This window comes from Scyliorhinus canicula, chromosome 21, assembly GCF_902713615.1.
Source record: "Scyliorhinus canicula chromosome 21, sScyCan1.1, whole genome shotgun sequence".
Classification (NCBI taxonomy): Eukaryota; Metazoa; Chordata; class Chondrichthyes; order Carcharhiniformes; family Scyliorhinidae; genus Scyliorhinus; species Scyliorhinus canicula.
In genome coordinates this window covers 54528232-54816589 of record NC_052166.1, presented here as the reverse complement: position 1 = coordinate 54816589, position 288358 = coordinate 54528232, and the positions used below count along the sequence as shown (strand labels likewise).

Here is a 288358-nt window from a genome sequence, read left to right as displayed (position 1 = left end):
TTTTGTGCTGGAATCCTGGAGTTGGACTTCAACCTACGACCATTTGACCGAGAATCAGATGCTGTCAAGTGAGCCATGGCTGACATCTTGTGTCAGGCCCAGGAACATCAATTTGCTTTTTTTAGTCTCACAAAATATGTGTTTTATTCATGCTTTCACATTCTGTCCAATTCTCTGCGAATGGCCATTCTCCTTCTTTGATCCTTAACTCTGGACAGTTCATGTTTCCTGCAAAACATTGAGAAGATTCTAGATGTCGGAAGACTCGGACATTCTGAATTCTCCCGCTGTGTACCCGAACAAGCGCTGGAATGTGGTGACTAGGGGCATTTCACAGTAACTTCATTGCGTAATGAATTACGTAATGAAGTAACATTAATGTAAGCTTACTTGTGACAATAAAGATTATTATATTATAGTTATCTCCAATAACGGAATACTTCAGAGTAAATACTTATAATTACAATGTTCTTAAGATGTAGGATGTGTGATGGCCGGGATCCTCGCCCCAGTAGAAGCAGGATTCACGATGTGGCAGTGTCATAATAGAGATTCGCGCTGGGTGTCAGATCCGTCGCGAGTCCCCAGGCCCGCCCTGCCACCCATAACGGGATTCCCACTCCATGCCAGCGAGAACATGCAAAGCACTACTAAGCATTCTTTAAATGTGATTAATGGGCCGGAAGCCCAATTCACCTCTCCCCCACCTCCCTCCCTGTGATGCGCTGCCCCCAACCAAGTCGGGAGTCACGTGGATGCAATTTGGTTCAAGTATTGAAGAACGTGGACCTCGCGGCCTGTAGTCTGAGGGGTGGCAAGGGGGTATGTACCCTCCCAATGATTGTCTCCAGGGTGCCGAGGGGGGTTCATTCATGGGAGATGGGGGTCAGGGAGGCTTGTCCTGGGCCGGAAAGGCTCGGGCCGGGGGTCCTACATGGGATGGGCCTCGTTTTGCTTCTCTCCCCATCTGCAGCCTTTAAACATTCAGTTAGTATGTAAAAATTAGGATTAGGGTTAGGAGTATGTAAAAATTAAAGACTTCCCATAATAAAGTGAAAGTGTTCTCATCTGTACCCCATACCCTTTAAAAAGTCTGCCAGTATGCCAAGTTTAAAGTGCAGCTGTGTTGGCTGTCCCTCTACTATCTAGGAAGTGCTTGAGAACAAAGAGGCGGACTCATTAAAGAACTGTGGTGAGGAAAACACCTGCTACCCCGAGTTAATGGATCCCTGAAGAGCTATATAAATAAACAATCTGAATCTCCCCTTTGAAACTGCCACAACCTCTCAATCAGAAAGCTAATAGCAGGCAATGGGCATGAAATTGAATGCACACCTTGCAGGTCAAAGCTTTCAGCCTTCTAGGCATACACATAGACTCAAATACTTTAAAGGACAATGAAATTGAATCCGTGGAAATCATTTCAAAGGTTTGGACCACTTTGCATTGATTACTTTTACCTTCATCTCACAGATCTTTTAACGTGGCACAGTCACAGTCTTTTGAAAGGTATTGGGGGTACAGATCATAGAACAGTAGAATTTACAGTGCAGAAGGGGACCATTCGGCCCATCGATCTACACCAGCCCTTGAAAGAGCACGCTACTTTAGCCCACACCTCCACCCTATCCCCGTAACCTAGTAACCCAACTAACCTTTTTGGACACTTAGGACAATTTAACATGGCCAATCCACCTAACCTGCACATTTTTGGAGTGTGGGAGGAAAGCGGAGCAGCCGGAGGAAACCCACGCAAACACGGAGAGAAAGTGCAAACTCCACACAGACAGTCCCCCGAGGCCGGAATGGAACCCGGGTCCCTGGAGCTGTGAGGCAGCAGTGCTAACCACTGTGCCACCGTGCCGCTTTCACTTTATTATGAGCAAACTTTAATTTTAAAAGGTTGTAGACGGGGACAGCAGCCAAACGAGCCCCATCCCTCCAAACTGAGCCCCTCCAACCCAGCACAGACCCCCACATGTCGGGGCCGATCCTTGTGCCTGTGGGAATCATTTTGTTTTTCTCGCTGGCAGGAGCACCTCCTACATGTAATATCTTTCCAAGTAAAACACGGGAGAATACAGGTAATTGGAGTTCAGGCTTTGCAAAAGAAAATCACATTCTAGGCCCGAGCCTTGGAAATATGTAACAACATTGCAGTTCCCTTCAGGAGGATTCCCCCCATTCCCTAACTGTACTAAAACCATAGATGTTTGAGTGAAGTTTATATTTATTATTTTGTGATAAATAACAGGCAAGAAGATTGTTATTTATCACAAAATAAATATAAACCCCTGCTAAAAAGTCTGCCAGTATGCCAAGTTTAAAGTGCAGCTGTGTTGGCTGTCCCTCTACTATCTAGGAAGTGCTTGAGAACAAAGCTGTGCACAACGCTAAATTGCTGGCTTTGAAAGCAGACCAAGCAGGCCAGCAGCACGGTTCGATTCCCGTAACAGCCTCCCCGAACAGGCGCCGGAATGTGGCGACTAGGGGCTTTTCACAGTAACTTCATTTGAAGCCTACTCGTGACAATAAGCGATTTTCATTTTCATTTTCATAATAGACCAACTCCTGGCTATTTTTATATATATTACAAATAATTATACATTTTGGTACAGTCAATGGTCAAATACCAGAAGATAAAGTCATGTATAGGCTAATTTTAAAGTATTTACTTTATTCAATACCCTCAGTGTTTGGTCCCTGAAGCAGGAGGACATTCAAACCTTACATCCTATCATAGCGCCATCTAGGGGCTATACATATTCATCCATTAAAGGGACAGTGACAGGAGTTCTGCTTGAATCTCAGTAATAACTTGCATTTCTGGGAGGAAATGTTAATGCAACAAAAAAGGCGCAAGGTGTTTCACAGCAACATTATCAAACACCAGTGGTCGAGGGATTACCAACAGGGGTGCCAATTTAAGACTGAGATGAGGAGGAATTTCTTCTCTCAGAGGGGAACTCCTTGATGCAGAGAGCTGTGGGAGCAGAGTACTTGGGCCGGATTCTCCATCCTGGGAATGTGTTCCCTCATGGGACAGAGAATCCGGCGTTGTGGAAAATCGGGATTGGTGCCGGTCGTCGACCCGAGCACGGTGCTCTGGCTGCACAAATGAGGTCCATGATGCTCGGCACCGGGGGAGGGAGGGAGGGGAATGTAAATAAATGCAACTAGGTCTTAAACTTGCATCTCATTAGCAGGCCCAGCGCTCTGTGCTCTGGCCTCCCATGATTCTCCGGTCCGGAATCACATTGGTGCGGATCACTTGTGTCTCAGCAATGGTGAGCCTGGCGTGGTGTACCCGTGGTGGGCTAGGGGGGCAATGGTTGCCCTACTGTGAAGGCCACTACTTCAGGGTCACATTGGACGAGACTATCCATGCCCATCTGAGGGCCAAACCCCTCCCCAACAATGCACTGCTTGCCCACGCCTCCTCTACGAGAAGCACCCCCCCCCCTTCACAGGGACCCCTAAGGGGGACAATCCCCAGGGGCCGCCTGTAATGGGGGACTCCCCCAGGGACCCCTGTAAGAGGGTGACCCTCCACAGGGACCCCCTGCCTAAAGGAACCCCCTCCATCGACACCTCCCCCAACCCACTTTGAAAATGCCACATTGGTGTCTTTTTAGAAATTTATTACAAGATGAAATAGTAAAATAAATGGCTGGGGAAAGAGAGAGAAATCAGGAGAGGCAGAGACAGGGAAATGGCTGTGCCCTGAGTCTCAACCTGGCCCTGGTGGAGAGAGAGAATGTTTAAGGTAGTGGTTGGGATGCCAATCAAGCAAAGTGCTTTGTCCTGGATGGTGACGAGCATCTTGAGCATTATTGAAGCTGCATCACATTCCTGACTTGCGCCTTGTGAATGGTGGACAGACTTTGGGAATTCCCAGCCTCTGACCCCTTGTAGCCACAGTATTTATATGGCTGATCCAGTTCCTGGTCAATGGCCCTGCCCCTTTCAGGGACCCCCTTTGGGCCCTGCCTCCTGCCAGTGCCACCCTGGCACCCACCCTGCCAGTGCCACCCTGGCACCCACCTTGCCAGTGCCACCCTGGCACCCACCCTGCCAGTGCCACCCTGGCACCCACCTTGCCAGTGCCACCCTGGCACCCACCCTGCCAGTGCCACCCTGGCACCCACCCTGCCAGTGCCACCCTGGCACCCACCTTGCCAGTGCCACCCTGGCACCCACCCTGGTCGTGCCAAACTGACTGCTTTCCATTTTTGGAAATCAGAAGTGATTCTCGCTGAGGTCCTGAGGGTTGGAAAATCCCGGAAGCTGGGAGAATCCAGCTTAAAACCAGCAGAGCACATTTAAATGAATATTTGATGCATATTTAAATGTGCATCTTGTATATGGTACATACTGCTTGCACTGTGTATCTTGTGTATGGTACACACTGCTTGTACTGTGCATCTTGTATATGGTACACACTGCTTGTATTGTGCATCTTGTATATGGTACATACTGCTTGTACAGTGCATTTTGTATATGGTACACACTGCTTGTACAGTGCATTTTGTATATGGTGCACACTGCTTGTACTGTGCATCATGTATATGGTGCCCACTGCTTGCACAGTACACCTTGTATATGGTACACACTACTTGCACTGTGCATCTTGTATATGGTACACACTACTTGCACTGTGCATCGTGAAGATGGTACAGACTACTTGCACTGTGCATTGTGTATATGGTGCACACTGCTTGCACTGTGCATCTTGTATATGGTGCACACTGCTTGCACTGTGCATCTTGTATATGGTGCACACTGCTTGCACTGTGCATCGGTGGTGGAGGGAGTGAATGTTTGAGGTGAGCTGCTAACCATGTGGGCTGCATTGTCTTGAATGGTGACGAGCTTCTTAAGTGGAAGTAATTATCTGATTGTATTTCATGTACATTTCCGGTGTTAGAGATCAGTAACGATAGACATTGGCATTGTTACAAGCCAGCTGATTGTAGTTACCCATTTTTAAAAATGCATAACATTACCCAAGAATTATTGATTTATATTCCCCGTTCCCCAATTTGTGCATTCCTCTCTTGCTGGCATTGACTCATGTTGGGCGTAATTCCAATGGCATCCCTCAATTCTCTCATACATGTGGCCATTGTTCCTATGTGAGTCTGGGAGGAGAGTTTACACAAGATATTCGCTCCACAGTTTCAGCAGTGGTGTATCTCTGAAGATTTATGTCTCATGATCCATTGCATGGACTATTTTTACGAGCACTGCTGACTCAGTCTGGCTCTCTGGGAAGTGCACAGTATATCCCCTGGCACTGACAGTGAAAGCACTAATGCATAGAGTCATAATTCTTTGACAGGGAAATCAGGAAAAAGAAATACTGTAAACAGAATTGCTGACTCAGATACTGAAATATTCTCGGGGATAGATCACATCCACACTTCCCAACACAGCTTTTATAACACAAATTTATTCTCTAATTTGTTAATCGTCGATCTGTCTGGAGAATATTAGACGTTGGTTTTCAGGATGAATCCAATGTTACAAAAGTGGTTATTTGTGGCCGAAGGATGAATTGCAGAAACCCACGTTTTAAATAACATTCTTTCCTGGGGTGTGGGCATTGCTGGCAGGGCTAACGTTCGTTACCGTCCCCAATCGTCCTTGAACTGAGTGGCTTGCTAGGCCATTCCAGAGGGCAGCTAAGAGTCAACCAGATTGCTGTGCATCCGGAGTGGCCAGGCCACAGTGAGGATGGCAGCATTTCTTTCCCTAAAGGGCCAGTACTGAACAAGATGGGTTTTACAACAATCAATGATGGTTTCGTAGTCATCATTACTGAGAGTAGCTTTCAAATTCAGGTTTGAATCTGTGCCCCCCAGAACATTACATCAGGTTAACTAGCTGACTAGTCCCGTGACATTACCAATATGCCACCGTCTCCCCCATGTTTGGGAAAAATATATATATTAAAGTGCATTATCAATTCAACTGAAATTCAATTTCTTCAGAAGAAGCATCTAACCGAGGTCCTATCAATTTGTAACACTTGTACCAATGTTGATTGTCTGTGAAATTCATGAACTCTTTTCTGGACAAACAGCTAAGTTGTTCTGATTTGTCTGTTTCAGATCCCAATCTGTATCAGCTTTATTTAGTCCAGGATTAATCAAACTCTTTGAAGGAGGAAGGACATTTCCAATACTAATACTGCGAGTGGTCTCGCAGATCAAATGGCTGCTTTTGGCTAGTGTGTCAAATAATATTGCCAAATTGGGTGCTTCGAGTTTCATGCTTTAGCACATGTGAGTAAGTTGCTGGATGCATTTGCCCCTTGATTCCATTCTTGCAGATATTTGGAGGTCCATTGCAACTCTGGTTTCAGTTTGGTGTCATTATCATGGAGTAACGAATGACATAGATTGTACAGCACAGAAACCAGGCCATTCGGCCCAACTGGTTTATGCTACTCCACAGGAACTGTCTCCCACTCATCGAGCCTGCCAGTATAGCCTTCTATTCCTTTCTCCCTTATGTATTTATCTCATTTCCCCTTGAGTGCATCTATAAAGCATCAATGAAGAAAACATTATTACTTTGTTGTGTAATGCAATCAAGCTAATGGGAAGTATTATTTTCAAAGAATTTTGAAAGTAAAGCATGGTTATAGTTCAGGGACTCTTGTCCATTCATGTTGAGGTCAATAGAGCTTCATGACCAGAAAGCTTTCTTGTGTTTCTTATATTCTCGAGATGTGGGTGTTTCTAACAAGGCGACCATTCATTACCCAACCCCAGTTGCTCTTGAGGGGGGTAATTCCGATCCTTCTCAAACTGCTCGGTCGGGATTTCTGCCACCATGGAACCCACTGGGGAGGATTGTCTGAGGTGGGACCGAAAGATCTCGCAGGTAAGAAGGTCCGTAAAATCCTCCCAAATAATTTGGGATAAAATTTGTTCACAATTGGAAAAAAAGAGTCACTATGTGAAAGCCAGCACAAAGGTAAATGGTGTTTGATTAACGTGATTAAGTTATTTGATGAAGTAATCTCGAGGTTGATGATGGCTGAGTTGATGTGTATATGCTCTATCACCCCAGTGCAATATTTTTCAACCCCACATCATCAAGGTTGGCGATCTCTTTGGGGAAGGAGGTGGCGTATTGGTATTGTCTTTGGACTAGTAATCCAGAGACAAGGGGTAATGCTCCGGAACCCGGGTTCGAATCCCACCACGGCAGATGGTGAAATTTGAATCCCATAAAATCTTTGGAAGCACTGCTGCCTCACAACGCCAGGGACCCGGGTTCGATTCCGGCCTTACGTGACTGTGTGGAGTTTGCATCTTCTCCCCATGTCTGCGTGGGTTTTCTCCGGGTGCTCCGGTTTCCTCCCACACTCCAAAGATGTGAAGGTTGGGTGGATTGGCCACGCTAATTTGCCCTTAGTATCCAAAGATGCCTAGATTGGGTTGCGGGGATAGGCCAGAGGAGTGATCCTAGGTAGAGTTTTGGAGGGTCGGAGCTGACTCGATGGGCCGAATGGCCTCCAATGTACTGTAGGGATTCTATGATTTCCTGAGTGAGACCAATTTACTATTAAGTTACAGGCAGTTTTATAATAAAAGTCATTGCCCGTTCGAAGCTGGGTTCACCAGGCTGAAAAACAAATGACAGTATTTTTGAAAGTAACAGAAAGAAGGAACATTCACCTCCTAATATTCCTGTTTGGATTCCGACCAAACTCCTTGAGGTGAAATCCCCACTGCACAACCTGGTTTCCCCTGTCTTAATCCCCACCCTGACCCACACACACAACACAGGCACCATTGAGAGTTCTGGCTGTTTACATGGGACCATCCTGCTTTTATTGACTGTAAACCATTCAAAAAGACACTCCTAAAAATGCCTGAGCCTTACATAGACACTGTTTCCACAATACGTGTTTTAAAGAAAGAAGATGATAAGAACATTTAATATCTTTCCATGATTTATAAACTGATTTAACAAAAGATTAGAGTATCAAGAATATGTGTTCATTATTTAATCTCTTTTGGAAGGGGGACATGATGATGAATAGTGGTTCCCATAGTCCACTTGCTTTCATTATTCAATAACCTTACTCAAAAAGAGGTCTAATACACGTCTCTCTTAATGTAATTCTTACCGTTGAAGAAAATAGAGCAAATAGGTCTAAGTTCAACCTTTTTAATAGTCACAATAAACAGGAAATGTGAAACTGCTTTAATTATTTGCTCAGGAAGACTAGCAATCCCTTACTTAGGACAGTCTAACTAACACCAATCTCATGTACGTAATGGCTCAGTGAATGGTTACAGCTGACTCAGAAGATCCCACTTGTATTCAACTCTGGATTGGCCCAGACGTCCGGAGAGAGGACGAGATTATGGTACTGGGCGTCAACATGTCTGAATCCATGAGGAAAAGCAGCACCACCCTCATCTACAAGTAATGGGAGAGAGGGAGGGGATCAGAAATTGGTGTCAGATTTAACTGCTTAAGGTGAACTAAAAAATTCTGTCCATTGTTAATCAAGTTAAATTTGCTCTGGAGTTGGTGATTCACCCTGACAAGACCTGCACTGTAGTCAGCAGGATGATCTCTGGGAGCCTTGCGCTATTCAGGGATATGATTACCTATGTGTAAGATGGGGGGGGGGGGGGGGGGTAGATACCTGCCTCATCAGCCTGGACCATGCAAAGGCCTTGGACAGAAGGATTCACCCCTAGTTGTTGGATGTGCTGTCCATCAAATGGAGTTTTGGAAGGGAATCGACAATCAAATCCAATTATTCTGCACAAACCTTAGTAGTGCAGTTTCAGTCAAAGGGTGGGAATCAGAAAGCTTTCTGATCAAATATAGAGTTAGGCAGGTTTGTCCTCTCTCCCCTGTCCTGCTCATGTGTTGCATCAAACCTTTTGATAAGTCCATCAGAAAGGATGCAGGCATAAGATGGGTGACAATGCCAAGTAGAAGAGACACTCAGGTCAAAGCGTCCTTGCAATGGACAATGTCACCATCTTCTGGCTGAGATCCTCTGTCAGTGCAAAGACTGATGAATGTCTACGACCTGTCTACGCCTCGGGAGACAAAGTAAATTGGGGCAAAAGCAAGATGGGACTGTAACCTCCGTGAGGTGACAATTGTAGTCACACTGCCATTCTGCTCTGTGTTGCTGACACTGAACTGCAGCCTCACCTTTCTTTCTGATCTTCCGACTTGGGCTGGCTGAGAGAGATGAAATGCAGAGGGTTCCTAAGACCTTATGTCAAGGGTGGCTATTTTAAAAGTAAGGGAGCTAGGCACCCCTTTTTTTACAGCAGTAAAGCAAGTAAGTTTAAAGGTAAGGCACTTTGAGAAGCCAGGGAGAAAGGTCCATGTGTAAGGTAAGGTAAGTAGTGATCGCCTGAGTTATCTTCTGCTTTGTCTGGAGGTTGCAAATGGACAGGGTCTGCAGGGACAGGATGTACAAGACCCTCGACAACCAAGGGAAAAACGTACTCAACATCACCCTGATCATGATGACCATCTTTATGTGCAGCTGCATCAAGCTGTGTGTAAACATCGTGCTTTGTGAGAGTACCTTTAAGAAATGGGTGTTTAAGAAATGTACCTTTAAGAAATGGGTGTTTAAGAAATGTACCTTTAAGAAATAGGTGTTTATCAGTGATGTCAGAGTGTGGGTGGAGCTGGGCTTTCTGTCAGCTTTTTACTTTTGTTTTAGGCTGTTTGCTGCAGGGTGTGTTTTAGTTTTGTTTTCAGTGTTGGAGCTGAAGCCAGACAGAGTAGGTGTACTGTTGATCTCTCTGCCATGAAAAGACTATCTCTTGATCATTTGGTGAATTCAGAATTATAAATGTTCTCAGTAGTGAATGTAAACCTAATGTGCTTCTGTTAAAAGGTGTTTCTTTTGTCTTCTGAATGTTGTTTGGGATGTTATTAAGGATAATTAGTGTTGTATTCTTTGGGGGTTGTATTTGAATTGATGGTTGCTAAGATGTTCACTGTATGTTTTAAAAAGGTTAACGTGAGTTTATAGAATAAACATTGTTTTGCTTTAAAAAATACTTTTCCATTTCTGCTGTACCACACCTGTAGAGTGGGCCGTGTGCTCCCCATACCACAATCTATTAAAAGTTGTGGGTCAGGTGAACTCCATGATACACTTTGGGGTTCTCTTAACCCTGGCCCATAACAATCGGGTGTCATGACGTACTGAGCTTCTACCTGTCCCAAGTGTGAAGAATGGGTCTGACCAGGTTTCTGCAGAACTCTCCGAGCAGATGGATCGTGTGGTACCACCTGCGTTTCATGGAGAAGTTCATGCAGAAAAATACCACAGATCCATCAGGCACGTAACATCCTCAAAGCCCCTGTGGGAAGAGGAGATAATGGATCTAGTCAGATGGTTCCCTGAGCAGACTGTCAATTGGTAAAATGCCTCATCACCAGGACTTTCAAACAAGCACCAAGGTGCAGCTAGGTTGGTGGTGAGAAAGACCCTCATAGTCAGTTCCTTTCTGCACCCCCAGAGTTTTAGCCCCTCTGCATATTCCACTCGAGGGGGCTGTGGTGGGGAAGAGACCATGTCCACCTCCTTCTGGAATGTGCATCTGCTAAAAAGATCTGGAAATGGATGCAGTGGTTTTTGTCGAGGTCCATCCCAAGCAGCTCCATGACACTGGACTGTTTGCTCTATGGGCTATTCCCGGGGATGCACACCGAGATAAAAATCAACTAGCTGGAGAACCATCAACCTGGTGACTGAAACGCATGGGTATTCCTGTGTGAAGAATTGTTCATGACAATTATTCAATGATAGTACAGCATAGGGCTGAAAATTGGGAAAAATCCCCTCAGGCTTTGTTGTTTGACAATGAATCTTGTAACTATTGATTATAGTTATTATTTTAGTGAGTACTACAGTATTGGAAGAAATTGGTTTGGTTTGTACCTTATGTAATGGTCTTAGAATCATAGAATAAAATCCCTACAGGGTAGAAGGAAACCATTCAGCCCATCGAGTCTTCACCAACCTTCCAAAAGAGCATTCTACCCAGGTCCATTCTCCCATCCACCCTGCCCCATCCCCATAACCACACCTAATCTGCATATCCCTGGACACTAAGGCGCAATTGATCATGGTCAATCCACCTGCACATCTTTGGACTGCGGGAGTAAACTGGAACACCCGGAGGAAACCCACGCAGACACGGGGGGAATGTGCAAACTCCGCACAGTCACCCAAGGCCGGAACCGAACCCAGGTCCCTGGTGCTGTGAGGCAGCAGTGCTAACCACCGTGCCACCGTGCCTACATAGTCATGTAGGGTACTTTTTGAAATGTGATGAATTATCTCGAATATTGGCAAAGGCCAACAGCAGGTGGAAAAAGTAGCAATGGAGCTGTCAGGACCAATGGTGACTCTCTCTGCTGTATCCCCCCCGAATTTAGGAAGAAAAAATGGCAAGTGGCAACTCTCACGATGGCACGCTGGTGGGAGCCCTTTCACCCCTCCAGCAACTTAATTTATTAAAGGTCGGGATACTATTTTTAAAGGTTGCCCCGGGGCACGAAAGTTAACCAGGAACCTGCCGGGGGGGGGGGGGGGGGGGGGGGGGGGGGGCTGAAGGGGGGTGGAAGAAGGGGGCTGAAAAAGGTGAAAATTTGTACAAACTGTGTGGTTGTGTATTGGGAAGTTTGTTCCCTGAATTGTTTATGTTTTGTAACCTTTTATACACGTTTGGAATTAAATACATTAAAAAAAAGAAATAGATTGCAGAAGCACGTGGGTTTAATGCAAGATCAACAGAGGTTTATTCAATAGGTCTGAGTGGAATTCATTTTGATTCTTCCTTTGAATGACTTCTGTATCTTCCTTTGACCATTCTTCTCTGGAGAAGTTATTTTATTCTTGCTGTGTGGCCAGTTCTGCCACAATTTTTACATTGTTGGAGCAAGAACAGACAATCAGCCTGTGAATGACATGTCTGTTGCTGGGTAGACTTCTGGGCGGCAGTCCGTTTATGGATCCGAGCTGAGAAGCCTCCTTAGCATTGCGCTCCATTGAAACAACAATATCTAATGCAGTCTTCTGACTTTGATTCAGTTCTGTTAATAATCTTCTTTGAATGGCCTCATTTTTCAAACCACACATTAAAAAATCTCCAATTGTGTCTTCTAATGAGTCACCAAAGTCACAAAACTCTGCAAGTCATTTCAGGTTGCAATCAACTGTGCAATATTTTGCCCTTCTAAAAGATCCCTCCGATGAAATTGAAATCTCTCCGCAATAATCAATGGCTTTGGTGAGCAATGATCTTCTAATATTTAACCAATCCTTGATATTTCTCAACTCATTCGTACCACACAAGTGCCAGGCAATGACCATCTCCTACAAGATAGGATCTAACCATTGCCCCTTGATATTCAATGGCATTACCATCGCTGAATCCCTCACTATCATTGATCAGAATATGGACTAGCCATATCAATTATAGGTACATGGATTAAAAATAATAAAGTAAAAGAAATGTAACGAATGGAAAATCAAAACGAAAGTGATATACAAACAAGTACTGGCTGTTCCAGGGTGCTAGCATGACATGCCATGGTACCAGGCTGCCAGTGCCAAGATGCCCATTTGCCAGCAGAAGGCCACAGCACTATGATGAATATTTCTCAGTCTGTATAGTATTATATCAATATATTGGGTACATAGACCCCCATATCTATTGCCTGTACTCATTCGAGTGCTTTTTACTATCTTTTAATGTTCTTGGCTTCCCAAATCAATTCTTTCTCATCAAGATTCTTTCTCATCATTCTTTTCCATCAAGAATGTGATAAATACTGCTGTGCTCGAATATCCATCTGGAAATTGTCATGCGAATCATTGCAAAAATGACCAACCTTATATCATCTGGTCCATCCAAGACTGCAAACTTAAGTGTGCATTTCTCTAAATTTAATTTCTTTAATGTTTTGCTTACTCACAAAACTTTCTCGATTGTAGCATCATAGTACTCAGTTCCAACAAATCATAAAGACTATCAGGTCTAGTCTGGGTGCACAACCAGTTCAATTGCCCAATCAAACTTCTCAATTGGTCTGTTTCTTCCTTCGACACTGGAGCCTCCTTTTGTGAGGATCTGACCCAATTTATTGGGACGCTACTGACATTTTCTAGATAATATTGTCGATTCAATGTCACTCCTGACTTGTTCTGCTTAGAGTCTAAACGTATGTGTTAAAGGCCCCTGCAGCCTGGAATCCAACCTTATATCCCTTCTTGATTTTATCACTCACCCATTGCTCAAATTCTACAGAATCACCCCACAGAAAATCATCACCATGTATGATAAAGGTTCTTGCTAGTTTCTCCTTGTGATATCAATAGAACTTCACAGGGTCTGCCTTTTACTGGAAACAATCTGTTTTCAACAGGGCCGACCTCAGGCAAAAGTACCATGCTCTTTAAGCATCATTCAATCCATAAATGCACTTCATATAACATTTTTAAATTAAAAATTGTTTTTGCAATTAAGGGACAATTCTTTGAAGAGTGGCCAATGTACCTACCCTGCTCATCTTTGCATTGCAGGGGTGAGACCCATGCACACATGGGGGGAATGTGCAAACAGAATGTGCAAACTCCCATCAAGAATGTGATAAGTACTGCTGTGCTCGAATAACCATCTGAAAATTGTCATGCGAATCATTGCAAAAATAACCAACCTTATATCATCTGGTCCATCCAAGACTGCAAACTTAAGTGTGCATTTCTCTAAATTTAATTTCTTTAACGTTTTGCTTACTCACATAATTTTCTTGACTGTACCATGCTTCATCATAGTACTCAGCTCCAACAAATCATAAACAGTATCAGGTCTAGTCTGGGTGCACAACCAGTTCAATTGCCCAATCAAACTTCTCAATTGATCTGTTTCTTCCTTCGACACTGGAACTTCCTTTTGTGAGGATCTGACCCAATTTATTGGGACGCTACTGACATTTTCTAAGTATTATTGTCGATTCAATGTCACTCCTGGACAGTGACTCGGGGTCAGGATCAAACCCAGGACCTCCGCGCCATGAGGCAGTAGTGCCACCGTACCGCCCTCACTTCGTATAAACTTGCTGCAAACTTTCACAATTTCCCTTCTATGTCGCAGGCCTTTTTAGATGGTTTCAAATACCCTTCCCTTTGAAATTTCTCAATCTGCAAAAACGTAGCTTGTGTATCTACCGATTTGTACTCCCAGGAGTTTGTTGACAAATGTCAAAAAAAATTCTTCAAGTTCACTTTCTCTTCGATAGGAGAGTCTACTCTGGCATATTGGTCCCCAAGTCTTTCTCAAAGCCCTGAGCCACTAACCCAGCCTTAGCCTGGTATGTGCCATCAGGAAGCACCTTTTATGTGCATGTCCACCTGTGCACAAAGGCTGGCAGTCCCTCATCTGGTAATTCAATATATACCCCAAATCCTTTCCAACTATTTTGGTTTTGCTTCCTTTATCAGTTTATCTTCCAATTTATTAGCAGCTACTAACATTTCTCTATATTGAGGGCTTTTACTTGTAGTGACATTCCTAACTTGTTCTATATTCTCCTTCTTGTCAAGCTATGACATCTACTCGCTCCCTTCTCTCTTCCTGCGACATGATCTTTCCCGGATGTGAACAGAGCCTGCTTGCAAATCGGTGATCTTTTCCTGCAATCATGACCTCTTTCCAGTCAGAACTCTCACTGTGCTTTTTGGCCTTCCATACCTTTACCTAATTTTGACAATCTACAGGCCTTATCTCCTGATCTACATCCTGCACATTTAACCAATGTTTATATTTACTTGTGGCCTTTCCTGCTCTTACAATGATGATGGCACCCCTCCACACACTGGCCCCTTCTGGCATGCATGCTACCTTTGTTCCTACTAAATAAAATAGCTTATCCTGCACTTCAGTGTTCCTTCATTCATTGTCAATCTATTCTCTATTTGCCATAGTTGGCTCCTCATAGTTGCCCAATATGTGCGGATGTGGAGTGCATGGCATCGCTTCACTCTCTTTGTATTTTTTAAAATAAATTGATAGTACACAATTCTTTTTTTTTCCAATTAAGGGACAATTTAGCGTGGCCAATTCACCTACCCTGCACATCTTTGGGTTGTGGGGGTGAAACCCATGCAGACTTGGGGAGAATGTGCAACCTCCATAAGGACAATGACCCAGAGCCGGAATTGAACCTGGAACCTCAGCGCCGTGAGGCAGCAGTGCCAACCACTGCACCACCGTGCCGCCCTTTCACTCTTGTTCCAAATCTGTAAAGGTACATTCAGCGCCAATTAACCTCCAAGAATGAACCCTAACAGTTTGATTTCCATGTTGTACGATAACTACCTCCCTTCACTGCCTTTCACTTTGCCAGAACCTTTCCACTCTTTCCGCCCTTCAATCTGGTATATCAGGTCTCCTTGTCCAGAATATATTCCTGTTGGCCTGATGAGGTACCATTGGGCTGGCTGAATTGTCTCTAAAACCTCAGCTTTAGTGAAAGCCTTTCTGCTTTCATGCACAGCATTCAGATGAGCAGAAAGAATCAATGTTAGTCTCTTCCAGGGTCGGAGGAGTATCAGATAGGACTGAGGGTAACGTTGGATTCCTTACCTACACCACATGATACAGACTGTACCTCCCAACCATTTGCAAAGAGTTATTTGCATATCCTACCCATGCCAGAGCTGTTTGCAGTTTACAATCTGGTTGATCAGCCAATATTTTATGTGACTTGTCATCCATCACTGCATGGTTTCTCTCTCACAGACCCTGACTGGACGGGCTCTCAGCCGTAATGTGCATGTAATAGCCCACACGGGGCCCACGGGGTGGGAATGATTATCTTCCCCGTGGCCCTTACGGACTATGAATTCCCCCGCTGGGTGCGCTGGGGGGGGGATCTCTATTGATCTTTGCATAAAAGGTCGGCCAGTAAGCAGACAGGAACCCAGGAGGGATCTACCGGGCTGTGTATATATTAACCTGCAAATGAAAACTGTGTTTCTTTTATTCTACTCAGTGTGGACTCCTCGTGTCCTTATTGAAGTGCATAAATATGATATTCAAATTTTTGCAACTCTCAGAATTCCTAATTGGCAAATTCTCCACTATTAACTGTCAAGAATTCCATTGGTGTTCCTAATCCTGTTCCCACCCATTTCTCTGTGACTTTATCGACAATGGTCTTTTTGTCCTTACTATGTATTGCAGTGGATCGGCTCAATCAGGTCGCCATATCTATAAAGCAGTGATGGGTGACCTGCAGCCTGTGCGCCCCATGAACCCATCAGGGTTGTGCGTGTGGCCTGCGAGATTTTCTTTGGCCTTTGCCGATGCTCTGCGTTGCCAGATCCCTCTGGCTTCTGTCCGCAAAGTTTTTTGCCTCCCAGTATGACAAAAGTGATATACACAACACAAACAAGGGCACAAAAGATGAGGGGCGAGATTCTCCGCACTCCCGACGGTGCGGAGAATAGCGTGGCTCGTAAAATTTTACGGCCACGCTGTTCCGACGCCCTCCCGCTATTCTCCCCCCCCCCCCACGCCCAACTCCCGACACGAATCGCTGCCGCCGTTTTTTTACGGCCGGCAGCGATTCACAGCTGATAGATGGGCCGAGTTCCCAGCCCTTTACGGCTGTTTTTACAAACGGCAAACACACCTGGTCTGGCCGTTCGTAAAAACGGCCGTAAACACTCGCATTTTATAACCATGGCACCGATTGGCACGGCAGTACCACGGCCGTGCCAAGGGTGCCATGGGCCCGCGATCGGTGCCCACCGATCGCGGGCAGCGGGCCCGATGCCCGTGCACTATTTGTCCTTCCGCCGCCCCGCAGTATCCATTCGCGGGGCGGCTGAGGGGCATCCCGGCCCGCGCATGTGCGGGTTTCGCGCAAATACGCGATGACGTCATCCGCGCATGCGCGGGTTGGAGTCTTCCAATCCGCGCATGCGCGGCTGATGTCATATGACGCGTCAGCCGGCGCTAACTCGGGCAAGCGGGCTTAACGAAATTCGTTAAGCCCGTGATTCCGGAGCCTACGGCGTCGGGCTGCTAGCCCCGACCGGGGACCAGAATCGGTTCCCGGTCGGGAAGGGGGGGGCTGGCGTCAAACCCGCCCGGATTTGACGCCAGCCTTACGATTTCTCCCCATATGGGAGAATCTCGCCCGAGGTGTGCGCTGACTGCACACAACATTGACTGTGAGAGCCGTCCGCTCCCTCTGCATTCAATCAAGGCTTGACTATTTCTTCAATTTTTACCATTTCAAGTTGATGACACTTCTATTAATCTATGGAAGATTAAGCATTTTCTATAACACATTATGAAATATTCGGCGTGTGTTAAATGCCTTTAATCTTGTTCCTGAGTGAACATGCCCGATTTCAGTCTTGTGGCCCACTGATATGAAGGAGGGCCGCTCATAGAGCCCACTCACTAGCTTAGGTTCCCTATCACTGCTATGAAGTGGAGCAGGAAAACACTCCTACCTTTATCCCTTAAGTCCATTACCACTGCATCGTTAAATTCTCTGGCTCGTGACAAGCTCACAACAGGACGTGGTGGTGTCTTCCAATATTTTATACAAATTTCACACTGTGCTGTGACTTGCTCAATAAGGTGGTTGTATTCTGTATCAAGCATTCCAGCATCTTGCAGTAAAACTTAAAATTTTTGAGGCGCTGGATGTGCAAACTGTTCAACTTCCAACTAAACTTTTTGTCCATGAAATTCTTATTCCTAGAAGTTAACAAGACTTCTTGAACTCTTTAGAGAGAAATTTCTGGCGTTTTTTGCGCCCGTCTTTAAGGAAGGATGTGCTGGCCTTGGAAAGAGTCCAGAGGCGGTTCACAAGAATGATCCCTGGAATGAAGAGCTTGTCATATGAGGAGCGGTTGAGGACTCTGGGTCTGTACTCGTTGGAGTTTCAAAAAATGAGGGGGGATTTTATTGAAACTTACAGGTTACTGAGATTTTTTTTTTTTTTTTTCTTCTTTTTAAATTTAGATTACCCAATTATTTTTTCCAATTAAGGGGCAATCCACCTACTCTACACATTTTTGGGTTGTGGGGGCGAAACCCACGCAGACACGGGGAGAATGTGCAAACTCCACACGGACAGTGACCCAGAGCCGGGATCGAACCTGGGACCTCAGCGCCGTGAGGCGGTTGTGCTAACCACTAGGCCACCGTGCTGCCCTCACAGGTTATTGAGATGCCTATGATGCACTATCAATTACTACGAAGACGAGAGTAGTGAATAATCGAGGCTTTATTGAGCAAAGATGTGTGGCCTCCTGTAGCTGCAGCCAGAATGAGAGCAGCTCCGGGGAGCATACACATTTATACTCCTCCTACTGGGTGGAGCCAGAAGGCAGGGATTTACCCCTGTACCTCTAGTACAGGAGCCTTACCGTACTACATCTAATATACAGTTAGTGGTTACTACCACATTCACCCCCTGTTAAAAAAAGAATCCGGCGGGGGTGGTGGAAAAATTTACAGTTCAGGCAAAATTTACAAGTTTAGTTGGTCGGGTGCCTTGATCTTCCGCTGTGATCGAACAGGGCGAAGATGCTGTTGAGCGCTTTGATGACCGTGGCAGACGTCATATCAGGGCATGGGATGGCGAAGGGAAATCGGGAGTATTCTTCGACCATGTTCAGGAAGTACGTGTTTCGGTCGGCGGAGGGGAGGGGCCCTTTGAAGTCCACGCTGAGGCGTTCAAAGAGGTGGGAGGCCTTCACCAGGTGGGCTCGATCTGGCCGGTAGAAGTGCGGTTTGCACTCCGCGCAGACCTGGCAGTCTCTGGTGACAGCCCTGACCTCCGCAATGGAGTAGGGCAGGTTGCGGGCGTTTATGAAGTGGAAGAACCGGGTGACCCCCGGGTGACAGAGACCATCGTGTAGGGCCTGGAGTCGGTCCACTTGTGCGCTGGCACATGTACCTCGGGATAGGGCATCGGGGGGGAGGGCTCGTTGAGCTTCCCGGGGCGATACAAAATCTCGTAATTGTAGGTGGAGAGCTCGATCCTCCACCTCAAGATTTTATCGTTTTCGATCTTGCCCCGCTGTGTATTATTGAACATGAAGGCAACCGACCGTTTGTCAGTGAGGAGAGTGAATCTCCTGCTGGCCAGGTAATGCCTCCAATGCCGCACAGCTTCCACGATGGCTTGGGCCTCCTTTTCGACAGAGGGGTGTCGAATTTCAGAGGCGTGGAGGGTGCGGGAAAAGAATGCCACGGGCCTGCCTGCCTGGCTGAGGGTGGCGGCCAGAGCTACATCCGATGCATCGCTCTCGACCTGGAAAGGGAGGGACTCGTCGACCGCGTGCATCGTGGCCTTGGCAATGTCTGCCTTGATGCGGTTAAAGGCCTGTTGCGCCTCAGCCGTCAGGGGAAAAACTGTGGAGTGAATGAGTGGGCGGGCCTTGTCTGCATAGTTAGGGACCCACTGGGCATAATAGGAGAAAAACCCCAGGCATCGTTTCAGGGCCTTGGGGAAGTGGGGGAGGGGGAGTTTCATGAGGGGGCGCATGCGGTCGGGGTCGGGCCCTAGAACCCCGTTTTCCATAACATAGCCAAGGATGGCTAAGCAGTTGGTGCGGAACACGCACTTCTCCTTATTGTACGTGAGATTAAGGAGTTTGGTGGTGTGGAGAAATTTGCGAAGGTTAGCGTCGTGGTCCTGCTGGTTGTGGCAGCAGATGGTGACGTTGTTCAGGTACGGGAAGGTGGCCCGCAGTTTGTACCGGTCAACCATTCGGTCCATCTCACGTTGGAAGACCGAGACCCCGTTAAGAGAAAGTAAAGGGAACCCTAAGGAAGTGATAGAGGCGGCCATCTGCTTTGAACGCAGTGTATTGACCGTCCGCCTTGGTGATGGGGAGCTGGTGGTAGGCAGATTTCAGGTCCACTGTGGAAAAGACTGTGAAATCTGATTGACCATATCAGATATGCGTGGGAGGGGGTACGCGTCGAGCTGCATGTACCGATTGATGGTCTGGCTGTAGTCAATGTGTTTCTCCCCAGTCTTTACTACTACCAATTGGGCTCTCCAAGGGCTGTTGCTGGCCTCAATGATGCCTTCCCACAGAAGCCGCTGGACCTCCGACCTGATGAAGGTCCTGTCCTGGGCACTGTACCGTCTGCTCCTGGTGGCGATGGGTTTGCAATCCGGGGTGAGGATTGCAAACAAGGAAATTGGATCAACCTTAAGGGCCGTGAGGCCGCATACGTGACACCGTCAATTCACATGTATCATAAATACTGAATATGTAAATAATGTCGGCACAGAATGCGCTGCGGATTGATGTCATAAAACGTGAAACATTTGCATATTAAGCAACAGAGCAGAATCTCTGAGGGTCAGACAATAGTTCGGCCTTTTTCAGATAAAGTGAGTTTGGCCTTCAAATGTGCTGAACACTTGTGCCAGCAGCAAATACGGTGAGGTGGGGGGGGTCCGCCGAATTTTAAAGTTAAGCTTTGGAGATTGCATTGGAAGTCCAGACCGAGTAACAGGGCAGCCCAGAGGTTCGGGAGGATGTAGAGCCGGAAGTTGCTAAACTCTACGCCCTGGACGGTGAGGGTCGCGATGCAGTACCCCCGGATTTCCACAGAATCGGATCCGGAGGTGTTGGAGATTCTCTGGGTAATAGGGTGTACCGCGAGGGAGCAGCGCCTTACCGTGGTGGGGTGGATGAAGCTTTCTGTGCTCCCGGAGTCAAGAAGGCAAGGAGTCTTGTGCCCATCGATTTTCACCGTTGTCATTGCGATTGCGAGGTTGTGAGGCCGGGACTGGTCGAGGGTGATCGAGGCGAGCTGCGGCTGATGCTGGGAGGCCCCGGGCTGGTCAGCGGTGGTGGCAGGCGATGAGCGGCCAGACGCAGTGCCTGACGAGCGGGGGTCCTGAGGCACCATCCAAAATGGTGGCGAAGATGGCGGCGCACACGGGGCGCACATGGCAGGCGGCGTTAAAGGTGGCAGCGCCCACTGGCCACATGTGGCCTGCGGGGAAGAAGATGGTGGCGCCCACGGGCTGCACGTGATCTGTAGAGAAGAAGATGGCGGCACCCACGGGCCACACGTGGTCTGCGGGGACGAAAATGGCGGTGCCCACGGATCGCACGTGGGGGGGTGTAGGAACGCAGGACCTAGAAACAGCAGCAATCGACCGGGCCTGGCACATAGCAGCAAAATGTCCCTTCTTTCCGCAGACCCTGCAGGTTCTGCTCCGCGCCGGGCAGCGCTGCCTGGGGTGTTTCGTCTGCCCACAGAAGTAGCATTTGGGACCCCCCGGGGCTGGCTGGCTGCCGCGTGGCGCAGGCTTGCGGTAGGCTGGGGTCGGTAGCTGGTGGGGTCCACGAAGGTGTCGTGCGTTCGGGGGCGTACGACTGGTTGTTACGGGAGGCCACTGTTAGCGAGTTCACGAGCTGCCTGGTTCCCGCAAGGTCAAGCGTACTCCCTTCCAATAGGCGCTGGCGGATGTACGCCGACCCCATGCCCGTAACAAAAGCGTCTCTGATTAAAAGTTCTGTATGCTGGACTGCCGAAACTGCCTGGCAGTCACAGTTCCTCACCAGGATGTGCAGGGCACGCCAGAAATCGTCTAGGGACTCACCGGGGAGTTGCTGTCTCGTGGACAGGAGGTGCCTGGCGTAGAGTTTGTTAACCGGCTGAACGTAATGTCCTTTCAGGAGCTCCATTGCTTCAGAGTAAGTGGGCGCATCCGGATGAGAGGAAAAGTGTCAGGGGGCACCCGTGAATAAAGGACCTGGAGCTTCTGCCCGTCCGAGGGTTCCTCAGCGAATGTTCGGAGGTATCATTCGAAGCAGGCTAGCCAGTGGTCAAAAGCAGACGTAGCGTTGGCTGCTTGAGGGCTCAGCTGTGGGCGATAAGGCTTGATGCGAAGTTTCATCGTTTTAAAATCTTTGTCAATAAATTGATGCACTATCAATTACTACATCAATGAGAGTAGTGAATAATCAAGGCTTTATTGAGCAAAAATGTGTGGCCTCCTGTAGATGCTCCTAGAATGGGAGCAGCTCCAGGGTGCACACACATTTATACACCGCTTACTGGGCACAGCCAGCAGGCAGGGATTTACCCATGTACCTCTAGTACAGGAGCCTTACCGTACTACATCTAATATACAGTTAGTGGTGACAACCACAGCCTAGACATGGAGAGGATGTTTCCACTAGTAGGAAAAACTAGAACCCGAGGGCACAGCCTCAGACTGAAGGGATGATCCTTTAAATCTGAGATGAGGAAAGATTTATTCAGCCAGAGGCTGGTGAATCTGTGGAACTCTTTGCCACAGAAGGAGGTGGAGGCCAAATCACTGTGTGTCTTTAAGACAGAGAAAGATAGCTTCTTGATTAATAAGGGGATCAGGAGTTATGGGGAGAAGGCAGAAGAATGGGGATGAGAAAATATCAGCCATGATTGAATGGCAGAGCAGACTCGATGGGCTGTGTGGCCTGATTCTGCTCCTATGTCTTATGGTCTTCTGGAATACTGTTGCTCTGTCGTTCCTTCATGTCTAGCGTCATCTGTGCTTTTTTTCTAAAAATCAAAGATCTGCTTCCCAATAGAGGTATGTTGCTAGAAACTTTATCTGAGCTGATGAAAAGTTTAATCCCACCTCTCCTGCAAGGGAGGACCACCTTTTGGAAGATATTAGCATGTTGTCATCTGCAAACCAGAAGCACATAGAGCTTTCATACTCCTTGACCTTCTTCCGATCTGCCTTACCAAAGACTCGAGGCAGCAGTTAAGCCAGCTCACCCAACACACTGTGGAAACACAGCCTCCAGCTAGAACTGCACAGTTGAATAAATCTGCCATCAAAATACTCATTTAGAAAGATATTTAAGATTTCCCTCTTCAAACTCAGTGAACCAAAACTTGTCCTTCATGCCATTTCCCTCATCATTTGCAGCCTAAGAATAATGTTTATTTTTTAAATTTAGAGAACCCAATTATTTTTTTCCAATTAAGGGGCAATTTAGCGCGGCCAATCCACCTAGCCTGCACATCTTTTTGGGTTGTGGGGGTGAAACCCACGCAGACACGGTGAGAATGTGCAAACTCCACATGGACAGTGACCCGGGGCCGGGATTCGAACCTGGGTCCTCAGCGCCGTAGGCAGCAATGCTAACCACTGCGCCACCATGCCGCCCAAGGAATTATCTGTTTCTTATGATTTTTCAAAAACGTGATTTCTTTCACTGTGGCAACGCATTGGGTAATGAACCATGGACTCACACTGATAACATTGATTAACCATTCCCATGCATTTCTTTGGTGTAAGCATCTGCGGTCACATTTCCGACTGAGCGCGACTTCACACAGAGCATGGAAAATTGGCAAGAGGAAGGAAATCTTCAACATCTTTCTAAATATCTCACATTGTTTGTATTTGTTTTAACGTTTAGCTGCAAGCACTGTTTAGCTCCGAAATCTCACCCCGCGGCCTACGTAAGGCTTCAGAAGCTATCCAGTGGCAGCAGCTGAAAGACTTAATTAAGGGAACTGGCTTGATCTGGTCCTCCTGTACCTGAGCTCAGCTAGTTCCTTTGCTGTGAATTCAGACGCTCTCTGTACGATCGTGACCAGCAGAGTGTGACTTCGAACAGAGTGTGGAGATTTGGTGAGGAGGGGAGGGAGGTACTAACTTTTTCACCCTGTAGGAATTGGTTTCTGCTCCATCACAGGGGAGGAGGTGAGTTGTTGGTGAGAATCTGGTGAATACCTGGTAAGTGGTCATGGTCTATTTCCAAAGGTTTAAAATAGAACCGGACTTGTGATAAGATTAATAGCTAAAAGAAGATAAATAATTGAATAAAATAATTAAGTGATTAATTACAGCCGGGACATGGCGGGACAGGTGATGTGTCACGGCTGCAGCATATGGGAGCTCTTGGATACAAGTGTTATCCAGGGCAAGCAGAAGGGTAGCACGGTGGCGCAGTGGTTAGCACGGCTGCCTCCCTGCGCTGAGGTCCCAGGCTCGATCCCAGCCCCGGGTCACTGTCCGTGTGGAGTTTGCACATTCTCCCCGTGTCTGTGTGGGTTTTGGCCCCCAACCCAAAGATGTGTAGGGTAGGTGGATTGGCCATGCTAAATTGCCCCTTAATTGGGAAAAATGAATTGGATACTCTAAAATTTATATATATTAAAAAATCCAAGGCAAGCATGTTTGCAGTAAATATCTGCGGGATGAGGAGTAATTGAGCTGGAGGCTGAACTGCGGACACTGCGACTCATTGGGGAAGGAGAAACTTACCTGGACGCACTGTTTCAGGAATCACACCCCTTAGGGTAGGATCTTCGGATTTGGAAAGTGGTCAGGGACAGGAACTGTGACTGCAGCTGAGGCAGGTAAGGGGACCCAGAAGGAAGGAGTGCAGCCTCTGCAATTGTCCAACATGATTGAGGTTCTTTCAGCTTGTTTGGATGAGTGCGGGCTGCAGGATGGATGAGCTGACAGGGCACGGTGTGGTGGTGCAGGATGGCATTCAAGTTGGTGGGGGGGGGGGGGGGGGAGCACATAACAATATAATGGTAGCAGGGGACAATATAGCGAGGAGGATTGACATTGTTCTCTGTAGCGAGAAGCGAAAGTCCAGATGGCTGTGTTGTCTGCCCACCCCAGGGTGTGAGACATTAACTCAGGGCTGGAGAGGAACCTGCAGTGGGAGGGGGAGGATCCTGTTGCCATGGTCCATGTTAGTACCAACTTGCCTTTCTTAGCCCAGGCATAGCGTTTAAGAGCAGAGAGGTCATGCTGGAACTGTACAACATATTAGTTAGGCCACAACTAGAGTATTATGTGCAGTTCTGGAATCCACATTAGAGGAGGGATGGGTTAACATTTGAATGGGTGCAGAGGAGATTTACCAGGATGTTGCCTGGACTGGAGAGTTTTAGTTATGAAGAAAGACTGGATAGACTGGGGTTGTTTTCCTTAGAGCAGAGGAGACCGGGGGGGGGGGGGGACGGGACACATGATTGAGATGTACAAAATTATGAGTTGTATAGATAGAGTAGACAGGAAGAAACATTTCCCCTTGATGGAGAGATCAATGGCCAGGGGTCACAGATTTAAGGGAAGGGGCAGGAGGTTTAGAGGGGATGTGAGAAAAATCTTTTTCACTCAGAGGGTGGTGGGAGTCTGGAATTCACTGTCCGAAAGGGTGGAGGAGGCAGAGACCCTCATAATATTTAATAAGTGTTTAGATGTGCACTTACAATGCCGATGCACACAAGTGCTGGAAAATGGGATTAGAACAGTTAGGTAGTTTTTTTCACCGCCGCAAACGTGATGGGCCGAAGGGCCTTTTCTGTGCTGTCGGCCTCTATGACATAGGCAGGATGAAGAAAAAAGTTCTGCATAGTCAGTATTTGAAACCAGGTACCAGATTAAGAAGTAGAACCTCAAAGGTAATAATTTCTGGAATATTACCTGAGCCACATGAAAACTGGCACAGGACAAATAAGATTAGAGGAATGAATGTGTGGAAGAAGTGGGTTCTAGTTTGTGGGGCATTGGCATCAGTACTGGGGAATGTGGGATCTGTAAGGTTGGGATGGCCTATACCAGGGTTATGCTGGAGCTGACCTTCCAGTGAGCCTCATCACTAGGGTAGTAGGGAGTGCTCGAAGATAAATAGTGGGGGCAAGGAATCAAATTTGGGAAGATGTGGGATACAAGCCAAGAGAGATAGATACTGATATGGGAGATAATAAACAGACCGTGGCAGGAAGGAACGGAGAGTTCAAATCCAAGAGTAAATCAGTAGTTAAGGCTGGATGCTACAAAAATAATAAAAGGCCCAAACCTTTGTATCTGAATGTATGTAGCATTTGAAACAAAACAGATGAACTGATAGCGCAAATTAATAAGTACGATCTGATAGCTATTACAGAGGCAGGATTGGGATCTCAATATTTTTTTTAAAATAAATAATTTTATTGAGGTAGTTTTTGGCTTTGTAAACAGTTACAGACATCAACAGAAAGAAAGCAAAAAAATGTGCAAACATCCATGTACTTTCAATACTTCAATCGTAACATACTGCACAAGCCCGCTCCTCTCCCACCGGTACTACCCGCCATTTTATCCCTCCTACTCTACCCACTACCCACCCCCCATCCCCTCCCCCCCACCTCCTGCTGACGCTCACTCTCCCCCAAAGAAGTCAATAAATGGTTGCCACCTCCGGGCGAACCCCTGTACAGATCCCCTCAAGGCGAACTTAATTTTTTCCATACCCAGGAAACTCGACATGTCCGCAAGCCACAACTCAGTCTTCGGGGGCTTTGAGTCCCTCCACGCCAATAGTATTCGTCGCCGGGCTATCAGGGAAGCAAAGGCCAAAACATCGGCCTCTTTCTCCCCCTGGACTCCCGGGTCTTCCGAAACTCCAAAAATTGCCACCCCTGGACCCATCGCCACCCTTGTTTTTAGCACCCGGGACATGACGCCCGCAAATCCCTCCCAGTACCCCCTCAGCTTAGGGCATGCCCAAAACATGTGAACGTGGTTCGCTGGTCCTCCCGCGCACCTAGCGCATTTGTCCTCTATCCCAAAGAATTTAGTCATCCGAGCCACCGTCATATGGGCCCGGTGAATGACCTTAAATTGAATCAGCCCGAGCCTGGCACATGTCGCGGTTGAATTTACCCTACTCAGGGCCTCTACCCACAGCCCGTCCTCCATTTCCCCGCCTAGCTCCTCCTCCCATTTAAGTTTCAGTTCCTCCGTCTGGGACCCTTCCTCCCTCATGAGCACCTTATAAATACCAGAGACTCTACCCTCCCCTTCTTCCCCCCCTAGAGACTATTCTGTCTAGGATCCCCATTGGCGGGAGGCGTGGGAAAGATGGGACCTGTCTACGAACAAAGTCCCGCAACTGTAAGTACCTAAAACCATTTCCCCTTACCAGCCCAAATTTCTCCTCCAAGCTCCTCAAACACGCAAAGCTCCCTTCCAGGAACATATCGCCCACCCTTCCCACCCCCGCCCGCCGCCATACTCGAAACCCCCCATCCATACTGCCGGGGGCAAACCGATGGTTGTCGCAGATTGGCGCCCAAACCGACGCCCCCATCTCCCCCACATGCCTCCTCCACTGGCCCCATATCCGCAGGGTCGCCACCACTACCGGGCTGGTGGAGTACTTGGCCGGCGGCAGCGGTGGAGGAGCCGTGACCAGGGCTGCCAAGCTGGAGCCCCTGCACGAAGCCGCCTCCACCCGCTCCCAGATAGACCCCGTACCCACCATCCACTTCCTTATCATAGCGATGTTGGCCGCCCAGTAATAATTAATCAGACTCGACAAAGCCAGCCCTCCCTCGCTGCGGTTCCTCTCCAACATCGCCTTCTTCACCCGCGGGGATTTTCCCGCCCAGACAAAGCTCATGATCATCCTGTTAACTCTTTTGAAGAAGGACTGTGGGACAAAGATCGGGATGCACTGAAAAACAAACAGAAATCTAGGGAGGATTGTCATCTTTACAGTCTGCACCCTCCCTGCCAGCGACAGCGGGAGTGCGTCCCATCTCCGAAACTCTCCCTTCATTTGTGGGATCTCAATATTGACATTTAGGAAGGACAGGAAGTTAAAAACAGGTGGAGGGCTGGCTCTGTTAATTAATGATGGTATTAGCGCATGAGAGAGCAATGACCGAATATCAGAAAACAATGATGCAGTAGCAGTGTGGATTGAGATTAGAATTTAAAAATAAAAAGTATATTTATTAAAGGTTTACCACCTGGTCCAGGGAGCAAGCACTTTGGGGCTTCCGTCCCTGGGAGACCCCCACAAGTACCATTCCGTCTGGTCCCCAAACTACTACAACATCCTTGTTTTCTGATATTAGGTCATTGCTCTCTCATGTGCTAATACAGGGTTTTTTCAAATTCAGGGTTGCAAACCACGGGTGGGTCGCTGGCGGATGCTGGGAGGGTCGCGGAGCGATCGGTTGTGACGTTCCCGATCGTGGGAAGAAGTCCTCAACTGCCACGACCTGCTTTTTAAAAAATGTAACTTTAGAGTACCCAATTATTTTTTTTTGCAATTAAGAGGAAATTTAGCCAATCCACCTACCCCGCACATCTTTGGGTTGTGGGGCTGAAACCCACACAAACACCGGGAGAATGTGCAAACTCCACACGGACAGTGACCCAGAGCCGGGATCCGAACCTGGTTCCTCAGTGCCGCAGTCTCGGTGCTAACCACCGTGCTGCCCGATCTGCTTTCACTAATGCCGGTCTAGGGCAGACCCTGATTGGTTGCGATATTTGAGAGGACATGCAGCGCGAGGCTGGGCTGTGCGCTGGTCACCGCGCGTGGGAGAGGGGGGGATGGGGGCGGGAAACACGGGCTGATGGGCGTCCACATGGACGCTCAATGCTGTGGTAGCCCCAGCTTGGAACTCCGCTCTAGTGCTCATACTTTGCGCACTGCTCAGCTTGCCCCTCGCCGCCGATCGGCAGTGTGCAACCTGCGGCTCCGTGGTCAATCTGTTCAACGGCCGGCACAACATCCTCTTACACTCCCACAACATGGAGTCCTGGTCGGGAAGTGGTCTGTGGCTGGGGTAGATGCAGTGAGAGGAAGCCAGGCCAGGTCTTTCAGCGAGGAATACGGATCAAACAAGGCCAGTCAATACGGCTGACACATGCCACACTGGGACAATCCTACACAGTCATCACTTTGTGTGACCACTCTCTGGAAACCAGGAAGTAAGTGTTTTCAGTGAGAATGGAGAAGAAGATGACTTGGATGTTTGTAGAGGGCAAAGCAGAGGAACCAGTGAGAAATATTGTGACATTGTGTGTGTTTGACAAGTTACTTCATTTCCTCTAAAGCCGCAGTTTGTAAAGTAAAAACAAGGTTGTACTTTTTAACTATAATTGTTTAAATTTCTAAAGAAATGGGAAAATATTTAAAACAAAGTTTGTGCGTAAATGTAAAGATGCACATGTTCAACTGAAATGGTTCTAATTTTCGGAAGTAAAAAGTCAAGAACTTGGAAAGATCTTGGCACATAAAGTTTCAAAGTAAGAGAAAGAATGCCGGCCGCTGAAGGCTGGCCTTTAAATAAGAACGATGGAGTCTTTCCGCCAGAGGCAGCAGCACAGAGAAGGTCACGCACCCGACACGTACACTGACGTGCCCTGTATGTCAATACATTGGATGCAATATCATTAAGGTTAGATTGCTCCATTTTGTAACTGCCAGCAAGTAAGCAACAAGACTGTGTGAAGAACTGACGATGGGTCATTTTGTAATAAAGGAAGAGAGGGTGGGCAGCACGGTGGCGCAGTGGTTGGGCTCTGGGTCACTGTCCATGTGGAGTTTGTACATTCTCCCGGTGTTTCCGTGGGTTTTGCCCCCACGACCCAAAGATGTGCAGGCTAGGTGGATTGGCCACCATAAATTGCCCCTTAATTGGAAAGGAATAATTGGGTACTCTAAACTTATTTACTTTTTTAAAGAAAGGAAGAGGGGGCCAGAGACACAACAGGCCAAGGTCTCACAACTGAATCTGCTGGAGAGAGCTTCTCAGGCGAGTCCATGGCAGGGCAAAGCAGTGCTGGTGTGAGCTGTATCCAGAACTCCAGGGTCTCTGGTGAACAAAGAATTAAGAAGAAACTAAAATTGGGAATAAAGCAGTATGAAGATGATTTCTTGAGGCATGGTTTTAATTGTGCCAATGCAAATCAGCATACAAAGCCCATGTGTGTTATATGCAGGAAAGTGCTGGCAAATTAAGTTTAAAACCCTAAAATCTTCAAAGGCATTTGAAGACTAAGCATGGCGAGTTCAAGGACAAATGCGCGGCAGCGATCGGACCAGGGGTGCCCTGCGCGAGTGTTGGGTGGGTGCAGGGGGGCCCGGGGACCCCTTCATAGTGAGTTGGGCTTGGGGGTGGATCGAGGGCTGCGACAGAGGCTCCAGAGATCCGGATGCCAGCGTTCCCCTCTGAGGCCCCCTATCTAACCTGAGTGAGGTTTAACAACGTTGTGTTTTTCGGCTGCGAACATGGGGAAACATACGGCTAAAAGCGCTCGCTATGGGACTTTATTCCCATTTAGTTAAATCACGCCCTGCAACTATATCCTCTTGCAGCTGATGGTGTCTAGATCCTGAAAAAGGGAAATAAAAGGTTGCCATCTCAGTTGCAATCAAAGACGAAGTGGGCGGGGGGGGGGGGCATGGTAGCACAGTGGTTAGCACAGTTGCTTCATTGAGCCAGGGTCCCAGGTTCAGTTCCTGGCTTGGGTCACTGTCTGTGAGCAGTTTGCACTTTCTCCCCGTGTCTGCCTGGGTTTCCTCCAGCTACTCTGGTTTCCTCCCACAGTCCAAAGATGTGCAGGTTAGGTGGATTGGCCATGCTAAATTGCCCTTAGTTTCCAAAAAAGGATAGGTGGGGTTACTGGGTTATGGTGGACTTAGGTAGGGTGCTCTTTCCAAGGGCCGGTGCAGACTCAATGGGCCCAATATCCTCCCTCTGCACTGTAAATTCTATGATCTATGAAAGTGGGGCGGGGGGGAATTGATAGAATTTTTTCATTTAAAAAGAGTGCTATACCATTAATTCACAGCGAGACCATATGAACAAGTGAACAAAGGTTTTATTACACAAAGAATTCGCCTGCCAACAACTTCTGTACAAATTAGTACACCCACTGGGCAGAGGCCTATATACCGCCCCTGGGGGGTGGAGCCCATCGGGGCTCCAGCTCAGTCCTTAAAGGTTAAAGGTTACACAGGCACCACATCTTCTGGTGAATACATTCACCACATTCACCCCCTGTTGAAAAAAAAACACAAAGTCCGGTGGGGGTGACATGGGTCAAATGTCCAGTCTATCCGGAGGCCGGATCGTCTTTTTAGACCTCCTCAGCTCTGGTGGTGCGCGGGCGTGGACGTTGTAGATGATGGTGACTTCGAGAGCATGTTGTTCGGAGCTTCCGCCCGCCGTGTCGGAGACGCTGGGTAGTGGTCAGCAGGTGGGTGGCGGCAGTGAAGGCGCAGGGGGCGGCGTAGGAGGACACAGGAGCCCCGGGGGGTGGGGGGGGGGGGAGCGAAAGAGACAGTTGATGGCGGTAGGCGATGCTGGGAGGGGGGGGGCGTGTTGACAGGGGAACCAGCGTGCACCAGGTCCTGTAGGGAGACTGTATCTTGCCTCCCGCCTGGGTGCACGACGTAGGCATAATGGGGGTTTGCGGGCAGCAGCTGGACCCTCTCGACTAGGGGGTTGGGTAGGCCACCTCTAACCAGGTGGCTAGTTTTACCGTGTTTTGCAGGTTGGTAGCCCCGTTTTCCAGCATTTGCTGCCTGATGTAATTAGAGCGGATCCCAGCCACAAAGGTGTCCTGGATCTGCAGCTCCATGTGCTCCTCAGCCGTCACGTCTTGATAATTACAGTTTCTGGCGAGTAGGGTCAGGTTTTCCAGATAATCGTACAGCGATTCTCCTGCGCGTTGCCGGCGGGTAATGAGCAGATGCCGCGGGAACACCTCGTTTACAGGCTTGATGAAGCGCTTCTTCAGAATCGCGCCGCTGCCTCATACGTGGCCGCCTTTTCGATCAAAATTGAAATTCGATAGCTCACCTGGGCGTGGAGGATGTTCAGCTTGTGAGCTTCGGGGATAGGCGCTTCGGACGAGCCAAGGTAGGCCTCGAAGTGAGAGAAGATCCCCTTGGCTTCTGGGGCAAGGGCATCTAAGTCAAGTTTTTCTGGCTTGAGAGCAGCGTCCATAGTGACGTTGTTTGTGTAATAAATTGATATACTATCAATTCACAGCGAGACCATGTGAACAAAGGCTTATTACACAAAGAATTAGCCTGCCAGCACCGTCTGAACATATAAGCACCACCCACTGGGTGCTGGACTATATACTGTCCCGGGGGGGGGGGGGGGGGAGCCCACCAGGTCTCCAGCTCAATCCTTAAAGGTTAAAGGTTACACAGGCACCACATCTCCTGGTGAATACATTCACCACAAAGAGGAAAATCACATGTTTTATAGTTCAAATGCAAAAAGTCCTAAATAAAGTGGGGGGGGGGGGGTGGGGGTGGTCATGAGATGTGAAGATTGCAATGTGCTGTATTGATGAAAGAAACTCCCCTCTCCCACCCCACCTGCCCTGCATAAGAACCTCCTCCTCCCCCGGCCGGAAGTGCATTAATGACGGAGCCCAGAGGCGCTGACCCCTGACCTGCCCCTGTGAGGAGCCGCAGGAAACCCCGTCGGAAGGAGGCGCCATCTTGGAAGTTGCGGGGAGGGCGACTTTTCAAGAAGTGATTTTTTTTTGTTTGTTTTTTTTTGCCGCGCGTTGGGGGGGAGGGAGATCGGTTTTTAAAAACAACACAAAAGCCAAGAGGGAAGATCAGATCAGATCGAAGAATTGCTGGCGGAGGCCGTGCGTGGTGTTGTTTTGCAGAAGACGGTAAGGTGATGGAGTGGAGGGGGACCGGAGGGTGAAGTGAAGGGAGGCTGCGGCTGCTCCTCGGCCGCCTTCTGTGTCGGGGGGAGAGGTTGGCGGTGGCCGGATCCCCTCACCCGCCCCTCCTTCTTCCGCAAGGCCCGGGTCTCGGCCCTGGGCCCTTCTCAGCAGTCACACCGCAGTGAGAAGAGGGAGAAGGAGCCGCTCCCCTTTCCTGCCCCCACCCCCGGCCTATAATTCTGACTACAAACCCCATTCGCAGCCCGTTGCCGTGCTCGGAGCTTTGCTGATCGTTTTTTAAAATGTAAATCGGGCCGCAAATGAGAGGAGAGGCCTGGTTATCATCACCCTCCACTATCTCCATTAAATAACAAGAGCCATTCGGTTATTTAGCGAGTGTCTGGCCGCATCATCCAGCTGACATTTGTGGCGGACTGATGCTAGTTGGGTGGGGAAGGGAATTCTTGCCAAGGAGGAGGGGAGGGGGGTGCATTGCATGAATAATGAGCTCTGGTGGCCCGCCCGGAGCAGCAATCTCCAAAACTTGAGTTGTATTTTTATTGGGCTGTCAGTATTTGCATACACACACACACACACACACAAAAGTGCCCGCAGAAATAATGCGTCTGTAGCCCATTGACACTAAAACGAGTTTGGTTGTTTAGCATCTTTGAGTGCGAGGGTATGTATGGTTGACTCGCCCCAACAGTTTCTCGTGGCATTCTGTTGTGAGGATAATTCTAAGATTCATCTGGCTAACAATTAATTCACTGAGGAACATAAATTACTCTTCACACAGATGTGCATAGCAATCACATTTCTCCTTTTCTGCCGTACTGAATCAGATGTTTCCTTTTGTGCATATTCAGTTAAATTGTAGGTTGAATGTGCTATTTAATGTTCTGTACGCCAGTCAGAATGCAAGTGTTAAATTAATGCATTAAGTAAATTGACTTTGTTAGAAAGTCAATGACATAACTTTCTGATGTAGTTCTGGCATGTAACAAGAAGTGGTAAGTTTAAAATAGGTTACCTCTATGGGCAATACTAGTTGAAAGAGTGAACTGGTTTTTGGGGAGGGACGAACAAATTGGTCAAAAGATTGTTTTTGTTAAAGTGCTGATCTAGGGAGTCAATGGAGAATCATCAAAATGATTATGACAGTACTATGTTAGTGCTGGCCTGCAGCAAGAGTCACTTGCCTGGTCTCTTTCCACCCACCTGTTTTCCCCATAGCCTTGCAAATATTTTCTTAGTCGAATTCACTTTTGAAAGCCACAGGTGAATCTGCCTTCACTGCGCATTCAGGCAGTGCATTCCAAATCCTCCCCACTCACTGCATTTAGGAGGAAATGTTTGTGCCTTTGGTTCTTTTGCCATTCTCAAACCCATTTTCTGTGGTTCTTGACCCTTTTTTTCATGGAACCAATTTCTCCATATCCACTCTGCCCAGAATGCCACTCTGCCCAGAACACCCCCTATGATTTTGCACATCTTTGTTAAATTTCCCCTCCAGTTTTTCCAATCTTAAGTGTAGAAGAGCCAGATCTGAAGCTCCCACACCTCTGCCCAACACATACTTTAGCCCGGATGTCAGAAACTTGCGACCACTGTTTTTGTTTCTTCTATTCTCCAGCCCAACAATCTTGTGACATCTGAGATTTCTAATTGGTATCAAATTGAGGGTAGTCTTGTGTTGCAGGCTTACGCCCATTATGAACCAGGTTGTAATTGTTTAAGCTGATTTCTCATTGAATCCTTGCAGCCAATGGAGAGAAAGAGCGCCCCATGATTTAGGACTTGAACTGGGGTCTGGTGTGACAGGATCTAAGCCACTACACAACCCTGAAAGAGATTCTACCACGTTTATCTTACAATGTGCATTTATCAACCTTTTGATTTGTGAGCTTTGTAATGGATGCAGAACTGTGTCTCATGTTTAGCCTTAATCTCGGGAGTATGTTTCCTTGTGAGAAAATGCTGCCACTGTTGTACAGCTTGAATTTAATTGCTTTATTTTCCAAGTAAAAAGTGTTAATATCTTGGGAAACCATTGGTCTGTCTTTAGTTACTATGTATTGTTTGCAATTTACAAAGAGTTCTGGTATCCTGATTGCATACAGGTACAGATTGATGTGTTGGTCAATGCTAATTTAGTATTGGCACTTGGCCTTTAATCTAATTTTACAGGAATTTGGAACAGGCATGATAATGGGTGTGGGACATGTCTAATCCCACTTTATTGCTTACAGTTGGGCTTGAAATTGGGTGGAGTTTGGAATCTGAAGTCAAAAGTAGTAATTCTGGAAGCTGAAGTCAAGAGTAGTAATTCCTGTTTTTATTTCTCCTGACACTTTTGGGATACATACATTCCTGCATTGGAGTACCAGAGTTCCAGCTGGGAACTTCTTCTGGAGTCCAGTTTAACTATCGGCCCATAAGTTAGTCGTCGTTTTACAATTACGCCTCTGTTCTTGTGTGTTGCAGTAATTGTGATCACCAAGAACAGAGTTTCTATCCTATACATGAACTGCTCTGCCAAACAAGTAAAATTAATATTTTGAAGTGATTCAGGCACATTGGTTAGAGATCATTATTTCAGACTTCATTCCTGTTTCCTCTTGTCTGTATTCTCTAGGTGGCAAGCAATAATGTCTGCACCACAAACATTTCCATGACTGCATTGGTACTGTGAGATAACTAGCAGGTAGTTAATGCTTAGTGTTTATTTTTTGTGTGCTGTTCATTGCTTGTGTCTGTGGAAGTATCTGTGAATCCCACAAAATTAATGTCTGACTGAGCTCTGTTTAGGATAATGTGCTCTCACAGTAGTTGATATAGGTTAAAGGTGTTGGGTGCCCTGGGATATTCCAAAGTGTTTCACATAGAGGCAGCCATTACTCCCAAGAGAACTTTATACCTTGCCGAGCTCTTTTGTAGTGCTGTGATTTTTTAAAAAACCGCAAACCAATTGGATCTAGTTTTAACATCTCATTAGGATTGTCTGTGCAAATAGGTTACATGTGCAAAATGGAAAAGCATTAGCATGAAGCATGCCAGAACGGAGTATGCTTACATGCATAAGTTTTTTTTTGGGACCTAACTCTTAACATTTAGAGGCTCATCGATTCTTCTGCATTTCTGGAAAAACAAATTGGAGGAATCCTGCTAGTATCTGGGTTTGTAACCCATCCCTTTTCATATACTACAATGTGATTGTTTTTGCTGGGCTGAATATGTCTGAATTGTTGACACCCAAGAATTGCAAAGCATTGCGTGTGATGAGCTGGTTGAAGAATTGTAACACATGCTGAACCTGTGCAGCTTTAATGCAATTTTTTTTATTTGTTCATAGATGCAAAAAATTTAAAGAAAATGAGTGGCCTGTAGCAGACTCATAAATTTGTATTCCGTACCACTACTACTATGTATGGGCACCTATCGAAGTGCAGGCTATCAGCAGCAAGGAAGTAGTTGCTGGAGGATTTGCGTCAGTAGCAACAACAGTAATTTAAGCATTATTTAAAAAATGTTGTTAGTTCTAACCACCAAGTATATTGTGTTTCATCATTCCAATGGGATTTACGACAACTGATCTTGTAAAATTGGGTGGTGGTTTTAGGATGAACCATTGTTGCTTATGTAAGGTGAGTGAGAGATAAACATGAATTGAACCCATTGATTAGAATTTAAGGTTGTAGCCTCTCTGAATTATTTGATATTTAAATAGACGGTAACAAAGGAATCTAATTTTGCCCTGATAAGTTCAAGTAAAATGGAGAGCATCAGCAGGAATCAATTTTTGGATACAAATTTCTATTGTAACAGTTTGAAATTGACTTGGGAGAGCAGTATTTTAAGTGATATTACAATTTGCATTGTTAGCTTGCTGATTACAAAATCCTCATTACCGTGCAAGTTTAAGTATTCAGTCAATGAAATATATTTTTCATGAGGTGTTATTTTTGCCATGATCTCTTGAGTTTTCCCTTGTCTTGTATAAAGGGATGTATCCTTTTATTTTAATTCAATTAAATATACATGCAAAATACTAGTGGAGATTGGAGCAGATTCAATGAAGTATTTAAGGATTAATCTGTCTACTATTACAAATGTCTTCAGTGATACTGTAGCTCTTATTTGGCAATTTCACTTCTGTACACTGCTAGGCTACTGACTTCCTTTTTTTTTTGCGGTTGCTTTAAATTTCTTTTGAGTAAGAGTAGTTTATATGTTTATAATAGAATGCACCTTCACTAATCAACTAGAGAGATGAGTTGTTGTGCATAAGGCAAATCGATATTATGCACTTTAAGTTGTTGGTTAGCTAACTGTTTCAGGAGCACCAGGAAGCCATAAGTCCTTCACCCCTCCAAATAAACAACTTCTGTTCCCCAGCTGCAGTCTCCTTTGATATTACCTTTAGGCCTTTTCACATCCAAAGACATTCTCTATATTGGCTACTGCAATGGTTCTGTGTTGTTAGACCGATATTTAACTTCCAGACCTTAAATATTCTGGCAGCCAATGCCCATTGCTTTTGATATCAAATTCTGTACCCTAACCACTGATGCCATCCTCTTCCCCAGCCATGCTATTTGATACCATCCTCTTCCCCAACCATGCTTTGGATCGAACGTGACTTTGTCTGTTTGCAGTCCAAGCATCCCATTAGCTTCTGTCTCCCTCGTATTATCTAACTTGGCGTGCCCATCTTCAGTGTTTATCCATGTTTTGGCAACCTGGATGCTCTCCTGACCAGTACTCTAGACCCCATCATCTGTAAACTTCAATCCACCAAAAAAACTCTGGTTATGCTTCTACCTGGTAAGCAATACTCATAAACTGACTAAGGAGTAGATCTTCTGTAACCAGTAACACTGCTTTTTAAAAAAAAATAGGCATGTTAAAGTTGACCGCTGTTGCTCCTAGGTTATCTGGTGCTTACATTAACACTTCAATGATTTTACTGTGAAAATCCCCTAGTGCAAGTTATTGGTTGTAAACTTTTATCTGTATCCAGGGCGAATGTCTCATTCTTAAGTGTACACTTTGGGGGACCAGAGGCAAAGGAATACAACAGTCTTGGATTTATATAGCACCTTGCAGGACTTCAGGATATCCCAAGTGCTTTATAATCAGTGCAGTACATTGTAGTCATTGTTGTAATGTAGGAATATTGGCAGCTAATTTCGTTTTAGAAAATATTTTGTTGAGGCATTTATAATTTTAACAATTTTAAACATCGACTTTCAACAAGAACAAAAACACAAGAATATAACAAACCACAGCCAACATGGCTTACACAGACTGTGCCACCTTCCCCAAACCCCCCCGTTGGTTCTCTTGCCCTTGCGTGCCCCCCCACCCCGCTGTCAGCTTAATTTTTCTCAAAGACGTTGATGAATGGCTACAAACTCCTGCAACAAACCCCTCGAGGCGCATTTAATTTTCTCGAATCTGGGAACCCTGCCATGTCTAACCCATACCCCCGGCTCTTCTTCCTACCTCCTCTTCACCTCCCTTATCAGGCCTCCCTCCCACCATCCGTTTCTTGTAGATCTCGGAGACCTTCTCCCCCACTCCTGTTCTCGACACCACCTTACCCTGTAGCCCCCGGTGCGGCAGGGGCGGGAAGGTTGAAACCTGCCTCCGCACAAAATCCCTCGCTTTCAAATACCGAAACCCATTCCCACCTGGCAACTCAAACTCCTCCTCTAAGTTTGGGAAACCCTCATCAATAAACAGATTTCCAAATCTCTCAATCCCTGCCCACTACCACCTCCGGAAACCCTCCATCCAGAATTGGCAGCTCATTTATACACAGTAAGCCTTCACAAGTGGCAGTATGATGTGACCAGATTTTTTTTATCCATAGAGTCCCTACGATGCCGACGGAGGCCATTTGACCCATCCGGTTCACACTGACCCTCCGTATCCCTGTGACCCTGCACATTGATCATTACCAACCCACCTACTCGCACCTTGGGACTGTGGGAGGAAACCTGAGCACATGGAGGAATCCTACACGGACACTAGGAGATTGTACAGTCCACACAGACAGCCACCTGAGGCCAGAATTGAACCTGGGTGCTGTGAGGCAGCAGTGCTAACTAACCGCTGCCACTCAACAAAGGTTTCATGGTCATTAGACTTTTGGATTCAAGTTTCACCATCTGCTGTGTTGGAATTTGAACCAATTATTCTTGGTTTCTGGATTCAGTCCAGTAACAAGACCACATACCACCAATTCCCTTTGTTGTTTCTTGTCTTTTTGAGATGTTGATGTGCAGCATATATGTTAGCCAGACCAGCAGGAATAGCTTCCCTGCTTTGTAGAATCATGCGGTGAGTCATTTCTGCCCATGTGACTATGGACTGGGCTTCCGTTTACCATCTCATCTGTGAGATGGCACCTTGAACAGTGCAGCACTCTACGGCATTGCAGTGTCAGCCTTTATTTTTGTGCTCCAGTCCTGGAGTGGGCCGTGTACCTACAATCTTTTGACTCTAGACAAGTGGCTGATGGAAGAAGAGTAATGAGTATGTTGCATTTGGAGATAGGCATGTATTCGGACTCTTGAATAATTGGGTCACCTAGATGTTGAGATTTGAGTAGCTAGCAGACTTCCTGGTTTTAGGTGTACTATGAAAGGCTTTTTTTCTGACTGTTGTGCTTAGAATTAAAGAAAGGACCAACGTATGCTAGTTTATTTTTGGAAATGTAAATTTAATTAAATTCTGCATTGTTACTTTGGGACATTTAGATTTAAAGCTACATTTTTTTTAAAGGAGATTTCTTACAAGTAATTTAATGAAATTAGTCCAGTTTCAATGCCAACTTGCTGATCTGTACTAGTGACGACTGCATGCATTTGTTGGAACTCTGGAGAACAGGAACAATAGCACCCCACAAGATGTTTCATGCCAACACCATCTATATTTTTCAGTTGCATAATTAAGATTTTCCTGGAGAAAATAATTGGGGATTTCTGTTTCTGACTTTTTCCTGTCACCATTGTTGGGGCACAGATGCCCCTGAACCGAACAAAATTGCGCTTAGCATATGGGCAAATAATTTTCTGTCATTGTGAAGTGCAGCCCCTTGGATGCAATACTTGAGGGCTACTGATGCTGGTAAGGTGACTTTAGAAAATTACATGAAGTGAAGAAAATTTGTCTAATTTTATCTGTACGTTCTGCTTTTCTTAAACTTGTAACTCCATAACTCTCAGAATTGAATTTTGCACCAGGAGGAGCGTCCTACATTTGAGGGAGAGTTCATTTACATTTGGCATGCCTGTTTAAAGAGTATTATGTTTTTAATATGGTGTTGATAGTAAACATTTAGTTCTGTTCATGCCTGCAGTTAGTTACAGACCTCCTGATTTACCTTATTCTGACAACAGCAGAGTTCTGCTTTGTAGATCCAGGACTCGCACAAAATTTGCCACCACCAGGTTCAATTGTAACCAATGAAGCATGGCACGGTCAAATGCAATTTCTCCCAGTTTTGTTGGTTAACTAATGTATTTAAATTTCCCCAGTTCATACTTGGGGATTCTCCTCCGATTCACTTCTTGAGGTTCCTTGCTCCTGTATTCCAGATGTATTTGTTCTGGTGACTTGAACCTGGAGGTTAGTAATTATGGTGGCTATGATTTTGAAACCATAATCAGGTGGCGAAGTTGAGTTAATTAAGGAGAGCCAGCTCTGATTTTAGAAAACACATCATACTTGACGACTAATCTCATTGAATTTTTTTGAAGTAGCAGGAGGTTGTTGAAAGGAATGTATTGGCATGCTGTGTATATGGACTTTTGAGAAATATTTTGCCAAATGCTAACAAAAGACTGGTTAACAAATAAGTAGCTCATGAAGTAGGAATGTCAGTGTCAGCTTGGATAAAAAATTAACTTATGGACAGAAAACAGCATGTCATGGTAAATGGTTTTTTTTCATAGTGGCCGATAGTAGACAGTGGTGTTCCCCAAGGGTCAGCGCTAGGATCACTTTTTTAATGTAATTGCCTTTTCTATGGAAATGTTACTGTCGGCCACAATTTGCCAGTGATGCCAAACTTGGAACAGTGGCAATCTGAGGATACCAATCAATTACAACAAGGTGTAATCTGGCAGAATGGAAAGAGAAATGGCAGATAGAATTTAAAGTGTGAAGTGATACATTTTGGCAGAAGGGATTGAGAGCCAATATAGACTTGATGGTGCAGTTCTAAAGAACATGCAGGAAAAGACGTTCTTGGAGTCAATATGGATAGACCTTAGGTGGTGGGACATATTGAGAGAGTGAATATTGTGATCTTGGGCTTCATAAATAGAACGGTTCAGTACAAAAGGGGAAGTGACGCTGAACTGTTTTTATAAAGCTCTGATTAGGCCCCAAACTAGTGTATGGTGTCCAGTTCTGGTAATCACTCTTTAGGAAAGCTGTGAAGGTCTCGAGGGTGCAGAGACAATTTACTGGAATGATTTCTGGGATGAGGGGCTTCAGCTACAAGGTTTGGTTGGAGCAGGTGGGATTTTTCTCTTTGGAGCAAATGAGGTTGCTGGGAGATTTGATGGGTGTTCAAGATTATTGCAGGTTAGATGAGGATAAACTGTTTACATTAGTAGATCATACAAGACATAGAGAACAATTGGATTTCAAACAAGATGCAGGGAGATGTGAGGAAGAACATAGTAATGACTTGCACGTGTGTGGTGGAAGGAGACAACAAATGATATTGAAAGTAAATTGGGCACTTGAAAGAATTAGTCTTTCAGCATGATGGGGATGGAGCAGTGGAAATGACAACCAAGGAGTGTCATTAGAACAAAGCACAGAGAGCTGAACTCTGCATCAGATTGTTGTATACTTGACCTGTTAACATTGGGCATCTGAAAGGGGTAGAATTCTGTTCCCAACAGAAAAATATCCTGCCCCTTCAACACAAAAATACATAGAAAATAAGTCCTAGTGGTTTAATAGGTCAATATAAAATTCAATTGCAGAATTGGATATAGCATTTATTTAATGGGTAAATGCTCCTCTCTTAACTGGGAACTGGCCCAGCAATTTTTAAAGTGATTATTCAGGGTTATTAAGGGCTACTCCCTAGTTTACAACCTGTAATAAAGATACCATGCATAGACCCATACGAAATGGAAATTTATAGTTCCGTTCTACTAACCAAGAAATGAATAGGGGCAAGTAGATTTGATGTGACTTGAATTCCAGTAAAATGTTGTCGGAAAGAAGGCCACACTTTTGGATTTTTAAAAATGTGTTTTAGTACAAACATGTGTAAAAACAATTACATATCCAACAACACGCTCTTCAACCTTGCAATCCAGGTTTGTACATTTTATTCCCTTTTTTACCCCCTACCCTCCCGATACTCTGCAATGAACAGTTCCTCAAACATTGTCATGAACAGAACCACAGTGTCTCTTCCAGCCCTCTCGACTCAAATTGATCTCTTCCAACCAGAGAAAGTCATGCAAGTACCCCAACCAGGCTGCCATCCCTGATGGTATTTCCAACCTCCAATTCAGCAAGATCCTTTGGAGAAGCAAAGGCCACGTGTCCGCCCTCTTTTCCCCCTCCCATCAGCTCTGGTATTTCCAATGCTCCAAAGGGCCGGCACCATCGAGTCTGGCCTGACCTCCACTCTCTCAATTTTGGGCAACGTCGCAAGCATCGCTTCCTAGAATCTCAGCAGCTTTTCACAGCCCCAGAATATGTGTGCATGATTCGCTGACCCTCGCCCATAGTTCTTGCGCTCCAAAATAATCTACTCTTCTCACCCGCGTTGTATGTACCCTGTGCACTACCATGAACTAAATCAAGCTCATCCCCGTGCAAGAAGAGGTCGATTTCACTTGCACACCACAGACCCCAGTCTATTTTTCTTCCCCCCCCCCCCCCCCCCCCCCAATCCCAATCCTCCCCATATGCAGACACCCCCACCCCCCAAAAAAAATCTTGACTGTCGACTACCTCCGGGCTCCTCAAATTCTCACTAAACATCCCCAACAAATAGTGCCAACTCTGTTGCAGATATCTTATAGAACTCAGCCAGAAAGCCATCCAGCCTCGGTGCCTTCCCTGACTTAATTCCCTTAATGCTATTAGTCACCTCCCTAAGCCCCAGCTCTTCCTCCAACCTTGGAAACTTCATCCAGGATCTGTCCTATATCCCCTTGTTCTCCGCCTTGTATAACTTCTCATTTGCCCCCCCCCCTCCCCCCAAACCTCATTTATCTTCCCCAGTGCTGACACTACCTCCCTCTTCTCCGTTCGCACATTAAAAAATTTCCCTGCATGCAGTCTGCCTCCTCAGCTGGTGGCTGATTCATATTGCACCCCGCCTCACGCTCCTCAGTTGCCCCACTGTTGTCAACCTATTCAAGCTGCCCTTGCAACCTCGCCCTTTCCGCCAGCAACTTTTTTTTTTAGTATCTTCTACCATCTCGACTATCTCATTCAACAACCAACCATGCTCCTCTCTTCTGTCCCTGTGCCTTGAATGAAATAATCTTCCTTCAGACCGCCTTCAATGCCTCCCAGAATGTGGCTGCCGACACCTCCCCATTCTGATTGATTCCCACATATTCGCTGACCACCGACCTCACCTTTTACACAGAACCCCATATCCGCCAACAAAGCCAAATCTAGCTTCTGTGCCTACCCTCACTGAGCCGCCCCTCCAGCCAATGTGGTGCATGATCGGATATTACAATTTCTGCCTATTCTACGCCCACCACCCCCTTCAGACTTATAACTTGCCAAATGTACAATAAGGTAAAGGAGGGGAAAAAAAGCCCCACCTCTGGCAATGTGCAACAGTCATAACCTCCAACCTTTACAGATGCAGTTCCTCCATCTCTCACCAACTCTTAGTTCTCCCCCAGTTTATGGTCCCTTATAAAGTCAATAGGCTCTTTTGGCATTTCAAACTAGTACTCCCAGCCTTTGGTACAGCACCGTGTTGGCCCAGATGAATCCTGCACGCCTCTTCGCCAGCTCCACACCAATATCCTGATATGTTTGGACACTGTTCCCCTCCCATTCATATTCACAGTCTCCCTTAACCTGACTCATCGTAGGATCTAATAATAAACTCTCATCGTGTCAGAAGTAGGCTCACATAATTTTTTCTTCTCCAGATCATTGGCAGCTCTCCTGCTCTCGCCTGTGGGCCCAGTCCACCTCTGGAGTCTTGTCCAGCACTCACTGCTCCAATATCCTTGACACATTTCATGGCCCCACTTCCTTTCACGCCTTCTAACAGCCCCACAATCTGTTGGTTCTGCTGCCTGGACTTGTTTTCTTGCTTCTCCACCTTCACCCTCAGCAACTTGCTTAAGTCCCCCTGGACCTTCATCTTCAAGGACACACTCTGGTCAGACACCAATGTCTCCACCTCCCATATCTTCCCCCTTGTGCCTCAAGGCATTTCGCTATTCAGTCCATCGACCTTCGCAGCGGTGCTACTGCTCCTTAGATGGCCTTCGACCAGTCCCCATCCATCTCCTTCCTTTGCTGTCGAAATTCATCTTTGATAAAGGCCTCAACTGTTCCATCTGGGTCTTTCCCATTGGCATCAATTTTCCCACTATGCCATTTTTGCATTTGTTGCTGTGCCACAGGCCCCCTCCAGTTCCTTAGCCAGATCTTTGACTGTTTGCCGGGTCTGGTAGCCAGTACATTTGCCAATCCTGGGAGAAGCTCTCCCTCTACAACTTCTGTGCCACCCTCCTGCCGGAGCTACCTCACCAACGGGTATAAAGTGCCCAAACCAACGCCTTCGAGCCACAGCTGCCTTGTGCGTGACCACTGGAAGTCTTAATGTAAAGTTCGTGATGTGTTCTAATTTAGCCAGCTATTTCCAAATCAAATTGCTTTAATCTGTAGTTCGAACCATCTTCGTTGCCACCATTCATATATTAAAAAAACTATGCAGGGGGGCTGAGTTGCTGGCTGAAATGAGAATTGGAGTTGTGGACAACATTCTTTCTTCCATTTATGAGCTGCACCTAAAACAAACTCAATTTCTACAAGAAATATTACTAATTGTTTGAACTGGGATACATGTATTTTTGAAGGGATATTTAAATTCTGAAGGTAAAGAAATTAACATGCTTGAATATTTGATATTTTCTTGGGAAAGTGCAAACCATCTGCAAAACCGTTGCATTTTTTAGCCTATCCTAGTTAAATTAGAATTAGTCATCAAAATTAAACTAATCCTAATTCAAAGTGATGGGTGAATTTTGTGTAATTTGATTTGTTCACTGTTTAAACATTGATTCTAAAGCAAATATTTTCCTGTTTAGATTATTCCTTTCAGCTTAAATATAAAATCAGTGTTGGACCATGCATCTAGCCTATTATAAGCTGTACATTGTGTCACTCTTTTTTTTTCATAAATGAACTGGAGGTGATCTCTCACTCAACCCTGTCCCCACCATCGGTTACTCTTGCTCCTCTCAGCCACTCCTTTTAATCCTCATCTTCTCTTTTTCTATTATCAAAATGCACAACTAGCCATCTAAATTCCCATATGTGCTGATGGTAGGAGGCCATTGGTGGTTAACATTTATGATTGATTTGTTGCAAATCAGAGACCAGGTTTTAGTAGTCCTGTTTTAGAGGATTACTAAACCAGATTGGGAGTTTGTACTGTGACATAACTATGTTATTGTGGCTGTTTGAAATGGGGTTATCGACACAATACTGAGAAAGTTAATCCAGGATGGATGGGTGAAAATGAAGGCACATTCATTGGATTTGAGCCTCTATTGAAATGTTCCTGACCAAACAGATGGCGAGAGTGCATATCAAGTGCTGGGAAAGTTTCTTACTCGTATAGGCTAGTTGATAAATGGGGACTCTGGTGTAAATTATGGGCATTAATACTTTTAGTTGAGTATTTATATTGTGGTTTAATTGTGTACATGTAAGCATAAAGAGCATTGCTTATTGATATATATTCCTGCCTGCCCTGCTGATAACATTTGTGTATTGCCTGCAGTGCAGTTTAATATTGCGGCCGTTGATGCTTATTTCTAGATTCCATTCTGGCTGTGCCAAGTGATTCATTGTATAGTGAGGTGAGTTACATATAGTGAATCACTTGGCACAGTAGATTGGCACAGTAGATTGCAATGAACTGTCAGTTTTGTGGTTGCATATAAAAACAGCTTGTTTTTATTGTTTTTATTTTTTTTGAAGATAAATTAGTGATTCTAATGTCTGTTTTTATGTTTGATATTTGATGTTTGTAAAACTGTTAAAATATAGTAGAAAAGAAATGACGTTCAACAATGTTTAATTTGGAATATCCATTTTTCCTACATAAAGGTCTTTCTAACTGAAGACATCAGTCCAGAGCCGTGTGTGAAATATGTCCCAAGAACGGTATCTGTTTGATAAATAGATAATGTTGTAATGTTTACGTCACTGGATTTCAATACAGTACTGTTTTTACTCTTCCTATTAATGTTGTCATTATGCTTACTTGTCAAGTTTTATTAAAATTGTAATTTTATACCAAAAAATACACTATCCAAAGAACAAAAATAATAAACCAGTAAACCAACCAACACACATCTAACACTGACCAATTCCTTAAAATAAATATAAACGGTTACCATCTCTGGTAGAAATGTTTAATTGGCCCCCTCGTGGTGCAAAAGCTCCATTAATTCACCTAGCCATGCCAAAGCACTGGGTGGTGTTGCCAGCCTCCAACTCGGCCTTCTTTGAACTTTTTCCGTGGACTCAATTTTTACCAACCAGCCAACCTTCGGGACCCAACCTGGCCGACCTTCACGACCTGCGCCGGCCGACCTGCGTGACTCAACGTTTTCTCTTACCTTGTTTGCTGCTGCCAAAAATGGAGGAAATGGTTTTGGACTTCCTTTGGCCCAATGGTTTTGGACTCCAAGGGAACCTGTTGGGATGAAGGTGAAGCCTTCCAGTGTCGGAAAGTATGGAGTCTCCATCTGTCCAAAGTTCTGCATTTTTTCCCTGTAAATTTTTATCAAATAAACCCCCCCCCCCCCCCCCCCGTACAAAAAAAAAAGAATAAAATAAATGAATAAAACCCCCCGAACTTGTAAAAAAAATTAAATGAATAAAAACCACGACAGAACTTGTAAACCAAAAAGTTGCAACCGTTTAAAAATATAGCGACCGCACTGCTCATGCATTCCCGATTATCGGCGCACATGCGCAATGCGGCCGAATTTATAAAAACATGTTCGCAGAATGCATGCGCGCTGATCATCGTGCGCGCAATGCGGCCGACTTTTTATAACATGTTTTCGGCCCCTTGCAGCTGGCTTAATTAAAAGCCGGCTGCTGCATGGGGATTTGCGCGATCGGGAGCTCCGCAACCCTCCCGACACCCGCCCGCGACCCACCTGTGGGTCACGCCCCTGACTTTGAAGAACACTGCTCCAACTCATCTAGATTCGTCTCCAAGTAACCTGCAAGGTGAAGGTGAGGGTCTTTGTCCTGTCTGCGGCAGGTCCGACACTCTAAATATAGCCACTAATGGGCAGGGCTCCAACAGAATTGCCAATATGGCGCTGAAAAAGGAATCCACAGCGTGGAACAGCAGCAGAGCATGTCCGTTTGATTCACGGGCCCTATCATACAGCAACCGCATCTATTCACAACCCCCGCAAAGAGAGAACTCTTTCTGGCCTTGGTAAGGTGCATTGCCTTGAGCTGAATCAGGCTTGGCCTCTCCGTAACATTCACTCACTCTGCGGAGGGCCTCATGTCACACCAACCCCACCTCTTCCGATAAAGGCCCCAGCTCCTCCCATTTGGCACCAAGACTAGCTCCTCCCCCAGAATTTGTTGATACACGCCAGACATACTACCCTCTTCTGATCCCGCACAGGATAAAATCCTCTCCGTAAGGTTGATGGCACCACCGTGAATGTTGGGATCCTCAGAACAAAATTTTGTATCTGGAGGTACCTAAAAACATCCAAGCTCGAGGGCAGGGTTTTTTCCTTCAACTCCTCCAGGCCGGCAAACTGCCCGTCCAAGAATAAATCTCGCTCGCTCTCTCGCTTGCTCTCTCGCTCTCTCTTTCTCTCGCAATTTGAACTGACGGAGGGAATGAGTTTAGGTACCTGCAGGCGTGGGACTTGCTACGCAGGTAGGTGTCAACCGTCCCGCTCCTACCACCAATACAGGACAGGGTAGTTTCGAGAAGGGAGGGTTTCTAACATTTACAAGGAACTCGTGGGGTCAGAGGAAATGCAGACTGAGGAGTTGAAACGCAAATGGGAAGAGGAGTTGGGAGGCGAGATAGAGGATGGTCTCTGGGTGGATGCATTGAATAGAGTCAACATGTCCACAACATGTGCCAGGTTCAGCCGTATACAGTTAAGGTCGTTCACCAGGCTCACATGACAGTGGCCTGGATGAGCAGGTTCTTTGGGAGTAGAACATAGGTGTGCGGGAGGACCAGAGAACCATGTCCATATGTTTTGGGCATGCTCAAAGCTTAGGGGATTCTGGCAGGTGTTTGCGGATGTCATGTCCAAGGTGTTGAAAATAAGGGTGGCACCGAGTCCAGAGGTGGTGGTTTTCGGAGTGTCGGAAGACCTGGGAATCCAGGAGGAGAAAGAGGCAGATGTTCTGGCCTTTGCCCCCCTGGTAGCCTGGAGGGACTCCAAGCCCCCGAAGTTGGGGACCTGGCTGACTGACATTGCTAGCTTTCTTTGTCTGGAGAAAATCAAGTTCGCTCTTTGGGGGAAAATTAACCGTCAGCAGAGAGGGGGGCGGTTTGTGGGGTTAGTTTAGTGTAGAGTTAGAAAAGGTGGGACCTGTGAAGGAGGAAGACTGCTTTTGCACTGTTTATATTTGTATGTACACTGTTTCTTCTGTTATTAAACCATAAATACCTCAATAGAATGTTTATATTTATAATTAAAAAAAAATACCGCAAGGCACTAAGAACAAAAATCTTGGTAAGATATTAATTTTGGACACTGCCCGCCAAGGACAATGGGAGGCTGTCCCACCTTTGCAGGTCAGCCTTTAACCACCCCGTCAGGCTGGTAACATTCAAGTTGCGTAGCTGTGCCCAAACCTGCAGCAGTCTCCTCGCATTGGATGACAGATTTCAGCTCTTCCCCCAAATCCTGACTGGTCGCCTCGGGGTGACAGTCCTAGCCTCGATGCCAGGATTGTGGGCAAAAGCTTTGGGTCTACATTAAGCAATGAAATTGGGCAATATAACCCGCATTCTAAGGGATCCTTATACTTTTCCAGGAGCAGGGAGATGGATGCCTGCCCAAGTGTGTCTGGGAGAGAGCTCCATGCCAGAGAATCGTTAAAAATTCCCATCCATAACAGAACCAGCTGATCCGCCAAAACAGATTTCCACCGGGAGCTCAACAAGTCTTGGTGCTTTTCCTGTCTGCGTATTTCCTTTTTTAAAATTTTTCCGTTGAGTGGCCAATCCACGTACTCTGCACATCTTTGGGTTGTGGAGGTGAGACCCACTCAATCGCAGGGAGAATATGCAAACTCTACACGGACAGTAACCCGGGATTGAACCCAGGTACTCTGCCTTGAGACACAGCAGTGCTAAGGCTGCATCTTTCTTAATGCAGTTTGAACCTTCTCTGATCCCAACGGTGCCTCCAGCTCATCCTTCAATTCTTTTGTTTTCTTTTCCCCTGTCGATGGGAAATTCCATACCTTCTTAAATCTGCACACTTCAATTGTTCTTAATAATTGCTGTACTCTCAGTTGAACTGTCAGAGATCAGTACTCTGCTGTGCAAAGGTTTTGCTGAATCAGGAGTTCCTATCATTTATAGATAATGGATGGTGGTGGGGACTAATGGTGGCCTGGAGTAGGAACTTGATAACTTGATTAAGAGATGATGGCACTTGGGATGGATGGGAAAAGTACTGTTGGGCAGTAGGGGTTGTGGGAAAATGTGACTATGAATCTGCTGATGGAATGTGGAAATGGATAGATGCTTGACCATTTAGTTTTATGGCTGATGTGTATCTCAACATAATTTATCAGATCTTGCTCCCCATTTTGATACCTTCATCTACTAAAAATATTAATCTTGGACTTGAGAGTTCCAGAATTCCACTACCCTTTGTGGGAAATGCTTCCTGATTTCATTCCCAAAATGGTCTGGGACTAATTTGGAGATTGTCACTTTTTTTAGTTTTAAAAAGAAAAAAGTTGAAGCTGGCTTTCTTGTTTCGAATTTGAATAAATAATTTCAATGTTTTGTCTAATGCAAACAGTATTTTATATTTGAGTAACTGGGTTATCTTTTTAAACATGAATGTAAATTTCATGTCTAAAAGTGTGACTTTTATCTAAAGTCTAGTCTTTCTTTTATTTAGTTAATTAACTTAAAGTTGCTGTTTGGTTTAGGAAGGTGAATTTTCAATCAGCTTTAAACAAGGTTCTACTTGTAGGTACTTGCAGCTGGAGCTTGTTAATTGGATTAGGCCAGTTTTCTGAGGCTAGATTCACAGTATAAAAATGATCCAGCTACAGTGCAGACTTTGTTTGCACTGAGTGCTGAATTTGGTGCATTTGAGTGCTGTAGTGAGAGTTTGGTGATTGAGGGAGTGCTGAACTTGGTGCATTTGAGTGCTATAGTGAGAGTTTGGTGACTGAGGGAGTTGGGTGAGGTGGGAGCAAGGTGCTCCTTTCATTTCATTTCCGCAAAGAGCGAGAAGGGAGCCAGGAGTTTACAGAGCGTGCAGCTGACTGGGAGCAGAGTCGGAGGGCGGAGGTCCAGTTGGTCCACAGGGCAGCTATATTCTGTAAGGTAAGAGGGGATGGAGGCTAGGGCAGTTGCATGCTCCTCCTGTAGGATGTGGGTGGTGAGGGATACCACCGGTGTCCCCGCTGACTATACCTGCAGAAAGTGCACCCAACTCGAGCTCCTCCGAGACCGTGTTAGGGAACTGGAGCTGGATGAACTTCGGATCATCCGGGAGGTAGAGGGGGTTATAGAGAAGAGTTACAGGGAGGTAGCCAAACCCAAGGTACAGGACAGGAGTAGCTGGGTTACAGTCAGGGGAAAGAAAACAAATGGGAAGATAGTGCAGGGATTCCTCGTGGCTGTTCCCCTTCAAAACAAGTATACCGTTTTGGATGCTGTTGGGGGGATGACCTATGGGGGAAGGCCCTAGCGGCCAGGTCTCTGGCACTGAGTCTGGCTCTGGGGCTCAGAAGGGAAGAGGGGGCAAAAGTAATAGGAGATTCAATGGTTAGGGGAATAGATAGGAGATTCTGTGGTCGTGAGCGAGACTCCCGGAAGGTATGTTGCCTCCTGGGTTCCAGGGCCAGGGATGTCTCTGATCGTGTCATCAGGATCCTGAAGGGGGAGGGTGAGCAGCCAGAAGTCGTGGTGCACATTGGTACCAACGACGTAGGTAGGAAAAGGGGTGTGGAGGTAATAAACAAGTTTAGGGAGTTAGGCTTGAAGTTAAAAGCCAGGACAGAGTTGTCATCTCTGGTTTGTTGCCGGTGCCACGTGATAGCGAGGGAGATAGGGAGAGTGCAGTTGAACATGTGGCTGCCGGAATGGTGTAGGAGGGAGGGCTTCAGGTATTTAGATAATTGGAGCGCATTCTGGGGAAGGTGGGACCTGTACAAGCAGGACGGGTTGCATCTAAACCAGAGGGGCACCAATATCCTGGGAGGGGGGTTTTACACTTCAGGAGGGTTTAAACTAATTTGGCAGGGGAATGGGAACCGGATTTGTAGTCCAGCAATTAAGGAAGCCGATATTCAGGACGCCAAAGCGTTTAGTGATGCAGTGGGGAAGCTAACACTGACGAAGGAGAGTACTTGCAGGCACGGAGATGGGTTGAAGTGTGGATACTTCAACGCAAGAAGCATCAGGAATAAGGTGGGTGAACTTGAGGCATGGATCGGTACTTGGGACTACGTTGTGGTGGCCATCACGTAAACTTGGATAGAAGAGTGGCAGAAATGGTTGTTGGAGGTCCCTGGTTATAGATGTTTCGACAAGATTAGGGAGGATGGTAAAAGGGTGGTTGGGGGGGGAGGGGGGGTGGCATTGTTAATTAGAGATAGTATAACAGCTGCAGAAAGGCAGTTCGAGGAGGATCTGCCTACTGAGGTAGTATGGGTTGAACTCATAAATAGGAAAGAAACAGTCACCTTGTTGGGAGTTTACTATAGGCCCCCCCAATAGTAGCAGAGATGTGGAGGAACAGATTTTGGAATGGTGCAGAAGTCACAGGGTAGTAGTCATGCGTGACTTCAACTTCCCAAACATTGAGTGGAAACTCTTTAGATCAAATAGTTTGGATGGGGTGGTGTTTGTGCAGTGTGTTCAGGAAGCTTTTCTAACACAGTATGTAGATTGTCTGACCAGAGGGGAGGCCATATTGGATTTGGTACTTAGTAATGAACCAGGGCAAGTGATAGATTTGTTAGTGGGGGAGCATTTTGGAGGTAGTGACCACAATTCTGTGACTTTCACTTTAGTTATGGAGAGGGATAGGTGCGTGCAACAGGGCAAGGTTTACAATTGGGGGAAGGGTAAATACAATGCTGTCAGACAAGAATTGAAGTGCATAAGTTGGGAACATAGGCTGTCGGGGAAGGACACAAGTGAAATGTGGAACTTGTTGAAGGAACAAGTACTACGCGTCTTTGATATGCATGTCCCTGTCGGGCAGGGAAGAGATGGTCGTGAAGGAACCATGGTTGACGAGAGGTTGAAAGTCTTGTTAAGAGGAAGAAGGAGACTTGTGTAAGGCTGAGGAAACAAGATTCAGACAGGGCGCTGGAGGGATACAAGATGGCCAGGAGGGATCTGAAGAAAGGGATTAGGAGAGCTAAGAGAGGGCATGAAAAACCTTTGGCGGGTAGGATCAAGGAAAACCCCAAGGCCTTTTACACGTGAGAAATATGAGAATGACTAGAGCGAGGGTGGGTCCGATCAAGGACAGTAGCGGGAGATTGTGTATCGAGTCTGAAGAGATAGGAGAGGTCTTGAACGAGTACTTTTCTTCAGTATTTACAAACGAGAGGGGCTATATTGTTGGAGAGGTCAGTGAAACAGACTGGTAAGCTTGAGGAGATACTTGTTAGGAAGGAAGATGTGTTGGGCATTTTGAAAAACTTGAGGATAGACGAGTCCCCCGGGCCTGACGGGATATATCCAAGGAAGCAAGAAATGAAATTGCAGAGCTGTTGGCAATGATCTTTTCATCCTCGCTGTCAACAGGGGTGGTACCGGGGATTGGAGAGTGGCGAATGTCGTGCCCCTGTTCAAAAAAGGGAATAGGGATAACCCTAGGAATTACGGGCCAGTTAATCTTTCTTCGGTGGTAGGCAAAGTAATGGAAGGGGTACTGAGGGATAGGATTTCTGAGCATCTGGAAAAACACTGTTTGATTAGGGATAGTCAGCACGGATTTGTGAGGGGTAGGTCTTGCCTTACAAGTCCTGTTGACTTCTTTGAGGAGGTGACCAAGCATGTGGATGAAGGTAAAGCAGTGGATGTAGTGTACATGGATTTTAATAAGGCATTTGATAAGGTTCCCCATGGTAGGCTTATGCAGAAAGTAAGGAGGCATGGGATAGTGGGAAATTTGGCCAGTTGGATAACGAACTGGCTAACCAATAGAAGTCAGAGAGTGTGGTGGATGGCAAATATTCAGCCTGAGCCCAGTTACCAGTGGCATACCGCAGGGATCAGTTCTGGGTCCTCTGCTGTTTGTGATTTTTATCAATGACTTGGATGAGGGAGTTGAAGGGTGGATCAGTAAATTTGCAGATTGGTGCAGTTGTGGATAGTGAAGAGGGCTGTTGTCGGCTGCAAAGAGACATAGATAGGGTGCAGAGCTGGGCTGAGAAGTGGCAGATGGAGTTTAACCCTGACAAGTGTGAGGTTGTCCATTTTGGAAGGACAAATATGAATGCGGAATCTAGGGTTAATGGGAGGGTTCTTGGCACTGTAGAGGAGCAGAGAGATCTTGGGGTCTATGTTCATAGATCTTTGAAAGTTGCCACTCGAGTGGATAGAGCTGTGAAGAAGGCCTATGGTGTGCTAGCGTTCATTAGCAGAGAGATTGAATTTAAGAGCCGTGAGGTGATGATGCAGATGTATAAAACCTTTGTAAGGCCACATTTGGAGTACTGTGTGCAGTTCTGGTCGCCTCATTTTAGGAAGGATGTGGAAGCTTTGGAAAAGGTGCAAAGGAGATTTACCAGGATGTTGCCTAGAATGGAGAGTAGGTCTTACGAGGAAAGGTTTGAGGGTGCTAGGCCTTTTGTCATTAGAACAGAGAAGCATGAGGAGCGATAATGGTCAGGGGAATAGATATAGAAAGTCAGAGACTTTTTCCCTGGGTGGAACAAGCCATTACAAGGGGACATAAATTTAAGGTGAATGGTGGAAGATATAGGGGGGGATATCAGAGGTAGGTTCTTTACCCAGAGAGTAGTGGGGGCATGGAATGCACTGCCTGTGGAAGTAGTTGAGTCGGAACCATTAGGGACCTTCAAGCGGCTATTGGATAGGTACATGGATTATGGTAGAATAATGGAGTGTAGATTAATTTGTTCTTAAGGGCAGCACGGTAGCATTGTGATAGCACTATTGCTTCACAGCTCCAGGGTCCCAGGTTCGATTCCGGCTTGGGTCACTGTCTGTCTGTGTGGAGTCTGCACATCCTCCCCATGTGTGCGTGGGTTTCCTCCCAAAAATGTGCAGGTTAGGTGGATTGGCCATGATAAATTGCCCTTAGTGTCCTAAATTGCCCTTAGTGTTGGGCGGGGTTACTGGGTTATGGGGATGGGGTGGAGATGTTGACCTCTGGTAGGGTGCTCTTTCCAAGAGCCGGTGAAGACTCGATGGGCCGAGTGGCCTCCTTCTTCTGCACTAAATTCTATGATAATCTATGATTAATCTAGGACTAAGGTTTGGCACAACATCGTGGGCCGAAGGGCCTGTTCTGTGCTGTATTTTTCTATGTTCATGTGGCCATCCTTGCACGAGTGACAACACTGGGGTAGTGGGACATTTTAAATCAAACTAAACATGACCTTTTAAAGATGGTATTAATATGCAGAATGTGTTTTTGTTTTGGCTTGTCTTAAAATATTTTTATGGTTTATGCCGGGAATTGAGGGCAATCAAAGACGTTGAATGTTACAAGCATTTCTTGTTTTACCTAATCAATTTATCTAATTTTAAGTTGAAAATAGAAGTGTTGTTTTTTTAAAGCATCTTCAGGTTGTGACTTGGATTGCAGTAAATTAATTTGAAGTTTGATGTGGATAGCAGTTTCTCAGTCTTGGTTGAAGATAGCTCTCAGTAAATGATCATCTGGGTAAAATAATCGCTTATTGTCACAAGTAGGCTTCAATGAAGTTACTGTGAAATTCGCCACATTCCGGCGCCTGTTTGGGGAGGCTAGTATGGGAATTGAACCCGCGCGCTGCCTTGTTCTGCATTATAAGCCATCTATTTAACCCACTGTGCTAAACGAGCCCCTACAGCAAAGTGCAATTGAAGTTATCCAGCAAAACTCGAAGTGTAATTTTTTTTTGTTGGAAATGTTGCTCACTCTTATGAAAATAGACTCTAGATCAAATCTTTATTTTCCGGATGAAGGCATTGCTGACAAGTGGCTGCCTCTTTGAACCACTGCAGTTAATCTGGTGAAGCTGCTTCAAAGTACTGTTCGGTAGGAAGTTCCAACTTATTGACTCTGACACTGAAGGAGCAATAATTTGTAAGTCCAGAATGGTGTGTGACTTGGAGAGGAACTTGCCGCATGCACCTGCTGTTCTTGTTTTCCTTAGTAAAGATTGCAGGTTTTTGAGTTGCAGTTGAAGTCTTGGCATGTTGCTATAATGTTTCTTGTAGATGTACATACCATGGTGTGCCAGTGGTGGAAGAAGTGAGTATTGAAGGTGGTGAATGGGAATACAAATCAAAATGGCTGCTCAGCTCTAAATTATGTTTGAGTCCTGCAGGCAAGAGAAGCGACCATCATGCTTCTGATTATTGTCGATAATGGAAAAGCATTGAGCAGTCAGGAAGAATGTTACCACAGTATTTGTGACCAGTTCAGTTCCTGTTCAGTAGTGACCCCCAGGATGTTGGTGGGGTTTTTAATAATGCTATTGAGGATTATGGTGATGTGGTTAGACTTTATTTATTTGGAAATGGTTATTGTCTGGCTCTTGTATGGGCATGAGCGTGACAGAGCACTTGAACTAGTCCAAATTTCCTAAACTCTCTTGCTAACAATACTGGGTATGCCAAAATCACATGGATTGCAGTGGTTCAAGAAAGTGATTCATCCCCCATCTCCCTTGAGGACTATTATGGGTTAACAGTCTTTGTTGGTCTTACCAGTGGCGCTCATCCTGCAAATGAACAAAAACTAAGCCCAAGCCTATATGTTGTCCAGATTCTGCTAATCCGTCATCCTTACTTGATCTGGCCTACATGTGACTTCAGACCCCCAGTAATTTGGTCCACTCTTAAAATGCGTTATGAAAAGGCCTAGCAATATCAAACCGCTACAAAGTCAAATAAATGGAATTAAGCCAGAAGGACCACCTACATCTACCTAGGCATCAGAAATGACAAAGGCACGTGAGCCCTGTTGACCTTGCATGTCTTCCTTTGTAACATCTGGGGAAGAGCTGTCTCTCAGACTAGTCAACGGCCTAGCATTGGCTGGAAGTTATGATTCTGTGACTGTCCCAGACATCACGATTCCTGAGTATGCCCTGTTTCACCGACATGGCAGACCCACCAGAGGTGATGGCACAGTGGTAGCCTTGGGGGACCAGGAACCCCTCCAAGTTGATGAATCTGTACTCCTCCAAGTGGAACACCACTTGGGGGAAAAAGCACTGAGTAGCAATAGCATATAATGCAATCTAGACGCAGGACTTCAATGTCCATCACCCAGGGTTGACTTGGCAAGCTCAGTTGGGCACCCATGAGATTTTGTGGGCCATACAGTACAACCACAATCTACAGCTTCAAGGCCCAGCAAATGCTTCGCTACCATCGCCACCAAGCTGGGGTCAAATCTGGTTTAATGGAGAGTGCAAGAGAGTATGGCAGGAGCACCTAAAAATGAGGTGTCAACCTGATGATGCTACAACACCGGGCTATTTGTAAGCAATAGACAACTAAGAGATCCCACAACCAACTGATCCAATTTCGGCTCTGGAGTCCTGCTACATCCAATCATGAATGTGGTGGGCAACCAACTGGAGGAGGAGTAGATGGTTGGCCCACACACATCCTCCATCCTTAATGAGGGAGAGCCTAGCACAACAGTGCAAAGGATCAGGCTGAAGCATTCGCAATAATCCAGAAGTGCCATGGCTGATTTATCAGACGACTCCTTGAGGTCCCCAGCATTGCAGATGCCAGTCTTCAGACAATTCTATTCACTCATGTGATGAAGTCTTGTACTCCAGAACTTGTCATGCCCTTGGCCAAGTTGTTCTAGTACAGCTGCAACACTGGCATCTATCTGGCAATATGGACAATTACCCATGTTATGTCCTGAGTGCACAATAGGACAAACCCAACCTGGCTGATTACTGCCCCATCAGCGGAGTGTTGGCTCCACCATGGCTCGACGCTCATGACCTCATCACAGCCATGGTCCAAACATGGACAAAAGAGCTGAACCCCAGAGGTGAGGTGAGAATGACTGCCCATCATAGCAAGTCAGCATTTGATCACGTGTGGCATCAAGAAGCTCTAACATACGAGTCGATAGGAATTGGGGGCAACTGTCCTCTGGTTGGAGTCATACCTAGCACAAAGGAAGATTGTTGTGGCTGTTGGTCAGTCATCTCTGTCAAAGGTCATCACTCAGTAATGTTCTAGGCATCTTTTCAACTGTCTCATCAGTGACTATCCTTTCATCAGAAGGTCCGTAATGGGGTAGTTCGCTGAGTTTTGTCATGCTGAAGTAGTTCATGTCCAGGTCTTGCTGCATTTGGACATTATCCAGGCTTGGGCTGACAAGTTGCATTTATGCCAGTAGTAGCAATGGTCATAAACTAGAGAGGATGTAACCATTGGCCAATGGTGTTCTCATTACCATGGTCTAATCACCTAATGTCAATGTCTTAGCAGTTATCTTTGACCAGAAACTGATGTGGACCAGACATATAAATACTGTGGCTACCGAATAATAGGAATCCTGCTATGAGTAACTCCCCATCTGACTCTTCAAAGCCTGTCCACCACCTATAAAGCACATGTCCAGAGTGTGATGGAATATCGCTCACTTGCCTGGATGAGTGCAGCTCCAACAACATTCTAAGCTGAACAACCTCCAGGACAAGTAGCCCACTTGACTAGCATGCTATTCACTGTCTTCAACCTTCCGCCACATGCACAGTGACAGCAGCCACCTACAAGAATGTAATAACTCACCACTCACCTTCCAAACCCATGGCCTCTTCCACTTGGAAGGACAAGAACAGCCGATTCATGGGAATGCCATTACCCTCCAAGTGACACGCCATGAATTAGAACATTATTGTTGGGTCAAAAGCCTGGAACTGTGAACCTACACCACATCGACTTTTGGCTCACCACCCATCACCTGGGAAATTGGGATGGATAATAAGTGCTGGCTTAACCAGTGATGCGCACATCCTGTTAAGCTGAACAAAAAAAGTAGTTATAAGCTGTTTTATTGAGGGACTGTGACAAGCAAACATCTCCAGTTTTGACCTTGGGCTGAAGCAAAGGTTATTGGAGCAGTTGGAGATGCTGAGGACCCAGCACTGCAGCACTTCTCATGGTAGCCTGCGATTTGTGGCGATTGGCCTTTAACAACTACAACCATTTACCTTTATTGCTGGATATGACTACCAACTAGTGGAAAAAATTTTCACCCTGATTTTTCCTTGTGTGCATAAATCTTAGATTGCTTAACTGTGGGGTTGGCTATGGGATGGGTGGCCCTCACAGTTTTGACATTGAGCCGCCAGAAGTGAGGAAGACTTCACCTAGCTGATGTGCCTTTGTCTAAATTAATGCCAGATAGTTGATTTAAAAAAAATTTTTTTTTTTTTTTTTGTAGAGGTTTTAACGCAACTGAGTATCTTGCTAGACCACTACATTGCTATGGGTTTGGGGAGACATTATAAACCAGGATAAGAATGGTAGATTTCTTTCAAGACATCGTGAAGCGCATGTGTTACTATGGCCATCAGTATGAAGCGGATGTGTTACTATAACGATCAATAGTTTCATGGTTACTGTTACACTTTTTATTAGAGCGGCACAGTGGTTCAAATTGCTGCCTCACAGCACCAGGGATCTGGGTCCATTCAATTCCCTGAGTTTGTACGTTCTCCCAGTGTCGGCGTAGGTTTCCTCCAGTACCCACAGTCCAAAGATGTGCAGATCAGGTAGATTGACCATGTTAAATTGTCCTTTGTCCAAAGATGTACAGGTTGATTGGGGTTACGGGCATGGGGCGGGGGAGTGGGACCTGGGTGGAGTGCTCTTTCGGAGGGTTGATGCAGACTCAATGGGCTGAATGGTCTATTTATTTAAATTCCTATCTGCCCTCTATGGTATTGAGTACCGAGGCATAGAACAAGTGTGTACAGTTAATGCACATTTAAGGATCAGAATTTCATCCATTGTCTGCTGAGAAAAGGAGTAGAGATGGTACAAGATTTTTTTTTTGGGTTGGGAAGAGAAGGTGAACGTTGAGAGAAACTATTCTTGATCTTGATTCCATCCTGAATTTGTGAAATTCCTTGTGTACAATGCACATTGGCAGCAACAACTGTACAAGATTTTTAAAAAATCTCTGCATGTTGTATATAATGCAGCTGTGGCACGCTGCATTTTGGATGCATTTATTGATTTTAGTTTCTCTCCCCCTTTTTTTCTATAGAGCCAAGATGGCCACTGCACCGTACAACTATTCCTACATCTTCAAATATATTATTATTGGTGAGTACATTTATGTTTTGAGCTTTATAGTGTTCGCATAGTGCAAAATGAGTTTAAAGACATATTCAAGTATTTTTAAAAAAAGTCACATTGAAGGTTTTGTCTTGTTCTTGTCTTCCCATATAAGTGCCATTTTTTTTCATTTGTTTCTATTCATGTGCCACTTTTTTTAATGTGGTTAAAATTGAATTGGCCGTGAAAGCAAAAGTTTGTGGATTCCAGCATTGTTTTAGGCTGGGCCTGTGCAATGCTGAGGGATTACTGTATTGCTGAAGAGTACCATAAAAATCAGAACCTGTCGTAAAATATTCCCAGGTGCTATTTGAAGCGGAGCAGAGAATTCTTAACGTGTCTTGTTCAATCTTTCATTCAACCAATATCATCAAAAACAGATTCACTTGTCGTTTATTTCCCTTTTTGTGGGTCCATGCCATGTATAAATTGCCTACATCAGTGAATAGATTTCAGAAAGTAATTACACCTGTTGAACTTCAGTGTTTCACATGCAATGGCTGGACATTTTTCTACCAACTCCAGAACCCATAATAACAAGTTTCACTTTCAACAACATAAACCATGCCCAAATTAATAATGGAAATCTGGCTTGTTCATTCACTCGTTATCAGCCACTTCTGGCCTGGTTATTTTTAAACCAAAACTTGAAATGCAATCACCACCAGCTTTCTTATCTGATTGGTATGGTTTGGTATTCTCCTGTCAACTATTTTTAGACTTGAATATTTAAAATACTTCCAGAAGATACAGCTGGCATTCCCTTGAAGCAACCATGATGTTGGAGGCTCTCTTTTTATTTTGCAAGCTTCCTTTTTAAACCGGTAAAGGTTTTTTGAAATTTGAGTTCAAATCCAGGTTATTGCAAGTGTTGATGTTTTTGTAGCTCAATATAAACTGGCCTATAATTTAATTTATGCAGCTGTTTATTTCAAATTGGATGGCTTTCAACCCAATTGTCTAAAATGTGGTACATTAAAGCATATAATTAATACTTCATGCATAATTTTGTATGTTCACATAGTACTATAGAAGATTGCAATAATGTCTAGATCACAGTACAGAAATGGCATATTCCCAAGTCACATTTAGGTTGTCGCATATGGTTTAAATTTTTATAAAAGCTTTGGTGTTGTCTTCTGGCATTTTGTATTGTGTAGCCTTTAAAAAAAATATGTTTTAGAGTACCCAATTCAGTTATTTCAAATGAAGGTGCAGTTTAGCATGGCAAATCCATATCTTTGGGGGCGAAACCTATGCAAACACTGGGAGAATGTGAAAACTTCACACACACGACAGTGACCCAGAGCTGGGATCGAACCTGGGACCTTGGCACTGTGAGGCAGCAATGCTAACCACTCCCTCACTGTGGTGCCCTGTGTAGCCTTTATTAACCAAAATTAATAACGCTAAGATATGTTGTAGCAATAGCTGGAATGCAAATTTCACATTTAACATCTTGACGACAAAGCATTTTTAACTAGTGTAGAATAAAGGTCGGCTTTATTTTCTGAGAATAAAGCCCACTTTATAAAATAAAGTTGCAGTACTGAATCTTGGTCTCTGATTCGCACAAGATTGAAAAATAATTTGGGGCTTTTGAAAAGCAGTTGAACCAGAAGAGAATTTGCAGAGCTACAGAGTAAGGGAATGGGACTGGTAGAACACTCTGGTGTGCCAGCACAAACACAATGGGCTGAATGGTTGCCTTCTGTGCTGTAACCATTCTATGACTCCTTGAAGCTGTATTTGGTTGTTACAAGGATCCCATTGTCTAATATCTTTTATTGCTGTGATTAGTGCTGATTGAAACACTTGCAGGAACTTCACATCATAAAACTAGATAAGACTGCACTAATAAATAAACAAAAAATAGTTCCCCACAATTACACTGTGGTCAAGGAGGCCTCACGGTAGCATGGTGGTTAGCATCAATGCTTCACAGCTCCAGGGTCCCAGGTTCGATTCCCGGCTGGGTCACTGTCTGTGTGGAGTCTGCACGTCCTCCCCGTGTGTGCGTGGGTTTCCTCCGGGTGCTCCGGTTTCCTCCCACAGTCCAAAGATGTGCGGGTTAGGTGGATTGGCCATGCTAAATTGCCCGTAGTGTAAGGTAATGGGGGGATTGTTGGGTTACGGGTATACGGGTTACGTGGGTTTGAGTAGGGTGATCATTCCTCGGCACAACATCGAGGGCCGAAGGGCCTGTTCTGTGCTGTACTGTTCTATGTTCTATGTGTGTGTGGATTTAAACATACAAACATGAGTTGGGAACAGTAGGCTCCTTGTCACCGTGAGCCTGTTCTGCCATTCCATAAGATTATAGCTGACTTGACTAACCTCCACTCTGCTTTCCCACCTACCCCCTATGACCTTTCACCCCCATGCTTATCAGGAATCTATCCACCTCTGATTTAAAAATATTCAGACTCTGCTTCCACCACCTTTTTTGAGGAGAATTCCAGAAGCTCATGACAGAAAAGTTCTCATTTGTAATTTTCACAGTTTAACACGAACATTTCTTAAACGACCATGTGGGCTGACACATGCAAAACATCTAAAAAAAAAGAGCAGTAAACCAAGTCCCCATATTACCCGTATACCAAGTTCCCTGTCCTTATCTAACATTGCCATGCCTCCTGTTTTCCTCTTTTTTTTTTTTCACTCCCCCCTCCCTCCCCGACTGCTGACGTTCAAATTTCCTTGAAGAAATCGATGAAAGGCTGCTATCCGGTGAAACCCCTGAATTGATCCCCTCAGGGCGAACTTTATTTTTTCCAGACTGCAAAACCCTGTCATATCGCTGACCCACACTCCTGACTCGGGGGTTCCGAGTCCCTCCATCACAGCAAAATCCATCTCCGGGCCACCATGGAGGAGAAGGTCAGGACATCGCCCCTGCCCTCCCCTGCCAATACCCCAAATATTGCCAGTTCTGGACTCTTCTCCCTTCCAGGACTTCTGACATAATGTCCGCAAATCCCTGCCAGAATCCCATCAATTTGGACATGCCCAAAACAGACGTACGTGATTTGCCAGGCTACACCGCCCACATGGAGGCTTGTGAGGATCGGAGGCCTGTTTGGGGTAATTGAACATATCCAATAACTAAGGTCCACGCTGCTCCAAGACCTGTGTAGCCTTTATTAACCAAAATTAATAACGCTAAGATATGTTGTAGCAATAGCTGGAATGCATGGGCGTTGCCAGATTGCATCAAACCAGTATATTTAAAAATCTCATCAGAGCATAATGGAGTCTAGCTCACTGCTTCTGTCCATCTCGATTACTGGCAGATTGTGGGGGGCTCTGATCCATAATGATTGCGATAGAAGGATTTAAAAGCCACATTGACCTGGGAGGGGGCAGAAATGAGGCTACTACCAAATTGAGCATTTGAGTGATCTCGCGAGAGGCTGAGCCAGATGGCGACTGGCCGCCTCCACGTACTCCACTGCCCTGTTGGTAGACAATAGCTTGAACTGGGTCTGTAATTATTTCCTACTTGCCAATAGGTCCAGAATAGCATCAAGTGAGTACTGGTGATCATCTTGAACGGAATCCACCAGCAAGAACACTGGCCAAAGGGAAATCAGCACAAGTCAGCAAACTGCCTTACCCCTCCCAAAATCATTGCCATTGAATGTGACCACACCCAAAAGCAAACAAAGACTTGTACTTAAAAACCTATATAGAGCATGCCTATATTGAATGTAAATCAGTGGTTAACCCTGTTGCTTCACAGTTCCGGGGACGCAGGTTCGATTCCCAGCTTGGGTTACAGCCTGTGCAGAGTCTGCACGTTCTCCCCGTGTCTGATTTGGTATCCTCCGGGTACTCCGGTTTCCTCCAAGTCCCAAAAGATGTGCTGTTGGGTAATTTGGACATTCTGAATTCTCCCTCCGTGTACCCAAACAGGCGCTGGAGTGTGGCGACTAGGGGATTTGCACAGTAACTTCAGGAGTGTTAATGCAAACCTACTTGTGACAATAAAGATTATAAAAACAAAATCTGAGCTAATTTTCTTTAACAAACTACTGTGATGAGATGCGGAGGACCCTCCAAAACCACTCCTGTTAATAACTTCCTAGTTGGCATGGAGACTCCTAGCTTGAGAAAGAGGAATGTAGATAAAATAAAATAATAACCAATTCCCCATTTAACTTGGTACACCCCACTTGTGACTAAATGTTGTGCCGAACAACAACACTGAAAGAAACTATATATTATGAACCCCCAATCTAATCCGAGGCAATAAGAACTTAACCTGAATAAGAAATACAACATGCAAATTATGTAGTGAGGCGGCAGATCAAAAATTTAGAACTTTTTTTTCCCTAAAGACTACTCTTAAAGCGAGGCTGATAGACATCCCGAACCTCACTCCTCTTGTACAGGGTAATCTTCACTCCATTAAACGTGGCTCTTCGTTCGTCGACTTTGCGTCACGTCCTGGTGGAGTGGGATTCCCATTTGAAATTGTGGTGTTCCCATGCCCATCGCAAAACCCCCTCTTTTTCTCTTTTCTTTTTCCTAAAACTGTGGAATCGTCAACACACCTGGTGGATCTTCAGAACAAGGGTTCTGTCAAAGTGAGACATGGGCTTGGTATAATTCTGACAGGGATGCAATTCCACCCTTGCCCACCATTTTGAGGAACATGGCTAAGAAATAATCCGTGAGGCATGACCCTCCTTCCACGCTGGCAACCTCCAATCCAGATGTTCTGCCTCCTGGACCGGTTTTCCAGGTCATTCAGCATGGCTCTATTTGTTCCAGCCACTGGTCATATCGACATCCAGCGCGGCAGTCCAGTTCTGGTCCAATAAAGCCACTGCCATACTCTTTTTTTTAAATTTTTTAAAATATGAATTCATTTTTTCCAATTATGGGGCAATTTAGCATGGCCAATCCACTTTCCCTGCACATCTTTGGGTTATGCGGACAAAACCCACACAAACATGGGGAGAATTTGCAATTTCCACATGGACAATGACCCAGCATCGGGATCAAACCGTGAGGCAGCAGTGCAAACCACTGTTAGCGTGCTACCCCACCTCCATACTCTTGGTCATGGCTCCATGGACTTTGATAGTCTCCCTAGTTTTTCCCAGAGCCACTCGAATGGGGACTACGGCCTTGTTGGCTGATATTTTTAAGATCCCCTAACCACGATTTGTCAGTGCTTCTCAAACACTCTTCACCAAGATACCAGTGAGAACCGGCCATAAGTAGACAGAGAAAAAAACCGCCTCCACCATCTTTTCTCCCTTTGAGCCCTGATTGGCTTCAGACTCTGTCAGCAAATTTCTGCTCATCCCTCATTGTTTTTTCTGCGCAACTCAGCAAAGCGCGAACTCTATCCTGGTAACGAGCATGGGTTTCCAAGGAATAAACAGCCGCTGGTGCCAAGAAAAAGAGCAAAAAGATCAGTTCTCCTGTGGGAGTCACCTCGTGCGTCTCTTCCTCTACATTACGCCACTGGAAGTCTCTAGATTTTCTAATTAATTGTGCTCACTCTCATTCCTACGTTCAGTTTCCTGTTAGTTAGCCAACCTTCTTCAATCCATGCAAAATGTTGTCTTTTACACCATCAGCTTTTATTTTCTGCAATAACCTTTTGAAGTGGCACCTTATCAAATACCTCCTGGAAGTACAGTACATCCACAAGATCCCCTTTATCCATAGCAACTGTTACTACTTCAAAGAACACCAAGAAAGGTACCCCCGCCTCAAAACCTTGACTGTACCAGATTCTATTGAATTTATTTAAGTGCACTGCAGTGACACCTGGCCTATAGTTTCTTGTGTATCCCTGACAAATGTTCAGTTCATCTAACATCTCCTATCTTCCATTATTAATTTCCAAGACTCCCTTTCTACAGGACCAATTCTCTTTTAAAAAAAAATAATTTTTATTAAGATTTTCACAAAATATAAAAAAACAACCGCGGTAAAAACCCAAGAACAACACCCACCCAACTACAAAAGCAACTGCAAACAAAAAAACCAACAAAAAAAAACCACACCAACAACAAAAGGGAAAGAGATAACACCCGCCACATCCCACAAACCCATGTACACAGTTCTCCCTCCCACCGAACCAAACCCCCCCCCCCCCCCCCCCCCCTAAATGAGTAAAGATCATTTCAACATTAAATGCAACAGTAATTAGCATATTTGATATTTAAAACTTGAAATCAAGTTGAAACCTTGCAATGTCTGATGAAATCCCTGTCCAACTTTCTTTCCAAGGGACACTGGCAGATCACTTAGAAATAGCAAGATGGAATTCCCGGAAAGATAATAGGATGAGAGCAAAAAAAATGAGGCAGCTATGATTGTAATTTTATTTAATGTTGACTTTAATCCTTTTTACCAACAGGAGACATGGGTGTAGGAAAGTCCTGCTTGCTTCATCAATTCACAGAAAAGAAATGTAAGTAAATATGCTGGAAACACCTAGTCTGAATGTTCTTACTAAGGAACAAAGAACAATTACAGCACAGGAGCATGCCCTTCGGCCCTCCCAGCCTGCGCCGATCCAGATCCTTTATCTAAACCTGTCGCCTATTTTCCAAGAATCTACTTCCCTCTGTTCCCGCCCATTCATATATCTGTCCAGATGCATCTTAACTGATGCTATTGTGCCTGCCTCTACCACCTCCACTGGCAAAGCGTTCCAGGCACCCACTACCTTCTGCATTAAAAACAAGTTCCACGCACATCTCCCTTAAACTTCCCTCCCCCCCCCCCACCTTGAAATCGTGACCCCTTGTAATTGACACCCCCACTCTTGGAAAAAGCTTGTTGCTATCCACCCTGTCCATACCTCTCATAATTTTGTAGACCTCAATCAGGTCCACCCCTCGACCTCCGTCTTTCCAACGAAAACAATCCTAATCTACTCAACCTTTCTTCATAGCTAGCACCCTCCATATCAGGCAACATCCTGGTGAGCCTCCTCTGCACCCTCTCTAAAGCATCCACACCCTTCTGGTAATGTGGCGACCAGAACTGCACGCAGTATTCCAAATGTGGTTTAACCAAAGTCCTATACAACTGTAACATGACCTGCCAACTCTTGTACTCAATACCCCGCCTGATGAAGGCAAGAATGCTGTATGCCTTCTTGACCACTCTATCAACCTGTGTTGCCACCTTCAGGGTACAGTGGACCTGAACTCCCAGATCTCTCTGTACATTAATTTCCCCCAGGACTCTTCCATTGACCGTATAGTCCGCTCTTGAATTAGATCTTCCAAAATGCATCACCTCGCATTTGCCTGGATTGAACTCCATCTGCCATTTCTCTGCCCAACTCTCCAATCTATCTATTTTTGCTGTATTCTCTGACAGTCCTCCTCGCTATCTGCAACTCCACCAATCTTAGTATCATCTGCAAACTTGCTAATCAGACCACCTATACCTTCGTCCAGATCATTTATGTATATCGCAAACAACAGTGGTCCGAGCATGGATCCCTGTGGAGCACCACTAGTCACCTTTCTCTATTTTGAGACACTCCCTTCCACCACTGCTCTCTGTCTACTGTTGCCCAGCCAGTTCTTTATCCATCTAGCTGGTACACCCTGAACCCCATACGACTTCACTTTTTCCATCAACCTGCCATGGGAAACTTTATCAAACGCCTTACTGAAGTCCATGTATACGACATCTACAGCCCTTCCCTCATCAATTAACTTTGTCACTTCCTCAAAGAATTCTATTAGGTTTGTAAGACATGGGGTGAAATTCTCCGACCCCCCCGCAGAGTCGGAGAATCGCCCAGGGCCGGCGCAAATCCTGCCCCCACCGTGGCAGAAATTCTCCGCCACCCGGGAATTGGCGGGGCGGGAATCACGCCCCGCCGATTGGCGAGCCCCCCGCAGCGATTCTCCGGCCCGTGATGGGCTGAAGTCCTGCCACTGAGAGGCCAATCCCCCTCCCCCCGCCGCCGCCGACACTGCCTCCGTCATGGCGGAGGCGGAAGAGAATCCCCCAGCGCGCATGCGCTGGTGGTGACGTGAACCTGACGGACCGGCGCATGCGCGAACCGGCGAAGGCCTTTCGGCCAGTTTTGGCGCCGGTTGGCGCTACGCCGGGACCCCCCCCGCACCGCCGGGTAGGGGTGAATCCCGGCCATGACCTTCCCTGCATAAAACCAACCTGCCTATCACTGATAAACTGATACTGTTGCTGTTGAGTTGCTAACTTCAGTTTAATCCAGTGCCTTAACCTCAACTTTTATGTACTGAAATTCGGATCATATTTTTGTATCTTATTTAAAACTTATCACAGCATGCTTAAAAATAATCCGAAGCTGGTATTTCCCAAATATGTGCTAGTATTTGTGTCTGCATGCAGTTAGGCAGAAATTGAATAATTTTCTCAATTGAAGATTGCATGCACCAGTATAGTGCAAAACTGGCTTCAGATTATTTTGGTAGTAATGTTGCTTTTCATTGTAAATGCTGCTTTTTAATTGCACATATGTGCTAAGTGCTAAATTTTAGTTGCGGAGCTCTTGTTGCAACAGTCCGTCAAGGTAGCAGTTCTCATTTAGCAACAAGATCTTTTTCAATCCTTCACTGAACAAGATTTCAATCGAAGACTTAAGAGCTGATCTGCTGGCTTGCAGATCTTATTTTGTAATTCCAGACATCCATCGCCCAGTTTAATAAAAGTCTCATAGTTTTGAGGATGAAAATGCCGTAAATTCCAAGAAATGTCTCTTTCTGAAACCTGACTTTGCCAGGTTTCACTTTGCTCAGTGTTAGCACTCTTTCCTCTAAAGTCGCATGGTTCAGAGTTAAAGCCCTTCTCTGGGGCATGAGCACACCGATGTTCTTGTACATTATGGTGCTGAATTTTGGATGCGATGTTAAAGCCAAACTTATCTGTAGCAGACATAGAATGTTTTATTAAACCCCCCCCCCCCACAAATAGTATTGTTTTATCTTGATGATGTGTCTCAATCCTCATCAACAGACTAAGATTTTTTTTCCTTGGATGCTCTTCTGCAGAGGACCCTGCAATAGAATATAATCCATTTGTTTATCCACTTGATTATTACGGAATCTTCATTGTGTTTTGATTCTTAGCCTTTGAAATCCTGTGTTTTTCAGGATGTACTAATGAGGAAAATGAAGTGAATGTTGTTGTGTATGTCTTCTGCATGAAGCTCTTGCATGTTGTTTTTTCCAGCCCACTCCTGAAATTAGTTTTTCATTTAACAGATATCTGAGCATCGCTAGGTTGTGAAATTATAGTGGGTGACTTATTATTGATGGCATATTGTCTCGTGCTGAAAGAATGCTGTCACTTACTGGATGAGGTGCAGGCCTGATTTAAAGTGGAGTTAATGTACTCTGGCAGAGGAGCAGCATTAACAGCTGATATTTAGCAATGATGGGTGCTGCCCAATGTGATGGCATGCAGACCAAGAAAGCCTTCTAAATGGGGAGGAAAAGTATTGGAAAGCATGTACCATGCCAGTAAAATAAGGAAAGTTGAAATACTAAATCAGTGTTATTGTATTGGATTTGATTTACTGTCGTATGTATCGAGGTACAGCAAAAGTATTGTTCTGTGTACAGTCAAGACAGATTGTTGTATACATGAAGGCTCTTCCCCTCTACCCCCTCCTTCACACACACCTGAGGCAGCATGCATCATTTGACTGAATCATGATTTAGTGCATCAACTTGTTTGTTCATATATGTTGTAATGTGCAACTGGGCTTTCAAATATCTGACTTGTGTATTTAAAACTTAATTAGGCATTGATTTCATAAATCACAAATTTTCTCAAGTTGCAGCTGAGTAGTAGGACTGCATGCTGCAAAAGTGCAGGGAGGTGTCAAAGGGTGTGTTGTCATTTAATATCAGCAGATAAAAGTTGTGGGGAGAAGACATTGCATAATATGCCAAAGTGCATTTCAACAATAATTCTGTTATAGTAGAATCTGTTAGACTGGAATCTGGATGCTTCAAATGCACTTTTTTTTTTTGGTTTTACTTTTGGCCTTTTTGATTTGGACCAGTCATATCTTTTGTGATGTTCCTCGGCCATTGGCTGCTCTCTCTTGCTCTCCTCTCTAGAAAAAAAGATGCAGCCCTGGCATCTGCTATGAGAATGCAAATTGAAAAGGGGAAAAATGAAACATTAAAGATTTAAGCCTAAATCTTACTATTTTCAGATGCCATTGTATTTTCAAATTTGGGAGGAAGGATTGCCGTATCTTTGAGGCACCTAACATAATTTTCTTGGGTGTAGTTTGATGCAGGCACCTGAGAAAAGTTTAGGAAATGTACTTCACCAAAATATAAAATGTGCTCTTGTGCATCTGCATATACACACCAAAACTAGGATGTACCAGATTCACACTCACTAGCTGTGCAAAGATAGCTGAAGTAACTTTTTAGGTTTCAGAGTGGTAGTTAGTATAAAAATCTCCAGTAATATATAGAGATGTTTTTCCTATAATTCCCTTAATTTTAATTTGTTTTCTCTACCAACCTAGTTATGGCTGATTGTCCCCACACAATTGGGGTAGAGTTTGGAACCAGAATAATTGAAGTTAGTGGTCAGAAGATCAAGCTTCAGATCTGGGACACAGCTGGCCAAGAGCGGTTTAGGGCTGTTACACGAAGTTACTACAGAGGCGCTGCAGGAGCTCTCATGGTCTATGATATCACCAGGTAATTCTACAAAACCATGCTTGATTTTGTTGTTGAAATATTGGGCTCCAAATTCTAGTTGCCACATGAAATCTGTGTTTGATGCTGTGTGTAATAGTTTTCTGTAAAATTTCTAATTAGCTTCACCTTGAACAGATTGATTTTATTTTTAATTGTTGTACTAATGCAGTTTTCCTGTTGATAGCTGACATTTTTCCTAAGGTGCATTTCAAAATTTACAGTGGCTTTTCAGCTTTGAGTACTGATCTCCAATGCAAGCAAATAATCTAGTATTGTTAGAATTTGGACTTTGCTACTCACTCTGTCCCTCCCATTTGCTCTCCCCAATCCTCATCAGCCTAGAGGATAAATACCTCTTGGGCAAAGGCTTTTGTTATGGGTGCGGTCTGTGCTGTTTATTGCAAGGCATCAATCCTTTCAACATAGCACTTATCTGAGTTAAGAGCAAAATAAAAGGATTTGATGTATTCAATTATTGGTAGCTCTGTTTCTTAACAGTGCTGGTCTGCCCAGATTATACTTTGAAGGAGGTTTTGATCCAAAGAATGCATATAGATACTATGGAAATAATTTCCATTGATACCAACAGATCAGATGCTTTTATTCTTTTCTAGGAACAAAATTCTTCATACTTCAAATCATGTGCATTGTTCAATTTGAATATCTGCGATTCTTTGCAATTTTCCTCTTATTTCTACTCCCCTCCACTTAATAATTTGGAATGCAGTTGAAAAAGGGTAGCACAAGTAGATAGCACTGTGGCTTCAGGGTCAGGGTCCTGGTTCGATTTCCCCGCTGGGCCACTGTCTGTGCGGAGTCTGCACGTTCTCCCCTTGTCTGCATGGGTTTCCTCTGGGTGCTCAGGTTTCCTCAGACAGTCCAAAGATGTGCAGGTTAGGTGGATTGGCCATGCTAAATTGCCCTTAGTAACCAAAAAGGTTCGGAGGGGTTATTGGGTTATGGGAATAGGGCGAGGTAGTGGGCCGAGGTAGGGTGCTTTTCTAAGGGTCAGTATAGACTCGATGGGCCGAATGGCCTCCTTCTGCACTGTATGTTCTGTGATACCTTGCCCACCGTTACGGTCTAGACTCAAAGAAGAATGTAAGTGTCAAGTCAACAATTTGGGGCCAAGCCCAATCCTTTCGACACATGACCCTTCAGAGGTCGCTGTTGAGCACCAATCCTGAAGAGTTTTATTTTCGAAAGTGTGCTGAGGTCCATGTTGCCTCTCCTTAATTAAGTCAGAAAGCTCAACACTGAACCTAGGATAGTTTTTATGTTTTTAGTGCAGCTGTGCTTGCAAGTTAAAAGTACAGAAAAGCTAAAGATGTAATATAAACATTTTTCGCTTTATGCTGCATTTTAGTGGGCATTACTGCAGCAAGTTTTAATTTGTATATTGTCTTTAATAAAATGGAACATCCCAAGGCACAAGGGAGCTTAAATGTAGTGAGCCGCGCAAGGTGACATTGTCAGATGAAGCTTGAGCAAAGAGGCAAGTTTTAAGGATTGTCTTGATGGGCAGCAAGATGGAGAGGAGTAAGCTTTGTCCCACGTAACTGAAAGTGCAATGACCAATGATTGGGTGATTAAGAGGCCAGAATTAGAGAAGAGCATATATCTCAAAAGGTTTTGGGTTGGAGAAAGTTGGGGGTGACCTTTTTTGGATGGATTTTAGCACAAGCTGCAAATTAAAGTTTGAGGCATTGCTTGACTTGGGAGCCTGAAGGTGAATCTGTGTGGGTTGAGACTTGGGGAGCAAAATTTTGGATGATCAAGTACTTGAGGATTGAATGTAGAAGAGCAGCCAAGAGTGCTTTAAATAATCAAGTCTGAGGAAATGACTGCATGAATGAGGGTTTTATCAGATGAGCCAAGATGGACGTGTTATGGAGGTGGAATGATCTAGCAAGGAAATGAAGGTAGAAGTTCAACTTGGTCAAATGTAATACCAAGGTTGCAATCAGACTGGCTTAATCTCGTTTGTTGCCGGGGAGAAAGAGATGGAGTCAATAACTAAGGAACTGTGTTTGTAGCAGGACTAAAAAGCAATGACTTTAATCTTCTGAATATTTAATTGGAGGAAATTTCTCATCCAGCTCTGGACGTTCTGATAATTTAGCAAGTGGAGGAGTTGGGCGAGATGGTGGTGAGGTAGAGCTGGGAGTCATCGGCATACTGCAGAATGCCTCCAGTTTGGTATGGCTTGCATAATGTGAGCAATGAACTTCATCATGTCTCTGCTGTGCATGCAAGAGGTAATCTTTGTGTGCACAAGATATCTTAATAAAGATATTGGGATTCTAACATTTAATTCTCCTTTTTAAATTTAATATGACACGAGAGCCTCCATATATTAATTTGAAGTATGCTGTTGAACTATTAAATTGAATAATGCTTGTGTATTAATTGTAATCTCCCTATCTTTTTCTTAGGAGAAGTACTTATAACCACCTTAGTAGCTGGCTTACAGATGCAAGAAACTTAACTAATCCAAATACTGTAAGTTAAATGGCAGGTAACAGGCGATGTGCATCTTATAGTTTTGAAGTATTCACTCTGTTTCTCTCTTTACTTAGCAGATTTCATTCTGTATAAGCTGAAGCCCGTGCCATTCACTGTGTCTCCCACTGAATTGGCATTGCCCAAGTTGCATTGTGTTCAACTTTGCAATGCCCCTTGGGCCATTATCTGGTCTGTTGTCACAAGTTGAAATGACTGTTGTCTTGTATTTAAATAGCTCAACTGAATTTGAGTCATGCAAAAGAACTGATTGTTGCAAAGCTCCTTTTGTATTGCAGGAGTTGATTTCCAAATTTGTTTTTTTTTTTCAATCCAAATCTGAGTCTACCACCAAACTATAAATAATGGATTTAGAAACTTGAGCTGAAAGTTGAGTCTTGGAATCTGAATTAAAAGAAAATATAAGGAAGCTCCAGATTCTTGTGCTTTATTAGTCTTTTTTTTAGCAACTAACTTTTGGTGAGCTTAAAACCATTGACAATTGAAGCTGATGGGCCCAACCCACAAATAATGGGGTATGTTTTGAGCAGCCAGCCATTGGCACAGAAAGGTGAGGATGCGTTTGGATCAAATGTTCATATTGAATAAATGTTGAGTTTTAAACCAGCCGAAGAGATTGATGCACATGCAACATTTTTTAGGATGAAAATGTGCAGAAACATTTCGAGCTAAATTTTAGGGTTGACCACCATTCTGGTGACACAACATCTGTGAGCTTGCCATCTCCCTATCCCAGATGTATTAGTTGTGCAAAGCTTATGTTATCTGATATTAATTGTAAAATATTCATGAAATTAGGTGTGTACATGTAAATTTTTAGTGTGGTAGTGCTGCAGTATTGTTTTGTTATCCGTACATCTGTTTAAATCAACTTCTGTATCAAGGCACAGTTTTAACCAAGCAGGCATACAGTTTATAGTAAACAATTTTTGGTTGTGAAGCACTTGAACCTACATTATGGGCAGAAATTGGCATCCTGGAATATTTACTTTTTTTTTTGTTCACACAGGTGATTATTCTTATAGGAAATAAAGCCGACCTCGAAGCTCAACGAGATGTAACGTACGAAGAAGCCAAGCAGTTTGCTGAAGAAAATGGTAGGTTTCCTGGCTGCAGAATATCTTGTTTGCACACTGATTTGGTCTGAAAAATAGCAGCAGGGGGCTTCTGTAGAGAGGTACTAAAATTCGGGAGCATGATCTGAATAAGTTTCTGGCCAAGGCGAATTAAATATGAATTATAATGAATTTCGTTTTTTTGTTCCAAAATTTAGAGTACCCAATTTTTTTTTCCAATTGGCAATTTAGTGTGGCAAATCCACCTAACCTGCACATCTTTGGGTTGTGGGGGTGAAACCCACGTAGACATGGGGAGAATGAATTTCTTAATTCCTTAATCTCTTGCAAGGGAGAGACTTGGGCACATTACCTGCTAATTTGAGTGGAGCTATATTTTGGGGACTCTGACTGACTGTCTTCAGCCGGTCACAAGATTTAATAGAATATTAAGTGACTTTATATTGATTATCATTACAGCTAGTTAATTCATAGCAATTTTCTTATAGCTACTGGCCACCTTCAGTGGGCTGGGGTATTTTGTGTTTGTGCCATTTAGTTGCTGCCTTTGAGCTGGTGTCTTCTGTGTCATGAGAGTGCCGTTAAGAATTGGATGTTTAAGAAATATACCTTTTAAGAAATGAGGCTGATCATGTTACTGAAGTGATGTCACGGGGGGAGCTGAGTTCACCTCTGCTATTGGGAGTTTTAGTTTCAGTTTGAAGAAAGCTTGGGTATGGCTGTGAGCTGCATTGCTGGTGATCTCTGCCATGAAGGACTATCTCTTAATCCTTTGGTGAAATCGGAAGTGTGAAAAGGTGTCCGTATTGAATATATAAATCTAATGTGCTTCTGTTTGAAGGATTTGTTCAGTCTTTTGGATGTGTGAAGGAACAACTTGCAGGATTGGGTAGTGTTATTTTCGGGGTTATCTTTGAAGTAAAGGGTGTTAAGAGATCCAATGTTTATTTAAAAGGTTAATTTGAGTTCATGGAATAAAAATTGTTTTAAAACCCACGTGTCCACAATTGTAATACAATTGTGTACAACTGGGGAACAAGCTTTGTGCTTCAAAAGCAACAATCCATTAAAGGTGGCGGGGGTTGGTTGAACTCAATGATACATTTTGGGGTTGTGAAAACACCTCTCCCATAACATTTGTCCAGGATTATGCTTTAATTCAGTGACATTATATTGAATTCATGTTTTTAAAAAACCTTTACTGTGGTGTGGTTAGTCTTCACTGGATTGCAAGTTGGCCCACTTATAAAAGAAGAGCTGTCAACAAGAGAGCAAGGCCACCACTTTGCAACCACACTACAAACCTAAATGGGTAGTAATATGGCTGCTGTTTTACTGCTGCATTCCCTTCCACAAGACATTGCAGCATAAATTGGAGACTTAATTTATAACCTTTAAGTCTTTTCCTTTTGTAGGCAGAATTTCCCTGCTAACATTTTAATTTGTTTTGCTACAGGTTTACTATTCCTTGAAGCAAGTGCAAAAACGTAAGTGTGCTTCTTCCATCACCTGAAAGACAACTTGGTTTATGGACCTTTGAATAATTCCACTTAATTCAAGGCTTTGGTTAAAATGGATTGTGATTTTTATTTTCCTGCTGCTCTTCCTGTCTTAGCCTATCACATGTCCACGGTGTTTTTTTAAAAACATAAAGCAAGTTAATTTTATTGAGGCTACTTCTAAAAAGAAAAGAGAAACTGTTATTTTCCCTATCATTAATTATGTTCCATTCAAGAGAACCCCTGCTCATTTTATGGTTTTCCATGTTGGGCAGAATTTGTCACTGAAATATTTGGGCTGGTTTTGTAAAATCAAAAGTAACTGACTACCCTATGGAAGAATGGTCACGTAAATGGGTCTGGCAAGGCAATTTTTTCAATCTTGGCTGCTATTCAGCTTGATATCATGAAACATTTTTTATACTGTAGCTTGCATAAGAATATAAATAATGCCTCCTTTTGTTCTTAGGGGTGAGAATGTGGAGGATGCATTCCTGGAGGCAGCCAAGAAAATTTACCAGAACATACAGGATGGCAGCCTGGATCTGAATGCTGCTGAATCTGGAGTACAGCACAAACCCTCTGCTCCTCAGGGTGGGCGACTAATCAGTGAACCCCAACCCCAGAGAGAAGGCTGCGGCTGCTAGTGATCTTAGCCAGCCAACATCTTGACCTTTCACATCTTTCTCTTGTGTCTTTGTCAAAGCAGTATTTCTAGCTGCCTCCTCGTCTGCTGATAATCTGACAGGATAAATTTTGCTGCTGTGACAACAGTTTAACATGATGATATATGGCTCTCAGCTAAACCACCGTAGATGTTTATCAGGTTACAAAGAAAATGAGTAGAGTAATAAAACCTCTCCTGCATGGAATTTAGAATTGAAATATTTTCTTACTTGTTCTTGTGGTAGTTTCTCATCATCATCCCTCGATCTGCGATCTGACTTCATTGCCCCTGTCAGCTAAACGTCACGCTGACATTGCCTAATTCCATTTTCTCCCTCGCAGGCGCTATAGAAATAACCTTGCCATTCATTAAAAAAAAATGTACAGTAAAAACTCTCCTGTTCTGCCATACAACTGTTGTCTATGCTGTTCAAAGTTACTGATGGGTTCTTTGACTGTGAACCGACATCCAACTCAAACTGGATAGGGTGTCTGTAATGTGTAGAGTGTGCTTGTTGCTGTTCATGAGATCCCCACCCAGTTACATGTTTTCACGGGGTTCTAATTCCAGCTCTTTGTCTTAACCTTGCACAGGGAAATGGCTATTACTCCTCTTTCCCTCTTAAGACGCAAACAAAGGCTTTAGCGTGCTTTTTGTCATTTTATTCTTTACGTTTATTAACATACGTAAATATGTATAAAATTTGAAGGAACTGAACTAACATTTAAATACATCTGTGTGTATATGATTTTAATGAAGAAACAAATTGATCACTGGCACTATAAGTACCAGTTTGTACAGAACAATCTGAGACCATGTTGCCCCTTTAAGCACAGAATGGATATAATCACATTTTAAAAAGAAGCAAAACGAGCAGTACTTTAACACTATTTTGAGTTTCGTATTCTTTTGTTGTCTTGTTCCATCATTGCACTGTGGAAAATCTCTACCATTTAATAATCCTGTTGTTGTGCAATCGACCGTGTAATGTTCTCTGTAGCTGTCTTGCATTTTATGGCTGTATTTACTGCCTTACATCATTCAAAAAGAAACAACTGGGTGAATGAATGCAAACCTGTGCTTTTAACTCAACACATTTAGGTGCAAATTGTCCTCTGAATTGGATAGCCAAATTCCATTCAAAACGCAGACTTTAAGGGAGATTTGTTTATTTTTTAAGAATTTTGTTCACTGTATTAAACACTTTTGGGTAGGGTGATTCTGACCTAACTTTCAAGGGGTGAAAGTAGTTTTTCAAATGGTGATTCAGCACATTTGCCTTGGGCGGCATAATTGTGGATTAAATGCTGATTAATGATCTGCATCTTCAGTTGTGTATAAAATGGGTCTGTACTGTTTAAGCATTATTTCTATCAAGAAATCAAGAATAATGTTCAAAATCCCCGTAATATAGAAACGCGCAGTTGAAAATTCTCTCATCCTTGTAGAAACATGGGATCCTTTATGGAAATGTGTGGGAAGGCCAAAACTGGAATCTGCAATACAGGTGTATTGAAAATTTGTCAATCTGTACACTGTCCCTTGCTCATAGTGTATTGCTATTAATTTTTAGAATGAGGCTTTCTGTTGAGTATATGGAAGTATAGTCAAAGGCAATATGGTTGGGAGTCTCTTGTCTTGGTTACAATGTTAAGCCTTTGCTTTAGTGAGGTGTTGCCCAGGGACCACAGCCTGCAGATACAACACGCAGGAATTTGACAAGGTGTTTCATTCTAAATTTGCTAAAGTTTGCTTTAGTAGTTTGGTGGTATGAGATCTGAACTACTCCTGAACAGCTTACAGTAGGTTTTGTTTATATCTGTGACAGAAAATTACTTTGAACTGCTGTACTTTTCATTTCATTTGATGGAACAAATGCTATTAATCTGAATATTTGTAAATAAAGTACCTGTATCTAGTTAATTTGTCCTTGTACTCTTTTTAAGAATGTAATTACATATCCTCCTGCCTCTTTGTTAATTGGCATTCCTTAATGTGGCAGATAAGGAGCTAGATGTGTGCAGTGCTCTGGCAATGCAATGTATACTTGAAAGTACTTTGAAAAGAAACAGTTCATGCCAGGTGGAGTTGTAGCCAAATGGCACTGAACTTGGGATTTGTGGAATAAATGATGGAAGTTGGCAAACCCTCCTGAGTTGCCTTTTACTTTTTCTTCGAAAAATTCGAAAAAATCCAAAAAGTATAGCTTGGGGACTAGTTTTAAACATTATACATTAAAAATTCAAGTTAAACCATGAGTCTGGAGCAAAGTGGGACTCATCAATTTTATTTCTGTGTTAAATATAGCAACTCGTGACCCTGAAGCTTGTGAAACACTGCAATTGTGGCATTTTAATGTCTCATGTTGGCATCTTCAAATATGGAATGGCGCCTCCTTTAATATGAATAAATCCAAGTATTCCTTCACCTGCATAGCAGGGGCGCACATCTTATTTGATTTAATTTATTTTTTTTAGCCAGCAATGTTGAGAGCTCATGGTTCAATTCTTCGATAAGTTTCTACCCTCAAACCAAATATTTTCTGTGGAACTAACTTTCCTTGCCCCAATACTTGCTGCCAGCTGCTCCTTTTTGGGGGACAGAATCTGTTGCCCTCTTGTAAATTGTCATTGTCCACCTTTTGACTTGATTGTTCTCCAGCCGATGCTACTTCTCAAACTTCCATTGTTCCAAACAACAGTGGCTGGCTTAGCACAGTGGGCTAAATAGCTTGCAATGCAGAACAATGTCTGCAGCGTGGGTTCAATTCCCGTACCAGCCTCCCCGATCAGGTGCCGGAATGTGGGGACTAGGGGCTTTTCACAGTTACTTCATTTGAAGCCTACTTGTGACGAGCTATTATTATTATTATCTGTACTTGGTGTATTTTAATTCCAGCTCTGATTACATCTCCTCCACTGTTCAAATCCTTGGTCAAAGTCACCAATTCCTTGACCTATTTGTGGCACTCCATAATCATCAACGCAGTTCAATCTTTTTCCTGTGTGACTATCCTTGCCTGGCTCCACTTCTTTACATTCCAATCCATAACTAGTGCATGGGTTTTTCCCTATTCTATGTTTACACCATGTGTACGACCTAGACTCATCCTTGGCCCTGTCTTAGTTTAGATGTTACTCTTGGATGTTTTATCCATGGGTGCGGATATATTTACATTTGGCAAATATCGGCCCTACCTTTTCCACAATGATCAGATTTCATGCCTGCTATGAAGTCCCAAATGTACTAGAACTTCAATCTTGATGTTAGCAACTCAAAAGGCAATTTCATGCTCCATATTCTGAAATGATTTGAGGGTTGGTATAGGTGTATACAAGATTTTGAAGGTTCAGACAAGGTAGACAAAGAAAAGCTGTTCTGATTAGCTGATGACACTAGGACTGGGGTACTGATTTAAGATCTTGGGCAAGAGATCCAGGGGGAATGTAAAGAACATCTTTACGCTGAATATTAATGATCTGAAACTTGCTGCTTGCGAGACTGATAGAAGTGGAGACAATTTCTGATGGCAAAAGGAAATTGTACACTTGAGGGGCAATAAATTTGCAGGTCTATGTGGAGAGGTGAGAATGAGACTTGTGGGTTCATCAATGTTGGCATGATTTGGATGGGCTGAAATGTTTCTTTCTGCTGCAATGACTTCAGCTCCTGTGGGAAAAGCTGATTTTAGCCTTTCCTTGAACCTTTTGGCTACAACGCTGGTTACTGAGCTGAACTTCAAATATCATATCTTTCCCCGCCCCCAAGAACACTTGATTTCCCCCCCCCTTCAATTTTGCTGAGCGCTGTTACTTAAGCATTCTCTGGGTTTGAATTGTCGACCATCCGTGTGTCTGTGTCCCCCCCCCCCCCCCCCCCCGTGTTGCTACACCTTGCATTAATTCCAAAGCGCCTGTAATGCGGCTGCAGCAAGATCTGCTCTCAATTTTGCCACTCGCCCTTGTTTGCAAACCCATCCATAGCCCTGACCCATCACTACCAATTCAGCCAGTTTGTGCCCTTGAGTCTTCCAATGGACCTCTTTGTAAATTTCCCACCGTTCTAGTCTGCCATTGTTGGAACAGCTTCCAACTATACTGGCCCTCTTCCAGAGCTCCGACATTTAACTCTTTTAACTTCAAAAAGATCCTGAAAAAAAGTTACTGCTTCACTGCTGCATCTTGCTTAATTTATCACTGTTCACTTCTCTACTGTTTGCTGCGTTGAAGCTGATATGCCGAAACAGGTGTGGGTGCATTCCCAGTGCTCTGAACTGATTGGCCAGCTGCAGACAAGGAATCATATGGCAAGATTTTGCAGTTTTTGTTATGGTGCAATCTGGTTTACTCGTGAGGAAATATCTTATAATTATTTAAATGCCAAATACTTCATTATCTGATGGATCTTAAACTGCACTTTTAATTTGAAAGTTCTCTGCATTTGATAAGAAAAGGAAACAAATGAGCAAACATCTGGATCTTTTTCCCCAGGATTCTATTCTTTGTTTAAATCTGAAGTCAAAACCATTGGAGGTCTGTGCACCTGTACTGAATTTTCGGTACCGGCTAGATCAAGAGATATGCTCTGCTTTTAATTTTTTTTAAATTCCTCATTCATCGAAAATGCTCTTTAATTTTGAGTGCCAGTCCAAATCTCTGGTTACTTCAGCCCTCCAACTCTTGCCATCACTAACTGTATATGGTTCTGCCTGTGCTCTATGCATTAGTTTCTCTGCCTATGCTTGTCCATTTATGAATAATTTCCTCTATTGCAAATTTGGCAGATAGTACAGACAACAGGAACCTTGTTCTCTGGCAATAGGGAACATGTTCGACAGTGACTCACCTGCCCCCTACCCTTCCCTTCCACTTTTTTGGATTTTTGGAAATGATAATTGTAGGGTGGGGACAGAACTGGGCTCGTCTGAGGTGTGTCCTCTGGTTAAACAGCTCATCAATCTTCTCTACCCTTCCACATGATTGCAAATTACAGGAATAATAGACTTGTCAAAATCAGTGCTTTCTGTGGTGTTGAGTAAGAGTAAAGTTCTGATGTAAAATATTTAATGAATGAATACTAAAAACTACTTCTGATCCGATTTCAGACATTGGAATGTTGGCAGGCTGCACATGAATGTTTCACGCCTATATTTTTCCCTCAGCTAGTCATGTCTATAGTGGTAATGAATATTGATCAGTTATATCTGGGTATAATCTCTTAATCCGCTTTCAGATGGGCTTTGTACAAGTATATTTCAAGTTCAAATTTGAAAATCCAAAATGCAATTTCAGATCTGTTTCTTTTCAATAAATTACAAGACATGCCTCACTAGAATTTCCATAACTGGTTATATTTACTATTACATTTCATGTCAAACATACTACTTTGCACTGGCACTGTGATAAGGCAAATGTTACACCCGTATTACCTTATTTTGGGGCTAAATTAATAGTCATTGAGAGCCAGCATAGAAGGGCAAATTTGGAGTTTTTTTTTGTGGTAGAGGGGTTGATGAGGGCAATGCTTCTGATGTGAATGTGGACGTCCAAGAGGCATTTGTTAAGAGCCACGTAGCAGACATAAGCAAAGTTCTAGATCATGGAATAAAGCGGCAGTAGCAGCATAGATTTGAAATTGCCTGAGTGATGGGGGATAGAGAGCTAGTGGTTAATGGATATCTTTCATTTTGGGGGGTGGGGTGGGGGGGGGGGGGGGGGAGGTTTGTGGTGGAACTCTCCAGGTGTCAGTGTTGGGTCCCCTACTCTTCCTACCCTAGACCAGGACACAATTTCAAATTTTGCGAAAGCTATGGAACTTGGGTGTACTGAGAAGGATAGTATAGAACTTCAAAAGGACAGCGGTTGGTGGAAGGGGCAGCCAAGTGGCAGATGAACTTCAAAGCAGAGTATGAAGTGATTAATTTTGGATGATGAACCCAGAGAGGTGCAGTTTTAAAATGGGTACGCGAGTAGAGGGACTTGGGTGCACATGTGCATAAGTCATTGAAGGTGGTAGGACAGGGTGAGAGTGATTAATACAGTGTCCTAGGCTTTATTAATAGGGACATTGAATTCAAGGAAGTTTTGCTAAACATGTATAGAACACTGGTCAGCCTCAACTGTAGTAGTGAGTCCAGTTCTTGGTGCTAACTACACATTAGGGATGTAAAATAAAGGCATTCGAGTACATAAAAGATTCAGGAAAAATGGTTCCATGGATGAGGAACTTGCGTTATGTAGATAAGTAGGAGAAGTTGGGACTATTTGACTTGGCATAGAATTCCTGCACTGCAGCAGGAGGCCATTTGGCCCATCATGTCTGCACCAACTCTGCCAAAAGAGCACCCCACAACCCCACCTAAATTCTGGACACCAAGGGACAATTTAGCATTGCCGATCTACCTACCCACATCTTTGGTATGCAGGAGAAAACCGGAGCGCCTGGGGGACACAGACATGGAGAGAACGTGCAAACTCCACACACAGACAGGTGGGAATTGAACCCAGGTCCCTGGTGCTGTGAGGTAGTAATGCTGAGAAATGAGGATATGATAGAGGTATTCAAAATGCCATCGATGGGAGAGTAAGTGTTCCCATTGGGAGGATCGAGAACAGCAGAGTACAGATGTCAGGCAATTGGCAAAAGAAGCAATGGTGACATGCGACAAAACATTTTCTCACAGCATGAGTGAGTGATGGAGACATGTTCAACCCAGGCATTCAAGAGGGAATTGGCATATCAGAAAATTATGCAGAACAATGGATGAAGGCTGTGGAATGTCACTTGGTGCGTTGCTCCTTTCGAGAGTGAGCATAGACATGATGGGCTGAATGGTGGTCTGTGCTGAAACCATTCTGTGATAGGAATAATGGGGCTAGCACCTCCTTGGAAACAGTCTAGATTGGATGGAGGCACAAAGGGATCCAGGATACAGATTCACAAATCCTTAAAAGATGCACAAATCCTTAAAAGTAGCAATGAAGGTTCATGACGCCAAAACACTGGCATTAATTTCTAGGGAAATAGAAATGCATTGAAGGGGAGGCTAGGTAAATTATGTGAGGGAGAAAGAAATAGGATAATTTAATATTTATTCATGGGACGTGGATATCGCCAACTAGGCCAGTATTTATTGCCCATAACTGATTGCCCTTGAGAAGAGGGTTATGAGCTGCCTTGAACTGGTGCAGTCCATTTGGTGTAGGTACACCTACAGTGCTGTTAGGGAGGATGTTCCAGGATTTTGATCAGCGACAGTGAAGGAACGGCGATATATTTCCAAGTCCGTATGCGGAACGTCCAGGTAGTGCTATTCCTACATACTTGTTTCCCTTGTCCTACTAGATGGTAGTGGCCGTGGATTTGGAATGTGCTGTCAAAGAGCTTTTGGGAGTTCCTGCAGCGCATCTTGTAGATGGTATACAGTCCTCCTACTTTGCATCGATGGTGGAGGGAGTGAATATTTGTGGACAGAATTCCAACCAAGCGAACTGCTTTGTCCTGGATGGTTGGACTTGATTTATTTATTGTCACATGTACTGAAGTACAGTGAAAAGTATTGTTCTGTGTACTGTTCAGACTGATCATTCTATACACGAAATAAAACCATAGGACATAACGAGAAATACACAATGTAAATACATAGACACAGACATCGGGTGAAGCATACAGAATGTAGACTACTCAGTAGAGAATATATGTGAAGAGGGTCCGGTCCATAAGAAAGTCATTTAGGAGTCTGGTAACAGCGCGGAAGAAGCTGTTTTTGAACCTGTTAGTGCATGTTTTCAGAATTTTGTATCTCCTGTCCAATGAAATAGGTTGGAAGAGAGAATAACCCAGGTGGGAGGGGTCTTTAATTATGCTGCCCACTTTCCCAAGGGAGGAGTAGACAGATGGGAGGTGGATTTGTGTGATGGACTGTGCTGTGTTTAAGATTCTCAGTAGTTTCTTACAGTCTTGGCTGAGCAGTTGCTATACCAGGCTATGATGCAGCCAGATACGTTGCTTTCTATGGTGCATCTGTAGAAATTGTAAAGAGTCAATGTGGACAGGCTGAATTTCCTTAGTTTCCTTGGTTACAGCGTCGTCATGGGTGGACCAGGGCAGATTGTTGGTGATGTGCATACCTAGGAATTTGAAGCTGTCAATCATCTCCACCTCGGCACTGCTGATGATGTGTACGATGCTTTGCTTCCTGAAGTCAATAAGTCAATCAGCTCCTTAATTTTGCAGAATTTGAGAGATTGTTGTCGTTACACCACCCCACTAGGTTCTCTATCTCACTCCTGTACTCTGACTCATCGTTGTTCGAGATCCGACCCACTAAGGTCATGTCATCAGCAAACTTGTAGATGGAGTTGGAGGCAAATTGAAAGTCTCTTAAGTATTGTTGGATCTGCACTCAAGTAGAGTATTCCATCACACCTGGCTTGTGACTTGTAGATTGTGGTCAGACTTTGGGAAGTCAGGAAGTGAGTTATCCACTGCAGGATTAGAATCCTCTGACCTGCTCTTGTGACCATAGTATTTGTATGGCTAGTCCAGTTGAGTTTCTGGTCAATGGTAGCCCCAGATTCTTGATAGTGGGGCATTTATTGATGCTAATACCATTGAATGTCATCGGGCGATGGTTCGATTCTCCCTTGTTGGGATGGTCATTGCCCAGCTCTTATGTGGCACGAATGTTACTTGTCAGCCCAAGCCTGGATATTGTCCAGGTCTCGTTGCATTTGGACATAGACTGCTTCAGTTTCTGAGGATTCGTGATAGGTGCTGAACATTGCGCAATCATCTGTGAATAACATGTATATAATATATATTAAGTTGATAGTGTGATGAGGGCTGATGCAGCACAAACTCCAGCATAGATCGACCTGTTGGGCTACTGGCCAGTTTCTGCACTTGTAAATTTGATATAAAAGGCCTAGTAAAGAATTGGGGCGGAATTCTCCGCTCCCTACGTGGCGTGGGAGAATCGTGGGAGTGCCTCCCGACATTTTTTACGCCCCACTGGCGCCCCCAGCGATTCTCCCCCTGGCTCGGAAAAATGGCTGCTCGCCGTTTTTCATGGCGAACGGCGATTCTCCGAGCCCGATGGGCCGAGCGGCAAGCCCTTCACGCCCGTTTCACCACGGCAGCAACCACACCTGGTCGCTGCATTCGTGAAACGGGCGCCAGATGCCCGTTTGGGGCATCTCGGGGCCCGATTTGGACGGGAGCATCGCGACTGTGCTCGGGAGGGGACAGGCCCGCGATCGGTGCCCACCGATTGTCGGGCCAGCGTCCAAAATGGACGCACTCTTTCCCCTCCGCCGCCTGGCAAGATCAAGCCGCCACGTCTTGCTGGGCGGCTGAGGAGAAAGACGGCCACTGCGCATACGCGGGTTTGTGCCGTCTGCGTGATGAAGTCATCCGCGCATGCGCGGGTTGGAACCGGCAACCTGCGCATGCGCGGATGAATTCACATTCTCGGCGTGACGAGGTCGCTGCCGAGAAGCACGGAGGCCCGCTCCTACCCCCAGGGTGGGGGTGAATTAGGTGCGGGGAGCGGGCTCCGAGGCCGTCGTGAACCTCGGCCGAGTTCACGACGGCCTTCACGAATTCGGCCCCCTGCGGAGAATTCCGCCCTGGTCTTTTGATTCCTCTTCAACTTTCAGATTCAGTGCAATCTACGGTGAAAACAAAATCATGCAGCTGTATCAAGGTAAAAGACCTGAATGGGATGGGCCATTTCGTAATGAATTTATTTTCTCAATTGATCCATTTCCTTCCTGTTAGTACTTTGTAGTTGTTGCACACCTGGCACTCCCCATGATAAGCAGTTGTTGAATACAAGTCCAACACAAGCTACATTTGCTGATTCATTTCAGTTTCAGGAGCCCGACTCTGATCTGATAGATAATCTTCCAAACCCCCGCCCTAACTGCAGATTAGAATGGCACTGCTTGCAAATGGAGTTTAGAAATATTTTATTGCAAAAGAGCCTCTGGCAAATTTAAAAAGTACGTAATTTCCACGTACGTAATTCACAACTGCTGTAATTTTGATGTTGTTTCAGGTTTGGAGGGGGCTGCTAATTTCAAATACTTTGGCCTAGATTTTACTCGAGCCTGTCATTCGCCTGACTCCCAACTTGGACATTTGAGATCTCATTGTTTCTGAACAGCAAGTTGGTGAAAGTGCGATTTTATAGTGTCGCGAAGAGGTCACCTGGGACCTAAACGACAAGTCAAGCAACTGTACCTGCTCAACCAACCAGATGATGATGAAAAGTGGGTTGGCGGAGAAGGGAATGTAGATTAGAGTCATTGTAAATTCAATGTCATTGCGTAAGAAGTACAGCACCAATGGAGAAAGAAAGAAAGGTTTAATTGAGGGCAGAGTAACAGAAAAAAGCTTTGTTAAAAAATGTTTGGGGGGAAAAATCTTAAAAAATCTAATTTAAAAATTAAAAAAAATTCAGTGTCAGAGAATTTGGTTGCCAATGTCTAAAATTAGCCCGTCATTAAAAGTTTACTTGTGCTTGTAATGACGGTAACTTACTGTCAGATTTATTTTGCACCTCCAGCATCTTCACAACATTCGATTCATTTCAACAGTGATGTAAATAGTGAAATGTTGTAAATTCGCTAAAACAGTGCAGCAGCCTGGATGGCAACTGTTGGCATCTAACTTCACATCTTCCTCCTGGCGGAAGTTACTGTATCATTTATGCTTAACCAATGCCGATCACCTTTAGCCTCCTGATGTTTTGACATTAGTAGATTTCATGGTACACACCATCTGTAATATCATCTAGTCCAAAGACATGCTGGATTGGCCATGATAAATTGCCCTTAGTGACCAAAAAGGTTAGGAGGGGTTATTGGGTTACGGGGATAGGGTGGAAATGAGGGCTTAAATGGGTCGGTGCAGACTTGATGGGCTGAATGGCCTCCTTCTGTACTGTATGTTCTATGTTTGTATGGAAATTATAAGAGGTAGTAACTGTTTAAATTTAGAATACAAGGGAAGTAATTATCACTCATCTGAATTCAAAACAAATCTTTGTTAACTCGTTTTTATTTAAATTGTTACAGTGGTGATGCATGGATTCCTACTTCTACCTAATCCTGGTCATATCTGCTCTGGTCCAGCAAGGCTGGAGTATCATTTTTATTTTTTCACTTCCTGTTTCAACCTTATGGTGCTTAATCCATCTGAAACTAGCTGCATCTGTCTGTCTACCTGTGGAACAGAGAGCCCCACCTCATCATTCCATTTCATTGCTGAAGCACAAATTACGTGCCTGACAGGAGGAAGTGCTTAACCACCCTCGATAATTTACCACACCAATTTGCTTCCTGATGATTCCCTTATTTCCCCTTTCTTTATTTTTTGCCATTATCATTTTGAACCACGGGCGGGTATCTTTAAGTCAAGCAGCAGAGAGAATGAGGAATTTTAAAAGTTGCAACAATGTAGGTGGTGCTAGTTTCTGAGCAGCCAGACTCCGGGTTTGTGACACCTGAGAGATGGGGTGGGACTCGGTTCGATTGGTTTGCTGTGGGCCAATAAATTGGCCAAAAGTCTGTATTCTTTCCGGTAACCGGTGATGATCTGATCCTGCTCGAGTGGGATGATTTCCAGGGATCCAAGGAAAGCAGAGTTGGAGACCTGGACACTCTCTCTCTCGCTCTCTCTCTCTTTCACGTTAACAGAAGTAGAAACCTTTTACATGGAAATTGAAAAAACAGCAACCTAGATGGAGTGACCCAAAGAAAAATGGCCATTTTCTATGCAAAGTAAATTGACGGGGCGGGCACAGGAAGTTTATGCTTCCCTGTCAGAGGGAGTGTTTAAGAATTATAGTGAAGTCAAAAAGGCTATTCTGGATGCATACTAATTACTACAAATCTAAAAATGTAAATACACATCCTTTATTTAATCTGTTATTCCCTTGGCGATTCATCTCAAATGATAACAAGGCACATATCGGCCACATGTAGCGCGATTCTCCGAGCCCCGCGCCGGAGAATTGCTGCAACCGCGCCACGCCGCCCCGATGCCAGCGCGCAATTCTCCGAGGTGCGGAGAATCGACGCCATTTGCGCGGGCGCGTTTGACTTGGCCCGGATGGGCTGAGCGGCCGCGCAGATAAAGCAGAGTCCTGCCGGCGCTGTTCACCCCTGGTCGCTGCCAGCGGGAACTCTGCACGAAGGGTCGGGGGGGGGGGGGGGGGGGGGGGGGGGGGGGCCTGTTGGGAGGGGAAAAGCGCTCCTTCCCCGGGGATGGGGGGCCTCCGATGGGGTCCAGCGATCGGCGGGCCGGCCTCCCCCCCCGGGCCTACTTTGTTGTGCGGCCGGCCCCTGAACCCCCTGCCATGTTGCGTCGGGGCCGGCATGCTGAAGAAGTCCCCTGCGCATGCGCAGGTCGGCATGCGCATGCGCGGGTTGGCGCAGTGCCCATTTGGCGCTGGGAAGGGAGGCTGGAGTGGCGTGCACCGTGCTGGCCCTCTGTGGGGGCCAGAATCGGTCATCCCCGCACCCGTTTCGCGCCGTCGTAAAAGGCGACGGCGTTCACGACGGCGTGAACACTCAGTCTCCATTTCGGAGAATCGTGCCCGTGCTTTTTAAGGAACCCAAAGGATTGCCAGAACACTGCAGTTAATTATATTTAAGGGTTTTGATTTTTTTTCACCTTGTTGGGTTTTAAAATAGGAAGCATAATGTAATATCCAGATTGTTCTCCACTTATTCTGAGGAACAAATGAACTCCAGTTATTGGAATTGTCATAGCCACGTAAAAGGTGTTTGCTCAAAGTGATCTGTGAGCTAAATGTTTGTGTGTCTGTGCATGTAGCCCCTTTTTATGTTTGTGAGTTATTCCATTGAAATATAACTAGCAGCAAAGCTGGAGCCTTAAACAAGATAGCTATTAATTTCACACAAAACTCCTGCTGTAAGTTACTTAAGTAAATGTAACATAGTTACTAACTGAATGCCTAGAAAGATTAAATGCAGAGAAGGATCAAAATTACTATTAAAGATTAAATTCAGCTCAGTCCTTAAAGATATTGCTGCAGACCCGTAGCTTGCAGTTCAATTGTTCTTTGTCTGGAGTGAAGGGTTGAAGTTGAAGAGTTGTGTTCAGCAGCCGCGGTGGCTTCTGTAATCGATTTCTCTGTGTTTGCCTTTTCGGATGGACTCAGCGGGTCAAGCAGGCTTTGGGGGAGAGAGAAGATTTCTTTGTCATTACTAGTTCTGCCGTTACAGCATTTGAAGACTGCCTGGCTTCTTTTCAGCAATACAACAGTTAATTTTTGGATACCTTTGTTCTCCCTTGGCCAAGAACCCTCTCTAATGATGTACGCCAGAGTTCTTCCTGATGGTTCTGCACGTAAGGCTTTCACAGCCTGTCTTTATCACAAAGCAAAATGGCTGCTGAGCTAATTTAGAAGAATCATTGTTTCACCAGAAAAAGAAGCCAATTGAATTGAGGTCCTTGGACGTCCTTTCCTGTCTCTTGTTCCCTGGGAAGCCAAAGAAGACTTTTAGACAATTCAATGGACGTCCCTGGAGGAATCCTTGCATTTTAAAGATGGCCAGCACTTTTAAAGATGGACAGACATCCTGGCACCTTTGTGTTTCTTCAACCCATGTCACACTTTGATATCCCTTTTGTGTGCCAGCAGTCTCATGTCAGAACACGGAGCAGTGTTTGGAGTGACAGGAAGATCATCACACAGACTCCTGGTTGCCACGGCTGTTGGTGGGCACCAGGTGGCGTCAGCGCCCTATTCCCACCTCGTACCAAACCCACCTCTGGACGCTGTTCATTTATGCTCTTCAACATGAGGGGAATTAAAAAATATATATTGAAGTACTAAACACAAAGAAATAATGTCGACATTCAAATTCACCCAGGGGTCTGAGATTATTAATCCATATTTGAAAAGGAATACTTAAATCAAAAAGTTTGAGAAAGACTGGTACTGTACACAGTCTGGATAACTTGAGCTAAATGCCATTCTTGATGTTGATCAATAGCTACGTCCAAAAGCTGTTTGGCTCTAACCTGATAAGTGAGAATCAGTTATAAACTCTAGTTAGGCACATCTGGTTTACCAAGCACCTTGGTATTAATAACACTGTAAGTGGTATTTTGATCTTGGTCCTAATACTGAAGAATCGTGCAATAATATAGCACAAGAGGAGGCCATTAGATGATTGTGCTTCTTTTGGTAGTTCTTTCCGATTAGTTACGCTTTCTTATTCTTTCCCAGTTGTATCTTTTTCAAGTATATATCCAATTCCCTTTTAGAAATTACTATTGAATCTGCTTTTACCACCATTCACGCAGAGCATAGCAAACACCGTAGCATAGTGGTTAGCACTGTTGCTTCACGGCTCCAGGGTCCCAGGTTCGATTCTCGGCTTGGTCACTGTCTGCACGTTCTCCCCGTGTCTGCATGGGTTTCCTTTGGGTGCACCAGTTTCCTCCCACAAGTCCTGAAAGACGTGCTGTTAGGAGAATTGGACATTCTGGATTCTCCCTCTGTGTACCTGGACAGGCGCCGGAATGTGGTGACTCGGGGCTTTTCACAGTAACCTCATTGCAGTGTTAATGTAAGCCGCCTACTTGTGACAATAAAAATTATTATTATTATCACAACTTATATAAATAAAAGAATGTCTCATCTCCTTTCTGGTTATTTTCCCAATTATCATAAATCTGTACCCTGTATTGTAACCAATTCATTTGTTTACTCAGTCACAACTTGCAAACTTTAACATCTCTATTAAATCTCTCCTTTGCTTGTCTAAGGAAAATAATGCAGCTCGTCTTTTCTCTCCACCTAACTCAAATCTCTCATTCCTGGCATACTCTGTCCTGTTTCAGTGGCCTTAAAGTGGGCAGCTGAAGCTGAACCAATGATTCAAAACAGGCTCTGCACAAATTCTTTGATTTTGCACTGAATAGCTTTGTTCATAAAACTAAAGACCCCATAAGGTTCTAAAAACGTTTTATGGCCTTGCCCCGTGACTTTCGAAAGCTTGGGCAGGATTCTGCTGTATTCGGCGGGGCGGGCAACTCCGGCGGGCAGGAGTGCTGCGGAATCCTCCGCACCTTCAGGGCCTAGGCCGGTACCGGAGTGGTTTGCGCCGCGCCTGTCGCCGGGGAAGGGGCTTGATGCCACGCCAACCAGCGCCGAAGGGCCTCCGCCGGCTGGCGCGAGTTGGCGCATGCGCGGGAACGTCAGCGTGTGTTGGTGTCATCCCTGCGCATGTGCAGATAGCTTCGTCTCCGCACCGCCAACGGCGGACCGCTACAGCCGCCAGTGAGGAAGAATAGAGTGCCCCCACGGCACAGGCCCGCCCGCGGATCCGTGGACCCCGTTCGTGGGCCAGGCTACCGTGGGGCACTTCCTGGGGCCAGATCTCCCTGCGCCCGCCCCCCCATGAACCCCAGAGGCCGCCCGCGCCGCAGGTCACGCCGGTAAGTACCTACTCTAATTTACGCTGGCGGGACTGACAAAAAAAAAATGGGCGGCCACTCAGCCCATCGCGGGCCAGAGAATCACTGGGGGGGGGGGGGGGGGCGCTGCCAGCCGCCGCCTACCGGTGCGGCACGATTCCCGCCCCCGTTAAATTCCCGGTGCCGGAGAATTCGGCAGCAGGCGGGAGGCGGGATTAACGCCCCCCCCCCCCCCCCCCCCCCGCCGATTCGCCAACCTGGCCTGGGGGGGGGGGGGGGGGGGGGGGCGGTGACTGCGTCTGTGCACTCCTAGTTTATTCCCGCAGTTCAATTAATATTGTGCGATTGCCTCTTTTCACCTCTCCGAACAAAATTTATCACTTCACTATTCTCTGCGTTTAATTTTATTTGTCATGCCTCTTCCCGGGCAAAGGATCTGAATTCCTTATTATATTATTTATTATTGACTATCTTCTATTTTACCCTATCAAACCCTTATATAATCTTTAGGATTTCTATCAGATCACCCCTCAGCCTTCACTCTGCATGAGACATCTCCCTCAGTATGTTAATCTTCTGATAGTGATAATCCTTCAGTTCTGATTTAGACCACGTAATTTTGTTTTTCACCTTCCCCATTGCTTCAATAACCTTTTCATGACGTGAAGACAAAATCGGTATGCAATACTCCCAAGTGTGGCCTAACCAAGGATTTATACGAGTTTAATGTAATCTATCTACTTTTCAATTCTATCCCCCTTGAACCACTGCAGCACTATTTTATCTTTAGAACATTGGAATAAATGGTGCGTGAACAGCAAATCCAGCAGAGGGAATATTTGGGAACATTGAAGGCTTTGTGAGCTGGGGACCCATGAGGCTGCGTATGCAGAAGGTTTAACGGTAAAAATCCAGAATTTCACACAAGGACATAGGAAATGAGGGCAGCACGGTAGCATTGTGGATAGCACAATTGCTTCACAGCTCCAGGGTCCCAGGTTCGATTCCGGCTTGGGTCACTGTCTGTGCGGAGTCGGCACATCCTCCCCGTGTGTGCGTGGGTTTCCTCCGGGTGCTCCGGTTTTCTCCCACAGTCCAAAGATGTGCGATTTAGGTGGATTGGCCCTTAGTGCCCAAAATTGCCCTTAGTGTTGGGTGGGGTTACTGAGTTATGGGGATAGGGTGGAGGTGTTGACCTTGGGTAGGGGGTAGGGTGCTCTTTCCAAGAGCCAGTGCAGACTCGATGGGCCGAATGGCCTCCTTCTGCACTGTAAATTCTATGTAAAATCTATGTAAATAGGAGCAGGAATAGATCAAATAACCTGTCGAGCCTGATACGCCATTCAATACCATCATGGCTGATCTTCAATTCCATTTTCCCATCCATTCCCCGTATTCCTGAATTCCCTAGCGTATTGTCACTGGACTGGTAATCCAATGCTCTAGCAATGTTATGGGAATCTGGGTTTGAATCCCACCAGGGCAGATGGTGAAATTTGAATTCAATAAAAATCTGGAATTGAAAGTCTGATGATGACCGTGAAACCATTGTCGATTGTGGTTAAAAACTGATCTGGTTCACTAATGTCCTTTAGGGGAGGAAATCTGCCGTCCTTACCCAGTCTGGCCTAAATGTTACGCCAGACCCACAGGGAAATTAGGGATGGGCAATAAATGCAGGCCCAGCGAGCGATGCCCACATCCCATGAATGACAACAAAAGAAATTACATCACACTTAGATGTCACATGACCTGTTCAGCTAGGATTAAATACAACCCTTAATAAATTATCTACTCTCCACGGAATCTCCAGCAATCATAACAATGCTCCATTAGCCCTCCATATGTAAACAAGTAAATGGTTAGAATCAATCACGACCTCACCTTTTACGACTTAAAAAAAAAATAAATTTAGAGTACCCAATTCATTTTTTCCAATTAAGAGGCATTTTAGCGTGGCCAATCCAGCTACACTGCACATCTTTGAGTTGTGGGGGTGAAACCCACACAAACACGAGGAAAATGTACAAACTACACACGGACAGTAATCCAGAGCCGGGATTGAACCTGGGACCTCGGTGCCGTGAGGCAGCAGTGCTAACCACTGCGCCGCCGTGCTGCCTCCTTTTACGACTTCTTAATTATAGCTTAAGCAGAGACTCAGTCTGGATGCCTGAACCTAGGTTCTGTAATAATATTACTGCAACAAATATATATATTTACTCAGGCTTTTAATAACATTACTGCCACAAATATAAAATGTAGTATTTCTACAATCATCATATCCTTCAGAATTTTGCAACTTTTAGAAAACAAACCAAATGTATTGAAGAGTAAAGGACGGGCAGACATGAAAGTAGAAACCCTTATATCAATGCTTTATTTTGTATGTGAATAGATAACGGGCACTAGGCTCTTCTTCTTCTGCTTACAGAGCAGTTCTAATCCATTTTTTACTGCGCTCAGCTGAGGTACATTACGAGGGAGATGAAAAGCATTTTTATAACAGTGAACAGGTACTTAAGAAAACAGAGGTACAGGAATTACTTTTTTTTATAAATGTTTTTTATTGGGTTTTTGAACAAAGTATATTTACCGTTATGCACACAGAATGAAATATATATATATATATATATAAGAGAAGAGCACACACACACACACACACACAAAAAAATAACTGATAAGGTATTATGCACCAGCTCAGCAGCAGCATTTCTGTACAATTGGCAAAATTATTTACAGCACATAAGTCGGCATCTGTTTGTTTGGGGGTGGGGGGGGGGGGGGGGGGGGCGGGACTGGGGGGTAGAAATACATTTGGGTGCTGGAGAAACAATTAGAGGGCAATACTCAAATGGGTCTGGTATTGATGTTGTCACTTGCTTCTCCCGGACGGATTTCGCTGCCGTTGTCGTCTCGCATTCACCTCCGCTTCAGCCGTTCGTCCCGTCTTTTGCCCACATTTTCCTGTAGATGCCAAGTTTGTTATTGTTTCCCGTGCCCTCATTCAAGATCTCATTCCCCTGCCTGCCCCCCCCCCCCCCCTCACCTCTCTGGTTCCCCTCTATTGTTTCCTGTCTCCTCCCTCTTCCCCCCTCCCCCCTCCCCTTCTCCTGTGGTTCACCTTTCTTTTCTCTTAGGTTTAGATGTTCCCCCCCCCCCGGTCTATCTCTCCCTCTCAAGCTTTGGTTACTTTCCCCTGATTCTTGGCTACCTGGCTATTCTTTTGCTTGTTCGTTGGCTACAAACAGGCCCCGGAGCAATTGGGTGAATGGCTCCCACGTTCTGTGGAAGCCTTTGTCTGACCCTTGGATGGCGAATTTGATTTTCTCCATTTGCCGAGATTCTAAGAGGTCGGACAGCCAGTCTGCAGCTCTGGGTGGTGCTGCTGACCGCCAGCCGAACAGGATTCTACGGTGGTCGATCAGGGAGGCAAAGGCAAGGGTGTCCGCCCTCTTCCCCAGGAATAGATCTGGCTGGTCTGATACCCCAAAGACCGCCACTTTCGGGCATGGCTCCACCCTCATCCCCACTACTTTGGACATTGCCTCGAAGAGAGGTACAAGAATACAAGAATTCTGATTTGTCTCTATAATGCCAACTGCCGGGATTTGAGTGCTTGTAGAATCCTAAAGTTTGAATGTTGAAACTGTAGTCAAACTTTTGAATGATGCTTTACAGACCATGAACAGGGGAAGGAGGCTATTGCCGAGCCCGCCCCTTCCCCGGCATGTTTTCCGATGGCAGAAGGTGCTTGTCATTAGCTGCCGGCGGGGTGTCCCAGTCCAGGTGATGCCTTTCGTGCTTTGTGAACCTTGCCCGTCCCACTGTCGGGAAACCCACTGCCAAGGGGCGGGGGGTGGTTGTCTTCTGCGGACCAGACGTTCCCTCGGATGGGAAGGGATGGAAAGTCCCCCCCCCCCCCCCAATATATTTCAATGTAGAATTCTGGATGCTGTTTTTGATCCATGTGCCATTTGATATTTTATTGCAGAGTGCATTCTAGACTTTTGAAACTTTATTGGTTGTAAATTGAAATATTTTGCTCTGTCATGAAGTTTCATTCAAAACATCAATCAAAATTCCAGCAGATGGCAGTCTTTCACAAGACCTCTAAGAGCCTTGCTACTGGCACTAAACTGTTGGAAATAATATTAGTAGATTTGCCACTTTTCGAATAGTGGAAAGACCTACTTTTAGCAAACCTGTGCCCAACACTGGTGCGTTTTCCTTGGGAAGATTTGAAACTAATTTTTCAAGCAGTAGTACAAAGTGGTTCGTACAATGGTCAGCACTGCTGCCTCACAACACCAGGGACCCAGTTTTGATTCCAGCCTTGGCTGACTGTCTGCATGAAGTTTGCACATTCTCCCTGTGTCTGGGTGGGTTTTCCTCTGGGAGCTCCAGTTTCCTCCCACAGTCCAAAGAGGTGAAAATTTTGGCCATGCTAAATTGACAGTGGCCAAGGATGTGTGGAAAGGGTGGGGTTACAGGGTAACAGGGATAGGGCAGGGGAGACTTAGCCTACTGTGGCCTCAATTAAAAAGACAAGGGGCAAGATTGTCCGGTCCTCCCATGTTTCCCGACCATGCATGTTCGCCTGCGACGTGATTGCACTTCCCGCCACTTGTCAATGGGATTTCCCATTGAAACCACCCCACGCTGCCAGTGGGAAAAGTGAATTTTGACAACCGGCGAGTTCCATCCAAGATTTTGCGACAGTTGCACATTCCTCTGCTGCACGGAAATGTGGCTTCAACTGGCCTGCCCTTTCCACCTGCCTTTCTCCACAAACTATAATGTCTTGATATATCTATTTTATTTATTTGAATTCTCCAATTATTACTCCTAGCATTTTATGGCAATCACTTCTGTCTTAACCATATTCGTTCCTTTGCCATAATGATCTTCTTGGGTAAGTCTTACCCCCACTGAGGCCTCCTACACAGTTTATACAGTCCTGCCACTTACTTTCCCCAGGCAATGCCAAACAGATCCACTAGAATGAATGAAAAATATAAGAGATATTGAAAAATCAAGAAATAAGTCACCTGATATGAAAAAGCAGATGAGAAATTAAAGCTTTATGGTCTTCAGTACACAAGTTCACAAAGGTCATCAACTTGAAACATGAAGCCAGTTTCTCTCTCCACGATGCTGCCTTTCCAATCACCGACATTCCTGTTTTTTAATTTCAGATTTCCAAGATCTGCAGTACTTTTGCTTGTTTCAGTCCAAGTTTTGCATCTTGGGTATACTTCCTTTAAATTGCAGACTTGTGGAGGGCTGTTTCTATCATACGTGGCCCTTATTTTTAACACACAAACCGCACATGCAACCCCTCCACCCCCACAAACCACCACCCTCCCCCGCACACCCACACACATCCGCACACACATACATATACACCGCACACACACACACACATATACACCGCACACACACATACACCGCACACACACATCCGCACACACATACATATACACCGCACACACACATACATATACACCGCACACACACATATACACCGCACACACACATCCGCACACACACATATACACCGCACACACACATCCGCACACATATACACCACACTCACATCCAGACACACACACATATACACCGCACACACACATCCGCACACACATATACACCGCACACTCACATCCGCACACACACATATACACCGCACACACACATCCGCACACATATACACCACACTCACATCCAGACACACACACATATACACCGCACACTCACATCCGCACACACGCATATACACCGCACACACACATCCGCACACACACATATACACCACACTCACATCCGCACACACACATATACACCGCACACACACATCCGCACACACACATATACACCGCACACTCACATCCGAACACACACATATACACCACACTCACATCCGCACACACACATATACACCGCACACACACATCCGCACACACACATATACACCGCACACACACATCCGCACACATATACACCACACTCACATCCGCACGCACACATATACACCGCACACACACATCCGCACACTCACATCCGCACACACACATATACACCGCACACTCACATCCGCACACACACATATACACCACACACTCACATCCGCACACACACATATACACCGCACACACACATCCGCACACACACATATACACCGCACACACACATCCGCACACACACATACACCGCACACTCACATCCGCACACATATACACCGCACACTCACATCCGCACACATATACACCGCACTCACATATACACCGCACACACACATACACCGCACACACACATCCGCACACATATACACCGCACACACACATCCGCACACATATACACCGCACACTCACATCCGCACACATATACACCGCACACTCACATATACACCGCACACTCACATCCGCACACATATACACCGCACACTCACATATACACTGCACACACACATCCGCACACATATACACCACACTCACATCCGCACACACATATACACCGCACACACACATCCGCACACACACATCCGCACACACACCCGCACACACACATATACACCGCACACTCACATATACACCGCACACACACATCCGCACACACATATACACCGCACACTCACATCCGCACACACACATATACACCGCACACACACATCCGCACACATATACACCGCACACTCACATCCGCACACACATATACACCGCACACACACATATACTGCGCACACACATACACCGCACACACATATACACCGCACACACACATATACACCGCACACACACACATATACACCGCACACACACATATACACCGCACACTCACATCCGCACACACACATATACACCGCACACACACATCCGCACACATATACACCGCACACTCACATCCGCACACACATATACACCGCACACACATATACTGCGCACACATACACCGCACACACATATACACCGCACACACACATATACACCGCACACACACATATACACCGCACACATACATCCGCGCACATATACACCGCGCACACATATACACTGCACACACACACATCCGCACACACACATATACACCGCACACACACATCCGCACACACACATATACACCGCACACACACATAGACACCGCACACACCCATCCGCACACATATACACCGTACACACACATCTGCACACACATATACACCACACACACACATATACTGCGCACACACATACACCGCACACACACATACACCGCACACACACATCCGCACACACATACACCGCACACACACATCCGCACACACATACACCGCACACACACATCCGCACACACATATACACCGCACACACACATCCGCACACACATACACCGCACACACACATCCGCACACACACATCCGCACACACATATGCACCGCACACATACACAGCACACACACATATGCATACACATATACACCGCACACACACACATATACACTGCGCGCACACACATATACACCGCGCACACACATCCACACTCACACATACACAGTACACACACATCCTCAGCACACACACATCCACACTCACATACACGGCGGCACACATCCGCACTCACGCATACACAGCCCGCACACACACATACACAACACACACAACACACACACATCCGCACTCACACATACACAGCACACACACACACATCCGCACACACACATATACACCGCACACACACACATCCGCACACACACATATACACTGCACACATACATCCGCACACATACACACTCACACATACACACATTTCAGTGCTCCAGAAGATGGCACTACAGCTCTTTCGCAATGGGTCCTAGCTCTGATTTTCTGAGTGGCTGTCAGATGAGGTTTTGTTCCAAATTTATTGGAAGTTTGATTATTTATTGCTCAACATGGTATATTTTGTTTTTAAATTTAACGAGGCCTCTGCTGCCCAAAAGAACCCCTCGACCACTTCCTGCCGCTGCCTGACCTCGCCAGCACACTGCCTCGGGGTTCTGCTGCCTTGGTAATACTGGTTGCTCGCCCTACAGGCGTGTCATCTCCAACTCACCGTATGGACACCCACCTGCCTGCCCTGTTGGAAATACTCAATGTCATCCACTCATTGGCTGCCATCTCTGTCATGATGCACCTTCTTTGATGGTTTCTCAGCAATTAGCATCAATAAAAACATTCACTTTGCTGGCATGGTACATTGTGTAAGGGGCAATGAAAGGTGTCCACACCGAGTTGTAGAGAAAACAAAACTTATTTTATTTAACGTGTTAACTATATACACAGCTCCAGCAGTACCCCACTGGGTCTTCTCCACTCGGTGCCTGACTGGCCAACTCTATACTAAGGCACATGAACTTTGTTAAAGGTCCCCAGATCCCTTATCGGGGGAGCTTGTATTCTGCAATCTCCACGGGGTACTGGATCATTGCATCTTGGGCATTTAAATTTCAGACTTGTGGAATGCTATTTCTATCACACATGGCCCTTATTTATAACACACACAAACCGCACATACGCATCGTAGCATCCCTCCACCCCCCCCCCCCCCCCCCCCCCCCCCCCCCCCACACACACACCACATACACTTCCGCACACACACCAGACATTTCAGTGCTCCAGAAGATGGCACTACAGGTGCAAGTTATAACATCCCTCCCCCCAAAGTCTGAAGAATCCTCAGAGGACCATGGTGAAGGAGGGCACCAGACCCTCGACATCTGGCTGGGCGTCACGTGACGTATATCTCGAGGGCGAACGCCACCTCCAGTACAAACGGCACTGCGGCCGCAGATCCAATGTCTGTGGGTGTGAGGGTTCCCCATCTGAGATCGCCTCCGTGACCATTTCTGAGTCCGAGTCAACGACCTCAGTCATCACGGCATCTTACCCCCCGATGGGTCACCGACATGGTTCTGGAAGTGATTTCTGAAGATGAGGTTCCGCTGTGTCTTGATCAGGCAGCAGATGCGGTTGGAGAAGAAGTTTCCGAGGATGAGAAACTTTCCCAAAAAGCGGTCGCCTGGATGGTCGATGGGGCTTCTTCATTGTACGACCTTTGGCTCGCATCTGGTAGGACACAGGCTGTTTGGCGGAATATAACACTGGAGACCCGCTGGGCGCCGTCGGCAAGGTTTTGAACAAACCCCGAGTCACCTGTTACAAAATGCCTGAAAGGTCGTCATGGAGAGGGGCAACACCCTTGCTGCTCCTGGTTGCGTTGTTCTTTCACACCTATGTCTGGAAAGATCATGCTAAGGTGGGTATGAAATCTCTGGCCCATCAGTAATTCCATATGGGCTCCCCTAGCCATTGTGTGTAGAGTGGTCCTGTAGCTAAACAGAAAACGAGCCGGTCAGATGCCCATCGATCTGGATGCTTGTTTCTTAAGGCTGCGTTTCAAAGTTTGTACTGCTTGTTCTGCTGAACCATTCGGATCTAGTTGGTATGGGGCGGTACGAATATGCCGCACCTCATTTACCTTCAGAAACCCAGAGAGCTCCTCACTCGTGAAAGGGGTTTCGTTATCAGTGACAAACACATCATGCGTGCAAAATGAGAAATACAACTTCTCGATGGTCGCCCGAGATGTGGTTCCTGCCATCTTGTGCACCTGAAGCCACTCCGAATGTGCGTCAATTACCAATTGAAACATGGACCCCTGAAAATGACCGGCAAATCGGCAGGCAACCATGCTCATGGCCAGCCCGGCCATTCTCAATGATTCAGGGGTGTGGCCGTCGGGAGCTTCTGATGCTCTTGGCAAACAGAGGCCCATCAGCTGGGGCTTGTAGAAATTGTCTCATAAAAGTTGGCCTGGACTGGGACCGGCGAGAACATAGTCCTGGTGTGACCTCGGAACTGTGAGCTGCATTGCGGCCTCTACTTTTGTTGTCAAACACGATTTGGATTTAGCTTCTTGGGCCATCTGGGCTTTTATACTGGCGACGAGGGAAACAACGGCTGAGATTCTGGACGCCATGATCACACTGGAATTCCCCAGCACAAGAATGAGGTTTTTGAGACTTTAAAAATGCCGCTTTTCAGAAGGCTAGAGGCTTTTGCAGGTGTGGAAGATTGGGCCTAGTATACTGAATATTTCTTTCAGACAAATGGTATTGTTGGAGATGACCGGCAAAAGGACTGCCTACCAGCCCCTAACATTCAGAACAATCAAGAATCATTACAACTCTAAGCCGTCGGTAATCATGTAGAGATACTACTGCTTTAATACGGCCGGGCAAACACCTGGGGAATCGGTTATAGTTTTTGGTGTTCCTTCGCAAATTAGCCGAGCATGGTGACTTCGGCCCATCCCTCCCTGAGATGTTGAGAGATCGGTTGGTGTGTGGCGTAAACAATATTGGCGACCCAAAGAGGCTGTTAACGGAACTGGCCTTGGGTCCAAAAAGGGCCACAGAGCTGTCACTCTCCTACGAGAATGCGGAAAAGGGGGTTTAAAAAGGTTAATGAACTCCACGGTTCCATGGACTACGCTGGTTTGGACTACACGGCATTGGACTGCCCCCATTTCAACAAATGACGCACCCCATGGACTTACACAACCCAGTCACCTCCAAAGCAATGCCGTGTTCAGACCCTCTGACCAAATGCTGCCACAGCCCAGCGGGATATCTCCCCACAGCATAGTAAGGAAAATGCACTTACGGCCATAGGAACTTTGGCTGCCTGTAAGACCCCCCCCCCCCCAAGTAAAGGGCAAAGTCATTTTGGCATTAAAGTCATTTTGGCATTAAACTTTATGGACACATTACCTGTCCCCGTACAACTCTGCACGGGGACTCAATAGGACGCTACGTCGTCCTACCTGGCTGATTGCAGGGGACACTCCCAGAGTAACTGCGGGTCTATGTGACAAAACAACAGGAGCTCAGCGTGGTGGATGGCATCATCCTGTGGGGAGCCCACACTGTGGCCCCATAGCCAGGCCAGTGAATCATCTTGCAGGATTTGAATGAGCTGACCCCTGGAGGTTTCTAAAATGAAGTTATTCACTAGAAGTTGTGTGTGGTTGCCAGGGCTCAACGGCGACATTAAGCGACTGGTGCAGCAATGTACGGCTTGGCAGGAGCAGCAGAAGCTCCCTCCATTACCCTTGCTTAACCCGTGGGAGTGGGTGGGACGCCCCTGGGTGCATTTGCACGCCAACTTCACTGGGCTCTTCTTGGGGGTCAATGTTCCTGCTCCTGATCGATGCCCACTCAAAGTGGATGGATGTGCACCAGATGTCTTCCACAACTTAGCGAGCCACCGTGAAGTTGCGCCAGTCCTTCAGCACCCACGGGATTCCAGAGGTGATTATCACGGAAAACGGTACCCCTTTATCCAGTGAGGAATTTCAATTATTCGTGCGCACGAATAAGATGAAACACATCTGAACTTCCCCATATCACCCATCTTCAAACAGTCTGGCGGAACGGGCAGTCCAGACATTTAACTGGGTTTAGTTGACATAAAACTGGTGTGGTTCTTTTACATAGCATACTACGCCACATTACAACTGGGGTAGCACCAGCAGAGTTGCTAATGCTGAACCTCTGGACCTGCCGAGGTTTGACATTCCCGAACCTTGGTGGGAAGTTGGAAAAGGAGGGCCTCAAGAGGTACCACAATCAATGAATGTGAGAAAGAGTGTTTAAACCTGGGGACACTGTCCACATTTGAAATTTTGGGATGGCATCCAGTGGATTCCAGGGATCATAGTGGAGGGAAAGGGGCTAATTTCCTACATGGTCAGGACAGGAGAACGGATTGTGAGAAAACACATGGACCACCTCGAAGGCAGAGAGAACCATGCCGGATGAGTCGGTCCCTCGCAGCCCCACCATCTGCCATTCTTGAACCAAGGTACGCACCACCCCACCAGGGACCTGTTCCCAGGCCAGCAGAATGTGGACAAATCCGCATGTGATATGGACACAGAATCCTAAGTACTCTCGGAGGACATCATGGTCAGTGACAGATCCCTGGCAGGGCACCCTCGCTATTTGGCGTGAAAAAGGTGCTCCCCAACATAATACACCCCCCCCCCCCCCCCGGACCTGGTTCCACAGTTGCAAGCACACAGCCACAGGCAAAACAGTGAAGGAGACCCCTTTTGCAACTGGGGAGCTTTTGCACTGGGGGGGGGGAAATGAGCTCTCCTGTTAGTGAGCAGAGGCCCATCAACTGGGGCTCATAGAAATCGCTTTGTTTGCCCGGAGTAGGATTGGCGAGAACATAGTCCCGATTGGGACCTTGGAACTGTAAGCCACATCGCGGCCTTTACTTTGGTTGTCAAATGTACCTTCTCAGGCCTCCTGAGCTTTTATACTGGCGACGAGGGAAACCACGGCTGCGATTCTGGACGTACTGACCGCACCGGAGTTCCCCAGCACAAGAACGAGACTTTAAAAATGCTGCTTTTCAGAAGGTTAGAGGCCGTTGATGCAGGCATGAAAGACTGGGCCCAGTATGCTGAAAAAATGTGCTATTTCTTCCAGACAAATGGAAGTATTGGAGATAACTGGCAAAAGATAATACTCCTGACTGCCTACAGGCCCCGACATTCAGCGTATTCAAGAATCTCACCTACCCAGTGGCCCTGGACTAGAGACCTTTAGGGAATTCGTGAAACTTATTGTGAATCATTACGACTCCAAGCCATCGGTAATCCTACAGAGATCCACTATGAAGAGAAGTTAGATAAGCTTAGGTTTAGGGGAGAAGGCGAGGGAGGTGTAGAAGATTATGAGGGTTTTGGGTTAGGTGGATAGGAAGCAGGTGTTCACCCTTAGTTGAAGGGTCGATAACAAGTGGGCATAATTTTAAGGTGAGGGCAAGAGGTTTGGGGGGGGGGGGGGGGGGGGGGGGAATGAGGAAAAATGTTTTCACCCAGAGTGTGGCCGGAGTCTGGTATGCACTGCCTGGGAGGGTAGTAGAGGCAGGAAACCTTTACAAAGTCTGTGAATGAGCACTTAAAATGTCACAACATTCAAGACTATGGGCCGTGCTGGAAAGTGGAATTAGTGTAGATTTAGTGTAGTTTTGTTGGTGCAGACTCGATGGGCCAAAGGGCCTCTTCTGTATTGTATGACTCTACTGACCCCGCACCCCCCTCCCTTTAGGTTCAAAATAATGCTGTACATCCAGACTTATTATGAACAAGTTAAGTAAAGCTACGTACATTAAAACTGGTATATCTGTACTTACAGGAGTTGTATTCCAATCATCACTTTCTTTTTAACATCAAAAATAATCATAAAACATTGCTTCCTAAGCTAGCTTCTAACTAACAAGCATATTCCCCTTGCTGCAGTTCCCTGACTAAACAGCTAAAGTCAGGGTGACATTAGAGCTTACTTTTGCTTAACAATTAAACTTGAAGGCAAGCAAGCTAGTTTGACGTGTAATTTAACCAAGCCAATCATTCCAAGGCATTACAATTTATAGCTTCACAATTTAGACGTATAATAAGACCTTGTAAAGAATCAAAGAAAGATAACAGCACAGGAGGCTGCCGTTTGGCCTTTTGTGTCCATGTAGCTCTTGGTAAGAGCTGTTCGGCCAATTAACTCCCTTGCTTTTTCCCCCATAGACCAGCAAATCATTTTCTTCAGATAACTATGTAATTCTCTTTTGATAACAACTAAATCTGCCTGCCCCACACTCTGGGGCAGTGCATTCAACATCCTATCTTTCTGCATACAAAAGATGCTTTTTCTGTCCCCTTTGGTTCTTCTTATCAAATTGGTGGCCTCTATTTTACGACACTGTCACCAATAGGGACACTTTCTCCCCATCTACTCTGTCTAGGTCCCTCATTTTCTTTTATACCACTGTTAATTCTGCTCTTAACCTGCTCTTCCCCAAGAAGGACAGACCCAGCTTACCCAATCGATCCTCATAAATCAAGGTTTTCATCCCTGGAACCATTCTCCATGAACTTTTCTGCAATCTCCATCGTTTCCGACAATGTGGCACCCACAATTAGACATAATAATCCAATTGAGGCCGAACCAGTGATTTGTAAAGACTCACAATAACTTCCTTTCTTTTGTACCCCTATGTCTCTATTTGAGTGTCCAGGATCTTGTATGCATCATTGAATCATTCTGAAGCTGCAGAATTATATACTTTATTCAATATCACATTTCCTTCCCTCGCAAATGTTATCACTTCACACTTCTCTGCATTAAATTTCATCTACCCCACATCTGCCTATTCTACCAGCCTATGTCCTAATAATGTCCTCTGTTTTTGGAAGGGGTGCCAATCGAGTGGGCTGCTTTGTCCTGGTGTTGAGCTACTTGAGTGTTGTTGGAGATGCACTCACCCAGGCAAGTGGAGAGTATTCTTGTGGCTTGTAGATGGTGAACATCTGGGGAGCCAGGAGGTGAGTTACCTGCTTCAGGATTTCTAGCCTCTGACCTACTGTTGTAGCCACAGTATTTACATGGCTAGTCAAATTCAGTTTCTGGTTTTAGTAACTCGAGGAAACCAGCGGTTTATTTAACTATATACAATATTCTGTTCAAGGTAGCAACTCACTCCCAATATAGTCCTTGATGGGAGAACTAATCACACTAGTCCCTGCTTTGGGCCAGCTTTCATGTTAGTTTTCAGCGAGCTCCAGCTGGGTGGCCTCTGCCCCTATCTGGGTAGCTCATACTCTACTAGTCCTATGGGGAGATCAATAATGGTTTCCCCATGGTCCTCATGGGGTTATAACGCTGGTCAATGGAAACCCCCAGGATGTTGATAGTGGGGGATTCAGCAATGGTAATGCCATTGAATGTCAATGGGCAATGGCTAGATTTTCTCTTGTTGGCAGGTGGCCTGGTACTTTTATGGCACAAATGTTACTTGTATCTTCTCAGTCCAAGCATGGATGTTATCCAGGTCCTGCTGCATTTGGGCTTGGACTGCTTCAGTGTTTGAAGAGTCACGAATGGTGCTGAACGTTGTGTAATCATCAGCCAATGCCCCCACTTTTGACCTTAAGATGGAAGGAAAGTCATTGATGCAGCAGCTGAAGTTGGTTGGGCCTAGGACACTACCCTGAGTAACTCCTAACCCTGGAACTGAGACAACTGACCTCCAACCACCACAACTATCTTCTGTTGTGCCAAGTATGACTCCAGCCAGCAGAGAATTTTCCCCCGATTCCCATTGACTCCAGTTTTGTGAGGGCTCTGATGCCATACTCGGTCAATTGCCATCTTGACGTCATGGGCAGTCACTCTCATAGATGTCCTCATAGAACAGCGCATTCTCACAATAAATTGAAAAAGATCTTGTGCTCAGCACATCCATCACACTTCACAAGTTACACTTCAAAGTCCCAGAAATGTTAAAAATATAAAGCCATTTTCTCCTAATAATCAGACATCTTCCCAAGGGCAGAAACCAGGGATTTGCAAATACCTGTTAATCTACAGAAATCCTCCATAAGCAATTACCTTCTGACCACAGGATATGAATATTTAGACTGTTTCCCCTTTGATAATACCCAAGCGTGGCTGGAACAGTGCAGCTCTAACTTAGCATTTAACTGACAGCTTACATTTATATAGTGCCTTCAACGTAGTGAAACATCCCAAGGCACTTTTCAAGTGTTACTGAAAATTGCAATCATGCTCCAGACAGTCTGTGAATGATTGCAACAGGAAATGAGTTAGCTTTTATAGAAATATGAAAGAAAAAGAATCAGCATTTCAGGTAAATTTTATTACTGCAAAACCATACAAAATTTACAAACATACCATATTTATATAAGTACAATATACACATTAATGTGCAGTCAGAGCACAGAAGTGTTAATTACAAAAGAAAGATTGATAAAAAAAATAAAATTATCAGTTATAAACACAGCCGAGGTAAATAATAGAAATCTCGGAACCTAAATTGAACTGTCAAACACGTGTAACATACTAGCTTTTAATGCAGTTACAATGGAGGAAACAGTACGTACAAGATTACGCACTCCCAGCAGCACAGCTGTTGGAAGACTCATGGGGAGACTCATAATCTAACTTGACTGAGGTAGGTCAGGTTTCCTGGATGTACTTTTGATTATTATCTGCATCATTTGAATCCACTTCATTACATGTCAAGGAGTTCTGGAAAATTACCAACTTTCTTCTGTAAAAGAGAAAATGAAAAGCCATGCATTTATGTCGTGCATCAACCTCTAAGTCTAGGAACATCTCAAAGCACTTCCCACGGAATAAATTACATAAGTGCAGTGACTGTTAAATAGGCAAACACAGTAACCATTCAACAACCTGAAACTTCCCACAATCGGCATTGAAAAGACCAGTTAATCTATTACTTTTAAAAGTGAAGGTTCATTAATGTCATCTCTGTTGCATTTACAGGAATTCATGATGGTCAGTCACTGAACTTGCGACCTATTCTAGATAAGAATCCTGTATGTTGACAGTGTTGCATTAAGCATGGCTAACCCATTAAGCACCTTTGTAGTATTTTTGCACCGTAATATAACAAGAGTATTATATTTTAACTTTATTATCTGAATACCTGGACATCTGATGTATTTGTAGCATTTATTTTTGAAAGCACAGGGATTATTTTTGTATATGTTAAATGAAAGAAAATTATGTCAACCGTAAAAGTTGCAAATTTCTTTCCGTGTTCATTAGTTCAGTGAGACCTGTGTTCGAATGTACCTTCGGATGCACTGTGCTTGAGGTCAGAGTCTTTTACCAGAAACCCTGCAATTGTTTACCATCATTCCTGCATGCCAAAGTTACCCTATCTTATTTTAACATTTAACAAATGGAGTAAAGGACCTCTTTAACTACTATACACAAGGGTACTGTTTCACAAGGCTCACAATAAAAAAAACTCGACATAGAACATCTTCACATGATTACCTATTCTAGGTAAGGATAAATTACTTTCTGAAATGCAGTGACTGTTAATTTGAAGGCAAGAGTAAATTATAGAAGTATTATAAAAAATGCAAGCTGACAGCAAAAGTACAAAAGGTTGGCCAACGTGGTGTTCCAATGCCATCGCCCTGCAAATGCAGATACATTGCAAGTTATCCCGACTGGAAAGCTGAAAGAAGCAAGCTTAAGGTCTGAAGTTATTAAAAACAAGATTAGGGCTCTCAGATAACATGGCAAAAAGGTATGTTTATTCAGTTTACCCCGTACTCTGAATCTGATCCATTTTCTTTGAGGTAGAGACTAGTTTCACAGTGTGATCAGGTTAGGATAGACTTGCATTCTAGTAGCATCCCTGGAGTCTCTCATTATGAAAGGAGAGAAGAGATGGAATGCACAGAAGTAAATAATAGAAAATGTTTGGGATCAATGCTTGCCCTGCAATATAATAAATTAAAACATTTTTTTTAGTGTACCCAATTCATTTTTTTTTCCAATTAAGGGGCAATTTAGCATATTCAATCCACCTACCTTGCACATCTTTGGGTTGTGGGGGTGAAACCCACGCAAACACGGGGAGAATGTGTAAACTCCACACGATCAGTGACCCAGAGCCGGGATCGAACCTGGGACCTCGGCGCCGTGAGACAGCAGGGCTAACCCACTGAGCCACCGTGCTGCCCATGCAATATAATAATAATAACAATAATAACCATTTATTGTGACAAGTATGAAGTTACTGTGAAAAGCCCCTAGTCGCCACATTCCGGCGCCTGTTCGGGTAAGCTGGTACGGGAATTGAACCCCGCGCTGCTGGCCTGGTTCTGCATCACAAACCAGCTGTCTAGCCCACTGAGCTAAACCAGCCCTGGTTTACACCATTGCTGTAATCTGCCCCAGCCCCACCGGTCAGACGTATCTGCACTCTTCCAGTTACCTTTTATGCATTCTCCATACTAATTACCCCTCCATTGAGAGGCATACTTTCAGCTGCCTTGACCCTAATCTCCCGCCCTCTCTCCCTTAAAGACATTCCAAAAAACCCTCACTTTTGATGTCAGGAAAACAAAGAAATTGTGACTTTTTTTTGATAATTCCATTGTCATTTTTCTTCAGTACTGGAAAGCAAGCTGCTGGGGTTTGGGAGTATGGTAGTTGGAGTGAGAGACAGGGGGCGAAATTCTCCCCTACCTGGCGGGGCGGGGGCTCCCGGCATAGCGGAGTGGCTAGGCCCGCGCCGGAGTGGTTCCCGCTCCGCCGATGGCGGCAAATTTGGCGCCACACCGATTGGCGTTGGCCAAAAGGCCTTCGCCGGTCGGCGTGAGTCCGCGCATGTGCCGGAGCGTCAGCGGCCGCTGACGTCACCACTGGCACATGCGCGGTGGAGGGGGTCTGTTCCTCCTCCGCCATGGTGGAGGCCGTGGCAGGAGAAAAAGAGTGCCCCACGGCACAGGCCCACCTGCCAATCGGTGGGCCCTGATCGCGGGCCAGGCCACCATGTGGGCACCCCCCTGGGTCCGATCTCACCCCCCCCCCCACCCCCCACCAGGACCCTGGGGGCCCGCTCACGCCGCCAATCCTGCCGGCGCAAAGGTGGTTTAAACCACGTCGGCGGGAGAGGCCTGACAGCGGCGGGACTTCGGCCCATCGCGGGCCGGAGAATCGCCGCGGGCGGCACGCCGATCGGTGGGGCACGATTCCCGCTCCCGCCAATTCCCGGGTGGCGGAGAATTCCGGCCACGGCGGGGGTGGGATTTACGCTGGCCCCGGGCGATTCCCCGACCCTGCGGGGGGTGGGGTGGGGTCGGAGAAATACGCCCAGGGTGACTGTGAGAATCTAAATTAACAATAAGAAATGGTTGATAAGGTGATGAACCTAGAGGGACTTCAAACAAATGTTTACATAGCAATAACAGGAGTAGATTTGAATGGGCTGTTTCCGTTTAAAGGAGAAGATATACAGGCTTTTAAAAAATGCAAGGAAGTAAAGTACAGATAGGGCGAGTTAATTTTTCCTTTAAATCCTAAGAGCTAAAGTAAAGAAATGAATTTGATCAATTATGGGAAAGAGTACGGCTGAAGAGCACTGGGTGACATAAAGGAGATATCAAAGGGAAAGAACGTATTTAAGATCTCCCAGCGGACAGCAGGCATAGTTGGTCAGAAAGATGTGTGAACAAAGCCAGGCCTGAAAAACCAGCTGCTGTGCACGTCAGAGGATACCTCAAAAGAAACGAAGGGCATTGTGTGGTAAAAGTTCCTGGAATTCGATAGATTTTAATATCTATGAGGAGTTGCTGAATAGAATGGGGATGGTTTGCTCAGAGGGTAGTTAAGTTAAGATCTTTTGAAACAGTTTTAAAGTATTGTTACTGTTTGAAGCCATTTTTATGTTTAAGTGCAATTCAATTTTTTCTTTAATTATTAATAAACATTTATTTACTATAAAATCATTACAAGTAGTCGGGGCATCATATCTGGATCTCAGAACCTCTCCACATACTATATAAATTACAAAAAAAATTTGACAACTGTTTCAAGTTTCCTTTCTGGGATTTTGGGCAGCTCGGCATTTACAATCAGCCATGCCATAACATTGACTAAATTCTTTGTCACCTGTCTTGATACTTCCTTCAGTGCCTCAGTATAAAATTTAAAAGAAACTTCTTGTTAAACACATTGGGTTATTTTTGTGCATTAAATGTAATATATAAACTAAGCAGTTGGGCTGAGTGAGTGGGTTATTTCAGTGTCATAACTTCTATATTTATTATCAATACAACAGACCTCATTGGAAGATATAGCCACAAAACATGTTTTCAGTTAATGTCAGAATGGAAAACTGGATATTAAAAATATTACTCGAGGCATTCTTTACCTGCATCTTTTTCAGAAACATGTCCTTCTGTAACAAGTAAATGGGCACTCTTTGGTCGAAGAGATCTTTCTGCTGATCTTCTGAGAGATGATTGGAATGTTCCATGGAGTGGAGACTGAAACAATAACAGAAACAATTTGTATTTATAAAGCATCTTTAATGGAGTAAAACATTCAAAGGTTTTTCATAGGAGCGTCATCAAACAAAATTGAACACCAACCCACAAAAGGATATATTAGACAAAGTGGCCAAAAGATTGGCCGTAGGTTTTAAGGAATCTTTTAAAGACAGAGAGAGAGGTAGAGATTGGGGAGATGGTTCCAGAGACTAGGGCCCAGCCAGCTGAAGACTTGGCTGCTAACAGTGAAACAATTAAAATCAGGACTGCACAAGAGGAACTTAGAAATTGCAGACAGTCATAGGCCTGGAGAAGGTAACAGAGATTGGGACGATGTGAGGCAATTGAGGGATTTGAAAACAAGGATGAGAATTTTAAAATCTAAATGTTGATGGACAGTGAAACATGAGCAGCAGAATTTTGGATGAATTCAAGTTTGGAGAGGGTGGAAAATGGGACGCTATCCAGGAGAGAATAAGAATAATCAAATTTAGAGATTACAAAGTCATGGATGAAGATTTGAGTAGCAGATTGGCTGAAACAGTGTGGAGACGAGCAATGAAATGAAATGAAAGTTGCTTATTGTCACAAGTAGGCTTCAATGAAGTTACTGTGAAAAGCCCCTAGGCGCCACATTCCGGCGCCTGTTCGGGGAGGCTGGTACGGGAATTGAACCGTGCTGCTGGCCTGCCTTGGTCTGCTTTAAAAGCCAGCTATTTATCCCAGTGTGCTAAACCGTTTTCGAGGTGGACATAGGTGGCCTTGGTGATGGTGCAGATATGTGCTCTGAAGTGCATCTAAAAGAGGACACCAAGGTTGCAAATGATCTGGTTGAGACTCCAACAATTACCAGGCAGAGGATGGAGTTGGTAGCTAAGGTATTGAATTTGTGACAGGGGCCAAAATCAATGACCTGGAGTTAAAAGATACAGTTTATGTGGGGGGTGGGTTTGTCCATACACCATGAAGTTTTAACACCATTGGTTCCAACAGGTTTCCTGTCCAGACGTCATCCTGATTGACAGGCTTGGCTTTCAAGAATGGAGAACAGGAACAGTAGTCAAGAGAAAGAATTTTTGGGAGGAGGGGTGCAAGGGATGGTGGAGAAGAGAGTTGAGGACAAATTAAAGGGGAAGAGGACTATACCCAAGGAGTGGATACCGCTTACGATAGCATTTAACATTGGGGCAGGAAGGAAATTGGGAACAAATGGTCAGTATTGTCATGGGAGTGTCCCTTTAAGAAATGTTTTTGTCTTATCACATGGCTTCAGTGATGCGATTGTGTGGGAGGAGCTGGGCTGTGGCTCTGTGAATTTTTACTTTCGTTTTGAGTTTTGGACTGGTTTGAACTGCACAGGTTGAAAGAAGTGTCTCTCCATCTACATTTTAAAAGCTGTCTCCAGACTGCTTGATAACTTAAAAGGGATAATTGCTTTCTGGAAGGAATTCAAACCTGCTGTTTGAAAAGGGGAACAGAGTATCAATGACAAATCTTATACCAGTGAGAATGCCGTGTGCTGGGCCACACCTTTGAAAAGGGGTTTCTGGTTTTACTTGGATTTTGTTATTGAATTGGAACAGTTATGGGGGAATTCATTAAGGGTTATACATCGATTACTGTAGCTGTGTGGGGTCTTTATGTTTGTAATTGATAAAAATTCTTACAATGTGTGTTTATACAAATGCTAATTAAATTCATAGAATAAAGCTTGTTTTTTGATTAAAAGCCCCTAAGAACTCTGTTGAATAACACCTGGAAGGCAGGCTCTTGTGCTCATCCTAGCCAAACTCAACAACAGTTGTAGGTCAGGTGAACTACTTTGGAGTTTCTAAACCCTGGCCAATAACAGTATGTAAACGTATAATGCCGATGAATATACAAACCAAAATACCGCTGTAGTAGAAATCATTTAAAATGGCTCTTTAGCAACAGGAACATTTCTTCGGTCACTAGTACATTTAATAATAATTAAAAATTTTTTTTTTTTTTTTTTTTTTTTATATAAGAGTACCCAATTCATTTTTCTCCCCCCAATTAAGCGGCAATTTAGCGTGGCCGACTGACCTACACTGCACATCTTTGGGTTGTGGGGGCGAAACCCACGGAAACACGGGGAGAATTTGCAAACTCCACACGGACAATGACTCAGGGCCGGGATCAAACCTGGACCTCAGCGCCATGAGGCAGCAGTGATAACCCACTGCACCACCGTGCTGCCCAAGGTCATTAGTACTTTTGCATAAAGTGCATGAAGATTCAAAAATGGTGGTTTCAACCGAATATGGAATGGGTGAGGCTGGAGGAGTCCTCCTGCAAGGGAACGACCCTCTGAGCCCTCGCCATGGTAGCGCTCCCCCCACCCCCCCTCCCCACCCCAGCAAATACGCATCCTGCCCATTAGTGGTAGACATTGAGGACATAGAACCAAATGAGATGACACAAATTCCCACCAGCCATGCTAGGCGCCACTTTTAAGGAGACAGGACGGACGGACGCTAACAGTCAGGGACATTTACATGGGGTCAGACTTACAACTCAAGATGAATTAACAGAAGAACTGGAGCTACCGAAAGGACAGGAGCTCCGGCACCTACAAATCAAAACTTTTCTCTGCAAAGAGACAACAAGATACCCTGAGGCCTGGATACTGCATTGGAGGAACTACTTGGTGCAGACAGTAGAGAGAAGGGGAGCTGTGGGGACATTTACGGATGACTTCTAGAAAGGGCAAGAACACTATTAGACGGGGCAAGACAGAAATGGGAAGACACACTTGGACGGAAGTAGGGTAGGGACTCTGGAGCGAAGCACTAGGTAGGGCCAACTCCACCTCCTCCTGCGCAAGGCTAAGCTTCTTGCAGTTTAAAGTGGTGCACAGAGCACACCTAATCAGAACAGGTTCTTCCCTGGGGTGAAGGACAAATGTGAATGGTACCAGGGAGGCCCAGCCAACCACGCTTACATGTTCTGAACCTGCCCAAGATTTGTCGGGTTCTGGATAGCCTTCTTCAAGGAGATATCCAAAGTTATGGGTGTGAGGGTGGAGCCATGCCTGAGAGTGGTAGTCTTCGGGGTTTCGGACCAGCCAGAACTACAAATGGGGAAGAGAGCCGGATCCCTGGCTTTTGCTTCCTTAATCGCACACCAGAGAATCCTGCTCGACTAGCGATCAGCAGCACCACCCACAGCTGCAGACTGGATGGCAGATCTGTCAGAATTTCTTCACCTGGAGAAGATCAAGTACACCATCCGAAAGTCAGACGAAGACTTCCACTAAGCTTGGGGCTAAAGACCTGTTCAAAGCCAATGGTCATTAGGAAGAAAGGGGACCGATGAGGGCAGACAGGAGCGCACAGATCAGAGAGGAACAAGCGGGGGGGGGGGGGGGGGGGGGGGGGTCAGTGAAGACCCTATGGGCCGAATGGCATGAGCAAAATGAAAAAGCCTTTTACAGGCAATGTCTTTTATACACAATGCATTGTGTAATCTTGTTATAATTGTTGCAGCTGGGTTCTATTTCCATTCATCATTAAATTAATTTAAGCTGAAAGTAACAATGAAATCTTGAATTTATCTTTTTCCTACCACAGTATTCACTAAAAGCCACTCAATACTAAACCCAAGGAGAGTTTCGGTTACAGACAATTCTAGCTGGTTTGCCCATTTTAAATTGCTTACAACCCACCTGGCTCCGCCCATGATTTAATGAAGACTGGTATTGATGAAACGAGTCTACACTAGTACAAGCAACAAGTTCATCCAGTGCATCCACCCGTCTTTTAAGGCTGGTCAGATTGCCCTCTGTCTGCTGCTTTCGTTTACAAAGCGTTTCGGCCTGCTTTGACATGCACTGACGAATCTGTGCCTAATCAAAAGAAAAATGGCAATATTTAACTCATTAAAAAGTAATTGTTCGCAAGGTCAATTATGTCATTTGAATTTCTCAGTTAAGTTACAATTTTATTATTCGTTATGCATTTAAGGTTTCTCTTTTATGCCACCACCTCCCCTATGCTATGCTGCAATTTAAAGCGAAACATTGGCACGTGGGGAGGTTTGGAGGCCTATTATTTGAGGAAATCATGAATATGAATCTCAGATGTTCAATTTTCTATTATCCTCTCTCAACAATACCAAATATTTAATTTAGCAATGAAAAAAAAAATGGTCAAAATAAATGTTGGCAAGATTTTGAAATTTGTTCAGATTTTTCTGGCCATGCTTAGAGTTTTACCAGTAGATGTCCGGATTGGGTAATCTGCAGTTAGGAATCTTGACTCTAGACGTAACATTTTAAAAATTCATTCATGAGATGTGAATGTCGCTGGCTGGTCCAGAATTTTTGCCTACTTGCCCTTGACAAAGAGTAAACCACATTGTTTAAAAAAAAAAAAAAATTTTTTATTCAAGTTTTCAACAAGTTTTAACCAACAAGAACAGAAGAAAATTTAAATTAGAACAGTAGCCCCCCCCCCCCCAATACACAAACAATAATTTAACAGAAATAATTAACATAAGAACAAAGGCAGCTCCCACCGCCCCAACGACCCCCCCGGTGTAACACTACTCCTCTCCTCCCCGCCCACAAACAGGCACAATCCCCTCCTGTTCCGGCCCCAGCGCGGGAAAAAGCCCGCGCTTCCACCTTTAGCCCCGCTCCTCAGCCCATAGCGCGGGAAAAAAGCCCGCGCCTCCCGCTCGGCCGGCCCCACCCCCTCTGGCGCAGCTCCCTTTCCAGGCCCAAACTCCCCAGCCCCAACCCAGGCCGCCCTTTCCTCCCCCGATGCCCCGCCATCCCCACCGACCCTCACCCCCACCCCCCCCCCCCCCCCCCCCCCCCCCCCTCCACGAGCCCGTCCGACGGGCCTACACGACACCCCATGCACTCCCCGAAAAACAAAGGAACTGGGAAAGAACCCGAAACACTACACAACAATCCCCGACCATCCCCCAACCCTCAGTCTGAGTCCAGTTTTTCGGCCTGCACGAAGATCCCAGGCCTCCTCCGGGGACTCAAAATAATGATGACGGTCTTTATAGGTGACCCAAAGGCGCACCGGCTGCAACATGCCAAACTTCACCCCTCTCCTGTGCAGCACTGCTTTTGTCCGGTTATAACCGGCCGTTTTCCTTGCCACTTCTGCACTCCAGTCCTGGTAGATTCAGACCTCCGCATTCTCCCACCTGCTGCCCCACCTTCTTGGCCCACCTAAGCACACACTCTCGATCAGCGAACCAGTGGAACCGCACCAGCACTGCCCTTGGCGCCTCGCTGGACTTGGGCTTCCTCATCAGCACCCGGTGGGCCCCCTCCAACTCCAAGGGCCCTTGGAAGGACCCCGCTCCCATCAGCGAGTTCAGCATGGTGACCACATAGGCCCCCAAGTCCGATCCCTCCAGGAGGCCAGGATTCGCAGATTCTTCCGCCGCGACCGATTCTCCATCTCCTCGAGCCTCGCCTGCCACTTCTTGTGGTGCGCCTCCACCTTCACAGCCAGGCCTAGGATCTCATTCTCGTTCTCCGAGGCCTCTTGCCAGATCTCGCGAATCTCCGCTCCTTGGGCCGTCTGAGTCGCCAGGAGCTTGTCAAATGAGGCCTTTAGCGGTTCCAGCAGCTCAGCCTTAAGCTCCCTGAAGCAGCGTTGGAGCAGCTCCTGCTGCTCCTGCGCCCACGCTGCCTGTTCCCCGCCTGCCGCCATCTTGGTCTTCCTCCCTCGCACCTTTCTCTGCTCCAATGCTGCTTTTTTAATTGCCCCGCTCCTGGTCCAATCCATACACCAGCAGGGGAATGTTGCTGATTCCTTTCCATACCGGGACAAGTCAAACAAGCGCCGTAACGGGCCCTAAAAAGAGCCCATAAGTCCGATGATAGCAGGAGCTGCTGAACGTGCGACTTAGCTCCACAACCGGAAGCCCCGTAAACCACATTGTTGTGGGTCTGGTGTCACATGTGGGCCAAACTAGGTAAGGACGAGAGATTTCCTAAAGAACATTAGTGAACCAGATGGGTTTTTACGACAATCGAGTTTAAATTTCACCATCTGCTGTGGTGGGATTCAAACCCAGGTCTCTGGAATACCAGTCCAGTGACAAGACCACTATGCCACCACCTCCTCTATGCTATGGTGCAATTTGGAAGCTAAACAAATTCACAATTCAGCTCCTAGTGTTTGGCTAGGAACAATCATCATTTTATTACAATGAGTGGGACTAGTATTTTCATAGAAACCCTACAGTGCAGGAAGCCATTCGGCCTACCGAGTATGCACCGAACCTTCGAATGAGCACTCTACAAAGGCCCACTCCCTGCCCACCAGCCCTATCCTCCGTAACCTAGCCTCCACCTCCCTGGATACTTAGGGGCAATTAGCATGGTCAATCCACCTAACCTGCACAATTTTGGACTGTGTATGGCCCGAAGGGAACCTACGCAGGCACGGGGAGAATGTGCAAACTCCACGCAGACTGTCACGCAAGGCTGGAATTGAACGCGGATCCCTGGCACTGTCAGACAGCAGTGCCAATCACTGTGTCACTGCGCCACCCAGAAATATCCTGACGTCTGCTGGATTAGTTATTTGCACTTTCTCAAGTCATGGTGCCAGTGTTCCAACTTGTTTCACTTGTTGAGAGAGGAGAATGTGCATCATAATTGCACAAATTATTTAAAATATGAAATGAAGCAGGAGCTGAACTGGTTATTAGAGTCACAGATTCTTTGGCATTGGAATGCTAATGTAGAAATACTTTATAGTGGTCAATGGAATAGCTAAAAAAAAAAAGGAATAATTTGTGTTTTAAAAGTTGCACAAGAAATTTAGGGATTTAGTAAATTTACATTCATCCTTATGGATTGAATTATTCATCATCACATATTCTATGTCTCATTACAGCAGGTTCCTATGTAAAATATCAATTATTTCTGATAGCTCGTTTTTAATAGTGGTGAAATGGAAATTGCAATGAATCCAACAACTAATCTGAGTCTTTGCATACAAATATAGACAGGACTGTCACATTTGTATAAATGTAATTTTGCATTAATCACTTTTACCAACCTTGAGATGATCTTCCTGTTGTCGTAGATTTTCTCTCAGCACTTCTCCGCGCCATTGTTCATCCTGCAGCAAAGGAACAATACAATCCTATTAGCATGCATGATATTCCACTAGAGGATGCATGAAAAGCAATGTTCTTTGACATCACTCCCTCTGCAGCCTCCACGTTTCCCACAGGAACTCTAGCTACTCTCCTTTTTCCCATTGACAAAATGATTACTATCTTTGTATTCCTGCATACAAGCATACGCTCAATGCTTCTTATAATTAAGACAATTTTCTGACGTGTGCTCCCTGGCTTATTGCAGGAGTACAGATAGGAGTCCAGAAATAGAAAAATAGTGTAATATTAGTAAGTTTTATGAGTTTTCAATAATTTCCACATATAATTTAAGAGTTTTCTCATGAAAGATTCAAAAGTTCTAAATTTAAAAACATTCCATATACCTACAATTCAATGTGGGTATGGATTTAAAATGGAATTTTTATCATCCATGCTCTATAAACAATCTTTTATTTTCTAACAGTCAAAGAAACCAGAATCTGTCACACAAACCCTTGACACAGCTGTCAGATGCAAAATTTTAAATAAATGCCAGACTTGCCTGAAATGAAAGTTCTGACAGGTCAATTTCAAGCTTATTTCAAATAAAGTATTTTGGAAAAAGCAAAGAAACTTTCACAACCTCACCGGGTGATTGGGGGGTGGGGGGGGGGGGGGGGGGGGGGTGATGATGATGATGACGACGATGGCATAGTGGTATTATCACTGGACTAGTTAACCAGAGGCCCAGAGTAATGCTCTGGGGACCCAGGTTCAAATCCCACCACTGCAGATGGTGAGATTTGAATTCAATAAAAATCTGGAATTAAAAGTCTAATGATGACCATGAAACCATTGTAGATTGTCATAAAAACCCATCTGGTTCATTAATGTCCTTTAGGGAAAGGGAAATCTGCTTTTCTTACCTGGTCTGGTCTACATGTGACTCCAGACCCACAGCAATGTGGTTGACTCCTAATTGCCCCTCTCAAGGGCAATTAGGGATGGGTAATAAATGCTGGCACAGCCTGTGACGTCCATGGGACATGAACGAATTACAAAACCCTTCTGCTCCTTTTGATGCATATATCATGTAGCGAGACATTCTACAAACCAATAATCTTCAGAATGCACACTGTATCTACATCCCCCATCGGTAATGCTGGAAGATCTTCATTCAGGGTGGATTAAGTTACATGTGACAAGTTTACATAAACATTTTGCATTGTATGGGATGTAGGGAGTTATAATGGAAAAGGTTGATGCGTGTGCACAAACAAGTAAGATTGATGACTTTTAATGACACTATTAGCATTTATTTTATCATATAATCTTATAGCATTTGTTCATTCGACTTCTGCGCATTCAAGAATATTAATCCATAACTTATGTGAACATTTAAATCAACTGCAAAGAATTATCACCTTAAAATTGAATTTAGTCAGATTTAACCTCTCCTTGTATGTTCCTTCATTGGCTGCCAAGGGGAAATTTTCCTTTAAGCTTTCCGTTTCATTCTGAAGAGTCATCTCCTCTTCCCAAGTTGTATCCAGATCATTCTTCGCTTCCACACACGATTGATCTAGCTCTTTCAGACTACTGGTAATTTCAGCTTTCACATCTGATCGAAGGGTTCTTATGGCTTCCTTTATCTCCTTCTGCTGTTGTTCCATTTGTTCCTGACTTCTCAGCTAAAGAATCATTAAAATATTAGGAGAGAAGCGGTTGAAGTATGAACAGTCCCGAAATCTATCAGAATTTGTTTTCCAATTATAAATTAGTTATTTTCTTCAGCCTGTTTTTTTTAATTGCCCCTTATTTACATCCTGCTCGTCTTCCTTCATGATAAAATAGATTACAAAGCCCCTTCTGCTCTTCTCAACTTGTGCCATACTACCTGAAACTCTCTTTAATTCCCCATGGAAGTATCTAACCTCCACTCGTAGTCCCCATTGAGATCAGGAATTTGATGTGGGGAATCAATCTTGGTCTTGCTTACACACTTGACAGTCCCTCGAATGCTTTCCTCAGGAAGCAGTGCAAAAGAGCAAATATAACACAGGTAATGAATAAAATTGAAAAAATTCTGGTAATAAATTCTTGCTGGTCATTTTAAGTGGTGTTATTGATATTGTACCCCAAATACTTTAACCACAGGCATTGTATTACCCTTCAGCTTCTGTGATTATAAGCATCACAATCAACATATCAGGTCAAATACAGTGTGCCAGTGATTTCTATTCCACTAATAAACTCCAGATTATATGTAAATAGAAATAGCAATGGTTAGAAGACTATACTGTAAAGTCACTTCAGGGATTCAGATAACATTCGGAAAAACTGTCCATACAATGTGAAGTGTAAAATTGCTTCTCTATGAAAAATTCAACTTCTGAATATTGAACACACCCACATGGGAGGAATAAATGGATAAAATCTGAAACCAATAATTCTTGCGTTGAACCAATTTATTTTGTTTCAGCTAACTCTGAAAAACACTGTTTTGTTTTGTTGGGTACCTGTTGCTTGAGTTCAAAATATTCCTGTCTCATCTCATTTAACTCAGTCATGACGCGTTTGGCACGTTCATGGTTATCTTGCGCAGCCTGGTCTATTGAAGATAATTCCTTCTGCAGTCTGCTGTTTTCACATTTTTGTTCCTGTGTGGATAAAGTTAAAAATTAGCTCAGAGGGTATGTCGCTCTATACGGGCTATTCGGCAGTTGTAAATTTTTCCTTTATTAGCACATATTTAAATCTTACTCTTTCACATCTTTCTCGTGCTCAGTTAAACTGTCATGAAGGCTGATAAAATGGCTGGGTGGACGGCAACAGTAACTTACATTGAGGATCTTCTCCAACTGAGCCCTTTGAACTTTGGACTCTTCTTTGACAGCAGCAACTTGCTTCTCTGCCTTTTTCCTCTCTGAATGAATCAGCTCCTGAAGGTGTGTTAGATTTTTTTTTGAGAACTCAACCTCTTTATGACAAAATGCAAGCTCGTTTATCATTTCTTGCTGCTTTTGATCTCGGTTGGAGAGCTGACGTCCTACAACAGAACAAAATTCCTGATATAAATCTGGAAATAAAATCATCAAATGTTTTATAAATTGGGAAAAAAAAAGTTCAAGGGTAGCTTGTCGGCATGGTACAGTATGTGTTCTGTCCTGGTTTAGGAAGTAATTGCTCAAATTCTAGTCTTAACTTGGGGTGACCTTGAGCCTGACTAGCCGTGGGCGAAATTCTCCGACCCTGCTCGCCTGGGGCCGCCGAAAATCCCGCCCCCGCCGTGGCAGAGATTCTCCGCCACCCGGGGAAGTGGCGGTGGCGGGAATCTCGCCACTCCAATCGGAGAGGCCCCTGCGGTGATTCTCCGGCCCGGATGGGCCGAAGTCCCACCGCTGGGAGGCCTCTCCCGCTGCCGAGGTTTGAACTACCTCTGGAACGGCGGGATCAGCGGCGCGAGCGGGCCCCGGGGTCCTGGTGGGGGCGATCGAAAACCGGTGGGTGCCCCCACGGTGGCCTGGCCCGCGATCGGGGTCCCCCGCTCAGACTCCGGGCCAGTGCCCTGGGTGCACTATTTCTCCTCCGCGGCCGCCACGGCCTTCGCCATGGCGGAAGCGGAAGAGAATCCCACATCGCGCAGGCAGTGACGTCAGCGGCCATCTGCCGCTGACGTCACTGCCGGCGCATGCGCCGACCGTCGAAAGCCGTTTGGCCAGCCCCGCTGCCGGGGGCGCCGGTTTTTTGCGCCAGTCTTCTGGTGCCAACCGCTCCGGCGCAGGGCTGGCCCCCAAAGGTGGGGAGAATTCCCCACCTTTGGGGAGGCCCGACCCCTGAGTGGTTGGCGCCACTCCCCTATGCCGGGACCCTCCGTCACGCCGGGTAGGGGAGAATCCCGCCCCGTGTATGGGAATGGTGGCATGGATTGAAAATCCCGCAAGAATCGAGAAATGCGATTCTCGCCGGAGAGATGTTTCCCGCCCCACATTGATGATCTCAAGGTTCATGCCTACAAAGGGGGTGGGTCAACCTCATTTGATTAGATTTGCAGCAATTTTAACCTTATTAGCCACATGATTCCTCCTCACTTAATATTCATACTCTGCCGAAGTGAGGTTTGGGGTGGGGGTGGGGGTGTATGGAATTCTGAAGATGCATGTCAGGGGTGGGGAGGTGGATGCTGACGAGGATTGTCCGGGGTGGGGGGGGGGGGGGGGGGGGGGGGGGAAAGAAGAGTTGCATACCTCCGCAATGAGGGCTGTTAGGCTCCAGCACTGATTGGGACACCTTTTAACGAGGCTGCTCCGATCTCTAGAGTTGCTGGCTCTATGAGGCCCCGCCAGAGTGATGATGGAAATCACACTCACTCATTTTATTTCTCTCAAAGGGGTGCAATATCTGGAGAGAAAACTGGTCTGTCCAACTGGAGAGTTACACACCAGTTTTCAGTCTGAGCCAGGCACTCTTCTGGCAAGATTCCACAGAATACTGTTCGGCACTCCATTTATACGCTGGATTTTCCTGAATCATGATAAGCCCTGCTGTGGTATGATTTCACAGGTGCCAAACAGTTCCCATTAACCTGCCAGTGCTCACATACTAGTTCTGTCAATTGTGAGGTATTTCACAGGAAAGTCTCCTCCTAGCGTCCTCCAACATTCATTGCTGCCCCATTTCTATCACAGGACAAAGCACAGTATCAGCTTTCTTCTTTTGCCATCTCAATTGGCAAGCCAATTTTAGTGCTCTAATGTCACCTTTTCCTGCGATTAGCGAAATCAAAATAGATTGGTAACCACCTGGGATCTCTATATAGTTCTGCTACTCATTAGATAAACTTCCAAGCACACTGGGGTGCCTACGCCACTGTGACAGTCAGCATTCAAGACTTACTCAGAGAAGCAATCTGGTCCTCCAGGATAATACATTGTTCCTCATCACGTTGCAGTTTTCTTGATCGTTCCTCCATCAAGTTCACTTTTGCAACAGCCTGCTCAAATTTGTCTCTCTTATCCGATAGCTCAGCTTCCAAAGCTTTGAGGTGGGCCTTTACCTTGGATGCAGATTGTTCCAACTTCATCCCCTCACATTGAATATCCTTCTCAATACGCTGCAACAACTAAACAGATTAAATGAAAAAACGTCACTAAAGTCATCCTGCATTTACTAGAAAACTTTCTTTACTGACGGCGCAATGTGCTACCACTCAAGCATTGTGCCTTAGGATAATGATTTATATTCAAAACCGCCTGTCAAAATTCTGATCTGAGGCAATGGGAGGGTATTTAAAGGCTCGGTATCATTCTGAGGTGAGAGGGTGGGGAGGGTGAAGGAGAATATTGAGCAAAGTAGCCACACCATATTTGATTACATAGAATTTACAGTGCAGAAGGAGGCCATTCGGCCCATCGAGTCTGCACCAGCTCCTGGAAAGAGCAACCTACCCAAGGTTAACACCTCCACCCTATCCCCATAACCCAGTAACCCCACCCAACACTAAGGGCAATTTTGGACACTAAGGGCAATTTATCATGGCCAATCCACCTAACCTGCACATCTTTGGACTGTGGGAGGAAACCAGAGCACCCGAAGGAAACCCACGCACACACGGGGAGGATGTGCAGACAGTGACCCAAGCCGGAATCGAACCTGGGACCCTGGAGCTGTGAAGCGATTGTGCTATCCACAATGCTACCGTGCTGCGCCTTCCATACGAGGAAGAGGTAATCATCTTTCAGCTTTCTTGATGAATACCATGGTGGAAATTGAAGAAATTCATTAAGAGGACTTGAAAAAATTATGCAACGCATAGAAACACACACACAAAAAAAATCAAAATCAATTATTTTGCCCTTGCAGGGCAAGGGCAGTGATTGTGATTTCCATATTTTTGTCCGTCTCCACAGCACCTGCAAGATTCCCTCCAAGTCATACACCCAGTGACTAGAAAAGGTATTGTGCTTTATTCATTGCTGCTCATCAAAATCCTGGAACTCTACACTCAACAGCACTGTGGGTGTACAAACACCACATGGACTATAGAGTTTCAAGAAGGTAATTGACTCCCATTTCCTCAAGGGCAAATAGGAATGGAGAATAAATGCTGGCTAGCCAAGGATGCTCAAATCCCACAAATGAATAAAATTTTTTAAAATCGTTCCTATTTTAAAAAAATCCATTAAAAAGCTGTTGTTAGACTTCCGGTTGCGGCGATGCGGAGCTAAACCGCACGTGCGGCAGCTCCCGCTATTAAAAGGACTTTTCGGGCCTATTTTAGGGCCCCAAACGGCGCTGTTTCGACGATTCCCGGTGGGGGAAGGTGTTTGGAGGAACATTCCCCGAAATTTATGGTACTTACCCGGAGTGGGGCAAAGGAAAAGGCTGCAGCAGCTCCCCAGGAAAAGCGGGGGAAGGAGGACAAAATAACGGCTCTTCTGCACTGTTTTGCGGAGCTGAAGGCTGAGCTGCTGGACTCCCTGAATGCGACTACCAACAAGCTGCTTGAGACACAGACGGCCCAGGGGGTGGCCATTCGGGAGTTGCAGCAGCAGGTCGCTGAGCGGGAGGAGGAGGCGTGGTCCACGTGGGGAAAGTAGAGTTGCATGAGGCACTTCACAAAAAGTGGCAAGACCGCTTGGAGGAGCTGGACGTTCGCACGAGGCGAAAGTATTTGAGGATCCTGGGCCTGGCGGAGGGGCTGGAGGGGCCGGATCTTCCGTCTTATGTGACCACGATGTTGAGCACGTTGATGGGAGTGGGGTCCTTCCATTTGCCCCTGGAGCTTGAGGGAGCCCACAGACTGCTGGCCAGGAGGCCCAAGACAAATGAACACCCGCGGGCGGTGCTGGTGCGGTTCCATCGATTCAGCGACCAGGAGTGTGTGCTGCGCTGGGCCAAGAAAGAGAGGAGCAGCAAGTGGGAGAATTCGGTAGTGCGAATCTACCAGGACTGGAGTGCGGAGGTGGCTAAGCGGCGGGCCGGGTTTAACTGGACGAAGGCTGTGCTGCATGCCAAGCAGGTCAAATTTGGAATGCTGCAGCCTGCACGTCTGTGGGTGACATATAAGGACCGGCACCACTACTTCAAGTCCCCGGAGGAGGCGTGGGCCTTTGTGCAGGTGGAGTAGCTGGACTTGAACTAGGGTCTGGGGGCTGCGGGATCCGGTGCACTATGGTCGTTGCTGTTTTTGCTGTTGCTGTTTTTGTAACTTTGACATGTGTTTTTTATGCTGGTTTTTTGCTCTGTTTCCGGGTGGGTCTGTTGGGTATGGTTTTGGGTTTTGTGGAGAATGTTGGGTGTTTGTTTTTCTTTTACTTTTCCCTTCTGTACGGGGCTGGGGGATGGGGTGGAGCTGGAATTTGGGGAGCTGCGTCAGAGGGTGGGGTGGGGCAGTGTGAAAATGCGGGCTTTCCTCTGGGGCAGGGGTGGGTGGAGCTGGCGGTGGAGGCGTGGCCTCTACTGGTTTTTTCCCACGCTGAAGCGGTGCCAAGGAGGTGTGGCAGGAGGGGGGATGACCCCATGTCGAGAGGGGCCGGGTTTTGGCGGGAGTTGCCGGGGTCAGCAGAAGTCAGCTGACTCACGGAAGTACCATGGAGGTTGCGTCGAGACTAGGAGGGGTCCTAGCCTGAGGGGGGGGGGGATACCGGGTTGTTGCTGGAATGGCCAGGAAGGAGCTGGTGGGGGCCGGAGGGGTAGAGGAGAGGCGTTATCTCCATGGGGAACGGGTCGGGCGGGGGGTGCTGGCCTGGGGCGAGCAATCGATGAGCTATGGCTAGTCGGCGGGGGAGAGGGGCGGGGTGCCCTCTGGTCCGGCTGATCACCTGGAACGTGAGGGGGCTGAATGGGCCGGTTAAGAGAACTAGGGTATTTTCTCATCTGAAGGGGCTGAAGGCGGGCGTGGCTATGCTCCAGGAGACCCACTTGAAGGTGGCGGACCAGGTTCGTCTGAGGAAGGGGTGGGTGGGGCAGGTTTTCCACTCAGGATTAGACGCAAAGAACCGGGGGATGGCGATTCTGGTGGGGAAGAGGGTGGCGTTCGAGGCGTCTGAGGTGGTGTTGGACAAGGAGGGCAGATATATTATGGTGAAGGGTAGGCTGCAGGGAGAGAAGGTGGTGCTGGTTAATGTATATGCCCCGAATTGGGATGATGCTGGCTTTATGAGGCGCATGTTGGGCCGCATTCCGGACCTGGAGGCAGGGGGCCTGATCATTGGGGGAGACTTTAACACAGTGCTAGATCCCCCACTGGACCGGTCCAGTTCAAGGACGGGTAGGAGACCGGCGGCGGCCAGGGTGCTGAGGGGGTTTATGGACCAGATGGGAGGGGTGGATCCCTGGAGGTTTGGGAGGCTGAGGGCGCCGGAGTATTCCTTTTTCTCCCATGTCCATAGGGTTTACTCCCGAATAGATTTTTTCGTCCTGAGCAGAGGATTGATCCCGAAGGTGCAGGATGCCGAGTATTTGGCCATAGCAATTTCAGACCATGCTCCGCACTGGGTCGATCTGGAGATGGGGGAGGCGCGGGACCAGCGCCCGCTGTGGCGCCTGGATGTGGGGATGCTGGCTGATGAGGAAGTGTGTAGGAGGGTCCGGGGAAGAATTGAGGGGTACCTTGAGACCAACGACACGGGGGAGGTCCGGGTGGGGATGGTCTGGGAGGCTCTGAAAGCAGTGATCCGGGGGGAGCTGATTTCCATCCGGGCCCATAGGGAAAGGAGGGAGAGGGACAGACTGGTGGGGGAGCTCCTGGATGTGGATAGGAGGGACCGGAGGAGGGGTTGCTGGGGGAACGGCGTAGTATGCAGGCCAAGTTTGACTTGTTGACCACCAGAAAGGCGGAGGCACAGTGGAGGAGGGCGCAAGGCGTGGTATACGAGTATGGGGAGTAGGCGAGCAGGATGTTGGCTCATCAGCTCCGTATGTTTGCTTATTTTATTTAAATTTAATTAATTTAATTTTAATTTATGGTTAAGTTCTCTTGTTGGGGGTGGGGGGTGTGTGATACAAGTGATGTTACGGTATGGGGGGAATTGTGGGTGTTATGGGGATGTTAGTTGCATATTACTGCTTGTTGCTATACTTGTTGTTATATTTTTATATTTTCTGTAAAAAATTCCAATAAAAATTATTAAAAAAAAAAAATGTCAAGCCCTCTGTTGCCACGAACGTTATTTTTATTATTTCTGCATTGAGATAGTGTTATTTTTTTTTTGAGTATCCAAATATTTTTTTTTCCCAATTAAGAGGCAATTTAGCGTGACCAATCCACCTACCCTGCACATCTTTTGGGTTGTGGGGGTGAGGCCCACGCAGACAGGGGGAGAATGTCCAGTAACCGAGGGCTGGGGTCAAACCTGGGACTGTGGCACCGTGAGGCAGCAGTGCTAACCACTGCGCCACCGTGCTGCACATGGGATACACAGTGTTATTAATTGATTTGCACAGATTATGTTTGATACGTTTTTCTCAGTCCTCCTACCCGTTGCTGGTCTGCAAATTCATTTTGCTTTTCTTCAATTTGTTGCTGAAGCACAAATAACTCTTGTTCTTTTCTGTGTTCTTTCTCCAGGCAGGCTTGGAATTTACATGCACTTTGATTTATATTTTCCTTGAGCGTCAGCTGTTCTGTTTTTAATGCATCACGCTTTTTAGTGATATTCTTAAAATCCTAGGAAATCAATGAAAGGTGAATGGCTATCTGACATGAGCATTTATTCACCTACAAACAATACAAATTTTGCAAGTATTCAGTCACAGTAAATTGAACGTTTCAAAATCTAAATGCTTTACAAGATTTTTCTTTGTTAAATTAACAAGTTGCACCACCTGCTGTTTATCATCGTACAACAGTCCTTTTTTAGTTATGAATCAATTGGAAAGATGAAATTAAGTAACTACATGATTACTAAACTGTAGTAACTTTTAGTAACTACATGGTGAGAATATTCTTTATGATATTTTGGATCTGTTTACCAAGAAAGAACCAAGGAACTATAATACATAATTAAATGTCGCAAGTTGTTTATGGCTTCTTCAATTAAACAGCACAGCACTGAGAGACAAAATATTGTTCTATTTGTCTCAATCTCTATGCTTCACACATACCTGTATAGTAAGTATATTGTCCAACACAACATAAAAACCAGATGCGACACAGATTGACACCATATGCTTAAGTATAAAGAACATCTTTTTGTATAACAGAATTATAACTTGCCATTCATCAAGTGTACATCTTGAAATTGGACACCAATTACTTTGTGTCATGCAGTGAGGCTTTTAAAAAATATATTTTAATTGAGCTTTTAAAATTTTGTATCAAGAATTTACAAAGTAAAACCAAATTAGCACATGTATCAACAAAAGGTAAACTTCCAATAGACAACTGTACCAATCACATCCCCTTAAAGAATATACTTTGCTTGCAAACTTCACATGGGTGGAAATGACCAAAACACGTATTTATTTTTTCACAAATATTTTTATTCTTTTTTCACGTTTTCATCATATTTACAACAACTAATTAATAATAATAACAAATACAATGGCAATCCCCTAGCCAACAATCCCCTCATCCCACCCACCCTCAAACAGCTCCCAACATTTTGAATACACAACACCAATGAAAAAGAATCATCATTAATTTATACATTCCAAACTCCCCCCCCAACCTCCCTAAATATTTGATGTCATCCAATTCGTAAACATGTATGATGAACAAAGCCCATGATTTGTGGAACCCTTCCATCCTCCCCCTCAACTTGAACTTTACTTTCTCGAGTGTTGAGGACTCCTGCAGTTCCCCTCGCCATGCCGATGCACAGGGTGGAGAAGCCGATCTCCACCCAACAGAATCCGCCTTCGTGCAATCAGCTAGGTGAAGGCTAAGACATCTGCCTCCCCACCTGCTTCCAACTCCGATCGATCCGACACCCCGAATAGAGGACCTGATTAGAGTCTCACATGCACCACCCTGGAGATTACCCTAAAGATCTCCCTCCAATACCACTCCAGTATTGGGCAGGACCAAAACATAAGAACGTGATTTGCGGGCGGCCCCCCCACAGCGTTCATAAACATCCTCCACCCCCTCAAAAAGTCGGCACATCCTTGCCCTTGAGGTTCGCCCTATACACCACCTTCAACAGCATCAGCCTCAACCTCGCACAAAGTTGAGGCATTCACCCTCTGTAGCACCTCACACTACAACCACTCCTCCATGCCCTCCCCCAACTCTTCCTCCCACTTTGCCTTAGTCCCATCCAGTGATACCTTATCTTCTCGCAGAATAACCCCATAAATCGCCGACACCACCCTTTCTTCAATCTCCTCGCCGTTAATATCTCTTCCAACAGTTTGGGGGCCGGTGCAATCAGAAAGCTCTATACCTCCTTCCTGGAAAATTTCAGACCTGCACATACCTAAACATCTTCCCCTGCCCCAACCCATATTTCTCCCCTAGCTCCTCCAACTTCGCAAACCGGCCTCCCAGAAACACATCCTTTAATGCCCTAACTCCCCTCTTCTCCCATCTCCAAAAATTGCCATCCCACCTCCCTGGTTCAAATCTATGCTTCCCTCAGCATTTCCCATGACCCCGCCCACAACCTAAAGTGCTGGCGCAACTGCATCCAGATCCTGAGCGTAGCCACTACAAAACACATATTTACAATAGTTTAAGTACATTGTCGTTCACGTGTTCCTTTGCAAGCAAACTGGTCTCTTGTGGTTTTCTTCCCTTTTGCCTGTCCCCCATGATCCTCTTGGGTTCATTCATCCACCCCCCCTTTCTTTCTTTTCCTTGTTCCGTGACTTACTCTGCGTCTCCTCCCCCACTTTATTGGTTGCTGGCCACAAAGTTGGTGAATCGCTTCCACGTCCTGGGAAAGCCTTCTTCCGACCCATGTTTGACGAATTTTATCTTCTCCAGCCTGAGAAATTCCGCCAGGTCAGACAGCCAGTCAGCAACCTTGGGTGGTGCTGCCGATCGGCAGCCGAGCAGGAGTCTCCGGCGGGTGATCAGTGAGGCAAAGACCGGCGCGCTAGCCCCCCCCCCCCCCCCCATGTACAGCTTCGGCTGCTCTGAGATGCCGAAGAGCGGCACAAGTGGGCACGGTTCCACCCTCATTCCCACAGCCTTGGACATGGCCTCAAAGACGGATGTCCAGTACTCGACAAGTCTGGGGCAAGACCAGAACATGTGGGTGTCGTTGGCTGGACCTCCCTGGCATAGTTCGCATTTATCTTCCACCTCCGGGAAGAACCCCCTCATTCGTGTTCTGGTTAGGTGTGCACCGCCTTTAGTTGCATTAGGCTCAGCCCTGGACATGTGGAAGTGAAGTCTTTCCTGGGCAGTATTTCGATCCAGAGTCCTTCCTCTATCTCCCTGCCTAGTTCTTCCTCCTACTTTTTCTTTGCCTCGTCCAGGGGTGAGTGCACCTTTTCTAACAGTCGGCCACACATGTCTGCAGTTCCCCTCCCCAGGTCGCCCATGTTCAGAAGTCTTTCTAGTTCGGAATGTCCTGGCATCTGGGCGCTTCATTGTCCTTTCCTTGCAGATGAATCTTTTGACCTGTATGAACCTCAGGTTGTTCCCTCTCGGGAGCTGGAACTTCTCAGTGAGTTCCCCCAGAGTCACTACTCTACCGTCCGTGTACATGTCTCTAAGAGTCAGTCTCCCCTCGTTCTGTCTCCACCTTTTGAAGGAGATGTCCATGGTTACGGGACTGAACCTGTGATAATTGCAAATGGGGGCCATGGTGGACATTTTGGTCAGTCCGAAGTGCTGCTTTATTCGATTCGATGTGGCCGTGGCTATTGCCACCCAAACAAATGCGATGATTAGCTGTGTTGAAAAAGGCCTCGGGAATGTAGATCAGGAGTGATCTGAACAGGAAGAGGAACCTGGGCAGCACATTCATCTTGATCACCTGTACTCTCCCTGCAAGGGAGAGTGTGAGTGAGCTCCACCTCTGCAGGTCCTGTTTAACTTCCTCCTCCAGACTTGTCAGGTTCCACTTATGGATCAGTGTTAGTCGTGTGCTATTTTGATCCCCAGATGGCGGAATTTGGTCTGTGCCAGCTTGAACAACAGTCACTCCAGCTCTGCTCCTCCCCCTTGCGGGTTCACAGGGAAAATTTCACTCTTACTCAGTTTAAGTTTGCAACCTGAGAAGACTCCAAACTCCTTCAGGAGTTTCGTTATTCCTTCCATGTTGGCCAGGGGGTTTGAGATGTAGAGGAGCAGGCCATCTGCATAGGTTGGATACTTCTCTTCCCTGTGGCCGCTATGAGGGCAATCACCAGTGGCTCAATTGCCAGAGCAAACAGTAGGCTTCCCTGCCTCATACCTCTGTGTAGTCAGATGTACCCTCAGCTGGTTGCATTTGTCCATATGCTCACGATGGGAGCTCTGTACAGTACTTTCACCCAGGTGAACCCTGGCTGAAACCCAAACTGTTCCAGTGCCTCCATGGGGTAATTCCATTTGACCTTGTTCAAGGCTTTCGCTGCGTCCAGGGAGATGTGATGTGGGGATGCCGGCGTTGGACTGGGGTGAGCGGAAGTCTTACAACATCAGGTTAAAGTCCAACAGGTTTGTTTCAAACACTAGCTTTCGGAGCACTGCGGAGGACCTGAGGAAGGAGCAGTGCTCCGCAAGCTAGTGTTTGAAACCAACCTGTTGGACTTTAACCTGGTGTTGAAAGACTTCTTACTGTCCAGGGAGATGAGCACTTTTTGGTGTTCTCTCCTCAAATGGGATCATGGTCACACTCAACAGGCGCCTGATGTTCGCTGTTAGCTGTCTGCCCTCGACAAAGCCGTCTGATCTTCCGCAACTACCTTTGACACACAATTCTCCGCAACTCTCCAGTCGCCTCCAGGGCCTGCGCCAGGATCTTAGCATCAGTGTTAAGTAGTGGAATGAGTCTGTAGGATTCGCACTCCGTCAGGTCATTGTCTTTCATAGGGATCAGTGATATTAAGGCCTGAGCCAGCGTTGGTGGCAGGATACCCTTGCTTGCGAGTCTGCGAACGTCTCCTGCACGCAAGGGGCTAGTGCTGGCGTGAATTCTTTATAGAAGTCTACAGAGAGCTGTACACCTTTTGAGTTCTGCCCCGCGCAATTGTACATTGTTTTTGAAAGTTTGTGTTCACTGCTGCTGCTGCCTTCCCAGCCTGTGCATGAATTTGTCTGCTTCGGTTGGTGTGTAATACTCTTTTCCTTGGAAGGTTACCCAGAGCTTGGCCGGTTACAGCATCCCAAACCGCACCTGGTTCTTGCATAGGGCCGCCATTTTGCCAGTTTCTGTGCCAGAATCCTTTCTTTCGGGGAGTGGAGAGATTGATTTTGTCTTTTATTTGGCGGGTAAAATGTCTAGGATTCGGAAGATGGTCCTTCAGAGAGACTGGCAATCGGGGGTTTGGCATTGCAGCGCTTCATTATATTATTATTGGGCGGCAAATGGTGAGAAGGTGTTGGGGCGATGTGGGGATCCTGAGGCTGTATTGGTGCGGATGGAGTCAGGGTCGTGTAGGGGGTCAGGGTTAAGAGTGTTAGTGATGGCCTTGCTGCCGTTTTCTCCAGGAGAATATTCAGCGAACCCGGTGGTCGTCTCCACATTGATGACATGGAGACAATTTTGGCGGTTCTTCAAATTAGGGGCAGTATCGAAGCTGGCACCGATGTGTGCGAACCATGGGCGAAATTCTCCGCCCCCCACGACGGGTGGGAGAATAGCGGGAGGGCCTTCCCGACATTTTTGCCGCCCTCCCGCTATTCTCCCCCCCCCCCCGCCGAAGTCCCGACCCGAATCGCTGCCGCCGTTTTTTTACGGCCGGCAGCGATTCTCAGCTGTTAGATGGGCCGAAGTCCCAGCCCTTTACGTCGTTTTTACGAACGGCAAACACACCTGGTCTTGCCGTTCGTAAAAACGGCGTGACTAACTCGCTATTAATAACCATGGCACCGATTGGCACGGCCGTACCACGGCCGTGCCAAGGGTGCCATGGGCCCGCGATCGGTGCCCACCGATCGCGGACAGCGGGCCCGATGCCCGCGCACTACTTGTCCTTCCGCCGCCCCGCAATATCCATTCGCGGGGCGGCTGAGGGGCAACCCGGCCCGCGCATGCGCGGGTTTCACGCAAAAACGCGATGACGTCACCCGCGCATGCGCGGGTTGGAGTCTTCCAAACTGCGCATGCGCGGCTGACGTCATATGACGCGTCAGCCGGCGCTAACTCCGGCAAGCGGGCTTAACGATTTTCGTTAAGCCCGTCTTGCCGGAGCCTACGGCGTCGGGCTGCTAGCCCCGACCGGGGACCAGAATCGGTCCCCGGTCAGGAAGGGGCGCGCTGCCGTAAAACCCGCCCGGGTTTTACGGCAGCTTTACGATTTCTCCCGTTTTGGGAGAATCGCACCCCATGTGTTTGAGCCGGCGAGGTTGGATGCCAGGTTTAGGGGATGGGAGGAGAAGGGGTGGAATGGATGAGAAATTTGTTTTTGGAGGGCAATTTGCGAGCTTGGAGGAGTTGTCGGAGAAAAATGGGCTTTCGCAGGTGGATGCATTTAGGTATCTACAGGTTTGCAATTTTGCGAGAAAGATCTTTCCGACATTCCTTGTGGTGCCACTGTCCTCTTTATTGGAGAGGGTGTTGTCGCTGGCGGGGATAGAGGAGGGGGGTACCTTGGGGATTTATGCTGGGATTATGGCGGAGGATGCAGTGTTGGTGGAAGGGGTTAAGGCTAAGTAGGAGAAGGAGCTGGGGTTGGAGTTAGAGGATGGGGTGTGCTGTGAGGCTCTCTGGAGAGCGAATGCAACATCGTCATGTGCGGGATTACGGTTGTGTAATAATCTGCACATGGCACATCAAATTGTGGATGATTGTTTCCCTGTGCTCATTGGGAGTGCACTGGGATAATAGTCAGCCAGAGTGTGGCTGACTAGAAAGGAGAGAGGACCTGGTAAGCTGCAGTCTGGCCTCATGTATATAACGCCATGTTAATAAATGTCTCTAAAACTTGCCTGGATTCCCCAAACCTTCAGGTTGATATAGTTGAAGGTAGCGCATAGGGCCCATTTGACTAAGTCTAGGATGAGCAGGATGTTTGTGGGAGTGAAGGATGAGTGTGAGCAATGTCAGAGGGGCCTGGCTAATCATGTGCACATGTTCTGGTCATGTCCTAAGCTTGTGGGGTTCTGTGCCTCCTTTTTTAGCACCATGTCGACGATTATACAAATTGAAATGAAGCCCTGTCCCTTAGGGGCCACATTTGGGGTGCCGGACCTGACTGCGCTGCAGAGAGGGGTGTGGGCTGATGTTCTGGCCTTTGCCTCGCTGATCGCTCAAAGGTGGGTGCTGATGGGATGGAGGTCAACTTCTCCACTCAAGTGCCTCAGTGTGGTTGGGGGATCTGATAAGAGTTTTTATATCTCGAGAAAGTTAAGTACAGTGTGAGGGGGGAAATCTACGGGTTCCAACGGAGAGGCCAGCTGTTGATTTAGAACTTTTTTCTGTGGGGGCCTTTTGTTCAGTAGTGGGGGGGGGGGGGGGGGGGGGGGGGAAGAGAGAGAGATTTCAGTTGGTTTGTTATTGTTTTGCTGTTATGTATAACATTGAAAAAGTTGATTTAAAATATTTTTTAAATTACGCAAAGGTCAATGTTCAAACATTAAACTGCAGTCCAATTTTTGATGATGTATCTTCTATCACCTGGTAACATTGGTTAAAATTATTTACACTTGTTTCTACTTGTTCTTAAACCTGACTGCAAGCTTGGTATGTTCAACTTAAAATGAAGTAATGGATTTACCTGATCTGCTAACTGTAGCTGTTCTTTGATATCTCTGAGATTATCCATCACCATTTCCAGCTCTGCTTTTTTCTCTATTCAACAGAAATATGTTCTGATTAAGTATTTAACTTTACAGTTTAAAATATTTTTATAATTTCTTTACTCACTGAAGATTATTCTAAAGAGACATGACAAAAATCTAATTCAGCAGGGCAGCACGGCGGCGCAGTGGTTAGCATTGCTGGTTCACGGCGCTGAGGTCCCAGGCTCAATCCTGGATCTGGGTGACTGTCTTGTGGAGTTTGCATATTCTCCCCATGTTTGCCTGGGTTTTGCCCCCACGAGCCACAGATGTGCAGGGTAGGTGGATTAGCCATGCTAAATTGCCCCTTAATTGGAAAAAATGAATTGGATACTCTAAAATTAAAAATAAATCTAGTTCAGCAGTGTGAGTCTCCATGTCAATCTGTTGCTGTAAGTGCAGCCTAGAGTCACAGAGGTTTACAGCATGGAAACAGGCCCTTCAGACCAACTTGTCCATGCCTCCCAGTTTTTAACCACTAAGCTAGTCCCAATTCCCTCATTTGGCCCATAATCAGCGCCGGCCCTAGGGTTGCTGGCGCCCCGGGCAAGCTGAACTTCGGCGCCCTGGGGGGGGGGGGGGGGGGGGGGGGGGTTCGAGAGGGGGGCGGGGCCTAGGGGGGGACCAGGGGGGGGGGGGGGGGGAGGGGGAGGCCCGAGGGGGGGGGGGGGGGGTGGAGGGGTGGGCGGGCGGGGGGGAGCGGACCCGAGAGGGGGGGGGGGGGGGGGGGACCGGACCCGAGAGGGGGAGCGGACCCGAGAGAGGGGGGGGGGGGGGGGGGGGGAGCAGGCCCTTCAGACCAACTTGTCCATGCCTCCCAGTTTTTAACCACTAAGCTTGTCCCAATTCCCTCATTTGGCCCATAATCAGCGCCGGCCCTAGGGTTGCTGGCGCCCCGGGCAAGCTGAACTTCGGCGCCCTGGGGGGGGGGGGGGGGGGCAGGGCCGAGAGGGGGGGCGGGGCCGAGAGGGGGGCGGGGCCTAGGGGGGAGGGGGACCCGAGGGGGGGAGGGGGACCCGAGGGGGGGGGGGGGAGAAGAGGCCCGAGGGGGGGGGGGTGGACCCGAGGGGGGGGGGGGGGGGGGGGGGGGAGCGGACCGAGAGGGGGGGGGGGGGAGCGGACCCGAGAGGGGGGGGGAGCGGACCCGAGTGCGGGGGGGGCGGACCGGGGGAGGGGGGGCGGACCGGGGGGGGGGGGGGGGGGAGACCGCCCGGGGGGCGTGCGGCCACCCTGGGGGAGTGCGGCTACCGCGCATGCGCTGGTTGGCACCGGCCCAACTGCGCATGTGCGGGACCAGAGTCTCGGCCGACTGCCCGAGTTGCCGGTGCCTTGAGCCGGCCCTGCCCATAATCACTCTATACCCATCTTACGCATATAACTGTCTAAATGCTTTTTAAAAGACAAAATTGTACCTGCCTCTGGGAGCTCATTCCAGACACATCACCCTCTGTGTGTAAAAATTGCCCCTCTGGACTCTTTTGTACCTCTCCCCTTAAACCGATGCCCTCTTGTTTTAGACTCCCCTACCTTTGGGAAAAGATGTTGACTATCTACCTTATCCATGCCCCTCATTATTTTATAAACCTTTATATGATCACCCCCAAGCCTCCTCGGCTCCTGGGGAAAAAAACTCCCATCTATCCAGCCTCTCTTTATAACTCAAACCATTGTCCCGCTGGCATTTTAGTAAATCTTTCCTGCACTCTTTTTAGTTGAATAATATCCTTTCTATAATAGGGTGACCAGAACTATACACAGTATTCCAAGTGTGGCCTCACTAATGTCGTGTACAACTTCAACAAGATGTTCCAACTCCTATATTCAATGTTCTGACCAATGAAACCAAACATGCTGAATGCCTTCTTTACCACCCTGTCCATATGTGACTCCACTTTCAAGGAGCTATGAACCTGTATTCCTAGATCTCTTTGTTCTATAATTCTCCCAACACCCTACCATTAACTGAGTGCCATTAACCACGATTCAATCTACCAAAATGCATCACCTCACATTTATCCAAATTAAACTCCATCTGTCATTAATCGGCCCACCAGCCCGATTGACCAATGTCCCGTTGCAATCCTAGATAACCTTCTTCACTGTCCACTATGCCACCAATCTTGGTTTCATTTGCAAACCTATTAACCATGCCTCCTAAATTCTCATCCAAATGTAACACTTCTGCTTGCCCAATGATCCCACCAGAAATCTTGGTGGGATAATCATTTTGATATTGCGGAGTAGGAGAAAGATGCATAAGCATTGATTGTTTACATCAGGAGACATAGAAAATAGGTGACGGTGGAGAAAATAGGGGGCGCGATTCTTCGCTCCCGGGAAAAATCGTGAAGGCCGTCGTGAACTCGGCCAAGAATGACGCGACGGCGGCGCCTATGTGACGTCAGCCATGCATGCGCAGGTTGGCCGGCTACAACCGCGGCTGACGTCACGACGGCTGACAGCTCCAAACCACGCATGCGTGGTGGCCGTCTTTCTCCTCAGCCGCCCCGCAAGATGTGGCGGCTTGATCTTGCGGGGCGGCGGAGGGGAAATAGTGCGTCCGATTGAGACGCCGGCCCGACGATCGGTGGGCACCGATCGCGGGCCTGTCCCCATCTGAGCACAGTCATGGTGCTCATTCCCCACCAGGTCCCCTACAAGCCCCAAAACGGGCATCTCACGGTGATTTCACGACGGCAGCGACCAGGTGTGGTTGCCGCCGTCGTGAAACGGTCGCGAACGGTAGGCCGCTCGGCCCATCCGGGTCGGGCAGGGGGTGGGAGAATCTTCCGAGCGGGGGGTGGGAGAATCGTGGGGGGCGCCAGGGGGTCGTGAAATTAGTCGGGGGGCCCTCCCGCGATTCTCCCACCCGACGCGGGGAGCGGAGAATCGCGCCCAGGGGATTTTCAGACACAAACCGTTATACTACCATGGAGGTCCCAGGTGCCAAAACACTGCAATTTCAACTTTCATTTAGTATTAAATTCTTGTAAGCTTGGTGCAGCTATTTCCATCCCATCCTTTGCCAAATAGAATGTTTCTGACTTTACTGTTTTTTTCTAATTTGACCAACTGAAAGCAAGTCTCCAGAAGGCAGGTTAGATAAAGACGGCAGCTATTAAGTATCCCAAAGCATAACAATCATGCTAACTGCCAGCATTTTGTACTTTGAGCTTGCTAACCGACATACCTTGCAGACAGATTTCCATGTCTCCTATCTTTGTATTTAGCTCTTCCTTCTGGATGTTTACTTGATTGATTTCCTGGTTCAGTTCACCTATCTCTGTTTGCAGTTGCTGCAGTTTAGATGCAGCATTTCTGTTATTTTCTTCACTTGCTTCAAAGGCTCTGGAACAGCAAAAGAGTAAATTATAAAACATATTTATGTAGCTGCCTTGAACTCCCATTCAAAATTTAATGGTTTCAAGCATATCAAAATGTTTGGGGAAATACAAAAAAAAAAGGATTACCAGTGATATGTTTGTACTGGATTCAAATGATAATTTGAAAAGAGGATAATGCACAATATGAAACACAGACAGCTCCAAACAGGCACTGCAGCAATAAATTATGAAGGAAGAATCAAAAACTTTAATTTTTATAACGCTTTTATAACCTCAGGATATGCCAAAGCACTTTACAACCAACAAAGTTGCTGCAATTATGAAATGTATAAAGGTATGGGGCGAGATTTTCTGTCCCGCCAGCTGGCCAATGGGATTTCCCATTGGGGGCAGCCCCACGCCCAGGGAATCCCTGGGCATGGGTGCGCTGCCAGCACAACAGAGGATCCCACCAGCGGAGAATCCAGCCCATGATGGGGTGCCGAGCAATCTGACCTCGGGGGGTGCCCCCACAGTGGCCTGGCCCGCGATCGGGGGCCACCAATCGGCGGGCGGGCCTAAGCCGTGGGGGCATTCTTTTTGTTCTGCCTTCGCCATGGTCTTCACCATGGCGGAGGCGGAAGAGACCCCCTCCCCTGCGCATGTGCCGGTATGACGTCAGCAGCCACTGACGTTCTGGCGCATGCACCGACTTACGCCGGCCGGCAAAGATCGTTCGGCCCCAGCTGGCGTGGCGCCAAAGGCCATTCACGCCAGCGTTTAGATATATGCAGGTTCAGGACTTTGCCAGGAAGGAGATAGAGAGCTTCCCGGAGGAACCGGCCTCCACGTTGTTGGAGGAGGTACTGACGGCAAGGGGACTGGAGAAGGGGGACAGTGTCAGCGGTATACGGAGCTATGTTGGAAAAGGATAAGGCACCACTGGAGGGGATCAAAGCAAAGTGGGAGGAAGAGTTGGGAGGGGTTATAGAGGAGGGGGTCTGGTGTGAGGTGCTCCAGAGAGTGAATGCCTCCACCTCGTGTGAGAGGTTGGGGCTGATACAGCTGAAGGTGTAGTACAGGGAACACCTCACGAGGGCGAGGATAAGCCGATTCTTTGAAGGGGTAGAAGATGTGTGCGGAGGGGGGGGGGGCGCTATTCACGTTCATATGTTTTGGTCCTGTCCAAAGCTTGGGGAGTATTGGAAAGAGGTGTTTAGGGTAATTTCCAAGGTGGTGCATGTGAAACTGGACCCAGGCCCCCGGGTGGCCATATTCGGGGTGTCGGCCCAGCCAGGGTTGAAAACGGGTGCGGAGGCAGATATCATAGCTCTCGCCCAGTTGATCGCCCAAAGGCGGATCCTGCTGGGATGGAGAGCGGCCTCTCCACCCTGTGCCCTGGCGTGGCGAGGGGACCTGTTGGAATACTTGACCCTTGAGAAGGTTAAGTTCGAACTAAGGGGAAGCTTGGAGGGGTTATAAAAGTCATGGGCACTATTTATTATGCACTTTCAAGAACTGGATAACATCGAACACTGGTGGGGGGGGGGGGGGGGGGGAGAAATGGGTGGGTGGGTTGGGGGGGGGTGGGGGAGTATGTATGTTAAAGATGGCTATGGGTAATCCCTGATTCCTTTTTTGTCATTTGTTTATGTTAACGTGCGGGCTGATGTCTGGGGCATGGTGGGAGGATGGGATCGTTGTTATTGTTATGGGGTTTGAGATATTTGTTGTTGGTTATTGTTTGTTGTTGGTGGGTGTAAATTCGGGAGAAAAATTGTGAAAAGGAGAATTAAAATATTTCAAAAAAGGAAAAAAAAAGAGAATAGAATTGATGGCCGGAGCAGATATGATGGGCTGTGAAACTCTACAATTCAAAGGTGCAAAGCGGAGACGAGATAATGGCAGCAGGTTGTGTGCTAACAGTAGATGAACTAGAAATTCCAGCCAGAGAAGTATGGAGAATGTTGGGTTGTAAAACAGTTGTACTTTAAGGTGCCCATTTATTTCCAAGATATAAGTGTTGGGGTCTCAAGGATAGCTAATCAGCATTTCTCCCCTGATACAAGATTCATGTGATTCTCATTGCGATGGAGATCCTCTTTAAAAAGGGAAGGGTCTAAGTTATCCCTGAAAACGCACAGACAAGGTTAATCTGCCAGGAACCAGGTGACAGAGAGTAGCTAGATGCCAAAAGTCTGCAAGGTTCATTGCGTAGGAATGCTGATAGGAGATGGTCTCAGATTAGAAAGTTAGAATGTGGCTGGAAGATTCACCTATCTTTTGCTAGAGGGAGAACCTCTGAGGAGACTGTGAAAGACAGTCCTGAGATTAAAAGTTACCAGGCTGAGAAAAGAAAATAGAAGTAAACACTCCAGTGCTACAAATCACCTTGGTCGGGTTCTGGGAGGTGTGACGTATATCTATGAAATCTGCTTCAGTTACGTTAAAAGAAAAAGAGCAATGTTCTGTTTTGTAGGTTGTATAAATTGCTTACAAAGATATTGTTTAGTCAATGGCGCTTTTATGCTTTTCTGACAGTGAAATCTTTTTTAAATTCATTTTTATGGGATATGGGCTTCGCCGACGAGAACAGCATTTGATGCCCATTTCCAATTGCTCTCGAGAAGGTGGTGGTTGGCTGCCTTCTTGAATAAATTACAAAATTCACCTATTTCAGGTACTGGTTGAGGGATAATTGTTGGCCAGGACACCAGGAGAATTCCCCTATTATGCTGCAAGATCTTTGATGTCGCACCTGAAAGACAGCACCCCCAACAGTGCAGCACTTCCTCAGTGCTGCAAGGTAACACTAGCCTAGATTATGTGCTCAAATCTCTGGATTTGAATGCACGATCTGCTGACTCAGATGTGAGCCTTATGTCAAAAATGTTAACTCCTCTGTTCTCTCCACAGATGGTGACTCACTTGCAGGGAATTTCCACGCCTTTTTTTAGATTCAGCATTGCAGCACCTGGATATTTTTAAATTTTATTTACTGGGCTTGCATTTGGTTAAACATGACAGAGAATCAAAGTTGAAGTGGCAGTATCTACCTAATGGTTTTGAGGTTAGCTAATAATACTGGTTATCTGTGCTACGTAATCTGTCATATTCATGGGGAGACGGTATAATGTCACTGGAATAGTAATCCGGAGTCCCAGGGTAATGCTGTGGGTTTGAATCCCACAATGGCAGATGATCAAATTTGAATTCAAGAAAAATCTGGAATTAAAAGTCTAATGATAATCATGAAACCATTGTCGATTGTCGTAAAAACTCACCTGGTTCACTAATGTCATTTAGGGAAGGAAATCTCTGCCACCTTTACCTGGTCTGGCTCACGTGACTCCAGACCCGCAGAAAAGTGATTGACTATTAAATACCCTCTGAAATGGCTGAGCACGTCACTCAATTTAAGGGAAGTTAGGGATGGGGAATAAATGCTGGCCCAGCCAGTGACACCTACAGCCGCAGAACTAGTTTTAGAAAAATTATTACTTAGAATTGTTTTATCTGGCATTGGACGAGGTTAATTTCTTGTTCGGTTCCTTACTTTTTTGCCTGAGTAAGTTTGTTCTCCAATACAAGGCAATTCCCCTTCATGTGGCTTCTCTCTCTCTCCAGAGATTCAATGCTGTGCTGAAGGGAATTTATCTTGGTGTTCAGCTGGTCTACATCTTGCCGGTCCTTCTCAATAAGCTGCTTCTGGTGGTCTATTTCTGCCCGTTGACACTGAGAGGCAAGTTGCAGATTTTCTACTTCACTTTTCTCCTGAAGCAAAAAGAAATGTAATGAATACAGCAAAGATGAATCATGCAGTTACTCTGACTACAACCAAAAATTTCTGTTACAAAATGTCTTAGCAATAAGCACTCTTGAGCCCTAATTATAATTATTTCCAAATGAAAGTAGGATGCATTTTTACAGACAAAAGCACATATTTAATATTATACCTATAGTAATGCCTATTGTCAACTATCATTAGAGAAGATAATGCTATTTTTTACTTACAAATAAATGAGGGCAACACAGTGGCATAGTGGTTAGCACTGCTGCCTCACGGAGCAGAGGACCCGTGTTTGATCCTGGCCCCGAGTCACTGTCCTGCATGGAGCTTGCACTTTCTCCCTGTGTCTGTGTGGGTTTCACCCCCATAATCCAAAATGATGTGCAGGGTAGGTGAATTGGCTATGCTAAATTGCCCCTTAATTGGAAAAAAAAGAATTGGGTACTCTAAATTTAAAAAGAAAAATTAAATATCATGGTACTATGAACTAGTGTAAGGAAAATAGTGCAGTTTTGGCCTCCTTATCTGAGAAAGAATATTCTTGCTGTAAAGGGAATGCAGCAAAGGTTTGCCAGACTGATTCCTGGGATGGCGGGACTGACATTGAGGTGAGATTGAATCAGTTAGGATTGTATTCGCTGAAGTTCAGAAGCATGAAGTGGTTCTCATAGAAACCTATAAAATTCTAACAGGACTAGACAGTGTAGATGCAGGAAGGGTGGGGGAGTTCAGAACCAGGGGTCACAGTCTAAGAATACAAGGTAGACCATTTAGGACAGAGATGTGGAGACATTTCTTCACCCAGAGAGCGGTGAGCCTGTGGAATCCGGTTACCACAGGAAGTAGTTGAGGCTAAAATGTTTTCAAGAAGCAGTTAGATATCGCACTTAGGGCAAAGGGGATCAAAGGATTGGGGGTGGGGGGAGAAAGCAGGGTTAGGCTATTGAGTTGGATGATCAGCCGTGAGCATAATGAATGATAGTGCAGACTCGAAGGGCCGAACAGCCTCCTCCTGCTTCCATTTTCTACGTTTCTACGAAAAATTACCAAAGTTTTTTAACAGGATACCTTTACCTGGTTGATTGTATGTTTAGGTATTACTTTACGTACTTCTTTATGACAGATTCATTTCTTTATGACAAATTCACCTGCTGTTACTAACTAGCCAAGAGGGGGCATTTTTTTTTGAGTAGCACTTATTTTGTACATCTCAATAAAGATAAGTGCATAAAGAAAAAGCTGCTTCTACTGAATGATTTAGCCAGTAGCAGTTATTGACTAAAACACTAGCATAAGAAGCACATCTTATTGATTAGGGACCAAAAAGGAGATTTTATTGTGGAGGTAGAGGGCATTGTTGAGGTACTAAGTGAATAATTTACAAGAAATGAATGCTCCAACATCAGAGTAAAGGGGGAAGTAGGAGAGCAATTGAACAGGTTAAAAAAAGGATATGGTTGGTAGCTCGCAAGTGGAAGGTCATCTTGCCTATTTGGCCTTCATTCTAGGTTTCTGGGGAGAATAATTATGGAGGCTCTGGCCACAATCTACCCATCTTCCTTCAAAATGGGGGCGGTGAGAGGTTTGGAGAACTGTAAATGTGACACCCTGTTTAAAAAAAAGGGGGTGGTGTCAAGAGATTTGGAGAACTGTAAATTTTACAGCCCTGTTCAAAAAAAAGGAAGAGGGATAAAAGTTGGCAACTATAGCTAAATCTGATATTGGTGGGGAGTACGTTTTCCAGTGACAATGATATGAAACAAAATTGAGTAGCACTCAGGAAAATATGGGTTAACAGATAAAGGCCAGAAGATTTGTTCGATGTAAATTGTGTTTGATTAACAAGTTGGAATTGGGAACATAGGGACAGGAGGACATTTAGCTCACAGGACCTGTTCTCATTCAGTGAGATCATGGCTGATCGGTAACTGAACTCTATATACATGCCTTTGCCTCATATTTATAATATCCATCAACCTCAGACTTCAAATTAGTAACCGATATAGCATCAATTGCTGTTCGCAGAAGGAGAATTCCAAATTTCTATCAGCCTTTGTCTGAACAGTGTTGCCTAATTTCACTCTTAAATGGTCTACATCTAATTTTTAGTCTATTTTCCAGTCCTAGATCCCTGAACCTACAAAACTTGTTTCTCTTTCTCGACCATATTTGTTCTCCATAATATCTTGAAAACATTAAGTCACTCCTTAATGTTCCAAACTCCAGAGAATATATGAATAGTTTGTTTAATGTCTCTTCATAATTTAACCTTTGGAGTCCAGGCATTTTGTTAAATCAATGCTCCTGAAGTGTGGTGTCCAGAATTGCTCACAGTACTCCAGGTATAATAATTAGCCTTCCACTATCTTTCTTCATTATTTTCTGTAACCGGTCATGATATTTTGATGATCTATGCCCTTGTGCCCCAAGTCTCTTTGGACGCCCACTGTTTTCACCATTTAGTAAGTTACCTGTTCTATCCTTAATAGGCCCAAAGTGGATGATCTCTCATTTGCCTCTACTGAAATCCTTTTGCCACATTATTGCCCATTCACTCAATCTATCAATATTTCTTCATTTTTTGATGAAGCATCAGAGCGGGCTGGTTGGTGTGCACATCATGGTGATGTTGTGTATATGGCAGTTGATAAAGTATCAAATAATGGTCTTGTTAGCAAAAATGAAGGCCATGCAATTAAAGGAATAGTGGCTGCATGGATAGGAGTAGATGCGAATATTGTTTTTCAGGCTGTAGGGAAAAGTGCAGAACATTCCCTAGAGGTTAGCATTGGGAACATTGAATGCCCTGGCCATAATTGGCAAAATAACCTTCCATTCAGGGGATTGTATTGGTCCTTATGTGTATTTGTAGCAACATCATAAGCGTATTCAAAAATGATGCATTTATAATGTCAGGAATAATTAATTTACCATAGTCCCTTGAAGATTACATTACATTGTATTTTGTTACACCATGGGTGGCACAGTGGCAGTGCCAGGGACTGGGTTCAATTCCAGCCTTGGGTGACTAGTTTGTGTGGGTTTCTTTTGGGTGCTCCAGTTTCCTTCCACAGTCCAAAGATGTGCAGGTTAGGTAGATTGGCCACGCTAAAAGGTTGTTCCTTAATGTCACAAAGATGTGCAGGTTATGGGGTTACTGGGATAGGGTGGAGAGCGGGCCTAGGTAGAGTGTTCTTTCAGAAGGTTGGTGCAGATCCGATGGGCCGAATGGCCTGCTTCTCACTGTAGGAATTCTATGATTCTATAAATTACAGACCTCCCGTAGCGCAGTTTCTGTCCTCTCCAGTTCCTTCATTTTCAGCTCATGGTGCTGTTTCAATTCCAAGAGTTCATCATTTTCTAATTGCACCATTTCTAGAACATGTTTCAGCTCTATGGAAAAAGATTAGGAAACAAAATCTGTTTTTGACCTTGACAAAAATACGAAGAGAAAAATAAGGTACAACAAAGGAATATTCATTTATTTAGACTGGCTTAAAATTGAAGTTAGGTTTTAAGTGTCTACCATCTCATAATAAGTGTACTATTGATTAACAAACAGTAAGACCTAAATGACAATGACATGCTGTACTAATTCTGCATTCCCGCTTACAATTGGTCTCAATAAAACAAAAGCATGGAGAACAAAGCTGCCTCCGTTACCTGGCCATGAAACCATTGAAAAAGTAAAACTATTCCTTTGTGTGAACATGGTGAAATAAAATAGCAATTGTCCAATACAAAGTTATCTTCACAGTTAATCTGGTTATGGAATAGAGGTGGGTGACAAATTAAGACCAGAAACATATGAAGGCGATGAGAGGTAACATAACACAACAATTGCTTGTTCTACACATTCTCAAAACTAATATCTTATTGATAACTGTTGGTCAGTTCTCATAGATGGCTCACTGGGAATGGGTATTGTAGATAAACATGTATTAAAAAGCAATTTCCCTTTCAGTACAATGTATAAGCTACAAATCATAGACAAAAGTCTCCTGCATATTAGCCAAGTTAGAAAAATTGCAAGAACTAAATAGTTATTCATTTTAAATTCAAACTGAAACAACATGTTTGCCAAGTCATTTTGGCAAACAGAGAACTTACTTAGGTTTACTTCTCGCTATATTGGGCGTGATTCTCTGGCCTCATTGCGCTCCCGCTCGAGCGAAACGAGGTTGGTGAATAGCGGGAGAGGCCAAAACAAGCCATCACCGACAGCCGAGGCCTCTGACTAAGTGGCTGAAGACTACAGCTAATAGGGAATTGCCAATCCACTCAAGTGGATTCCCATGGGTGGGCAGGCCATGTGGCAAGTGGGAGTCATTGCCTAGCATCCCAATCAGGCAGTGATGCCTGGACACTGTGCCTGAACACTGCAGGAGGCAACACCACACACGCAGCAGCCAACATCTGAACAGGCGATGGGACACAGCTCCGATGACACGTCCATGGCCAGAGAGTGGGTGAGTGCCTCGGTGAGGGTACCAGTGCCAGGTGACGGTACGAGCGGGTGTCCGGGGTACAGGGTCTGGGAACCTGTGCGGGAAGCCCGCTGTGGCCTGGAGTGCGCTTGGGCAGGGTATTCCTGGTGTGGGGGATGGGGTGGGAGGGCCCTGGGTTGGGAGCCACCACTGTTTGTCAGTCTAGCCCCCTCTCCCAATGCCTTACAGATATTGAATGCTTTGGCAGGAATTTTGGACTCAGCAGAACTTGCCCAGAGATGGCGGCAGCAGCAGCTACTGTAGATGCTCGACGAGGCAGACTATGTGCAGACCCCACCCCACACCCTGAGGACCCAGCCGTCCATCAGGCCAGGGAGGAACCCAGAAGGGGAGGCCCGCGACAGCCCAGGGTGTACAGGCATCGCTGATCATTGGAACAGATGACGGACAGCAGGTGTCACAGAAGTCTCTGCCTGAACAAGGAGACGGTGCCTCGCGGACTTGCCACCATATGGAGGAAGGAGACGACACCCGCTCCCAGTGGCCATCAAGGTCACCACAGCCCTGAACCTTTACGACTTGGGATCAATCCAGGGACATGTGTGTCATCTCGCAGGTCACAGCCCATAGTGCATCCTCCAGATCACGGATGCCGTTTGCCCGGACAGAAAACTACATCAACTTTGAAACGGAACTAGCCCAGCAAGATGTCTGGGCAGCAGGTTTCTTCGCCATCGCCGGGATGCCCCAGTCCATGGGCTAATAGATGGCATGCATGTCACCCTGTGTTTACCGGGCCACCTGGGAGTATCCTATGTTAACAGAAAGGGTTCCACTCCCTCAACATACAGCTCGTGTAGATCATGCAAAGTGTGTGCACGCTTCCCGGGGAGAGTTCAAAACAGCTACATCCTGGGGCAGTCAGTCATCCATGGCTCATCGAGCACCACCCAGGAGGGGAAGCTGGTGTCTATTCACTCACGCTGCCCGGTGTAGGTCGTTGACCTACTCTGGCATTGGAGGCCAGTCCACCTCGTCACACACCCGGAGCTCACAGATGTCGCCACCGTGTCCCAGACAGCACTGGCTGCGCTGTGGCTGACCGCCGGGACCCTTGGGAGAATACAACATCTCTCCTGGCCACCACAGCATTTAGGAGCCTCCCCAGTTCTGCATCCATGAATCTTGGGGCTGGTCTCCTGGGCGCCATTGTTGTGAACTGGCTGGGGCTGGCTGAGCAAGCATTGCCTAAGTACTTCTCGATTTTGTTAGCAGAGGGGCTGGCGAGCGCGGTGCCTGCGAATAAGTTGGCGAGCCTTTATTTGCGGCGAGAAGCCCAAGGGACCTCATTAAGTGGACCAATTAATGTTGAATAGCGTTGCCGACCTTGCTGGGCCGAGCAACGGGAAACCTCGCGGCAGTTCCCGCTCGCTTCCACACGTAGAAATCTTTCCGGAGAATCACGGCCATTGTTCATCAAATTAAAAATTCCTAGGAGGTAACATTTTGCAACACTGTTTTCAAGTTAGAAAATGTTCTGAAATATGGTTTGCAATTTTTAGAAAAATGGTTTGCAATTTTTAGAAAACCAACCTGTCTTTTGCTTGATAATCTGTGCTCGCATGCTCTGAAGTCTTACTTCCTCATTCATCACTTCCTGTTTTGACAAGAAAAGTTGCGAATTCTTCTCACTGATCTGAGCATTTAGTTCTCCTTTTTGAGCACTCATCTCTTCAAGCAAAGTCTTCAGTTCCTATAAAATAGAACTTCTTTAACTATTCTGTGAAGGATATTCAAATGTTTTGACCCACATTGTAACTATAGAAACAAAAAATGCGGGAAACATACAGCAGATAAATGAGCCCATCTGGAAAGATTAGAAAAATTCACATTTTGGACGTAACTTTTGACAAGGAACACTGGCCGTGATTCTCCGACCCCCACGCTGGGTGGGAGAATCGCGGGAGTGCCGGGCGATTCATGCCACCCCACCCTGGCACCCGCACGTGATTCTCCCACACCCCAAAACGGTGTGTCACGTTTTGCGACAGGCCGCTCGGAGAATCGCCGCTCCGGTTGAGCGGCGATTCCCCGGCCCGTATGGGCCGAGCGGCCTTCCTAATCCGACCGATTCATGCCGGCGCTAACCACACCTGGTCGCTGCCGGAGTAAACAGTGCGCGACCGCTGCGTGTGGGGCCTTAGGGGGCGGGGAGGACAGCAACCGCACATGCGCGGGTTGGCGCTGGCCAACCTGCGCATGCGTGGGTGACGTCACTTAGGCGCCGCCGGCCGCGACATTCAGGCGGCGCCACTTTGACGCAAGCGTCAAGGCCCGGCGCGCGAGATTGACGCGCTGCCGCTCCTAGCCCCCTGGGGGTGGGAGAATAGGGGGCGAGGAACGGCCTCCGACGCCGGAGTTAAACACTCCAGTTTTCACTCCGGCGTCGGCACTTTGTCTCCCTTTGGGAGAATCGCGCCCCCTGACTTTTAGTTGGCATACATACTGTTACAGAGAAAAAAAGACCAGAGAGAGCAGGTGTCCTAATATTCAGTTTGGAAAGGATTTTCTCTTAACCCATTATAAAACTTGTAAAGTTTTGAGGTCTTAGGGTTTCTTCTCCAAATGAATAAGCCTCATCTGGAAGAGCTCCATTCATTTTAATGAAAACTGGTCTTGCCTAGAACCTGACCTAGGGCAGTTGATTAGTGGGAAGCACACAATTTATTGGAACGGTTCTGTGCACTCAGTAGTGTTATGCACTCTGTAGCGGGGGCCGATTTAGTCGAGTGAGCTAGACAGCCGAATTGTAATACAGAACAAGGCCAGCAGCGTGGGTTCAATTCCTGTACCGGCTGAGGCCTTCTCAACTTTGCCCCTCGCCTGAGGTGTGGTGATCCTCCGATTAAACCACCACCAGTCTGCTCTCCCCCTCAAAAGAGGAAAGCAGCCTATGGTCACCTGGGACTATGCCGCCTCTAGTGTTATGATCGCCTTAGAGGTCAATACCATTTAAAAAGAGATATGAATTCCCAGTGACCAATGCAAAGAATGGCACAAGATTACATGCTTAAGACTTTAATTGTGACAAAACAAATCAATTAAACATTATTTAATAGAGAACTAATACATTGAGCTACAGAAAGGTATTCCCTATCAAGCTTGCTATACAACCAAATCCCCCCTACACATTCACACTGAATTCTCGATAAAAATGTAAGCTTGTGTTTAAGTCTCCAAGCTCCTCCCAGATTTAACAGGATCTTTTTGCTTTGCCCCACCTGTGTGAATCCTGTGTGTCCGTTTAAACAAATCCCCCTTCACTTAATCTTCTGAGCATACTCAAATGGATTTTCTGTAGCAAGGCACCTACTGGTGACTCTTTGGTCTTTAACTCTCCATGAGCATAATTTCTCTGAAGAGGAGATCTGTTCTCACTAGCACTCTGCTTGGAGGTTAATCAGAAAGCAATCCTTTTTCTCTCTGCTTGGCACAGCAGAACGTATTGTGGGTCTTCTTCCCCAATTTTTTCTGTCTGACTCGGAGAGTCAGCATGCAGCAAGAACAGCTGCCTCCTCTTCTGTGTCCAGATGTTAGAACTTGCACCTTACTTTCAATATGTTTTGACTGGACCTGTCTGCATAGCAATCAGGTCACATGAGCTTGCCTCTGGGCAGATTTTATGAGATCACATGGGTTTGTCTCCAAACACTTCCATTTTCCCTTAATTAAAGGAGACAGTTCAAAGCATAACCATCTTACAAAAATCATGTTCGTAACAGTAAATTGAGGGCTTTCCCAGGATGGATGGCTCAATATCGGCGCAGGCCAGTGTGACATAAATGGAGAAGTTCTGGAATATATGCAATATTGAACATGCAACAAAAGGGCAGTTGGGGAAGAAATTCTCCATGTAACTATGATTCAAACAAATGTTGTTAACAGCTTAAAAAGATAAAACAGTACCTCCCACTGAGGCTTTCTCAGAAGAAACAAATGAAGGCAAGCAGAGCGAGGTAAATTTCTCATGCATAAACCTTTACTCGAGATCCTACTTCAGGATGATTTGTGTGTATTGTTACAATCAGGTGAGGAGGGGTGGAATGGCTCCCCTCTTTTCTTACTCCTTGTTTGACTCAACAACTGTTTTAAAAAAAAAGTACACTTGCCAATTCAGTGAGTGTTTAACTTTTCATGTGCTGTGGCTGTAAAAGATGTACACAGGTAAGTTTTCTTGAAATTTTTGATAAGAAGAGGATAGTCTTTATGGTACTCGACCTGGTCTAAGATAAATAATAAAAACGATCCGCATTTCTCACACACACACACACACAAATAGATTAGAGTGGGAGGATAGATTTAAGCAATTTAAAGTCCTGTAATGTTAAGGGGTGTTGTAACCTGCTTGGACCCTACTGGGTAGGGACATTTGGTTATCCCTTTGATCTTGGGGAATAAGAGTTGGAGAGAACCAGTAGTTAACTACTGGTTCTGTGTAAATATTGTTGTAAATAAAAGTTACTTTCTGTTTGACTCAACAAACCCATGCTGGACTGTTTGTGGTCCTTCCAAAAGGAGGCATACACACGTTGAGGTTTGATGACTTGATTGCCTTTAGCCTGACCTTGGTGGTCCTTATGGGCGTTGAGGCAGTTTAAAGATGTAGGAATATTATTTATCCTTTCTTCTAAAGATAGTGGCTGAGGGGCTGAATTATTTTTAAAAGCTGTCTGCAGCACATACATGCCAAAAAAGAGAGAAAGACACATGAATCCCATTCAGGATCATGCTGCTTCAGTTTGCTTGTTATGCAGAAAACACAGTTGTTTAAACACCCAAAGGATAGCTGATTTGTCATATGGCCCTCTCTTTCCAACTACAGTGACCCAAATATGGTCACGGCCAGTGTATTCCTGTTGTCACTTGATTAGATCATGCTGGAGATTCATCTCTCAGCTGCCAGGGTCACACTGTCCAAGCGATTATGTCTAACGGTTTATTGCTAATTAGTTGAGAACCCAGGTGACTGTCTGGATGCTTTGCTAATGGAATATTTATACTGCTTCAAAGCAATCGTTCCTGGTGAGGCTTTAACTCCATTTCTTGGCCTTAGAAGGTAGAGTGATGCAAATATGCAGCCAACTTTGATTGTGGTTTCAAGTCCTTGGGAATGTCTTTCATCTTTTTAACCATTCAATTAGGGGCTTCCAGCTAGTAAATTCAAAATAAAAGCAAATTACTGCAGATGCTGGAATCTGAAACCAAAAAGAAAATGTTGGAAAATCTCAGCAGGTCTGGCAGCATCTGTGGGGAGAGAAAAGAGCTAACATTTCGAGTCCAATGATTCTTTGTCAAAGCTGAGTAAATTCAAAAACCTTATTTTGATATAAAACAAGGTTTTACAACAATATTGAAAATTTTCAGCAGAATATATTTTGCATAAATGTACTGACCCGAACTTGGTGCTGCTTATCAACCACCTCTGCCTCAACATCACGTAGAACTTCCAATAGGCTTGCTTTTTCCTTTTCAATATCATTCTGAAAAAAGTGGAGCTCTTCTTTCCTTTTGCCTGAACATCTGTCCAACAGCATTAACTCTTTCTGCAATCCCTCAACCTGACGGGGAAATAGAAGTCACAATTTCAATGCAGTACATGTGCTGAGCAATTAAAATTGGTCTTCGATTTAAGATTAAAAGTAGTGGTATTGTAAGGGATTTTTTGGCTGTACTAACAGCGTTCTTTAATTCTTTGCCATGTCAACTTTTAAAGTTAAGGGCCGGGATTCTCCCCTACCCGGCGGGGCAGGGGTTCCCGGTGTGTCGGAGTGGCGAGAACCACTCCGGCGTTGGGCCGCCCCAAAGGTGCGAAATTTTCCGCACCTTTAGGGGCCAAGCCCTCACATTGAGGGGCTAGGCCCGCGCCGGAGTGGTTCCCACTCCACGGCTGGCATGAACGGCCTTTCGCGCCACATCAGCCGGGGTCAAAAGGACTTCGCCAGCCGGCGTAAGTCCGATCATGCGCCGGAGCGTCAGCGGCTGCTAACGTCATACCGGCGCATGCGCAGGGGAGGGGGTATCAAGCAGCTTGTTGGTAGTCGCATTCAGGGAGTCCAGCAGCTCAGCCTTCAGCTCCGCAAAACAGCGCAGAAGAGAGGCCTGCTGCTCCTGCGCCCACTTCCACCAGCTGCCATTTTGTTCTTCTTCCCCCGCTTTTCTTGGGGAGCTGCTGCAGCTTTTTCCTTTGCCCCACTCCAGGTGAGCACCATAAATTATGGGGAATGCTCCTCTAGACACCTTCCCCCACCGGGATTCGTCGAAACAGCGCCGTTTGGGGCCCTCAAATCGGCCCAAAAGTCCTTAAGTAGCGGGAGCTGCCGAACGTGCGGCTTAGCTCCGCATAGCCGCAACCGGAAGTCCCGGCATGAACCCACTCCTGATACGAAAATGGAGCTTTGAATACACTTCACCGGAGTGTGTAGAGTCAGGCAAGTTCCTGACTCCTGCTATTTACCGCTAAGATGACAATCCAGCCCAAAGAAGTGATTGTTAGAGGTGAAATTTAATATTTCAGAATATTCCAAACTGAATGCATCTTGCTCAATTCTTCAACAGCAGAAACTAAATTTGTTATTTCTAATGTAGTAACATCTATTACCTTGGTTAAACTCAACTTCGACAAGATGAACTATCCTTTCAACAGAATTAATTAATTTAATTCAGTGACATTTTCTGAAATTACCTTAATATTTAGACTTTCCAATTCACTTGTTTTGTCATGTAACAATGTTGTTGTTTCTCTCAGTGTTTCCAGGTGCTGTTTTTCTCTGTTCTCTGCCAATTGGATCTCTGTTTGCAGTTTTTCTAGGCTAAACATTGAAAGGAAAATTTATAAATTCTGGTGCATTATAGTTTATGGAAGATAAACTATATTATGTCAGCCATATAAGAAACTTTAATGAAGCTTATTCTCTGAATAAGAACCCTACCCTCTTTGTAAAGTTCATTATTACTGTCCTATATGTTATAAAGAGGTTGAATTTCAACCTACATTTATGCAAAACTACAAAACAATTGTTATAATTTGTATCTTATTAGCACAGTGGTTAGCACTGTTGCTTCATAGCTCCAGAGTCCCAAGTTCGATTCCCGGCTTGGGTCACTGTCTGTGCGGAGTCTGCAAGTCCTCCCCGTGGCTGCGTGAGTTCCCTCCGGGTGTTCCGGTTTCCTCCCACAGTCCAAAGATGCACAGGTTAGTTGGATTGGCCATGCTAAATTGCCCTTTCGTGTCCAAAAAGATTAGGTGGGGTTACGGGGATGGGGTGGAGGTGCGTGCTCTTTCTAAGGACTGGTGCAGACTCGATGGGCCGAATGGTCTCCTTCTGCACTGTAAATTCTATGATTCTATGGTCTTCCTTTTAAAGAAAAAAATATATTGATCATTCTTTAACTATCAGGCGATGGGTAATGCTGGAGGAAAAAATCTCACAAAACCTCTTCAGATTATCATTCTTTCTCTTATTATTTGTATCTCACTCTACACACTATACAAGACAAACATTAACTTCTTTCAACAGTCCTGCACATTAAAAGCTAATCTTCCTCCCTCTCTTCAGAGAAACGATTAGAGCAGGGAACATTCTATGCTTAATCATCTCTACTGTGCAAGAGTTAAGGTTAGGGGGTAGGGTACCACTGGTGCCAGCTCACTGGAGAGTGAAGTTACAAACTAGCTCTGATGCAGACAATTCGGATAGAGACTACTGGCCCAGACTACTAAAAAAAAGTTGATGGACATACTAGAATATTGACCGTGACAAAATTCATTCAAAACTGTAGGGCAAAAAGAATTGTATCGAACAGTTACTATCCACTTGCCTGTCAGTTAGGTTTCCCTTTTTCTGGGCAAGTGTCTGGTATTCTGAATCCCTTGTAGATAACTCTTTGTTCATTTCTTTCAGAATATTCCCCTGTTCTGCTTTACGTTGCTCAAGATCTTTCAAGTCAGTCTTCATTCGTCTGCGAAAGATCACATTTTATTATTACTACAAACAGTTCTAAGTGCAACCTAATGAAGAATCAAATATTCCCACATAGTGACAACTTTCCAGTACTAGATTAGGCCAGGTATAGATTTGATTTAAAACGACATCTACTTGCATGCTTGATGTTTCCATTTCTGACATATTCAATCTTAATGGGGCCGTGACGGTAGAGGGCAGGATTACAATAATGACTGGAATTGGAGATGTCCATTAGAATCATCAGTAGCAGTGCTGGGGAATATTAGTTCTGCTCAAGGGCCTCAATTGTACGTTTATGAAAATGGTCAGCGAATCAAAGAATTCAAAGGAATCTAAAATGTCTTTGAAGGTTTGATGCTCTGCTCATGTTGGCCAAAATGTTTTGGCCGCTCTCGCTGGTGGGGCATCTGGTCCCACTGGTGGCGAACCCCCACGGTGGGTTTCCCGGCAGCAGAGGGTGCACAGAACAGGAAACCCGCCAGAAGGTCCCCGCCACCTCCGCAAAGTATGCTGCGGGGAACAGGGAAATTCCCAGCCATAGACTGTCTTTAATTTTTTCTATGGAAAAATGCTTGTAGAAGACATGCATGCGATCATTCTGGGCATGTTAGATACACCAACACGTTGCATTATTTAGCTAGATGGATCCAACAAAAGATTTTGAAGTCATCTAGATGACTGTTTAGCATTCAGAGGCTTCATTTTTTAAACTGAACCGTCCCAAATGTTTGGAATACCAGAACAATGAAATTGGCTCCTTCTGCACTTAAAATAAATAAATAAATTGAGTACCCAATTCATTTTATCGAATTAAGGGGCAATTTAGCGTGACCAATCCATCTACCCTGTACTACTTTGTGCTGTGGGCCCAAAACCCATGCAAACTCCAAACGGACAGTGACCCAGAGCCGGGATCGAACCTGGGACCTCGGCGCCATGAGACAGCAGTGCTGAAATAAGAGACTTAAGCTTAAAGCTCTCTACCTTTGGCAAACACTATCTGCTCGATCATTCACTACTGCACGAGTACCATATGCAATCAGCTTAAATGATTAAAAACTGTGTTCAGCTTGGAACTTCATTCAGTACCTGAGTTGCTGATCGGCCTCAACTAATTTAACTGCAGTTTCCTGTGCTCTTTGTTCCAACTCTTCTGCATCTTTCTCAGTGTCTACCAAGTGTTTCCTGGCATCATCATACCACCGGACAGTTTCTTTTGTCTGCCAGAATGATAAATCACATATAAAAAAAAATAATGAAATGAAAATCGGTTATTGTCACAAGTAGGCTTCAATGAAGTTACTGTGAAAAGCCCCTAGTTACCACATTCCGGCGCCTGTTCGGGGAGGCTGGTACGGGAATTAAACCCGCGCTGCTGGCATTGTTCTGAATTACAAGCCAGCTGTTTAGCCCACTGTGGTAAACCAGCCCCAGTAATAATCTGATAATCTGTGCAAAATAGTCTGTGCAACTTCGCAAAATAAACGGTAGAATTGTTGTAACTTTAATAATAATAGTCTCAAAAAATTGATTCAGATAATTAAAGGGCAAAGATACATTTTATTGAATTAAGGAAAATAAACTGGAAATATATAATCAATGACGTAGAACTGAACAGCACAAAATAGGATATTCGGGCCACAGGGTCACTGCTGGTGCTCATGTTCCATGGCATGTAAATAGGGTTTTATTGCTAAAGCTTTTTCGATGATAATAACAACAGTATTTAAAATACTTTGAATGAATATAGTAACTGTTGTTATCAATTAAACATGATTTAACCCATGATTAACAAAGATTAAAATTTTTAAATGAGGAAATTAATCGCAATTTAATTTTTAATAAAAAGGACATTTGGCACCTTGGGTGGGATTCTCCCTTCTGGGGACTAAGTCCCCACGCCGGCGGAAAAACCGGCGCCAACCACTCGGCGTAAACAGCCCCCAAACATGAGGAATTCTCCAAATCTTCGGGGGCTAGGTTGACGGCGGAATGATTGGCGCCACTCCAGCAGGTGGCGAAGGGCCGGCGCAAGTTTGCGCATGCGCGGAATGGCCGGCATGATCTCGCGCATGCGTGGATCGGCCGGCGTATTTCCGTGCATGCACAGACCGGCCGGCGTATTTCTGCACATGCGCAGGGGTTCTCTTCTCCGCACCGGTCCCCCGGGCAATATGGCTGAGCCCTACAGGGGCCAGGCGCGGAGGAAAGAAGGCCCCCCCCCACGGGAACACCCTGCTTGCAGGATCGGTAGGACCCGATCGCGGACCAGGCCACCGTGGAGGCCCCCTGGGGTCGGGTCCCCCAGGACCGCCCCCCTCACACTTACCTGCCAGATCCCGCTGTACGTGAGGCGAGTAATTCACGCCGGCGGGATTGGTCAAAACTGGATGGCCACTCGGCCCATCGGGGCCCGGAGAATCACCGGGGGGGTCGCTGTCAACAGCCGGCGTGGCGGGAAACCCGCCGGCCCCCAAGAATAGGGCAGCCGGCGACAGGGCAGAATTCGCCCCTCGTCCCGGGGGTTCTCCAACCCGGCCGGGGGGAGGGGTGTCGGAGAATCCCGGCCCTTATTCTTTTTATTTAGCTTTTGGCTTCAAATAGTAAATAAGAGATGCCTGGTTACATTTTCTGATTCAGTGCCTGCGACAGGGAACTCTGACTACTATTACTATTGTCAAATTTATCAATGTTCAGGGAGTCCAATTTCCTTCCACCATCACGTACTCAAAATGGTAAGTGCTGTCTTTTCAAGAACAGAGCATTTTTTCTCACCCCTTACCAACTGCAATACTGCATTGCTCGCACCTAAAGTTCTACATGGTATTGGACATTCCAACACCCATGACATTGGTTAGGAATTATGGCATTTCTCACAATACGAGTCAAAAATGTGTTAAATCAAGGTGAAGTATTTTTACTTTTAATTGAAATAAAACATTAGCTTTAATCTAACCAAGGAAAAAGTACTATACAAATTACATTTTAAAAATTGCAAACAGTAGGTTTGTAAATATAAGAGAACTTTCAGAACTTGATGAAGCAAAAACAGTTGCAGCAAGGCATTCACTTCCTAATGCATTGGAAATGCGGCAATTTGGTTAGGATACTGCTTTAAAGGTTTATTGTTCAACAACCAAGCTCAGTTAATGAAATATATATTGAACCTTTGTGTGAACTGTTTTTAAGTATAAATGATAACTTGAAGCACACTTGCCTTTTCCCGTGTCCTTTTGAGGTCAACCTCAGCCTCCATCAATAGTCTGTTTGCTTCGCGCAGTTCTGCTCTCCGTTTTGAGAGAGTTATCTCCAAACATTCAATTTCATCAACAACATCAGCATGTCTCTTGAGGGATTTTTCGATATCAAGTTCACTCATGAGCAGATTTATATGGCCATCTAAAAAGCTTCAAAGAAAAAGGGACCATAATGTTTTAATTACTTCCCAATTAAAAGTTATTAATGTGAATGTTATAAACCCCATGAGGCCCAAATGGACAATCTGATTAATCTCCCCGTGAGCCTCGAGGAGCACGAGCTCCCCCACTGAGGGGCGGAGGCCCGTCAGTGGGCTAGTTACTTCAGTACCACAAAAGCCGGGCCATGTAAGAGCTGAGCCGCCAAATAGCCCCAACTGGGACTGGGACTGTTACTTGTAAATACTTTCCTTTTGGAAATAAATCATTTTTTGACTGTCCCTTCCAGACTCCTCCATAACTTCTAAATTGGCGATGAGGATATCATTGGTGCAGCTAGCCATTTGGAGCACGACCACCTCTCTTCACAAATAAATATGTTTGCACCATTTGAATATGCTGCTCTTTGGCAGACTTGATGCATTCGATGGGGGTGTAGAGGACTGGACTCAATAGACGGAACGTATGTGCTATTTTTTTCAAGGCGAATGGTATTGTTGGGGGCTGATCGCCAGATGGTGATTCTTCTGGCCATTTCTGGGGCCCACACTTTCAGCTTCATAAAGAGCCTAAGTTACCTCGCGTCCCCAGATTCTAAGACATTCGAAGAGTTACTGGTGCTTATGGCAAACCACGATGACCCCAAGCCAGTTATCGCATAAGAGGTACTGATTCAATACTGTCATGAGGACCCCAAGGGAGTCCATTACCGTGCTTTTGGCGCAATTGTGCAAATTGGCCGAGTTTTGTGACTATAGGTCATCCCAACCCAAGATGCGTTGGGACCGTCTTTAATGCAGAGTGAATAATATGGCGACCGAGCGGAATTTGCTAGTCGAGCCATTGCTGGATCTAAAAAAAGGCTGTTGAGATCTCCTTCTCACGAGAGAGCGCAGAGAAAGGTGTTCAGGAACTCCAAGGGACGTCAGGGATGGAGGTAAACAGCGGAGGATGCCCCACTCCCGCATGCTGGCAAACGGCACTCGGACGGAGAACCCCATAACCCCACCCTGGTCCGAACACTGTCGAGATCAGTCCAGTTGGCCAAGGTTTGCTATAGCCAGGCGGGACATCACCCTGGAATGGTGGATGATCCAAGGTGTACGGCGAAACCACAGAAATAGAAACCACAGGTCAGCCAGCCCAGAGCCAGGACCCTCCACTAAGAACAGGTGATGTCAAGCAATGTATGCAATTGCATTGCAACGCTATGGGCCGCCTCCATCAGGATTACTGTGCAGGTGAAAGGTCACCCATTAAAGATGGAATTGGACATGGGGGTCACTGTTTCAGTAATAGGAAGGCCATTGAGGGAATCACGACTGGAGTTTGGTTTGCGGGACACCGAGGCAAGGCTAGTGGCCTAAATGGACACACACACACACCTAGCCATAGCAGGCGCAACAATAATTCCATTTATTTATGGGCAGCAGTACGTTAGGCTGCCGTTAATAGTACTCAGACCAAGTCTGCTCGGCCCTGACTGGCTATAATGCATCTGGTTGGATTGGTAACAGAGCTTCTGGATGGGCACCGGAGGAATTTACAAAGTCTAGGAAAAGTACCTAGAAGTCTTCTAGGAAGGCTTGGGCAACATTAATGCGTTCATGGCCAAGACAAAATACTCGTGGGTCTGCCCAGATCCCTATGCGCTGCTGGGGAAAGCAGAGGACGGACTCAAACCCTTTGGAAGCCTCGGCATCATCCGACCGGTGCAGTCTGTTGGTTGGGCAGAGCCGGAACTCCCGTTACTAAAACCTGCCAAAACCGTATGGCTGTGCGGAGGTTATAAGTTGACCGTAAACAAGACCTTCCATCTGGACAGGTACCGAGACTGGAAAAGGGCAAATTTTTAGGGTCTAAATGTTGAAGTGGAGCAGGTTGCTTGGAAACGCATTTTGGTGAATAAAACAGTGGATGAAAAATGGGAGACTTTTAAAGGAGAGGAGTAGGGTGCAAGCTAGGTACGTACCCGTGAGAAATAAATATGGGGTATCCAAAGCTACAGTATCTTGGATCAATAAGAATATTGATGATAAAATAAGGAAGAAAAAGGCACCAGCACCCGGGTCGTGTCTGTGTGCTGCGCCCGACGCACCACCAACCTCCTCCACCTCAACGTTGGCACCACTGCCAGTGGCTTCTCCCTCCGACTCCTCCACCAGGGCATCTCCCCTCTGCATTGCGATGTTGTGCAGCGCACAGCAGACCACAACAATGCGAGCGACCCTGTCGGGTTGGTACTGCAGGGGCCCTCCGGAGCAGTCCAGGCACTTGAATCTCATTTTCAGCAGACCAAAGCAGCGCTCCATCACACCCCTGGTTGCAGCATGGGCCTCATTATATAGGGTGTCCGCGATGGTCTGAGGCCTCCGTATGGGCATCATCAGCCAAGACCTCAGTGGATAACCCCTGTCGCCCAGCAACCAGCCCCTCAGCCGGGGGGGGGCCGTCCCTCAAACATTGCAGGGATGAACGACTGCGCCAGCATGTACGCATCATGCACACTCCCTGGGAACCTTGTGCACACGTGCATAATCCTCATGTGGGGGTTGCATACCATCTGGATGTTCATGGAGTATGTCCCCTTCCTGTTAGTGAACACTTCCCTGTTGCCTGCAGGCGGGCGCATGGGGACGTGAACACCATCAATCACTCCCTGGACCATCGGTATCCCGGCCACCTTGGCAAATCCATGGGCTTGTGCTTCTTGATTTGCTCGGTCCTCGGGAAAGGTTATGCAGCGGTCCGCGATTGCGAACAGGGCGTCGGTCACGTCCCGGATGCACCTGTGGACCGATGCCTGCGATATCCCGGATAGGTCCCCACTCGGAGACTGGAAGGAACCGGTAGCATAAAAGTTAAGTGCCACCGTCACCTTGACGGCAACCGGTATCACGTGTCTTCCTCCTGTTCCACGTGGGGCGAGGTGCGCCACGAGGTGGCAGATATGTGCGACCGTCTACCTGCTGAACCGGAGTCTCCTCCTGCAGGTGATGTCCGGCAGTGCCTCGAAAGAGATCCGGTCACGGAACACCCTAGGCCTTGATTGTCACCTCTGGCAATCTGGCTCCACCATGAGAATCTCCTCCTCCTCCCCACCCATGCTGCTCGACATCAGTGCCCGCGTCCTGTGCCTTCCTCAGCGTTTGGGGGTCAATGTTCCCCTCGGCATCCCGCTGGACATACCGGCCATGAGTGCCTGCGGCCTGTACGGCGACGACGGGCCACTCCTCGGCCATTCCCTCTGCTGCTGCAGCTGCCCCTGCATCCACTGTGGGATGTCGCTGTGGACACTGCTGGATGTCCAACTGCAGTGCAGCGGCCCCAACCACTGCGGAGAACATCGCCGTTCGGTTCGAATACATGGTCACCTACAGAAGGGTGGTGGGGGGCAGAGAAACGACATGCTAGACGGAGGTTATTCGGCACCTCGGCAGCCGCCTGCCACGGGATACCTGTGTGTCCCGGTGGCCTGGTCGCGCTGCTGACAAGCGGCCCGCCTAACCCCATGTCACTTTCTGCATCCAAAGGTCAGTTAACAACGTCCTCCTCACCGGTGCGTCAGTGGGCTGTGCCCATCAGCCACAGGGCAACCAGCGGGCGTGTACTCATCACCGTCCTGCCATGGCAGGGCGGCTGAGATGTTGCATTCGGGGGTGGACGACCCACTCCACTCAATCCCTCTCCCCCCCCCCTCCCTCCCACTACTCACTCTCCCCCCCACTACTCCCGCTCCCCCTCCCACTACTCCCTCCCTCTCCCCCCCCCCCCACTACTCCCTCCCTCTCCCCCCACTACTCACTCCCTCTCCCCCACTACTCACTCCCTCTCCCCCCACTACTCACTCCCTCTCCCCCACTACTCACTCCCTCTCCCCCTCACCCCATTACCCACTCCCTCTCCCTCCTCTACTCACTCCACCTCCCCCTCCATTCACTCCCTCTCCCCCCCACTACTCACTCCCTCTCCCCTCCCACTACTACCTCTCCCCCTCCCACTACTCCCTCTCCCCACTCCTCCCTCTCCTCCCCCACTACTCCCCCTCCCCCCACTACTCACTCCCTCTCCCCCTTCCCCCACTACTCACTCCCTTGCCCCCTACTCACTCCCTCTCCCCCTCCCACCCACTACTCACTCCCTCTCCCCCCCACTACTCCCTCTCCCCCCACTACTCCCTCTACACCCCTCCCACTGCTCCCTTTCCCCCCACTACTCACTCCGTCTCCCGTCTCCCCTCTCCCCCCACTACTCACTCCCTCTCCCCCTCTACTCACTCCCTCTTCCCCTCTACTCACTCCCTCTCCCCACTTCACTCCCTCGCCCCCCACTACTCATTCCCACCCCCCTCCCACTACTACCTCTCCCCCCTCCCACTACTCCCTCTCCCCCCACTGCTCGCTCCCTCCCCCTCCTCCCTACTCACTCCCTCCCCCCACTACTCACTCCCTCTCCCCCTCCCCCCCACTACTCACTCCCTCTCCCCTCTACTCACTCCCTCTCCCCACTTCTCACTCCCTCGCCCCCCCACTACTCATTCCCACCCCCCTCCCACTACTCCCTCTCCCCCCACTACTCGCTCCCTCTCCCCCTCCCCCTACTCACTCCCACTCTCCCCCTACTCACTCCCACTCTCCCCCTACTCACTCCCTCTCCCCCCTCCCCCACTACTCACTCGCTCTCCCCCCCCCACTACTCACTCGCTCTCCCTCTCCCCCCACTACTCACTCGCTCTCCCCCTCCCCTCACTACTCACTCCCTCTCCCCTCCCCCCACTACTCCCTCTCCCCCCCCACTACTCCCTCTCCCCCCCACTACTCCCTCTCCCCCCCTCCCGGCCGCTGCGTTCTCGGGGAAGCCTTCCCCAGTCTGCGGAGACTCCGGGGTGGTCCGCTCACCTCCTCACTGCTTGCGTCAGCCAGCCCGATTGGCTGACGACTTTAAAAAGCAGGTGTGGACTGCGACGGCGTGAACTGGGGTCACGCCGTCGGGACTTTGGCCCATCCGGGCCGGAAAATAGCGTGGGTTCCGCAGAATCGCCATTTTGGGTGCCTCGGGCGATTCTAGGGGTTTTGCTGCGCTGAACACAACGGAACCGATTTCGCCGTTTGGGAGAATCGCAGGAGTGCGTCGGAACGGCGTCGCGTGAAAAACTGGCGCGGCCCGCTATTCTCCCAACCGGCATGACATCGGAGAATCGCGCCCTTGATTTTGCACCACTGATCTTATTTTCTTAAAACAGCAATAAAAATTACATTTTCCCTGGATGCAAGATCCAGGAAGACCCTAAAAAAATAGTGTAAATGTTTCAGCTGGGTTTCTGTGGATAGCTTGAAAAATTTACCGCAAGTGATCAGGAAAAATTCAACCCCATGTTTAGCATTAACTTAATTAAATTGTGAAGATGAAATTAAAGGAATTTCCCCTATTGCATCTACTTTGAAGGCACATTTACAGAATAGCACTTTCATAATTCTGAAGATTCTGAAGTCTAGAAATTCAGTCATATCCAAAAATGGAGGTGCAGGAGCAGAACAAATGTTGCACAGTTGCTCAAATGATCACAGGGACCATATAAAATGATTGAATACGATTATTCATTGGCTGGACTGAATGTGACCTTCCGTATTGTATGTTTAGTCCTTTTGCGGGTTGATTCGTTCAGTTGGCTGGATGGCTGGTTCGTGATGTGGAGCGATGCCAACAGCATGGGTTCAATTCCCATACTGGCTGAGGTTATTCACAAAGGCCTTGCCTTCTCAACCCTGCCCCTCGCCCGAGGTGTGGTGGTCCTCAGATTAAATCACCACCAGTCAGCTCTCTCTCAAAGGGGGCAGCAACCTATGGTCCTCTGGGACTGTGGCGCCATCTACATTTTTTTAGTCTCTTTAATCACCCCTTCAACCTTGTGATACAAAGCAATGTGGTAACACAAGTGTGAGGAGAACACAAAAAAAAGAGTCCTCAAAGAGATATAGACAGGTTAAATGAGTGGCCCACAAAGTGGTTGATGAAGCATAATGAGGGGAAGCATGAAGTTGTTCACTTTGGAAGTAGGAATAGAAAAGCAGAACATTTTTTAAAAAGGTGTAAAACGTTTAAATCCTCATGTTCAAAACAACTTGGGTACCCTTATACAAGGAATCCAGGTACAAAATTAGGAACACAAATGACATGTTGGCCTTTATTGCAAGGGGTTGGTGTACAAAAAAAGGAAGTCTTGCTAAAGCGGTTTGAGCTTTGGTGAGACCAGTGTTCAGTTTTGGTCTCTACATCTAAGTAAAGATATATTTCCTCCTAAGCAGTACCGCAGAAGTTCACTACAACTGGCTCCTGGGGTTATGAATGAGGAGATGTTGAATAAATTGAGCTTATACTCTCTGGATTTAGAAGCGAAGGGATGATCTCATTAAAATATACAAGATTGTGAAGGAGCGCCGCAGGATAGCCACAGAGGTTGTTTCTCCGAGCTGGAGAATACAGAACAAGGGGGTGAAGATTAGGGCATCATTTTGGACAGATACAAAGAGAAATTTCTTCACTCAGCATTGGAATCTTTGGAATTCTCTTCTTATTGTACTATGGAAGCTCCAATTCAAAATTGAGAGATCTTTGACCTCTCAGGGAATCAAGGGATATAGGGAGCAGGCATGAAAGAGACATTGAGTCAGATCATCAACCAGGATTGTAGTGAATTGTAGGGCAAGTACCTGGGGCCACATGGTCTACACCTGTTCCTATTTCTTACAAACATGTTATTATTTGAAATTATAAGAATCAATCCCGTTATTTCTGATATGCTTGTCTGAAATGAAACAAATTCGAGGCAAATGCTGAGTGCTCGCAATAATACACAGTATTACTAATATTTTTCTTACTTTTGGCTGTGCTTATGGGATGCCTTGTTCAATTCCTCAACTTCATGCTCCAACTCTTCTCTCCCATGCAATATTTCATGAATGCTGTGGCGAAGTTGTTCTATTTGCTCATGATACCGATCTGTGGATGGACTTGTTGTCTGATCTTCACATTTATGGGATCTCAAATGTGCTATAATATCTTCTAATCTACTGACTTCATTCTCCTGAAATATAATTCCAAATGCAAAATTTAGGAAAGTAATGAAAACAGAATTTTAAATGTGTTAAATATAGGGCGCGATTCACAACTGCTTCCCACCGTAATCGGGCCTCTTGGGAATTTCCCAATGGGTGAACCAGACTTGCATAGTTAAGTGAACTTAACTGCTCACTTAATTATGCCTACACCAGATCTAACCAGCCCCCGGGATCTATTGGCCTCGTCGAGGAGACCCCAGCCGAGCACCATTTAGGACTGGTGTCCACAAACAGGGACCAGGCGGAACGGCACCAGGTGATTGGAGGACCCCGGGTGGTTGACCTATGGGTAGGGTGGCACCCTGACACTGCTGATGTCACCTGGACACCATGGTAGTGCCAACCTGGCACCCTGGTACTGCCACTTGGGCACCATGGCAGTGCTACCCGGGTGCCAGCTTGGCTGCACTTTACCCATGCTGGAGACCGGCCTGGGAAGGGGTGGGGGGGGACCCTCTAGGACCCCCTAACAGGTGAGTTGGCAATTTTGAGAGGGGGGGGGGGCAATCGAGAAAGCAAGGCTTTTTTGCACTGGCAAGCAGAGCTCCTCAGTGTACTGAATGCGATCGAGTGGGGGCTCGCTTGCTGAGGCCGAAAAACAACAGTCCCGTTCGATAGTGGGGTCATTATCGGCGATACAAGCGCCGGGAACAACCCACTAAACCCAGCCAAAACATGTTCAACTACGTCCTAAGTGTCATTTTGGACGTGTTTGGCAAGGCGATTCATGACGGCTTTTTTGCTGAGGTCCAGATCGGTATTCAGCCACTGATCCTGGCGAGTTTCCCAATGGTAAATCCCACACTTAGGGGGCGGTCCCCCGGCCAGGCTGCGCTAGAAAAGCAGCTTGCCGCACGCGCAGCGTGGTGGTGAAAGGGTCTACCCGGCGCTCAACTCCTCACGAGATTCAACAGAATCTCGCGAGACTTTGCAAAGGGAGTCCCGCCACAAAAGGCAGCATTTTCGCAAATCAGCATATTAGAGCGAGGCACTGCCTTACTCTAATATGCAGATTCCCAAGATACCCGAGGCTTTGGGATTCAATCATAGAATTTACAGTGCAGAAGGAGGCCATTCGGCCCTTCTATATATTATGTATTCAGAGGTTTATTTACAAAGGTTTTTAAGCTTCTGATCAGAATAGCTGAAAACAGCTTTGAGAATGCTCCCTTTATGGGTGGCATGCTGGCAGTGATTAGCACTGCTGCCTCACAGCACCAGGAAATTGGGGTCAATTCCTTTTTTCTTTATAAATTTAGCACCCAATTATTTTTTTTTCCACTTAAGGGGGCAATTTAGTGTGGTCAATCCACCTACCCTGCACATCTTTGGGTTGTGGGGATGAAACCCACGCAGACACGGGGAGAATGTGCAAACTCCACACAGACAGGGCCGGGATTCGAACTCGGGGCCTCAGCACCGCAGACCCGTGGTAACCGCTGCGCCACATGCTGCCATGCTGGGGTCAATTCCAGTGTTGCCGGCGGGTTTAGCTCCACACCACAAAGATATGCAGTTAGGTGGGGTTGCGGGGGAGCAGGCCAAGGTAGGGTGCTCTTTTCGGAGTGTTGGTGCAGACTCGATGGGCTGAATGGCCTCCTTCTGCACTGCAGGGATTCTATGAATTCACAGCACGGGTGTCAAAAGTCTTACCAGGTCATGGTGCTCCAGGACATTGCAGTGCAGAACACCAGGAGGAATAAGAGGGACAGTAAAGTTGGCAGGAGGAGGTCCATAAACAACTTGTGCTCCAGATGGTGGAGGTCCGTAGATAATTGTGCTTGAAGGATCAGATCCAACATTAGCTGCTGCTGTTGGAGGTGGTCCATATACCACGGTACCTTGTGGCACAGGTGTACCATCAGGATACATGGTATAAATAACTGAGCTTGGTGGGGCTGCAAATGGTTGCCCTGGCATGCCACAATCATCACTCTCAGTCCCACTATCTTCACCATCTCCTGTAAATGACAAAAGACTTATTTTACAATCACACAAAATGGCTGCAAACTTGCTTTATCAGGCCCATACCCACCATATATAATAAAATTAATTAATTTCTATAAAAATGCAACAACAACCTTTAAAAATGTTTGCACACCAAAATAAATTATTTACACCACTGGTAAAAACGCAGGCAAAAACACTTTTTTCCCAAAATTTAGAGTATTCAATTTTTTTTTCCCGATTAAGGGGCAATTTAGCGGGGCCAATCCACCTACCTTGCACATCTTTGGGTGAGACCCATGCAGGCATGGAGAGAATGCGCAAACTCCACACGGGCAGCGACCCGGGGCTGGGATCGAACCTGGGTCCTCGATGCCGTGGGGCAGCAGTGCTAACCACCGCGCTGCCCCCAGACGAGAGCACTTAATAACAACAATGTTTTAGTTACTTTTCTAAAGGTTCTTCCTGTGTTAGGAATCTTTCTTTGATACCGGTCAAATATCATGGCCTTACCCAGCAGAAATTACATGCAGCAGGATTCTGTGTTTCTCAGACGAACGGCGGGATTCTCCGTCCCGCCGCACCGGCCCCCCGCTGGCAGTGGGATTCTCCGTCTCGCTAATTGGCCAATGGGGTTTCCCATTGTCCCGGAGAAACCCGCCAGTGGAGAATCCAGCCCCAAGTATTGACGCCGGGGGGGCAGGATTCGTGGACTTCGACGACAGCAAACTGGCACCACACCTGGACCAATTCGGCGACCATTAAAGGGCTAACACCGGCGCTATGTGGAACACAGTCGATCCAATGAGAAATGGTGCCGGATTCACGATTAAGCAGGAAAAGTTATTTTCAAGTCACTTCAAATTGAGTTATTTATTGGTGATGGATTGACATGTTTTAAATGCTTATTTTTTTTTTAGTCTTAAGGGGCATTTAGTGTGGCCAATCCAACTACCCTGCACAACTTTAGGTTGTGACGATGAGACCCACAGAGAAACAGGGAGAATACGCACACTCCACATGAACAGTGACCCACGTCGAGGACTGAACCCAGGTCCTCGGCGGCGTGAGTCATCAGTGCTAGCCACTGTACCACCTTGCCGCCCGGTAAATGTTTATTTTTTGATAAACCCACTTTCAGCTGTCCTCATCCAACGAACCGAGTTACCACTCTTAAAAAAATACCAAGGAAATTTTTTAAAGCATTTTAAAAAAAGACATATTTTAAAACACTGCCTGATTTTGCTGGTGCAAAGCAGATTTTGTATTTGGTAATACGTAAATAAGACTGAGCAGAAACTCAGGAGGGGAGATGGATTTTCAACACAGATACGGGGCTGGATTTTCCGCCCCGCCGCATTTCTGTTTCACCCCGCCGGCGGCATGCTCCATTACCCCGGGTGGTCAATGGGGTTTCCCATTGTGGGGCAGCCCAACGTATTTGGGAAACTCCCAGGCTGCCGGCAAAATGGAGCATCCCGCTGCCGGAGAATCCAGCCCATGATATGTATTGGAACAGACAATTATGCCCAAAGCCAAAGGTGTGGGCCCTTAAATCAATAGAGCCATCCTTTCATCTCCCATTTTCTATACCTGTTTGGGTACGAGTCCTGTGTGACGAACGTCTGATTGGTGAGTAAACCCAATAGCCTCGATGGACTGGTGGTGAACATTCCATTTTATCTCCACTTTTAGGAGTTGGTCCTTGACCTGGAGATGGTGGAACTTGATATTGCGAGCTGAATCCAGAGTCTTTTGTGTGATTATTTTGAGACAGCAGGCTTGATGGCTAAAATAAAAAGGTGGAAGAAATCCCATTATCATTGAAATATTGGTTACATTACAAGTCTACCACATGATCTACAGAATCGAACTATATGTACACAAACTGGCAGTCCCAGAAAATCAATGTTGATTAGTAAATAAGAGTTTCTTATGGTCAATTTAGCACCAAATACCATCAAATGATTAGTCTGATCTAAAAAAATTGGGAAACTTAATATAGAATTGTAGAGAACACATTAAATTTTGGTTAATTGTAACTTAGTCATTTGTAGTCAGTGATGAGGTGATATAATTATAACCTCATATAAAACAAGATGTGGACTGGGATGAGCACCGTAAGAAGTCTTACAACACCAGGTTAAAGTCCAACAGGTTTGTTTCGAATCACTAGCTTTCGGAGCACTGCTCTTTCCTCAGGTGAATGAAGAGGTGGGTTCCAGAAACATAATATATTTTCTGATCTCAAATTTCAAATCTCAAATTTGCCACGTATTCAAAATGGTTAAGTTTCTTCTCACCCATTAAAATTTCTAAATTAAAACCATATGAATCCGAGCAAAACACAAATGAAGGAAACACTCTGGCCAGCATCTTATTTGCAGCAGAAGTGTGATACCTCGGTCTGTCTCTGTGAGCAGAATTACGTGACCTGGGGAAGAATTGGCGACAGGGAAACTTGCAGATTTTGCTCCACTGACAGATGTTCCCTCCTTGTTTTTTTCCACATTAGTCAATGTTTAGAATGCCAACTCTCACAGGTAGGTTGTGGGAAATGGTAGGAAGTACGGCTATGGTGCAATCTGAAATAGATGGATATTCTTGTCCCCCAAGCAACCAAAAAGTGCCCAGAGGCATCTTGTAAACTTCAGTTCCAGTGTACGATCTATCCTGAGTTTTGCAAATTCCTCCTGTCCTTTTAACAACAAATTCTTTGACGATTTAAAAAGAAGTGAACTACATAGATCATGTACTCAGTCAGAGGTTCTGAAAAAGGGTGAGCAAACAGGGTGAAGTCCAAAAAGGAAGTTCCAAGTAAAGAAAGAAGATAGGGGTCAGATAAGAGACAGGCTGCAATTAGAGAAAAGGCTATAGGGAGCATCTTAAATGGGCTCAGGAGAAGCTCTAGTGGTTAAAAAGACCAGAAAAGAAGCACTGAAGATTCTAAAAGCCAACCGAATGTTGGTAACTTCAAGCTGTGGGGAGTTGGGGCAAAGGTATACCTTTGAAGCAGTAGTGTTCTGCTTGGTATGGCTGAAGAGCTGAAATTGTGCTTGCAAGTTTGTGTTTGGGCATTTATTGTTTACATAGACATAGAATTTACAGTGCAGAAGGAGGCCATTCGGCCCATCGAGTCTGCACCGGCTCTTGGAAAGAGCACCCTACCCCCTACCCAAGGTCAACACCTCCACCCTATCCCCATAACTCAGTAACCCCACCCAACACTAAGGGCAATTTTGGACACTAAGGGCAATTCATCATGGCCAATCCACCTAACCCGCACATCTTTGGACTGTGGGAGGAAACCGGAGCACCCGGAGGAAACCCACGCACACACGGGGAGGATGTGCAGACTCCGCACAGACAGTGACCCAGCTATTTTCAATCATTTCAAATTGAGTTATTTATTGGAAATGGATTGACATGGATTTAAATGCTTATTTTATTTTAGATTTAAGAGGCATTTAGTGTGGCCAATCCACCTACCCTGCACATCTTTAGGTTATTGAGGTGAGACCCACACAGAAACAGGGAGAATATGCACACTCCACATGGACAGTGACACAGAACCATGATTGAACCCAGGTCCTCAGCGCCGTGAGTCATCAGTGCTAGCCACTGCGCCAGCCAGTAAATGCTTTTGTTTTTAATAAACATTTTATTGAGGTATTTTTGGTTTTGTAACAACAAACAAAATAAACAATGTACACAAAACTATAAACATAGTGCAAAAGCCATCTCCCTTCCTTACAGGTCCCACCTTTATTAACCCCCTACTCTAAGCCAAAGCCCCCCCCCCCCTGCTCTTCTGCTGATGATTAATTTTCCACAAAGTCGACAAAGTTGCCACCTCCGGGCGAACCCTAACAGTGACCCTCTCAAGGTGAACTTGATTTTTTTGCAAACAGAGAAATCTAGCCAGGTCCGATAGCCAGGTCTCCGACTTCGGGGGCTTTGAGTCCCTCCAAGTTAATAGTATCCGTCTCCGGGCTACCAGGGAAGCAAAGGCTAGAACGTCTGCCTCTTTCTCCTCCTGGATTCCCGGGTCTTCCGACACCCCGAAAATCGCCACCTCTGGACTCAGTGCATTCTCATTCGCCGCCCAGTAATAGTTACTAAAATTTGGCAGCGCCCTCTCCCTGACTCCGCTCAAGCATTACCTTCCTTAGTCGCGGGGTCTTGCCCGCCCAAATGAAGCCAGTGATCACTTTGTTGATCCGTTTAAAAAAGGACCGCGGAATAAAGATGGGGAGACACTGAGATACAAACAGGAATCTCGGGAGGACCGTCATCTTCACCGTCTGCACCCTCCCAGCCAGTGACAACGGAAGTGCGTCCCATCTCCGAAAATCGTCCTTCGTTTGGTCTACTAGTCAGGCCAGATTTAATTTATGCAGCCGGTCCCATTCCCGCGCCACTTGAATGCCTAGGTACCTAAAGCTTCCCCCATTAATCTAAACGGCAGCTCCCCCAATCGCCTCTCCTGTCCCCCTCACCTGGACCGCAAACATCTCACTTTTCCCCATAGTGAGCTTATATCCAGAAATCCAGCCAAATTCCCCTAGAATCCTCATGATTTCTTCCATCCCCTCGATTGGTCCGATACATACAGAAGCAGGTCGTCCGCATAGAGCGAGACTCTGTGCTCCACCCCCCGGACCAGCCCCTTGAGGCTCTCGGAGCAATTGCCAACGGCTCTATAACTTGCGCAAACAATACAGTGGGGTGAGGGGGCAACCCTGTCTCGTCCCCAATTGTTCTCGGAGCAATTGCCAACGGCTCTATAACTAGCGCGAACAACAGTGGGGAGAGGGGGCATCCGTCTCGTCCCCCGGTACAGTCTAAAATAGCCCAATGTTGTCCTATTCGGCCGCACGCTTGCCACAGGAGCCTGATACAGCAACCTGACCCAGTCAATAAAGCCCTGCCAAATCCGAACCGTCCCAGTACCTCCCACAGATAATGCCATTCTACCCGATCGATAGCATCCATTGCGATCATTACCTTCACCCCCCCACCTTCCGGGAGCATCATGATCACGTTTAACAACCGTCTTACGTTGGCCACCAACTGCCGACCCGTAATAAACCCCGTCTGGTCCACTCAATAACGTCAGGAACACAATCCTCAATCCTGGAGGACAAATTTTTGGCCAGCAATTTGACATCCACATTCAACAGGGATATCGGCTTGTGGGACCCACCCGTATCAACATCAGCTCCCCTCTGACCACCGCCTTCAGTGCTTCCCAGACCACCGCTGCTGAAATTTCCCCCGTGTCGTTGACCTGCAGGTAGTTCTGAATACATTTCCTCAGCTGCTCGCACACCTCTTCGTCAGCCAAAAGTCCCACATCTAACCTCCATTGTGGGCGCTGGTTACTGTCTTTACTAACCTGCAGGTCAACCCAGTGCGGTGTATGGTGAGATTGTGATTGCCGAGTACCCAGTGTCCACCACCCCTGCCAGTAAGGTCCTGCTCAAAATAAAGAAATCAATCCGGGAGTACACTTTATGCACGTGTGAGTAGAAGGAGAACTCCTTCACCCTCGGCTGCCCGCTTCAGAATCAGCGAAATCGTGGCCTGTGACATTGTCGGCAGCACCCCTCTTTCCCTTGCTTCATTGAACATCCTCATCAACACTGGCCCCAACATCCCAGAGAACTTTTTTATAAAACTCCACTGGGTACCCATCCGGCTCCGGGGTTTTACCCGACTGCATGGCCTTCAGATCCTCCACTATCTGTTCCAATCCGATCGGGGGCCTTCTACCAGATCCTCGTCCACCTTTGGGAAAATCAGCCCCTCCAAGAAGTGCCTCATCCCCCTCCGGCCCCGTAGGGGGGTCCAACCTGTACAGCCTACTGTAGAAATCCCTAAATGCCTTATTCACCCCTGCTGAATCTCCAACCAAGTTCCCATCTCCGTCATTTGCTTTTCCCATCTCCCTGGCTGCCTCCCTCTTTCTAAGCTGCTGTGCAAGCATTCTGCTGGCCTTCTCTCCATGCTCATTGATCGCCCCCCCATGCCTTTCTCAGCTACTCCACTGCCCTCCCTGTAGTTAACAAACCAAACTCCGCCTGTAGCCTCCGTCGTTCCCTTAAAAGCCCTGCCTCTGGGGTCTCCGCATACCTCCTATCGATCTGTAGTATCTCCTTTACTAGTCGGTCCGTCTCTTTCCTGTCCACCTTCTTCCTATGGGCCCGTATCGAGATCAGCTCCCCTCTGACCACCGCCTTCAGTGCTTTCCAGACCACCGCTGCTGAAATTTCCCCCGTGTCGTTGACCTGCAGGTAGTTCTGAATACATTTCCTCAGCCGCTAGCACGCCCTTTCGTCAGCCAAAAGTCCCGCATCTAACCTCCATTGTGGGCGCTGGTTACTGTCTTTACTAACCTGCAGATCAACCCAGTGCGGAGCATGGTCTGAGATTGTGATCACCGAGTACCCCGTGTCCACCACCCCTGCCAGTGAGGCCCTACTCAAAATAAAGAAATCAATCTGGGAGTACACTTTATGCATGTGTGAGTAGAAGGAGAACTCCTTCACCCTCGGCTGCCCAAATCTCCATGGATCCATGCCCCCCCCTACCCACCACCCGCCCCACACACACACACACACACATTTGCTTCATGAACCCTCTTAGTTCCTTTGCCATTGCTGGCACCCTGCCCGTTTTCGAGCTTGACCAGTACAAGCCAGGGTCAATAACTGTGTTGAAATCCCCTCTCATGACTAACCTGTGCGAGTCCAGGTCCGGTATCTTCCCCAGCATCCTCTTTATAAACTCCACATCATCCCAATTTGGCGCATACACATTTACTAATACCACCTGCACCCCCTCCAGTTTCCCACTGACCATAATGTACCAACCTCCCACATCCAAGTCTATTCTACCCGTTTCAAACACCACCCGCTTATTGATCAGGATCGAAACCCCTCTAGTCTTTGAGTCTAGTCCCGAGTGAAAGACCTGACTGACCCAGCCTTTCCTCAATCTAATCTGGTTAGTTACTCTAAGGTGCGTCTCCTGCAACATTACCACACCTGCCTTCAGTCCCCCAAGATGCGCGAACACACGTGCCCTCTTGACCGGCCCATTTACCGTCGAACTTTCCAGGTGATCAGCCTAATTGGCGGGCTCATTGCCCTGCCCCCCCCTTCCACCGATCAGCCATCCCCTTTTTAAAAATAAATTTAGAGTACCCAATTCATTTTTCCAATTAAAGGGCAATTTAGCATGGCCAATTCACCTACCCTGCACATCTTTTGGGTTGTGGGAGCGAAACCCACGCAAACACGGGGAGAATGTGCAAACTCCACACGGACAGTGACCCAGAGCCAGGATCAAACCTAGGACCTCAGCGCCGTGAGGCAGCAGCACTAACCACTGCGCCACCGTGCTGCCCTAGCCATCCCCTTTCTTGGGCCCGCCTCCAGCCCATGCTCCGCACCTCCACCGGTCCGTCCCCAGGCAGCCTCCGCCCCCAACCTCCTCTCAGTCCTTTAGCCCAAGTCTCTCCCTCGTCAGCAGAACATTTACCCCCCCCCTCCAGTAACAACACTCTGTAACCCAACCCCTTTAATATACCAAACATATGCAGACCCCCACTGCACTTCCGTGAGCTAGCCCGCCCAGCTAGCTTGGTGGCCCCCATCCCTGGTGCCGGATAGTCTCCCACCCATTGTTCCCCCCCCCCCCATTGTTCCCCCCCCCCCCCCCCACCCGCTTATACAAACATACTCCAACATCAAACAATCCCCACACAATTGCCCAAGATCTAAACAAGCATACCTCCATCCCCCAACAGTGCAAATGAAAACCGTAACTCATTCAGCTCTACTGCTGGTCCCAAATCAATGCAAAAGGCATTACAAACAGCTTCCACAAATCGAAAAACGAGAAACTTTTTAAAAAAAAGAACAGAAAAACAAAAAAAAAAACAAAACAAGAACGCTACAGCAAAGTTCAAAAGTTCTCAGTCCACCACCAGTCCCTTCCTTTTCACGAAGTCCAGCGCGTCCTCAGGAGACTCGAAATAAAAGTGCTGTTCCTCGAGCGTGACCCAGAGACGAGCCGGATCCAACATTCCGAACTTCACCTTTTTCTTAAAAAGGATCGACCTAATCTGGTTGAAGCCTGCTCTTCTCCTGGCCACCTCCACACTCAGGTCTTGGTATACCCACAGGATACTGTTGTCCCACTTACAGCTCCGTGTCTACTTGTCTCACTGTAGAATGCGCTCCTTATCCAGGTACCTGTGGAATCTCACCACCATTGCGCTCGGAGGGGGGGTGGGGGTCTCCCATTCACCGCTTCCTCACGAGCGCTCTGTGAGCCCTGTCCACCTCCCAAGGGTCGGGAGAATGTCCCCTCCCCCAGCAGCCTCTCAACATACCCGCTATGTATGCCCCAGCGTCCACTCCTTCGGACCCCTCCGGGAGCCCAATGATTCTCACGTTCTGCCGGCGGGACCTATTCTCTAGGCCCTCCACCTTCTCCAGGAAGCTATTCTGCTGGTCTATCAGCATCCCCACCTCCAACTCCACCGCAGTTTCATGTTCCTCCTGCTCAGCCAGCGTCTTCTCTACTTTCTGGATCGCCCAATCTTCGGCGTCCAATCTAAGCTCCAGCCGCTCAATTGACTTTATCGGGTCCAAGCAGTCCCGTTTCTGCTTAGCAAAGCCTTCCTGAATAACTTGCATCAGCTGCTCCGTTGACCGCTGGGTCAACAATCCAGAGGTCCGGTCCTCCGCCAAGCTGTCACCTGCTGCAGCTTCAGCCCAAGCCTTCTTTATCTTTCTGTTTCTGCCTTTACGAGCACTTCTAATCCTTCTCTCCATGCACCAATGTGGGAATTCAGTACACAATTGCCTCTGTCATCAGTTTTACAATTCAAGTCCGGTAGAAAATCGGGGGAATAGGTCCAAAAGTCCGACCAGAGCGGGAGCCACCAAATGTGAGACTTTCGCCTTCATAGCCGCCACCGGAAGTTGTAAATGCTTATTTTTTGATAAACCCATTTTCAGTTGTCCTCATCAAACTTAACCAAGTTACCACTCTTAAAAAATAGTCAGGCATTCTTTTTAAATCATTTTTTAAACAAAGTTTTTAAAACACTGCTTGATTGCACTAACTCAGCAGGGGAGAAGGAAATACTTTTCATCACAGATGCGATATATAGTGGAACAGAGAAGGTCTAGGCCCTTAAAATCAATAGGGCCCATTCTGCCAATAGCAAATTTAATTAGAAATTGAATCCTTCCAACTCATTAATACAATATATACTAATATCATGAAAAGTTCACCGTTGACGAGGAGAAAGCATGGATAGATTAGTAGATTTCTTACATTTGGTGATGGCACAAAGTACCAGTATCCTCTTCTTTTAAATGGATCAGTCATACTGGTAATGTAGTCACTATGATCGCCAAGGGCATTTCTGAGAGCAGTGATTTCATGAATCAAATCTTCCATCTCACTTAAATTACCTGAAAGTGAAATAATACTAGTAAACAGCTTCCTTTTTTAAATGCAGGATATATGTATAAGTCAGAATTTACTGCCCATTCCTAATTAACTTAAAATGTTAAGAGTCAGGCACATTGCTGTGGATCTGGAATCACACAGAGGCCAGACCAGATGTGCATGACAAATTTACTCCCCCAATGGTGCTTAGTGAATTAGGTGAGTTTTTATGATTATCCGCAAGTTTTATGATCACTATTACTGATCCTATCTCTTTAGTCCAGATTTATTTAATTAACCAAATTTAAATTCCTCAATTATTGAGTTGAGATTAAACTGATGTTATCAGATCATAAATACCGGGCTGGGTTCTCCAAAAATGGGGCTATGTCCCCACACCGGCGTTAAAAATGCTGATTCCTGGTATGTTGGAGCTATCATACGAGAGACTAAGTCGGTTAGGATTACATTCATTGGAATTTAGAAGAGTGAGAGGGGTTCTCATATATACTTATAAAATTCTAATAGGATTAGATAGGATAGATTCAGAAAGAATGTTCCCAATGATGGGGGATCCCAGACTAGTTTGAAGATAAGGGATAAACGTTTTAGGACGGAGGCATGGAAACTTTTCTTCACCCAAAGAGTGATGGATCTCTGGAATGAACTACCATAGAAAGTAGTTGAGGGCAAACTGTGTGTAATTTCAAGGAGGAGTTAGATATAGCGTTTGGGGGAAGGAGTAATTCATGGTATTGAAATTGATGATCAGACGTGATCATAATGGGGGCTCGAGAGGTCGAATGGCCTCCTCCTGCTCCTATTTTCTATGTATGTTTCTATGTAACACCTATGCTACTATATTAGCTGAATTTTTAAAAATTTGTTCTTGGAATAAATGCACCAAAGCCAGCATTTATTGCCCATCAGAAAGCGGTGGTAAGCAGACTTTTCTAATTGCTGCAGTCCACAGTGCTGTTAGGGATGGAGTTCCAGGATTTTGACCCAGTGAATTAAAAACCTTCTGGCTGCAGAAGTTGTGTGATTTTGGATACTGGTGATTTTTGTATTTAAAAATAAACTGTATTGAATTCCCAACGGATAATAATTTGACACATTGTAGTGCAGTCAAATGATTAATCAACAACAATATTAAAAATAACATTGAATAAATTATGGAATTGCAATATATTTTGACAGAAGAAAGCACAATTCTTTCCAGTTTATCAACATTAAATAAGGTTAATTTAATAACAGACCTATATAAAATTGTAGTGAAACTCCACAACGATCCATTATATATCAAACTATTTCTATGTCCTTAATACCATGCCTGACTTATAGGGGTGATGTTTAGTGGTTCAAGAAGACGTTATCAGACCATTGAGACAGCAGGAACTTGCATCATCAATGGATATAGTAAATTACTCTTCTTTTTGCAGTATAACTAAGCAACAGTCATTTTGTGATTCCGTGAACACTGTACAGGTGAAGACTTTGGACTAGATGAGTTGCTTTATAGTTTCACTGGACAATGCTGCGCCTTTTGCATAAATTTTAATTGAAGCACATTAAATAAATACACAGCAATCTTAAATGCATCCTAATGATAGAATCAGACTTTGGCATACATTTTTCAATTTACTCCCCAGGGATAATTCGCACGTTGTGGATTAGCCCATTTAGTTGTGGAAATGTAAAGTGGGTACTTCCTACAATCGATGCTGATCCACCAGTTGACAACTGGGAAATCAACCCCTCTAAAATTAAATTGATAAGAGTTGTGCAAAACTGACGCATGATGGCTAGAAATTGCAGTTAGCAACTTAACTCGCTTGAAACCTGAACTGTAAAAATAATTACAGGAAGTCTCACAGGAAAAAGATTGACGATGACCTTAGAGCAGTTAAAGTATGATTCTTTATTTCTATTTCTTTAACAGGTTATAAGTTACCACTGGTCAGCAATGCAGTCCCTCAGGTCTTTCCTGAGTAAAAGAAAAACTTAAAGTGACAACTGAGAAATTCTTGCCTTTGTGCCATTCGTAATAGTAGACACTTTGCAAAGTTTTACCCTATTAGATACGTTCACCAAATCAATCGAGATAGAGACAGATATAGGTAGATGCAAAAATTAAAGATCAAAAGAAACCTTCTCTGGTTTGATCCAGATGATCTTGAAGGTGCTTCAGTTCTGCCCGTTGTTGATTTAGAGCTCGGTTTAATCTATCAATTTCTAGCTGTTGGCCATTTATGGTATTTGCTCCACAATCATATGTTTGAATTCCACTCAGAATCTAAAAGGCAGACAAAATCCGTGAAACACTAATTAGTCATGAGTTAGTTGCAATTGGCATCTGCAAGTTCTTCTTCGAGTCACACAACATTCTAACTGGACTTGCATTCCTTTACTGAGAGTATTGTATTATAATCATGGCATACAAATATCCAATTACTAATCAATGCACACAAAGAACACAGATTTGGAACAAAAGGACATTGATTTTGCAGTTGTAGAAGTAGTTTTTCTAAACAGAAGAGTTAAAATGTTGCTTCATAACAATACAATAAATTTCATAAAATCTTTCCTTTCATGAATGTAAACAAAAAAGACAATCCTTTATGGTTATAAGAACAGAAAACATGCAAGTGTGCGATATTGTTTTGTTCATCTCTAGTGCATATATTGAAATCCAGTTTGGAAAGATTAGATCAAGTTGGCTGTTTAGGTGGTAAAAGGCATTGTGCAGACTGAGTGCAGTTTCCAATGGTCAAGAATACACAGTACAACTATAACCTGAATTTAATAGACTCTGCAAGGGCACACAAAATATAAATGTTTGTTACAATACTAGATAGTATGACCGTATGTATAAGAATGCACCCCGTTTGGGGTTACTGCATTCCCCAACAGTGTACATCATCTACAAGGCACACTGCAGCGTCTTTCAAGAGAACCTTCCAAACCCAGACTTATACCACCTAGAAGAACAAGGGCACAAGCGGGTGCAATTATCATCATCTGCAAATTCCCCTTCAAGTTACACACTATTCTAATTGGACTTACATTCCTTTACCGTCACGGGGTCAAAATCCAGAGAATCGCCCGGGGCCGGCGTCAATCCCGCCCCCGCTGTGTCCCGAATTCTCCGCCCCCCGAGATTCGGTGGGGGAGGGAATTGCGCTGCGCCGGTCGGCGGGCCCCCCTCCCGCGGCGATTCTCCGGCCTGCGATGGGCCGAAGTCCCGCCGCTGACAGGCCTCTCCCATCGCCGTGGTTTAAACCACCTACCTGACCTGGATTGGCGGTGCGGACGGGCTCCGGGATCCTGGGGTGGGTGGGGGGGGGGGGGGGCGATCTGACCCCAGGGGGTGCCCCCACGGTTGCCTGGCCCGCGAGCAGGGCCCACCGATCGGCGGGCGGGCCTGTGCCGTGGGGGCACCCCCTGGGGTCAGACCCCCTCCCCTGCGCATGCGCCGGTGTGACGTCAGCAGCCGCTGACGCTCCGGCGCATGCGCGGACTTACGCCAGCCGGCTAAGTCCTTTGGTCCCGGCTGGTGTGGCGCCAAAGGTCGTTCACGCCAGCGGCGGAGTGGGAACCACTCCGGGTGGGCCTAGCCCCTCAATGTGAGGGCTTGGCCCCTAAAGGTGCGGAGAATTCCGCACCTTTGGGGCGGCCCGACGCCGGAGTGGTTCACGCCCCGCGGGGTAGGGGAGAATCCCGGCCCTGGAATCTTCCTGTCCAACAGCACTGCAAGTGCATTTCAAGAAGGCAGCTCAGCACCACCTTCTCAAGGGCAATTAAGGATGGGCAATAAATTCTGGCCTGACCAGAGATGCCCAAATCCCACAAACAAATTTGAAAAAAAGAAATCTTCGACAAATATGACATTGAAATTATAGCATTACGATAGGCAATTCAGTCCAGCTGGTCTATGCCAAAGTTTACAACATCATCTTTTATTTTCCCATGTCTGTGTGGGTTTCACCTCTACAACCCAAGATGTGCAGGTTAGGTGGATTGGCAACCCTAAATTGCTGTTAATTGCAAAAAAAATAATAATAGGTGTTTTAAATTTAAGAAACCGTCCACCCCCACAAAAACAAAAATCATCTGTTATTAATTTCTCTTCCCTTTATTGCATCTATGCTACTCGCTTCAACCAGCCCGTATGATGGCATGTTCCACCTTCTAATCGTCTCTGGATAAAAGTTTCTCCTCACTTCTTTGTTGGATTTATTTGTCGCTATAATATATTTATGATCCATAGTTTTGGATTCCCTTGCAAGTGGAAACATTGGGCGAAATTATCTGCGTCGTGCCACTGGTAGCACAGTTCCCAGTCAGGCAGAGAATCCCACGTTAGTGAAAAAAACAGGATTGGCGCCATTCCGTTTCCAATGTTTTGGCCCCGCTGGCGGTCATTAAGACCCATTTAAATCCACTTAGAGGACTGGGCACCATATTGTCTGGGCCCCCATTCTCTGGTCCTCTGGACCAGGAATCAAGAGGGCGAGAATTATTATTGCAATTGACAAGCGTGGTCCTGATATGGTGAACCTCTCAGTGGGCAAAGGTGGTAACTCTTTAAAGGAGCTGCCCCCAAAGTCTATCCGAGGGCCATCCTCTTCCTCCCCGCCACCAAAATGCACACCTGCCCACCACCCCTACCAGTAGCCCCCTATCACCACGCCCCCCTCCCCCCCCATAAATAAAGGGGCCACCCCAGAGACGGCTAAATAAAGGGGCCCTCCAGAAATCCCCTAAAGAGACCATCCAGCATCCAGAGACCCCCTAAATAAAGAGGCCCCCTAAATTAAAAGACCCCCCAGGAAAGAGACCCCTGTCGGAAGGCTCTTCAGAAGAGAGACCCCTTCAGGAGGCCCCTGCCCCCCAGAAGAGACACCCCTCTCAGGAAGCTAGGCAGCAGTCAGAGAGCGGCGTCACTTCTTGGGTGCTTTCCTGATAGGGGTCTCTCTATACTGGTGGGATTCCAGACAGGGGCTTCTTTTCTGGGGGGGCTTCCTGATAGGGGCCTCTTTTCTGGCAGGTTTCCTGACAGGGACCTATTTTCTGGCAGACTTCCTGACAGGGGCCTTGTTTTTGGTGGGTCTGAGGGGGCTCTCTTTAGGGGGTATCTGTGGGGAGGGGGCAGAAATTAGGGGGGGTCTGAATTACACAGTGGGAAGGTGAGGGGGGGGGGCTGAATTGCGATGCGGGGGAGGAGCGGTTTTCAGTCGCAGGATCTCACGATCAGAACGACAGCTCAATGGCGGCTCGATAGTGGGAATCCCTTGCAATGCATAAATTTGCATAGCGAAGGATTGGGAATTGCTTCCTCATTTGCGCTCTGGTCTCCCAAACGGAAAGTTTCACCCATGATCTCTACATCTACCCCAAAATGCCAGAAGACCTCCATCTTGTGGACTGCAAACAAAACATGTACAATTTTTTACTCTTTAATGGGTTGTGGGTGTTGCTGACTGGGCCAGCATTTATTGCCCATCACTAACTTCCCTTGACTCGAGTCATTTGCTAGGCCATTTCAAAGGGTATATTAAGAGTCAACCGCAGTGCTGTGGGGATCTAGAGTCACACGTAGGCCAGAAATGTGTACGGATGGCAGATTTCCTTCCCTGAAGGATATTAATGAACCAGATGGGTGCTTTTATGATAATCTACAACGGTTTCATGGTCATCATTAAACTTTTAATTCCAGATTTTTATCAAATTCAAATTTCACCATCTGCCATGTGTCCCCAATGAGCATTACCCTGGGTCTCTGGATTACTAGTCCAAGACTTCTGATGTGTCCGCAGTGTTTTTACAGCTTTGGGGGAACCACGAGAGAAAAAAATGTTCCAGAGAAATTAGAATTGTCTGTTCAGAATTTCTATCCTGGACTGACAGTGATGGCTTTTGTAAACTCCTTTTACAGGGGGTTAGAATTGGAGAATTTGCATACAACAAACTGAACCCAACAGAAAGGTTTGTCTCTTTGCGAATTCTATCCTGCATTGACAGTGATGACTTTTGTAACATGAGAGATTATAGCGCTCAGGAAAGATTAAATGGAGTGGGGCCTTTTTTCTATCAACAACAAATTAAGCAGTGACCTGCTATAAATTTTTAAAATCACCTGGCTTTCTTTTTCCTTCAACAAGTTTTGTAGCATATCAATTTCAGCTTCTGCCTTTGCAAGGTCTCGAGCTGCCCGAGTCGCCTCAGCCCGAAATTTTTCTGCTAATTCCATTTCCTAAAGTAAAGTTAGAGGGAGAACAAAAAAAACTTACATTTTTGGCATGTTTCGTTATACGGAATTTGATAAACTTGAAAACATGCACTCTGGATGCACAGAATATTCTGCCTTCAACAAATAGATTACCTCCGTTCTTTCATAATTAAGTTTTTGAACAGTTCCCTGAAGAAATTTCATGTGGTCTTTAGCAGTGAGGAGTTCATTTGCAGACATTTTCTCATAAGCAGCAATTGTTGCCTTCAAGTCTTTCACATCTTTCTCAAGACCACGCAGCTTTAAATGCACTCTTCGATCCTCTATTTTACTCTGCAATTAGTATTCAAACGAAGTTAAATCAAAATTTCCCCAATGTCTCCCTCTTCATGCAGCTAATTGCTAATGATGGCTCTCCACATGTCTCTATTTCCTTGATGCCATGATATCACATTGGGGAAAAGTAGACAAGACAGGCCCAAGAACTACACCTTAGCCGATATGGGGATGGAACACGATGTTAATAAGTACCACGCTCTGGCCAACTGAGCTAACTGGCCTTACTTTCCCTAGTAGAATTTATTTAAAACCTATAAAATGTATTTTTTAAAATGTTATGTTTATTAAGATTTTCCATACCGAAACATAAAATGTAAACATCAGGTTACATTAATGTCTTGTGATAGAGAGAAGAGAGAACAGTATAAAGTCAATGATCACGGAGAAAAATCAACTTGTGTCCAACATCCCCTCCAAATACATACACACACTAAAGAGAGAACAAAAAATGCATTCAAGTCTTCTTAGTAAACAAGCAGAAAAATTAAATGGGATTTTGGGTTGGGATTTTCCGTTTGGGAGACTAACTGTTGCCGCCAGGACTGAATAGCGTGGGATTTGCGTTCCCGTTGGTGGTGCTATTTGTTAAGTGATTCAGGACATGCAAATCAGCTAGTAACTCTGCCCACATGAATGAGAGCAATTCCCTTTCCCGCTGGTGCCTGATTCACTGGGGCCGGAATTAAGTGCTGGAGAGCCTGACTGGAGCTTCTTACAAGTGATCCACTCACCATACACTCTCACTCCAGCCAAGAAGATCTGCCAAGGAGATCTGCCCCTGCTTTCTGGGAAGTGAGCTAGACAGGATTCTGGACGTAGTGGGAGAAGGGACACCCTCTTCCCCAGCGTGGGGAAGCCAGCTGTTGTCAATAGGACCTGGGATACGGTGGCCGAGACGGTCAGTGCTGCCAGCCTGATGAGGAGAACTGGAACGCAGTGTTCCTCGGAGGTGCTCGGGTGAGTCACCATTCCGGTCCCTACTCTTCACATCATCACTCAAATCTCCTAAAGGCCAACCACACCTAACCTGCCTTCCAACCCACCTCCACCAAACCCCAACACCTGTATTGTCCTCTTTGGCTGGGAACACACATACAACCAGCTGCAGACCTGCTGGAGAACTCGCCCCCGTGCGTTTCACCATGTCTTTCTGTGACCCTTGGACAAGCTGGCCCATAACAGATGAGAGCAACGTAAGACCGGAGGGCGTATCCCAGACTTGAGCAAACAAACCCCCTGCCGAGGAGAGGGCAATGCAGTTGTGGGCAAGGCCGAGGAAAGGACAGTAGCTGATGTGGAGATCGGCACGCAGCAAACAAGTGAGAGCCTAATGCAATGCTGGTGTCCATATAGCAGGTGAGTCACCCCTCTCCCACAGACCACTCCATCACAAGGTCTCACCATGTTTTTTGTCTTGCAGGATCACTAACAGCTGAGGTCGGGCCATCTGGGGACGCTGTCCACCAACCGCATCCCCAGCACACCCTGGAGCACCACTTGGGGGAAGACACTGACTTCTCATCACTGCTGTCAGCTGCACCCTCCACCATCACAAAGGCCAATAATAATAATATTAATAATAATAATAGCTCATTGTCACAAGTAGGCTTCAATAAAGTTACTGTGAAAATCTCTTGACTATCACCGTGGCGGATCACTTGAGTGAAGTGGCTCCTGATCCTACTTCTAATGCGTACTTCACACATGTTGCAGCACATCAGGTGAACGCAGGGATTCCAGAGGACAGTCAGAGGGCTGCCCGAACCCAGGGAACAGCTGTAGCCGGACAGATAGTGTGTTTCTGGAAAAGTATGATCCCATCATACGTGCAATTTCTTCCTGGTCTTTGCACCCAGGAAGCTGAGTGTTCGCCAAGAGCAAAGACCGGTAAATCAGCAAACTCGGTGTGTGGGTAGCAACAGTTTGGGCTTTACTGGAATCTCTCTACCTATTTACAATTTTCCCCACCACTGCCACAGAAATCAACGCTGGTATGGCCCTTACCACCATTCTCTAGCATCTTCTCTTCAGTGCCTTTCCATTCTTCTTACCTTTCCATTCAAATTGACATTCTGTATACTCCACTCAGTTTCTCTCTCCAAACTAACATCTCATCTTTCCGCCTTTAGCTTCAGCACTGAACTCTTCATCCTTTGTGATTTTAATTTCTTCCTCAATTTACCTTGCTTCCTTTCCTCTGATTTCACTAGCCTAAGCTTCTTCAATGTAGGTTCACTAATAATATTCATGGCCTCCCCATATAATCTGCCATCTCACGTGGCACTTTACATCCATGGTCTTGATCGGATTGACAATCTTTAGGACCAACTTCTTGTATTCCTTTTCACATCTCTTTCCCCTACACCCTTCCAACTGTATTTCCTTCTACATTGGTCCTGGAATTAACTTTGTCTGCATTAGCTCTAAACCCTGACCTAGTTTATTTCCTATCTTGTCTAATGTGCTCTTTGATCTCACTGTGTTCATTAGGTCAAATGCTCCTGCTCCCTTGACCTTATGCCCAATAAAACATTTTGAATCCTTCCCGTCTTCTATGTTAATTGAATAGTTCACTCTCTTCAATAGCGTTGTCATCACCGCCACGCACACACCGCTCTCCACCCCCACACAAAACAATTTCAAACCTCTGACCTTGCAAACTACTGCCCAATCTCTTTTCAAAAGTCCATGACAATATTCTTGCTTTTCAAATTTGCCAATCTTTGAGTCCGTGTTTGAATCTCTCCAATTAGGCTTTCAATCATGCTGTAGCACTGAAACAATTCTAATCAAACTAAGAAACAACATACTGTTGATTGTGATCATGGTGAATTCTTCCTTCTCGACCACACTGCAGCCTTTAACAGTTAACCACAGAATTCTCTTCCAGATGTGTTCTGCATTTAGGTATTCCTCCAACTATCTCCTTCTTTGGCAGGATACCCATTTTTGTCCAATTATGCCTCTGTAAAGCATCTGGAATTGTTTCTCTATGTTAAATGCTCTATTGGTGTTCTAATTATTGTTCTGTTAATTTCCAAATTAGGACAAGTAGAGCAAATTATGTAAAAAAAAAAATGAACACCATTACACATTAGAGTTGCAAATCTTTGAGGAAGGATAACAGAAAAACACACTATTATTTTGAGCACTACTAAGTGATCTTTGGGTTGAAACAAGTTAAGGCTAAGCTAATTAAATGGGATGCAGTCTAAGGAATAGATTTTTACCAATTTGTTATGGTCATTATTTAAATAAAACTTATATTACATACCTTGTTTTCTTTATCTTCAAGTTCTGTTAAAAGTTTATCTCTATCTGCATCAGCCTCCTGCAGCTGTTCATCAGTGAGCGCCTGCAACTCGTGCATGTTTGTCAGTTGCTCCTGGAGCCGCAATATTTCGTTCTTCAATTCCTGCGCTTTAGCTTCATTGACTCCTTTTTCAGATTTTATCTGCCACAAAGGTTACAATTAATTTCGAGAAAGTGCAATCACAGAAACCAGAACAGAGTGAAGCTTAGGTAAATATGAGCACTTCAAAGTCATATTACATCCTCTTTTGAGAACTAATTATGGATGAAAATGGACAGTGAAATGCTTCTCGTCTTATTTAGCCTTTTCATTCAGCAAACCAAACTGAAAGTTCCTTTCTGCTCAATTTTAAAGAATTGGCTTTCAAGTTGAGGTCCCTGGAATTGTGGGGTCAAATTTCAGTTATTTTCCCATTGCATTCCTGTATCTTTGAAATGTTTTAGGTTTCCTGGCCTATTGTATTTATGCTATTCATTAAAAACCTTTTTCCAATGCCGACACCGTGACACTGTCTTTCGGAAGTTAGGTACAATTATCACATTGTACTGCATTCGGCCTTCAAGATCGGAGATAAGTCACGCTGTGTAAAAATATCAAGATCTTTTCCAGTCTTGTCCATAGTAGGGAAAACTCTATCATGCATTTTCCTAAATTGCCTACTTCCTGCATCTGAGGAAATCCACTGAGACACAATGTGGCTTTAGACCTTGCAATTGAACCTCTGACATGTTGTTGCCAGACAAAACAAAGAAAAACCACCAGGAACTCCTCATTCCATTCACTGACTTGACCAAAGCATTTTACTCAGTAAATTGCAAGACATTGGATTGAGCTCTAAAGATTTGCATGTCCAAGAAATTTCAATCAGAAATTTCCTGCAATTGCTTCATGGTGATATGACTATAACTGTCTTAAATGTGAAATCTGAAACAGGTGCCGTCAAAATCTGAATCAAACAAGATTTCCTGAGAGCCTCCAAACTATTTACAATGGCTATTGACCTCATCAAATATCATCTCTCCTATGGTGTCAGTATTAAATACAATTTAAATGGGAAACTATTAACTCCAGTCGCCTCGCTGCCAAATACTAAACTGATAACTAGAATTACACAAGAACTAGTTTGCGGATGACTGCAGTGTTTCAAGGATCGAGGGTGGCTGGCAAAACTGCAGTCTTATTGCCCACACTGCATCAAATTTGTAAGCTACTTTTGTCCTCTTCAATTCTGTTTGCAAGAAATTCAGCCTGTTTTGAATGTTGCCAAATCAAACCTCATTGAACCCACATCTGGTCAGCCAAATATTCCATCTCCCAAATATGTTGAAGGAAACTCTGTTGAGCACTTCCCATATCTTGGCAGCCAGCTCTCTAAAAAGGCCACCACTGATAAAGAAATCCAACAAACTGGCGAAGATCAGCTGCACCAACACAGCCATTTACAAACTATGATAGCAAGCGTTTGGCAACAAAGACCTCTGCAAGTCAACAAAAGTCCTAGACAAAACAATGTTGTCACCACAATCCTGTACTGCAGTGAGACCTGGACTGTGCTTCAGTGATACAAAAGTGTGCTGGAAAAATTCCATCAGCAATGCTTCCACCGCATCCTCCAGATCAAACAATGCTCCTGTCCTTCTTGAAACCAGCTCCACAAGTATTCAGCACATCATCTAAAAAAATTAACTTTGATAGACTGGGCACTGTGCCTGGATGACTGAAAACTGACTTCCCAAACCAGGTCCTGTTTTCCCACCCTCAAATGGCCAAAGTTCCAGGGAAGGACAAATAAAATGCTTCAAAGACTCCGAAGCTCTCTTTTAATAATCTTAGTTAAGGATTTATTATATTTTACAATTCTTTTTATGTTTAAGTCACTAACAAAAAATCTATTGGCCTGAATTCTCCAGCTGCTTATGCCACAGGGATTCTCTGGTTCTGCTGGCAGCGCACCCCCTTCCATGGATTTCCTTGCGGGGTGGGGTGGCTGCAATGGGAATTCCCATTGACAGTGGCAGGAGCAGCAAATCCTGCCGCCAGAGAATGGCACGCCGCCTCCCGCCGCTGAGTAAGACACGGCTGAGAAGCCAGAGGATCCCGCCCATTGTATTTGAAGTAATTTTTATAAGCCTACAATTACCAATGTCTCTGCCGCCTTTTTACAAATAGTCTTGTAACTCTCCCGAGTATTTTTCAGTTTGTCCTGTAATGCCATCCTTTCCAGTTCCAACTTCCTTTGATGTTGCAATGCTTCCTCTTTTTCCTGTTGTGAACGACCTAAAATTTCATTCAAGTGCTTCTGTAATCCAGCAAGATTCCTTCCCAAAGTGTCTCCTTGGTTATAGGGCCTAGAAGTAAACATAATTGTTCCTCAGTTTTAATCATAGCTGATCATTTAAACACAGTGGGCAGAATTCTCTGCTGCCCAACGCCGGTATCAGCGATTGGGTGGAGAATCCCTTCCGATGGCCAAATTGGGTGTGTCTCCAGTTTGACACAGGTTTGCAAGTCTCCGCCCCTCCAAAACGTGCCGTGCACTGCACTACGTTGAAATGGCGTTGGCGCGTCATCGGAAGGCCCTCCCCAATGCACCGCCCCCAATGGGCCGAGTTCCCGACTGCGCAGTTGACATATGGTCTGATGGTGTGGCCCAGTGCCAGGAGCCGTGCCGCTGGCCAGGGAGGGGGAGGGTGTATTTAAAATTTTAATATTAGCGAAGTTCAAAAAGCGCACATTGGATAATTATAACAGACTGAAAGTCTAACCGGATTTCCCGAAGACCAGAATCCAGTTTGTTTCTGAGTTCAGAGACACGAGCGGCCACTTCCTCTGGACGAATCATGGTCTTCATTGTCTGATCCATATGTGCCTGCAGCTCCTGGAGCTGTTCCTTCAATACGGAGTTATCAGTCTGGAAAGACCACAATATACTTATTACATGTTCCACTATATTTAACACGTAGAGAAGTATCAGTTTTTATGGCTAAACAAGGTTGCAATCATCTTTCAGATTACAGGTTCAAATCTGTATCTGTGGAATATGGAATATGCTGCTAGTCACATTGGAGCTAAAAAAAAAAAATGCTGTTCATGTGCAAAAAATCCCGTTCCAAGTGGCTAAATTTTAATGGTGCCTCTCAAGGCAATAGGAAAAGTTAATTTTCCCTTTTTGACTGTTCCCAGCAACCCTAGGTCTGGGTTCAAAAGCAAAATATGCCACAACAATATGCCACAACTTCAAAGTCAGATTTTTAATTATGAAGAATTTTAAGATGTAGACCTGCAACTAAGAGAGAATAATCTTAAAACTATGTCCGATTATTGTTCGGCCAGAACTTCCACACAGCAACGTAAAGTGCTGGCCTGCTGGAATTAGACCAGTGTAAAGCGCACTTACCCACTCTGGAAAACTGTGTCCAAACCTCTGCTGGCTGAGGCTGTTTGGAGCCTGCAGTGAAAAGAGACACCAAAGGCCAAAGCACAATGGAACTCCAGTGAATGGAGGGAGGCCACATGCCTTTTTACTACACTGGCTGCCGGAAAGCAGGTAGGTTTAAAGGGCCCAGTGAACCTGGCAGACCAGGGAGATGGTAGGTGTCCAGATAAGTGCATATGAAGTGGGGGGTGGGGGATCTGCTTGCCTGGCAGTCAAGGCCTCTCCCAGGTTGGGGGGGGCGGTTGTGAGATAACAGCGGATTGGGGAGTCCATGCGGTTGGGAAGGGTTGGGTATATACTGGGGGTTGATTAGTTTGGGGGGGGGGGGGGGGGTTCCCGGAGCGTGGGAAGCATAACGTGTGGGGCACGGTCTTAGTGTTTAAAGTAGCGCTGAAGGTAGAATTGGTTTTAATCCTTCTAACTCTTTCTAAGTAACTACTGATGTAACACTTATAGAATCATCCAAAAGTTAGAAATTTAAATCGCTTTGTTGGATGGTTGCCCGCACAGTGCAATTGTCCAGGGGAAGTTAGCACTTCTGGAGAACTGCCACATAAAGCCTTACCTGCAAACTTCCAAGAGGGATTTCTCAGCACATTTGTGTCATTCCGCAAATGTTATGCTGGGGAACCAAGAAGTGACGGGCTGTTATGTTCCCATTTTAAAAATAACACGGCAGTCTCCCTGAACAGCTAGTGCAGTACCTGGTAATTTCTTTTGGTAGGTCTAGGATCAGACCCATTTTTATTATCACACAATAAAACGAAAATTCCGAACATTCTGAACTATACTGTAAAAGTGGATAAATCCTTGACTGTGGATGCAAAATACTTAAATTTATCATATTTATTTGGTATTGCAAAGTTATTACCAAATTAGCACATGTAACATAATTTGCTGTTGCTTGATATCAATACGTGTAAAGAATTAGATCAAGTGTGTTGTGCACCAGGAAAGCTGGAACTAAATTATGACCAGTAATTCATAAAATAATAAAAATGAAATTCTCCCTTTTAGTTCATGGCCTTAAGCAAACAACGCAACATAGCTCACAGCATTTAAAACAGCATTTTCCTCCAAGATAATTTGAGTGAATTTGCTCAAGGGATTCACATGACATTTTATCTACATATTAAATATACATTGTGGTAGATATCCTTTGTGCATTCTAAGCTTACAGCACAAGGTTGAGTCCAGGATTAATTTTCCAGACAATAACATGCAAAGTTTAAGCGCATTTCTGACATAAATATAACGAACTTCACACCTTTTCAAATAGCATATAGTATATTATACCATAAGTAGGAATCAGTGTTACTTTCTAATTAGATTACCCCTTTGTACTATGCTGTATGGCATCAAATTAATTAATATAATTTTATTGGGAAAAACGGCAGCAACTGTCTATTTTAAGTAACTATCAGTCAGAATTGACTTACCTTGAGACCTTTTAGTTGTGCAACTAACTTCTTGTTTTCATGCTCCTTTTCAGCCACTAGTTGAGCCTGTGTTATGGCATTTTCTAGTGCTTGTCTTTCTTTTTCCAGCTCAGCCTGCAGGGCAGATTGTTCCATCTGGAAAGTAATTAGCAGACAGCTAATTTTAGACTTTACTATGCAGAGGGTACAGACATATTCATTTTAAGAAAATTATAGACTCAAAAATGTGTACGTCTTTCCATCTGCCTGGTAACCAAAGATGCATCCGAGCTCTTCAGAGCAGGGGGATCAAATGATGAACAGTGCCATATGTTACACTTGTAAACTGATCCAATAGAGCATGTCACACAGATCCAATATCCATTGACTACCTGAACCGCAAGCTTCAAAGTGTATCAGTGTTTTAAAAGAAGTTGCGTCATGAGGGCGACACGGTGGCACAGTGATTAGCACTGCTGCCTCAAAGCACCTGGGACCAGAGTTCAATTCCGACCTTGGGTGACTGTGGAGTTTGTACATTCTCCCCGTGTCTGTGTGGGCCTGGGTGAGGTGCGCAGACCCGGCCAGCCATCCACGACCCCACAGCCCACTCTTTGACCAACCACCACCAGTCCCCCAGCCAGCGGCACGGATCCCAGCTGAGTGTGGTGGCGCTGGACACAGTCCGCAAACATTACACCGGGTTCCCGCACGGCTGAAACTATACGTGTCCCGTTCGCCGTCGAGAACTCGGCCGATCCGGGAGGGGGCATCGTGGGAGGGCTGGCCGATGACGCGCCAATGCACTTGCAACTGCGCGCAACGTAATGACGCCATTGCGGAGGGGGTGGAGCATGGCTGACCCTCGTCAAACCGGCAGCAGCCCGATTTTAGTGTCAGAGTCGATTCACCGCCCGATCGCTGATTACAATATCGCCTTGGGGCAACGGACAATCCCGCCCAGTCACTTTAAAAAGAAGCAAAAGATCATATGGAAACAAGAAAAAAATAGTGTCCGGGATTCTTCGTTTGCGTGTTGACGCCGGGATTGAACTGCACGAGGTCCATGTTACCATTAGGGGCATGGTTTCCAGAGCAATTCATGACATGCTAATGGACCAGCACTCTGCCCACGTGAATCTAGAGCAACTCTAATGCCACCGGCATCAGATTTACTGGGTTTGGAAATGGCGCTGGAGAGCTTGACAAGCTGAAGTTGCGTATAAGCACTCCACACACTCTCATTCCAGCCAAGAAGATGGTCCCACAGAGAGCTGGTCCCGTTCTCCCGGTCCGCTGATACCAAGCTCGGCAGGATGCTAGATGCGGTGAAGGTAAGGCCAAACACCCTATTCCCCAGGGTGGACAGGCCAATGTCAAACGGCCTGGGCAGGGCTAGCAGAGTAGGTGAGTGTTGTGGGCCTCACCAGGCTGACAGGCTTGGCAATGCTGAGTTAGGTCGACCTCATTAGGTCAGCCCGGCTAAATCACCATCTGTGCCCCTGGCATCACACCTGTCGCTCACCTCTCTCTGCCCCCGTGCCCCCCTAGAGGCCAATTAAACCCATCAGCCTGCATTCCACTTACATCCCCACACTGCGTAACCCCAACACCTGTATTGTCCTCTTTGGCCAGGTACCTTGCACACACAGGCCACCAGCTACAGGCATGTGTAACTCACGTCCAAGCATCTAACCGTGTCTTTTATGTGTCCCCTAGGAAAAGACGGCCCATAATCGCCAGGAGTGGGAGAAGACAGGAGAGGGACCACCAGATCCAAGGGTTCTCATCGCCATCGAGCAGCGGGCAATGGAGCTAGCCAGAGAGATGGCTAAGGGGGCTATCTCCCACGTGAACATTGGCCTGGGACATCATACAATGTCTCTTTAGCAAGTGAGTCACCCCTCTCCCCAGGCCACTCCTTCCCGAGATTTCACAATGTTTCTCATCTTTTGTCTTGCAAGATCACCAGCAGACGAAGCCGGCCTAGCTAGGGTACCATGCCCGCAGCTACAACCCCAGAGGACCAGTCAGATGACACCGACCTTTCGGCACTGCACTTACCTGCACCCTCCACCAATGAGACTATCACCTCAGTGGAGCATATTAGTGAAGAGGCTCCTGGGTCACCATCTGGTGAACACGTCACACATGCTGAAGCACATCAGGTGGATGTAGGAACTCCTGAGAGAGCGGACAGTCGGGGAGGGGCTACCTAATCCCAGGAATCAGATGCAATCCAGACAAGTATCATGCTTCTGGAAAGAATGAGCCCTGTCACTGGTGGAGATGCAGATGCAGAGCCAGGGACTACAGAAATGGATGTCAGCAACCTTACAGAACCTGCAGATGGAGGAGTCCAACTGCCGTTGGGCACAGGAGACGGTGCCGACAATGCGTGATACCCAGGTCAACATTGAATGGGTGGCAGTGGAAGCCTTGGGTGAAAAAAATCAACCATGGGTCAAGACATCCAAAACCTGGGGCACACTGGTGCGGTTGATAGCTGAGGCTCAGAACAGGTGAGCCCAGTCACAGGCAGGCATGTACCGGGCCCACATGGCCATTGCTACGACGGTCCAGAGCTTGGCTCAGTCAGAAAGGGTCATGGCTGAGGGCGTAGAGACCATTGGCCAGGCCCTATCTGACCTGGCACAGTCCCAGAGAGACATTGCACAGAGCCAGAGGGACATGACTGAGGAGCAGAGTGACATGGCTCACTTGCTGAGGGGCAGGTGCCAGACTCAGTCCTCCACGGCTGAGGGCATCGAGTCCCTGGTTGAAACGAGAGCAGGCCTACAGGACTGGCCGGCAGGTGATGGTGGAGCCTCCAAAGCTCACTCTGGTCTCACCTCCAATCCAAGGAGTAGCCCAGAGGCCATCGAGCGCCCCGAGGGAGATTTAAGTTGGCATTGGGTGCAGCACAAACTTTAGTGGTAGGTGTCAGGGCACAATAACGTAAATATCACTATTAACACCTCTGCACCAGAATTGCGACCTGCCTCAATCCCTCTGTCTGAAGTTTATGAGGGATGGGCTGGGCTGGGTGTAGATGGTGTACCGGGTAGGGATGTGGGCGGTTGGTTGTGTGTGTGTTGGAGGATGGCACGAGACCCCCCCCCCCCCCCAAATGCTGCTTGGGCGTTATTATAGCAGGTCTCCGCGTTGGTTTGGGGCCTCTGCATCATTGGCCAAGACCTCGACAGATAACCCTCGTCGCCCAAGAGCCAACTCCTCACCCGAGGGATTGCCTGGATGGTGCCATGAACCAACAAGTGTGCCAGAATGTCAGAGTCGTGCACACTGCCTGGGTATCGGGTGCAGATGTGCACCTTATGATCGCACACCAACTGCTCATTCAGGGAGTGGAAGGAAGCTCTTCCTATTGATGAAGGGCACCCCTGATATGCCAATGCTCATAGGGGCATAGGGGGTCATGTGTCCCATCCTGTCACCCCCTGGACCTGGGGCATGCCAGTGATGGTGGGTAACCCACCAGCTGCCCCGGCATCCTGGTGGGCTTGGTCCAGATTGAAGTTGATATCATTGGCAGCCTAGGCACATTGAGCATCCATAATGGCGCGGAATATCTTTGTAGCCTGGTTTTCCCTTTCTGACAACAATTTAACTAAGTAGCTTAGTCTAGAGGGTCTCTTGGCGGGCAGCAAGTGTTGGCAGCAAATGTAAATAACAATCATATGTTGAAGTATTCACACAAAGCAAACTATAAAGTTAAAAGTACTTACTTAAATTTATATACTTAAAATCACTAACCATTTTCAGACAATAAAATAACTGACTATGATTATTTTATATTAATCCAAAAACAAGCTTTTACAGAAATATTGTGAAGGATTTTCTGTCCCTTCTCATCAATAGGATCTTCTAGTCCTGCAACGGTCGACCCTGCACTAGTTCCCCGGTGGCGGGACAATCAAGTCATGCAAAACGTGGCAGCTTCGACGGGACTGGAAGATCCCACCTGTACCCAACAGCGAGCTGCCTCCGTTGTGGGGTGGCAGGAAATTTCTGGCCATTTATTTTTAAAAACATGAATTATTTTTAATAATGGAGGAAGTTGACATTCCACAAATATAAAATTAGCTTCTCGGCACCAATCAGGATATTTGGCAGTAATTATGAAATTAGTATGCTGTTTAAAACACCCCAATAACTAGCCGTGCAAGTGTAGAAGTTCTCATTAATTTCATTGATTGCAGTCTAGGGTGTCTCTACAGAGTGTCCTCTGGAGAAGCATAGTATCACCAAACAGCAACTTCTACATTTCTGCTCTATTTTGCCCTTTTCATCCTGAAGTTTCCATTTGTTTCAGTAATGAAGTTTCATTGCTATTGCCACTACAAAATCCAGGCCACAGACTAATGTAGAAGATTTGCATTGTACAAAATGTTTTTCAATTAGAAATTCACAATGAATGATTTGTCACCAAGTTTCTGAAAATGATTTTATTTCCATTTATGTCCTGAAGCTACTTTTTGAATGGACAGGTGATTAATTAAATCCCTCCATCAACATCACACAAACAGATGATCTGGTTTCATTATCATATTGATGTTTGCTGTACACAAAGTGGCTGCAATCTTTCCTACACTGCCAAAGTGACCATACTTCAAAAGCACTTCATTAGTTCAAAAGCACTTGAGACATCCAATGGCGTGATATAAATGTAATTCTCAATTTTCTTTTAAATTAATTTTAACATGTACATATGGTAATAGTCACCATATTTTTATGGAACCAACAGCAAAATAACGCTGGAATCACTGAAAAAGGACTTTAGTCACTTATAATGTTTTGTTCTAATTAAAATAAAGTTCTGGATAAAAGTTAAAAATTATAATTAGCATATATCTCATGGAAAATTCAACAACCAATGAATATTGAGTGTACAATGTTATTAATTTCCAATTCTTTTGTGCTGTACAAACATTGGTATAAATAAGTAAAGTATTTTCTGGCTGAATACTTCCTTCATATTTCTCAAGACATTTAAAAAGAAACAACAATTTTGGGAAATGAATAAGAGTCAAGTACTCGGGTTGTAACTCACTTGACTAAGTTTCCGGAGTCGCTCCAGTTCTTCTCTAAGCTGGTTTGCTTCACTATCCCTCGCTTGCAATTGAGATTCTAATTCAGCTTCATACTCACTGAGGTCACCCTGAGCTTGACGCAGGGATTCGTTCAATTCCTGTTGCTCTTGTAAAGAATGTTCCAGGTCAGTCATCTCCTAAAATGAGAAGTAAATGTGGACTCTGCAGCTAAACTCAGTAAGGTTTAGGTTACAAATATTCTTCCAAGTAAATCTATTACTTACTATTTAACTAGAGATGTATCTATATTACCTGCTTTGTACGGTACAGTGTAATCTTTGCAAATGCACCTTTGCTTCTATAATGTGTTGTTTGTGTAATTACAGCAGGGAAAACGGAAATGTTAATATAAACAAGCAACCTTATTTTGCTACAATATGTTTAATAGTTGATGATCAATTTCTACTCTATTATTTTCAGTTGCTGATTTGGTAGGTGCATTTCAGATTATGAATACGTAGCCCTTTACCACGATCATCAAAATCAAAATAATTTTATGTGAAGGTGGAGCTGAATTGCAAATCTATACATTTTGTGAACCTTTATCCTGAAATGTTTATTGTGATCACCTTTCTTGTGTAGGAAAACAGTATAGCTCCTCGGGGTTCTTAATACACTCAAATACATACCTTTCTCAAGTGTACCGCATCCATGGCAACGATTCCTAGCTGATTCTTCTGTTGTTCCAGCTCAGCCAATCGTAGCAACAGTGCCTCCTTTTCCTTCTGCAGCTCGGTACATTCCTCCCGGGCTTGTTTTGCCTGCCCTTTCACGCTCTCCAAATATTCCTGCAGCCCAGCAATAATACCCTCCAGGTCCTGCTTCAGTGCCTCATTAGCTGCTATCTGGCCTGATAAAAATGCATTAGGAAGTTATCCCTTAAAGTACTTCTTCACAACATTTGTTGTGCATACCATTAGGGAATTCTCATTAATTCAACAGGATCAAATATTACAAAGAATATAACTCATTAAATTGCAACCCATTCTTAAAGACAATAATATACAGATATATTAAAGGAACAAGCTTCTCCTCCATCCCCAAATCTAGGTTTGGACCCTCACTTTGATCTGCTGTCTTTTAACTTAAAGGACAGAAAAAAAACTCAGCTCTTTATAAACTTGCTTAGGAGTTCTCTTAAGATTTCAGAGTACAATCATTTGCACAATATACCGGTTGGTCACTTATAAAGGCTCCTTCCACAGAAAATAAAAAACTATTCTTAATAGCTACCTTCAGTCAGCTGCTCTTCCAGATTCTTGATATCCTCTGTTTCCTTAGCAATTCTAGACAGCATTTCTTCCAGTCGCGTCTCTAACTGCTTGTATTGCTTGGACATCATGTCAAGTTGTTGGGCTTTACTGATCATTTGAGCTTTCAAATGCACCTAAGAAAAAAACAATCCCTTTTAATTTGGGTTGCTGTAAATAATAAATGCCACAATTTAATTGAGGCATGACTGTGTTTTACATAATATTCAGCAATTTGAAAATATTATGGATTGTTAACTCTTTATCTGCTAATTTATTTTGTTAATAGACAAAATCTATTTTAATAACTTCATATCTATGTTTCAATGTACCAGTAATAGGACTAGAAAAATCATGCCTCCAACATGCTGTTTTATAATAGACAGCGGGTCACTATGGGGAAGCACGAAGAAATGGGAGTATTGCTTCTGGACAGTGGCACTGTCCAACAAATCAATAAAGAAGTACTGGGATTAGGGTAAAAATAACCATAGCTATCAAATAAGACGACGAGAAATAGAATTATGCTTTTAAAGTGCACAGTAGGATAGATTTTCTCTTCAGGCTCTTACTTTTCAACCGCAGCTTTATTTTTATTGCATGGTCAAATGCCCTGGATATATTGTTTTGGGATTTCTCTCGGAGATGACTCAGAGCTTCGACATTGGCAGTCCTTAAAGGGCTGATTTAAAAAGATGGTGGATAAATTAAAAGGATATCACCACATAAAGATAAGCAGCTAGATATGTACAAAAATGAAAATGTTAGTTGCTTTATAAAGGTTGATGATATTTAAATTAATATTTCAAATGTTCTAAAGACTGCATGAGTAATTAAAATAATAATAATCTTTATTAGTACAAGTAGGCTTACTTTAACACTGCAATTAAGTTACTATGAAAGTCCCCTAGTCACCACTACGGCGCCTGTTTGGGTACATTGAGGGAGAATTCAGAATGTTCAATTCACCTAACAAGCACGTCTTTGTGAGAGAAAACCGGACACATGGAGAAAACCCACGCAGACACAGGGAGAACGTGCAAACTCCGCAGGGTCCCTGGAGCTGTGAATCAACAGTGCTAACCACTGTGCTACCGTGCCGCCGGTCCCCCCATACCCTCCCCCCATAAACATAGTGTGAAACCTTAACAAAAAGATTGCCAGCACCCCCCCCCCCCCCCAAACAACTAACGGTAATCAGTTTCCTGAAAAAGGTCCCTACACGACCTCCTCATGGTCTTCTTGATCTTCTCAAGGGGCAAAATTCCATCAGGTCCCTTAACCAAGCTGAGGCCGTAGGTGGCACCGGGGACCACCATCCAATCAGAACTCGCCTCCGGACTAGTAGTGAAGCGAAGGCTAAGACACCTGCCCTTGTCTCCGTTTGCAGCACTGGACAGATCGAAACTCCAGAAATGGCCATCAAAGCACACTGCTCCTCCAGCTGAATGCCCAAAATCACTGACAAGGAGACCCAGAAACTAACAAGCTTGGGGCAAGACCAAAATACGTGTGTGTAATTCGCCAGACCGCTAGAGCACCGCTCACACCAGTCTTCCAACCCCGAGAAGAATGTACTCAGCCACGCTCTAGTCAGGTGCGCCCTGAGAATCTTGCAGGGGAAAACTTGAGTGGTGCAGTAACCAGGGCCCTCAGATTCAACGCTATGCACAAAACCGTCTCCACCGGCCCCAGAGAGAGTCCGGACCCCTGACCACCCACCCCATACTTTCCCTTTGGCTTCATACTTACCTGAGCAATCACTAATATAGAGTACAGAATAAGTATCCCATTATGAAGAATGATATTGAAATATTCAAAGCAAGAACTTAACTCAAGTTGGATTCTCTACCTCAAATGTAACATTTACCATTTATATAGATTAAAATATCTGCATTAGTGGCATTATGTATCAGCTGTTTCCAGTGGACAGTTGGTGGATACACTAACCAACTTAATGTGTTATACACAATTTAAACAGTTTGGCTGTAGTTCTATGCTATGAACACTCACTTGTCCACACATGAAAAGTGGAAAAATCCCACCACTTGTATTTTTACCACTACCACCAGATCTAACCTTCAGATATCACCACTCCCACGTACTGCCGTCAGAAAATGCCACTTCTGCTATTTCATATTTACAACAAATCAATAGTTTAAGACGGGTAAAAGAACGTGGATAATAAGTAATTAGGTTAGAATGACCTGAGTGAATCAATTAGTATTTACAAATGTATGAGAAGAATGAGAACATTAATCTACTGCTCATGTATGCAATTATCTAGATGCCAAACCAACCTTAAAACCATTTTTACTGTATAAAGTGGCAATTAACAGAGCTTTCTTGTCAATGGCTGAAAAAAGTAGAGATTGAGCACGATTTTTTGGGGCCTATTCGATGTGCGTGCAAATCCCATTATGGCCACTAAATCTCATGAGAGGGCCATAATGCTTTTGTGCCGGCGAGATCTGTTTGAGATCTTTCCCACCTCCTGTTGGTGATGTGATCAGGTTCATGTCCAGAAAGGGCCATGGCCATGAAGGGAGGGGAAGGAGGAGAGGTGGGTATCAGAGAACATGGGCAGCGAGAGTGCCCCATTACCTTTGTCGCGCCGAGTCGGGTCGCCCCTAAGCTTGTGGGGAGGGGCTTCAATGTTCTCGCTGATTGTGAGCCCTTTAAGGATGGCGCCACAATCTCAGTGTAGCCGGGCTTGCCGATTCTGAGGCTCTGGCGACCAGAGTGACAGCGCTAAACATGGCCATCAATTTTTTTTCCTGACAAAGTGTCAGAAGATCGGAGGAAAACATGCCGGTTTTCAGCCAGAACCTGACACATTGTCATTTCTTTTGGAAAATTCTGCCCATTGCCTTTTACTGATCCATGGGTGCACATTTAAGTATGTTGTACATTAAATAGATCATAATAAAATGATTATGAAGGATGCTGTAGTGATAATTTGGGATATGATTCATAAGTCTCTTGCTCAGAACCACTATTATTCCAAACTATTTCTAAAATGGCACAGCAATAAAAACAAACAGGATGCAAAATTATTTAAAGTCAGCCCACGTTTCCTTTAGACTGTGTGCACTTAGTCATGTGCTTAGCCTTATTGTGCTGTACAACAAAGTTCTAATACGTTTATCTGAATAGGGCAAATTCATAGAATTAAGACACAATTGCACATTTACAGAGGCCTATCATTTTCTCTTTTCAGTGAGTAATTACTCTTACTTGAAATCTGCATGAGAGTGCCTAGTGGCTCACTTCAGAAGTCACCATTCAATTTGAATCTATCATTGATGATTATAAACAGACTCATTTTAATCACACTTTGGTTTAAAGTCTCATTGTGATTCACTTTGCGCTTAGGGAAGTTTCTCTCTAAAGGACGGTCTCTTTAATTTTACCCACTGTTAATTTGGTTTTGTTTACTTGGTTATTTATGTTAATCAAAGTAGTTGGACCTTCTGACACTGCTTTCATCCTTCATGACAGTTGCCACATTTCTAGCAAACACTTTAAATAGTTTATCTTTCTATAGGGAGAGGGGATAAAACTGCGGCATTGAGGTTATAGCCACACCTGCTCATTAACCTGCCATTATCAATCCAGATCCAACCTGACTGTGGAATCAGTCTGACTCAACCTACCTCCTGTCAGCCCAGATGCAACCCGACTCCTGCTGATAACCCAGACATGTCAACCATTGTTGGCCCAAACAAAACTAGACACAACTCATCATCAGCCTGCACTCAATCTGATCTTTGCAATAAACACAGATTCAGAATGTCACCCGCCATCAGCCCAGATCTGACCCAATCTCACTGCCAACTCAGATTCCTGCATAATCCCATTCTCAGCCAAGACCTAACCTAACCTCTTTTATTTGCCTGGGCACAACTCAACCTCTGATGTCAGGTAAGATCTGACCTGATGTAACCACAGCCGCAATAAACTGCAAGAATTAAACCTGTGAAGTTCATCAATGCCAACCTAATTGTGGCAGTTTGTTCCACGTTTAGTATCGTCCTTTCTATTATCATATATTATGACTTTCTTTCCAGCATAACTTCTATCCCTTTCGGTGGGTTTCGCAAATTCTTTGCAATGTGTGGCTGTTTTCTTCCTCCATATTTAATTTTTGTCTTTATTGAAGTCTTTGTTGGAAACTGCTGATTGCCTACAAGCAGATGTTGCTATATTCTTAAAAAACAAAGAGGATGTTAAATCAGTCAGGTTTCTTTTTAATAATAGTTTTAGAATTCTATTAAAAAAAAATGAACATACCTGAATATTCAAGCCTATGCGGATTACATTAGAAACTGAAATTATGTTTAGTTAAAAAGTGATTTTCATTACCTCGACTGTGAAAAGTACTCAATACAAGGATAGAATCATAACAGTACATAATAATGATCCCTTTGGAAACAATTCTCATTAGAAAAAGCTGATATTGTTCAAAAGAGGTTTTCCTATTCTCATATTCAGCAACTTCCTAGATTTCATTAAGGCGTTTGGAGACCTGATTGATAATGATGAGTTTTAGAACATAGAACAATTTTAAGCATTACCAATCTAGATTTTAAGAAATCAACTGACACTGTCTCCATAAAAGCTGATTCACAGGAATCGTGGAAACATATGCACTGAAGGAGGCCATTTGGCTCAATGTCCCTACTCTGGCTCTTGGAAAGATTGCTTCTTGTCCATAAATCTGCAAGTTTCTCATCCTCAAGTTCAACTCCAGGGCAGCACGATGTCACAGTGGTTAGCACTGCTGCCTCACAGCGCCAGGGACTCGGGTTCAATTCCAGGCTTGGGCGACTGTGTGGAGTTTGTACATTCTCCGTGTCTGCGTGGATTTCCACTGGGTGCTCCGGTTTCCTTCCGAAGTCCAAAGATGTGCAAGTTAGGTGGACTGGCCATGCTAAAGCAATTTCTCCTTAGTGTCCAAAGATGCGTAGGTTAGGTATGGTTACAGGGCTAAGGTGAGGTGTGGGCCTAGGTAGGCTGCTCTTTCAGAGGGCCGGTATAGACTTGATGGGCCAAATGGCCTCATTCTGCACTCAAGGGATTCTATGGATTAGTTTGTTCAAATAATTTTGGGTTTGTTCTTTGGTTCTGTATAACTTTTAAATCCACAATTTTCCAGCATTAGAGAGGCACAAAAAATATTTTTGCATCTAAAAATGCAACTAATATACCAACATAATAATAATGCAACTTGTAACAATTAATACTTAAAAAGTTGAATGTATTAAACTACCAGAACTTATGTCTTGTGTAATCAATAACTATCAAATAGAACCCTATACTGACACTACTACATTAGCCTGCATTGTCTATTCCTTTTGTTATAAATAACCTAGAAGCACAGTTAAAAACTACATAGACTACACACGATATGAACTCCACACTCAACATAATGCAACGTATACCCACATACAGGAACCAACTAAATATGTAACTGGCAAACAGGAAGGTGCCTGGAAACATATTGATATTGCCTATTGCAAAATAATTCGTTAAATTCTGCTACTGATAAATTTAAAAAGTTTTAAATGGTAGACAAGAGCAAGTTCCTCTACCCTGCTTAAATGAGTTGTGAGCCAAATGCCTCAGCCAGCTTCCTTTTGCTCAATCTTCCTTTCTCGTTACTCACATTAGTTTTGCTGACTTCGAGCCCTTATAGCTTGAAGAAACTGCTGAAAACTTTAGTCAAAGCTTTGTCGTTCACTTGTTTTACAACATTAATGCAGGAGCATGACAGAGATCAGTCTGTTCGTTTTCCGGAGAATTGCAGTTATGCCACATGCTTCAAATCACAACACAGGAAGTGCTTTGTGCAGCCAATCCAAAGCAACTGATCTCACTGCTTCTCTAATCTCCCCAGAGGCAGCACTGCTCCAGCTCTCATTACAGCTAACTGCCAGCCACAAAAGCAAAAAGCCAACTAAGAATGTTACACACATGAAATTAGCTGTAAGACTTGTTAAATCACACTCTTAACAAGATACAGTATAAATCATCAACATACTACCTAATAACTGAGCTATATAATCAATGAATGCATGCAGAAGTTAATCCTAATGTTGCTCCTTCTTGGCATGATTCCAAAGAATTTTGTACTTTAGTCAGCTGTCCAAAGCTGAACAGGCCTCAAGCCTAAATTGTGAGCATTAATGTAACTATTGACATCGACTCAGTCACTCTTGTGGAATTAAAAAAGGAATTTGTTAATTTTCAAACAATTTTGCTATTGTAACATTTTTATACACTAGATTGGCTAAACTTAAAAGTAACACTGCAAAACAAACTGGATTTACAAAGAAAAGCTTGAGGTAGTTCACAGTTGTCAACATGATTTGGCTGCATCACAGTTCTGCATTCTTTTTTTAAAAATAATTTTTATTGAAATTTTTTACAGAAAATATAAAAATATAACAAGTATAGCAACAAGCAGTAATATGCAACTAACAGCCCCATAACACCCACAATTCCCCCCATACCGTAACATCACATGTATCACACTCCCCCCACCCCCACAACAAGAGAACTTAACCATAAATTAAAATTAAATAAATCAAATTTAAATAAAATAAGCAAACATAATCAACGTCCCCCCCCCCCCCCCCCCCCCCACGGGTTGCTGCTGCTACTGTCCCAGTACCCTATCGTTGAGCCAGAAAGTCGAGGAAAGGTTGCCACCGTTTAAAGAACCCTTGCACCGATCCTCTCAGGGCGAATTTAACCTTCTCAAGCTTAATGAAGCCCGCCATGTCATTGATCCAGGTCTCCACACTTGGGGGCCTCGCGTCCTTCCACTGTAGCAAAATCCTTCGCCGGGTTACTAGGGACGCAAAGGCCAGCACACCGGCCTCTTTCGCCTCCTGCACTCCCGGCTCTACCCCAACCCCAAAGATCGCGAGTCCCCATCCTGGCTTGACCCTGGATCCCACCACCCTTGACACCGTCCTCGCCACGCCCTTCCAGAACTCCTCCAATGCCGGGCATGCCCAGAACATATGGGCATGGTTCGCTGGACTCCCCGAGCACCTGACACACCTATCTTCACCCCCAAAGAACCTACTCATCCTCGTCCCAGTCATGTGGGCCCGATGCAGCACCTTGAATTGAATGAGGCTAAGCCGCGCACACGAGGAGGAAGAATTTACCCTCTCCAGGGCATCAGCCCATGTCCCGTCTTCGATCTGTTCCCCCAGTTCCCCCTCCCACTTCGTTTCCAGCTACTCTACTGACGCCTCTTCCACCTCCTGCATAAGCTTGTAGATATCGGATATCTTCCCCTTCCCAACCCAGACCCCCGAGAGCACCCTGTCACTCACCCCCCTCGCGGGGAGCGCAGGGAATCCCTCCACCTGCCGTCTAGCAAATGCCTTTACCTGCAGATATCTAAACATGTTTCCCGGCGGGAGCCCAAATTTCTCCTCCAACTCCCCCAGGCTCGCAAACTTTCCGTCGATAAACAGGTCCCTCAGCTGTCTGATGCCCGCTCTATACCATCCCTGAAATCCCCCATCCATGTTCCCCGGGATGAACCTCTGGTAACGGAGCCTCCATCGAGCCCCCCACTTCTCCCCTATGTCGCCTCCACTGCCCCCAAATCTTGAGGGTAGCCGCCACGACCGGACTCGTGGAATACGGGGCAGCACGGTAGCATGGTGGTTAGCATAAATGCTTCACAGCTCCAGGGTCCCAGGTTCGATTCCCGGCTGGGTCACTGTCTGTGCGGAGTCTGCACGTCCTCCCCGTGTGTGCGTGCGTTTCCTCCGGGTGCTCCGGTTTCCTCCCACAGCCCAAAGATGTGCGGGTTAGGTGGATTGGCTATGCTAAATTGCCCTTAGTGTCCTAAAAAATAAGGTTAATGGGGGGGGGGGGTTGTTGGGTTACTGGTATAGGGTGGATACGTTGACTTGAGTAGGGTGATCATTGCTCGGCACAACATCGAGGGCCGAAGGGCCTGTTCTGTGCTGTACTGTTCTATGTTCTATACCTCGTGGGAGGGAGCGGCCACGGCGCCGTTACCAGGGCCCCCAGGCTTGTATCCCCACAGGACGCTCTCTCCATCCGTTTCCATGCTGCCCCCTCCCCCTCCATCACCCACTTAGCACCATCGACACGTTGGCCGCCCAGTAGTACCCCGAGAGGTTGGGCAACGCCAGCCCCCCCCCCCCCCTCCCCCATCTCTACTCCGCTCCAAGAAGACCCTCTTCACCCTCAGGGTGCCATGCGCCCAAACAAATCCCATGATGCTGCTGGTCACCCTTTTAAAAAAGGCCCTAGGGATAAAGATGGGCAAGCACTGGAAGAGGAACAAGAACCTCGGGAGAACCGTCATTTTGACGGATTGCACTCTGCCCGCCAGCGATAGCGGCACCATGTCCCACCTTTTAAATGCCTCCTCCATCTGTTCCACTAGTCTGGTGAAGTTAAGCTTATGAAGAGCCCCCCAACTCCTGGCCAGCTGCACCCCCAGATACCTGAAACTCTTCACTGCCCTCCTGAAGGGGAGCCTCCCAATTCCCTCCTCCTGATCTCCCGGGTGCACGACAAATACCTCGCTCTTTCCTAAGTTTAGCTTATAGCCCGAGAAGCCCCCAAATTCCGCTAACAGCTCCATCACCCCCGGCATTCCTCCCTCTGGGTCCGCCACATATAACAGCAGGTCGTCCGCATACAGTGATACACGGTGCTCCTCCCCACCCCGCACCAGACCCCTCCACTTCCCTGACTCCCTCAACGCCATGGCCAGCGGTTCAATCGCCAGTGCAAAGAGCAGGGGGGACAGGGGACACCCTTGCCTGGTCCCACGATAAAGCCTAAAATACTCCGATCTCCTTCCATTTGTGACTACACTCGCCATCGGCGCCGCGTAAAGCAGCCTCACCCATTTGATGAATCCCTCCCCAAATCCAAACCTCTCCAGCACCTCCCACAGGTACCCCCACTCAACTCTATCAAACGCTTTCTCTGCGTCCAGCGCCACCACTATCTCCGCCTCCCCCTCCACTGCCGGCATCATGATAACATTGAGCAGTCTCCGCACATTCGTGTTGAGCTGCCGCCCCTTGACAAATCCTGTCTGATCTTCATGAATTACCTCTGGCACACAATCCTCTATCCTGGTAGCCAGGATTTTCACCAGCAACTTAGCGTCTACGTTAAGGAGCGAGATAGGCCTATATGATCCGCACTGCAAGGGGTCCTTATCCAGTTTTAGGATCAAAGAGATCAGTGTCCGCGACATCGTCAGGGGCAAAGCCCCCCCCTCCCACCCCTCATTGAAGGTTCGCACCAGCAGGGGACCCACCAGGCCCGCATATTTTTTGTAAAATTCTGCCGGGAACCCGTCCGGCCCCAGGGCCTTACCTGACTGCATTTGCCCGATCCCCCTGACTAGCTCCTCCAACTCTATCGGCGCCCCCAGCCCCTCTACCAGCCTCTCTTGAACCCTTGGGAAACATAGCCTGTTCATGAAGCTCTCCATCCCCTCGGAGGTTCCGACCGGTACAAACCTCGTAAAAGTCCCTAAAGACCCCGTTTACTTCTGTCCCCTTCTGCACTACATTTCCACCCCCATCCTTCACTCCCCCAATTTACCTAGCCGCATCTCGCCTACGGAGCTGATGCGCCAACATCCTGCTCGCCTTCTCTCCATACTCATATACCGCGCCCTGCGCCCTCCTCCACTGTGTCTCCGCCTTTCTGGTGGTCAACAAGTTAAAATTGGCCTGCAACCTGCGCCGTTCTCCCAGCAACCCTTGCTCCGGTGCCTCCGCATATCTCCTGTCCACCTCCAGAAGCTCTCCCACCAGTCTCTCCCTCTCCTTCCTCTCCCTCCTTTCCCTGTGGGCCCGGATGGAGATCAGCTCCCCCCGGATCACTGCTTTCAGAGCCTCCTCAGAGTCACCTGGACCTCCCCCGTATCATTGGTATCCAGATACCCCTCAATGCTTCTCCGAACCCTCTTACACACCTCCTCCTCCGCCAGCATACCCACATCCAGGCGCCAAAGCGGGCGCTGGTCCCGCGCCTCTCCCATCTCCAGATCAACCCAGTGCGGGGCATGATCCGAAATCGCTATGGCCGAATACTCGGCATCCTGCACCCTCGGGATCAATCCCCTGCTCAGGACAAAAAAGTCTATCCGGGAATAAACCCTATGGACGCGAGAGAAAAAGGAATACTCCCCCGCTCTCGGTCTCCCAAACCTCCAGGGATCCACCCCTCCCATCTGGTCCATGTATCCCCTCAGCACTTTGGCCGCCGCCGGTCTCCTACCCGTCCTTGAACTGGACCGGTCCAGTGTGGGATCCAGCACTATGTTAAAATCTCCCCCCATGATCAGGCCCCCTGCCTCCAGGTCCGGGATGCGGCCCAACAATCGCCTCATGAAGCCAGCATCATCCCAACTCGGGGCATATACGTTCACTAGCACCACCTTCTCTCCCTGCAGCCTACCCCTCACCATGATATATCTGCCCTCCTTGTCCGACACCGCCTCAAACGCCACCCTCTTCCCCACTAGAATCGCCACCCCCCAGTTCTTCGCGTCCAATCCTGAATGATAAACCTGCCCCACCCACCCCTTCCTCAGACGGACCTGGTCCGCCACATTCAGGTGGGTCTCCTGGAGCATAGCCACGTCCGCCTTCAACCCCCTTAGATGGGAGAACACCCTGGTTCTCTTAACCGGCCCGTTCAGCTCCCTCACGTTCCAGGTAATCAGCCGGATCAGAGGGCAACCCGCCCCCCTCCCCCGCCGACTAGCCATAGCTTGGCAGATGTTCGCCCCAGGCCAGCACACCCCGCCCGTTCCCCATGGCGATAGCGCCTTTCTTCTTCCCCCCCGGCCCCCATCGGCTCCTTCCTAGTCGTTCCAGCAGCAACCCGGTGTCGTCCCCCCCACCCCCCCTCCCCTCTCCCCCCCTCCCCTCTCTCTTCCCCCCCCCCCCCCCCCCCCCCCCCAGGCTAGGACCCCTCCTAGCCGCGACGCACCCTCCATGGTACTTCCGTGAGTCAGCTGACTTCTGCTGACCCCGGCAGCTCCCGCCAAAACCTATCCCCTCCCGGCATGGGGGTCATCCCCCTCTTGCCACACCTCCTTGGCATTGCTGCAGCGCGGGAAAAAAGACCCGTAGAGGCCCCGCCCCCACCGCAAGCTCCACCCCCCCTGCCCCGCAGTGCGGGAAACCAGAGGAAAGCCCGCGCTTTCACACTGCCACACCCCACCCTTCTGACGCAGTTCCCCAAAATCCAGTTTCCCCTCAATCCCCAGCCCCGTACAGAAGAGAACCTATAGAACACAAACCCCACTCCCCACCTAACCCACAACCATGCCCAACAAACAAACCCACCCGTAACCAGAGCAAACAGAAAACCAGCATACATAACACGCATGTCGAAGTTGAAAAAGTTGAAACAGTTGGAACAAAACAGCCACAGCGGAAACAACGCCGGCCAAAGTATGTCCCCAGGCCCTAGTTCGAGTCCAGCTTCTCCGCCTGTACAAAGGCCCACGCCTCCTCCGGGGACTCGAAGTAATGGTGCCGGTCCTTGTATGTCACCCACAGGCGCGCAGGCTGCAGCATTCCAAACCTGACCTGCTTAGCATGAAGCACCGCCTTCGTCCGGTTGAACCCGGCCCGCCGCTTAGCCACCTCCGCACTCCAGTCCTGGTAGATCCTCGCTACCGAATTCTCCCATTTACTGCTCCTCTCTTTCTTGGCCCAGCGCAGCACACGCTCCCGGTCACCGAATCGGTGGAACCGCACCAGCACCGCCCTCGGGGGCTCACCTGCCTTGGGCCTCCTGGCCATCACTCTGTGCGCTCCCTCGAGCTCCAGGGGCAAATGGAAGGACCCCGCTCCCATCAACGAGCTCAACATCGTGGTCACATACTCCGGGAGATCCGACCCCTCCAGCCCCTCCGCCAGGCCCAGGATCCTCAGATTCCTTTGCCTCGTGCGAACGTCCAGCTCCTCCAAGCGGTCCTGCCACTTTTTATGAAGTGCCTCGTGCAACTCCACTTTCCCAACGAGGACCACGGCCTCCTCCTCTCTTTCAACGGCCTGCCGATGCAACTCCCGAATAGACTCCTCCTGGGCTGCCTGGGTCCCAAGCAGCTTGGTCGTAGTTGCATTCATGGAGTCCAGCAGCTCAGCCTTCAGCTCAGCAAAACAACGTAGGAGCGAGGCCTGTTGCTCCTGCACCCACTTCCACCAGTCCTCAAGTGTTGCGCCGGCCGCCATTTTGTTTTTCTTCCCCCGTTTTTCTTGGGGGAGTTACTGCAGCCTTTTTCACCATACAGTGTGGGGCAAGTTCTTCCAGGCACCTTCCCCCACCGGGATGCGTAGAAACAGTGCCGTTTGGGGCCCTCAAAACAGCCCAAAAGTCCTTAAATAGCGGGAGCACCGGCCGCCATTTTGTTTTTCTTCCCCCGTTTTTTTGGGGGAGTTACTGCAGCCTTTTTCACCATATAGTGTGGGGCAAGTTCTTCCAGGCACCTTCCCCCACCGGGATGCGTAGAAACAGCGCCGTTTGGGGCCCTCGAAACGGCCCAAAAGTCCCTAAATAGCGGGAGTGCCGGCCGCCATTTTGTTTTTCTTCCCCCGTTTTTTGGGGGGAGTTACTGCAGCCTTTTTCTTCTTCCCACTCCGGGTGAGCACCATATAGTGTGGGGTAAGTTCTTCCAGGCACCTTCCCCCACTGGGATGCGTAGAAACAGCGGCGTTTGGGGCCCTCGAAACGGCCCAAAAGTCCCTAAATAGCGGGAGTTGCCGAACGTGCGGCTTAGCTCTGCATAGCCGCAACCGGAAGTCCCAAGGTTCTGCATTCTAAGAACTTTGATCAGAACAACAAAGAAAGTTGTGCAACTATCTCTTACATTCATTCCATATTTCTAGCATTTAACTCTTTCATTAACCAGTTACGATAAACCAGATCTCAGCATAGCACGAAGCAGCACAACACAAGCAGCATAATTACGATGCTAGTCACTGTGATAACCCTCAAGAGAATCATGATGGATCACTCATTGATCTCCCCGTGGAGTACGAGTTCCCATGGTAGTGGAAATGGGGGGGGGGGGGGCTCTGTGAATCATAGAAACCACTGTGATCCTGATTGCCCATGGCAACAGTCTGAGTTGCCCCATGCAAGGACCAGGACCAAGTCTTCTGGGCAGAAACTGGCTGCAAAAAAATCCAATTGCACTGGCAATCTTCAGGATATAAGCAAGCGCCGATATGAAGTAATCGGGAAATATCCTGAGGTGCTTCAGGAGGGCCTTGGCAAGAACAAAGGAGCAAGGGGAAAATTGTACGTGGACGCAGAGGCCCTATCTAACAATTTCAGGGCATGACCGGTCCCATATGCCTTGCTAACCAAGGTAGAGGCCAAACATAGATGTCTGGGGTGCCTTGGCATAATACAGACGGTACAGTTTATGGAATGGGCTGCGCCATTGGTTCCAGCAAGTCGGTCCACCTTTGTGGAGATTATAAATGGACAGTCAACACGGCCTCCCGCCTTCATCGGTATCCCATACCATATGAAATGAAAATGAAAATTGCTTATTGTCACGAGTAGGCTTCAAATGAAGTTACTGTGAAAAGCCCCGAGTCGCCACATTCCGGCGCCTGTTCAGGGAGGCTGATACAGGAATCGAACCGTGCTGCTGGCCTGCTTGGTCTGCTTTCAAAGCCAGCGATTTAGCCCCTGTGCTAAACAGCCACATATTGAAGATCTCAACGTAGCAAAGCTGGCTGGAGGCCACACGTTTACTAATCTGGACATGAGACATGCATACCTCCAGCAGGAGCCAAATACAAATTCCCAGAAGCTTGTCACCATCAATGCCCATAAGGGGTTGCATGAATACACCCACCTGTCTTTTGGAGTCTAATCATTCTACGCTATTTTTAAGCGCATAATGGAAAATAATTTTCAAGGATTGCTTAGGGTGGCATTGTACCTAGATGATATGTTAATCACAGGACCCACCGACAAAGAACACCTGGCAAACTTGGAGGATGCCCTGCGATGATTCTCAGATGCAGGCGTCTGCCTCATGCAGGAGTGGGCTGTACGGTGGCACAGTAGTTAGCACTTGCTTCACAGAGCCAGGAGCCTGCATTTGATTCCTGGTTTGGGTTACTGTCTGTGCGGAGTCTGCACGTTCTATCAATGTCTGTATGGGTTTCCTCCGGGTGCTCCGGTTTCCTCCCACAAGTCCCGAAAGACATGCTTGTTAGGTAAATTGGACATTCTGGATTCTCCCTCAGTGTACCCGAACACGCGCCGTAGTGTAGCGACTAGGGGATTTTCCACAGTAACTTCATTGCAGTGTTAATGTAAGCCTACTGGTGACACTAATAAAGATTATGAAAGTGTATGTGTTTCAGCCGGGTGAGGTGACATACCTCAGTTACCATGTCGACAAAGATGGCCTGCACCCTGTAGAGAACAAAGTGAAGGCCATAAAAGGGCCACTAAGCCCACAGAATGCGACGGAATTTAAGTCATTCTTAGGCCTCATCAATTATTATGGGAAATTTATCCCCAAAGGCCGCCTTACTGGCAATGCACTACATGCATTGCTAAAGAAAAACCAGAAGTGGTCATGGCAGGCGCCACAGGACAAACTATTCACGAAAGTGAAGCAACAGCTCCTGTCGTCCAACGCCTTGGCACACTATGACCCCACAAGGCCACTGGTAGTACATGCGATGCCCTCTCCCTACTTTAGAGGGGCAGCCCTCTCCCATTGGTGGGACGATGACACCGAATGACCGATTCCATATACATCATAAACTCTGGCATAAGCAGGGAGGCACTATGCACTATGAAAAAACGAACTGGCTATGATATTTGGAGTAAAAAAAATAGTCTCTGTGATGTCTACAGCCCCTTAATCAAGGACCATAAACCCATGTTGAGCCTTTTTATGGAGGAAAAGATGATCCCACTGTTATGAGAACGTCACTTTAAGAAATGTTTGGCTGTTCATGTTACTGTAGTGATGTCAGTGTGGGTGCAGCTGAACTCTGGCTCTGTTTTTTAGATTCACTTTGAGAAAAGCTTGGGTGTGTCTGTGTTTCTTTGGTTTCGTTTTTCAGTGTTGGAGCTGAAGCCAGACAAAACAGCTGTACTGCTGTTCTCTCTGCCATGAAAAGACTATCTCTTGATCATTTGGTGAATTCAGAATTATAAGTGTTCTGAATAGTGGCTTTAACCTGATGTAATTCTGTTAAAGGTTATGTTTTTTAGGAGTCTTCTGGATGTTAAAAGGACAGCATAAACATTACTTAGTGTTGTATTCTTTGGGGATTGTATTTGAATTGATGGTTGCTAAGATGTTCACTGTATGTTTTAAAAAGGTTAACTTGAGTTCATAGAATAAGCATTGTTTTGTTTTTAAAAATACTTTTCCATTTCTGCTGTACCACACCTGTAGAGTGGGCCGTGTGCTCCCCATACCACAATCTATTAAACGTTGTGGGTCAGGTGAATTCCACGATACACTTTGGGGTTCTCTAAACCCTGGCCTATAACACCACCCATCGCCTTGGCTCGGATTCAGCGCTGGGCACTCTTGTTGGCACCATACGAATACTCCTTCAAACACCACCCAGGAACGCACAGAGCCAATGCTGATGTTCTGAACCGCCTATTGTTACCTACAAACACGCGCCTATACTGGAACCCCCCCCCCTATCCCCCATCAAGAATGGATGAGGTCATCATGATTTTGAATTTTATGGACACCCTGTCTGTGTCTGCCATGCAGAGCCAGACATGGACCCAGAAAGACCCCAAGTTGGCAAAGCTATGCTACATGATCCTACACAGCAGAATCCAAGGACACCCTCGGGAGGATCTGAAGTCCTCCCTATCCAAACACCAAGAATTCAGCGTGGAAGATGGCATCACTGCAGGGGGGCCAGGTTTGTTGTCCCTTGCCCTGGCCAGCGCTCGATCTTGAAGGAGCTCTATAGTGGAACCCTGAAGATGCTCGCAAGGAGCATGTCTGGTGACCTGGGCTTGATTCAGACATTGAAAGTTTGGTGAAACAGTGCCCGTCATGTCCATAGAATCTGAAGGTCCTGCTGTCAGCCTCACTATATCCATGGGAATGGCCAGGAGGCCTTGGGTATGGATGCATCCATTGCCAATATAGAAAAACGTCATCAATCAATTTACATTCATGGGATACCGGAGGTCCTCGTGTCTGACAACAGGACCCCTTTCACCAACAGAGAATTCCAGGGATTCACAAAGTCCAATGGAGTGAAGCACATTGGAACGCCACCCTACCACTCATCGTCTAATGGCGGTCCGAACGTTAAAAGATGTTATGAAGAAACGGCTTGCTCAACCAAGCTGGTTCGGTTCCTTTTCAACTACTGGACCACGCCACATATGGTGGCAGACTTAGTCTACTGTTTCATAACTTAGATAGAAAAGTAGAGTCAAAACAGGAGGCTCAGGAAATAAATTACCCAATAGGACTTTCAGGCCGAGAGATGCCATCTATATTCGTAATGTTGGAGTCAGGTCCCCTTGGATCCTGGGAGTGGTAGTTGAGAAGTCTGGCCCCGTGTCATACAAGGTCAAGACCAGGGAGCGGACAGTAAAAAAGCACGAGGGCCATTTTCGGAGCAGGGAACCCTCAACTCCAGAGACTACACTGGGTGGGGTGAGGTTCTTAACATCCTTGGAACATACCACCAGGCAGGGAACTCAACCCATGGTATGCCCAAGAGTCATCCCCCAAGAGGATGAAGACTCATGCTCCAACATAGAGACCGAGTGATGGTCCCACAGCCAGAAATTGACTTTGGTGTAGAACTCCCATTAGGGGTTCTTCAACGGCAGCGAGGAAGCAACGTTCCCCAGTCCGCTTTACGTCCCCAAATCCGGCTCCACTGACTATGGACCCAAGGCCATACACGAAGCGGCGAAAGAGGCCTCATGGTCACGGAAGCAGGGGGAGGACCTGGACTGTGAGGTGTGGGTGGGGATGGGTGGATGTGACAACCCTCACGAGGACCACGCGGGATCACTCATTTCATCTCCCCGTGGGGCTCGTGGATGCAGTTGGAGACCCCTCCAGCATGGACTTGTGATTAAGCTCTTTTAATACTGCCCTGGACCTGGGCCGGGAGTTCCTCTTAGTGCCGGGCTGGGACACTAGTGTTGTATGCCACGGGTGCGGCTTTACACTCGAGTCAAAATAAATTTGGTTTAACCTTTATCTTCATGTTTCCTGGATTACAACAGTTAACAGACTTGCTCAGTCATAATTGCTCTCCCCCATGAATTTACTATCATCAATATATGTTTTTTCTTTGTTATCAGTAGGTTAGCTCAAAAACCAGAAGCATCTGGAGTTTCTCATTTTGTCACCAGAAAACTCAAATTAAAAATTATACAGATGTCATGACATTTTCCATTAACTATGGACAGTGCAATTTTGTGGTATTGATTGTATTGATTCTATTAACTAGTGAAATACTGCTTATGCGTTCCTGTGGGATGTGAAGATGCTGGATACAGAAGTGCCACTGAATCTAATCTTGAATCTTCATAATGAACGATATGGATTTTCAAAGCAGAGGAGATAATGCAATGCTTCGGCAGCTGACACTGATGAACGCTTACCATCAAACTGGGATGGGTTTAAACCAAGATCCCAGGGTGAAAGTATGGTAATTGTTATGATATGCAAACATGAAACCAATGAACACTCAGAATAGGACACAACCAATGGGCAGTCAGGACACTCAGAGGTGGCATCACCACAAGGGGGCATGACATAAACACTATAAAAGGGATGAGGCACTCACACCCTGCCTCTTTCGACAGACAGTCATCTAGGGAGATAGACAGGGTTGATCAGCAGCATCACACTCCAGCATGTGGCTTAGAGCAAGCTGGTACAGTTAGACTGAGTTACTACAGTTAGTTTAGCAGAGAGTCGAACTCAGTATTGAACTATTAATAGTTCAATAAACACATTGAACTAATTTCAGAGTCTGGAGCATCCTTTAGTTAAGACTGCATCAAGTAGCAGCCTGTGTTATCCGAAGCAGCATAGCACAACATAATACCAGGAGTGACTGTTCAATCTATTTAGTTCAACTGAGCAAGATCCGTGACACCAGCTACTGAATATAGGCACAATGGACGAGATTCAGGCTCCTCATCAGCTCAGGACCACCGGCAATCTTAGTGCCAACTGGTGATCATTCAAGCAGAAATTTCAACTATACGTGGAAGCATCCGACCTCAATGGCACGACCGATGCGCGTAAAATAGCTATTCTACTCACCACTGCGGGTGACCATGCGATAGAGATCTTCAACTTTAACTTTTCGAAGCGCAGGACAAAACGAAGTACCAAACCATCCTGGACAAATTTCACAGCCACTGCGAGGTGGACAGCAACAAAATCTTCGAGCGCTACATCTTCAAGCAGAGGATGCAAGGTAAAGACGAATCCTTCAACTCCCATCTAACTAACCGTAGACTGCTAGCGCAATCCTGCAACTTCGGTGATATCACTGACACCATGATCAGAGACCAAATCATTTTTGAAGTCCACTCTGATCCTCTGCGAGAGAAATTGTTCAAAATCAAGCACATGATCCTGCCTGTCGCGATTGAAACATGCACTGTGCATGAGCACTCTAAAAATCGCTATTCACAGTACAAAACGGCAGAAAGTGGAAAACAAGCCTCCCACGAGATGGAGTGTGTTCAGGCCATCTCCCAGATGCAGGGTCTCCACATTGATGAAAGCGGCCATTTTGCGCGCTCTTCCCGGGACCCGACGCATGTGCAATTCGATTGGGAACACAAAGTGGCCTAAAACCGCACTGCGCAGGTGCAGATGTCCGAGAACCGCACCGTGCATGCGCACGACGCACTGAGCGTCATGACGCTGATGTCATGATGTGTGCGAACTGTGGCACTGCCCATTGTTTAAAAGACTGCCCTTCAAGAGGCAAACGCTGTTTAAACTGTGGGAAAACAAACCACTATGCAGCCCTGTGCAGATCTGCACCATCAGTCAGGATCCAGCACTCCCAATTCCGACAGCGCACATCTTAAGTGTGCAACATCAGATGCGTGGCTCTGCTCCAGGCAGCGCGACGGATCCAGAGGGCAGCACGGTAGCATTGTGGATAGCACAATTACTTCACAGCTCCAGGGTCCCAGGTTCGATTCCGGCTTGGGTCACTGTCTGTGCGGAGTCTGCACATCCTCCCAGTGTGTGCGTAGGTTTCCTCTGGGTGCTCCGGTTTCCTCCCACAGTCCAAAGATGTGTAGGTTAGGTGGATTGGCCATGATAAATTGCCCTTAAGTGTCCAAAATTGCCCTTAGTGTTGGGGTTATGGGGATAGGGTGGAGGTGTTGACCTTGGGTAGGGTGCTCTTTCCAAGAGCCGGTGCAGACTCGATGGGCTGAATGGCCTCCTTCTGCACTGTAAATTCTATGATTACTCTATGATAGACGATAAAGACCTGGCATCATTACGAAGTGCGAATACGCCACGACGGACACTTCGCAAGTCCAATCAATCCTGGCTGTGGATTCCGAGGACGAATGGCATGCAGTGATGAAGGTCAATCACTTCCCCATCCTGTTCAAACTGGACACAGGTGCCTCCACCAACCTGATTTCGCAGGTGGACTTCAAGAGACCCCCACAATACTTCCAGCTGCCTGCAAACTCCTGGACTACAACAGAAATGCAATCAAAGCACTGGGGTCCTGCCATCTACAGGTGTCCAGCCGACACACACAAGCAAGCTTACACTTCGAGATTGTTAAACCAGACAGGAGGTCCCTGCTAGGCGTGCATGCCTGCAAGCAACTGAACCTCATTCAAAGAGTCTACACCACGACGCCGTCCCATTCGGATCTTCAGGCCAGCATCGACGACATCCTAACCCAGTAACCAGATGTATTTAGCGGGATGGGCACGCTGCCGTACGAGTACAAGATTCTACTGCAGACAGATGCCAAAGCCAGTGGTCCACGCACCACCACGAGTCTCTGCTCCACAGAGCGCCTGAAGGCAGAGCTCACGAGTCTACAACAAAATGGCATCATCTCCAAGGTCACTGAACCAACCAACTGGATCAGCTCAATGGTGTGCGTAAAGAAGCCTTCGGGGCACCTACGCATCTGCATTGACCCCAAGGATCTAAACAAAAACATTATGCGAGAACATTACCCCATCCCGAAGAGGGAAGAAATCACGAGTGAGGTGGCACACGCGCGCTTCTTCACAAAATTGGACACATCCCAATGATTTTGGCAAATCCAACTTGAAGAATCCAGCAGAAGGCACTGCACCTTCAATACGCCTTTTGGCAGGTTCTGCTACAACCGAATGCCATTTGGCATCATCTCGGCATCAGAGATTTTCCATTGCATCATGGAACAGATGATGGAGGGAATAGAAGGGGTTTGTGTCTACGTTGACGATATCATAATCTGGTCCACAACCCCAGAGGAACATGTGTCACGACTCAAGAAAGTATCCCTCCGCATACATGAACATGGCCTCAAGCTAAACAGGTCGAAGTGCTGTTTTGGGACATCCACGCTGCAGTTCCTGGGTGATCAGATTTCGCGACCTGGTGTACGCCTGGAGACAGACAAAGTTAAAGCCATCGAGGCAATGAAAGTACCCAAGGACAAGAAGACAGGCGCTTCCTGGGAATGGTCAATTTCCTTGGCAAGTTCATCCCGAATTTGGCCACACACACCACGGCCCTACACAACCTGGTGAAAAAATCAACCGCCTTTGAATGGAAGGCGGAGCACCGAACAGAGTGGCTGGAGCTGAAAGCCAAGCTCACCACTGCACCTGTCCTTGCATTCTTTGACCCAGACCGAGAGACCAAGATATCTACAGATGCGAATCAGGATGGCATTGGGGCGGTGTTGCTTCAAAGAGACGACACGGCATCCTGGGTACCAGTAGCATACGTGTCATGGGCAATGACACCCACTGAGACCAGATATGCGCAGATTGAGAAGGAGTGTTATAGGTCTGCTCACCGGCATCCTCAAATTTCATAATTATGTCTACGCCTTGCCAACATTTACTATTGAGACGGATACGCCTCTGGTCCACATCATCCAAAAGGACTTGGAACGACATGACGCCTCGTTTGCAGAGAATCCTGCTCAAGCTCCGGAGGTATGATTTCAATTTGGTGCACACATCTGAAAAGGAGCTCATCATCGCCAATGCATTGTCCCGCTCCGTCAGCTCACCCAGTGAACCACTGGAGATCATCCAGCACATTGAATTGCAGGTACAACTGTGTGCTAGCACTCTCCTGGCAACAGATGAGAAGATCGTTCTCATCCGAGAAGAGACAGCCAAAGACCCCCTGTTGTAGCAAGTCATCCACAACCTCAGCAATGATTGGCAGAAAGGGCAATGCCCTCAATTCTACAATGTCAAGGATGACCTGACGCTGATCGACGGCATCCTGCTCAAGCTGGACATGATAGTCATCCCGCTACATCTCCAGAGCATGGTGCTGCGGCAGATTCATGAGGAACACCTGGGCGCAGAAAAGTGCAGGGCCCGGCAAGCTGTCTACTGGCCCGGCATCAACCAGGACATCACGGACATGGTCCTGAACTGCAAAACCTGTCAGAGATTCCAGCCAGCGCAGAGCAAGGAGATGCTGCAACCACATGACATAGAGACCTCTCTGTGGTCCAAGGTTGGCATTGATCTATTCCACACGAATGGTCGCGACTTTATCTTAATCATCGATTACTTTTCGAACTATCCTGAGGTGCTGAAGCTGCCAGACCTCACCTCACGGACCGTCATCAAAGCGTGTAATGAGACATTCTCACGGCATGGCATCCCGAACACTGTCATGAGCGACAATGGCCCGTGCTTCCATAGTCGAGAATGGTCCACGTTTGCCAAGAGCTACAATTTCAGGCATGTCACTTCCAGTCCACACTATCCGCAGTCCAATGGCAAAGTTAAAAAAGGGATGCACATCGTTAAGCAGCTCATCCACAAGGCCTCGGACTCCGCTTCCGACATACACCTTGCACTACTTGCGTACCAGGCGACTCCCTTGTCCACTGGCATGTCGTCAGCTGAACTGCTGATGAACAGGGACCTGCGGATGACACTTCCTGCCCAACCTTGATCACCTCCCGGTGCTGCAGAAGATGCAGCAGCTTCGCGACAGCCAGAAGCAGGGCTTTGACGCACATGCCACCGATCTGGACGTGCAATCCCCGGCAGACGCAGTCAGGATCAAGATACCGGATGGTGGGTGGGTGTTCGACATGCCGCGCCCAGATCCTATGTCATACGTATGGCTGATGGCTCCATTGTGTGAAGGAATCGAAGGGCACTGCGAAAAGTTGCTTGCACACAACCACTTTCCCCTCCATTTCCACATGTCGAATTGCCACCTCCAGACACCTCGAACCATGAGGCCACCAGTCATGCCTCCATTCGCCTGTCAAGACACTGTCACCCCCTCCACCATCTCTCCGGTGGTCGACGAGGATCAGACGCAAGCCTCAGAGACTGGACTTATGAGCATTTGTTTTGTTTGTTCTGTATTCCTCAGTCAGTCACATTAGACAGACACATTCACAAGTATATATATATCTACAAAAAAATAAAAAGGGGAAGATGTCATGATATGCAGACATGGAACCAATGAACTCAGAATGGGCAGTCAGGACACTCAAGAGGTGGCATCACCACAAGGGGGCATGACATAAACACTATAAAAGGGATGAGGCACTCACACCCTGCCTCTTTCCACAGACAGACATCGAGAGAGTTAGACAGGGTTAATCAGCAGCATCACACCCCAGCAAGTGGCTTAGAGCAAGCTGGTACAATTAGACTGAGCTACTACAGTTAGATTAGCAGAGAGTCGAACTCATTTGAGAACTGTGTTAATAGCTCAATAAACACACTGAACTCATTTCAGAGTCTGGAGCATCCTTTAGATAAGACTGCATCAAGTAGCAGCCTGTGTTATACGAAGCAGCATAACACAACAGTAGTCACCTATAATACCATCCCATTTTGGTATGATCACTTGCAAACATTTCACAACTCTGTGCCAAACTAATTATTCAGAATATACAATCCCTTTTCAGAAATCAGTGGCAAATTAACACTGGATAAATGTGTAATTATTTCTCAACAATTAACTGTTCAGAATGGATATCATCCCAAATCAACTTAGCTTTTGGCTCAAACACAAGTAAACAGGTCCTCCAAACATTTCCATATAAATTATGGAAAATTAAAGAACATCAAGTAGATTGCATGTCACGCTGGAATGCTTGTTACTGCTGACGAACTGCTTCAAAATTAAAGGCTGACAACTAAAACATGGCTGCCAGCATAGAACAAGTGAAAGGTTTTTTCTACTCTCATTAACTTTTTAATGAAATCGAATGATGGAAACATGTGCACTAAAAGAGGCTAGTTGGCCCAATGTCCCTACTTTGGCTCTTGGAAATAACAATCACGAACTGTTCCACATAGAATCATAGAATGCCTACAGTACAGAAGGGGGCCATTCAGCCCATCGAGTCTACACCGACCCTCTGAAATCCTTCCTAGGCCCACTCCCCCACAACTCTACCTAAGCTACACATCTTTGGACACTAAGGGGCAATTTTATTATGGCCAATCCACCTAACTGGAACATCTTTGGACTGGGGTAGGAAACCAGTACACACGGAGGAAACCCACGCAGACATGGGGAGAAAGTCCGAACTCCATAGACAGATAGTCTCCCAAAGCCGAAATTGAAACCAGGACCCTGGCTCTGTGAGACAGCAGTGCTTGCTAACCACTGTGCCACCGTACTGCTCTTGCTTTTCGTCCATACCTTTACAAGTTCCTCACCTCAAGTATCTGTTCAACTCCAGGGCAGCATGATGGCACACTGGTTAGCTCTGCTACATCACAGTATCAGGGACCCAGGTTCGAGTACGGCCTTATGTGGCTATCTGTGTGGCGTTTCCACATTCTCCCATGTCTGCCTGGGTTTCCTCCGGGTGCTCCAGTTCAAAGATGTGCAAGTTAAGTAGAATTAGCATGATTAGTGCATGGGTTTAGGGAGAAAGGGCAAGGGAATGGGCCTAGGTAGAGTGCTCTTTCGGAGGATTGGTGCAGAATTGATGGGCCAAATGGCCTCCTTCTGCACTGTAGGGATTCTATGAATTTTAAGAAAAATATTTATGGAATCAGCTTCCACCATATTTTCATGTAGAGCATTCCAAATCATGCCAACATTAATTTTACATCTGATGTATTATGCAAATATTATGAAAGTGCAGTGAGGCACAGGCCTTCAGTTGTATTGCAGAAGATGGAGGAATAGACAAGGACACAAAAACTCATGGAAAAATGTGCTTTTGACTAGAACATACAGCGCAGAAGGAGGTCCTTTGGCCCATCGAGTCTGCACTGATCCACAAGCCCTCACTTCCACCCTATCCCCATAACCCCATCTAACCTTTTTGGACACTAAGGGTAATTTATCATGGCCAATCCACCTAACCTGCACATCTTTGGACTGTGGGAGGAAACCGGAGCACCCGGAGGAAACCCACGCAGGCACGGGGAGAACGTGCAGACTTCGCACAGACAGTGACCCAGCAGGGAATCGAACCTGGGACCCTGGCGCTGTGGAGCCACAGTGCTAACCACTATGCTACCGTGCTGCCCGACTAGATCTGGGACCTTCAGAATTCTGGCCCATTTATTTGTTGTATTTTGCAACACTTTGTATTCTATAATGAACAGGTAATTTCAAAAGAAATCTACAAAATATTCAAAGAAATACCCAATGGCAAAAAGGGGAATTGAAAGCTGTTTAATTAATTAGAACTGAGATCCGGATAAATTTAGAATTGTACACACGCATTCCAAATAATGGCCCATGCCAACTGATGCCAATGAGGGTCTACAGAATGCTCCCTCAAAAATGTTGAATTCTTTAACACAAAAAACTGTTTCCTTAGGATAATTTTGAACACTTTATTACAGTGCAATTGGCAGATTATCGCCCCTAAAAAGGTACCTCTGCAGTCACTCTATCCTTTCACAGAGCCACTCCAACTTCACTTTGTTCAAAAACATCTACCCCCTCTAAATGTCCCTCACTTCACATATACCCTCCCTTTGCTATCATCACATGCTCTCTGTTGTAAACCAAGTGCACAAATGTAGTCTCCCTCCCCAATAAACTGAATTCACAAGAATCACACTTCCCCACCCCCTCTAGCTCCCCAGTTCAGAGACACACTTTTCTCTTCCAATCACATCAGTTCATATTAACATTCACTCGCTCCACTTATAGTTCATGTTATCTCTCCAACTCTTTGCCCAGCTCACACTTGCATAGTTATTTCTTACCTTTCCAGAGCTGTACTTAGGCTCCCTACTCCTCTCATTTCTATTGTTCCCAGGTTCAACACTCTTCTTCCCTCTCTCCCTCTAATGTCACTCTTTGGCTTTGCTCCACTCGCAAAAGTTTTGAGCTTTCCTCTTCACTGCTCAAGGCTCCTACCTCCTCTGGTTGCTACAGCTTTAATTTTGAATACCAGTGCATGCTGTGATGAGGTCTCCTGATCTCACAATAGTTCCCACATCAGTACCTTAAAAACTACTTTTTGTGTAAAACATAGATGGCTGAAATGTATGCAAATCGTAATGTAAATAAATGTAAGAAAAAGGGGAGGACAATTCTAACATGGCCTTTCCCCCTGTTCTAAACTCAAAAAGCAAATAGAATGCTTAATTATACTGTTAGTTTATTTGGTTACGTTAATATATTAAAACTACACAGGATCACCTTGAGAACTGTATTCTGTTTTGTTAATCAATACACAAGAAAAGAGTCAAGCATGTCAGAGATAATGAGATCAGCCACAAGGCTGACCCTAGTGTCAAAGAATCATAAGAAGCAAAGAGGCTATTCGCCCCACTGAGTCTGTACTGGCTCTTCTGAACAGCAATTCAGATAGTCCCACTGCCCTGCTCTTTTCCCATATGCCTGCAATTTCTTTCCTTTCAAATATTTATCCAATTCCCTTTTAAATGTTACTCTTGAATCTGTATCTACTGCCCTATCAGGCAATGCATTCCAAATCCTAACCACTAAATGCATGTCACCTCTGGTTTTTGCCTATCACCTTTAATCTGTGTCCTTTGGTTATCAGCCCTTCATCCATTTGAAACTTTATCATCTAAACTCTTCATTATTTGAAACACTCCTCCTAGTCCTCTCTGCCGAAAGGAAAACAACCCCAAATTCTCCGGTGTCCAGTTTATGCAACCCCTCGTCCCTGGAACTTTTCTAGTAAATCTCTTCTGTACTCTCTCCAAAAGTCTTCTCCTTAACCAATGAGATTAAAGGCTAGAGAAATAGAGTAGGATGAATTCAATGTCAAATCAGATACAGAGAGATAAAAAAGGGGAAAGAATTAATGGTCTGAAAGGGAGAAAAGAAAGACAAGGAAAAAGTTTATTAAAAAATATATTTTTCGAATCTCCGCACTTCTAACTTCTCACTTTTTGGGTATAGGAGGTTGATTGGAAGTCATTAACTATTATTACATCATTGGAGACGTCCAGTGACGACAAGTATGCGGAGGTCGCACGTTGGCTCCTGCAAGTGCTCGCATTTTTGGCCCTTTTCACATGGGGAAAATTTACACGATTGATCTTTAGAAAAGTCGCAGAAACTAAAGGATGTCGAATAACGGGAGAAAAGGTACAAGCGATAGCTTAGATTCGGTGGGAGTGCTGTGGGAGGAAAGGTGGCAGGAGCAAGCTTGCCATGTGGGTCTGCACCCATTAGTGGACTAGCTGGCTGAAGTGATAGCTGTTGAAGTTGAGCAGCAGTTTGCCAAGCAGTTCCATAAACATCAAAAGGAGATGATGACCTCGCTCAGGAGTTGGTGGATGACACACGTGCCTTGATAAAGGAGGCCTTGGGAAAGTCATCGACGGCGGTGCGGGATCAAGGAGAGATATTGAAGGGGTTGGAGGAGGCATTGTTGCAACATAGCGACCAGTTCACCTCAATGGGTGAGGAGCTGCTGAGGGTGGAGAGGAGAGTAACAGCCAAAGTGGAGGACCTGCAGAACAGGTCATGAAGGCAGAAAATGCCAGAAGCCGACAAAGTATTTTGTGGAGATGTTTGTCAAGTTGTTGGGGGAGGAGGAGGACACCTCCCTCTATGAGCTGGACGAGGCTCACTTGTCGTTCTGGCCGAAACCAAAGGTAAATGATCCAGGTTAAGAGAAAGTGCTGAGATGGGTAAAGCTGAACTGAGAAACACACCAGGATCTTACGGCAGAGCTGGCAAGAGGGCGAAGAGCAACGTGCGGTTTGGGGTGGTCTACCCGACAAAGCTGAGAGTCATTCACAACTCCAGAGACTACTACTTTGAGACGGTGGAGGATGCAGAGGCTGGAAAACTGGGACTGAATTGAATTTGAACTTTGTTTCAGGTTATGTTTGGGAGGGGATGGTTTTGGGATTTTAGGGTAATAAGGTGAGATTAGTTTCTTCTTGGGTTTGGGGGGTCTATTGTGTTGGGGCATTTGGAATGATGGCCTTAATGTTGGTTTTAATTTTGGTATTGGGTAAGTGGGGGAAGGGGGCTCTGGCAGGGGCCACCTCGCTATCAAACACAAGTTGGCTAGTGAATGGGAACGAGATGGAGGGAGGGACCGCAGCCATTGGCACCTGTATGAACAGGTTTTGATGGACCCGCGAGGTATGAATGGTGAGGTGTGGGGACGGTGCAGGGAGATGTCGTTGAGAGAGGAAGTGGCTAGGGCTGGTTTTCTGGGAAAGCGGGGGGGGGGGGGGGGGGGGGGGGGGGCAGGAGTAGTGATTATTTAAAAAAAAATAATTTTTATTGAGATTTTCACAAAATATCAAAAGCAGAAAATATCAACAAGAAAACAGTATTAACAACAAACAAAAGAAAAACACAATAAGCCCCAAAAACAACCCCCCCCCCCCCAGTAACTACAAAACAAAGAAATAGATAAACACCTGGCATATTCAACAAACATATGTACACATTTCTCCCCTCCCTGAAACAAACCCCCCCCTCCCTCCCTCCCCGGGTTGCTGCTGCTGCCGGCCTATTTTCCTACCGTTCTGCCAGGAAGTCAAGGAAAGGCTGCCACCGCCTAAAGAACCCCTGTACTGATCCCCTCAGGGCAAATTTCACCCTCTCCAATTTGATAAACCCCGCTATATCCTTGATTCAGGCCTCCACGCTTGGGGGCCTCGCATCCTTCCACTGAAGAAGAATCCTCCACCGGGCTACTAGGGACACAAAGGCCAGAACACCGGCCTCTTTCGCCTCCTGCACTCCTGGCTCCACTGCAACCCCAAAAATTGCGAGTCCCCAGCCTGGTTTCACCCTGGATCCCACCACCCTCGACACCGTCCTTGCTACCCCCTTCCAAAATTCCCCCAGCGCTTGGCATGCCCAGAACATATGGGCATGGTTCGCTGGGCTCCCCGAGCACCTAGCACACCTGTCTTCACCCCCGAAAAACATACTCATCCTCGTCCCGGTCATGTGATCCCTATGTAGCACCTTAAACTGTATGAGGCTAAGCCTCGCACAAGAAGAGGAGGAATTCACTCTTTCCAGGGCATCTGCCCACGTCCCCTCCTCAATCTCCTCACCCAGCTCCACCACCGAGGCCTCATCTACCTCCTGCATTACGTGGTACACGTCCAAAATCCTCCCTCCTCCAACCCACACCCCCGAGAGCACCCTGTCCCGTACCCCACGTGGGAGCAGCAGAGAGAACCCCTCCACCTGCCGCCTGGCAAACGCCCTAACCTGCATGTACCTAAACATGTTCCCCGGGGGGAGCCCAAACTTCCCCTCTAACTCACCCAGGCTCGCAAACCTCCCATCCAGAAACAGGTCCCTCAACCTCCTAATACCTACCCTGTGCCAGCCAAGAAACCCGCCATCGATGCTCCCTGGAACAAACCGGTGGTTCCCCCGTATCGGGGACTCCATCGATCTCTCCACCTCCCCCCCATGCCGTCTCCATTGCCCCCAGATTTTGAGGGTAGCCGCCACCACCGGGCTCGTGGTATACCTCGTTGGAGGGAGCGGCAACGGCGCCGTTACCAGCGCCTCCAGGCTCGTGTCCACACAGGACGCCATCTCCATCCTCTTCCATGCTGCCCCTTCCCCGTCCATTACCCACTTCCGCACCATCACTGCGTCGGCAGCCCAATAGTACCCACAGAAGTTGGGCAGCGCCAGCCCCCCCCATCCCTGCCCCGCTCCAAAAACACCCTTCTCACCCTCGGAATCCCATGCGCCCATACAAATCCCGTAATACTCCTGTTGACCCTCCTAAAAAAGGCCTTCAGGATAAGGATGGGGAGGCACTGGAACAGGAACAAAAACCTCGGGAGCACCGTCACCTTGACTGACTGCACCTTGCCTGCCAGCGACAACATGTCCCATCTTTTAAACTCCTCCTACATTTGCTCCACCAGCCTAGTGAGGTTAAGTTTGTGTAGGGCCCCCCACCTCCTAGCCACCTGGACTCCCAGGTACCTAAAGCTCCTCCCTGCCCTTTTCAATGGGAGCCTACCAATCCCCTCCTCCTGATCCCCCGGGTGCACGACGAACAACTTATTCTTACCCAGGTTGAGCTTGTACCCTGAAAAGCCCCCAAATTCCCTAAGAATCTTCATCACCTCCGGCATTCCCCCCACTGGGTCCGCCACATATAGCAACAAGTCTTCTGCGTAAAGTGACACTCGGTGCTCCTCCCCACCCCGCACCAGACCCCTCCACTTCCTCGACTTCCTCAACGCCATGGCCAGGGGCTCAATTGCCAACGCAAAGAGCAAGGGGGACAGGGGACACCCCTGTCTCGTCCCCCGGTACAACCGAAAGTACTCTTATCTCCTCCTATTCGTGGCTACGCTCACCATCGGGGCCTCATATAACAACCTCACCCAACTGACAAACCCCTCCCCGGACCCAAACCTTTCCAGCACCTCCCACAGGTACCCCCACTCAACCCTATCAAAGGCCTTCTCCGCGTCTAATGCTACCACCATCTCCGCCTCCCCTTCTACCGCCGGCATCATTATAACATTCAGAAGCCTACGTATATTCGTGTTCAGCTGCCTTCCTTTCACAAACCCCGTCTGGTCCTCATGAATGACCCCCGGCACACAGTCCTCTATCCTTGTGGCCAAGATCTTTACCAACAGCTTGGCATCCACATTTAACAGCGAGTTCGGCCTATATGATCCACACTGCAGGGGGTCTTTGTCCCGTTTAAGGATCAAGGAAATCAGCGCCCATGACATAGTCGGGGGCAAAGCCCCCCCCCCCCCCCCCCCCCCCCCCCCCTTGCCTCGTTAAAGGTCCTAACCAACAGGGGGTCCAGCAGGTCTGCGTACATTTTATAAAATTCGACCGGGAACCCATCCGGCCCCGGCGCCTTCCCCAACTGCATGCTGCCTATCCCAGTAACCAGCTCCTCCAGCTCAATCGGCGCCCCCAGCCCCTCCACCTGCCCCTCCTCCACCTTCGGAAATCTCAGCCTGTCCAAAAAGCGCCCCATTCCCCCCCCTTCCACCGGGGGTCTGGACCGGTACAATTCCCCATAAAAGTCCCTAAAGACCCCATTAATGTCCACCCCCCCTTCGCACCACATTTCCTCCCCTATCCTTCACTCCACCAATCTCCCTGGCCGCATCCCGCTTACGGAGCTGATGCGCCAACATCCTACTCGCCTTCTCCCCATATTCGTACACCGCTCCCTGTGCCTTCCTCCACTGAGCTTCCGCCTTTCTGGTTGTCAGCAAGTCGAACTTGGCCTGAAGATTACGCCGCTCCCTCAGCAATCCCTCCTCCGGAGCCTCCGCGTATCTCCTGTCCACCCTCACCATCTCCCCCACCAACCTCTCCCTCTCTCTTTGCTCTCCCCTCTCCCTATGGGCTCGGATGGAAATCAACTCCCCTCTAATCACTGCTTTCAATGCCTCCCAAACCGTCCCCACTCGGACCTCCCCATTATCATTGGCCTCTAAGTACCACTTGATACACCCCCGAACCGGCCCGCCCACCTCCTCATCCGCCAGCAGCCCCACCCCCAGGGCGCTGGTCCCTCTCCTCCCCCAACTCAAGGTCCACCCAGTGCGGGGCATGATCCGAAATGACTATGGCCGAATACTCGGCATCCTCCACCCTCGAAATCAGCCCCCTGCTCAGAACAAAAACATCGATCCGGGAATAGGCTTTATGCACGTGGGAGAAAAATGAATACTCCACCCCTCCCATCTGGTCCATAAACCCCCTCAACACCTTAGACGGCCTCCTGCCCGTCCTGGACATGGATCGATCCAATGGGGGATCCAGCACTGTATTAAAGTCCCCCCCAATATCAGGCCCCCCGTCTCCAGATCCGGAATGGGGCCCAACATGCGCCGCATGAAACCCGCATCGTCCCAGTTTGGGGCATAGACATTCACCAGCACCATCCGCTACCCTTGCAACTTGCCGCTCACCATCACATACCTCCCTCCACTGTCAGCCACCACCTTCGCCGCCTCGAACGACACCCTTTTTCTCACCAGGGTTGCCACCCCCCGATTTTTTGCATCCAGCCCCGAATGAAACACGGCCTACCCATCTCTTCCTCAGTCTAACCTGGTCCGCCTTCAGGTGCGTCTCCTGGAGCATAGCCACGTCTGCCTTCAGCCCCTTCAGGTGCGTAAACACCCGGGCCCGTTTGACCAGCCCATTCAGCCCCCTCACATTCCAAGTTATCAGCCGGATCAGAGGGCTCCCTGCCCCCATCCCCTGCCGACTAGCCATGACCCATCCCCTGCCCGCCCCAGGCCAGCGCCCCCCACTCGGCCCGTTCCCCACGGCGGCAAACCCCCACCCCGGCCCTCCCTGCATACTCCAGCTCCTTCCTGGCCATTTCAGCAGCAACCCGGTACCCCTCCCAAAAGGCTAGGACCCCTCCCAGCCACGTTACTCCCTCCATCGCACTCCCGTGAGCCAGCTAACTTCTGCTGACCCCGGCGGGTCCCGCCACACCTCCGAGCCCCCCCCAACATGGGGCTACTTCTCCTCCCCCATACCCATCAGCAGACCCTCCTCTTCCCCCTCCCGCTCTCGCGCGGGGAAAAAAGCCTGCGCTTCTCAGCTCCGACCCCGCCCCCATCCACCCTCAGCGCGGGAAACAAAAGAAAAGCCCGCGCTTCCCCCCTGCCTGACCCCGCCTCCTCTAGGGTAGCTCCCCTTGTCGGCCCCCACCACCAGCTCCCCACACTCCAAGTCTACCCCCCCAACTCGAGCCCAGCCACCGAACGCACGCAAAAAGACAGCGCCCCACCCGCCCTAGAAACAACACACAACCAGCATAAAACAGCATGAAACAGAGAACCCCCCCCACCAAAAGTTAACAGTTATTTACAGACCCCCGACCCTCAGTTAGAGTCCAACTTCTCGGCCTGCACAAAGGCCCACGCCTCCTCCGGGGACTCAAAATAAAAGTGCCGGTCCTTGTAGGTGACCCACAGACACACCGGCTGTAACATGCCAAACTTCACACTCTTTCTGTGGAGCACCGCCATCGTCCGGTTGTACCCGGCCCTCCGCTTAGCCATCTCTGCACTCCAGTCCTGATAGATCCGCACTACCGTGTTCTCCCACTTGTTACTCCGCTCCTTCTTGGCCCACCTAAGCACGCACACTCGGTCAACGAACCGGTGGAATCGCACCAGCACCGCTCGTGGTGGCTCATTCGGCTTGGGCCTCCTGGCCAGTATTCTGTGGGCCCCCTCCAGCTCCAGGGGCCCCTGGAAGGACCCAGCTCCCATCAGCGAGTTCAGCAAGACGACCACATAGGGCCCCAGGTCTGACCCATCCAGCCCCTCCGTGAGGCCCAGGATCCGCAAATTTCTCCGCCTCGACCAGTTCTCCATCTCCTCGAACCGCTCCTGCCACTTCTTATGCATCTCCACCTTTACCGCGGCCTCATCCTCTCTTTCGGAGGCTTGTTGACGGAGCTCCCGGATCTCCACCCCCTGGGCTGTCTGCGTTGCCAGCAGCTTGTCCGTATTAGCCTTCAGCGAGTCTAGCAGCTCCACTTTTAGCTCCCGAAAACAGCGCTGGAGAGTCTCCTGCTGCTCCTGCGCCCACTGCCTCCATTCCTCGAGGCCTCCGCCGGCCGCCATCTTGTTTTTCTTCCCCCGCTTTTTTCTAGGCGCTGCCACCGCTATTCTGCTGGCCCCACTCCTGGTCCAGACCATAGAACACTGGGGATCTGCCGCTGACACCTTCCCAAGTCGGGAATCGTCGATCAAGTACCGCTGGGGGCCCTTAAAAGAGCCCAAAAGTCCATTCCTGGCGGGAGCTGCCGAACGTGCTGCTTAGCTCCGCATAGCCGCAACCGGAAGTCCAGGAGTAGTGATTATGATTGACAAAGAGGGGCGGGGTGGTGGTGAGAGACCTCTGTATGGTAATGTGGAACGTGCGGGGGTGGGGAGGCCAGTGAAGCGAGCAAGAGTTTCCTCACATTTGAAGAGTCTGAAAACTGACATGGTGCTGCTGCAAGAGACCCATTTGAGGGTGAAGGACCAGGCAATGCTTCGGAAGGGATGGGCGAGTCAGGTGTTCCACTCGCGCTTTGATAGTAGGGCAAGGGGGGATAGTGATGCTGGTGAGTAAGAGAATGAGGTTTCAGATGGAGAAAGTGGTGGCTGACCAGGGGGGCAGGTACGTTATGGTAACAGTTGCTTTGGAAGGGAGATTGGTGGCATTGGCTAGCATGTACACCCTAAATTGGGACGACATAAGGTTTATGAAGAGGATGTTGGTTGCCATAATGAATTTGGATACGCACCAGTTAATCCTGGGGGCATGGGGAAAAATTTGCTGACCCCCTTGGGCAGGGGGCAAATGTGATGGCTGCGTTTATGAAGGAGATGGACAGGACAGGGAGTAATCTTTCTTTTCACCCGTGCATAATGTGTATTCAAGGATCGACATTTTTATCATGGGGAAGGCATTGTTGTCGGTTTGAAGAAAATGGAATACTTGCCGATTGTTATCTCGGACCATGCTCCGCATTTGGTTGATGTGGTCATGCAGAAGGGACCAGTACAGAGATCTGCGTGCGGGTTGGATGTGGGGCTGCAGGTGGACCCGAATTTTTGTGCAAAGGTGGGAAAGGTGATTGAAGATTATGTGGGGTTTGGACTTCCGGTGGCGGCAATGAGGAGCTAAGCCGCACATTCGGCAGCTCCCGCTGAAAACAGACTTTGGGGCTCTTTTCAGGGCCCCCAACGGAGCTGTGTCGGCAAATCCCGAAGTGGGAAGAGGACAGGAGTCGACCCCTACGGTCCTATGGTCCGGACCAGGAGTGGGGTAAGGAGAAAAACAGAGAAAGCACCCCTAAAAAAGCGGGGGAAGGAAGACAGAATGGCAGCCGGCGGAGGCCTTGAGGAGCTGAGGCAGTGGGCTCAGGAGCAGCAGGCGACTCTGCTGCGCTGCTTCCAGGAGCTTAAGTTGGAGCTGCTGGAGTCGTTGAAGGTAACCAACAGGGAGCTGATGGAGACCCAGACAGCCCAGGGGGCTGCGATCCGGGAGCTGCAGCAGCAGGCCTCCGAAAGGGAGGATGAGGCCATGGCCGTCGCGGGGAAGGTGGAGATGCACGAGGCGCTCCATAAAAGATGGCAGGAGCGGTTCGAGGAGCTGGACAACCGGTCGAGGAGGAAGAATTTGCGGATCCTGGGCCTCACGGAGGGGCTGGAGGGGTCGGACCTGGCGGCCTATGTGGTGGTTATGTTAAACTCGCTGATGGGGGCTGGGTCCTTCCAGGGGCCCCTGGAGTTAGAGGGGACCCACAGAATTCTGGCTAGGAGGCCCAAGACGAACGAGCCGCCGCGGGCGTGAGTGTGTGCTCCGGTGGGCCAAGAAGGAGCGGAGCAGCAAGTGGGAGAACACGGAGGTGTGGATTTTCCAGGACTGGAGTGCGGAGGTGGCGAGGCGGAGGGCCGGGTTTAACCGGACGAAGGCGGTGCTCCATAGACGGAGTGTGAAGTTCGGCATGTTGCAGCCGGCCCGTCTGTGGGTCACCTATAAGGATCGGCACCATTATTTTGAGTCCCCAGAGGAGGCGTGGGCCTTTGTGCAGGCCGAGAAATTGGACTCAAACTGAGGGTCTAAGATGGGGGATGTTGTATAATACTGTATTTGTATTTGCTTGGTTTAATGTAAGATGTGGGTTTGCCTTAGGGTGGGTGGGGTGATGTCGATTTGTCTTTTCTATATGGGTTTTTCTGTAGGGGTCTGATGGACGGGTTTGGGCAGGGGGGTAAACGGGAAGTTCGGGGAGCTGGTGGGGGGGACTGACAATGGAAGTTGCCCTGGAGGAGGCGGGGCCGGGCAGGGCGAAAGCGCGGGCTTTCTGCGGGTTTCCCATGCTGGGAGATGGTGGGGGCGGGGTCGGGGCCGAGAAGCGCGGGTCGTTGCTGGCTGTTTTCTTTTCCCGCGCAAGAGCGGGGTGGGGGGGGGGGACCCATTGACGCGCACGATGGAGGAGGGGTAGTCCCACGTGGGGAGGAGTCGGAGGTAGGGCGGGAGTCGCCGGGATCAGCAGAAGTTAGCTGGCTCACGGGAGTGCTATGGAGGGAGGGGTGCGGCTAGGAGGAGTCCTAGCCTTTGGGGAGGGGAGGGGGGGGGGGGGGGGGGGGGTACCGGGTTGCTGCTGAAGATTATGTGGGGTTTAATAGGGAGGTTTTGCTGTCAATGGTTTGGGAGGTGTTGAAGGCAGTGGTAAAGGGAGAGATCATCTCGTTGAAGGCTCAGGTGGACAGGGATGGCAAGAGAGGAGTGACAGTGGCTGGTAGAGGAAATCTTGGAAGTGGATGGAAAGTATGCAGAGGATCCTACATCGGAACTTCTCGTGAGGAGAAAGGAACTACAGGCAAGGTTTGACCTTCTGTCCATAGGAAAGGCAGTTCGGCAGTTAAGGTGCACGAAGGGGGTTGTATACGAGTATGGGGAGAAGGCCAGTTGCTTGTTGGCAGGCCAGCTCTGCTAGCAGGGGGCTGCATGAGATTGTTTGGGTCCAGGATGGGGCAGGGGAGTTGTTGGAGGCGCTGGAATAGGTGAACAAGGCATTTGAGGAGTTTTATAAAATGTTGCACAGGTGGGAGACCGCAGGGAATGAGTCGGATATGAAGGATTTTTTGGGGGGAGCTGGAGTGTCCTAGAGTAGGAGAGCAGGCCTGGAAGAGCCAGTGGGGATGGAAGAGGTTCGGGCAGCGATAGGGAAGATGCAGACGGGTAAGGCAGTGGGGTCAGATGGGTTCATGGTGGAATTTTATAAAAGATTTCTGGATACATTGGCGTGCTTTGGGTGGAGATGTTTGAGGATGCGGTGGCTAAGAGGGCACTGCCAGGGAGGATGATCCATTTTGTTACTGTTAGAAGGATAAGAACCAGGCAGAGTCTGGGTCGTATAAACCGATATCTCTGCTAAATGTAGATGCCAAGATTCTGGCCACGGTGTTGGCGCTTTGGTTGGAGGAGTACCTCCTAAAGATGATTGGTGAGGATCAGACAGAGTTAGTAAAGGGCAACCAGTTGTCTTTGAACGTGCGGCGTCCGTTAAATGTGGTGCTCTCTCTGGCAGAAGAGAGGGAGTCGGAGGTGGTGAGATTGGATTAGGAGAAGGCATTTGATTGTGTGGAGTGGAGTTATTTGTTTGTGGTGTCAGAGAGATTTGGGATTGGGTCTAAGTTTGTGTGTGGTTTAAATTGTTAAATAAGGAACCAAAGGTGAATGTATGCATGGACGAGGTGAATTTGGGGCACTTTCAGTTACATAGGGGAAGGAGGCAAGGGTGCCCCAAGTCCCCCTCCTGTTTGCAATATAATAGAGCGCTGAGGTGCTCAGATAAGTGGAAGGGGTTAGTGAGGGGGTGTTGGGTGGAACATAGGGTGTCTATGTATGTCGATGATTTGTTGTTGTAGTGCATCTCCAGCCTGGGTTCTTCGGTGGAGGATATAACGGGACTGCTTAGACAGCACGGTAGCATTATGGATAGTACAATTGCTTCACAGCTCCAGGGTCCCAGGTTCTATTCCGGCTTGGGTCACTGTCTGTGCGGAGTCTGCACATCCTCCCTGCATGTGTGTGGGTTTCCTCCGGGTGCACCGGTTTCCTCTCACAGTCCAAAGATGTGCAGGTTAGGTGGATTGGCCATGATAAATTGCCCTAGTGTCCAAATTGCCCTTAGTGTTGGGTGGGGTTACTGGGTTATGGGGATAGGGTGGAGGTGTGGGCTTGGGTAGGATGCTCTTTCCAAGAGCCGGTGCAGACTCGATGGGCCGAATGGCCTCCTTCTGCACTGTAAATTCTATGAAATTCTATGATAATCTATGATTCGGGCTTTTTCAGGTTATAAATTGAATCTGAAAAGAGTGAGTGCTTTTTAGTGTCTTTTCAGAGGTCAGGTACTGGTTTGGGCGGGTTGTCGTTTCGGATGGCAACTACCCACTTTAGGTATTTCGGATGCGAGGTGGCTTCATAAGTTGACTTTCACGAGCCTGATGGGAAGGGTCAAGGTGGATTTACTGAGATGGGACAGCCTTCCCCTATCGTTGGCAAGCCGGGTGCAGGCAATTAAGATGAATATTTTGCCGCGTTTTTTTTTTTATTTCAGTGCATGCTGGTCTTTTTGCCGAAAACATTCTTTATGGGGTGGAACGGTTGATTTTGTCATTTATTTGGGCAAGTACGGTAGCAAGGATTAGGAAGACAGTGCTTCATGAGGGTGGCAGTCAGGGAGCTTGGCCCTTCCAAACCTATTGTACTATTATTCGGCGGCAAACACTGAGAAGGTTTGGGCAGGGAGCCGGAGGCTTTGTGGGTAAAGATGGTGGTAGGGTCTTGTAAGGGGTAGGGGTTGCGGGCGCTGGCAACGGCGCCGCTCCTGTTCGCCCAAGTGAACTATTTGTGGAGTCCCGTGGTGGTGTCCCGTGTTAAAGATATAGAGGCAATTTTGGCTGCACTTCAGGTTAGGAACGGGGTCAAGGTGGATACCGATCCGAGGAAACCATGAGCTTGAGCCAGCTAGGTTGGGTGCTAGGGTTCGGGGATGGGAGGAACGGAGTGTGATGGAAATGAAGGACTTATTTCTATAAGTGCAGTTTGCGAATTTGGAAGAGTTGGAAGAGAAGTTTGGGATTCCGTGGGAGAAGGTATTCAGGTACATGCGGGTGCGGGATTTTGCTAAGATTATTTTCCCGACTTTTCCGGTGGCACCACCCTCCTCATTGTTGGAGGGGGTGCTGTCGGTGATGGGGCTAGAGGGGGGTCACTTCATTGATATAGGGGAGGATTTTGGAGGAGGATATGGCTAAGTGGGAGGAGGAGCTGGGGATGGCACTGAAGGAAGTGCTTGTAATGCGAGGTGCTGCGGAGGGTGAATGCCTCAACCTCGTGCTTGAGACTGGTGTTGATATAGCGAAAGGTGGTACATAGATGCACCTGCTGAAGTCAAGTCTGAGCAGATTGATTGAGGGGGTGGAACGGTACGATGGGGTCCGGCCAACCATGTACATATGTGCTGGTCCAGCCCGAAGTGGGAGAAATTTTGGAGGTCGATCTTCAGCACCATGTCTGCGATCTTGCACGTAGATTTGGAGCCCAGTGCCCTGGGGGCCATAATTGGGGTGTCAGATTTGCCGAAGCTGCAGACGGGAGCAGAGGCAGATATTTTAGTCTTCGCCTCGCTGTTGCTCGCAAGGTATGTCCTGTTGGGGTGGAGGTCAGCTTCTCCACCCTGAACCTCGGTATTGCTGGGGGAATCTGATGGGAGTTTTTGTATTTGGTAACGGTCAAATTTATTTTGAAGGGGGTGAGTGAAGGGTTCCACAAGAGATAGGGGGCTGGATTCTCCGTTTTGGGACTATGTTCCCACGCTGTAGTAAAACTGTGGCCTTTCACAACAGAAAAACTGCCATGAAAGGGCCAAATATTCATAGTCCGTAGGGGGCCAGCAGGGACTCGGCATGAAACTAGCAGCTTTTGCTGTAGATACGGGCCCCTGCACTTCCGGGTCGTAGGCCGTGCATGCCCACGGCGGCGGCTTCCAGCGGACCGCCGTGCTCCATGGCGGACTCAGACCGAGGAGCTGGACTTCCCAAAAAGTGCCCCGATCGGCCGCGTGCCCGACCTTGACCGCTCGCTCAAAAATATCCCGGGCACGTATAAGGCTGGGGATGGCACTGAAGGAAATGCTTGTAATGCGATTGTGGTGGCTCTGGACGTCACGCTAGTACCCCGGCAGAGAATAGCGGGGTGGGCCTCCAGCAATGGCTGCAGGTAGGTGATTCACGGCACGGCGTACAATTACGGCGCTTTTCGGGTCCCGGAGAATCGGGGAACTGGCGCCGGTCCCGATTCCGTGCACGGAAATGGATTCCCCACCCTGGCGCCGGCCACGATTTCAGTGTCGGGGTGTGGAGAATCCAGCCCAGGGTGTTTATAATATATTTTAAAGAGTTGGTTACCGTCAGATGTTAAGGGAGGGGGTGGGAGCAAAGTAGGGCTTTTGGCTTCGGTTATTGGGGGGTGGAGGGGGTGGGGTGGGGCCTTTGTTGTTTTTGCTTTGTTGTGTTGTGTTGTACATTTAAAGTATTAAAATATTAAAAACCTGAATAAATTTTAAAAATACAATTATTATATTATTAAAAGTTGTATACACTATTAATGACTAGATATTACTTTCTGTGGTTAATTAATGCGCAAGTATAACAACGTCATGGAAATCAAGGTGAGGTTAAGAGCAAGATGCTGTTTTCGTGAAGCCAACAGGCAGAGCATTATAAAATATCCAGCAACTGGTTGTGATTCACAGTTCACAGATTATCTCTTTCCGTTAAAAGGTTCTGACAGATTAGCATATTAATTACGGCGTGTGCTGTCAGACACATTTCAGAAAAATCTGCCTCATCGTGTATGGTTCCGTACTGTGTTTACATGACAACACTCAAATAGAAATGGTAAAAAAACACATTAAAATATCACTTTAGAGATTATAACTAACGCAGACAGAACACTTCATATTTACCCAATGTATTTAAACAGATATAGAACAATCAACCTTTGAACACAATCTGTCACTTAGTTTAGAAAAAGACTTCCAAGCTACCATTATTTATGCTCTGTGGAAAGGTTATGACAATTTACACTGGTTTACTTCACAGAACAAATATACAATAAACTAAAATCTTTTTAAAAATGGCTAATCCATATTCTTCAGATATTAACTGTGTTACGGTCCCAGTTAATGTTATAACTGGATGGGAAGATCCCAGAATAGAACCCTGGCTCAAAAGACTAACTTTTATTTTTTTGTTAGAAAACGTAGAAGAATAGTCACAGGACAGCTAATTAGTTTTAACAAGAAAAAAATATTAAACATGAAAAATTGGATTCTGATAGAATACTCCTTTACTCCCTCCTTAGTTTAACAAATACAAATAGATCTTAAGATTAATACAGATGACTTCCGGTTGTGGTGATGCGGAGCTAAGCCGCACGTTCGGTGGCTCTCGTTTTTTCGGTCTTTTGGGCTCTTTTAAGGGCCCGTAGCGGCACTGGCTGGACTTTTCCCGGTGGGGAAACACATCTGCTGCAAATATCTGCTGGTGGATGGACTGGACCAGGAGCGGGGCGGTCAAAAAATCGGCTTTGGAGCAAAGAAAGGTGCGAGGCACGAAGAACAAGATGGCGGCGGGCGGGGAACCAGCAGCGTGGCAGCAGTAGCCACAGGAGCAGCAGGAGCTGCTTCAGAGAGCTGAAATCTGAGCTGCTGGAACCGCTTAAGGCCTCACTGGATAAGCTCATGGCGACTCAGACGGCTCAGGGTGCAGAGATCCGCGAGTTACGGCAAAAGGCCTCGGAGAATGAGGATGAAATCCTAGGCCTGGCAGTGAAGGTGGAATTGCATGAGGCGTTCCACAAAATATGGCAAGCGAGGATGGAGGAAATGGAGAGCCGCTCACGGCGGAAGAAATTGCGGATCCTGGGCCTCGCGGAGGGGCTGGAGGGATCAGACCTGGGGCCCTATGTGGCCTTGATGCTGAACTCGCTAATGGGTGCGGGGTCCTTCCAAGGGCCCTTGGAGCTGGAGGGTGCCCATCGAGTGTTGCTGAGAAAGCCCAGGCCGAACGAGCCGCCAAGGGCGGTGCTGGTCCGTTTTCACCGCTTCGTCGACCGTGAGTGTGTGCTGAGATGGGCTAAAAAGGAGAAGCAGCAGGTGGGAGAAAGCAGAGATCCGGATTTATCAGGACTGGATCGCGGAGGTGGCAAAAAGGGCTGGTTTTAACCGGTCGAAGACAGTGCTCCACAAGAAAGGGGTGAAGTTCGGTCTGCTACTGCCGGCACGCCTCTGGGTCACTTATAAAGACCGCTAGCTCTATTTTGACTCCCCGGAAGATGCCTGGGACTTCATCCAGGCAGAGAAGCTGGACTCGAACTGAGGACTAAGGGGGATTTGGGGACTGATGTATATTGTCCGGAGGCTCTGTTATCCCTGGTACTTCTTTGTTGGTCCTTTTTTGTTTTTTCTCTTTTTGGGGCTTTTCAATTATTTATTTTGGGGCCTTTCTCACTGGTGGAGGGTTGGGGAGCTGCATTGCAGGCCCGTTGGGTCGCGTGCCCTTTTCTTTCCCGCGTTTTAGGTCGGGGGATGGGGTTTCAGATGGAAGCGCGGGCTTTTCTTGCGCACTGGAGGCGGAGTGGGAGGGGCCTGCACCAGGTGGGGGGAGTGGCGGTTGTGTCACCAGGGGGGGGGGGGGGGGGGGGGGGGGTGTACCAGGTTGCTGCTGGTAGGGCCAAAGGGGAACAGATGGTGATTGGGGGGAGGGGTCGGGATGGGGATCTGCCACCGTGGGGAACAGGCCATGGAGGTACTGCGGGCACGTGGTGGTCCGAGGCAGAGTTATGGCTGACCGGCGCAGAGGGAGGGGGAAGACCCCCCGATTCGGCTGGTCACATGGAATGCAAGGGGGCTGAATGGACCGGTGAAGCAGGGCCATGTGATGGTGCACTTGAAGGGGCTAGGGGCGGACATGGCTATGCTCCAGGAAACGCACCTTAGGGTGGCGGATCAGGTTAGGCTGAGAAGAGTGTGGGTTGGACAAGTGTTCCATTTGGGGTTAGATGCGAGGAACCGGGGGGTGGCAATTTTGGTGGGAAAGAGCTCGTCATTTGTGGAGTCGCGTGTGGTGGCGGATAGCTGTGGCAGATACGTAATGGTGAGCGGTAGACTCCAAGGGGAGCGGGTGGTGCTGGTCAATGTGTACGCCCCAAATTGGGACGATGCAGGCTTCATGCGGCACATGCTGAACCGGATTCCAGACCTTGAGACGGGGGGTTTGATATTGGGAGGGGATTTTAATACAGTGCTGGACCCGGCCCTGGATCGTTCGAGGTCTAGGACCGGTAATAGGCCGGCGGCGGCCACAGTGTTGAGGGGGTTTATGGACCAGATGAGAGGGATGGACCCTTGGAGGTTTATGAGGCCGGGAGGTAGGGAGTTCACGTTTTTCTCCCGGATCGACTTTTTTGTCTTCAACAGGGCGCTGATTCCGAGGGTGGTAGGGGCGGAGTACTCGGCGATAGCCATATCAGACCACGCTCCACGTTCGGTGGACCTGGAGCTGGGGGAGGGGAAGGATCAACGCCCGCTGTGGAGGTTAGATGTGGGGCTGCTGTCGGATGAGGAGGTATGTGGGCGGGTCCGTAGGTGTATAGAGGGGTATTTGGAAGCTAATGACAATGGGGAGGTGCAGGTGGGGTGGTCTGGGAGGAGTTGAAGGCGGTGGTCAGAGGGGAGCTGATTTCTATTAGGGCACACAGGGAGGGGGGAGAAAAATGAGAGGGAGAGGTTGGTGGAAGAAATGGTACGGGTGGACAGGAGGTATGCAGAGGTCCTGGAAGAGGGGCTTTTGAGGAAGCGTCGTAGTCTCCAAGCGGAGTTTGACATATTGACCACCGGGAAAGCGGAGGCGCAGTGGAGGAGGGCGCAGGGGGTGATATATGAGTACGGGGAGAAGGCAAGTCAGATGTTGGCCCACCAGCTCCGGAAGCGGGAGGCGGTGAGGGAGATAGGGGGAGTTAGAGATGTAGGAGGGAACCTGGTGCGGAGTGCAAGGGGCATTAACGGGGTGTTCAGGTCCTTTTATGAGGAGTTGTACCGGTCAGTGGCCCCTGGGGAGGAGGGTGGGATGGACCGCTTCTTGGACAAGCTGGAGTTCCCGAGAGTGGGGGAGGAGCGGGCGGAGGGTCTGGGGGCCCCAATCGAGTTGGAGGAGCTGATCCAGGCGATGGGGAGTATGCAGTCAGGGAAGACAACGGGGCCTGACAGGTTCCCGGCGGAATTTTACAAGAAGTTCTCAGACCTGGTCGGCCCCTGAATGAGGCAAGGGAGGGGGGGCCTTTCCCCCGACGATGTCCAGAGCATTAATTTCTTTGATCTTGAAGCGGGGTAAGGACCCCCTCCAGTGTGGATCTTACAGGCCGATCTCGCTCCTCAATGTGGACGCGAAGCTGCTGGTGAAGATACTGGCCAGGAGGGTGGAGGATGTGGTCCCGCAGGTCATTCACGAGGACCAAACGGGTTTTGCAAGGGGGAGGCAGCTGAATGTCAATGTGCGGCGGATTCTTAACGTCATAATGATGTCGGCGGTGGACGGGAAGGCGGAAATAGTGGCATTGATGGATGCGGAGAAGGCTTTTGACAGGGTACAGAGCTTCAGACACCTGGGAGTCCAGATAGCCAGGAGCTGGGGGGCCCTGCATAGGTTAAACTTCACGAGGCTGGTGGAGAAGATGGAGGAGGAGTTCAGGAGGTGGGATGTGTTGCCACTCTCCCTAGCGGGCAGGATCCAGTCAGTTAAGATGACGGTGCTCCCCAGGTTTCTGTTTCTCTTCCAATGTTTACCCATTATGATTCCGAAGGCTTTCTTTAGGAAGGTTAACAGGAGCATTACGGGGTTCGTGTGGGCGCAGAAGACCCAGAGGGTGAGGAGGGTATTCTTGGAGCGAGGCAGGGAGGTGGGTGGATTGGCGCTGCCCAACTTGTGTGGGTATTACTGGGCTGCGAACGTTGTAATGATTCGTAGGTGGGTGATGGAGGGGGAGGGAGCCGCAAGGAAGAGGATGGAGGCGGCGTCCTGTGTGGGCACGAGTTTAAAGGCGCTGGTGACGGCCCCGTTGCCGCTCCCCCCGGCAAGGTACTCTTCGAGTGCGGTAGTGGTGGGTACCCTCAAAATCTGGGGGCAGTGGAGGAGGCAAGGGGAAAAGTGAAGGCCTCGGTTTGGTCCCCGATACAGGGGAACCACCGGTTTGTACCAGGGAGGATTGATGGAGGGTTTTTGAGTTGGCACAGGGCAGGTATCAGGCGGATGGGGGACCTCTTCCTAGACGGGAAGTTTGTGACCTTAGAGGAGTTGGAGGGGAAGTGGGGTCTACCCGCAGGGAATTCCTTTAGGTACATGCAGATTAGGGCGTTTGTTAGGCGGCAGGTAGCGGAGTTTCCGCTATTGCCGCCAAGGGGGGTTCAGGACAGGGTGCTCTCGAGGACATGGGTCGGCGAGGGTAGGATCTCTGCAATTTATCAGGTGATGCAGGAGGGGGAGGAGGCCTCGGTGGAGGAGCTGAAAGCGAAGTGGGAGGAGGAGTTGGGGGAGGAGATTGACGAGGGGACGTGGGCGGGTGCCTTGGGGAGGGTGAATTCCTCCTAATTCAGATAAAGGTGCTGCATAGGGCGCATATGACTGGGACCAGGCTGAGCCAGTTCTTTGGGGGTGAGGACAGGTGTGGTAGGTGTTCGGGGAGCCCAGCGAATCACACCCACATGTTCTGGGCGTGTCCGGCGTTGGAGGGTTTCTGGAGGGGGTGGTGGGGACCTTGAACTGGGTGGTTTTCTCCAGGCTGGAACCGGGCTGGGGGCTCACTATTTTTGGGGTAGCATCGGAGCCGGGAGTGCAGGAGGCGAGAGAGGCCAGTATTCTGGCTTTTGCGTCCCTAGTAACCCGGCGAAGCATCCTTTTGTAGTGGAGGGACGCGAAGCCCCCGAGCCCGGCATCCTGGATCAACGACATGGCCGGGTTCATTAAACTGGAGGGGGTCAAGTTTGCCCTGAGGGGGTCGGTGCAAGGGTTCTTCCGGCGGTGGCAGCCTTTTCTTGATTTCCTGGCGGAGCATTAGAGGGTGGTCAATTTCAGCAGCAACCCGGGGGTGGAGGTGACTACGGGTTCGTTATGGGGGTTTGTTCTTATGGTTCAATGCTTATTACTCTTTCTTGTTGTTAATTTATTGTTTTTGTATTGGAGGCGGGAGAGGTTATTGTTTTTCTCTTTTCATTGTTGGGATAAAATTTGTTGTTGGAAAACATATCTTAAACTACTATGGTCTCAGAAACACAAAGTTCCTTTAAACACACAAGTTGGTTTTGGTCAAATACACTCTCCACTCTGAACCCAAGTGAATGCCTGTGAATGTCAAAATTCCCCCAGATGATTGTCATATGAGAGATTCTAATCTCCAGTCCCAAAAAACACACTTTAAAATCTACATTCTCAATACTTTCCATCATGGTGGCACAGTGGTTAGCAGTGCTGCCTCACAGCGCCAGGGACCAGGTTCAATTCTGGACTTGGGCGACTATCTGTGTGAAGTTTGTACTTTCTCCCCATGACTGTGTGGGTTTTCCCCACGTGCGCTGGTTTCCTCCTAAGTCCAAAGATGTGCAGGTTAGGTGGATTGGTCACGCTAAATTGCCCCTTAGTGTCCATAGATGTACAGTTTAGGTGATGTTACGGGATAGGGCAGGGGAGTGGGCCAAGGTAGGGTGCTCTTTCAGAGGGTCAGTGCAGGCTTGATGGGCCGAATGGCCTGTTTCTGCACTGTAGAGATTTTATGATTCTATGATCAGTGATTTGCATTCCAAAATCCAGTCCAGGATTTTCTAAGTTACTCTTCCAAATAAAGCTTCCACTCCACTTTTAACAAATTATCCAGCATTCAGATTTTATAACTCCCCCTTCAGGATTTACTTGTCTTGACTATAGTATAAGTTGTTAACTGCTTTAACTTAATTCCCAAACGCTATTAAAATGGCATTAAACCTTTTATTTACCTCTGAAATCTGTTTTCCCATTTTAACTCTGGTTACTGCAGTTGTCCTCTTCACTCAACACTTTGTATGCTTTTCTCTTGAATTTTCCTGAACAATACCCTGGTTTGTTCTGTCTTCTTCAGATATCTTTTCTATCTCAGTTCCCTGGTCATCGAAATTGTATCTGGGATTTTAGGAAGTCTGCCTTTTTGCAGTTCACTCATTCTGTCCAGTTTGCCTTTTCCTGGCAGAATTGAGAGATGTTTACTCCCTGGTTTCCTATCTTCAACTGCAAATAAATTCAGCTAAAAACGAAAACTCAAAAGCCTTCCTACCCTAAAAGGGCTTCTAGTTGCTAAGTAACATTCACATGCTCCTGCTAGGCTATTGACTTTTCACGCCTTAAAGCTCTCTAACCCCAAAGAATAACATACCAGAAACGTTGTGGAACACAGGGTTTAGTAAGAGGGAGGAACTGAAGGAGACCAGTATTAGGAGAAAAATGGCATTGGGGAAGAACCAAGGTGGCCTGAACACATGAAAACAAATCATGAAATCATTACCTTTTTAAAATCGTCAATTTTCACACTATGTAGCAGCTTCAAAATATTCAATGCAATAAATAGATTTTGGTTCTACTGAATTGAATATGTAAATATTCTCCTCTCCTCCAAAAGGAAATGAAAACCCTGGTGACATGATTCAAGGCAGGATATCAATTTGGCTTTTCTTTTTAATTTCTACTCACATGCCGAGGGTCTTTGGGATCAAGAGACTCCAGAACCTTTCTCAGATCATCGATCTCATACTGTTTCTTCTCCATTTCCTTCCACTGTCTTTCCATCTGCTCCCCCACCTTCTCGGCCTCCTGACGCAATTCATTAATCAGCTGGATCTTCTGTGCCAATTGCTGGTGGAGTTGATCCTTCTCAACTTTTAAAATCTATAGGTCGAGTAGAAAGGATGACATTACATTGTACAGAATACGTCACCAAGTTAATTTTCAGGTTGATTCCGTATGAAAGCTCCTAAAATCTTGTCAAAGTATTGTAGTTATCACATTTTCCTGAATAACCTTCAAGGATACTAAAAAGCTTGACATTTGGTCATTGATAATAATACCTGCGATTTCACCCTTAATTTTAATTTTGTATTCAGACCACAATTTTTAAGTTACTCCTTTCTTTCCTTTAAATTATCATGCATCATTTCTCAATTAAACATCAGCAGGCAGCTTGCTCCAAAGCCTCTGCCAGGACATGCACTAAAGGCGGCAAAGATCACTCAGAAACAACTTCCTCTCTTTTGTGTGGGGAACACTATGGGTGCGTTTGAACGGCTTTGTCACACCCGACTTGGTGACACGGCGAGGCCGTTAAACCTCTGGGAGAGATCCATTAATTATGCAATAATTAAGATAATGAAGCAAAATTAAATCATGAATAGACATAAAATAATGCTATGTAAAAAAACCCACTTATTTTCCAATCTTCTTTCTCAAACCTCTGTCAAACAGAAGGTATGGGTGATGTTCAGCTCTCATTAATTTTTGCTGTTAAAACTCAAGAGTTTACTGCCAGTTAGATGTGCTAACTATGGTATTTTACTTGTTTAGAATCAATAATAAACTTTCCTGTGTATGCATATGCCTATGACAGTATTCACAGGAGTGGCCATCTTCACACTGAGGATACTCTCCATCATGTTGTGACACGACCAATTTACTAAATGGAATAGATTTTGACCAGATCTAGGAACTCAAAACTGGGCATCTGTGAGGCGCTGTGGGTCATTAGCATCAGTAGAATTGTATTCAACCACAAGCTGTAATCTAATGGTCCAGCATTATCCCCCCACTACCGTTACCACCAAGCCAGGAATTCAGCCCCAGTTCAATGAAGAGTGTAGGAGGTCATGCAGTGAGCAGCACCAGGCATACCTAAAAATGAGGTGTCAACCTAGTAAAGCTACATTTAAGATCATTTGCAAGTAAAATAGCGGATCCAGCAATGGATCAAATCTAAGTTCAGCAGTCCTGCCACATCCAGTTGTGAATGATTGCAGACAATTAAATGATTTGCTGCAGGAGGAGGCTCTAGAAATTTTCCCATTCTCAATGATGGGAGAACACAGTACGTCACTGCAAAAAAGACTTGGCATTTGTAATAACCTTCAGCAAAAAATGCCGAGTGGATTAGGGCAGCAAGATGATTAGCACTGCTGGCTCACAGGGCCAGGGAACCAGTTTCAATTCTAGCATTGGGTGATTGTGTGGATTTTGTACATTCTCCCAGTGTCAGCATGGGTTTCCTCCGGGTGCCCAGTTTCCACCCACAGTCTAAAGATGTGCAGGCTAGGTGGCTTGGCCATGATAAATTGCCCTTTAGTGTCCAAAGGTTTCCTAAATTGCCCAAAGGTTAGGTGGGGTTACAGAGTTACAGGGATAGGGCAAGGGCCTAGGTAGGGTACTCTTTCAGAGGGTCACTGCAGACTCAATGCTCCAAACTGCCTCCTGCACTGTTGGGATTTTCTGATTAATCTTGGTCTCCTCCAAAGGTCTCCAGCATCATAGGTGCTAGTCTTCAGACAATTCTATTCACTCCACGTGATATCAAGAAATGGCTGACGACACTGGATACTGCAAAGGCTATGGGCCCTAACAACATTCTAGCAAATGCACTGATGACATTCTCCTAAACTTGCTGCGCCCCTAGCCAAGATGTTCCAGTACAGTTACGACACCCAACAGTGTGGAAAATTGCCCATGTGTTATGGGCCAGGGTTTAGAGAACCCCTAAGTGTATCATGGAGTTCACCTGACCCACACCTTTTAATAGATTGTGGTATGGGGAGCACACGGCGCATCTACAGGTGTGGTACAGCAAAAATGGAAAAGTATTTTTTAAAGCAAAACAATGTTTATTCTATGAACTCAAGTTAACCTTTTTAAAACATAGTGAACATCTTAGCAACCATTAATTCAAATACAACCCCCAAAAGGATACAACACTAAGTAATCCTTAAGTTGTCCTTTTAACATCCAGAAGACAAAAAAAACCTTGAAACAGAAGCACATCAGGTTAAAGTCACTACTAAGAGCAGTTATTCGTTTTAAATCACCAAAGGATCGATTTACAGTTTTTAGATTACAGAGAGACTCGTACACCTTCTGGCTGTGACTGCAGCTATCCAGCTCTGAAAATGAAACTAAAACACACCCTGCAGCAAACAGCCTAAAACAAAAGTAAAAAGCTGACAGACAGCTCAGCTCCATCTACACTCTGACATCACTGATAAACACCCATTTCTTAAAGGTACATTTCTTAAAGGCACTCTCACATGACGTATGTGTGTCCTGCCCACTAAAACTGGGAGAAAGACCAATTACCGCCTCATCAGTCTACTCTTGATCATCATCAAAATGATGGAAAGGACCAGCAAAAGTGCTCTCGACCAGTATTTACTCCGCAACAATCAACTCACTGTGCTCAATTTGGGTTCCACCCGGACCACTCAGCTCACGTTTTCATTACAACCTTTGTCCAGCACAGACAATAAAGCTGAACTCAAGAGGTGAGATGAGAGACTGCCCTTAATATTAAGGCAGCAATTGACTGAGTGCAGCATCAACGAGCCCTAGCAAAAAAAGTCAATGGGAATCAAGATCTTCACTGGTTGGAGTTATACCTTGCACAAAGGATCAATCACAAAGGTTGTGGCTATTCAAGGCCAATCATCTCAGTGTCAGGACAACACTGCAGGAGTTCCACAGGGCAGTGTCCAATGCCAAACCATTTTTGGTTGTTTCATCAATTAACTTTCCTCCATTATTTAGTCAGAAGTGGAATTATTCGTTGATAATTGCACAATTTTCAGGACCATTTTCGACTCCTCAGATGCTGAAGCAGACTGCATCCATGCACAGCAAAATCTGGACAACATTCCAGCTTGAGATGCAAGTGTCATGTATTATTTAAATGGTGATGGATTGGGAAATGTTGATGTGCAAAGGGACCTGGCTGTCCTAGTACACCAGTCACTGAAAGTAAGCATGCAGGTAAAGCAAGCTGTTAGTTAAATCGTACGTTGGCCTTCATTGCAAGAGGATTTCAGTACAGGGTGCAGGGATGTCTGACTGCAGCTCTACAAGGCCCTGGTGAGACAACATCTGGAGCATTGTGTGCATTTGGTCTAAGGAGGGAACATAGCAAAGGTAATTAAATCGATTCCTCGGGTGGCAGGATTGTCATACGAGGGGAGATTGGGTTGGCCGAGCCTGTATTCACTGGAATTTAGAAGAATGAGAGGGGATCTCATTGAAACGTATAAAATTCTGACAAGCTGGACAGTCTGGATTGGGTGGGGGGGGGGGGGGGTCTAGATCAAAGGGTAACAGTCTCAGGATATGGGGTAGGCCATTTAGGACTGAGATGAGGAGAAATTTCTTCACTCAGAGAGTGGTTAACATGTGGAATTCTCTACATATGGAGGCCAAATCATAGAATATATTTAATAAGGAAATAGATAGATTTCTAGACTCTAAAGGGAGAGGGCTAGAGTATGGCGTTGATAGAGGATCAGTCATAATCATGTTGAGTGGGGGAGCAGGCTCGAAGGACCGAATGACCTACTCCTGCTCCCATTTTTTTTCTATGTTTCTAGTTTTCGCACCATACAAGCGGCAGGCAATGATCACCTCCAACAAGTGAGGATCTAACCAACCCCTTGACATTTAATGCCATTATACTGCACTGTTGCTTCATTGTGTTTGAGTCAAAAATCCGGCAACTAGCTTCCGCACAACAGTGGCGAGATACACCAACATGGGCAGCAACAGTTCAAGAAAGCAGCCCACCATCACCTTCTCAAAGGAAATTAGAGATGGACAAGAAATGCTGGCCAAGCCAGGGATACCCACACCCATGAACAATTTTTTTTAAATGTGGAATTTTGTGGCTTAATTATTTTTAGAAAAGGTTACTCGTCTCTCCAGAGATCATAACACCATATATAACATATCAAAGGGTTGCTGCGGGTGGCACGATGGTGCAGTGGTTAGCACTGCTGCCTCATTGTGCCGAGGATCCGGGTTTGATCACTGCCCCTGTGGAGTTTGCACGTTCTCCCCTTGTCTGCTTGTGTCTCACCCCCACGACCCAAAAAGATGTGCAGGCTCGGTGAATCGGCCATGATAAATTTCCCCTTAACTGGAAAAAAAAATAATTGGGTGCTCTAAATGTTTTTTAAAAATCAAAGGGTTGCTGACCTGTGGGTAGGCAATAAAACTTTTGAAATAGTAAGGGAAACATTCAAACAGAATATGATTAAATCACAAATAAGTGATATCTCTATAAGTAAAGGTGGGGCAACAAACATTATCCTCAGAGAAAAAATGGTACTTTCACACAGTACATGTTAATCAAATGTATTGTTTGCTAAAAATAAATGCTTACTAGGCTGTGGTCAGACTAGAATTCCCTGAATTTATGAGGGAGAGAGCCTCAAAACGTGTAGCTAGAAAGCACAACTGTTTCACCTAATACAAAGAGGCAATGTTAACATAAAAAAAGTGAGACTGAAAAAGAAAGCGGAACACAGGAAGGAAGGTTAATATTGATAAGTGCATAGAGATAGGTACATACACAGATTGTATACAGTTAGGATAGGTATATATGCTAATGGATTTCCCGAGATGCTAGTCAGATAGGCTTCAATATCATGCCTGACTATAATTTTTGTTTCAACCCTGACCTGGAGTTTTAATAGGTAAATTCAGATTATTGTAGCTATTACGCCTTTGCTGAGGGGCATCTGATAGGTTAAATTCGGGGGACCAGGAGATAGAGGTATAAGATATGCAAGCATAGAACTAGGTTAGATGTTAGGAAGTACTTATTTCTGTGGCCTCTGGAATAGCTAGCTGGCACACTGTTTGTTACATGGGATGAACCCCTACTAGATTTCTGCAGGGTGCAGCTGGCTGTATTTTAGACATTTTGAAATTTGTTGAGGATGGGAAAACCAGAAGAGACAGTGTTAAAACAATTGAATCATGGCAAAAACACACTTAACAAAAAATATTTTAGTGATGAAGGTGCAGAGGGTTCGTAATGTTATACAGGTGTAAAATAAGATTGAAATTCAAAGCATAGTTGGGATGAAATCGAATGCCTTGGTTTTGCAGTTTGAGGAAATAGCCAGACAGGACGATAACATAAGAACATAAGAACTAGGAGCAGGAGTAGGCCATCTGGCCCCTCGAGCCTGCTCCGCCATTCAATTAGATCATGGCTGATCTTTTGTGGACTCAGCTCCACTTTCCGGCCCGAACACCATAACCCTTAATCCCTTTATTCTTCAAAAAACTATCTATCTTTACCTTAAAAACATGTAATGAAGGAGCCTCAACTGCTTCACTGGGCAAGGAATTCCATAGATTCACAACCCTTTGGGTGAAGAAGTTCCTCCTAAACTCAGTCCTAAATCTACTTCCCCTTATTTTGAGGCTATGTCCCCTAGTTCTGCTGTCACCCGCCAGTGGAAACAACCTGCCCGCATCTATCCTATCTATAACCTTCATAATTTTAAATGTTTCTATAAGATCCCCCCTCATCCTTCGAAATTCCGACGAGTACAGTCCCAGTCTACTCAACCTCTCCTCATAATCCAACCCCTTCAGCTCTGGGATTAACCTAGTGAATCTCCTCTGCACACCCTCCAGCGCCAGTACGTCCTTTCTCAAGTAAGGAGACCAAAACTGAACACAATACTCCAGGTGTGGCCGCACTAACACCTTATACAATTGCAACATAACCTCCCTAGTCTTAAACTCCATCCCTCTAGCAATGAAGGACAAAATTCCATTTGCCTTCTTAATCACCTGTTGCACTTGTAAACCAACCTTCTGTGACTCATGCACTAGCACACCCAAGTCTCTCTGAACAGCAGCATGCTTTAATATTTTATCGTTTAAATAATAATCCCGTTTGCTGTTATTCCTACCAAAATGGATAACCTCACATTTGTCAACATTGTATTCCATCTGCCAGACCCGAGCCCATTCACTTAACCTATCCAAATCCCTCTGCAGACTTCCAGTATCCTCTGCACTTTTCGCTTTACCACTCATCTTAGTGTCATCTGCAAATTTGGACACATTGCCCTTGGTCCCCAACTCCAAATCATCTATGTAAATTGTGAACAATTGTGGGCCCAACACGGATCCCTGAGGGACACCACTAGCTACTGATTGCCAACCAGAGAAACACCCATTTATCCCAACTCTTTGCTTTCTATTAATTAACCAATCCTCTATCCATGCTACTACTTTACCCTTAATGCCATGCATCTTTATCTTATGCAGCAACCTTTTGTGTGGCACCTTGTCAAAGGCTTTCTGGAAATCCAGATATACCACATCCATCGGCTCCCCGTTATCTACTGCACTGGTAATGTCCTCAAAAAATTCCACTAAATTCGAGAAGACTCCAGCTATTAACTCTAAGTTGGAGAAAAAATATTGCTCAACTATATCAGACAGGCAATCTGAACAACACAATGTACTTGTAAGAGATGTGGCATATTAAAAATCAACCTGATGCCTGTAGATGGGAGTATAGAGATGACTGTTTTTAATTTTATTTTGCAGAAATGTGGCTATCACTGGCTAGAGCAACATTTGCCATCACTAATTTCCCTTAAGAAGATGCCTCTAAGCCACCTTCTTCAATTGCTGCAGTCCATGTTGTGTCGGTACACCCACAATGCAGTTAGGAAGAGTGTTCCAGGATTTTGACCCAGTGCCAGTGAAGGAACAATGATATAGTTCCAGGTCAAGATGGTGTGTGGCTTTGAGGAGAACTTGCAGCATGTGGTGTTCCCATGCATATGTTGCCCTTCTCCTTCTGGGTGGAAGAGGTCATAGGTTTGAAAGGTGCTATTGTAAAAATGATGGAGAGCTGTTGCATTGCATCTTGCATATGATATACAGTGCTGCCATAGTGCATTGGGTGGTGAAGGCGGTGAATGTTTAAGGTGGTGGATGAGGTGCCAATTAAGCAGGCTGCTTTGTCGTGGGTGGTGTCAAGCTTCTTGGTGTTATTGGGATGCATTTATACAGCCAAAGAGAACATTTAATCAACTGCAGACGTGTGCGTTAGATTGTGGAAAGGCTTTGGGAGTCAGAAGATGAATTTCTTGCCGCAGAATTCCTAGTCCCTGTCTTGATCTTGTAGCCATGATACTTAATATGGCTGGCCCAGTTCAGTTTCTTGTCAATAGTAACTATCAAGATGTTGTCACAGTGCGCGGTTCAGCAATGGTAATGCCATTAAATGTCAAGGATTAGCTTCTCTCTTGTTGAAGATGGTCGTTGCTGACACTTGTCTGACATGAATACTACTTGCCATTATCAGCCCAATGTTGTGCAGGCCTTGCTACATATGGAAACGGACTGCTTTGGAATCTAAGCAGGCACGAATGGTTGGTGGTGAGGAAGCCATTGCTGCTGATAATGCTTTTAAATAAATAGGAACGGAGCTAAGCTAAAACATCAGACTGTTCCTTGACGATCGATATGCAAAATGTATCTTATTGAACTTTACAGGTGTTACATATTTAAAATACACAAAGTTTCATAAGCATTTATTCATAATATACCCATGAAGGTACATTCAGAATGACAGCACTAGGATGCACACCAATACCAGGAATTTTTAAATTGATACTTAATGCGATTACCTCACCAGCAGATTTTTCTGACCCCATTGTCCAACCACCGAGGAGTGTATATCAGCTGTGTGTACTTTTTACTTGTTCTACCCACTACACTCATGGAGTTTGTTCATGCAGAAAACACTCGCTGATGAAATAATCTCCAACTGCAGGTTTGCAGATCCTTAATTAACTAATACACACCCGCTTTTGTGCTGCCAACTCCTCCAGACTTTTCAGCTCTTCAACTGTTCTCAAAACTTGCTGCTGTGTCCTTTCCTTTTCACTCTGTAATTGCTGTAACGACTCTTCAGCTATGAAATATTACAATAGGTGGTATGAATGTGAATGTTAAGTAGCATTATTACCAGTTTTCATAGAATTATAGAATCCCTACAGTGCAGAAGGAAGCCATTTGTCAATCCAGTCTGCACCGACCCGCTGAACGAGCACCCTAACCTGGACTCACTACCCTGCCCTATTGCAATCCCACCCAATCTGCTCATCCCCCGAAACCAAGGGGCAATTTAGCATGGCCAATCCACTTACCTTTGGACTGTGGGAGGAAACCGGAGCACCCGGAGGAAACCCACGCAGACATGGGGAGAACATGCAAACTCCGCACAGACAGTCACCCAATGCTGAAACTGGACCCGGGTCCCTGGTGCTGTGAGGCAGCAATGCTAACCACATTTTTTTGTTGCTTTTTGCATTGTTTAACCTGCATCTGAGAATCACAGTACATTAGGAATTTCTAAAGTTGTGTTTTAGAAATCAAGCTTGCAATTTAAATTTCTTATGAAATAAATACAGTAGAATCCACTCTCAATCACAATAATGTGCAAGTTATACTCCTATTTTATAGTTACTGTTTCAAGGTTGTTTTTTGAGATATATAAATGTGAAAATACAACTTTTTCTTCTTTATATTTATTTATGTATTTATAATGAATCAATAATACTGACATATGGCATTGCACCAATTTCACAACTTCAGTCTAACACTGCCAATGTCATGGGATTTGACAATTTCTTGTTGAAAAACAAGTGGAGTTAGCTTTATACATTTCACCTATAAGAAAAGGAAGTATAGTTGTTGAATTTTTGGGCTTCAAAACTCATTATTTTCAGAAAATATACCTTTTTTAATACTAAAAATAAGGCCCTTGTGATTTCAACTTTATGTAATAATTTTAAGGAAGTGAAAAAAATGGCTTCTTTCTCGCAAGCGTTTCACTGGTGCTACCTTACTTGTGTCATTCTTAACATCAGGTAAGATAATGAATGTCGATGAGGTATTCAATCAGTAGATGGAATCACACTGAACCTGACTGATATCTCACCCAACAATACCCCCACGTACACTTTCCAGAAGGTGGGGGGGCTCATTGATTGGCAACCTGTAGTAGAAATCATTGCTGATTAATCCTCAACCTTTTGGCTAAGATGAGCGTGAGGTCAGGTGTAATGCCTGGATCTGGTATGTCTCTCTTGTGGGGACCATGAATTGGATTCAATTTGAATTGTTTTTTGGAGCAGGCAAGGAGCTAGATTAGGGGTTTACTCCTGTCCACACTCAGCTCTGGCTTTGTAACTCTGATAAAGCAATAAAAACAGAGAAACTAATAATAAAAAAAGAGAAACATGGTACTCCAAGGCCAAATGTGAGTGCTCTCACTAAGAACAGCTGCACCAGGGATCAAAATTGGGAGATTCCTGGATTCTCAGGTTTTGTACAATGTGGCCTGTGTCCCATTTATCATATAGGAAATTCTTAGATGGATTTGGGTTATTAAAGTAATTCATTTTAAATATTTTTGAGAGCTTTACTCATATAAATATGTCTTTTTTAAAAACTTGATTGTTTAATTTTACAACTTTGATATTTCACTACTAAAAAGCAATTTAAGTGCATAATTCGGTAACATAATTCTAGAACTCATTACCTTTCTGAATTTTCTTTTCTTTATCTTCCAGCTGTACATCCAGTGCTTGATGAAGTTTTGCACTCACTTCCTCATTTTTTACCTGATCATCTTCATCAAACTGAATTTTTCCAACTTTTCCATGCTGCACTGGATCAGCGATATGTTCCTCTTGAATGTAGAGGTTTCTCTTGAATCTGGCCTTCCCAATGTATGGGCTCTCATTAGGGATTTCTTCCAATTCAAAATTCTGTAAAATGGTTCAATTCAAAGTAAAGTTTATGACTGCTCCTCAAAAGAAATTATTTTTAAAATAAATTTAAAGTACCCAATTAATCTTTTTTCCAATTATGGGCAATTTAGCGTGGCCAATCCACCTACCTTGTGGGGGTGAGATCCACGTAGACACAGGGAGAATGTGCAAACTCCACACGATGTGGAGATACCGGCATTGGACTGGGGTGGGCACAGTAAGAAATCTTACACCAGGTTAAAGTCCAACAGGTATGTTTTGAATCACTAGCTTTCGGAGCGCAGCTCACTGATGAAGGAGCTGTGCTCCAAAAGCTAGTGATTCGAAACAAACCTGTTGGACTTTAACCTGGTGTTTAAGACTTCTTACTGTGCAAACTCCACACGGACAGTGACCTGAGGCCAGGATCGAACCAGAGTCCTCAGCACCGTGAGGCAGCAGTGGTAACCACTGCGTCAACATGCCGCCCTCCTCAAAAGAGTATTAATTAGTTGTCACGCCCTTTGGGGTGCCTTGTGGTTGTGAAAAGTCCAATATAAATCTAAGTCTTTCTTTCCTTATAATTCAAGTTATTTAATCTGAGATCCAGTGACCTTTTGCACAAAATAAAAACACTCAGCCATGTCCAAAGAAATTTGTGAAAAGAACCGTAATGAAGTCTTTGGAAAAATCCCTCTATAATTGTTAATAGAAAATAAGAATATTGAACATCATAACAAAGTGTTTATTAAGTACAAAACAAGGACTGAAACATGTGAAAATATGAACGCAGACCTGCAAAGAAAGATACAATATGAAAAGAATTGAGGTATTAGTGATTGGCGCTCACACCCTTTTGTGTCTCTCAATAACATTCTGCATTGAACAGGTGAATAGATATACTTCCAGAACTTTGCCAAATCACTCAAATAGGTTTGCCAAATCACTCAAATAGGTTGCCAGGAGATAGTCAAGAACCATTTGTAACTTGTCCAGGCACATTAATTTTCTCTTGCTCTCAGTTGGGAATGGGTTTCTGCTGTGCATTCATGCCAGGATATGGGAATTGGACAGGGTAGGTGGATTTGAGGTAGAAGATCTGCCTTGGTCTTACTGAATGGCAGAGTAGGCTTGAGGATCTGTATGGCCTACTCCTATCACTTAAGTTCTCATACCCCATCATCTTAAGCTTCCATCGAAGCAAAATCTTAAAACTTACATTTCAAACTATCACTATTTAATCATGCTTGAATCAATTGTTCCATGCTACTTTACAGTCTAATTAGATAAATTATTATTGTGCATTCCTAATGATTTATTTGAAAACAAACCCTCAAAAACTGTAACGTGTGTTACCATACTTTGAAATTGCATTTTGTGTTTGTAAGTTGGCCAAAAATCAATTTGCTAAAAATGATAGACTCAAATGAGCTAAAAAAAGGAACCATGATGTAATTGTATGAATGGTTGGATAGCAAGCAATTCAATGCAGAATAGATAAGACAAGTAATCATATACTTTGCTTTCTTCCATCGGATTTGAAATGCCTTCGATCATAATTGGTCATTAGCAATAGATAAGCAGCCTAATAAAGTAAGGTCATACATTACCGCAGCTGGAAAGTGATGCAGTGGCTCAAACTTGGCATCAATTTTATAAAATGCCAGTTCCTGTTCCAGCTGATACTGCTTATGACAGGCCCGTGTCAACTCTGCTGTCTTCTGCTTCAGCTGTCACAGAGAAGGAATAAAAATATGAAAAACAAATATCAAAGCATAGTATTCATCACGTCTAACAAATGGAAATTCTTTTGTGAAGTGTGCTCTTCTTTCTCCTCTAGGTCTTAAAGTTGACTTGCTCTCAAGTTTCCGAGGCAGAAAAAATGATCAGCCAATAACTCAAGAAACACAGAAAATGAGGTGAATTCTCCACTGGGGGTACTCTCCGTTCCATCGGAAGCACATCCCTGTCCGTGGGTTTCCCAGCGGCATGAGGTGGCTACAATGGGACACCCCATTGGGCAGTGGCGGGAACAGAGAATCCCGCTGCCAGCAACTGCACGCCACCAAGGAATATGCAGCTGGGGTAGCGGAGAATTCACCCCAATAAATCAAAGTGTGATGCTGTCCAATTGAAGGGATATCCATCTCCTTTGTTTCTGTTTAGTGATGAAAATGATCTTTCTTTCACTAAGTCAGCATTCTAAAACATGAGAACAACCAACCAGATGTTTTCATGACAAGCAAAGTCTAACATTGCAAATCAAATGCATTTTTATATAAAATAAATCCTTTGGTATTACTAAGTAATGATTTAAAAATCTAAAACTATTTTCCGCCAATTTGATAGGTTATCCACAGATACAAGTAAAGCTATTGTTTTCCATGTGGTAGTCACTATCCAAAAAGTCCTAATATTTTATATATACAGATTGCTTATCTAAAATGACCAAATGTTGATATTTAACAGCTCAACAGTTAGAATTACAGATTTCTCCATTTTCTTTTTGTTATTCAAATCTTTCTCAATACGTCAAATCAAAAGCACACACACACAAACAATAAAAATTACAATAATGAACACAGAGATCACACTTGGATATTTTTGAAAATATTTCTTCTGTAATTTTTAACAGTCGAATAAAATAAAGAAACATAAATCTTCATTAATTTGTCAGTTCCATTTGCTATACAAACTCTGAACCTATTCCATGGGCTGGATTCTCCGCCGACGGGTTGCTTCGTTTTGCCGGCAGCCCGGGGGTTTCCCAATGGCGTGGGACGGCCCCATAATGGGAAACTCCATTGATTAGCCGGCGTAACGGAGCATCCCGCCAGCGTGGTGAAACGGAAATGTGGCAGGGCGGAGAATCCAGCCCCATATATATCTGCCCTGCTTGAAGTCTAACTCACTCATCACCCATGACCTCATCAGTCCCTACTCATTCCAAGGTCCACAATTAAAATTCTTCCAGGGTTTCACCCTGACCTCTGAAACCTGCTTCCCAGCACTTTGCGCTGGTTTAAAGCTGGAAGACTTCTCAATATACCACCACTGGTGGCAGATCCTGCAGTCATTTCACCTCCATGTTATTGGTGCAATGCTTGGAAGCTTTTATTCATTCATTGAATGTATTTTTTTTTGTCTGATGCAAGATTCTTATTTCTTTAAGCTGACCACTATTTTAACAGCATTTTTGATCTAGAGTACTAATACAAAATCTTGCAGGTTTTCCAATAGCATTAACCAGAATGAATATTGTGTTATTTTATACCAATATGTCACGTTTTATTCAATAAGAAGTTTCAGATATGATTTTGTACCCCAAGCACTGAAGTCCTTTGTGTGATCCCTGCTGCATGCAACAGGAGCGCTATATGTTATGATACCTGAAGGCAAGTGTGCAGTCAGTGGCAGGAAAAACCACAGACAAGCAACAGGTTAAAAAAAAAGTAAAATGAAACACAAATTGTTAACATAGTTTAAGAAAAACTCTCTGCTAAAAACAATCTGCTTGATCAAATGGAGACAAAAACAAGCAGCCTCCAGCATTTACAAACATGATATCGGTTGTGCTCACCGCATGCAAGTAAAAGAGCAGTGCACAAAGCACAGCACACATTTTGTTTTTGCTTAAACAAAAATTCTACATATTTCAACAAGCAGGCAGATCAGTTGATGATAAAAATAGATTAGCTGTACATTCTATTTTTCCACTGGCTGCCTTTACTGGGGAACAGGGATGCAGCACGCAACGGGGAGAGTGTTGTGAATAACCAATGATACCAGCTAAAGGGAGAAAAGCAAGCACAGGTTGTCAGCACAAATTATAAATATTTGTAAAGAGTGTAAAAGTATATGCAGCACATTTTGCTCCAGAATTAAAGGCAAACTTGCACAATTGATGACAACAATTCATTTATCAGATTTAGGGAAGCACGTTCATCTGATGGTCAGACTTTTGGTATCAAACTCAGAAGGGTTTCAAGCTCAGATACATCACTATAACAATATTGATTTAAAAAATGTATCAAGAAATGAATTCTGAGATACTTTTAGAACATAGAACAGTACAGCACAGAACAGGCCCTTCGATGTTGTGCCGAGCTTTGTCCAAAACCAAGATCAAGCTATCCCACTCCCTGTCATTCTGGTGTGCTCCATGAGCCTATCCAATAACCGCTTGAAAGTTCCTAAAGTGTCCAACTCCATTATCACAGCAGGCAGTCCATTCCACACTCTAACCATTCTCTGAGTAAAGAACCTACCTCAGATATCCCTCCTATATCTCCCACCCCGAACCTTATAGTTATGCCACCTTGTAACAGCTACATCCACCCCAGGAAATAGTCTCTGAACGTCCACTCTATCTATCCCCCTCATCATCTTACAAACCTCTATTAAGTCGCCTCTCATCCTCCTCCACTCCAAAGAGAAAATCCCTAGCTCCCTCAACCTTTCCTCATAAGACCTACCCTCCAATCCAGGCAGCATCCTGGTAAATCTCCTTTGCACCCTTTCCAATGCTTCCACATCCTTCCTATAATGAGGTGACCAGAACTGCACACAATACTCCAAATGTGGTCTCACCAGGGTCTTGTACAGTTGCAGCATAACCCCACGACTCTTAAACTCAAGCCCCCTGTTAATAAACTCCAACACACTATAGGCCTTCTTCACGGCTCTATCTACTCGAGTGGCAACCTTCAGAGATCTGTGGACATGAACCCCCTGTGAACATGAACCCCAAGATCTCTCTGTTCCTCCACATTCCTTAGAACCCTGCCGTTGACCCTGTAATCCGCATTCAAATTTGTCCTACCAAAATGAAACACCTCACATTTTTCAGGGCTAAACTCCATCTGCCATTTTGCGGCCCAGCTCTGCATCCTATCAATGTCTCTTTGCAGCCTACAACAGCCTCCACCTCATCCACTACTCTACCAATCTTGGTGTCATCAGCAAATTTACTGACCCACCGTTCAGCCCCCTCCTCCAAGTCACTTATAAAAATCACAAATAGCAGAGGACACAGCACTGATCCCTATGGTACACCGCTGGTAACTGGTCTCCAGTCTGAAAATTTCCCATCCACCACCACCCTCTGTCTTCTATATGATAGCCAGTTACTTATCCAATTGGCCTCTATCCACACCTCCTTACTTTCTTCATGAGCCGACCATGGGGAACCTTATCAAACGCCACGTATGTCCATGTATACGACATCAACTGCTCTACCTTCATCTACACACTTAGTTAACTCCTCAAAGAATTCAATCAAATTTGTCAGGCAAGACTTACCCTTCACGAATCCGTGTTGACTATCCCGGATTAAGCTGCATCTTTCCAAATGGTCATTAATCCTATCCCTCAGGACCCTTTCCATTAACTTACCGACCACCGAAGTAAGACTTACCGGCCTATAATTACCAGAGTCATTCCTATTCCCTTTCTTGAACAGAGGATCAACATTCGCCACTCTCCAGTCCTCTGGCACTATCCCCGTGGACAGTGAGGACCCAAAGATCAAAGCCAAAGGCTCTGCAATCTCATCCCTTGCCTCCCAAAGAATCCTAGGATATATCCCATCTGGCCCAGGGGACTTGTCGACCCTCAGGTTTTTCAAAATTGCTAATACATCTTCCCTCAGAACATCTACCTCCTCCAGCCTACCGCCTGTATCACATTCTCATCCTCAAAATCATAGCCCCTCTCCTTGGTGAACACTGAATAAAAGTATTCATTCAACGTCTCTCCTATCTCTTATGACTCCATTCACAATTAACATTGTTAGAAATGTTACACTCCTACCAATAGAATCAAATAAGGTGAGACAAAAGGGGCTGAATTTAGTATAGCCCAGAGAGGGCATGATGACGGGAGGATGAGAAGGAGGAAGAGGAGGAGGAGGAGATGAGTAGGGGAGGGGGGTTGCAGGAGGAATTAGTTGGGAGTACCCATTTCTGATTCCCAGCGAAGGGAAACAGTCCTAATTAATTTGGGGGCAAGAAGGACCTGCATTAGAATCCCACACATTGGCCATGGGATGCCAATTAGGTACATAAAGGCACATAAAAGGAGTAATTTAAAGCTAATTATCGTTGATCCTACTGGACTTTAGTGAGGGCAGAGGTCACAGAGTACGAATGCATAGAAGGAGATGCTGCCAAAGTTATGCAATAAGAATAAATCCTGCAACTATAGGCTCGTGGGTTTGGTGGTGGGAAAACGTTTAAGCAACAATAATCCAGGACAAAACTGACCGTTTGTAGACAGGCACTTCGAGGCATAGAGTACAAAAGCAAGGAGGTTATGGTGAACCTTTAGAAAGTACTGTTTTGGCCTCAACTGGAGTTCTGTCCAATTCTAGGCTCCACATTTTAGGAAGAACATGAAGACATTCAAGAGCCTGCAGAAAGGATTATGAGAATGGTTCAAATGAGAAGCTGGGGCTGTTCTCCTTAGAGAAGGCAAAGTTGAGAGGAGATTTGACAGAGGTGTTTAACATCTGGAGGGATCTTTGGACAGAGCAGGTCAGGAGAAGCTCTCCCATTGGTGGAAGGGGCATGAATCAGAAGATGATTTAGAGTAATTAACAAAAGAACCAGAGGCGACATGAGAAACCTTTTTACTTAGCAATTGTTATCATCGGGAACACACCGCTTTAGTCTGTTAAGGGTGTCAATACAGTTTGCGGCTTAGAAAGGATAATATTTGAAGTGAAAAGATTTGCAGGAGTAAGAGGAAAAGGCAGAGGAGGGGCACTATAGTACATTGTTCTCGCAGAGATTCAGCAAAGGCACTGCAGGCTGAAAGGCCTCTTTCTGTGCTTTAACCATTCTAATATCATTATCAATTCAAAATCATACCAGTTCATTTTTGGTCTCCACCTCTCCCTCCAGTTCTTTGCAGTTGTTCTTTTGTTGTTGTTTTTCCTGTTTAAGTGAGTTGTTCAATTGTTCTTGCCTCCTAATATTCTCTGTTGCCTTTGATTGCTCCAGTTCCATCTGCTCAATCTCCTTCATTTTCCTTTCCAGTTCCTTCTCAAGTTTCTCCAGTTCTTCTGCATAGCCACAGCAAAAACAAAATGGTTTGCAAACTTGATTAAGTCCTTGGCCTTAACATCGTCTGAGATAATTGAAATCAATCACTATAACGTTCATTGCTGATGTTGGGTTGGTGTGTCGGCATTTTGGGAAGAAATTTTGGATGCTGCTTATAATTTTGGGGGGGGGGGCAATCTTGGTGTTGTGTTGGATTGCATTTTCTTCTCCTCAGGTCCTGGTGCAGTTTACCAACTCCTGCTATTTTTATTTCCTACCCTACGTCACTGTTACATTCTTAAATGCCTTTTAAAATTATCACATGTTAATATCACACTAATATTTAATATTGTCTTATCTTTACGTCATTTTATGCATATTAAATCTTTCTCATGTGTTTATTCAATCTTTCCTTGCCCTTCCATTCCCTTTTTCCAATTCTATTGAAAGGTTACACATGAAATACTAACTTTTCAGTTCTCTCTCCAGATGTTCTGTGCAGTAATGACTCCATTGAACGGCCTTGGCAGGGGTTCCCGACCAAGGCCACAAAAAAACAAGAGTCCTATTTGATAGCCCGCTATATGTGCCCAAAACCGGCTCTATATTTTTATATGTAATTAGAGCCCCAAGGCCCTGTTAATTGATCTGCTAAATATTTCCTGAATTAATTTTTGTTTCAGATTTTCAGCATTTGCGATTTCTTTGCTTTTATTAAAGCAATTTTCAAAATGCCGGCCAGAATTCTCCCACCGTTGGGATTCTCCTTTCCCGCTGGCAGTGCACCCCCACCCGCGGTGTGGGGTGGCTTCAATGGGAAATCCCAAGCGGCGGGAAGAGAGAATTCCACAGCCAGTGAACGGTGCGCTGCTGAGAGACACATGGCTGGGGCAACCGGAGAATCCTGCCTATAGTTTAAAAAAATTAATCAACTTAGTTCAATCTTCCAGATAGCAAAAGTTGGGCTTTTGATTTAAAATGTATTGTCTCTTAATTTGAACCAGGAGTCTTATCAACAGTACCCCTTTAAAAATTACTTAATGTACCATTTAAAAAAAAAATTCACTTAGCACTGATGGACATAATTTGCAGCATGGCTGGGATGCTACTCAAATTAACAGTGCAAGGAAGTTCAAACAACTGAAACAATTTAAAAAAAAAGTAAGATTAGTACATAGATTGTTTATTTATATCAATAATAATTCAGCTCCCTGATAATTATAAACTCCGTGTCTGTTTCCAAATATGTTTTCACAACCAAATTGTCTTACTGCTTAAGCAATTTTCAAAAATTTAAAACAAAAGTATAAAAAGGACTATTACATTAATTATAGGTTAAAAAGGAAATCCATGCAAAGGCAAAATCTGAAATAAAAACTGAAAATATTGGAATATACAAGTTGATCTTTGTTATATTTAGAGGACCTAAACTTTGAACTGCAAATAGCTAATATAATTTCACAATTATTCAAACATAGTTGAAACATCGCGGGCCGAAAGGCCTGTACTGTGCTGTACAGCTCTATGTTCGAAATATTCTTTGGCTATCATCATACAGGTTTCAGAATTTATTTTACCCAAATCAAATCGGTCGCGAGCCTCTTGCCTCTCCTGGATAGTTACTGGCTGTCCATCCAAGCAATTCAATGAACGTAAATGGTATATGACGTACAATCGATAATGTGGAAGGTGAGCAATAGGATTATCTGCCAGGGTTAGCGAAATCAACTCCTTCAAAGGTTTCAGTTTAGTTACATCCTGGAGCTAAGCCGTAAAACAGAAAATTATTAGATCATCCACAGGAAATATATCTAGTGTATTAATTATGAAATCATATTAATCTTCTTGCCTAAACAGAAGGTTCACTTTATTGTCACAAAATACCCAAACATATTCTATTTAAAACAATTGCAAATGAACATTTAGGCTTTTAAACACATAATTCTTGAGTTCCCGAAGGCCAAAAAGATCATTTTTAGTTCACTTTACTTATTTCATAGAACATACAATGCAGAAGGAGGCCATTCTGCCCATCAAGTCTGCAACGACCCACTTAAGCCCTCACTTCCACCCTATCCCCATAACCCAATAACTCCTCCTAACCTTTTTAGTCACTAAGGGCAATTTATCATGGCCAATTCACCTAACCTCCTCGCCCCTTCTGATCAGCTATTGAAAGGAAATGCACGAAGAGCAGGTTATCTACCAACAACATGTTTTCCAGCCGTGTTGTAACTAAACAAAAGTAATTTTCTTTACTAATGTGGTGGACAACGGTGTCCTTTAACCCAGATGCACAAGGAATGTTTTTTTTTAAATTCCAATGCTAACATTGAATGTGGAATTGGGCCAACATTGGGCCAATATCTGGGGCTGGTTTAGCTCACTGAGCTAAATCGCTGGATTTTAAAGCAGACCAAGCAGGCCAGCAGCACGGTTCGATTCCCGTACCAGCCGCCCCGGTCAGGCGCCGGAATGTGGCGACTATGGGCTTTTCACAGTAACTTCGTTGAAGCCTACTCGTGACAATAAGCGATTTTCATTTCATTTCAACAGTTATGTAGCACTGGAAGAAAAAAAAAAAATCAGTACAGCTGATATTGCAGTCAGATATTCAAAAATTCACAATATATCTGCTTTTGGAAGTTTCAGGTTTAATTTTGCTTTATTTCTGAACTCTTATTATCTGACGTTCAGATGTTTAAACTACACGGCAGTGTTCTCTAATTTCACTGTTATTAAAAATTATATTGACAATTTCTTACAATTGGAGTTTGACTGAAGATTTGTTTGATTCTGAAACTTTGAAAACTCTACATTATTAAAGGAGAAATAGGACATGAATACATCTTTTCTTGAACTCCATTCTACGAATTACAATTTTATACATACTCCTTGATCCAAATTTGGTTCTTTCAGACACAAATCGCAACAGTCAATCTTCTATGAATATTGCAACATGACATTTGAAATCAACATACCAATTTAATATTGTTCTGTTTGAGGTTGAGGATGCGGAGGGATCGCAACTTCTTTCCAACCCAAACTGGAATTTGTTCGATGTAATTTCCAGCCAGCTTCAGACTCTGAAGGTTCACCATGTGCTCCAGACCTTCGATTTTACTAAATGCAGGAAAAAGTTTAGTTTCTTTTAACCGAGATATGAAATGTATCTGCTGACCAAGCATGTAAAGTCAGTGTGAAGGCTAACAATAGAATAAAGCTATATTATTCTATATTCATCAGGAACAAAACAAGTGTTGTATTATCATGCAAGATCTACTGAAATTCATCTGATTTTTCTTCACTTTAATCCATACTTTAATCCATCCAGTTAATCACACATGTTTAATTTTGTTCTTCATTCATTTTGTCTCACTGGTGAAAGCACAGCACATTTCTCTGGTTACTCACCAAATTCGGTTGAATGAAATACTAAGTTCACGTAGTTTAAACTGTTTGTCCAGTTTTTCTATTTTCTCAATCAAATTGTTGTTCAGATTCAAGACCAGTAACTGCTCGCATTTTTCCAAGTTTTCTATGAACTAAATACAAATGTTATGAATTATTTAGAAAATAACACTAAGTTATATCGTTGCATGTTATTTTCCCCGAGGGAATTTATCCTCCAGAGAACATGTATTCACAAGACTTTTCCAAACTTTCTCTCCATAATTAGATTCTCTGTAGGACAAAACTTTCTGCTGTGGAATAGGCATGTTAAGAGCTTTAGATCAAAACTTATGCTGCTCTTTGTCTTGCAACCATAGGGCAAGTAATAATGGCTTAATTATAGTATTCTCTGGTTTCTCTTCAGATCGTATAAATCTTTTGCCTTTTAATAATGGCTCAATGAAAACATTCCCATCTTCTTACTGGGAGACACATTCGTTCTGCTTGATGATCCCATGGCATAGAGCAGATTTAGATAATTGATTGATGTTTTTACACTCCAGATGCTGCACTTTACAAGACAGTACTGCGGAAATTAAATCCTGTATCTTTTGCAAACAATTAATACTTTCAATTACAATATTTTACATCCATCAATATTTTTCAGGAATTGATTATTTAGATTAGAGGGAACCTTCATCACATGTAATCAGATGAAGGCACTGTAGTTTCATACACAAGATGTCAAAATAATTTTGCCGATCCATGAACATTTTATACAAATTTTAAATGTATTCCCTTATCAAGATGTTTATTCAGATTCATGGTGATAGGTTTGAATCCTGTTAGAAACAAATATTTAGCAGTATGATAATTAGCAGTATATTTTAAACATCATCTCATATTGAGTGATATCTCGTATTGCGTGATACCGCATTCTGAATAAAATTTAAAGCAATTCTGTGTAACAGGGCAACAAGGTACTGTCATTTATTAGTTACTGCATGTTGTTTTTGAGACGAGTCACTGAACCAATGTAGAAGCAATATAAAGTTTAAAAAGGTGACTGGTCTTTTTTATAATTGCTCTGAAGCTTTAGATTTGGTGCCCACTCATTCTCCTAGGTCAGAAAATAAATGCAGTTAGCAGGGTTAACACATCCTCATTATGTGCCAGGCTTAGCCTGATACAGTTCAAGGTAGTCCACCGGGCCCACATGACGGTGGCCCGGATGACCAAGTTTTTGGGGTAGAGGACAGGTTTGTGAAATGTGCAGGAAGTCCAGCAAATCATGTCCACATGTTTTGGACATGTCCAAAACTTAGAGGGTTTTGGCAGGGGTTCGCTAAGGCTATGTCCACGGTACTTAAAACACAGGTGGTGCCGAGTCCAGAGGTGGCGATTTTTGGAGTGTCGGAACAGCCAGGAGTTCAGGAGGCAAAAAAGGCCGACGGCTTGGCCTTTGCCTCCCTGGTAGCCCGGAGACAGATCCTACTAATGTGGAGGGACTCGAAACACCTGAAATTGGAGACCTGGCTGGGTTTCTCAGTCTCGAGAACATAAGAGTTCGCCCTAAGAGGGTCAATGTTAGGGTTCACCTGGGAGGTGGCAGCCATTTGTGGACTTTCTTGGAGAAAATTAAAATGTCAGCAGAAGCAGAAATCAGGGGGGGGGGCTTTTAATATGCCAGCTGCGAGCGGCCTACAAAATGGCCAGGAACAGATTTTTAAAAATTCGGCTGCACTGCAAAATGCATATGCGCACCGATGATCGGGCCCTCATGTGGTGCGGCCACATTTTTTTTTATATGGTCGCAGCCTTTTGTTTTTACAAGTTGGGGGCCAAAGGGACCATTGGGGCAAAAGGGACCCAAAACCATTTCCTCCATTTTTGTCAGCAACAAACAAGGTAAGAGAAAATGGTCGGCCAGCATGGGTCGCAAACGTCGGCCGGCGTGGGTCGTAAACGTCGGCCGGCGTGGGTCACGAAGGTTGGTCGGTTGGTAAAAATGGGTCCCTGGAAGAAACAGTTTGAAAAACGCTGTCCTACACATCGCTGGTGCGGCAGCTGTTAAAACTTATCAAGCTTAATGTTATCAATTGGATCCACAGCACATAACTGTCTGTCAATGGTCTGTTTATTTAATGATAATTTTTAAAAGATTACCTGAGCATAAAGACATTGTGTACTCTGCACTAAACTAGGGAAAACTGGGTCTTGTCCCAAGAAGCCATTATCTAACATGTAGAAATTCCTGAATTACTGCTAAAATGTTGACAGTATCTGTTTCCAATGGGAACACAAACTATATACTTTCAATAAACAAATGTCAGAATTTGGATCATTGTTTGAGTGAACTCCATGTACTACCTTAAACTTTTTCCCCACTTCCTTGGACAGACAGAGGTTGAGACATTGCACGGAACTACACTGTTCCTGTTTTGACTGTTTTTTGATTAGGTCCTCAGTGATGTATCGGACCCCTGGGCTTTTATTTACTGCATCTGAAAATGAGAAAAGGAATCCAAAGTTTACACTCAATTCTCAATCATAGATAAGCATGTATCATAATGTAATGGAGAAAGAATGTATGAGTAAGAGTGCAGATATTTTTTAAAGGACAAGTAAATGACAGCATAAATATATGGTGAAATGGGTTTCAATAGGCAGAGAGTACAGTTAAGTTCAAAAATTATGTAATCAATCTTTTTTCCACTGTTTGAGAAAGTAGGTAAATAACTTTTTTTTTAAAAATTACTTTATCTTAGTTACACAGCCAGGGCTCAGAGTGTGGACAGAGGCGAACCCCTAATCCAGCTCCTTGCCTGCTCCAAAAAACAATTCAAATTGAATCCAATTCATGGTCCCCATAAAGGAGACATACCCGATCAGAGCCAAAAGGCTCAATCTACGCTTGATCTTAGCCAAAAGGCCGAGAAGCGATGGTAAATAACTTTTATCAATGTTGCCTTTAGATTAATCATTAGACAGTACATGGAGAATAAATCATAGCAACTCTCCCTTTACCTATCCTTCTGCAGCATTCCCTCTAACAGCACAGATGGTACTGATAATTCACTCATGGAAATGTTAAGTATAAACCCAGCTGTTGGAGCACTATATAACCATTTGAAGCACTGATGTACTGCACCACACTTTTTGCTAACTTTACACCATTTGGAGAACTCATATCGCACCCTACATGTTAATTTTATTTATGCTGCACCTTTATGCAGTATAATGAAGTATAATTTAAAAACTCTGGAGGTCAGCATGACCCCAGATTCATGGCTCATTATTAATTATGAGTTACAAAATATTTACATGGAATTAATAATGTAGCCCAAATTTTCCTGCAGTGACAAGATCAGAGACTTACATTGTGCAATAAGTCATCTCATGCAATGATCGCACCAGCAATATATATCTCTATATTTTCCTGTGTTTATAAGAATCACATTACATAGAGAATAGCAGTGAATTGAAAATGATATGACATTTTTGTCAACAATGCCTTGAAAACTCAGTGGCAATTCTAAGTTTGAAAATCATCTTTTAATGCAAATGCACAATACAGCACTCATCCAAACTGCTACTTCCATCAGGCAGGCATTTCTGGGTGGAATTAGTCAGTCCCCTTCAATTTGAATCATGTCATGAATTTGAGAATGAATATTCTACAGGGGTGCTGAGTCTATTTTTCACCTCAAACCTGTCCATGTGTAATAATGAGTAAAAAAAGCTCCATCAGTTTTGAAACATGGCAGCAGTGTGAAAAATCACAATTCGACTGCCACAAAATCACAATTGCCATTGCTAGCACCAAGGGGAAAAGGCAGAGGAAAATATATGGAGTGCCCCGAGTGATAGCTCATGTCATGTACTCCATAACTTTCTTCTGCACCATTCAACGGTCTCGATGACATCGGCATGTCATAATAATGGTGCATTATTCCAAGAAAATCGGAGATAATACCCTGGACTTGGATAAAATTTATAATATGTATCATCTAAATTCTTACTCTTTCTGGTGACGTATGTAATGGCAGATTCACTTTCATCACTGATGTCAAGTTGCGACGCACCAGCATTGCGAGAATGATACAGATCTGGAGTATGAGATCTGCTGGCTGGGGATGATGATCTAGTTCTTGGAGTTAAGATTGATGAGGCTGGGCTTTGCATACTGCTTTTTGATGCTTGCAGTCTGTTCATTACCAATTGTTGTGGAGTTCTTTTCCTCATGGTACTCAAACATTGGGTGCCATATAATGATTTTACAATGTGATGAAAAAGTGATGTAAATCTGTGTGGACAATAAAACAATAACTCAGCCACTTCAGTAAAAATCCTCAAAATGCACACATGTCAACTCACCTTCAAATGGTGTATACCATTGAAATTCAGGAGTAGCAAAGTTAAGCAAGCCTTTTATGTTGCTACATATATTAAAACTTATGATATGTGAAAAGCATACAAAGGTAGATTTTCTTTTACCCTGCACACACAGAATAGCAATTTATGGATTTGTTATGTCAGGGCTATTCCTCCATTTTCTGGAGTACTTCCTAGAGTTTTTTCAAGATACATAACTAGACATGCTCCTCTGCAACACCACAGACGTTGGATTAGTAGAGGCAAAAGACATGAAGACAAGTGAAAATTAATTATTTAATTCTAAGATCATTTCCAGTACATTGGCCTTCTGATTTCTATACTTCATCAGCAGCAGCAAGAAAGACCCTGGGCGGGATTCTCTCATCCCGCGGCAGAGCGTCCATGTTGTCGTCAACGCCGTGGCGTTTTATGACGGCGTAAACGGGCCGCACCCAGGACTAATTCTGGCCGCGACAGGTGGCCAGCACGGCGCAGGAGCAGTTCACGCCGCTCCAGCTGCCGATCCCAGCGCGAACTGCGTGCCGCGGGATCCGCGCATCCGTAGCGGCGCCGGCACCAACGAGGGTCAGAGCCCCCCTCACACCCCCCCCCCCCCCCCAAACAGGCTGCCACCCGACCCTTCCACGCTGAGTAACCGCCAGCTGAGAGCAGGTGTGGACGGCACCAGCGGGACTCAGCATTTCCATGCTCTACCCATCCTGGCCTTAGAATCGGCAGGCTGGCCATGTAGAGCGCCCCGCAACCACGTCGGCGCCAATGGCGCCAATTCTCCACTCTGCAGAGAAACGCGTGCCGCCGTGGCCCGGTCATGGGGATTCTCCGGCCCGGCCCAGGGCTGAGAGAATCCCTCCCCTATCTTGGTGTTTCATAAGAACATAGGAACATAAGAACTAGGAGCAGGATTAGGTCATCTGGCCCCCCGGAGCCTGCTCTGCCATTCAATAAAATCATGGCTGATCTTTTTGTGGACTCAGCTCCACTTATCCGCCCGCTCACAGTGACCCTTAATTCCTTTACTGTTCAAAAATTTATCTACCTTTGCCTTAAAAACATTCAACGAGGCAGTCTCAACACACAGCTGCATGCTTCTGTGGCCTGAGGTAGCACTCATACATCTGCATTGTTAACACAGCAAGAAGGTGGGCCTGTGGCTGAGTCTGCATGGGCATGTGCTTGTTCTTGCTCCACTGAACTGGTCTCCTCTTGATTTGATTCTTTTGCCCCGGCCACCTGCCATTTTCCTTCCTGCTTAGGAACTTAACAAATTCAACACCATTTTGCTCTTTTACACTTCTTAATTGCCTCACCTCGGATGATCTCCAATTATTTTCCACCAGTTTATACTTCTTTACAAAGAAACATTTTTGAGTACTGAATCCATTATTTCCCTCAAAACTCCATTCATTTTCAACAATCTGCACTTATCTACTACGGCAGGCCAAATATATTAACGCATCATAATGTAAACATGTTTCTTCACTGTTAACACACGTATACAAAGAGTTTTGTAATACTTTGTTTGTGTATCTCAGGTGGCCTGACCTTAAGTGGCAAACTGCGACCTGCTCTGCATACCAATATGTCATGGCACTGACTCCAATACCTTTATTAAAGCAAAGTGGAGCATCTTAATGATGTAAAATAAAATTATATGCAACACAGTCAACACATAATGGCATATCCTACAAACTCAGTCTTGCAGTACCGTATGGAATTCTCAGGGTGCACAATAGAATGTAGGTATAGATAATCACTATTAGACAATTTATGAGATTGTTGCACTAACTAAAATTCTATGATGGGCCATCAAGATCTCTAAGCATTGTTAAGAATTAGGGAAAATGAAGATTTAAAAAAATGAAATTGGGATAAGATAAAATAAAAAGAGGAATTGATAAGGGCAGTTGTCTGAAGGGGGTTTTGATATGCAAATTAGCATGCCAGTGAGAAAAGCAAGTGTTTACCTTTGCGACTAGGGAAAACAATGAGATATCAGAGAGGCAACTTCAAAGTGGAGTGATATGCTAAATGCCAAATCTACAGGGTGAGTAACATCAAAGGGAAAGAATTATATACCCATAGCACAATAACTGGAGAAAAAGGTGTAATAGCAGCAGCTACCATAACAGCCACACTCAGTTTCAGAGAACAGTTCCCCCTGAAAACAAGTTATTGCTAAAAGGGCAACCAGTTAAAACTCAAACTGAGAAGATTAAGCCTTCGCTGAAACTGAAGACCGTCTTTTCCAAACGTGGACAAATAACCTGTGTGTGGTAATTATCTGCTGGATAGAGTTATATATATATATATATATATATATATATATATATATATATATCTCAGAGTTCAGGAAACATAGGTGTTGGGAACAAAGAGGTGACTTCACGTAGTTAAGTATTATTGTATTGTATTACAGTCCTTCTTCTCATGTGTTTGTCTTTTAAGTTAATAAATATTCTTTATTAATTGAGCACATGAACAACTGGACTATTCCTCCATGGTTTGCATATGTTTTCTCACTGCATACTAAATTGAAAATATGCATCACTAAGTACCAGTGTTCCAAGTTATCCCTCTGGGTTGTGGGATATCTTTGCATTTAACATCAGTGGGGTTATTCAAAAAAATGATACCAGAATCTTAATAGTCAGAGAGAGAGAGACAGAGAGAGAGACAGAGAGAGAGAGAGAGAGAGACCACCATTTTTAAAGGGTATCCCGATCTCTGAGAGCACACACATAAGAAATTTACACACACACACACCTCTTCAGTTTCTTTCCCCTCCCCCAACATCACCCCCCCCCCCATCTCCCGAAGGCCCCTACTTACCTGCGCTGCAACCTCCCCCACCACCACCCTTCAACCCTCCCCCAACCCTCCTTGCATGACCATGGTCCCTTGGCAGTGCTATCCTGGCACTTGAACACTCACGCATTGCCACCTTGGCAGTGCTCCTGACAGTTTGGCAGTGCCATTCAGGCATCTTGACAGTGTCAACTTGGCAGTGCCAAGATGCCAGCATGCCCACGTTCCAGGGGGGAGTGCCGGGGGGCACCCTGCACTATCCCTGACCACGCAGGGGTCTCAGACAGCCCAAGTGTCGTTCCACTCGGTCCATGTTCCGGTGGGCCAGCACTGATTGGCACCTAGCTGCAGCCTCGCTGGGGAGGCCGGAGAATCAAGGAGGCCGGTGCATCCCAGAGAGGTACGTCTTAAGTAAGTCCTACTTCAGCATGCGGTGTTCGGTCCCGCCACTTTTGGACAGATTTCAGATTCCGACGCCTCATGGGACTTGGGTGGAGGCTGTCGGGGAGAACCGTGGGAGACCTCTCCTGGGGGTCAAGCGCAACGTGTCCAGAGAACCGTGCCCTCAGTTTTTCACTTTTTTCCCCCCTCTCAATGCCCAATACACAGGAAAAATGTGCAGAGAAAACAGAATGAAGACACAAGGAAGAATAAAGGTGAGAGCTACAAGACAAAGCTGATCAAATTAATTTCCACCCTTCCTTCGCCTTCAGATGATCCGGCTCGAATTCTTCTGTTCTTTCATTTCTGGGATAAGTCATCAAACAATATTCATTACAAGTCACAATTACCATGACGATGTCTTCCATTTTCCCAGTTTTTCAGTCAGATCTGTTCTAGCGATGACACCTTCAATACATTTCCCTTTTCCCTCAATTGAAGATTCCTTTCAATGTTAGTGACAAGGATTTTGAACCATATTCATCCGGTTCCCTGCACTTCTCTTCGCAATACTTATCCTCCTTTCCCTATCATGAAAGGGTTCCCCTTATCCTTATCTTCCATCCCACCAACCTCCACATTCAAAGGATCATTCTGCAGCTAAAATATAATGCCACCATCAGTCATTCTTCCCCTTCCATTCCTTTCTCTGCGTTCGAAAGCGAGCATTCCACAGAACCTGGCCTACCCCTCAATCATCCCAACACCCCTCCTTCACATTGCATCTTTCTGTACAAGCGGTACAAGCAGTTAATGTAACAACTGTCGCTCTTTCAACATTCCAATGCCATCAAAACATTCCTTCCACAGTAGATCACCAGGCCTAAGGAAGAGCGAAGCTCCATTTGGTCACATTAATAGCCAACATATGGGACCTCTGGCACGTGGAAAACACACTTCTCCCTCCGGAAGCAGATCCCGGCCCAAGCAAACCGCTCAAGGTTAGAGTCTCCATGTGTTCCCGATTCGAGGTCCCCGTGATGAGAATGTCGTCCAGATAGACGGCCACCATTGGAAACCCTAGCAAAATATTCTCCACAACCCTCTGAAATAGCGCACAAGCCAAGGAGACTAAGAATGGCAATGGCGTTAACTAGTACAATATCCCGATGGGTATTGATCGTCACATATTTCCAGGAACTTGACTCAAGCACCATCTGCAAGTACGCATGATTCATGTCCAGCTTAGTAAACATTTTTCCTCTGGTCAAGGCGGGATACCCGGTTTACGCTCATTTTACAGTCCCCACAGAGCTTTTATGACTTGTCCGGCTTCAACACGGGGACTACAGGTGCAGTCCAATTGGCATAGAGAGGACAGCTGCTCCAAACGGTCCAATTCCTGGTCTACTGTCGCACGAATTCTGTACGGCACAGGGCGGGCACGGAAATATCAGGGCTGGGCGTTCTCTTCCATGTTTACCGTGGTCATTGCTCCTGTAATGGTCCCGAGGCCTTCGGCGAAAACCGAAGGAAATTTGGACAGCACTCCATCCGGTCCGCGGAGTTACATCTGGCACAGGTGATGCCAATCTAAACATGCTACCGTGCTCCATGATTGCTCCTGGGTGAGTCGCGGCGGGGGTTGCAGGATTGCAGGATCTGCGGTGACTTCTGCCCGATAGTCAGTCGGTGGTCTTGACGACACCCAATGTTCAGGGCCGCCAGGCCCTGGAGTTCTTGGAGCCCGCGGTCGGCACTTTCCTAGATGAGCGCCAAGTTGACGGCCCTGTCATGGGGTGTCTTAATTAGCAGCTTCCGCTGCATCTCCTGGTCCCGAAGTCCGCAAGTGAAATGATCCCACAGTGATTCAGCCAGGGCAACTCCAAACTCTCAGGGGGCAGCAAGTCCCCGTAAGCACACCAAGTATTCCCCATGTGGACTCCACCGACGTCTGTGAAGCAGTATAGAAGTGGTACCATTGAACCATAATTGGGGGTTGTGGATTTAGGTGATGGCCAATCTGGTAAATAAGCATGGCAAACGGCAATCAGTCCAGCTTGTCCGGGGAGGTCAGGTTCCATATCAGTGCATAAGTTTGTCTGCCAACGGTGGTCAGTGACATGACGTTCTGTCGCTCGGCATTGGTGATGGCATTTGTGTGAAAAAAAAGCTGAAGTCTTTCGACATACTGGGCCCAATTGTCCGAGTCGGTGTTAAAAACGCTCGAGTTTACCTATGTGTACCATGCCGGCCGGCTGGAGAGCAGCCTCCTGAGGTAATTGAATACGGTCTGGGTTCGTAGCACTTGCCGCCTACGGTAGCTCCACTCAATCCTCGTCACTCGTGTTGTAAACAGAGGCAAAGACTCCACAATAAGCCAGGCTGACAGGGTACAACTCTCTTTATTCCACATTGGTCACAATCATTCCTCTCCACTCCCTGCAGGCTCACTTTCCTCAAACTGCTTCCAGGTCGAGGTTTATATCCTGTGGGAAGCTCCCCCAATTGGGAGGAAGTTCTGCCCTCCTGGTCACCTGGGTAGCCCATACTCAGAGGTGTAGGAGGGGAATTGGATGTTATACGAGTCCTGCCCCTGTAGGGGGTTGTAACACCAATACCTTTCCCTTACACTGGGTGGAATTCTCCAGCCATTGTGATTTACTGTTCCTGCCGGCAGCGCATCTCCACGGTAAGGGTTGACTTCAATGAGAAATCGCATTTACTAGCAGTGAGAGTAGTGAGTCCCGTCACCGGGGAATGATACGCAGCCGAGAAACAGTGGGCTGGGGGACTGGGGAATCCAGCACGTTGCTTTATGTTTGATATTTAATCACTTCTGCCATCCACCCGATCAAAGACCTTGGGCCGGATTCCCCGTTTCAGATGCTAAGTGCACACGCCGGGACTAAATCGGTGATGTTCTACGACCACGAAAGTGGCGCTGATCCCAGAGCAATTCAGAATCCATTAATGGGCTAGAACGGGCACCACGAGGAACTAGTGTAATTCCAAAGCAAAATGGCGTCTGACTCGCCGGGTAGGTTTTGGCACGCGAGAGGCTGACAAGCTGCAGCTGTATATAAGAACTCCACTCCCCACGCACACTCATTCCAGCCAAGTAGATGGCACCCCGAAGAGCAGCACCCCTTTTTACAGATGCAGAGCTCGAGACTCTGCTGGATGCCATAGGGGAGAGGCGGACACCCTATTCCCCAGGTGGGAAAGGGGCTACCACCCGCCGCCCTACACCGGGCCTGGGCACAGGTGGTAGAGGCTCTGAGCACCGTGGGCCCCACTGCTAGGACCGGCCAGTACAGCCGGAAAAAGCTAAACTACATCCCAAGGGCAGCCAGGGTGAGTAACCAGCACCGTGTCCCTCCCCCCAACCCCTATCCCACATACCTGTACCCACACCCCTCCCCCCACCCAGAGGGTGACCAAACCCCACCCCGCAGGCACTATGCTCGGACCCCACCCTGCACCACATGCCTACACCCATACCGCCCACCATGGCTGGGTGCCCTGCACACCCCTTGTCCTTCCCGCATCTGACTGCCTTACACTGTGCATTTTCTGTCTCTCTTCTCCAACCCCCCCCCCAACCCACCCCGAGAACGGGCAGTCGGCGAGGTGGATGTTGACATTATGAAAATGAGTGCCCGCTGAGTTGCGGTGTCCCTATGGCACATATGACATAATTCCCCCACCCAAGCACCTCAATACCATCCCTCCACCTCCCTTCCTCACCCCACACCCTCCAAACCCCACCACCTGAAAATCGCTTATTGTCACGAGTAGGCTTCAATGAAGTTACTGTGAAAAGCCCCTAGTGCCACATTCCGGCGCCTGTCCGGGGAGGCTAGTACGGGAATCGAACCGTGCTGCTGGCCTGCTTTAAAAGCCAGCGATTTAGCTGAGTGAGCTAAACTAGCCCTGGACATCATCCCCCCACCCCAGCACCAACCACCTCCACCTCAGCACCCCACCTCCGCCCCTCAGCACCCCTGCTCCACACTCTCGCGCCCCACCTCCACATCACCCACCTCCACACCCCAACACCATCCTCACCCACAATCCAACCACACGTCATGTCTTGCTGTATCATTTGGTGGCAAGGTGGGCTCATCTGGTGCCACCCGTCCCATCCCCAGGACATGTTGAGGCGGGCCAGACAGCAATATAAGCGCCCAAACTTATATTTGGGGTGAGCTCCGCAACATTCCGGTGCACCAGTCTAGGGACGACACTGACTTTCCGTCACAGCTGTCTTCAACACCCTCCACCATCTCAGAGACACTCACCTCGGTTGGGCTGTATCTGCCTCCCACCACTAAATGTGCAGTGGTGCACCAGGTGGAGGTAGGAACTCCTGAGGGGGCCGATGGTCGCAGGGCGGCTGGGCCGCAGGGACCAGCTGCCGTCCAGACGGATCTCGGGCTTATGCAAAGATGAGACGTGAAAGTTCAGTTAGGGCGCTCGAGAGTTACAAGTTAGCTAGTAAGGACCTAAAGAGAGAGCCAAGAAGAGCCAGGAGGGGACATGAGAAGTCTTTGGCAGTAGGATCAAGGATAATCCTAAAGCTTTCTATAGATATGTCAGGAATAAAAGAATGACTAGGGTAACAGTAGGGCCAGTCAAGGACAGTAGTGGGAAGTTGTGCGTGGAGTCAGAGGAGATAGGAGAGGTGCTAAATGAATATTTTCCGTCAGTATTCACACAGGAAAAAGACAATGTTGTCGAGGAGAATACTGAGATACAGGCTACTAGACTAGAAGGGCTTGAGGTTCATAAGGAGGTGTTAGCAATTCTGGAAAGAGTGAAAATAGATAAGTCCCCTGGGCCGGATGGGATTTATCCTAGGATTCTCTGGGAAGCTAGGGAGGAGATTGCTGAGCCTTTGGCTTTGATCTTTAAGTCATCTTTGTCTAAAGGAATAGTGCCAGAAGACTGGAGGATAGCAAATGTTGTCCCGTTGTTCAAGGAGAGTAGAGACAACCCCGGTAACTATAGACCAGTGAGCCTTACTTCTGTTGTGGGCAAAGTCTTGGTAAGGTTTATAAGAGATAGGATGTATAATCATCTGGAAAGGAATAATTTGATTAGAGATAGTCAACACGGTTTTGTGAAGGGTAGGTCGTGCCTCACAAACCTTATCGAGTTCTTTGAGAAGGTGACCAAACAGGTAGATGAGGGTAAAGCAGTTGATGTGGTGTATATGGATTTCAGTAAAGCGTTTGATAAGGTCCCCCACGGTAGGCTATTGCAGAAAATACGGAGGCATGGGATTCAGGGTGATTTAGCAGTTTGGATCAGAAATTGGCTAGCTGGAAGAAGACAAAGGGTGGTGGTCGATGGGAAATGTTCAGACTGGAGTCCAGTTACTAGTGGTGTACCACAAGGATCTGTTTTGGGGCCACTGCTGTTTGTCATTTTTATAAATGACCTGGAGGAGGGCTTAGAAGGATGGGCGAGTAAATTTGCAGATGACACTAAAGTCGGTGGAGTTGTGGACAGTGCGGAAGGATGTTACAAGTTACAGAGGGACGCAGATAAGCTGCAGAGCTGGGCTGAGAGGTGGCAAATGGAGTTTAATGCAGAAAAGTGTGATGTGATTAATTTTGGAAGGAATAACAGGAACACAGAGTACTGGGCTAATGGTAAGATTCTTGATACTGTGGATAAGCAGAGAGATCTCGGTGTTCATGTACATAGATCCCTGAAAGTTGTCACCCAGGTTGAGAGGGTTGTTAAGAAGGCATACGGTGTGTGAGCTTTTATTGGTTGAGGGATTGAGTTTCGGAGCCATGAGGTCATGTTGCAGCTGTACAAAACTCTGGTGCGGCCGCATTTGGAGTATTGCGTGCAATTCTGGTCGCCGCATTATAGGAAGGATGTGGAAGCATTGGAATGGGTGCAGAGGAGATTTACCAGAATGTTGCCTGGTATGGAGGGAAGATCTTATGAGGGAAGGCTGAGGGACTTGAGGCTGTTTTAGTTAGAGAGAAGAAGGTTAAGAGGTGACTTAATTGAGGCATACAAGATGATCAGAGGATTAGACAGGGTGGACAGTGAGAGCCTTTTTCCTCGGATGGTGATGTCTAGCACGAGGGGACATAGCTTTAAATTGAGGGGAGATAGATACAGGACAAATGTCAGAGGTAGGTTCTTTACTCAAGAGAGTAGTAAGGGCATGGAATGCCCTGCCTGCAACAGTCGTGGACTCGCCAACACTAAGAGCATTCAAATGGTAATTGGGATAGACATATGGATGATAAGGGAATAGTGTAGATGGGCTTTAGAGTGGTTTCACAGGTCGGCGCACCATAGAGGGCCGAAGGGCCTGTACTGCGCTGTAATGTTCTATGAAAGGACTCCCATCAATGCTGGAGCCAGATCCAGGGATATGAGGTGGTGCCAGCAATCATCCAGTGCTTGCAGATGCAGTTGGGGGACTCCAACCGCCTGCAATGGCAAGGGGTGGTGGCAACTATGCTTGCCACCATGAATGGTGTCCGTGGTGGGGGGGGGGGGGGGGGGGGGGGAGATATCGGCAATGGGTCATGTCCAAGGTCTGGGGTACTGTGCGGCCAGTGGCTGAGGCACTCGACAGGGTGGCTGACCTGAGCCAGTCAAAGAGGGACATGACACTGTGCCTGTGCTCCATTGGCCGGGAGCGTTGAGACCCTGGTCAAGACAAGAGCGAGCCTCCAGGATTGGCAATGCCAGGTTGCAGAGAGCCCCCGGAGCTCACTCCAGCCCCACCCCCATCCTAAGGAGTAGATTGGGGGCCATCGGGCACCCCAAGGGAGGAGGAGGTGGTAGGGCCCATGCCAGTGACTCCCACAGGAGAGGTGCTGGAACACCACAGCGCCTCAGACCCCCCCCCCCCCCCCCCCCCCCCGTCACTGGTGCATCCAACGGGCAGCAGGCAAAACAGGGTGGCTTCAAGTCACCTGGGACGCCTGAGACACTGGCGGGCCTGTCTAGGCCCGGTCGCTACAGAGGACAGCCGCCAAATGGGGACCAAGGTCACAGGGCGGGAATTGTAGCAGGCTGCCTCCACCCCTGATTTACTGCCTGGGGAACCACCTAGACGGAACGTTAGGGCCGTAAGGCCAGGAATTTACCATTTAAATTGGCACAGGTGCAGCGCACTGGATAGCATTATGGGCTAGGGCACAAACCTGTAGAAATGTGTTCACCTTATCACAACAAACACCTGTTCATAAATGTTTCATCCTGCCTTGGGTCCTCTGTCAGAAGGTTGAGGGATGGGTTGGGCTGGCTGCAGAGGAGGTGCTGGGGAGAAGGGCAGCTACTGGAGGTGAGCACCCCCAGGTCTGCTACCACACATGGCTCCGGTACCCAGCCCACCCCGACCCCTCCCTCTCCACCCACTCCCTTCCCAACCCTGGACCCCATGCCCATCTCCACCACCCCAAGTGCTCGATGGGACACGTGTTGGAATAGCTAGCTCGCATGCAGGGATCACCCATGCAGACGATGAAAATTGCTAGCATGGGCAGGAGTCAAATGTTGTCAAATGATGAGGAGCACCAAAGCTCATTGCAGAGTAGGTCATCAGCATATTCCATCCCCTGGATCAGACCCATTGATACTGCAGAGTGCAGGCCCTGGGTTGGCAGAAAGACAGATAGGAATCACAGAGGGGGTTGCGGGAGCAGGGTGTGTTGGTGAAGGGAGGGTGGACATGGGAGTGGATGCAACAGGATGTCCATGCCGCCGTCGACCAGGTGCCCTAGTCTTTGAACCTGTAAGCAATTAGAGCGTCCCTTGCGCATCAGCCCTGGTGAACATGCCGTGCGACCACCTGTGCCTGCCCAGGCTCCATGCCCTGCCCATTTAGATTTATTGTCACGTGTACCGAGGTACAGCGAAAAACATTGTTCTGCGTACAGTCCAGGCAGATCGCTCCTGGCCCTCCTCCACATCCTCCTCGTTGGACGAAGCCTAATGTTCATCCTCCTCCTCCAGCACATCACCCCTCTGCAGTGCGATGTTGTGGTAGACGTAGCAGGGCACCACGATGTGGAAGACTCTCCTAGCGCGAAACTGGAGGGCCCCTCCAGAGTGCTCCAGCCACTATCACAGCAGATAGCACATGTTCCCCCAACAACCAACCCCTCATCAGAGAGTGCGCCTCGAAGGTGCCGGGAACTGCTGAGTGCGTTAGGATGAAGGCGTCGTGCATGCTACCCAGGTATCGAGTGCAGACATGCATGATGGGCATCTCATGGTTTTATACCACCTGCATGTTCATGGAGTGGAACCCCTTTCGGTTTGTGAAGGTTACTCCCTCATGCGCCGGTACTCGTAGGGGGGCATGCGTCCCGTCGATCACCCCCTAGACCTGGGGTATCTCAGCGATGGTAGCAAATCCCACTGCCTGGGCAACCTGGTCCACATTGAAGCTGAAGCTGATATATTGTGCTGATCGGGCATATAGGGCCTCTGTGATGGCACAGATGCAGCTGTGCACCGAGGTCTGTGAGAACCCTGGCAGGTCCCCAGTGCCTGAAAGGACCCCGTGGCGAAGAGGTTCAGTGTGACCGTCACCTCGACGGCCACCGGGAGTGGGTGTCTCTCCCCCACCCACCTCCGGCCACCGGGAGCGGGTGTTTCTCTCCACCCCCACCCAACCCCCACCCCCCAAAATCCCTCTGTGGTTCCAGGTGCGCCATGATCCGGCAGATATGCCATACGGTCCCAGGGCTGCGATGGTGAGGCAGATGCCAACCATTCCTGGGTGGATTCCAAAATCTATTGTCTGCAGGAGTGAAAGGCAGACATGTTAACATGATGCGTACCCCTGTGCCCAACCAGGTCCAATGGGCCACACGGTAGCCCTGGTCTGCACTAAAGCCCCTGCGTGTCCCCCTCCACTCCCACCCCTGGCACTCTGCCCTCCGCACAGCACCCCTGGCCCCGTGAGTGCCTGGCACTGCGGGGGGCCTCTGGGCCCAGCACCTGGGAACATGTCCCACCTCCACTCTCTCCCTCAGCAGCCACTGCACCCGTTTCCCGATTTTTAAAACCACAAGTGAACCTCGCCATCAGTAATTCCCCCGGCGAAGTGGAGCATCGTGGGAGCCCTGGAGAATACTGGAATAGTCCAGTTAATTATATGCATTTAGTGTAAATGCAGCGTAGAACGCATTCACACCGATGCCAAGGCACCAGTACATGGAATTCCGTTGGGCGCTGGCGCCAGCCTTGATTTTCGGCTGAGATACGATTCTCCGTCCGACTGTGCTTGATGAATGGTTGCCACCTTCGGGCGAACCCCTGTACATATCCCCTCAAGGCGAACTTAATTTTTTCCATACCCAGAAAACTTGACATGTCCGAAAGCCATAGCTTGGTCTTCGGGGTTTTGAGTACCTCCATGCCAGCAGTATTCACCGCCGGGCTATTAGGGAAGCAAAGGCAAAAACATCGGCCTCTTTCTCGCCCTGGACTCCCGGGTCTTCCAAAACCCCAAAAATTGCCACCCCTGGACTCATCACCACCCTTGTTTTTAGCACCTGGGACATGATCCCCGCAAAACCCTCCCAGTACCCCCTAAGCTTAGGACATGCCCAAAACATGTGAACGTGGTTTGCTGGTCCTCCTGCGCATCTAGCGCACTTATCCTCTACCCCAAAGAATTTGCTCATCCGAGCTACCGTCATGTGGGCCCGGTGAACGACCTTAAATTGAATCAGGCCGAGCCTGGCACATGTTGCGGTTGAGTTTACCCTACTCAGGGCTTTTGCCCACAGCCCGTCCTCCATCGCTCCGCCAAGCCCCTCCTCCCATTTGAGTTTCAGTTCCTCCGTCTGGGACTCTTCCCCCTTCATGAGCACCTTATAAATATCTGAGACTCTACCCTCTCCTCCTTCTCCGCTAGAGACTATTCTGTCCTGGATCCCTTTTGGCGGGAGGCGTGGGAAGGATGGGACCTGTCTGCGGACAAAGTCCCGCATCTGTAAGTACCTAAAGTCATTTCCCCTTACCAGCCCAAATTTCTCCTCCAAGCCCCTCAAACTCGCAAAGCTCCCCTCCAGGAACATATCACCCACCCTCCACACCCCCGCCATGTTCAAAACCCTCCATCCATGTTCCCGGGGGCAAATCGATGGTTATCACATATTGGAGCCAAGACAGACGCGCACCCCCTCCTCCCCCCCCCCAATGCCGCCTCCACTGGCCCCATGTCATAGGGCCACCCCCACTACCGGGCTGGTGGAGTACCTGGCCGGCGACAGCGGTAGGGGAGCCGTGACCAGGGCTGCCAAACTAGTGCCCTTGCACGAAGCCGCCTCCACCCGCTCCCAGATAGACCCCGTTCCCACCATCCACTTCCTTATCATGGCTGTGTTAGCCACCCAGTAGTAGTTGATCAGACTCAGCAATGCCAGCCCTCCCTTGCTGCGGCTCCTTTCAAGCATCGCCTTCTTCACCCGCGGGAATTTCCCAGACAAAGCTCATGATGATTTTGCCAGTCCTTTTGAAGAAGGACTGTGAGATAAAGATCGGAAGGCACTGGAAGATGAACAGGAATCTAGGGAGGATTGTCATCTTTACAGTCTGCACCCTCCCTGCCAGTGACAGCGGGAGTGCATCCCATCTCCGAAACTCCCTCTTCATTTGTTCCACCACCCTGGTCAAATTTAACTTGTGCAACCTTCCCCTGTATCCCCAAGTACCGGAAACTTTCCTCAACCAGCCTAAATGACAGCTCCTTCAGTCTATTCTCCTGGCCCCTTGCCTGCACCACAAACATCTCACTCTTGGCCATATTTAATTTGTACCCTGAAAACCAGCCGAACTTCCTCAATGTTTCCAGTATATTTTCCATCCCGGCCAGTGGGTCCGACACGTACAGGAGCAGGTCCTCCGCATAGAGAGTGACTCTATGTTCCACCCCCCCCTTGTCATTCCCTTCCATCCCTTCGCAGCTCTCAACCGTCAACAGCTCTATGGCCCGCGCAAACAGCAACGGGGAGAGTGGGCATCCCTGTCTGGTCCCGCAATGTAGTCTGAAATAATCTGATACTACCCTGTTCATCCTTACGCTAGCTTTTGGGGCCTGGTACAGTAGTCTGACCCAGTTCACCAGTCCCTCCCGAACCCAAACCATCCGAGCACCTCCCACAGATACCCCCACTCCACCCGGTCGAAGGCCTTCTCAGCGTCCATTGCCACCACTGCCTCCACCGCCTTGCCCGTCGGGGGCATCATGATCACATTAAGCAATCTTCTCAAGTTAGCTGTCAGCTGCCTGCCTTTCACAAACCTTGTCTGATCGTCCCCAATCACCTCCGGTACGCAGTCCTCAATTCTAATCGCCAGGACCTTGGCATCCACATTGATTAGGGAGATTGGCCTGTTTGACCCGCAGGATTCCGGGTCCTTGTCCCGCTTCAGTATCAGCGAGATGGTGGCTTGCGACATCGTCGGTGGCAGGGTCCCTCTGTCCCTTGCCTCATTAAAAACCCTAGTCAAGACTGGTCCCACTAACTCCGAGAACTTCTTGCAAAACTCTACTGGGTATCAATCCGGCCACGGGGCTTTCCCCGACTGCATGGCCTTTAGGCCCCCCAATACCTCCTCCATCGGGGCCCCCAGAAAACCGGTTACATCGCTATTAATTTCAGTTCTGATCAATCTGAGACATTAAGAGTTTCTCTTCACAGGGGCTGCCTGACATTGAATATTCCAGAATTTTGATTTTATTCCAGATCTTCAGCATCTGCAGTATTTTACTTGTATATTAGCGTTATATTACCTTTATTGTTGCTCCAGTGAGTAGGTAAGTGCTGCTTCTTCTGTCACTCATGCCCCCATGGAACTAATCCACCATCATTTGTTCAGCAAATGCCTGCTTAATATAACGTGTAATATTTTGCACAAATCGATTTTGAATTTCAAGTTACTGGGTCAGAATACAACACTTAAAGTAATGACTACTGTATACAGCAGCAGACAAATAAGCTAGAACCAATAATTAACACCGCATAGTTGCCAAGATTAATTTTGAATATGCAAACTCGTTTGATTCATAAAAATAGATCAAGCTCGACCCATTTAAATTAACTTTCTCAAATTGTTGATCATAATCGCATTCCTAATAGCTGCCAGCTCTTGACAGCAACACCACTGCCCAGCTTTAAAGTCGGTGTGGGCGGGGGGAATTACCGAATACAGAGCTCGTAACGTTTTAATTAGTTGATATTAATGTAATTGATATTTTCCAATCTTTTCCCAATGCCCAAGGAAGAACTAACATACCTATCGGAATTCGGATATTTGTCACCAATTAAGGACGCTGCTCTCCTGTTTCCACAATTTGAGGGGGGGGGGGGGGGGGAGAGAAAGAGATCAATTCAGATTCTTACTTTTGAAACAGACTCCCGAAAGTTTAATCTCGCAACCTGCGTGTTCAGGTAGAAGGCTTTTAAGAGTTTGTGTGGTGGCTTTCCGTTGACATGGTAACCGTTCTCCCTCCCCACCCCACGCCGCCCCGCCCCGCACCGCACTTTAATAGATTAGATTCTGACGCGCAGACACATAAGAATTAAGATCACTTTAGAAAGAAAAACAGCCAATTCTGCTTTTGAGTCTCTCTCTTTCCCGACTGTAAATGTACCTGTGCTGAATTCGGTCGGGAGTCTATTCAGAGGCTGAGGTGGAAGTGAGGCACACAAGACGACGTGCAGCCGTTGGGCGACGCCATGTTTGTTTGTGGAGGGCGGGAGGCGCGCGGCTGACGCGCGCTTCTTCCTTCCGCCGTTTAAAGGCGCGAGCACCAACCGTCCTCGTCCATCGAACTGGTCAGCGTCCAACCAAGGCAGACTCCGCATTTGAGAAAGGGGGGAGGCAACTCGACTCGAGATTATCTCCAGAACCTGTGAGGTGGAGAAAAAAAAACACATTTTTGCGCAGGATGCTTAAAGCAGGAGGAATGCCAGCAAGGAAACATGTCCTCATCCATCAAGCACAGAGTGGCACAAACACAAGGGCGACTAAATTAGGGACCCAAGGATTAATCGTGGAAACGCACTCACCGGGGGTAGATGTGAACGAGAAGCTGAGGGGATCTTTTCCTTAGACCTTTCACATTCGTGAGTTGGACAGAGCAGGATCCCATTCTGGGCAAATGGTCCCTTTTGAGATGTCACAACGACAGGACAAAGCAAGGGCCTAGACGTCCAAGTGGTGACGTATATGTTCCTTACCAATGCCAGTCAACCTCACCCTATAAACAGAAATGGTTTGAATGGATAAAACCAGGCACAAAATCAAATGTGGCAAGGATGACGATTGGGAGGAATTTTGGTCTCCAAAGGGGGGAGGGGGGCAATAATTTGAAGACTGAAAAGATTGTACAAGGTAGACCGGCTGGAATTCTCTGGTTGTTGAGACTGACCTTTTCCGCCAACATCGCACCCCCACCCGTGGGTTTCCTTACGGCGTGGGGTGGCTTTAATGGGAAATCCCATTGACAAGCAACGGGGAGATAGAATGCCACCACCAGTGAACGGCGCACCGCCGACAAACATACGGTTGGGGGACTGGAGAATCCTGCTCAATGTGTGCATTCATGATTCTCAACACAATACTAGAGCATAACAGAGTATTATCTTGGAGGTTAGGGGAGCCCTTTGCAGTAGTCCTGAGGCTCTGACCTCTGAGACAGTCCATCTGAATAAATATTAGTTAGCCCGTGACTGCCAGGTCAATACCATAATAATGATTAATGAAAATATAGACTTACTGGTTCATGACTGCATTGCATTTCTTGTCAATTACAAAGCACCCATCCTGTCGACTGACTTTATGAACAACCTTCTGCTCCCTTGTCAGATAGGTGGTGGTCAGTATAAAAGCAGCAGTCTAAAAATCAGAGGCTCCAATTTGACAAGAAGTTTGGAAGTCAAGAATGTTGAATGTTGTAATGCTCTGTGGACATCAACTCAATGCAAACCACTTTCAAGTGTGGAAGAATAAATGGAGATTAAACAGATGGTCAAACTAATTCAAGGAATTCAGAGATCACGTTCAGAAGGATTCTAGGTTAAATAGATGATGCTGGTTAAAACAAAACACCTGGTCTCAATGAGCCTAAACCAGAGACCCCAAAAGTATTGATTTTAACATCAAAACATTATTGAATCAAAATGGGTTGATTTAGAACTAAATGTATATCCCAACTGGGGATTACCACAGATCTATTGCCAAATTTATTTCATGAAGGATACCATCCGAGGATGAAAGCAAAATAATGTAGACGTTGGAGATCTGAGATAAAACCAAAGTGCTGGAGAAATTCAGCACGTCTGGCAGCATGTGTGGAGGGAGAAACAAAGGGCCCGATTCTCCGCCCCCCACGACGGGTCGGAGAATAGCGGGAGGGCCTTCCTGACATTTTTCCCGCCCTCCCGCTATTCTCCCCCACCCCCCAACTCCCGACACGAATCGCTGCCGCCGTTTTTTTACGGCCGGCAGCGATTCTCAGCTGTTCGATGGGCCGAAGTCCCAGCCCTTTACGCTGTTTTTACGAACGGCAAACACACCTGGTCTGGCCGTTCGTAAAAACGGCGGGAACAACTCGCTTTTTATAACCATGGCACCGATTGGCACGGCAGTACCACGGCCGTGCCAAGGGTGCCATGGGCCCGCGATCGGTGGGCACCGATAGCGGGCCCGATGCCCTACGCACTATTTGTCCTTCCGCCGCCCCGCAGTATCCATTCGCAGGGCGGCTGAGGGGCATCCCGGCCCGCGCATGCGCGGGTTTGACGCAAATACGCGATGACGTCATCCGCGCATGCGCGGGTTGGAGTCTTCCAATCCGCGCGTGCGCGGCTGACGTCATATGACGCGTCAGCCGGCGCTAACTCCGGCAAGCGGGCTTAACGAATTTCGTTAAGCCCGTGATGCCGGAGCTTGCGGCGTCGGGCTGCTAGCCCCGACCGGGGACCAGAATCGGTTCCCGGTCGGGAAGGGGCGCGCTGGCGTCAAACCCGCCCGGGTTTGACGCCAGCCTTACGATTTCTCCCGTTTTGGGAGAATCGCGCCCAAAGTTTGGGAACTGCAAAGATTTTTCTCCAAAGATCTCATCACCAGAGAT

The 288358-nt window shown here is 46.5% G+C and overlaps 2 protein-coding genes across 10 annotated transcripts; one reads left to right on the top strand and one right to left on the bottom strand.

Moving 5' to 3' along the window:
- Positions 1–32312: 32312 nt before the first annotated feature.
- Positions 32313–78176, top strand: LOC119955586 (ras-related protein Rab-14). Of its 5 annotated transcripts, XM_038781924.1 has the most exons (10): positions 32313–32532; positions 35168–35236; positions 45895–45951; positions 59493–59551; positions 65946–65999; positions 70086–70263; positions 72699–72765; positions 73796–73883; positions 75319–75349; positions 75831–78176. In XM_038781924.1, exons 3-10 carry the CDS (start codon positions 45938–45940, stop codon positions 76006–76008), a joined length of 669 nt encoding a protein of 222 aa, XP_038637852.1. In that variant the 5' UTR covers positions 32313–32532; positions 35168–35236; positions 45895–45937; the 3' UTR covers positions 76009–78176. The 5 variants fall into 5 exon arrangements, with proteins under 5 accessions (XP_038637852.1, XP_038637854.1, XP_038637857.1 ...); XM_038781926.1 differs by lacking the exon at positions 35168–35236; XM_038781929.1 differs by lacking the exon at positions 45895–45951.
- A 29033-nt stretch (positions 78177–107209) lies between these two features.
- cntrl (centriolin) lies at positions 107210–285972 on the bottom strand. 5 transcript variants are annotated; one of them, XM_038781661.1, is made up of 45 exons: positions 285875–285961; positions 285014–285106; positions 269658–269941; positions 268006–268139; positions 265657–265787; positions 265224–265365; positions 263820–264006; positions 262069–262262; positions 256810–256929; positions 254989–255217; positions 253247–253356; positions 245079–245273; positions 198016–198169; positions 197412–197632; positions 196743–196919; positions 191693–191827; positions 189583–189728; positions 188958–189165; positions 186779–186958; positions 183319–183498; positions 183073–183189; positions 179085–179229; positions 176817–176956; positions 169056–169251; positions 167169–167476; positions 165276–165481; positions 158199–158388; positions 156071–156201; positions 154836–154976; positions 153700–153826; positions 152411–152575; positions 148551–148710; positions 145787–145902; positions 142276–142493; positions 138587–138744; positions 135333–135406; positions 127996–128184; positions 123411–123636; positions 121358–121563; positions 121034–121174; positions 119939–120205; positions 118472–118534; positions 115099–115278; positions 111293–111407; positions 107210–107644 (listed from the first exon to the last, which is right to left on the bottom strand). In XM_038781661.1, the coding sequence occupies exons 3-45, from the start codon at positions 269878–269880 to the stop codon at positions 107631–107633; spliced, it is 7059 nt and encodes a 2352-aa protein (XP_038637589.1). In that variant the 5' UTR covers positions 269881–269941; positions 285014–285106; positions 285875–285961; the 3' UTR covers positions 107210–107630. The 5 variants fall into 5 exon arrangements, with proteins under 5 accessions (XP_038637589.1, XP_038637590.1, XP_038637588.1 ...); XM_038781662.1 differs by lacking the exon at positions 285014–285106 and adding an exon at positions 285517–285561 and having other exon boundaries at positions 285875–285951; XM_038781660.1 differs by lacking the exon at positions 285014–285106 and having other exon boundaries at positions 285875–285972.
- Between the last annotated feature and the right edge of the window lie 2386 nt (positions 285973–288358).

What these genes read in the sequence shown, in the direction of transcription:
- cntrl (XM_038781660.1), bottom strand. Translation starts at nt 269,880, where the DNA reads ATGAGGAAAAGAACTCCACAACAATTGGTAATGAACAGACTGCAAGCA. An exon ending in TACATACGTCACCAGAAAGA is followed by an intron (nt 268,140 to 269,657) that starts GTAAGAATTTAG and finishes TCTCATTTTCAG; the next exon opens with ATGCAGTAAATAAAAGCCCA. An exon ending in TTGAAGATAAAGAAAACAAG is followed by an intron (nt 183,499 to 186,778) that starts GTATGTAATATA and finishes TACTAATTGCAG; the next exon opens with AGTAAAATAGAGGATCGAAG.
- LOC119955586 (XM_038781926.1), top strand. An exon ending in TCAATTCACAGAAAAGAAAT is followed by an intron (nt 66,000 to 70,085) that starts GTAAGTAAATAT and finishes CTACCAACCTAG; the next exon opens with TTATGGCTGATTGTCCCCAC. An exon ending in CTTGAAGCAAGTGCAAAAAC is followed by an intron (nt 75,350 to 75,830) that starts GTAAGTGTGCTT and finishes TTTTGTTCTTAG; the next exon opens with GGGTGAGAATGTGGAGGATG.